This window comes from Pinus tabuliformis, chromosome 4_1 (genome assembly GCF_031772625.1).
Source record: "Pinus tabuliformis cultivar Carrire ecotype Pingquan chromosome 4_1, CPIR1, whole genome shotgun sequence".
NCBI lineage: Eukaryota > Viridiplantae > Streptophyta > Pinopsida > Pinales > Pinaceae > Pinus > Pinus tabuliformis.
The window spans coordinates 906,356,576-906,644,933 of record NC_142303.1 but is presented as its reverse complement, the minus strand read 5'-3'; the positions used below and the strand labels follow the sequence as shown (position 1 = coordinate 906,644,933).

The following is a 288,358-nucleotide window of genomic DNA, read 5'->3' as shown; positions in this document are numbered from 1 at the left end:
GACCAAGGAGACACACAAGTCCTTGATGAGGCCTAAGCACTTGACTTGACTTGAGTCAAAGGAGAATAGATCTTTGTAAGGTCTTGTTACATCAAGGTTCAGCTTTTCCATTAAAGCTTTGGGCATAAGGTTGTGTGAGGCACCTGAGTCAAACATAACATTGTGCAAGACTTTGTCATGTATATGCAAACTGACATAAAAAGGTAAAACAAATCCATATGTTGATTTTCCATTAACTTCTGGACCGAACAGCAGTTCAGGTTGATCATCTAGAATATTGACATCATCTTTATTCTCTGGGATTTGAAGTGATCTTTGAATTTGTTGCCTATACACATCATGTTTAGCTAGTTCAGAGAGAGGGATAGATATATTCAATTTACCTATTTCTGCCTCTAAGTCAAATGGTTTCTCAGATTGGGTTTTAGTATTGTGAGAGGCAGGCTTCCCTTTTTCCATTGGAGTATCAGCAATTTGGTCTTGTTTATCAGCGTTATGGGAAGTGATTGGTTGCGGTTTTTCTGTTTTAGGAGGGATTTTTGGAACGTTGTTCGAGTTCTCTTTTGAGGAAGATGGTGGCAGAGGATGATCATTAGAAGGTTGCATTTCTATTATGTCCTCTACAGTCATTTGATGCGGGTTTGGGACAGGTATATCAACTGGTTCTGTTATGACAGCCTTACCTTTAATCTTGTTGGGCTATTTTCCATCCATTGGTTTGCTAGGTTCAGGAATGTCAATGGTCCTAGTTCTTAGCTTATATTGTTTGTGGACCTCATACACAGTAGTATCATAACCTTGTTTAAAATCAAAAGACTCACCAGACTTAGCCTGAAATTGATTAAAATCATGCTCATCTTGGTCTTGTTGAGTTAGGAAAATTTGTTGCTCAGTCTTCAACTCCACTAAGTTCATGTGAGTGTCCTCTGTGGGCTCGCTAGATATATATGCTTCAGCGTAATTTTCATGAAAAGGGGGCCTTACATCATGGTCTGGGCTAGACCTACCGGCATTTGTATTCTGAGTTTTCCAGAAATTTGGGTTCCTTATGGTATTAGGTTGTTGTCCTTCCCATGATGACTTCCTCTCAACACTCTCTACTTTGTCTCCTAGCCTGTGCATGCCACTGATATTAGCATCCAACTTTTGATCTAAGGCTGAGGGTTCCTCTTTAAAGGTGGTTCTTCTCTCAGTTCTAGCTCTGTTTCTTTTGGCAATTAGATTTGCCTCTACGCTAATAGCAACATTCTACATGTCTGCAAGGGTTTGAGGGGTTCTTTCCCTTAACTGATAAGCCATGTCAGTGTCAAAACCATCAGGGAATTTATACAAAGCAAGGTCAGGTGGAGGTCTTAAGTTCTGTGGTATTGCATTATAAACATTATTAAATCTTGCACAATAATCCAAGACAGACTCTTGAGGGTCTCTTTTAATGGTGTCATATTCAGATAATATGTGCAAGGGGTCTTTCTTTTTCTCCCATCTGTTGATAAATGACTGATATAAGGCTTCTGGGTCTGCTATGGAATTGGGTGTGAGTGCTCTAAACCAAGTCCTGACATCACCTGTCAAACTTTGGACGAAAATCTTCATTCTCACGCTATCATCATCTATCTCGTAGTTCTCAAAATAGTCTTGCATCTTTTTTGTATGCTGAAGGGTTGTGCAAGAACCAGTTCCATTAAAATATGTTATTTTAGTTTGATAATCCTGAGGCATAGCCCCAGGGTTTGCAGGTAATTGCAGGGGTGCATATCTATTAACCATGTTTACAGGGATGAGTGGAACAATAGGAACAACTGGAACAGCTGTAACAACAGTGGTGGTAATGGGAGTATGTGCAGTAAATGGAGGTGTGGAAGGAGTGCTTTGAGCGCTGGATGATGAACAAGGGGAAGTAGGGGTTGAATGGAATAAAACTTTGACAGGGGTTGGAACAAAGCCTGGCTGAACTGTCTGAGGACTAGAATCAGCAAAATCCTCAATTGGCTCTAGTTTCTTGAGGTTCCTTGAGATTAAATTCGGATTTTCAAAAGTAGCTAGGGGATTTGGGTCTGGATTCGACCTTGTATATCGTGGATTCCTTTTGGGAGCCAGATTCTGAACCTGTTTTGGTATTTTCTGTGAATGTTTTTAGAATTAGCATGGAACTAATCAAATTTAGGAATAGCTGTCTATAACTTAAAAATAGCATGAAGATTGACTAAAGCAGTGTTTGTTTACTCTTGTAAATGCAAAGCAAGAATAGTTTCAAAGGCTTCCTGGCTGACATTCAGGCTTCATCTGTAGTTTTAAGGAATAGGCAGCAATTGGAAAATTCATTGTTCTCCGCAGTGGAGCTTTCCAACATGATTTGTGAAATTAACTGAGGGTTTTCCCCAGTGGAGTCGCCATTATGTTATCACTCAGGTTGTCCTTAAAGCTCCTTAAACGATACGACCGAGGTAACCACAAACCAATCTTTGGACTGCAGGTCCTAGCCTACCTGCAATCAGAGAGGGCTCTCTCTTTAGGATTTAGCTTTGTTGATGATGATTTTAGGCTAGTTATTGAGTTCAAGGGGTTTTGTCTGAGTTTTAGTGGGAAGGATGATGCTTTCAAGTAAAGAGGGAGGGATAACATGAAAGTTTTAGAACCATTGGGCGTGGAGTCAAGGAGTAGGACTGCTGGTGCGTTTTCTTGGTCACAAGAGGGAATATGGAGCAAGCTAGCTGCACATGAAACAAAGATTCAAGCTAAAAGGATGGAATGAGGGCTAAGAATGAGAGGCAATTAAGAATCTCTCGTTCGGCTTAGCATAGGGAAGGTGAATGAGCTCTATCTAGGAGCAGTGAAGAATCCCTAGACAACTGTCAAACATGAGTGAATTAGGGGAAATATGAGCCACAGGGAATTCATATTCATTACTAATTCAGATGAAAACATAAAGAAACAACAGAAATTGATCATAGAGTGCAGTTAAACAAGTTCTAAGCTAACCTTTCTTTCTGCTATTTAGATGGTGATACAGGTATGATAAAGACATATATGAAATTGAAACAGATATAAGAAGCACTTATTGAGTCATGTTGCAGCACAAAAATTCCACACTCAATTCTTCAAAACATTAATACACAGCACACAGTCATTCCTCCAAGATTTTCAACAGTCTTTGATTAAGTAAAACATCATATATGTAGAGCGAGTCTCTCTTGGAGCTATACAACCAACCAACCCCTTAAACAATGAATTAGAGTGGTTTTTATAAGTAAAATATCTATAAAAAATCAGATCTCAGATAGATTTGCTGTAATAAGTTAACCTAACACATGTCTAAAATAAATGCGGGAAAATATCCTCGAGCTGCACTGGGTGCAGCTGTACCAAAAAGGAGTTTAATGTGTTGTCTTTATGGCTCTGCGCTGATCACTTAGCCATAACTGTGCTTTGGGTTTTGATCCATTGTTGTTCGGTGGCTTTAAATGCTTTTAACTGTGATGGGAGAGCCTTGATGGGCTTTTACCATTTTATTTGACTTTGTTGGAGGCCATTCAATGTTCACCTACATTGGTAATAAAGATTTTCATTTAAAACCTTTGATTGATACTATTTACCGCTCCCTTGATATGCTTTGGCACTGAATGTGCGCATTTCTCACTTCTGATACTCTTTAAACTGTTGCATCGACCTTTCATGGCTGTTGTTCGGCCCTATGTTGCTTTAAAAACTGTCTTTGCCCCTTTCCTGAATCTCTGCAAAGAAATTTATGTCATTTTGTGACTTTAGGGCCTACTGGAGGCCGAGCCACAAAAGGGCTTTCCATTTTGGCCTATTTCCCTTAGCGATGCGCGATTAGCGCTAGGCGCTAATCACGCATCAAAAACTGCCTCAGATTTTGATTTCGGGCTTCCTATGCTGCAATTTGCGCCCTTCGTGCTTTTTGATGATGACGTCAGCATGACGTCAACGGTGGGTCCCAGTACGGCGGTGACGTGGCAGGGTGACGTCAGGAGTACGGCCAGGTGATGTGGCGGTACAGTGGAGGAGATGATGTGGTAGTATGGTGGCAGCTACGTGGCAAGGACACAGTGGCAGGAGGCCGACGCAGGATGATGATGTCAGCAGTGATGTGGTGCTGACGTAGGAGGGGAAGGCGGTATCCGGTTTCAGGTGCACCGCTTTTGTGCACAGGCGGTTTCGGAGGAGGGGGCTTTGCCACAGCCGAGAGGATGACGCGTGGCAGGAGTACGACGGGAAAACCACCCATCTCCTGGGCGCTAACCCTCGGCATGTCGGGGCACGAAAAGACCCGCCCACTATAGATCTCGGGCGCACCAGATCTGACAGTTGGCGGCACAGATAACGCGGCGGATGGTTAGATACGGGGCCCGTGACACTTTTTATTTAATTTTTTAATCCAGTGAGGGGGGGGAACTTTAGGAAAGTGGGTTTTTGGGTTGTATACAGGCGGGGTTAAATATTTACAAGCATGACCTTAGGATAAGGGCGGGAAATGAGTGTTGTAGGGTTAGGACTTAGGGGAAATGATTGTTAGGGTGACCAGATGTCAGACTAATTCCTGGTTAAGACACGGAAGGGTTAGTAGTAGCCCCAGATGGACTACTATTTCCCGGACTAAAACATATGGCTATATTGCCAAAAAGGGGGGGGGGGGGGGTTATTTAATATTTTTGGGGATTTTATGTATTTTTTTTGTAGTAAATGGGGATGGGGAAGTGGTTAGGGAGTTACATAGTAGAATTAGGAGTTAATATGAGTTTGTGAAATGGAAATGTAAGGGGAAAGCTGCCAAGTTTATGATCTGAAACTTAGACATGAAATAATGGTATATGGAGAAATGATTTTACACAAGAAATGTGACTTCTTTTCATTTGAGAAAGCCAAAATTGACTTGATGCTGTTACAGAAATAAAGTTATAATAGGACTGGTTGGGCAGATCCCAAGGTCCTTTAGGGGATGTTAGTGAGTGATTTGGCGAATGAGAAGAAGGGGGAGTTAGACATGCCTCGCTTGAGCTCCTCCGAAGGGGAATTGCCTTGCCCTGTGATATGAATAGATATAACACTTGAAAAGATGAAATGGATCACACAACATGATTCTGCAACCACAAAACTACTTACCCAGCCTACTTACCTAACTTTTTTTCTTCTTTTTGCATGGGTCCACTTGGACTTCCAGACCCTAATTATCCTTTTTTCTTTTTGCTGTCCTCCTATCTAAATCTACACTTATTTCTTCCAAGGGCCCAGATTAAGCACTTGGGCTCCTTTGTTTCTCTACCTATCTATAAATCTGCCAAGATTAAACTGTTTGGACAGATATTCATTCTCTATATTGTAAAACAAGAAATTGAAACCTAGGGAGGCCAAGATTAAGCTATTTGGCCTTCCCTTAACAGAAACTTCTTCAAAGATGGATAACTCATCAAAATTGGGATACAGTAGTGGCATTTAGACTAGCACACTTTCATGGCCTCTTCTTTGACCTCTTTCTGGAAATATGGAGCATTGCAGCATGCAAAGTATGACATATTTGGCATGTAAAAATGTCAATCATGAAAGATGAACACCTGTTGTAACAGGAGGCTAACATTAGCTCCGCGCTAGCTCGTACTTGTGATTACAACAACCCAATTATTGTTTATAAGCTACATAAATAAAACTATAGATTCCAATCTAGACTAGCTATGCCTATAATACTAGTGTACACGTAGTTTAACATGTTTCTATCTCAGCTTTCCAGAATAACTTCACACATCAACTAATTAACAACCACATACCCCCAGGGAATACAATTTCATTATATTTTAACCTATTAATTCCATACTCTTGCCCGTTGCACTAGAATCGATCGAGTAGTAATTATTCTATGGTCATACTTTCCTATGCAACAACAATAGTCATGAAACCTCTACTTATATAATTTTGTAACCTTAAGTACATCAATGAAAGATCTTAATAGTTATGAGTACAAGTATCACATAGTTATAAATCAGTTCATATTTTAGGAAGTTTATATGCCCAAAATTCCATTTCCCATTTTGTAACCATAACATAGCATAAAATTATACTTTTCAACATTCACTTTCACCATAATACTTTATCCTAATTAAAATACCAACTTTGAACAACTACAGTTACGTCAACAACGTTTCAGATAAAAATTGTATCTATATCTACCTTCACGTATTACAGAAGTAAATCAAACAATAAATAGTCTAACCACAGTTGTCGTGGAGAAACAAAATTGGTAATCTGACACCTTAGCCACCCAACCATAGAATTGATTTTCTGTAGTTCAACCCAAGTTGATATTTTCTGCCAGGGTAACAACAACCTCATCGATCCCCTCCATGGGTAGTTTATACCCTTCCTTCATGATAATTGTTTCCTTTTTGTGTTGTCCCAATTTTGTGGCTTTATTGCCCACTTGCCTAATATTATGCCTTAACAACCTGCCTTTTTTTTCCACGATGATTTAAGTGCAACCAACTTAGAATCTTTCCTCAGCTAAGTCTGTCTAAGGTATTTTTCTCTCCCACCCCTTAATCTTATCTAAAAATTTTCTAGAACCATTATCTTGAAGGATTTATCCAATCTTATTAGCAACTAGATCTTCCGAATTTTCCTCTTTTTTGAAACCAATCTCATTTTCGAGTGTCTCCTCCCATTGCCTAAGTTTCATCCCTTTTATTAATAAATAAAGTACTTATTTACAACAATTTTTGTTTTTCCAAAGTATCTTCATCACTTTTTTCCCCATTCTTATACACATAGATATTTGAAAAAAAGGAAACCACACTACATAGTAGAGGGATATTACCTATATACCCATCCTTAAGTGGATTTTTTTCCACCCATGACATAACTATAATTTACTTGAACATATAATCATTAAAGTTTGTTAATCATGAAGTGATAAAATCAAAATCTGGAAAATCAGAAAGGTTGGCGCAAATATCTTAAGTATTCATAATTCTTGTTTCAAGAATTATTTATTTATTTATTTCTTCTTTATTCCTCTAATAGGGACTTAACCCTATAGGAGGTTATAACCTTCTTGGACACATAATTGAGTTCTCTTTGATTACAATGTCAATAATTGTTCCATCTGAAATCCCAGCCAGAACTTGCATAAATTTTGGTTGGCAGTAACTCTTGGTAAACATATTTATTTATCTAAAGTGTAAAGAATGTACCAACTTTGTCATTGATGCATATGGCATTCCAACTATTTAATTCTCATGGGTGCGCTAGTTTAACATTGTGAGCATGATTAACTTTTTTTAATTTATATATTTTAATTATTTTGGAGGCTAATTGTTATTTTATATTTGTAGTGAATTGTAAACTCTTCTCCTTCTACGTTTAAATAGAAATTGTTTAAAACTTAAAAAAATTACTTGAATAAATTTGGATAAGTAAATTGAACTTGTATCCAATTCTATGACTCAAGTATATATAATTTTCAAACTTATGGGTAAATATAATATACAAAAGGTTATACTCACACCTTTCTAACTATTTACACACTGCATGTGAAGATAATGTTGAATCTTCCTTTCAAAATGGACCAAATACAATAATTCCCTTTTCTTTGTTTTGCATGCATGAGCTAAGTGAGACATAACTAGAGGGGTCATACTCTAATGATTAATAATTTAACTTAATTTAATTCATATATAGATATATATATATATCTATATCTATATATATATATATATATATATATAGATAATAGGAAAAAAATAAAGATAATAAATATTAACAAATAAAATTATAATATTTGAAACTCAGTATTTCAAAACCTGATATTTGGAGTCACTAGATGGGAAATATCACACTATAGCATGCATATTACACCTATTATTTTATATTTGGATGCTATAAATTCTTTCTTGAATACTAGATTATAGTAAAATAATTGCCAAAGAGATATTGATTCCATGTTTATGCATTTGCAGATAATTAAATCTTCTTTTGGAAGGTTTTTATTATTCAACATTTGAAAAATCCCTCTTCTAGTCTTGGCTAGTCAAACACTTCCTTAACTATTAATAAGAACAATTATTATACCTGGCATTCAAAAAAATCAAAGGGCACTTAAGAAACCACCTCATGTATGATCAAAACCTGGTGGGTTACTACCAAAAATACCCAAATATAGAACATTCCTTTAGACACATAACATACCATAGAGATGTCTATGAAACAATGACTCAAGTCCTGCCAATAGGTCCATAGTCCAAATAACACGTAACACCAGATATCAAGCAGGAGTTGGCTTCTATTAACATACAATGTTTGAGTAAGGAAACTTACAACAAGACATGGAAGCCTACTGAAAAAGGATGGGTGAATTGTAATTTTGATGGTGTCTCCAAAGACACCATAGGTAGAACAAGTACGGGGTGATTGTTCAAAAATAAACATTGCTTAATCTAGGGACTCCTAATCAAGTTCATAGAAAACAAAATAAGCATTCAAATTGAGGTTGAATGTTTTTTCCTTGGAGTAAAGGAAGCCCTCAAGTGAAGGTATAAGAATATACTTTTCGAATATGACTGCAAATTAAGTATAGGTTACATCTTAATCAAAATAATTCATAGCCTTCTTCGGAGATGAAGACTAATATAGCTTAGATTCCAAAAGGTTAGTATTTGTTTTAATAAGTGGTAAATAAAGAAAGTTATAGCATTTTCAAATATAGGTGTTGATATCATCTGTAGCAACGATATCATCTCTAAGGAATCGAATCATAGAGGATGGGTTTCCTGATGACAATGCTCATCTTCATTCTTAGAGGAATATTTGTCTCTCTGCTAGTTAGGCTATGTTATAACAAGGTTCTTTCTGCGAATCTATCGTAGAAATTTTGAATAATATGACACATATTCAACAGAGATTATCCTGATCATGTACTATTGCGGAATACATACACAATACATAAGCTCCTCTACGTTGATCATCAATTTACAGAAGCAGAAACATTCACAGGCATACATAGAAGCATCAATCACACATATCAACACAGTATTTTCCCGGGGAAAGCTTCTCGCTAAAAACCCCAACTATCTGTATATTATAGTGATTGAATCATGTAACAATACATAGTACAATACTCCTCACAAGTACTCAGTACTATCTCCACATGCTACACACAATACAACTCAGATCTGATCTCCAAATCTCCCCCGCTGCTTGCCTGCCTCCACAACTCAATACCTGCTCAAGAATGAATGAGAATGGTTTACCAAACTCGTATTTAACCTCCAAAGAATCACTCACACTGGGAAAGACGTGAGAAGAGGCTATAATACTTGGTATTTGCCAATTCATTGGCATACTCAATCCCTTTGATGGTGCAAATCATCATGCACAACTATAGTCACAACTGATAGCAATCTGATCCTCTAACACCTGTCCCTGCTGAACTGAACATGCACTGACATGCAACTGAGTTAACTGATGTATTCTATAGTTGCATTATGAGTTACTAATTAGTTTAACAACTCATCATTAGTCTATCTGTAGTTAGACTAATTACAACTAGTTTAACCAAGTCAAACTGAACACAACTCCATCAACTCTACAATCAACTCCACCAAACTCAACTGATTGAGTTCTAACTAAAGTCATGCATGCAACAACTCAACTGACCCACAAAGAAAGCGTACTTCCTTCTGACAGCTGCATGTGCCACATATGTAGCTCAAACTGAAGTGCTCCAAGAGAATAAGATCAAGTTTATAGTCCAAATATTATTATGAGACAATAATATTTGACTTTTCTATTTTGGACAGCCAGTCTAAAAATAGACTTTGATCACTCCTGCTGTGATCACTCCTACTATGGTCACTCCTGCTGTGATCATCCCTGATGTGGTCACTCCTATTGTGATCATCCCTGTTGTGGTCACTCCTGTTGTGATCATCCCTACTGGGATCCAAAAATAGAACTTGCGCCATAATTTTCCTGCGGGCCCACTTAGTGAAGGCGACTCTTTTCACTAAGCTCCATCATCTTGTTACATTCTCAACAAGCATTTCTTGTTGCACACTTTTCAACATCTATGAGTTTCTTCCCCACGTTAATTTTGATATGATTTCAAATCTGGCAGTGCATACCGAAATATTCCCCACATTTCAAGGAAATTCACCAATTCTTATTTGTCTACAATTAGTTTTTTTTGTCATTGGTTTGTTTTGTTCTATTCATCGGCATGGTGGAACTCTTACGTAACATAATCTTAGATAATCCAAATCTGGAAAGCCCATTCTTATTTAAAAAATTGGCTATTAATATGTTTTTCTATTGCTGATGTATGTATGGGAGGGGTTATGAGGATTGAATATGTTCTATTTAGGAGCCTAGAATTACTAGTTACATGGTCTGTCGTGGCTCCTGGGTAAAATATATTAAAATACCTGACGTAATTGATAGGGGAAACACTAAGACCCATATATGGGTTTCTCATCAATCCAATTCATATAAAAAAATTACATGAAAACCAGGCTGTAATCAGTTTCTTTAAACATTCGAGAAAAGTTCACTCATTATTTTGTTTATGTAGGTGGGTTTTAGGGTCCATAATTTGAACCTATCTCTGATACCATGTGAGGATCCAACCTAGGGTCCTCTAACTAAAATAAATTTATTTAATTTAATCACAATAAGAAGGAAAATAGCATGTTTATAACTTTACATTTACTTGATAAAAATATACAAGGAAAATTTGATCAACACCATATGAAGCATGTAAGAAATTTCTTTTATAGCAATTTACATAAATAAAACAACAAATGGAATAATACCTAATCTAGTGGCTTCATTGGGATGCTTTTGATTCTGTTGGAATGTTCCTCTTGGCTACCTAATTGAATTTACCTCCCAACCAACTAGGAATGATTTTGTAGCCTAGGGAGCCTCCATAAGTTTCCTAGCCCTATGAACCCAAGTCCAACCAATTGTAGTGTGTCCAAGTTAAAATCAATACTCTCCAATATATCCAAGTTTGAGTTCTCTCATTTTTCTCTCCATTCTCTGCCTTCCCCTTCTCCACATTCCTCCCCAAAATAAAAATAAAAAGTCTTCTAATGCCAAAACATAGCCAAAGGATCTCCCTCTTCTCCTCTCATCCTCCTTCCCTTTATGTCTCTTCATCTCATCCACCTCAACCACTTATCGTTAATGCCATGACTACCCCCTCATACTTTTAATTTAATATCCTTGACTTTATTTACCTTATCTTATCCAAAAGTAGACTTGAGAAGACATCTTGGGAATATAAATATGGATTTTTAATTTAAAAATAAATTGGAGAAGACCATATCTTATCCAAAATTAGATTTAAGAAGACACATTGGGAATATATATATATATATATATATATATATATATTAGAGAAGACCATATCTTATCCAAAAGTAAATTTGAGAAGACACCTTGGGAATTGAATAATAACAATAATTAAAATATATTCAAAATAAAATTACAAATTCACAAGTGTAGGTATATGCCAATATTACTTAATAATTATAAGTCAATATTTTCATGTTAACTAAAAACTAATCAAAATTAGAATGATATAATCAAGTAGGGCATTACAACCTAGAAAATCCAACCAAATAATATGAAGACATTAGCCCAAGGGATAGATCTAATCCTAATCTAATTTTCTACCTGTGGTCAAAGGTTAATGTCTACAAAACAATCAAAATATCTTAGGTCATAGCCGCACAGAGCTAGTAACCATTAGTACAGCTTATATCTCTAGCCACAAGGAGCACCCTATCAAGCAAGGGAATGTAGCTGAAAATTCCATGTTCCAACTTTGCGCCTCAAATCAATTTCTCCTTTTCGCACGTGCAAACTCAGACACTACGATTTCGTACCTATACAAACCAATTTCACAAATCAATTTCAGACCTGTACGAACTAACCAAAGAAGAAAGAGAAGAAGATGCTTGATGATGATGATGATTAAATGAGGTTGAATTTTCTTGTATTTATATGCTTCGAAGGGTACCCAATTTTTCTTTAAAGTCAACTTGTACTTTTGTGCACATGCAGGTTTTCACCTTAAAAATACATTTTTTCTTAACCAAAATAAATTATTCCAAGGTCTAGGAGGGGTCTTTCTTGATGAGGAAGGTTGTCCAAAGGGGGAAATTTGTCCTTGAAATTCCAAATTAACACAAGGAAGGTTGTATTTTCCTTCTAAACATATCCTCCACTTGACAATCAAATGGCAGCGCGCAATGGTGGCTTTTCTTACAATTGCCAGTGACGAATCTCCTTTTGGAAACTTAACACCCTCTAGCAAAACTCTATACTTTGCAAGAAATATCCCTCAATCAATTATAATAAGTTCTCCTTGTCCATTCATGGATTTACTCTTCAAGGCATCATATCATAGGCATAATGCTCACACCTCAAATCTATTCTTCAAAATATTGTCTCCACTCTTCTAAAAATATTACTTCTCTAATACCATGTTAAACTATCAATTAAAGACATGAAAGAAGAAACTTTGAAAACTCATGAAACATGACTTTCCATTCTCACTATTAAATAGATTTGAGAGAAACATTTATTAATTAAGAACCAACAACTATACACCACCATTATTAATGTAATTTATATTAACTCCAAAAATCTTTTTAAAGATGTATATTTATCATAACACCATTTTGTGACCACAAAGCTTCACACATTTTATTCAACCCACATCAACATTCATTAGAATAATTATTTGGAATTTAGAGACATGGAAGTTATTTTAAAGTCATCATATATTTAGTTGACATCAATAGTTCATATATGATTTATGTCATAAGTATTTTTTTTATTCCATCAATCACAATAATCCTCCTTTGAGATTGTATAAGTATATCTACAACCATAATTATTGATAGTTAAATACACATTTTCAACCCTGTAGTTACGTGGATTTCCATTGTTTAACGTTTCTTTTAGCCTTTGGTGCATCTAATTTAATATTTCTTTTAACTTTGAACTTCATGCAATTAGTTAAGTAGTTAGTTGTGCACACATTGCAAAATCCATATGAAATTTTTTAACAAAGTGAACGAAATGAGTAATTTGGTCGATGCTATTATTGTTTTCTTCTTATATTTCTATTATTTTGGTAGTTTAGATTTGTTCAATATATATAATAAGTTTTTTTTGAAATGTGTAAATCACTCACTTCTTTCGTATTTAACACTATTTTATAGCGTTCAAATTTTTTAGAATGTATTCAAATACATCAGATAATTATGGTTAATACGATTGAAGATTCAATTGTTTTAGTGTTGGGAATTTCTTCAATGATGATGAGTTAGATTTAAGTTTTATTTATATATAATCACGCATAAAATATTTTATAAGTTATAGTGTAAGTAGAATTAGAAAATAAATATTTTAGAAAATAAATATTTTGTTTTTTAATTTCTAGAATTTAAGAAAGAGATAAACATAATAATTCATAGATAAACTTATCTCAAACTCATATGAATGAAGGAAAATAACTCTCTACCATTAGCAAGAATCACAAATAGTAGTGTGTGCAACTTCTCTTCTCATTCTCATATACATTGGTAGTGATTGCAACCTCTTTTTTGTCATCATCATGTACAATAAAAAATACCACTCGTTTTATATATATATATATATATTCTATGATGTCCATGACTTTATCTGAATTTAAAGAATAATGGACAAGTTTATAAAATGATTAATATAATATAAAAATAATATATATTTACTTTTAAAAATGTCCATAGAATTAGAGAGGAGAAGATATGATAGAAAAGGTTTCCCATCCTTCCCATGGATGGAGAAAAGAGCATCAGGGAAGGTATAGCATCAAGTAAAGTGGGGAAGAAGACAAAATTTGCAATTGTTTAGTTTTGAGAATATATGACAAAATCATCATAATTAGTTCAACTATACAAATATTGAATGGTTAATAATCAAAACACTTACTTTATAATATCTCTCACATTGCCAAGATTAGAAATAAAATCATAAAAAATTATTAAATTATAATTTTATTTTCCGTTTTTATTTGTTATTAATTATAAAAACAAAAAATAATATATGAATTAAACACATATACTTGAAAAAGCATGTAACAAGATTCGTATTCATGGAGATTCACACCATTTTACCATGGAGATTCACCCATAAATAAAATTTATTATAATATTATAACCTAATAATACCATATACCCAAAAACCATAACTCATATACATATGATAAATTTATATAATTTTTATAACTAAAATTTTAATATATAAATATATCATCTTATATTCCTATAAGAAAATATCTAATTCTATTCCTATAAAAATAAAATATTTAATGGTGGTAATATGGACACATGCAAATGGATACAATGAAAGTGAACATAGTGAATGGCAAGCAAACATTTATCGCTGACAAGAGAGCATGATGGACCATATCAAAACATGGCATCACCTATATTTTATTCCTTCAAATATATTCGGGTGCTAAATAAACATTATATATTTATTAAATCCATATTTAATAAATATATTCGGGTGCTAAATAAACATTATCAATACACAGTAGAAAATATACCACATGTTTTCTTTTCAATGTAAAACGACCCTCTCTTTTCCATATAAAACAAACATATAATTTGTCTCGAGGCCCAAGTATTATGATTTTTTTTATTCGAAAATTATTGCTGAGAAGAACGATTAGTGAGTTCTATTCTGGCCGCAATAACTTGTGATATTTAGATTCCTACATTGGCCTGGCTATTTCGTCATTAAATATTTATAGAAATAAATATTTAGGTGATTAAGTTATGATCTACAAAGGTTTTGTTTTAAAAAGTTGGTCATTATTTAGAGTCTAAAAATCGTTTTTTCCCGGAAGGTTAGGTTTTTGTTGATATAATTTTTAATTTTTAATTTAAATTTAAAATTATTTTTATATTATTTTTATTTAGAGAAAATTTATGTTATTTTTTTATTAAATAATGTGGTGTTTAAATATAAATATATATGGAATTTGAGTCATTACTTTGTTAAAAAATTGTAAATTTTTAGGTTTAATCATATTAGAGAATAATTATTTTTTTGTAATTAAACAATAGTGTATTTGAAATTGGTAGAATTAATTTACTTTTATATTTTAATTAAAATAAGGTATTTAAAAACAAATTTAAATTAAATTATAGTTGTTCGAATAATATATTTTTAAATAATATTTAATCTTAAATTATTACTCCTAGTCTTCCTTTTAACTAGTGTTTTATATTAAAGTTTGTTAATTAATAATTAATAAGCGAATGACTAGGATTTAATATCCACCTAATATTGTTAGGGTTAAAATTAATTTAAAACCTTAGGGTTAAAATTAATTTAAAACCTTAACCTTAAGAATTATCTTTTTTTCCAAAAAAAAATCATGTTATATATAGTATGTAGAATGTTTCTACTTGGATATTTAGTCTTTGGATGCTCATTTTCCGCTACATGGCATTCCACTCTCTAGCCTAATAAATTTAAGATAAGTATGACCCTACAGGTTGTTGGACTAAGAACCTCAACAATTGTGATTGTGGTGGCAACCTCCTCTGACCTTTCAATCAATCCTCCCTTTTCTCTACCCATACAAAGGAGTAATTTATCCAATTTAATCTTTGGATTATTGTTATATTGCTTCACATAACATCTACATATTTCTTGAGCAAATCCTAGATTACTCAAATTTAAAATCATAGTTTTGTTGCATCACTCAAAACCTACAAAATTCATGTTCTATATTACTGAGCATTAATAGGAAAAAGAATCACAAAAACCATAAATCCTAAAATCCTTCCAAATAACTAGCTTGAGAATAGATGTATCTGCATGGATTCCATTTATTTAAATTTAATTGATATATTAATTTTCTCATTCCATACTTCTACAATACAATTATGCAGGGCCTAGGTTTTAGTTTAATCAGAGAAGCAATGTTTCACATAAATTTTATCAAATTAATTACAAGTACGTACCTGGTTCTCCCATCTAATGTAACCCTTAGCTAATGTTGCTCTGAGTCTTATTCTTCCATTACTGAACCGACTTATTCCTCCCAACCATATGAGATCAACATCTACAGTTCATAGAAACAAAGAACTTTGAGATCATAGCCTTCTCGCCCGTATGCCCAAAACTCGAAGAAGAATGCTCAGGTTTCATAATTTTTAGTTCAAACTTGAGCCCTGGGCTAATCATTTAGACTAGTTCCATCTAAAGCTCATATAACTCTCCTCCTCTTCTCCTCCTATCCACCCACCACCGAAAAGGAAAACTCTTAGTCTTCACTCCCCTCGCTTACCTATATTGGAGAGGTTTTCTCCCTCCTGTGTAACATCCACACGAACCCTCCATTAAATAATTGTTTAAACTTTGTTGGCTTTGTAGAAAATCTTGTAGATTCACAAGCTCATGCAATGTACTAAAGAAAACGACAAGAATATACTTCTACTTTCAACCAACGGAAACTAATAGATCGATGAAAACAATAAGAACAAGAAGAAGATAAATCCATGTCACATAAGACAAGATGTATCTGGGGAAAGTCATTGTTCAAAACCTCGCTATCTGTATTGCATATATCAAAAATATGAGTGAAGATACAAAGCTTTTTCTCACTAGAACAATTCTGCACAAGTATGCTCAACTCTCCCAGTTCACAAGCAATCTCTTGGCCAAAACTTAGCCAATTTTGCAGCTCTCCAAGCCCTAATATCTTGAATAATTCCTAGGATGAATAGCCTATATTTAAAGGGAATTCATGCTTCTAAAATAGCACAATCCAAAAATAGGATCAATCTCTGATGCATGTATGATATTTACACTCCAGTAAATAATACACCTCATAGTACATTGTCCCTACACTCTAGTCTCAACAAGGTCTTTCTCAGAATCGACATGCATGAGTTTCTGATGAGGGAATCTTCAATTAACTAGAGTGACACTTGTGGATGCACTAGTGCACTAATTGATTGTTAACTCTTTATTAGTTCCACAAACAGTTTGGAACTAATTAACAAAACATAACTCAGTAAACTGAGTGATCTAATTTCCAACTCAATTTAAACACATAATAGACCCCTAAAATTTAGGGAGAACATATACATGACTTTAGAAAAACTTCCAACTCAAAATTCCTAAGCTAATTAAGTTAATTAAACTTAATTAACTATTTACAAGTTTCTATGAGAATAGAATTTGATTTTAAATCTCAATACAAATTAAATTGGAATTTCTTATTGCCATTTCTCAACAATAAATTTAATTGATCTATTAATTTTATCATTCCATACTTCTACAATACAATTATGCAGTGCCTAGGTTTCATTTTAATCAAAGAAGCAATGTTTCACGTAAATTCTATCAAATTAATTACAAGTACGTACCTGGTTCTCTCGTCTGATGTAACCCTTGGCTAATATTGCTTTGAGTCTTATTCTTTCATTACCGAATCGACTTCCCTACCACATGGGATCAAACTCTATGGTTCCTAGAGAAAAAGAACTTTGAGATCAGAGCCTTCTGGCCCCTGTGCCAAAAACTCTAAGAACAATGCTCAAGTTTCACATTATTTAGTTCAAATTTGAGCCTTAGGCTAATCCTTTAGACTAGTTCCATCTCAAGATCATATAACTCTCCTCCTCTTCTTCTCACATCCACCCACCACCAAAAAGGAAAATTCTCACTCTTCACCCCCATTGCTTACCATATTGGAGATGTTTTTTCCCTCCTCTGTAACCTCCACATGACCCCTCCATTAAATAATTGTTTAAACTTTGTCAGTTTCATGTCACCTCACAGCATGAGGAATGACATTACAAGTTTTAGGGGATTTTTTGCCCCTTTGGTTCTAAAATATTTAACCATTAATTTGGCCTCCCTTTGGTTTTAAAATATTTGACAATTTATTATGTTGATCATCCTTTGGGTGTTGGAAATAGTCACAATCATTAATTGATAGCCCTTTCGATGTTTTAAATAGTTATAACCATTATAAATTGATTTGAATGATTGAGTGAGTTCTCAAATGGTTTATTGATTACTGAGTTTCTTTAAATGACTTATTTAATTAATAAGTGGTTTAATTAGGTTTGTTAATTAATAAGTTTATTAATTGAATATTAGTTATTATATTTTTATTATAGAATTGTAAGCTTAATTTTTCATAGTTAGTCATTTAATTTAGTATTAAATCATTTACCTATGTTTAAATATTCTTCATAATTAATTAGTATGTATATTAGTGCAGTGCATATGATGCATGCATATCTATATATCATATGTGTGCCTCGTATGCAAGCTAATAGTCATATTCTATCTGTAATTTGAGATGGGTCATTATATATATATATATATATATATATATATATATATATATATATATATATATATATATATATATATATATCTATATATATATATATATATATACTTATAATAGTTATATTATTTCATATTTTATAATAGTAATAACTGTATTGGAATGTTATATCTAATTTTCTATAATTTTCATATGTTGGGACCATATTAAAAAAAAAAAAAGTTAAGTGACCAAAAGAAGCGAAAATCATCGATTAACTCATCCACAATAGTTTGTCCATTTTATCTGTCTAACATGTCTGAAATTTTGTCAATTTTATTTCTCTCTTTCGAAAGTAACTATCTATATCCTTAATGTGAAATCAAAGTGCCTTGTTTACTCTAGCAAGTGGGTAAGCCCATCTCCACAAAATTGTTGAACTTGTTCAATAAATGTTCCACATTTTGTTCCACTGTATTACATTTATTCTGAGCTTTATGGGTGAGATTTTTCTTAATCGGGACCTTATCATTGTCTTTCATTAATTATATCAGGTTTGTAACAGCTAATTCATTCAATTCATGCCAAGTTTTAGAATTGAGAAACCTTATAATTGTGTTGGCTATTTGAGGCTTATCACCTAGCTCATTCCAAAATTGTTGAATGGGTTACTTTGTATGATAGGGTAATGTAGACTCATCTCTAATTAATAAAAGACAATTCCATAATTTGTAATTTCAAACATAATTTGATCCCACAAAATGTGTCTTTCTCCTATCAAATAAGTCTTTCCTACGAATTTGTTTTGTATTTGGTCTACTTCTTCCTCTAATTTTGCTTTATGATCCTGCTAGGATTTGTTGGCACCATTTTTTTCTCTCTAAAATATGCTCTTTTAAGATATGAATCTTAAAATCTTTCATAATAAGAATTATTTTCAAACTTTCCACATCAACCTCTTTCGAGCTCAAATATCATAGAGTTTTGGCTAACTCTTCAACTAAGTCCATTGAAGATCCTAGTATTGATAAAGTTGTTGGATATAATGGTGCTTCTAGTGTTGATCCACTAACTTGGAAGACATGTTCTTTGATACTTCAATTTGCCTCTCATGGTTCTCCAATTTCTTATTTAAATTAATCATTTGTGTTAATAATTCCTCTTTATATTTTAGGACGGATTTATATCAAGAATGTGCACATCTTTCAAGTTAGGCACTTTAGGCCTCCTCCTAAAAACAAGGATATTAGTATAATCCAATTTTAGGAGTGCTAATGGACTTTTTATCATGTAGATTAACTCCCAATTACATAACTATCCATTGTTCTAATTTCCCCATTGATCTCCTTTGTTTAGGTATATTTTGTAGCTTCTCCTATTTCGATTGAGTGTCCATCTTTGTTAACATGGTCTATACTATGGAGATATTAAAAGATGATTTCATTAGGTGTCTAGAGAAAATTTCCCTTGTTCATCTATGCAAATCCATCTTATCAATCAAATTAATTCGGTCCACATCCATAGAGAATTTTAAAATAATTGATTGTCTTAACAATTGGCGCTTTAGGCTCTAAAATGGCCATACTAAATTGTCCTTTTTCATAATACAAGGTTGAAAATAATCTTGTTTTGGAGGGTAGCTGCTTCCACAACTAAGAAAACATATTTTTCTTTGTCTTTTCATTCTTATTCATTCGAAATATTGAGAAAATATATTTTTTATTTATCTAGCTTAGATCATGATGTAGTCTTTGATGGTGTAGTAATTGGACTATCTAGATCTACAAAACCTGGAATTAGTGTAGATGGAAAATATTCCAATGAGAAAATAGGCTCTCTTGATGGAGTTTCCTTGGCACATTGCAATGATTTTTCTCTACTTGATTCTATATCCTTTTTTATTTGTCCTTTTTATGTCTGTTGATTATTCTCATGAATTTCCAAGATTGTTTGATAAGTATGTTGATGTTTTGATATTTTTCTTATTCTTGAGGAGTTTCTAGAATGGGAGGCTATGAGGAGTGATAAATATCTACTAGTTATTATGACGAGAGTTGTTGTCCAAGCTCTTGTGAATCTTTATTAACCATTGTTTTTCTAGATGTGTGGTAATATCTACAGAGGGTGTTGACCCTTGAATTTATCCTTTATTTGAAATACTTAATTTTATGGGGTCATAAACCTAAGATTCACCTTGTACCAAACTCAAATGCCTGAGCACTTTATCCACCTCTGGTATAGTTTTCTTTACATTGGCAATGAAAATCCCAACTTTATTTTTCAGTTTGAAAATGGCATGTTACTTCTTAGAAACAAAATGTAATTGATTAGATTCTAATATTTGCTTGATGCATTTCAAGGAAAAGACTCTCTTTGTAAGAAACATGAGTAGATGATAAAGGGGAACTTAACATCCATAAAATTAAATTTCAATGGTGTCTTGAAATAAAGGCTAATCACCAACTCTAGTTTCAAGGTTCTATTGCAATTTTTTGTTCATTTCATGAGAAATTCTAGGGGGTGAATACTCATAGAAAATAGAGCATACAATAGACATGAATTTATTGACAACCTCATAGAAACTTTCATTTTTAAGTTGCTTTCTAAGGAGGGAAGTCTAGTGAATAACAAAAGAGGATTTCCTATATCATCTTCAAGGTTTAGATGAAGGAAAAAAATTATCAACGTGGAAAAAGAAGAATAGATAAACTAAATTAGACTAAAATCTAAAACATCTAGTGGTAGAAAACTAGAGTAACTAAAGACGTATTCGACAATAATGAAATCTTATAAGAGTTGTATTATTTGGACAAAGTGCCAACATAAAACCCAAGACTACTTCATCAACCTTTTGATCGTTGCCATATCCTAATATAGAGCAAATCATAACAACGTGAAAATATTGTGGCTGCAATATCACTGAAGCAACGATGAAGGATAAAACCAAGGTAAATGTTGTTACTAGTGAGTTGTGTGGAATAATAATATTACTGAAGACAATATTGTAATGCGAGTCACACTTTGTATTTGTGACGCCATATTGTAAATGTGAATCCCACATTGTATTCATAAGAAAGTTTATTGTGTCACGTTTGACTTGATATGTATGGCTTATGGTCAATTGAGACCACTTTGTGATGTTTGTGGTAAGCAAGAAACCACTTAAGGTGTGTTGGTTGAAGATCATCCACAAAATCTCATAGGTGTAATTCGAAAGTTTGGTTATGGGTAAGCTAAGAAAAACTTCGAATAATGATGATGGAGGGGGAGATGAAGATACACTTACAAAGACATGTTATGGAAGAATTGTTGAATGAGTCATATACATGAATGAAAACTTCTGAGACCAACAATTGCAACTATTAGCTATCCCCTATACATTTTGGTGGACGGTTGTTCCTTTATATAGACATCAAAATTTTTGTAATTTTGTATCATAAAGGTATGAAAATGTGATGTTGGACTAAAAATAGACCTTATTAATGGGAAAGTTCTAAATTGCATAGTGGATCATGTGTTGCACATGGGGATTTCACTCAATGAACTTCTAACATATCACGTGTGTTCATGGCATACTAAACAATACCCCTAGTTTGACTATATATTGGAAAATACCTCTAAAATTCATATTATTTAACCCCCTACCTATACGAACCCAATACGCCTTCCCTATTTAAAAAACCTCTATTTTCACTAAATATTGTAGGTATCCAATTTTTAATTAACATTTTTTATACCCTTTTATATTTTTCATTAACTTTGAGCTCCATTTTTATCCCTATCGATGCAAAAATATTTTACCTATATAGCCCCCAATATATTATCTCATTTTTTCCTCAATATATATCTCCCAATATGAATACACATGGTATGGTATTGTTCCCCAATGAATCCCCGTGGTGTTTCATTGGTAAACATATTGACGAATTATTAAGACAAGTTAAGTGTTGAAGATAATTCATTTCTTTACTAAGAGGGAGTGTGACAGTGAATGAGAGAAATACATTAGTCCAATGTAGTAAAGTTCCGAGAAATACATTAGTCCAATGTAGTAAAGTTCCGACGCATTGTCCAAAGTATTAAAGTTCCTATGCATTGTGTTTGAGAATGTTATTGTCCAATAAATATAGAAGAGATATACAGTATGGAAGAGATATTGTAATATCTTGCTATGTTATGCTATGCTATCTAAACATTTTGAATAAGTCAAATTAAAATAAAATAAATAAATAAGATGAAAAATATATATATAAATATATATAAAAAACAATAATCCATGATTTATCAAAACTTAAATATAAATTTTGTAATCAAAAAATTTACACATTAAAAAATTAAATCCTGTATCACATTGAAAAATTAGATTCCCTCTCTGCCTATAAATCCATAATTAAAATAAATTTAATTTAGATATATTTAATTTAAATATATCTATTTTATTTCATTACTATAACCAGTATTATATAAATCCATAATTAAAATGAATTTAATTTAAATATATCTATTGCATTACTATAACAAGTATTCTATGTTTGATCGATAGAACAAATCTAATAAAAACATGTTTGATAAATAGATGAGATCTAATAAAATATATTTGCGGGCTCTGCAACTCGAAGTGTTCTTGTTTTAGTTTTTTAGGGTTTTGCAATCACCGGACGTTTAGATAAACTTTACATCCGAATTTGGTGTTATGGTCATGAAACTACTGTAGGGCATTGATCGACAGAAGATTGATGACGAAGGAGACTAGTTGTGATGAATGCTTTGGCCATATTGGCAGATCCCTCCAATACACGTGCAGGAAAAGTGTTGAATTCATTGCACCCGGTTGTCTTTTACATACATTACCGACCGGACATACATACATTATCCTAGGGACTTTATATAAAAGATCTCGCGAACAAGTGGATGGAAAACATTTCTCGAAGAGGAAAAAGGGAGATATCGTGTCTGTCGTGGTTATTTGCAGTTATAATAATATGTTTTTTGCAGCTTCAATGGCCATACTGCTAACAATCTTCTTCTTGGCTGTTATTTACAAGATATATTGCTGCCTCAGTCGACCTCAGAATGAAATGAAGATGATAATGTACCGTCAAGGAATATCGGGACCAAATCCTGTGTTCCTGCTCGGAAATCTCCTCGACATGAAGAAAATCACTGCTACAGCTGCCAAGATGAATTCTCCTGTCAACAACAACTTGGAACCTCGCTTCTTCCCATACTTCGGGGAATGGAAGAAAAAATATGGTCCGTCTATTATTCATTCACATTCTCTGTCACAATTATATATTGCATTTAGTTTATACTCCTTGACAGCTACAGAAAAGTGTGCAATGTGTTGCATGAATACAGGGAAAAAGTTCGTGTACTGGCTGGGAACGGAGGCCGTTTTATATATACAAGAGCCAGAGCTGATAAACGAGATAAGCTCGTCAGGTTCCTTGAACTGGGGGAGGCCCGCATTTCTGAAGAGTGACAGATATCCTCTCTTTGGCAATGGACTTATCATGGCAGAGGATCGGGACTGGCTTCACCAGCGTCGTATTGTTGCCCAGGCGATTACAACCGAGAAAATCAAGGTGCAGGGAATATCATCTACTTAACCTAGGAACAATCTAGGATTAAAGCCACAAAAGGTTTCCAACGGCTTAAACTAGATACGGTTTAGGATTTCCTTTTCTATTTGAATCTCAGATGATAGCCATCAAATTTACAGTGATCACAATTATACATTTATGTCAGTGACAAACCTCATTGTAGGAGAATATTAACTCAATAATGTATTTCTTTCACCTAGACTGAAAAAGCAAATTAACCTAACCTGCAGAAACTTCGTTTTATTAGACAGATTTTTTTTATCCAGACTGTAAGAACATTTGACCTGCCATGTTTCAGTAGTAATTTTTGTCATATATTTATTTTTTATATATTTCACACATTTTTCTTTCAAGTTGCAGGAGTTCTTGTCACTGTAATGAGTGTTTTTTAATGGTTATCAGAAGATGATTTTCTGTATTCCACTTCAATATTTCTTTCACCCAATGGGTGAGAAGAACTTTTTCTCTCAACTTGTGAAATGTCTCACTTCAATGGCCCATGGGAAAAACTTGTGAAAGTGTCTCACTTCAATGAGGAAATTTCTTTCATCTTGAGCATCAGATGATTTTTCTAAGGATTTAAGAATTTTTCATTTCCATGGTATAGCTTTTTCCATTTAACGTTATCAAGAATTTAAGAATTTTTCATTTCCATGGTATATCTTTTTCCATTTAACCTTATCAAGAACACCATTTTGTGGATACCATCTTTTTAATTGAATATTAATAAGAGGTTGAAAATAACTTATTTTTAGGAATATTTTCCAATCTGATTTTACCTCACTTTTATCCATTAAATTCCAAAAATATTTTCAAAATCTAATAATATATATTAATTTATATAATAAAATAATCATAATAATCATTTTTTCTTTCTTATTTAGACCAGTGGTTTACGTTAGATATATATTTAACACATTTTTGCTAATTTTGCTAAGGACTAGTTTTTCCCAGCACAATTATTAATGTCGGTAAGAATTGCCAATCAGGAAATGTTGGCCACGGTGGTGGACGCTTGTGGAGCAGTTATTGATGGGTGGGCCGAGAAGATGAGGGAGAGAGGAAATGGGTTTAGCGTAGAAATTGACGTGGATGATGATTTGAATAATGTAACCGCCCAGGTTATCTCCAAACTATTGTTCGGGAGCAGCTACGAAAGAGGGTTTCAGATACTAGATAAACTCAAGCTTCTGCAACAGACTATTTTCAGAGCTAACAGATTTGTTGGGATCCCTGGAATTAGCAGGTATGGTGAAATTCCCATGTCTATCTATTACGTAGCTTCGCTTCTTCATTGATATTAAAACGAAGGAAGAATGTTGTGTGCACATTGTTAGGTTGATACCCAACAAGAAAGCTCAGGAACTAGGAGCTGAGGCCAACTTCTTAATCATGCGACTCATTAAAGAGCGCCTGCAGAATTCCAGCGCCGGTGCGGGCTTTGGAGATGATATGCTGGGGATTCTGTTATCACAAATGAAAATGGAAGGTGATATGCCCTGTCCGAGCAGCAGAGGGTTAAAGAATTGCATAACAATTCAAGATGTGGTGGACGAATGCAAGACGCTTTTGATAGCAGGGCAGGAAACAACCAAACTGTCACTGACGTGGACACTGATGTTATTGGCGCTCAATCCCGCATGGCAGGACAGAGTTAGAGGCGAGGTTATGGAGATCACCAGAGGAGCTCATCATCCAGACAGCAACATGCTCACCAGAATGAAGAACGTAAGTGGTATTATTAGTATGCTACTGATGAAGCTTTTGATGCCTTTTATATATGGGAGCTGATCATCACAACTCATGTGGGATTAATTATGTGTGCAGATGACTATTGTTCTGAAGGAGTCCATGAGGCTGTACCCCCCTGTTTCTTACACAGTCAGACAGGCCAAGCAAGACGTACAGCTGAAGAGCTTTGCAATACCCAAAGGAATGTCTGTGTTCATCAACATATTGGGCATGCATGGAGACCCTGATATATGGGGAGAAGAAGATGTGTATGAATTCAACCCACAACGATTCCTTATGAGGAGCAATAGCAAGAGGAACATCGGTGGATTCATTCCATTTGGGTTCGGGGGAAGAATTTGTCCTGGTGAGAAGCTAGCTCACATGGAGCAAAAGGCGATACTTAGCATGATATTGTCCAAATTTACCTTCTCTATATCGCCCAATTACAAACACTCTCCCACTTCTCTATTAAGCATCATGCCCTCTAATGGAATGCAGTTAATCTTTCACAAAATATAAACACCCGAAACACCTTTAACAAAACAAGTTTACTCGCATGCGCTGTAGTAACTTCCTGTTTTGTTGCAATGCATTCTGCCTTTTCAAAGTTTATGTATTCTGGCATTAAAAGAGCGGTTTGTCTGTGCTTCAAAGTAATCAGTGGTAAACAGTTGGACTGTCGTTGAAGGTACATCGGTGGCGTTTACCACTGGTTTAGATTTGATTTTAGTGTCTAGCTTTATCTGAGAAATATGCACCACGTTACCTTATTTTAGGTTCAAGCGAAATTTGTGTCCAGAATTTCGAGAGTGATCTTTTCTTTCAGTAAGTGGACCACCACTCATAATTGAAGCGCAAAGCGGAAGTAAAGTAAAAAAAAATTGTCCATGTATATGAAAGGCCATTCATAAACCGAAGAATATTCGGGTAAAATAATGATTTTAATATGTATTTTACAAATTACAAGTAGATGAAGCATCAGGAAATTTCCATTAACTAAATTATATTAATATGTATGGAAAAAAATTATATATAAATAAATATATAGACATTTAAAAAATTAATAAGATTTTTAAGTAGGAAGATTCACTTCCATTTTATTATGGAAATTTTTAATTTTTAAATAATATTTGTTATAATATAAGGAGCCAATAGTATGGTTTATTAATACTACATGTCCAAAAATCATAACAAGTATTTTATAATATTTTTTTCTAAGTAATGAATTTAAATAAAAAATGAAAAAAAACATAAATATTTTGGAAATAAATTTCAGTTTTGATTTTTATATACTACAAAGATTGTCTAAAGTATTTTATGGACATTAACTCTCTAATAATAATAATAATAATATCTATTTTTAAGGTCACACCCAAGCGAGACACCAAATTGGTATATGAGACCCCTTGTTTGTGGGACAAGGGACCCACCTCTGCACAACGATTTGACTGCTAAGTCTAGCAAGGCATACATACTCTACCCCTCTGGTTTTGAACTTGTGACCTCTGAGGAAAAAACACATGCTCTTAACCATTAAGCCCACTCAAACTGTCCACTTAATAATAATAATTAATAATTAAATTAAAATTATAAAAACCCAAATCCAAAATAAATATGCTTATTCAAATAATTAATTATAAATTTTATTATTGAAATATTAAATTTTATTATTGAAATATAAAAATAAACTGAACATTTTAACTAGGCTTTTACCATATAAACACTTACGTACACCATAGATATTTTTAAATGAATATTTGATTATAATTCCTTCACATTATGAGATTAGTATAAATTTCTATTATAAAAAATTGTGCCCAAACATCAAAGAGTCATTGTAAAAATCTCTATGATGGCACAAGAGAATTTCTCGTCCTTTTATATATAAAAAAACTATCCAGTCTTTTCATAATCTAAATCCAACATCAAACTTTCTAAAAGGGGATTGAATACACTTTCCATAAATTATAGATGACATTTTACAAAGATAGGAGCCAAATCAAGTTCATGAGAGAAACCAAAAATTACATAGGATATAAAATACAAATGATATATGACAAAGATAGGAAACCACATTTGCATGATAGGGACTCGAACTTCCTAGAGATAAAAAGTAAATTGCAAATAACCAAAGGCATAACTTGTAAATAATATAAAATCAATTGGGAGGATGAGTTTGGAGACCACCGTGGATGTCCGAAAAGGTTTTTAGGATGTCGGTGAGAAGCAGGGAGGAGGTGATTAAGCCACCTTTATTCCAGGTTTGTGTTTCTTGTTTCTTGAGGGGCCCTTACTACAGGTCATTTTTATAGGTTATAAACTTTCTTTTATATAGAGTTTATCCATGGCTTGTGGTGCAACAATATGTTTACGAACATGTTTATTTATTTACTTAGAGTATTTTGTTGAGAAATGGCAATAATAAATTTTAATCTAATTTGTTTTTAAATTAAATGGTAAATTAAATTTGAATTCTATTCTCATAGCAACATAAAATGGTTAAATTAAGTTTATTAAATTTACTTAACCTAAGAAATTCGAGTTGGAAGTCTTTTGAAAGTCATGTATATGTTCTCCCTACTTTGTAGGAGTCCAATATGAGTTAATTATGAGTTGTAAAATAGAAGACTCACTTTCATGAGTCACTTCAGTTAAATTAGTTCTCAAAGTGATTCAGAGAACTAATAGTGAGTTAATAGTTAGTGGTGACTAGGGTCATGGGGTGATTTACCCATTAAATACAGTGTAAAAAATTACAAAACCGTCAAAATTCTAGCTTGAAATTATGAAAAGAGGTCAAGAACTATGAAAAATGTCAAATTTAATGGCCAAGTCTTTTTTGAAATTCCAACCCTAGTAGTGACAGTAATGAACTCCACTAGTGCTACGCTAGTTAACTAAATATTTACTCATCAGAAACACATGCATATCGATTATGAGAAAGACCCAACTGAGGCTAGAGTGTAGGGACAGTGTAGTATTTGTTTTAGATTTTTCTGAGTTGCATTGATAGTGCATGCATTCAAGAACTGGTCCTTGAGGGTTTAGAGGCTTTATCTTCCTTTAACTACAAGCTATCCTTCATAGAAATTGCACATTGGAATAGAGGATTGGAGAGCTTGTGAATTGGCTAAGCTTTGGCCTTGAGCTTGCTTATGAGTTGGAGATTGAATTTTCTGAGTGTTGGGATTGTTCTAGAGACAACAAGCATTGTAATTTCATCTTGAGTTTTTCGGATTAATACATAAAAAATAGTGGGGTTTTGAGTTGTGGCTTTCTCCGGATATTTATTGTGTTATGTGCCTTTGATTCTCTTCCTCTATTGCTTATTGTTTGCTCGATGTTTATGGGCTTCCGATGTAAAGATTCGAAGTAGATTCTTACTTTAGAAAATTGCATTTGCTTATGGATCTACATGATTTTCTACATGGTATCGGAGCAAGATTTTTTTTGAGCCGGGTGTTTGCATAGCAAATCTGAAAAATTCTATGCAAAATTTTAGAAACAAATTGTAGATCTGGATTCCTTGGGAAAGGATACCCAAATTCAAAAAAGCAATCAGCCGAATCAGAGTTCGGATGAGGAAGATATCGTTTATTTAAAATTAGCTCTCTGGAAGAGATTTCGAAGTTTTGAGTTTCTAGGTTACAAGTGAAAGTCGAATTTGCATACATACTTCAAGATCGACAGATGACGTTCCATGGGTTGAGGCTTGAGTATGCCTTGGAAGGCAGCTCGAATTCCATAGCCTAGAGGGATAGGATGGAGGTTGTGCTAGAGGACAATGGCTTGAAGTAATTTGTTGAACAAGCAATTCCTAAGCCAGCAACTACTGATGCAAAAAACTTGGTTGAGTGGAAGAAGTGTGTGGCGAAGGCAAGGAGGATAATCCTCGAGGGAGTTCGAGATCATATTGTATCAAGTCTCCATGGAAAGGAAACCCCCCATGCTATGTGGAAAACATTGACGGACTTGTATCAGAATAACAGTGGTCAAAGGAAGTTGGCACTAAAGGATAAACTTCGTAAAATCAAGATGGAGAAAGGTGAGACAATTCCAAAGTAATTGACCAAGTTCACTCAATGTTGGGATGAACCTGGAAGTGTTGGAATCATGGTTTTCGAGGAGGATATGGTGATCCTTTCTCTTCTTGGACTCCCAAAGATTTGGCATAGTTATAAGGACTCTGTCAATGGTCGGGAGAAGCTACCAGATTGGGAATGACTATGGTCACATTTGATGCAGGACGAGATCAGGAGGAACACCAGGGATGGCTCTTCATCAAAGACTGATGATGAAAAAAATTGTGCCTTAGCGATTAAGGCGAGTGTTGTTGGGAAAAGTATCTATTCAGAACGCCCCTATCCCACTCTAAGGTGTGACAGTGCCTTAGCAACAAACAAGGAAAACTATTTGAGTATTCTTCTTTATGAGATGTAAATGAAGAGGAATGATAAACTAACCTGTGTCTTGCGCTAGTTTGTTGATCCAATCGCTCCTCTCTTCAATAGCTCCCAGCTCTCTGCTCCCTTACCGGCCCAACTTCACCAAATTCTTGCAAGATCACAGAAGAGAGAAACTACACGAAGATATAGATTTACATTCATAAAAAGCTTAGGATCAGATTAAGCTAAACATGCAAATATAACAAAACATCATTGATACACAGCATGTAGGAGAAACTCAAATAATTTTATTGATATGATAAGAAAGTCCAAGAGGAGATACAACCAAGTGAGTCCCGATCCAACATCTACCTCCCAGCAAAGGAATCCCTTCCTCACCTCCAACAAAGCATAAATCACCCAATGCACTAATCTCAATCTCAAACCAACAACAATTCTCTGCAAAGTACAAAATTCCAGCCTCTGGATCTCTGAGATGAGGGATCCATATATAGATGTAAGCAGAGAGGATGAGTCAGCTTATGTTTTGACTTGTGGCCTCTCTCTGTCAGTTCTTGCTTCCACTTGGAGACTGAGAGCCTCTTACGCATCACTGGTCGAATTCAGTGAGGCAAGTGTCATTGGAGAAGATTCTGGAAGCTTCCATTGTCTCTCCACCTCGTTGAATGACTCTGCCACTTGTCATTTCCCGCTCAACGCACCTGGGTAGTGCATTCAAGTGCGTTGCAACGCACCTAGCTAGTGCATTTGGGTGCTTTGCAACGCAAGCAGCTAGTGGAGCTTCTGAATTGATCTTGATTTGACTAGTTTTGAGCAGTTTCTGGTGGAGAACTTCTGGGAGAAGCTGTCATTGGTTGACCTTGTTCCTTTAGGGGTAGGAACAACACTTTTAGGGACTTTGGATCCCTTGGATTATGGACATTTCATGCCTATAGTTGTAAGGCACAAAAATGTCTATAACAGTTGCCCCCTAAAGTATTAGGTCGTTTATCGGGTGAAATGCTTTATTAGGAGGATCCGAAGTTCTTTCAATGCTGGGAGGAGACCTGTAATAAGATACAATACAATTCATTATTTTCATACTGTTTTCATGATCTAGCTGAGGCGGGCATTCCCATGCTCAGCTTTATAAATTCATTTTTATGTACATAGGACAGACAATCGTCTGATGGTAGACTGATGATTCTGATGAAATCATCATCCTTTCGGTAGGATGATTATCTGTTCTGCAATGTTGTACATGTCAATGTCTTTATTTTTCCTGAATATATATCGCAGCTCGGATGGATGAAACTAGATTCGGGGTCTTCTGTTATGCTCTTAACCTGCAAAGTAATACCCAAACATAGAATTTGCGAAGAAAAGATACCGAGAACACAAATATGCGAAGAAAATATACCCAGAGCACAGAATAGCAATGATTTTATTATTCAGAGAGAAATTTTCACAGGCCTCTTCGAGGGGGCAACCTCCAATAGAGCAGAGCTCGATTACAAAACAAGACACGATGCTCCTCGCAGGGAGTCTCTATCCTTTATATATGACTCATACATGCAATACCACGGGCCAATATCGTGGGTTTTATTAATACCATCTATCTAATACTACCGCCCATTTACCATCTATCTAATACTTCCGCCCATTTGCAACTAACTGTGGTCCCGTCATTAATTGCGGGTTAACCACTTACAAATATTAATATGGGCTTTATTGACTCTTGACTATGACGTGATCCCAAGACATAAATAAGGGGGTTAGGGTGGGACCCTAACATGCCCTCCCCCTTAAGACTAGCCTTGTCCTCAAGGCTGAAGCTGCGGAAACTGCTGAAGAATAGTGGCTGGTTCCCAAGTTGCATCTTCTGGAGAGGTGTCTTTCCATTTGACGAGGACATCCTTAATCATGCGGCCGCGCAGGTGCTTGTCTCGTGTGTCTAGAACCTGTTCAGGTTGAAGCCAGATTGACCCTTCTTCGTCCAATTCAGGTAGACTGGTTTGAACTCGGCAATTGTTCCCAATCACTTTCTTGAGGCACGATACATGGAAAACTGGGTGGATTTTTGCTGTAGGTGGCAAAGCCAACTTGTAAGCCACTTCTCCAATGCGCTGAAGTACTTGGTATGGTCCGTAGAATTTTGGGGAGAGCTTTTGACAACCCTTGTCTTTGAGTGATGTTTGCTTATATGGTTGCAGCCTCAAAAAGACCTGATCCCCTTCTTGAAATTGGCGCTCTGAGCGATGTTGGTCAGCCTGTTGCTTCATACGGTTCTGAGCTTGATGAAGATTCTCGCGCAGATGGGCAAGCATGGTTGCGCGGTGTTGTAGGAGTTGATCCACGGCTTGGACTTTGGAGCACCCCGTGAGATAAGAAGTAGGGGAAGGCGGAAGTTGTCCATAGACTGCTTCATAGGGAGTCATTTTGGTGGTGGAATGATAGTTGGTGTTATACCACCACTCCGCCAGAGGTAACCACTGTACCCAAAGGTGTTGCTTTTCTGAAGTGAAACACCGAAGGTAGGTTTCTAGACATTTGTTGACGGCTTCGGTTTGACCATCTGTTTGCGGATGATATGAAGTACTGAGTTTGAGTTGAGTGCCTTGTATTCTGAAGAGCTCCTGCCAAAAATTACTGGTGAAGATTGGGTCACGGTCGGACACAATAGAAGTGGGCATGCCATGCAATTTGAAGATCTGATCCATGAAAGTTTGAGCAACCAAGGTTGGTGTAAATGGGTGGGGTAGGGCGCAGAAATGAGCATACTTCGACAGTCGGTCCACAACCACCATGATGACTGACTTGTTCCCAGACTTTGGAAGACCTGTAATGAAATCCATGGATACCTCTGTCCAAATTGACGCCGGAATGGGCAATGGTTGTAATGTGCCTGGTGTGTTGACGGTTTCCCCTTTGTGGCGTTGACAGACGTCACATTCTGCTACGAAGGTAAGGATGTCCTGTTTCATGCCGGCCCAAAAAAACGATCTTCTGGTGCGAGCATACGTCTTCTGAAAGCCCAAATGTCCTGCAATGGGAGATGAGTGCAATTCTGCCAAAATGCGACTTTTGAGGGTGGATGTTGGCGATATTACGACTCTGTCCTTGTAGCGAAGAATATCATTCTGCCACGAGTAGCCCTTGCTGGAATTAGGATCTACCTGCAATTGAGAAATGAGTTGGGAGAGCCCGGGATGTGAAAACCATTCCCTGCGAGCCTCTTCAATCCAGTAGGGAATGGGGAGGGAAATTGCGAGCAGAGTACTTTCCTCCTCAAATTGGCGCGACAATGCATATTCTACCCTGTTTTCTTTCCCTTTCTTGTAAATGATCTCATAATCATATCCCAGCATTTTGGCTAACCATTTATTTTTTTGTGGGGAAGATACGCGTTGCTCCAAAAAATATTTAAGACTGTGATGATCTGTGCGGATTTGGAAACGTTTCCCCAACAAGTAAGGTCGCCAGGTCTCGACTGCATGTAAGATGGCCATCATTCCCTTCTCGTAGGTAGATTGGCCCAGATTCTTCCCACTTAGTTGTTTGCTGGTGAAGGCCAATGGTCGCCCTTCCTGCATTAAGACCACTCCAATACCTGTTCCCGAAGCATCACATTCAATGACAAATGATTTGGTGAAGTTCGGTAGTGCTAAGACAGGAGTGGAACACATGGCGGTTTTGAGAGCGGTAAATGCCTGTTGTGCTTCCTCGTTCCAGAAGAAGGAATTTTTCTTTAGAAGTTGCGTTAGGGGCTTCGCTATGCGGCCATAGTTGCGGACAAATTTATGATAATAGCCTGTGAGACCCAAAAATCCTCTCAAGCTTTTCAAGGTCTTAGGTTGAGGCCATTCTTGCATTGCCTGGATCTTTTTGGGGTCCACCTTGACACCTTCACGCCCCACAATGTGGCCCAAATACTCAACTTCTTCCATGCCAAACGAACACTTAGACATCTTGACAAATAATTTATGCGTTCGGAGCAGTTGCAAGAGTAGATCTACATGCTGAAGATGTGCCGCCCAAGTGCCACTATAGATGAGGATGTCATCAAAGAAGACAAGGACAAATTTTCTGAGATATGGTTTGAGGAGGTGATTCATAAGGCTCTGAAAAGTAGAGGGGGCATTACAGAGACCAAATGGCATGACGAGGAACTCATAATGGCCTTCATGAGTTCTGAAAGCTGTCTTGGGAATGCGAATTTGGTGATAGCCTGAGCGAAGATCCAACTTAGTGAATAATTGAGCCCCATTGAGTTCGTCCAGCAAATCGTCAACCACTGGGATGGGAAATTTATCTTTGACTGTTAACTTATTGAGGGCCCTGAAGTCGGGACACATCCGCCACTCCCCATCTTTCTTGAGGACCATGACCACTGGGGATGAATAAGGACTAATGTTGGGACGAATGACACCTGCTTCCAACAATTCCTTGATGATTTTTTCTATTTCATTCTTTTGGGTGAACGGATATCTGTATGGCCGCACATTTGGGGGTTGGGCCCCTAGAACCAATGTGATGCTATGATCATGTTCCCCTCGCGAGGGTGGAAGCTCATGAGGCTTGTCAAAGACCGTCCTATGTTTATTTAAAATCTGTTGCATCTCAGGATGAATTGGCGGAGACATGGTGTCTACTACCTGGATGGCATTAAATTGAGCTACCACTCCATGATGGCCCTTTTTTAACAATTTTTCCATTCTATGCGAGCTGATGATAGAGGGGGCTCCCGCCTGTAGTCCACGGAGGGTATGTGTGGAGTTGTTCTGCTTAAAACTCATATATAACTCCTGGAAATCCATTGTGATTGGCCCAAGAGTGCGGAGCCATTCCGCGCCTAGGACAATGTCGCAACCCCCCATGTGTATTGCAAACATGTGGGTTTTCAATTGATAATCCCCCATTTGAATTTTGACATTTTCACAGCGACCTTCACATTTCATTGTGCCCCCATCTGCAATCTGGACTTGGAAGTTAGAAACTGCCCGGACAAAACAATGTGCTGCTTCAGCGATCTTTTGATGGATGAAATTATGGGTACTTCCACTATCAATCAAGACTACTACTGGATGATGTTTAAGAAAACCCCTGATTTTGAGAGTTTGAGGGGAAGAAATTCCTGCCAATGCATTTAGCGAAATAATTGGTTCATCAGATACAATTTCCTTTTGGTTATCATCTTCGATCTCCTCTGGTTCCTCAAGTGGTGGATCTTCCTCGGTGGAGCTATAGTCAGTGGCATCTATTTGAAAAAACTTGTGCTCTTTGCATTTATGACCCAGGGAATATTTTTCATCACAGTAGTAACATAGTCCTTGCTTCCTTCTTTCGGCCATTTCCGCAGGTGACACCTTTTGAATCTTAAGTGTCTGAGTCGTATTGGGAGCCTGTGAGGGACGACCTTTAGCGGGGAAGTTGGGGCGGCTGGATTGGGTTGTTAATGCACGTTCCACCTTACGGGCTACCTGGCAAGCCTCTGTCCATGTGGGAGGGTGGTGGAGTAGAACCTGAGCTTTGATGGCTTCTTTAAGACCGCTGACAAAGCATTCCATGTAGAACTCATCTGTGAGACCCCTAGTGCGGAAGGCTAAGGCTTCAAAAGCAGTAATATATTCCTCCACTGTACCCGTCTGTCGGAGCTTAGTGAGACGCCCCAAGAAGGAGTCTTCCTGTTCAAAGCGACTACGAAGAGTTTTGGCAAATTGGGCCCAATCCCGAAACTGTCCATTGCAACGCTGATGCCATTCCTTCCATTGCCATCGTTCATTGTCCAAGTACATGGTGCCACCATAAGCTTAGTCCCCTCATCTATGATATGATTCAATTGGAAATACTGCTCCATTTGTGCTAGCCATGCGGACGTGTGAGAACCGTCAAATTTATGCATATCCAACTTGGGAGGTCGCTGACTAGGTGGTGGATGGGTGTGCCAGACGTGATGAGAGTGGCTAGACTCACCCTCATGGTCTTCATGGCCATTATACGCCTCCTCATGGGCTGGCTCCTTTCCCTTTGGGAGTGCATCAGCTATCTGGTTACTTATTCCTTTAAGCTCAAGTTCGAAAAGCTTCACCGCCGATTGGAGGGAGTGCACATGCTCTTCAATTTTGTCGATCCTTTCATTGGCCATCGCTTGGGCGCGAGTTTCTACCATACACCAACCTGAGGACAAAAATTGGGATCGCCTAAAAAATTTTTACTAAGAAATTGAATGGTACCACCTTGCTCAGCTCGTCGTCCTGATTCTGATGGGCTAGGTCACCAATAAGCGCCCCGGAAGATCTCAGACTCTTTTTTTTCTTTTTTTTTTTGGAAAACTCCTAACGGAGTTTTACTCCTTCCTGATCAATACTGCAGTCGCCAAATCCTCAGAATGTCAATGCCGCCAAAAGTCTTGCGAAAATTATATCCAGGGACAGGAACCCTTCACAACTACTCCGATCTGGTGGATCTGAGAGATCTGAATGGTGGAACAACTGCTGCTGCTGATCTGATGGAGCTGCGGGACTGATGTCTGCTGCTGCTGTCCTGGCTGATCTAGAATAGGTGATGTGTGATCCCCCAATAGAAAGGGAACTATGGTCTGGAGGAGTGTTAGGTGCTACAGATCGCAATATACATAAGGGTCTGACAGTAGTACTCGGCCCAATGTTTCAGGGCTCTAACTAAGGAGGATCGACCGTACCCTTAGCCGTACAACCCGACTACCCTATTGTACGGGCAAGTAATCTCTCCGAGTGCTGTTCTCGGTGTACTGTAGCCACAAGACGGCCGAAGGTTTATCTATGGCGAGGTTCCAAGGGAGCTAGGGGGCTTCCTATATACCCAGAGGGTATGTGGAAGACAGTCCGTGCGCGGTTCTGTCTAATGCGCTACTACTCGAAGGGGTACCCACAGGGGTTACAAGGGAGTCCAACAGACGTGACCACCTCTTGTATTTCCTGCGTGCATGCCTCCCCAAATCCGCAGGTTTATGCGCTTAACGACAGATCCCGTGGTTTAAAGACGCCGGAACACGTCTCTAGCCAAAAAAAATTTGCTAAAATTTGGAGATCCCACCGAGCCCTGGAAAGTGCTCTGATACCACTTGTTATGCTCTTAACCTGCAAAGTAATACCCAAACATAGAATTTGAGAAGAAAAGATACCGAGAACACAAATATGCGAAGAAAATATACCCAGAGCACAGAATAGCAATGATTTTATTATTCAGAGAGAAATGTTCACAGGCCTCTTCGAGGGGGCAACCTCCAATAGAGCAGAGCTCGATTACAAAACAAGACACGATGCTCCTCGCAGGGAGTCTCTATCCTTTATATATGACTCATACATGCAATACCACGGGCCAATATCGTGGGTTTTATTAATACCATCTATCTAATACTACCGCCCATTTACCATCTATCTAATACTTCCGCCCATTTGCAACTAACTGTGGTCCCGTCATTAATTGCGGGTTAACCACTTACAAATATTAATATGGGCTTTATTGACTCTTGACTATGACGTGATCCCAAGACATAAATAAGGGGGTTAGGGTGGGACCCTAACATCTTCAATCTCGTCCGATCTTCACTCTGAGTACAAGTCGATCCATGTGAGAAATGTTTTGAAGTCGAACATGGAAAGACATCGCTTGATTACCAGTCGATGATGTAAATTGTTAACAAGCGCGAGAGGAATCACCGATAAGGATGATGACCCTCAAGGTACTGCAGTACAATTCACGTGGTGTGAATAAAGGACTTGGCGTCGAACACCATGCAAAATCTTTCGGTCGAAGGTCATTGATGTATACCTGTCGTCGGAAGTGAGAAACTTGCCATTGAGGCATGCAAGCTTCAAAGTACTGAAGGGGGTGTTCCTAGATCAACTTCTTGGATAATGAGCTGATGTCGACAAGAAGCGGTCCGTCAAAGGAGGGCCTTGATGTATCCCACATCAATGACACGGAACGGAGTAAATGATTTTGATGGAGGTGAAAACGATCTGATGATATATGGTTCAGGGTGGCGGTCATGAAAGAATGAAGTATAATGTATGGTAGTGGATGGGACACGGGTGACTTCTCTAGATGACTTCTCTTGAACATGTCGGCGACACTTATGTGATGGATCGGTAGCATTTACCCCAAAGGTGGATGGTATGGCGAGACCATGGTGATGTGACCGGTGAATGAAACAACCCAACCCGACTCAGGCACGGAGTGGAAGTGTCATGTTCAAGAGCGACTTGCTACCAATAAAGGTTCTTTGAGTTTCTTCCCAATTTTCCCCAGTCATTGTTGACCAGTACCTCTTTATTTTTGTCAAGCTTGAGGAGGATAACATATGCTTGTTCTATAATTTGCCCTTCGGGCAAACCCATCGCTATGTTTTAACGAGCCTAGCGATAGTGAAACTCGTTCTCGTCTAAAGACAAGTTTGTCGCTATTAATCTTTTTAACGAGTCTAACAACAAAGATAACTCGGTCCTTTTCATTTTTAGAGAGTCTGAAAAGGTACGTAAAGTTAACTCCGGAATTCCTTTTTCGTCATCTAATCCCTTAAGTCCGAAAAAGTATAAAACAATACAGAAGGGATGAATTTTCGATAGTTTTAACGAGCCGAACAAAACAAGCGCTCGATCTTTTTGTGCAATAATCCCTCAGGTCCAAAAAGATTAAAATCTAGAGGAGGGATAGCTCTTCCTGTTGCTTTAACGAGCTGGAAGGCCAAAACTCGGCAATCTTTTCATTTTTTACGAGTCAGATGAAAAGAGCTTAAAGAAGACTCGTCTTTTGAGGAACGAGTGATAAAACGGGTAGCAGCTGATTCCAGGTAAGGGTTGGAATTTTCCAATCACGGCAGTGTCACAAGGATGGCTAGTGAAATCACTCTTCACAGCTGTTCCTCAAAATGGGTAAACAATCATATGGAGGTGAATGATCGGCCAATGGAAAAGTGGAGGTGACGGTGCAAACACGACCAAGGCTTTAATGGCTGATAATCTTACATTCACGGTGGTTATTTACCGGAGGTTAGTTCATTTTTTAACGAGCTTAAACGCGGGTTGAAACACTTGCTCGATCTTATGTTTATTTTTTAACGAGCATGAACTATGTGCTAAAACTGCTCGATTATCCAGTCATATGATAAGAATGTCTCATGTAAGATGCCATTTTTTATGGAGCTTGCACCTTACAAAGCTATGCCCCGCATCCTTTCTTTATGCAAGTTCAGAAACGACTAATCCTACGAGTTTAAAGGGTTAGCCTACAGGTTTAAAGGGAGGACCTAAAAATTTAAAAAATAAATAGCCACCCCTTGCTTGCACTCCAAAAGGTTTGCATGCCCCCGGGTATAAAATACGATTTCAAGGTTACCCCTCAATTTGCAGACAAAACATTTATTCTATCAGGAAAGGCCTACCTCTTTCAGGTTACCAAAGATTGTCTCATTTGCGCAGCAAACAAAACACTTCTTCGGCGATGTCTACCGAGATAGACAAAGGTGAGTGACAACGAGCGCCAAACACATAACTTTGACAAGAGAATCTTATTCTAGAATAACCCCTCTTCCAAGACGGACGGGGTACAGACTAGTCATATTCTCCCGCGGAAACCTACCCTATACCCGAAGTTTTCCTGCCGAAGCAGACCAGGACGCATGCCCCCTGGGTTCCAGTCATATCCTTCCGAATCACTCGCGCTCATCGGGAGGACGGACCGTGGGTTGAGACATTTCTTGCGTGAAGAGACCATTTAGGGATGGCATATGACTATTTGCGATGCGTGATCCGGGAAATGAAAGCTGGTCTACGAGCTTGACCACTCTTCCTTCGTGCGGAAAACACATTACTCTAAAGAGTGAGGAGATGATGGCTCCCATGCAATAAATATAGTCTCGTCCAAGGAGTAGGTTATAATCCAAGGGTCCTTGAACGACCATCACGTTCATTTGAACGGTCTTCCCTTTCAATGTTATGGGCACATTGGGGACGATCCCTAAAGGTCGACTGGTTCCTTTATCAAAGCCTGTCAGATTTCTCATTTCAGGCAAAAGCGATGGCGAACCAAGCGCTTTCCAAGCAATAGAGGAAAGGATACTCACAGATGCCCCCTCATCAATGATGGTGCCAGCCATGACCATTCTGTATATTTGAACGATAATTCGGAATGGTATGCTTGCTGGCAAACGGGGTCTGCCTAGTTGGTTCGAGTCGAAGGATACAACTAGGTTGCTTGGAGGTGGGACCGAGTAGACGGCCGGGTATGGCTCTGACGAACTTCCTTCCTGCGATAAAGGAATGGGTAGGTTGCCCCGTGTTCGTCGGAGTCTGTGTTGATGAAGAGAATTTGGACGGTGTCATCCTTATTCTCCTCAGTGACTATATCATTCGAAGATAAAACCTCTGAAGGCAAGACCGGGTCAACTCCTGCCTCGACCTTTTGACTTTCGTCGGGTATGGATTCAGCTGGTTCATCTTCAATGACCGGCGCTCCAGCTGACCATTTGAGTGGGCCGGCTGGATTTTCAACTAACGAAGGACTCGGCAAGAGTTTTTTATATCCAGGAGGAAGTCGTAACGGTGAAACCAGACGATCATCCAAAACTCTTTTAGCTTCGTCTAAGAAGGGACAACGGTGGATGGCGTGATTGCCTTCGCACAGTTTACAAGGAGATCTAGCTCTCCCTTTTTGTCCTGGGACTTCACTTTCGCTAGTTGACGGTGTGCTTTCAACATGGCTATCAGAGGTTGACGCCACCAGATTGTGCAAACGGGGAGACCAGTCCCTTAGTATCCGAGGGATGCAGGGACAATCTCTGTGAAAGTGGTCTCCCTTGCAAATGACACATGGCGATTTAGGCCTGGTCAGTGCAGTGTGTGGATTTTCGTTAGACGACACTCGTTTGCCCCCAGTCGCTTTTGGCTCCTTCTTCTTCTTCTCTTTCTTCTTCTTTTCCCTCTTCTCCTTAGGAACTTGACTTTTGGCTTCGCCAGCCCCATCAAGCGAAGAGGAAGGAGGAGAGGAAGAATTAGAGGAAGTGGAAGGTTGGTGGGTAACTCTGGACTGGTCTAACTGCTGATTCGACTGTTCAGGAATAGTGGTGTTCTGAACGACATTGGTTGAGAAGAGCCAGACCGGCAAGCCAATTGTCAGTCCTGGAAGCGACAATGTGGCCATATGAGGCGCACCAACATCTCCCCAAAAGGAGAAGGGACTAGGATTTCCACCAAGGGGAATTCCTTGGTTGGTAGGCTCCATTTTCTCAACTTAAAGATCAACGCAGGAAAAAGGGTATGAATATTTCGTTTAAAATAAATTTTAACGACGCTTGGACACAACTTGCTTTTTCAATTTTAAAGAGTCGAGAAAAAGCAAAAGATGACTCTAGTCTCCTTCAATTTTTAATGAGCCTGAAGTGACAAGTGCTCAGATGGACCTTTTCCGTTAAGGAGTCTGAAAAGGAACGAAAGGGACTGCTCTGGAGATCTAGGTAGAGGGTGTGCCAAACCAATCGCAAAACCGCAGAATACTTTTTAGGGTACGGGCGGTCAATCTTCCCGAATGATGTGTTCAGTGCATTGCGATCAGTAGGGCGGCCGACACGGCTTCCTATGGATAAAGGTTTTATGCCTATAGGGGTCTCCCAATATATACTCGATGGTACGTGGGAGCACAATCCGTACTGTCACTTATCGTCTCTCAGGAGGAATCACCCAACCATCAGTGAGGCCGACAGTCACCAGGTTTTATGACGCCGGAACACGTCTCTAGCCTAGACCTCTATGTTGTGCGTTAAGTTCCAATGCGTTGTTAATTTCATTCAATTTATTTTAGGTTGGTCTTTCTTAGAAGTTTGCCTTTTTGGATCACCACGAGATGTAGATACAATTCCTAAATGCAGTCTAAAGATGATAAGCAAGCTTTTATCTCTTTTCAACAATGAAAATCCTGGCTACAAGGGGAAAAGAAAGACACAATCTTTTCTCAAAGAGCATAGAACACACTGTAAATGCACTTTTCCTAAATCAAGCCATACAAACTGTCAAAATGCAAATGCACTTGTGCATGTATTTGTTTTCACTTTCTTAATATTGATGCCTAAAAAGAAAGTTGTTTTACAAATTTGAATTCGATTTCAAGTGAAAAACACAAACAAGTTTCTTTTTGAAATCAAAAAGACGATTACGACACCTTATGATTTTGAAGTAAACACTTGTTTCGACACTAGAAATTCACAAATTCAAACCAAAAGACAAAAGTAAAAGCGCAATCAACTGTCAACAGCAAACAAATTTACTCCTAAGATCAAAACGACACTTACGACAGGTCTAGATCTAAGGGTGACAGTATGACTAGTTTACTTTTGTAATGGGAAACTGCAAATGATGTAACAAATACACAAAAACAAATACAGCTTCTTTTATACAACTGAGGCGGAATTAAGGCAAAGAAAAGGGGTTTTCAGATAAGTACACACACTGATAACAGGCTGCAAAAATCAAAGATAAAACTGAACAAAATGAAGCAAAGAACCACAGTTGCACAGGGCAAAGGTTGATCAGCGCACCTGTTGCACAGAGAAACTGAATTGCAGCGCAGGCAGCCCTCTTGGGACCTGTGTTGAAATGCAGAATCTCTTCACAGAGCCTGCGCTGAAGCAGAAACGAGAATTTTCTCTGGGTTCTGGGTCATGGTTTGCAGTTTAATCTATGGTTTTTGGCCGGATAAAAGCTATCAGTAAGGTACAACTAGAGGGATGATTTAAAGGAGGACTAAGAGATGTCACAAAGGGAAATTAGAGCATTTTTGGATCAGCTGTTCAGATCATAAACAGGCCCAGTGAATGGACTAGAGTAGCAGATCTCTACTTTGCATTTGTAAATGGCAAATGCAGTTCAATTCGCCACTCCTAAGTTTATGAGAAGAACAACAATAGAAACACAAATAAACTAACTAGATACGAACCCCAGCTGAGTCGCCAATTTGTTGTTGGGAAAAGTATCTATTCAGAACGCCCCTATCCCACTCTAAGGTGTGACAGTGCCTTAGCAACAAACAAGGAAAACTATTTGAGTATTCTTCTTTATGAGATGTAAATGAAGAGGAATGATAAACTAACCTGTGTCTTGCGCTAGTTTGTTGATCCAATCGCTCCTCTCTTCAATAGCTCCCAGCTCTCTGCTCCCTTACCGGCCCAGCTTCACCAAATTCCTGCAAGATCACAGAAGAGAGAAACTACACGAAGATATAGATTTACATTCATAAAAAGATTAGGATCAGATTAAGCTAAACATGCAAATATAACAAAACATCATTGATACACAGCATGTAGGAGAAACTCAAATAATTTTATTGATATGATAAGAAAGTCCAAGAGGAGATACAACCAAGTGAGTCCCGATCCAGCATCTACCTCCCAGCAAAGGAATCCCTTCCTCACCTCCAACAAAGCATAAATCACCCAATGCACTAATCTCAATCTCAAACCAACAGCAATTCTCTGCAAAGTACAAAATTCCAGCCTCTAGATATCTGGGATGAGGGATCCATATATAGATGTAAGCAGAGAGGATGAGTCAGCTTATGTTTTGACTTGTGGCCTCTCTCTGTCAGTTCTTGCTTCCACTTGGAGACTGAGAGCCTCTTACTCATCACTGGTCGAATTCAATGAGGCAAGTGTCATTGGAGAAGATTCTGGAAGCTTCCATTGTCTCTCCACCTCGTTGAATGACTCTGCCACTTGTCATTTCCCGCTCAACGCACCTGGGTAGTGCATTCAAGTGCATTGCAATGCACCTAGCCAGTGCATTTGGGTGCTTTGCAACGCAGGCAGCTAGTGGAGCTTCTGAATTGATCTTGATTTGACTAGTTTTGAGCAGTTTCTGGTGGAGAACTTCTGGGAGAAGCTGTCATTGGTTGACCTTGTTCCTTTAGGGGTAGGAACAACACTTTTAGGGACTTTGGATCCCTTGGATTATGGACATTTCATGCCTATAGCTGTAAGGCACAAAAATGTCTATAACAGCGAGGAAGGGGAAAGGTAAATTTTTCCATTCCAGATCAGATTGTTATCATGGAGGTAAGAAGAAGGACATGGAAAAAGTTAAATGCTTTCATTGTCACAAGATGGGACACTTTGCTGCAAATTGTCCATTGAAGGAATCCAAGGAAAAGTCCTCAAGAGGAGCAGTGGGTGAGGCTTTGGCCTCCCAATTCAAATTGGACTTTTCCCTAATTACATCCATGGTTTCTTCAATGAAGGGAAGTGTCTGGTACTTAGACAGTGGAGCTTCTTTCCACATGACTGGTGACAAAGAGTTATTCAGTGAAATGGAGGAGAAAGATCTCAAGATGCATATCGATATGGGTGATGATGGTAAGTATAGTGTTACTGGTGTGGGCACTATTACTTTTCAGAGGGAGCATGTAACTCCACTCACCTTGAAGAATGTTATTCTTGTACCCAAACTGATGAAGAACTTGGTATCTGTTGCCATGCTTGAGGATAGAGGCTATGATGTGATCTTTTCAAAAGGAAAGGCATTCCTTCAACACATAGCCATGAGTCAAGTAAAGAAGATAGGGATTCGAGTTCAAAATCTCTATAAGGCAGAGGTAGATGATTTTGCTGCTTTGAGTTCAAAAGCGGAAAATGTGTTGAGCCAAGACGTCGGCAAGTTGTGGCATAGGCGATTGGCCCACTTGCGTTATGGGGCTTTGAAGATATTGCAGAAAATCTCTACCGGTATTCCCCAAGGTACGCTTGAGCAAGTTGATACATGCAAGGGTTGTACTTTGTGAAAATACAGCAAGTCTTCCTTTGGAGATAGAGACAGTCGAGCAGAGTCTATTCTGGAGAGAGTCCATTTAGATGTGTGTGGACCATTCTCGACAGCATCCATGGAAAAACACAGTTATTATGTTATATTTGTTGATGACTATTCTCGTAAATGCTGGGTATTTTTTTTATGCAAAAAAAGGATCAAACTTTCACAAATTTTTGTGAGTTCAAAGCATTGGTAAAGAAAGAGTCTGGAAAGAAGGTTAAATCTCTACAGAGTGATAATGGTGGTGAGTATGTCTACAATGAGTTTAAGAACTTATGTGCAGCGAAAGGGATTAAATGAGAGTTGATGGCACCCTATAATCCTCAACAGAATGGGGTTGCCGAGAGGAAGAACAGGAGCATAGTAGGGGCAGCAAGCGTGATGTTGCATGATCAAGGCCTACCATTACACTTGTGGGCTGAGGCATGTAACACAGCAGTTTATGTTTAGAACTGTAGCCCACATTGAATTCTTGAGATGAAGACACCAGAGGAGACTTATTTTGTGAAGAGGCCAGACGTTGGTCACTTTAGGATTTTTGGGTCATCGGTTTATTGCCATGTGACCTAAGATGCATAGAAGAAGCTTGAGCCAATAGTAGAGTTGGTGATATTTTGGGGTACACTGATACACCTCACAACTATCGGGTGTACATGTTGACCAGTCAAATGACAGTGGTTCGCAGGGATATTAGGTTCGATGAGGAAAAGGAAATGCACGTTTCCCCTGAGAGGGAGCTTGATCTACATGCGGATGAGGAGATTTTAGCTCCTAAGGTTGAGGGACCCCAGATTGATGTGGAGCAGCAGCATGCAAAGGTTCAGAGAGGAGACATCCACTCAGGCAGAGGTTTCCAGAGAGGGAATAAAGCATAATAGAGAGGCTGACAGATTGTTGGATGATGCACGGGAGAATGTGGGAGCACCCTCTTCTCAGCGCAGATAGAGTAGGTCACCAAAGAGATACATTGAATACATGGAACTTATGGGTGCATGTGTTGTGACAGAGCAATCTTCCTTTCAGGAAGTAGTGCAGTAGCCAGTTTGAGTTGATGCGATTGTGGAGGAGTATGACTCCATAGTTCGAAACAGTATTTGGGATGTGGTCCTAATACTGGAGGACAAGTCAATTGTGAGCTCTGGTTGGCTTTACAAGGTAAATCAAGCTACAGATGGTAGTGTGGAGAAGCATAAGGCCAGATTTGTGGCATGTGGCTTTTCACAAGTAGACGGGATTGACTATGATGAGACCTTTTCTCCTATTGCAAGGTACTTGTTAATCAGATCTATTTTGGCACTATCATCATAGATGAGTTAGAAGATCCATAAAATGGATGTGAAGACTACCTTCCTCAATGTTATGATTGAGGAAGAGGTGTACATAGAGTATCCTGAAGGTTTTGAAACATTGGATCGTGAGTCGCATGTTTTCCAACTCAAGAGATAGTTGTATGGGTTGAAGCAAGCACCCCGTGCTTGGTACACCAAGATAGATAGCTTCTTCACTGGGTTGGGCTTCACGAAGAGTGAAGCGGATGTGAACCTGTATCACATAGTGGTGGAAGGTAAGTTTGATCATTGTGATTTATGTAGATGATCTCATACTGACAGGTGATGAGAAGTTCATCAAATCTTGCAAGGAGGACCTTGCAAGAGAGTTTGAGATGAAGGACATGGGGCTCATGCATTACTTTCTTGGCATAGTGGTATGGCAGGGAGATGGGGAGTTGTTTGTATCTCAGGAAAAGTATTCCAACGAGATACTCAGGATATTCTGCATGGAGCGCAATAAACTCATAGATACTCCTCTAACTGGTAACTGGAGGAAGGAGGATGCTACTTTAGGGTAAGTAGTGGAAGCTACTATTTACAGACAGCTTGTGGGTTCAGTCATGTACTTGGTGAACACATGACCATATATGTACTATGCAGTTAACCAGCTTAGTCAAGCAATGGTTAGGCCTACCAAGGTGTATTGGAAGGCAGCGAAGCATGCATTGAGATACCTCAGAGACACTACTCAGTTTGGTTTATGGTACAGACGAACAGAGGGAGTGAAGCTTCAAGGCTTCACTGATGCAAATTGGGCAGGGAGTCCATCTGATAGGAAGAGCACTTCAGGAGGGATATTTACTATTGGGTTAGCGACAGTTTCTTGGTACAACAAGAAACAATGATCACTTGCACTCAGTTTGGAAGAGGCAGAGTACATGGTTGCAAGTCAGACATCATGTGAGGCTATCTGGATGAGGAAGATCTTGGTTGGTTTGTTTGGTTAGCAGATGGATATGACAATGATTTATTGTGATAATCAGAGTTATATTAAACTCTCTGAAAATTCATTATTTCATGATTTGTCCAAGCATATTGATATCTGGTGTCGTCATCTTAGAGATTGTGTATTGAGGTGGATCATGTTGTTAGATTACATTCCCATAGAGGAGAAAGATGCTGACATCTTGAAAAATGCATTGCCAAGATGTAAATTTGAGCTTCACAGAGAGAGGATTGGGGTAGTTGATAATCCATTTCTTGTTGAGAGTGAGTGTTGAGAAATGGCAACAAGAAATTCCAGTTTAATTTTTCCTTGAATTAAACTATGAATTAAGTTTGAATTATATTCTCATAGCAAAATAAAATAGTTAAATTAAGTTTATTAAACTTACTTAGCTTAGTAAATTCAAGTTGGAAGTCTTTTGGAAGTCATGTATATGTTCTCCCTACTTTGTAGGAGTCCAGTATGAGTTAATTTTGAGCTGTAAAATAGAAGACTCAGTTTCATGAGTCAATTCAGTTAAATTAGTTCTCAAACTTATTGATAAAACTAATAGTGAATTAACAGTTAGTGGTGACACTAATGAACTCCACCGGTGCTACTCTAGTTAACTAAATATTTACTCATCAGAAACTCGTGCATGTTGATTCTGAGAAAGACCCAGTTGAGACTAGAGTGCGGGGACAATGTGGTATTTGTTTTAGATTTTTCTGAGTTGCACTGATAGTGCATGCATTCATAAACTTATCCTTGATGGATTGCGTTATTTTTAGAGGCTTTATTTCCCTTTAAATACAAGCTATCCTTCATAGGAATTACACATTGGAATATAGACTTGGAGAGCTTGTGAATTGGCTAAGCTTTTGCCTTGAGCTTGCTTATGAGTTGGAGATTGAATTTGTTGAGTGCTAGGATTGTTCTAGAGAGAAAAAGCATTGTAATTTTATCTTGATTTTCCGGATTAATACAAAATACATAGTGTGGTTTTGAGTTGTGGCTTTCCCTGGATATTTATTGTGTTATGTGCCTTTGATTCTCTTCATTTATTGATTATTGTTTTCTCGATGTTTATGGGCTTTTTTTGTAAAGAGTATAAGTATATTCTCGTCTCTTCCTTTAGAAAATTGCATTAGCTTGTGGATCTACAGGATTTTCTATATATTCTCTAGTGTTTCTAGATTTCCTGAGAGCTTGTCCTTCTCGAATTACAATTCAGTTATGGTTGTTACATGTTATTAGAGGGAGGGAGATGTGAGTAGCTCATAAGTCCCCAAAATTCATGCTTATTTTATAAGAAATAGAGATAATAGAAGAAATAAGGAGCAGCTTAGAGTTAAACTCAAATAGCTAGGTGGAGCTCCCAACCAAACCATATATCTCTATTGAACATTGGATATCAAAACCATATGCCATCTATGCTCTTGGAGACATCCCATGGTGGTAGCATGAGAAAGGATGTAGGTAGTTAAATATTATGTTGTGTATTCCTTGAATCATCATGGATAGGGGAGGTGGTAAAGTATTGTGAATGATGCAAAGTCATTTGCAGTGGCTCCAATTGGTATTATGTTGAGTTGTAACTTGTGTGATAATTATGTTGTGATATTAGATGAATGACATATGTGTCCTTAATATAAAAATTCTCTTTTTTCTCCATATCAATAGCATGGTTGGTGTGAGTGTCTGTTGTTTGATTATTGTTCCAATTGACAAGATACCACCCAATCTTGCATGCAAGGAGGGAGACTTGGATTATAATTCAATTGATGATGAGATCAAATCTTTTATATTTTTCACTTGTTCCTTTAACCAAGTTATTGATTATCAGTTGGGATTTTCCAAAAATTGTTAATTAGATTGGTTGAAGTGATCATGCTACAGAGATTCCTTTAAGAAGGTCATAGGCTTATTTTCTTTTGTTAGTCTGCAACCTAAGTTTCCAAGTGAATTTTCCTTCAATTGCTCCTTTGAGGTGAAAGATAGCCCCTCAGCACCTACCTTCCCTAGATTTCATTTTGGGGCTCCATAAAAAAATCAAATATAAGATTCCTGTGTTGTCCACCATTTAGGGAATTCTTACGAATCCAATTGAGGTTGCTAACACGGTCTTGAGGGGATTTTAAATATTTTTTACTTTCTAGGTTTGTCTAAATCAATGTTAGCAGACCACCATAGTTTTTCTAAATCATCTAACTAGGATCTTGGTTGACATGAGGAAATGTGATAAAATAATTCGCACATACCAAACCATTATTTTTAGCTACATATTATGGAAAAAGAATAATTTACTGGAATATAGTTTTGTTTTGACAAAGGCATATTTTTCGTACCAAAAATCTCATGATAGCCATCAAAACAAATTTGAATTTCAACATTGAGTTGAAGGAACCACCATAATGTTTATGCCAATTTTCAAAAAAAGTCTTGAAGTATCATTGGAGAGGTGATGTGAGGATAAATATATTTAAAAAAGAAACTCCGTAACTATTTAGAATATAAATTCTAGAAAAATATGTTTTATTTCTTTTATTTTTTCCTGAGAGGCTAAACAAAGGTTAAATCTAGAGATCCCAAGGATCCTTCATCTAGATAGTCTATATATTATTGATGTCTTCCTCATTGCCAATGTCCGAAACAAAATATTATATTTAGAGGAGCATTTTTGGCCCAAACCTTTTTCCAAATCACATCACTCCATAAAATGTTCTACTCCTCTATCTTCTAAACATATCCTTCTTTGACTATGTAGTCTCTTTTTCTTCAACAAATCCTATCTTATTTATGGATTGTTTCATGTGCACGTCCTAAGAGAAAGGATCTAAGGATAGGGACCAAGGAGGCTAGTTGACTTGCATAGTGTCCTTGGCTCCATCGAGTCCATAAATCATCTAGATTCCAAAGACAAATGTATTTACGATTATTCTCATCCATCCTATCTATCCTTTGATTTAATGGAGAGAAAGAAGGATTCTGTGATAGTGAAGGGTGGCCTCTAATGTTATCAATCCACAATTAGCATGTTTTCCATTACTCAAAATCCTTATTAATTTGGATTTGATAATTATGGGAAGGGATTCGTGCAATGCTCTCCAGATAGGTGATCATTCCTTTTCTTGAGAAGGGTAATAAATACATGTTTTCTTGGGTACTATGAAGTATTTTTCTAAAGTAATTTTTCAACCATTCTAATTTTATAGTGGTTAATATCTACAAGATTTCATCTCCCATCACTAAATTGATTAAATGGGGATCCCTAATTTCCAATCCACTAGAGGAGAAGGGTACCTTGACTATATCGTATTTGACAAAATGAGATTTTTTTGTAGATGATTTACCTTCTTCCCATAGAAATATCCATATTTATTTTATTACTTGTTGCTTAGCAATTAAAAATTCTAGGAGGCAAAAATAGTGATATATGGGAATGAAAAAGAGGATAGATTTTAGGTGAACAAAGCGGCGAGTTGGGTTTATCCATTAGGACTCCTAGGAATTTATTTTTCTTTTAATTTTAGAGATCAATTTTTACCAATGAATGGAAAAGAGGGAATGAAAACTAATGAGGATTATCAATCAAGTGAAAGAGTTCTATTCAACCAAAGAGGGTAAAGTCATAGGATTTTTGGTATAAAAATTAGAGTTTTATTGTTGCCATTCCATCCATAGACTTGGGATTATTGGTTGTTTATCTGACCCGTTAAGAATCTTAAAAAAGTTTCTAGAATAGTTTTGGAGCTAGAGCCCAAGATTATTGAAGCCCCATTAAGAAGCATGGTGTCATCTACAAGTTAAGAGTGATTTTCTCTCTTCATTCCACACACTATCTTGAACCCTAGGATTTTGTTATTTTTTTAGATTGTTCTATGTTGAATCAATTACTTTAGCCCGATTCCAAACTTCAATTATCAATATTAGCAATGGTTCCAATTACAATTAGTATTTCTATTCATTAACAGTAATTGAAGATAGAATAATATAAAAAATGACAAAGAAGACAACCATCACATCAACAAGAGACATAAGATTTGGTCTAACACTGAGGAAAAAACCCACAAGGGGGAAACCCTTCCAAATTCTTCTTCTATTAGATTGTCAAAAAAAGTTCAACAGGAGTATAATGAGCCCAATACAATATGATCAATAATACATCCCAACAAATTCAGAAACATGTATACAATGGCTGCATATATCATAGACAACTTGATTCAACCTTCAGAAAACTTCGAAGGATAGTCATTGCAATCAAACCCCTGGTTGCTCTCATCAAGTTAGCATGAGAGAGACTATAGGTTCATGGTCTCTCTCTTGCCTATAGTATGCTTGCGACCAAAGATGAAATTCCTCAGTGTTATACCAGCGACCAGAACAAAAACCCTAACTTTGAGCGACCTTCAAATTTGAGGCTTCGGACCTCCATACGACCTTTTTCTTTGCCAATGTACCGAACCAAATCAGATAGAAGGGAAGAATATGCTTGATGTTCTGATGTCCAAATGAAATTCAAGGTCACATGTATTTATAGGCCTCTAGGGGTGTCCAACAAGGTCCACTTGATGTTGAGGCCGACCTGTCCAAGTGTGCATGAAGGTGAATTCGACCTAGTCCAATATCCATGAGTGGGAAAATAAATCAAAAACCAACTTTTGTTTGTCTAAACGAGGTGATCTTTATGTCAATTTTCTTCCTCTCGGAAAGAGGAAATTAGTGCCATCATCATATCTATCAAATGAGTAGTCCAAAGTGGAATTTGACCACAGTTGTATATTTTTAACACTCCCTCTCAATTAAGGCTAATTCCACCTATAAAATATGTCCATCGATCAATGTGTCATCCTGTCATCATGTGTACAAATATTCTCAACTCTATCTATTAAAATATTCTTGAATCTAAAGAAGAAGAATCATGGGGAGAAAAAGATACCACCCTCTTTCCATCAGGCTACTACCTAGAAATGTCATCGGGGTACTACTGGAAAATATCATGGGGGATCTACAACTCAACCCATATAGAGCAATAAGTGATGTAGGTAAACTACTACTCAACCCATCCTAATTCTCACTGATCTTCCCAACTAGGAGTGGTATAACACCTACATCATAATCCTAGCTTGGGCAAGTTACCTAACTTACCAAAGGTAATGATCTCACACCCCCAAGCCTCCTCACTCGTTGGTCAGACAGGGGAGGATAATCCCAACAAGCCCAGCTTGTGGGTATGATGCCAACTAGGGTATACTCTGCAAAGACCAAGATAGGGTGAGCTACTACTCCAACCCTATGGGTAACATATAGGGGTGATACCCTATTGTCCAAAGTTCCCTCAACCCCAGGAGCCCTGTATCTCAATTCCTCACCCTAGGAGCTTAAATAGGGGGGAAGAGTATGGCTTAGTGTCCTTAATCAGTGGTGCCCCTTATCAGACAAGTTCACATCCATCAGTCCAAGCTTCTCTTTAAATACCAAGAACTTCCCTTTTGGCAAAGCCTTGGTGAGAATATTTTCAATCTGCTCATCTTTTGATATGTGTGATGGAGTCGAACAACTCCTCTCTCTACCATATCACAAATGAAGTGATATCAGATCTCTATGTGCTTGGACTTGTCATGGAACAAGATATTCTCTTCCAGATGTATCCCACTCTTGGTTTTGAAATATATCACTGTAGTGTCTAGAACCTGCTCAAATAGCTCTCTAAAGAGCTTCTTCAATGAAACTGCATCGCAGCTACCCATGCTAGTAGAAATATACTCTGCCTCGATGGTACTCAATGCTATGAACTTTTGTTTCCTTCTCATCCAAGAGATCATGATAGATCCAAGACTAAAACAACATCCTGACGTACTCTTTATATTGATAACATTTCCCACCGAGTCAACATCGGTGTATCAATGAAGTTGAACATCTTCGCTAGAGTATCTCAGACCAAATGTAATCGTCCCCTGCAAATATCTCAAAATGTGTTTGGAAATGGTCCAATGTGCATGGAGAGGCTCAGTCATGAATTGACTCAATGTGTTCACTTCATAGCATATGTCTAGACAAGTGTTCACAAGGAACATCAAAGCCCCAATCAATTGTCTATACTCAGATGGATTTGCCAAATTGGGTCCTACAGCTTCTCCACATAAATTATTGAAGTTCATTTCCATCGGTGTGTGTAGGGAGTTGCATTCCATCATTCCAAATATTTCCAACAACTTCACAACATATTTTCCTTGTGAAAGGAAAATATCACTAGGCCTTTGTCACATTTCAAGGCCTAGAAAATAGTGCATGAGTCTAAGGTCCTTCATATCAAATTTAGAGGATAACAACCTATTACACTCGATGATTAGAGGCTCACTACCTGTCAAGAATAGATCGGAAACATATAAAACCAAAATCAATGGCATATCTTCGACTACCTTGAAGTAGAGGTTAGGATCGACATTTCTTCTTGTGAATCCTAGCTTCACCAAATAATTGTCTATGTGGCGTACCATGCTCTTGGGGCTTGCTTCAAACCATACAATGCCTTCTTCAATCTACATACGTGTGTCTTACTATCTCCTACTTCAAATCCCTGTGGTTGCTTAACGTATACTTCTTCTTGTAGCATGCCATGGAGGAATGTACTCTTTACCTCCTTCTGATGAAGGGTCTGTCCTTGACTTGCAGCAATGGAAACTATCGAATGAATGGTTGTATATCAAGCCACAGGTTCAAATATATCATCATAATATTCTCCTTCTTTCTGGGATAATCCTTGAACCACGAACCTCGACTTTTATTTTTCAATACTTCCATTAATTCCATGCTTGATCTTGAATATCCACTTCGAGGTTACTGTTAACACTCAGGTTGTTCCCTACCTCCAGAAGGGGAATACAACCGAGGTAACCACTAACCAGTCTTTTAGCTGCAGGTTCTAGCCTACCTGCAACCAGAGAGGGCTCTCTCTTTGTAATTTAGCTTTGTTTTTGAAGCTTTTTAGGCTAGTTCTGATGCACAAAGTTTTGTTTTAAGTTTGTTGGATGGTGATTTCAGGTAGAGCTGGGATGCAAGTCTAAAAATTTCTGTTCCATTGGGCAGATGGAGTTAATGATGAAGAACTGTTGAGAGTGTTTTCTTTGATAAAGGGCAATGCTACAGAGCAAGATAATCAGTCTTGGAACAACTTTTAAATCTGGGAATTGGTGGAATGAAAGGCAATCAAGAATCTTTCATTATGCTGGTAGAGGGAAGGTGCTTGAATATTATCTAGGAGCAATTAAGAATTCCTAAATAGTATTCAAAGTGAAAGAATTAGTGCAAACAGGAGCAGCTAAGAATTCCTATTTGTGACTAATTCTGAAGAAAACATAATTAATAGCAGAGATTGAACACAGGGTGCATTTAAACAAATCCTGGGCTATTCCTTTTCTCTGTTACTAATAATATGAAACATATATGATATTTGCAAACACAGAAGACATAAACACAGGTTAGAGCAACTTATTGATCCATAGAAAGACACAAGAATTCTGTAGCGGTTCCCAGAACAATAGATCCACATTCAGACGGTGCAACAACATTGAATTTGAATGGCCATTTGTAGTAGACAGTCTCAAAATTTACATCGCAGTCCAGAGAGAAAATCACCAACAATAATACATATCAATTGGGAGTATATATAAGAGAGTTTTTTACAAAAATATCCCGTAGGAAAATATCTAGTAATAAATTTATCTATCTACTCTGGCAAATAGCAATAACTGATGTGGAAGTCCGCGCAACATGTGGAAGTAATTAGGCTGTACTGGCCGCCTTAGGTGCTTTGCTTTTGTTGACTTTTAGGCTCCTTTTTCGGCTGATAGCTATAGCTTTGGTTGGCGTCCCTGATGTGTTGTCTTTTGCCACCTGTGTTTGATTTTCTTTTAATGAGTTGCCATTGTATTTAACCTTCTTTTTTGTTATTTTGATACTTCGGCAAGTGGCCCGTGTATGTGGAGTTCCTGACCTGTAGCTGACTCAAAAAGGAACAAAAATCAAATCACCTGGGTAAAATTTCCAACATTGTCTGCCACCAATCCTCTGTAGGCAGCTAATGTCTTTGTATTTTAATCAGTGTTTCATCAGCTTCAGTATATTTATAGAAGTTTGGCTGGACTTCAAAAAGGTGATTTATCTCATGTTCGATGTAGAACAAGTTTTCCAGTTTGTCATAAAGACTCTGTCCAGAGGGAGGCCCTGTTTCTTCTGAGGTGCTTGAGGATGCTGTAATTTGATTGGAAAAATAGTTATTTATCCTGGTAGTATACTGTTCACGGGTTAGCAGTCTCCCACTACTGGTTAATAAGCTGGGTAACCCTATGCTCTGCAATGCTGCAACCTTTAGCTTGAAGTCATTTATTTATGCCTGCATTTCTTGGCACTTTCTCTCTAGAGTCTGTACAAAATCTCTCAGGGTCAGCACCTTTTTCACTGTCAGAACAGTATCTGTCCTGTTACTGATATCCAGCACTGCCAGATGCTCTTTGGTATGAGTGTTCAGGAACTGAATCATTTTATTGGCCTGCTCAGGCATATTTCCCAATGATTCTCTGGCCCTTTGAGTCTCAAATTGAGCTAAGCCTATTAATTCTATTTGTTCATGTATGGTCTGAATTGATTGCCATTGGTCAGTGACTGACTGGCCAATTTTGTCCCACGAAATTTTCTTGATTTCAGTTAGAGTTTTATCTAGATTAAGCTCCTTCTCTAAGGCTTTTATTTTGTTTTCCAAGGCTTTTATTTCTCTTGTTTTTTTCAGCCACTGTCATCTTGGACTTGTCATAGCTTGCCTCCAGCTTGGCCAACTTTTCTTTGGCCTCTTTCACCTCTGTCACCTGAACTTCTAGCTCTTTGACTGCTTTCATCATTTCTTCCATACTCATGCTAGATTCTGGTGTTTTTGTTGCTGCTACTGCTGAAGCATCTGTAGTCAATGTAGTTGTTGTGGATGCTGGAATGACAGGAGGAATTGTTGTTGCTTGTGTGGGAGGAACAGTGGCCACTGTTGGAGCTGTTTCAGGTGGCTGGGAGGTTGACTCTCCCTGCTTGCCTTGCAATGCTTTCTCCAATTCTTACTCCATTTGAATTATCCTTTGGTTCATCTTCATTAGCAGATCCATCATATCTTCACCTTCCTTTTCTTGTACAAGTTCAGTAGTTTGAGGGTGCATGGTTGCAGGTAACCTCAATTGTTTTCTGAGTGCAACAATATCTTCTTCTTTTTTCTTTATGAGGGCCTGGATGCCTTTGGCATCCTTCTTAGGATCATGCCCTAGTTCCACAATGATTTCCTCCAATGTCTTTATTCTGTTATCTTTGGCTGAGGAAGACATTCTCTCCAAATCCAATTGAGTGTTTGTATTTTTCAATGATTCCTTCAGTTGATGGGCCAGCATAGCCTTGTCTGCTAGTGTAGCATAGACCATTTCACATGTTTGCTTGTGTAGCTCAATTTGGTCCATCGGGTGTATGTCCTTGGCGAGGACCTCTAAGTTTGTCTTTATGTAATTGGCAGCTATCTGTGGCTGTGGTATCTTAGGCTTGAAATGACTTAGAATCATTTTCTCCTTAAAGTCATAAGCTGCCATTAATCTCTGCTGTTTGGAGGGTGTTGTCTTGAGGAATTGATCATACAACTGCAGTCTTAACAACTCATTTTGGGCCTTGATTTCCATGAAAGTTCCTTTAATACCAAGCGGTTGCTTGCTTTGCTACCTTGAGGAGGACACCTCCATACCATGTTGCCTCTCTTGCTCTTGCTGGAATGAGCTAGTAGGTGTTTGCTGGCTAGTTTCTCTCTCCCTCCTTGGACTCTGTATGACTTCTTCACTAATTTCCTCCTCGACTTGGGGATCAACTCTCTGTCTTTTGGCTTCTGGTTGTTGTGTTGACCCACTAGCAGGTGTAGTTTCTTCCCTATCCCACTTCTTGCCTCTTTCCTCATTGAGAGGAGTTTGCAATGCTGGAATCTGTGGTGCCTCAGTCTGCTGTGGAGGGGCCTGCCCTTGACTCTGCTCCTTTGAGGTGGTTGGCTATTCTGTCATTGTTTCCTGTTCTGCATCCATTAGCTCCTTGCCCTTTGCTGTTCCTGTGGCTGGTGTAGTCCTTTCTTGGGCAGCTTGTGGAGCTGCAGCAGTTGATGTGCCCTCTCCGACTTGTTGTGGCAGTTTGAATGTTACCTGCTCAAAAGAATCCAAGTCAAGAGTCTTTTCCAAATCTTTGACATTTTGCTCCATTATTTCTTCCTGAGTGAACTCTTCAACTAGTGTGCCTTGCACCCACTCATCTTGGTTAGCAAATTGTTCAATCTGTGGGATTTTGCAATGTTCATAGGCTGACAGCCTATATTTTATTTTCCTGGCATTGATGAAACCATCTGGGTCATAAGGTACCCACCAAAAACTTCTTTTTAACTTGAGTTTCTCCCCCAATATTTGATCAGCATCTTGCCACCCTTCTTTTTTGTTCATGACAAAGGGGCCTAGTTGGTCTTTGAATTTCAAGTGAGCCTTTTTCTTGGCACTATGAAAATGAGTTAAATCTGAATTGATGAGTTGCCTGTAATATTCCAAGGCAAACAGTCTCATTGGCACATATCTTGGCAGCCTGTAGGGACAGAGCTCACAGCCATATATCCTAATGACAGTGTGATTCTGGTAAAAGTACCAGTCACCTATTTTGTAGTTCTTTGAAAGCTGCAATATTTTCTGCATGTCATAGGATAGCCTAGCAGGAGGAGTTCTCATCAGGAGACAAGAGACTGGATAGACAAATAGGTCAATGAACTCACAGTAAGAGTAGGGGGAGTTGTGGACTTCATGAAAGATTGAGGTCCAAAAAATCATAGACCTCTTTTCTCCTTTGGAGTCTAATCTTTTGATGGGGCATTGAAAACAGTATGGTTGATAATACATGAACAGATGATAGATATAGGATGAATATTTGAAGTCTCCGTCCCTATCCAGTTTCAATAGTTGGTCATGTATCTTATTGGCAATAAATTTGGCATAGTTGTATTTGACAATAGGGGGTTGTCCTAGGGTAAATGCAGACAGCAAGACCAATATAGTATGATCAATATGTTCACTTGTTTTGAAACCCAACACATAAGATATCATATCCACTAGTAATTTTCCCACTTCATTGAAATGCACATAGAGAAAAGGAGGTGGCCCTGTAGGCTGGCGGTCTGCTCTCATGAATACTTTAGCAATTCGGGCTATCTCTGAGCTGGAGAGTTTGGGACCTTCATCAAGCAGGAATTTCATAGAAAAAGGGACCAGAAGCTGAGTTTGCTTGAAGTTTAGCATTTGGTTGATTGAGTCAAGAGTTATGTGGAAGAGGATGCTCCCAGATGGAGACTTGACTGCCCTTTGTGTTGGGTCATAGTTTTCACAGCAGAGGCGAATTATTTCAGGGAAGACATTGACAGAAGGGAGGAAGTAGATGGGCAAGTTTGATTCCCAAATGCCATAAATGTCACTGTTGTTCAGATAACTGTTCCTCAGCTGACAGAAAGTCTGCAAGTGGTTTCTGTCACCAACCAAGTCTTGAATTAAGTGATCCCTATCAGCCAAAGGTAATGCTTCTAGTTCCTTGTGGGGTGCATTGAGAGGAGTGATGTTCAGTGCTGCTGGAGTGGCCATTTTTACCTTCTCTGTGTTTGTAGTTTGGAATTCAAGTGTGTTCAACAGTAGAAAGAGGATACTGGCCCTGAAGCTTTTGTCAGGGAATTTGTAGATTGAGCTTTGATATAAAAGTGGCCTTACTAGACAGAATTCAGAGGAAAAAAGACAAAGTATGCAGGGTAAATTGGGAAGCTGGATCAACAGAGAAACTGGTGCTTTCTTGCAACAGATATTGGCAAGTCAACTCACTTGTTTGGACAGTTTTGGAGACTCTACCGGCGGAAATGGGCTCGAAATGTGGTATAATGGCCGATTTACAGAGGAGGGCAAAGTTTGCCGGTTTTCTTAAGAGAAAGGGGTCACCCAGTGAATTAAAATGCAATGGTTCATAGGCAGGAGCACTTTTAAATTTGAATTACAGATCCTCAGGTGACTTTAAAGGAGAATTTCGGAAAAAACAGGGTTTTCGGGCGAAAAGTGGGTAAATACCTGTTTTGATGGCGCAGAGGATAGTTAGCAGGGGTGACTCGAGCTGTGGAGTCGAGCTACGGAGCGCATTTGTAGGTTGATGAACTGTGCAATTGAGGAGGCGGATTGGTCGTAAAATCACATGCACGTTCTCCGCAGGCGCATAAATAGAAAATGAACAAAAACAGTCGTTTTCACCACTTTTTAATGAATTTTGGACATTTTAGCGCTTTTGGCGCTTTTTGGGATGACATCATCATGACGTAATTTTGGCACGTAGCGGGTACAGAGGGTGATGTGGCAGCTGACGTGTATGGTGACATGGTGCATGACACAGTGGCCAGGCAGTGATGTCAGCAGATGATGTGGCAGTACTGCAGAGGAGTGGGGGGCGACGTGGACACGACGTCATGGTGACGTGGGCCAGACGTCATCGGGCAGGTGGCAGGCGGTAAGCAGTTTTCCCCGCATCGCCTTTGGCCCAGGGTGGTTTTACAGGGGGGGGCTCCGATCACGCCAGGAGATTGACGCATGGCAGGGGTATGGCAGTAATACCGCCCATCCCCCGGACGCTAACCCTCGGCAGATCGGGGGCTCCGATATGGCCGCCAGCCGTTGGATCTGCGGCGCGGGATCGGACGGCGGACGGGTAAGGTAGGTGGCAGGTGGATATGGTACGGGACCCGCGCATATTTTTCAAACGTTTTTAATATTAGCGGGGGTAAAAACTTTGGATTTATGGGTTTATGTGGTTATGCGGGTGGGCATGGTTATTCGTTTAACCAAACGTTTAAACGAATCCCTTGTTATACATGCGCGGAGCGGTTAATTTATAGCTTAGGTGGGTGGTGTGAGCGTGGTTATTTATTTAACGAGAGGTTAAATAAACTGCAAAGGTTTTATGAACGCGGAAGGGTTAATATAAAGTCCCAAATGAACTCAATATTTCCCGAACTATATTGTATGGCTATAATTGCCAATGGGTAGGGATATTTATATTTTATGGGTTTTTTATATAGTTTTTGTAAAATAGGGGTTGGGAAATAATTAAAGGAGCTATACAATAAGTTAGGATGTCAATATGAATATATGGAATGAAACTGCATGAATAAATGCTAAGTTCATAGAGTGAAAACTTAGGCATAGGGAAATGAAAGGAGTATGGAATGATCATTTTTACACAAGAAATGTGGCCTCTTTTAATTAAGTAAACTCAAGGTTTAACTTGGTATTTCTCATAAAATAAAGTGAAACAGGACTATTGGGCAGCTCCCAAGGTCCTTGAGGGGATGTTAGTAAATGATTTCTGGGGGAATGAAAGGGGAAATTAGTCATGCTTCCACTGTTCAACAACCAAACCACTGCCTTGGTACTTGTGTCACTGATGAGATGAGTCTTTCTTGACAAGACAAAAAGTGATCATAAATTTGTTTCTGCAACCTCAAACTGCCTACCCAGCCTACACCTAGCATTTTTTCTTCCTTTGGATTGGGTGCACTTGGACTAGCAAACCCTGATGTTCCTCTTTTCTTTTGACTGCCCTCCTACCTAAATCTACCCTTATCTCTTCCAAGGGCCCAGATTAAGCAGTTGGGCTCCTTATTTTCTCTACCTAGCTAATGTCCTGCCAAGCTTGAAGTGTTTGGATAGACCTTCATTCTCTATTCTACAACAACAAATTTAAATATGGAGTGGTCCAGATTGAACTGTTGGGCCATCCATCAAGTGTGATAAGCAACAGTATTTGCACATTGTGAACTTATTTTGCACAAATAAGATAATAGTGGCATTTTGACTGGCCACTTTCCTGGTCTTTCTTTGGGGTTCATTTTCTTTTTCTTTTGTCAACCAATTCATTCTTCTTGCCCTTTGATTTTTCTTTTAGGGCATACCCTCTTTTCATTTTTTAATTTTCTTCATTTATTTACAAAATATGGAACCTTTGCAGCATGAAAGGATGAACATATTTGGCCCTTACACAGTCAATCATGAAAAATGAAACCTATTGGTATAGGAACCTAACAGTGGCTCCACTTGGGGATGGCTTTTCCTGGTGAAAAGTCAAGAACAGCAGGTCAGATGGCCTTATTCCCAGTTGGCTACTGTAATCTGAAACTTCCTTCTCCTAGAGACCAATAATCTTAACTTTTATGGCATGTGTTCTTTTCTCATGATCTGATCTATACAAAATTATTGCTCTGTTATTGCTGGTTTGTCTGAGTATTTGTCATCATCCTCATAATTCCCAAGTTGTCTTCTTGACCTCTTCTGGTAAATTCAAAATGTACACAAAAGGTACTGTGATTCCTTGATTTTTTCCTCAAAATCTGCTGCATCTTGTTCCTTATCTAACTACTGTACTAAATTTACAGAAAGAAAACACTATTATGTACAAACTATAGTGCTTATTTTCTCAATAAACAGGGTCAAAATAATGTTTCAACATTCAACCATTTACTGGCCCTTCATCTGCCTCTATGCCATCCAAGCTTTTTAGAAAATAGGTATTTTTTCCCTGTACAGTCTGAATAACAAATGGTCCTTTCCAAAGAAAATAAAATTTTCCATGTTTTCCTTTGTCCTCTCTTCTAGAATCCCACCTTAAAACCTTATCTCCAATGAAGAAATCCTCTGCTTTGGTTCTTTTATCAAACATCTTTTTCAGTTTCTCTTGTAAAACCTGACTTCTCTGATATACTTCCTCTCTAGTCTGCTGCAAGTGAATAGTTTGATTGATCCTTCTCTGAATATCATTAGGTTCTGCTTGTATTTCTTGCAGCAACTTTATCACTGGTATTCCCAAAGAAGAAGGGAATCTTGCCTCCTTTCCATATACCAACTCATATGGGCTTGTTCCAATGGATCTTTTGGTGGTCAATCTATCTGCCCATAGTGCATTTACAAGTTTTTTATGCCAATTCTTTTTGTTGTCCTCCAAGACTTTCTTGAGGATGTTGATTAAGCTTTTGTTGGAAGACTCAGCAAGACCATTACCTTGAGGGTAATAGGCTATGGAATGGCCCAAGGTAATGTGGTACTTGTGGAAAAAACTTATCATTCTTTTGGATTTGAAGGCTGATGCATTGTCTGTAATGATCTTTTCTGGACAGTCAAATCTAGAAAGGATATTGGATTCTAAGAATTGTATGATGACTGTGTCATTGGCTTGTCTGCAAGGGGCAGCTTCTATCCACTTGGTAAAGTAGTCTGTGGCTGTCAAAATTCACCTATGCTGGCCAGAGGAGGAAGGGTGGATTTCCCCAATGAAGTCTAGACCCCATTGTTGAAATGGCCTTTCAATTGAAATAGGTTTGAGGGGCAAAGGGAGCAGCTTTTTCTTTCCTTCAAAGATCTGGCATTTGTGGCAGGACATTACACATTTTTTTACATCAGCAAACAGGGAGAGCCAATAAAATCCAGCCCTTAGGATTTTATCAGCTGTTGATTTCCAATACAAGTGCCCACCACAGTCCCCTGCATGAAATTCCTTAAGCACTTTGTCAGTTTCATCCAGTGTTAGGCAATTAAGTAAAATACCTTCGTGATTTTTCCAAAACAGAACATTATCTATGATACAAAACTTTGAAGCTTTCATTTTTAAGAATCTCTTTTTAGTCCTGGATAACCCTGGAGGAGCTTGTAGGTTTAACAATACAAAACATATGTCAGCATACCAAGGTGATTGTAAAAAGGCTTGATTGATCTGTGGAGTCGCCATCTCCTGTTCGTTATCCAGTTCATTGATATCAAGGGCTTGGAAATTGGTTTCAGTCATCAATTTGGCTAGCCCTTGTCCTTTTATCAGTTTTGCAGGCTTGATTTCAATGTCATATTCTAAAATGTTAGCTATCCATTTGCCCCTTTTACCCTCAACTCCTTCTTGAGTTAAAATGTCTTTAACCACAGCATTTGGAACATAGGCTATCACATGTGAGTATAAGATATAAACTCTGAAATCCTTGATGGCTTTTACAAGGGCATAGGCTTGTTTTTCCATGATTTGATATTTCAAAGGTGCATCTATTAGTGCTTTGCTGAAAAAAGCAATGGGTTTCTCACACCCTTGGCCATCTTTTTGCAATAGGACAGCAGCAATAGTATGCTCAGATGCAAAGGAAAAAATGATGAAATCTCTATCAAACTTGGGGCTTGTGAGGACTGGTGTTTTTGTCAAAGTTGTTTTGATGTCCTCAAAGGCTTGTTTAGCTTCCATCGTCCATTTGACTTTAGAATCTTTCTTCAGCGTATTATTCAACAGTCTTATTAGCTCGGCTAAATTGGGAATGAACCTCCTTAGGAAATTGATCTTTCCTAAAAAAGCTTGCAGTTCTTTGATGTTTCTTGGGTGAGGCACTTGGAGAATAGCTTGAATTCTATCCGGGTCAATTCTAATGCCATCTTTTGAAATTATGTGACCTAGGAGCTTGCCTTCTTCTAGGCCAAATAGTGATTTTTTTGGGTTCAATGATATGCCATATTTTATACAAATTAGGAATACTTGCCTTAAATGTTCTAAATGTTCTTGGTCTGACTTTGAGAACGCAGTGAGATCATCAAGGTATATAACTAAGAAATCATGGATCTCTTCGGTGAAGGCTATATCCATTGCTCTTTGAAATGTGGCCCCTGCATTTTTGAGTCCAAAAGGAATTTTGACATATTTGAAGGTTCCCCAAGGTGTTGTAAAGGCAGTTTTGTCTTAATCATCCGGGTGCACTAAAATCTGATTGAATCCTGAGAATCCATCTAGCAATGAGATCCTAGAGGCTCCCACTACCCTTTGTAGGATATGATCCATTTTTGGTAAGGGGTAGTGGTATTTTAGAGAGACTTTGTTCAAATTTCTTAAGTCAACACACAGTCTTATCTCTCCCGTCTTCTTCCTAGTAGGCAATAGATTTGAAATCCATTCTGAGAACCTGATAGGTGCAATGATTCCAGCTTCATACATTCGTTTAACTTCCTTTTCAATCAAGGGAAGGAGGATAGGATTCACCCTTCTGAGCCTTTGTTTAAAATGTTTTTGATTCTCTTTCAAAGGTATAGTGTGTTGGACGACCGAAGTATCATAGGACTTGAGGTCCTCATAACTCCAGGCAAAGACAATGTCTTGGATAGTTTTATCATTTTGGGATTTTCTGTGGTTCCAATGTTGCAGTCCTCAATTTCTGCATCCAGTGGTTGCATTTTTGGCTTTCTTGAAATATCATTTGAATCAAATATGTCCTCTAAAGGAGTCAAGCCCATAGGCAGAAAATTATCTTTTAGTTCAATTACTTCAGATTCTGCCTCAGCCAATTCATCAAAGTTTGTTTGCTTTAGCTCCTGTAAATTCTTGTCGTCAAAAGTTGTTGGGTGCAAAATCAGATTTGTTGTTTTAGCTGATATAGTTTGCTCACTTTTGATTATTTTCTTTTGTTCATCAATGGTGCTAGTATCAATGTTTATACTTGAGAATTCTTCCTTCAGAGTCAGGAAGTTATTTATCTGTGTATCATTCTCAAAGACCTGCCAATTCTTGACGTTATCTGGGACAGCAGGCCTGTGTTTGATTTCAGCAATGAAGTGGTGGTTGGGCTCAAATGGTAGCTTGCAAGTGCTAGCAAAAGTCGCCAAGATATGTGCATGTAAATTGTGCTTTCTTGGAATCTTGGTAAGTTGAGATTCTAAGAAGGTGTTAAGTATTTCAATGGCTGCCCCTCTGTAAGCTCTCAACCTAAGATCATTTGTCACAAAGTTTCCCTTCATCTGTTGGATAATCAAATCTGAATCCCCTAAAATTGAAACCTTGGTTGCCCCAAGACCTCTGATCAGTTTGAGTCCTAACAAAAGAGCTTCATACTCGGCCATATTGTTTGTGCATCTGAAATTTAACCTATATGCATGACCTTCAGCATGGTCATTTTGCATGTTGTGTGTCCAAACCCCTGCCCCTACTCCTAATTTGTTCACTGACCCATCAAACTCTAAGTACCATAAGATTTCTTGGTTATGACTAACCTTAAGAGCTTTGGGAGCTTGTTCAGTGGGCAGATTTGGCTCTTGTAACTCATATGATATGTCATTTTCATTTGTTGTATCAATCATATCAAGGATTTTTTGATCTTGGGCATTAGATTGTTCATTCATGCTTAAAGTTTGTGTTGTTTTCGGGAGTTTGACATCAGTTTTGGGACACATCTCAGCATTATATAAAATGAATGAGTCCAAATCGGAGTGCATTGAATAGATGGGAAAGTTTTGGGGTTTCTCTTGATTGCTAACCACATATTTCATTAGTATTTCCTGGTATAATCTCTTTAGCTGGCCAAAGACCGAAATAGTGGCATAGGACATGTCTAGTTGCAAAGATCCTTGGAGTTTTGCACCCCAGGATCTGGATAGAAGCATGCCATATTTAGGTGGGATATCAGCTACCACCACATCCATCAATATTTTTTTAGCTGGATATTGGACCAAAGATACACAAAGGTCTTTGATTAGGCCTAGACACCTGACCTGGCTAGAATCAAATGAGAACAAGTCTTTGTAAGGCCTTGCAATATCTAGGTCTAGTCTTTCCATGACTGACTTAGGCATTAGGTTATGGGAAGCTCCTGAATCAAACATTGCATTGTGCAGCACCTTATCATGAATGTTTAAGCTTACATAGAATGGAGGCACCCCTCCATCTACTGTTTTACCATTGACCTCCGGGCCAAAAATCAGTTCTGGTTGATCATCTAGAACATTGACTGCATATCTATTCTCTGGTATTTGTAGTGACCTATTGATTTGTTGTCTGTAAACTTCAAGTTTAGCCAATTCAGAGAGAGGAATAGCTATTTTCAACTTACCTATTTCTGTTTCTAAGTTAAAAGGTTTTTCCACTTGTATTCTTATGTTGTAACCAACAAAGTTTTCCTTCTTTGCTGTATTTTTAGTGGCCTTCTCTTCATTGTGAATGTTGTTTTGAGGTAAATCTGTTTTGAAATTATTTTCAGGGGGACAGTTTAGATTTTCTTTAGAGGGGGGGGATGTAGATGACTGTTTTTTTGAAGGTTGTAAGTCTGATATGTCTTCCACAGTGACTTCCTTTGAGTCTGAGTCTGTTTTAGTAGAGGGTTCTATCAGGACAGCTTTATTCTTTGTTTTCTTTGGCTGCTTGGTATCCTTCAGCTTGGTAGGTTCAAGCACATCTATGGTTCTGCTTCTTAATTTGTATTGTTTATGAACCGCATAGACCGCTGCATCATACCCTTCTCTGAAATCAAATGACTCTCCGGATTTGGTTTGAAATTGGTTAAAATTGTGAGCCTCTTGGTCATCTTGTGTTAGAAAAAATTGTTGCTCACTATTTAACCCCATTAGGTTGATTTGGGTGTCCTCTATTGGCTCACTAGAGGTTGAGGCTTCTGCATAGTTCTCTTGAAATGGAGGTCTGATGTTCTGGTCAAGGCCAATCCTCCCAACATTTGGATTTTGATTTTTTCTAAAGTTTTGGTTTCTTGCAGTGTTATTTGGTTGACCTTCCCATGATGATTTCCTTTCAATAGTTTCCACCCTATCTCCAAGTCTATCCATACCTTTGATGATTGCATCCAGTTTTTGTTCAAATGCTGAAGGCTCTTCTTTGAAAGTTGTTCTTCTTTCAGCTCTTGCCCGATTTCGCTTAGCAATCAGGTTTGCCTCCACACTAACAGCTATATTCTGCATGTCTGCTAAGCTTGGAGGGGCTCTTTCCCTCAGTTGATATGCCATGTGAGAATCAAATCCATCAGGTAATTTGATCAAAGCTAAATCAGGCGGAGGTCTAAGGTTTTGAGGAATAGAATTATAGACATTGTTGAACCTAGCACAATAGTCTTGGACGGTTTCTTGTGGACCTCTTTTCAAATTGTCATATTCCATTAAAATGTGTAGAGGGTCTTTCTTCTTCTCCCATATGTTTAAGAAGGATTGATAAATAGCTTCTGAATCAGCTATAAAGTTTGCAGCAAGTGCTCTAAACCAAACCCTTACATCACCAGTTAGACTTTGGACAAAGATCTTCATTCTCACATCATCATCATCAATTTCATAATTCTCAAAATAATCTTGCATTTTATTATTGTGTTGCTAGGCTGTATAGGAGCCCGTACCATCAAAATATGTGATTTTGCTCTGATAATCCTGAGGCATAGCCCCTGGATTTCCAAAAAACTGAAGAGGAGCATAGCGGTTTGCCATATTTACAGGGATAAATGGGACAACAGGAAGAAATAAGACAGCTGGAACAGTAGGGACAGGAGTGGAAATATGTGCTGTGGATGGGGGAGTGGAGAAAGTGCTTTGAGAGGTGGATGAAGAACTAGGAGAAGCAACAGTAATGTGAGGACGGACTGACGCTTTAGCAGGAGTTGGGATATAGTTATGCTGAACTGATTCAAGGTTTAAATCAGCAGAGTTTTCTGGTTTTTCTTGTTTTCTAAGGGTCTTAAAAATTAAGTTAGGATTTTCAAAAATAGCTGGAGGATCTGGGTCAGGATTTGACCTGGTGTACCGAGTTTTCTTCTTCAGCGCCAGCTTCTAAATGTGTTTTTGGTATTTTCTGGGAATGTTTTTAAAGGTCACAGTCTTTAACAATATTCTACAGGAAATTCTTTGAAATGTAGAGGCTTTGGGCTTTCTCTTAAATCTGTTGAAACAGTGAGATTGATCAAATCTTTGGGACAGCTATTTAAAGCCTAAAACTATACTCGAGTTGACTGAAGCAGCTTTTACTTACTCCTATAAATGCACAACAAGAACAGTTTCAGAGGCTACCTGGCTAACTTCATGCTCCATCTGTAGCTTTAGAAACTAGACAGCAGTAACAAACAGTCATTCAGATCCCCAGTGGAGTCGCCAATGATGTTAACACTCAGGTTGTTCCCTGCCTCCAGAAGGGAATACGGCCAAGGTAACCACTAACTAGTCTTTTAGCTGCAGGTTCTAGCCTACTTGCAACCAGAGAGGGCTCTCTCTTTGTAATTTAGCTTTGTTTTTGAAGCTTTTTAGGCTAGTTCTGATGCACAAAGTTTTGTTTTAAGTTTGTTGGATGGTGATTTCAGGTAGAGCTGGGATGCAAGTCTAAAACAGTCTGTTCCATTGGGCAGATGGAGTTAATGATGAATAACTGTTGAGAGTGTTTTCTTTGATAAATGGCAATGCTACAGAGCAAGATAATCAGTCTTGGAACAACTTTTAAATCTGGGAATTGGTGGAATGAAAGTCAGGGAATGAAAGGCAATCAAGAGTCTTTCATTATGCTGGCAGAGGGAAGGTCCTTGAATATTATCTAGGAGCAATTAAGAATTCCTAAATAGTATTCAAAGTGAAAGAATTAGTGCAAACAGGAGCAGCTAAGAATTCCTATTTGTGACTAATTCTGAAGAAAACATAATTAATAGCAGAGATTGAACACAGGGTGCATTTAAACAAATCCTGGGCTATTCCTTTTCTCTGTTACTAAGAATATGAAACATATATGATACTTCTGAAACTTTATTTAATAGAGAAGATAATTGTGTAAAGCCTGTAACAAATACTTCTTCCCCTATAAATTTTAGTCAAGAGAGAGGGGTTGTAGCATTAATGGACCAAGGTCTTTGGAAATAATTTTGTCATCTTCATCAGTGATGCAAAATGATCCATGTTATATGTGGGGAAGAGATGGTACACCAGGAAGCTTGCTATTCTCTATGGACATATCCAGTCTAGCACATTTTCCACATTTTCCCCAGTCTCAGTTTTTATGGAAGGGTGCTTTTGGAGTTTCGGGTAGTGTTTGTGGACATTGCAGTTTATTTTGGAATACAGAAACATCCGTCAAACACAACATCTCCAAAGGTTTATGAAATGGCAGAGAGATTCGGTCCATTTTTTCATCTGGAGAAAGTACAACAGTGTAATGCATGGTCACAATGGTTCAATAAAGAACCCCTAGAGATGAAAACATAGGTCTCTATTCGTTCCAACAGATGATGAAAGATGTCAGAAGTCATATGAGAAGATTTTAAAGGAGTACAATGGAAACAATTTCAGCTATGCTATCAATGATAGCTTCGTTTCATTTTCAGAAGAGACTACCGGTACAAATTTTGTGCGCAATGAGTCAACGAAGTATGAATCTTACGAGTACCAGTGCTATTAAAGGTCCAAAATCCTTGAGCTCTAAATCGATGGAATCCCCGCGACATAAAATGCATGATGATAATAAATGAAAGTGATCCCGCAAGGAAGTTTTCCAAAACCACCGTTCACGGGATCTATGGTCATCATTTGTTATGACATCACTGTTATCACTTTCTGGAAACTGCTCAAGTGCCCCGTAAGCTATTTACAATTTTTCTTAGCGATGTGTAGAGGAAAAAACTTGGGTCCCACTTAAGCTTCCTCTTGGAAAAGTCAATTACATGCTCCTGTTATTGAATTCATAGAGTTAAAAAGGGGCTCGCTAATTATACAAAATATAGACATTAAAAGAGCTGGCCATTTTATTTTCTTTGGTCTTCAAATATTATGAGATTTATTATATCATATTTTTGTAAAAGTATTTGGAATAGTTGTATAATTATTTCAAAAACAATTTTATAACCAATTCTAGGACACTTTGAGTAGGGGAGAAAATAAAAGAGCACAAATTAGATATGGTAGGGGTTTGGAGTCCAATCTTCATCACTAGGTATTGTAATCCAAAAATATTTTTTGAAGCCTGAATAATATATTGCAGTTTGACTCCAGTTATGGGAAGTTGCAATCGTTATTTTTCTTCTCATGTCTCGGTATTCATCCATGTCTTTTCCTCTCTTGGACAATGTAAGATGCAAGTGGTGCTTTAGTTTATTTTCTAATGAATTTACTTAATTATACTCATGAAAGTTAATCTTAAAGCCCTTAATGAAGCACTCCTAATCCAGGAACCTCATTCACATTTTCTTAGTCTTACGTTATTCTTTCTGCAGTAGTCTAAATTTAGATTCTTAAGTGCCTAGTTTTGACTTTGTTCTCTATTCTTCTTCAACCCACTCGTTTAGTTCAGCATTCTGCAACTCTTAGAGCCTTTGGCCATTCTTCTTTTCAAGGCTAAGGTTTCATAACTAGAAATTTTGGTTACAGGCCTTCATGACTTGTACTTCTAGCCATTGATTTTGATTATTTTTATCCAATTTCAAAATGTCTTGGGCACTGGTTCCCCCACAACCAGGAACTGTCTCTTGAAGTACAACTCTTTTTGGCATCGTTGTCGGGGAACAGATTAGAATATTTTTCCCTGGGTTTCATTAAGATTTGACGCTGATTCTTGAAGGTGACAAGATTAAACAGTTGGTTGTATATTTTCACCTGTTATCTTCACTTTGGGGTTTTCTTTTCTGGGTTTTCAAGATGGAAATCTTTGCATCCTGTTTTGACAAGTTTAGTTCAGCAAAAGAGAAATTAATTAAATTGCAGACAAACCCTCAAAGGTAATACTTTATATATGTTTTTGGTGCCCCTATTTATGATATTTATCTCTTAGATGAAGGGTTTGATTCCTTGGCATATTCTCCATTTTATGACACCTACATTTCAGAAGAAGAAAATTTTGTTACAAATTTCCAAGAAGATCAACTTGCTATAAAATGGAAAGGAAATGTCTTGCAACATTATTTTCAAGAAGAGCCCAGAGGCGAAGAGATGAACGATGTTTGTGGCTGCCTTGTCCAAGGATATATATGTTAGCAAAATATTCAAGAAAAGGAGGCAATAAAATTTATTTTTCTTCAATTCTAAGACCTAGTAGTTGATTATATGGAAGCCTTCATTGGTCATCAACATATGTATTTTCTGGGGTATGTATCAAAATTTTTGTATGAAGATTTTATGTGGTGCATGTTGGCTTTTATTTTCAGTTTTTAGGAGCATAGTAGCATTAGGTCCAACACCCAAATGTTGGGTTGGTGCCACTGGAAGGTGAATTTCACCTTACGAAATTCAACCATGTATAAAGCTAGGACCTGCACGTAAATAAGATCAAGTGTTGATCATTTTATTTTGAGTTCCAGTTCTTCAATTTAGTTTTTAGTTAATGAATAAAGGTGGTAGCCCTAGTTAGAAACAAGTTTGGAGGGGTTCTAGTTTTCAAGAATGTCACACTTCAGTTTTCAGATTTCGAGGTTTTCATAATTTCAGACTCCATTCCCAGCTAAGGCTATTGATCTACGGTTCTCAACACCTTCCAAACAAAGTGTTGTCCCCAGTTGGAGCCAAATGTTGTAGCTCATTCTAGGACAACTAAAATATTAAAGATATTTAAGGAAGTTCCAACACAAGATTAAAAATTGCAAAATTTGATGGAACCTATGGCAAATCCTAGATTTTGTTCTTCCAACTAGTGGCTTTTCTCATTCATATGGTCTTGAAGCTGCAGTCTAGGCACAAATAGTTCCATTTCCAGAAACATTAGAAGCTTTTGCAGTTAACAGATTGGAGAATACTATAAGTTACTTCTACTCATTGTTTACAGAGCTAATAGATTTCCCAAACATAGAAGACTAGATTAAAATTGATCAAATATTACATGCTATCCTGACTAATGGAGTTGCATGGAGTTGCAAAGAAAACATCAATTTCCCAAGGATCAGTACAATTGCGGGTGACATCAATAGTGTTTGTTCAAATTTCAAAGAGTGTGCTCGAAAGCCAGATTGTGATGCTGACATTGGGTTGGAGGTGGTTACTTGGACTATATTCGACACCTTTATTGATTCTATTTTTGTTCTGTGTTACAACCCCAAAATATCTGAGGTACCTTCTGCTGAAGAGTAGAACTGAGGATGCACACCATATCCTTGAAAAATTTGCACATGTAAATAAAAGGCAACTTCCACCTGGGAAATTTTTTAATGATCTTAGCATGGAACTCAATGAAATAGATACCATTGACGGGTTATAAGAAGCTTGTTTGTTGGAAGCCCATGGGAAGTTAGAAGCTTGCTTGTTGGAAGCCCATGGGAAGTTAGAGGAGAGCCACATGGAAATAGAAAGTTAAACTGGAGTACTCTCACAGTACTCTAGTCTCTTTTCCCCGTCGTTAATCAGGTCAATGCTTCTTCTATGAATAATATTATTCACAAATGCATTTTCCTACTATGGGGTTGTCTTGCTTACATCCAAATTGAGCAGTGGAGGTGGGAATTGCACATCAGACACTATGATTTTAATTTCTTACGATGAGAGTAGTATTTACAAGGATGTTTTTATTTCACGTTTTGCAGAGATTCCTGGGCTTGTGTTGTCAGCAACTATCGTGGACCGTTTTGGATGCAAATTTTCAATGGCTACAATGCTTTTCCTATGTTGCGTTTTTCTTCTTCCGTTAACATTTCCTCAACATGAAGTTGTCACGACTTTTATTCTTTCTGGAGCGCTCCTATGCATCATAGGAACCATTATAGTTATCTATGTTTATGCCCCCAAGGTTTACCCAACATGCATAAGGTCTACAGATTTTGAGAAACATAAAAACAAATTAAAAGATTTGTTACCACCTATTAGTAAGAAGGACAAGGAAATACTAAAAATAATTCAAAATTGATAAAGGGAAATACAAAGGGGTTTGAGATGGTTAACAATACAAAGGATTCAAGTTCTCTGGAAGTGGAAAAATAGGATTGTAGAGAGATAATGCTAAAATTGAAGTCTACAGGTTCGTCAAGTAAGAAGTTGAAATTGGATAAAAATCACTGTATTGACCCCATATCTCTTAATGATGTTTTCAAAAGCTCAAATTCAGTTCATGATGACCACTGAATATTGGCATCAAGCAATGTGGTTTGTATTCTTAGAACTGAGGGGCAGAGTAATGTTTCTAGTGTTGAGAAACTTCAGATGAAAACCTTGCATTGTCAAAGCATTAACCAACCATCCACTGGATGTCTAGCTGATATAGTGGGTCCTTTTCCGTACCAGCTTAATTCAAAAGAGAATAATAACATGCTAACGAAGCATGATATAGATATTGTTTTGTCATGTTCTGTTGAAAAAGAGTTTCAGGGAAAGAAAATGTTGAAATATTAATAATTTCAACTGCACATTTAATTCAGCTGAAAACCACCTGTTTTTTATCGCACCGCCTTCAGGCATCAGTGGTTTTTTTCAGGAGGGCTCCGATCACACTGACCAGTTGACGCGTGTCCACAATACGGTTTCAAAACCACTCATTCCCCGGAAGGTAAAGGTTGGTAAGAAGAGGCCTTTCGATATTCACCACAGCCGTTCGATTAAAATGGGCAAGATCAACGGTTGAAGTACAGCTTGCACCTTATTGCGTGACGTGAAGTGATTTTTGACTGCCAGTAAATTAATTAATGTTGAAGTACCTTCGATCAGAAAATTAATATATATCGCCATGCTGAGAATTTAATGAAATGTATTGTAGTGGTAGAATGTAGGTGAAAACTTTTAATTTTATTATTTTGTTAATTCACGGATGTAAGTTTTTTTTTACACGGCACAAAGTCAAACAAAAGGTTATGTTTTGTTTTTATGTTTTTAGTTGTTCATTGTATATGAAATGTAATATGAACAGAAGTGCAAAGAAGGAGAAAACAGGGCAGCGTGTGAGTGAAAACGAAAGGGAAATTCATAGCAGCGAATGAATGTAATTTTTGTTGTTGAAATGCAATCTCCAGCAACAGGAGTGAATGTAAGAGTTTTTTTTTACAGCAGTAAATGTAAATTTTATTTTTACACACAGTAGTGTAAAAATAAATTTTTGGAGCTGAAACAAAGTAAAAAAAAAATTACTGCATCTGAAGCAGTCTTGGTGAATCCCTCTGAGAGAGAGGAAGAAATATCTAACATGCAGTTTATTAATGAATAGAAAGTTTTTATGTGTGTTGCTGAAACTCTGTTCTCTGGAGAAATTTTTTTTGCTTCCCTGTGTAAAGATCTTGTGAAAATATAGCATTTTCTCTGTTCAGTTTTTGTTTGAAATTACCAGAAATTTCCAACAGTGGTATCAGAGCTTGTCCAGGCTCTTTGAAGGTGTCAAAGAAGCTGAAGGAAGGTTTTTTTGTTGCAGCAGCTTCTCCAGCAGTGTGAAGACTCAGTCAAAAGAATCCAAGGTATTTCTCAAAGTTTTTTTTCTTTTTGTGTTGCTGTTGAAGACACTCAGTGATTTTTAAATACACAGTCAGGTATTTAAAGCATAGTTAAGAGTGCAAGAATGGCTGGAACCAGCACCAGCACTAGCATGGGTATTTTTAATACTCAGCTCCCACAATTTAATGGGAAAAACTATGACTATTGGGAAATAACCATGAGAGCCCTGTTTGCTTCTCAAGATTTATGGGAATTAGTTGAAGATGGATTTGAAGAACCAGCAGATGAAGAAGAGTTTAATAACTTGACACAGGAAGAAAAAGATTTGTTGAAGAGTTATAAGAAGAAGGAACCAAAAGCCCTCGTATTTTTGTATCAAGCAGTGCATGAGAGTGTGTTTCCAAGGATAGCGGCAACCAAGACATCCAAAGAAGCATGCCAAACTCTCAAGACAGCCTATCATGGCATGGAGAAAGTGAAGAGAGCAAAACTACAGTTGCTGAGGAGAGATTTTGAGAATCTTTGCATGAAGGAGTCAGATAGTATTGACTCATTCTTCACACATATAATTGATCTGGTCACACAGATGAGGTCTCATGGAGAGATTCTTGAAGAAAGGAGGATTGTGGAGAAACTGTTGAAGGTCCTACCCTCAAATTTCGATGTGATTGTCACCACCATAGAAGAGACAAAGGATCTCACAAACTTTTCAGTTGATGAACTTCATGCATCACTGATAACACATGAGCAGAGGTTGAATAGAAATGAAAACTCATCTATAGAGCATGCCTTCAAGACTCAGATGTCCTTTGGAAGAGGAAGAGGTCAAGGCAGAGGAAACAAGAGAGGAAGAGGCAGAAGCCAAAACAGAGGTGGAAGAAACAGTCCAGTAAATGCTCAAGGAAGAGGCAGCAATTCAAATCAGAACCAAGGCCAAGGCAGCAGCCAACAAAGTGGACAACATCATGCTCAAGGACAAAGGTATGAAAAATCAAATGTCCAATGTTACTATTGTAAAAAATATGGGCATTATGCAAATGAATGTAGGAAGAAGCAGCATGATATGACTAATAGATCAAGTGCAAATATCACTAGAGAAAATATCAGCCAAGATAATGTGCTTTTAGCTTGTAATATGGCTGAAACAAACAATGATGATATATGGTTTCTAGACTCCGGTTGCAGCAACCATATGACAGGAAACATAGCCCTGTTTTCTGCTCTAGATCAGAGTGTGAAGTCACAAGTCACACTTGGGACTGATAGTAAAATTTATGTTATGGGAAAAGGAGAAGTAAAAATATTTACAAAGAAAGGTGAAAAGAAAACCATATCAGATGTCTATTATGTTCCTGGAATGAAGTGTAACATCTTAAGTATTGGACAGCGTGTTCAAAAGGGTTACAATGTTTTCTTTGTGAATGATGTATGCACCATCATGGATAGAGCACCCAACAAACGATGCATTGCTAAAGTGAAGATGACGAGGAACAGGATGTTCCCTCTCAGGATAAGGGCAAATTTGAAAAATAAAGAAGTAATAGCAGCAGTCACACAAGAGGCTTTCCAAAGCGTACCAAAGGATGAAAATTGGTTGTGGCACTTGAGATTTGGACATATCAACTTTGGAGGTCTTAACTTGTTGAGTAGAAAAAGAATGGTAAGAGGATTACCATTGATAGAGAAACCAGTCAGCCTTTGTGAAGGTTGTATCTTGGAGAAACAACACAGAGAAAGTTTTCCATCAGGGAAAAGCATCAGGGCAAAAGCACCCTTAGAAATTGTCCACTCAGATTTATGTGGACCAATGCAAACTCCATCACTAGCCGGCAGCCAATATTTTCTAACATTCATTGATGATTTTACAAGAAAAACTTGGGTTTATTTCTTGAAGAACAAAAGTGAAGTGTTTGAAAATTTTCTGAATTTCAAGGCATTTGTGGAAAACCAAAGTGGGCTACATATCAAAGTTCTGAAAACTGATAGAGGAGGTGAGTATATCTCTAAGGAATTTCTACGTTTTTGTAGAGAAAATGGAATTCATAAGCAATTTACAGCTAGGTACACCCCGCGGCAAAATGGAGTTGCTGAAATGAATAATAGGACAATCATGGACATGGCGAGGAGTATGTTAAAGGCAAAGCATTTGCCAAATGATTATTGGGCTGAAGTTGTACATTGTGCAGCGTACATTTTGAATAGATGCCCTACAAAAGCAGTGATGAACAAAGTGCCGGAAGAAGCATGGAGTGGGAGAAAGCAAGGAGTCACCCACATGAAAGTTTTTGGATGTGTGGCTTATGCACACATTCCAGATCAGCTAAGGAAGAAGTTGGATAGCAAAGGGGAGAAATGTATTTTCATTGGATACAGTGAGGAATCCAAAGCTTACAGGTTGTATATCCCATCTACCAAGAAGTTTTTTGTGAGCAGAGATGTTCAGTTCATTGAGGAGGAAGCTTGGGATGGAAGCATAGAGAAAACAGTGAATGTTAAAAACTGTTTGTCTCATGATGAAAATGATGAGGAGATAGCTGAAATACATCCCCAAACAGGAGCGCCAACACAAGGACAGCAAGAGACACTCTTGAGGAGAAATGAAAGTGCTTCTCCAAGCACACCACAAGGAGGAAATTCAAGTGCGTCTTCAAGCACTTGTACACCAAATGAAAGAGGTAAGAAATTCAGAAATTTAAGTGACATTTATTATGAAGGTATGAATTCTTTGTTTGCCTTATATTGTCATGTTGATGACCCTATTCATTTCGAAGATGAAATTAAAGATAGAAAATGAATAGAAGCTATGGATGAGGAGATTAATGCCATAGAAAGAAACAAGACATGGGACTTGGTTGAACTACCAAAAGGTAAAGAAGTCATTGGAGTTAAATGGGTTTACAAGACCAAGAGTAATGCTGAAGGCAAAATAGAAAGACACAAGGCAAGATTGGTTGTCAAAGGATATAAGCAGCAGTATGGGAGAGACTATGAGGAAACTTTTGCACCGGTTGCAAGAATGGAAACCGTGAGAGCAGTGTTGTCCATAGCAGCACAAAACAAGTGGAAAGTTTACCAAATGGACGTGAAGTCAGCATTCCTAAATGGAGTATGAATGGAATAGGTTTACATTGAACAACCTCTAGGCTATGAAAAGAAAGGCCAAAAGCACAAAGTGTGCAGATTGAAGAAAGCTCTTTATGGGCTGAAGCAAGCACCAAGAGCATGGTACAGTAGGATAGATTCCTCTCTACTGGAAAAAGGATTTGAGAAGTGTGAGGGAGAACCCACTCTCTACATCAAAGAAAAGGATGGTAAAATGCTAATTGTTGTGTTATATGTTGATGATGTTATTTTCACAGGTAATGATGACTACCTTATTGAAAATTTCAAAACAGTCATGAAGAAGAATTTGAAATGACTGACATGGGTTTGCTGAGATACTTCTTACAAATAGAAGTAGATCAAAATGAAAATGGGATTTTTATCTCACAGGAAAAATATGTTAATGAAGTGTTGGAAAAATTTAATATGCAAGAGTGCAAGGCAGCAATCACCCCCACAGTGATGGGATTAAAACTCAGCAAAGAAGACAACAGCAAGGATTTTGATCCTAGCTTGTATAAGAGCATAGTTGGCAGCCTAATGTATTTGACTGCAACTAGGCCAGATATAATGTTTGTTGTTAGTTTAATTTCCAGATTCATGGAGAGGCCAAAAGAAGCACATTGGCAGGCAGCAAAAAGGATTCTGAGGTATGTTAAAGGTACTAAACGATTTGGCATTTTATATACTACTTCAGAATGTTCAGATTTAATTGGATACACTGATAGTGATTGGGCTGGAAGTGTAGATGATCAGAAAAGCACATCCGGTTATGTTTTTCATATGGGTTCAGGATCCATTTCATGGGCTTCTAAGAAACAGCCTATTGTAGCATTGTCTACAGCAGAGGCTGAATATGTGGCAGCTACAGCAGCAGCATGTCAAGCAGTTTGGATGAGAAGGATGTTAAAGAGCTTATGCCAAGAGCAAGTAAAAGCAACGGTGATTCTTTGTGACAATAGCTCAGCTATTGCATTATCCAAGAATTCGGTGTTTCATAAGAGAACGAAACACATTGACACAAGGTTTCATTACATCAAGGAATTGGTAAGTAATGGAGAAATTGTTTTAAAACATTGTAGGACTCAGGAGCAGGTTGCAGACATTCTGACCAAACCATTGGGACAGAAAAGTTTTGAATTTTTGAGGAAATGTCTGGGTATGACTGATAACCTAGCAGTTGAAATTAAAGGGGAGTGTTGAAATGTTAATAATTTCAACTGCGCATTTAATTCAGCTGAAAACCACTTGTTTTTATCGCACCGCCTTCACGCATCAGTGTTATTTTTCAGGAGGGCTCCAATCACACCGACCAGCTGACGCGTGTCCACAATACGGTTTCAAAACCACTCATTCCCCGGAAGGTAAAGGTCGGTAAGAAGAGGCCTTCCGATATTCACCACAGCCATTCGATTAAAATGGGCAAGATCAATGGTTGAAGTACAGTCTGCACCTTATTGCGTGACGTGAAGTGATTTTTGACCGCCAGTAAATTAATTAATGTTGAAGTACCTTCGATCAGAAAATTAATATATATCGTCATGCTGAGAATTTAATGAAATGTATTGTAGTCGTAGAATGTAGGTGATAACTTTTAATTTTATTATTTTGTTAATTCACGGATGTAAGTTTTATTTATTTTTTTTACATGGCACAAAGTCAAACAAAAGGTTATGTTTTGTTTTTATGTTTTTAGTTGTTAATTGTATATGAAATGTAATATGCACAGAAGTGCAAAGAAGGAGAAAACAGGGCAGTGTGTGAGTGAAAACGAAAGGGAAATTCGCAGCAGCGAATGAATGTAATTTTTGTTGTTGAAATGCAATCTCCAGCAACGGGAGTGAATGTAAGAGTTTTTTTTTACAGCAGTAAATGTAAGTTTTATTTTTACACACAGTAGTGTAAAAATAAATTTTTGGAGCTGAAACAGAGTAAATTTTTTTTTACTGCATCTGAAGCAGTCTTGGTGAATCCCTCTGAGAGAGAGGAAGAAATATGTAACAGTTAGTTTATTAATGAATAGAAATTTTTATGTGTGTTGCTGAAACTCTGTTCTCTGGAGAAATTTTTTTTTGCTTCCCTGTGTAAATATCCTGTGAAAACAAAGCATTTTCTCTGTTCAGTGTTTTGTTTGAAATTACCAGAAATTTCCAACAAAAAAATAATGTAAATGAACGAGCCGACAAGAGTGATAATAACATCATTCAAGAAACTACTTTGCCGATGTGTTTAGAAGGAAAGAAGCTAGATGGAAATGCAGTGGGCTTGCATGATGGAGCTCGGAGACCCTCAAATGAGCATTCTAAAACTCTATTTAATACATAAGATTATTATGTAAAGCCTATAACAACTACTTCTGCCCCTATAAATTTCAGTCAAGGGAGGGGGGTTGTAGCAACAATGACCCATTCCATGACAAGGTCTTTGGAAATAAATTTTTCATCTTCATTAGTGATGTAGAATGATCCATCTTATCTGTGGGGAAGAGCTGGTACACCAGGAAGCTTGTTATTCTCCATGGACATATCCAGTCTAACACATTTTCCACATTTCCCAGGTCTTAGTTTTTATGGAAGCGTGCTTTTAAAGTTTCAGGTAGTGTCTTTGGACATTGCGTTTATTTTGGAATATAGGCACATCCATCAAATACAACATCTCCAAAGGTTTATGAAATGGCATAGAGAGTCAGTCCACGGCTGCATTTGGAGCAAGTAGAGCGATGTAATGCATGGCCACAAGGTGCAATAAAGAACCCCTATATATGACAACATAGGTCTCTATTTCTTTCCAATAGACGATTTAAGATGTCAGAAGTCATATGCAAAGCTTTTAAAGGAGTACAATGGAGACAACGTGAGCTATGCTATCAACGATGGCTTCATTTCATTTTCAAAAGAGATTACCGGTACAAATTTTGTACACAATGAGTCAACGAAGCATGAATCTTACGAGTACCAATGCTATTAAAAGTCCAAAATCCTTGAGCTCTAAATCAATGGAATCCCGATAACATAAAATGCATGATGGTTAAAAATGAAAGTGATCCCGCTAGGCAGTTTTCCAAAAACAACGTTCACGGTATCTACGATCATCGTTTGTTACACAAGCACTGTTATTACTTTCTGGAAGCTGCCCAAGTGCCCCTGTAAGTTTTTTACGGTTTTTCTTAGCGATGTGTGTAAAAGACAAACCTTGGGTCCCAGTTAAACTTACTCTCTCGCAAAGTCAATTAGATGCTCATGTTATTGAATTCATAGAGTTAAAAAGGGGCTCACCAACTATAAAAAATATGCACATTAAAAGATCTAGCCCTTTTATTTTCTTTGGGATTTAAATATTATGAGATTTTTTTTCAGGACATTGTCATTCACAGAAGCACCGCCCTTGCCTGATCCCATCCCCATCTTTCCACTAATGCAGCAAAAAACCCGAAATGGGTATCAGCAAAACACCGATATCTCAACACCACATAGAAATTCGAGCCCAAATGTGGCACCCAACTGCGGATCTGCAGTAACCAGATCGGGAGAAAAGGGCTTCAACCCCAGCATAGACCTATTAGATCAGCGGAATCCTACCTAGATTTATTATATCATATTTTTGTAAAAATATTTTGAATAGTTGTATAACTGTTTGAAAAATAGTTTTATAACCAATTCTAGGACAATTTAAGGGAGAGAATAAAAGAGAAGAAATTGGATGTGGTAGGGGTTCGGAGTCCAGTCTTCATGACTGGGTATGGTAATCCAATTTTTTTTTGAAGCCTAAATAATATATTGCAGTTTGATTCCAGTTATGGGAAGTTGCAGCCATTATTTTTCTTCTCATGTCTCAGTATTCATCCATGTATTTTCCTCTCTTGGACAGTGTAAGATGTAGCTGGTGTTTTAGTTTAGTTTTTAATGAATTTACTTAATTATAATCATGAAAATTAATTTTAAAGCCCTTAATGAAGCGCTCCACATCCAGGAACCTCATTCACATTTTCTTAGTCTTCCGTTATTCTTTCTGCAGTAGTCTAAATTTAGATTCTTAAGTGCCTAGTTTGGACTTTGTTCTCTATTCTTCTTCAACCCACTCGTCTAGTTCAACATTCTTCAACTTTCAGAGCCTCTGGCCATTTTTCTTTGGAAGGCTAAGTTTTTATAACTAACTTTTGGTTACAAGCCTTCATGGTCTATACTTCTAGCCATTGATTTTATATATTTTTATCCAATTTCAAAATGTCTTGGGCACTAGTTCCCCTGCAGCCAAGAGTTGTCTCTTGTGGTACAACACTACGTACATAGGGTTCTATATACATGTTGTATATGCAGTGCTATGTACATATGGTGTTGTGTGCATGTTGTACATGTGGTGCTATGTGTAGGTGGTGTTGTGTACATGTTGTGCACATGGCATATGTAAATGTGGTGTCGTTTACATGTCGTGCATGTGATTATCTGTACATGTGGTATTGTGTACATGTTGTACATGTGGTGCAATGTACATGTGGGGCTGTGTACACGTTGTGCAGGTGGTTTCGTATACATGTGACGTTGTGCACACGTTGTGTAGGTGGTGCTGTGTATACGTGGTACTATGTACACGTTGTAAATGTGGTGCTATTGTACATGTGGTATTGTGTGCATGTCGTACATGTTGTGTTGTGCACATGTGGTATGATGTGCTTGCTATAGATGTTGTGTTGTGCACATGTCATATTGTTTTATGCGTATTGTGTAATTGTCGTATCTTGACATTTGTATTCATTGTGTTGTACACCGGGTGTAGGTGTATGTGTTGTATGTCAGGTGTGTGTGCATGTATTGTATGGTGTTGTATGCCGTGTGTGGTTTTATGTGTATCATGCACACTATGTATATATGTACAAGATTGAAGATAAGGCACTAGGTGTTTGTCAGGTATGACAAGCGATTCGATGTGCGTATGGAAATGACCCATTAAAGGATAAATATCAATATTTTATTTCAATTTTAATTATGCATGTGATCTATGATTTTGGTCTATGATGGTTACATGTGATCTATGATTTTGATTATGATGGTTGCATTTTAAGCTAGCCGAATGTGATATGATTATACATGATGATTTGATCAAACAATTAGTTTGACTTGTTGTGAGAGGAAGTGAATAGGAGTGCAAGTGTACCTTATTGATCGACCATCGATGAGGTATGGTGTGACTTTATTTCAATTTATTTTGAATCTAATGGGAATTATGTGCTTGGTATAAGAAAGCATGAAAATGCCTAGTTGGGTTGTTGAAACTGACTGCAATAATTAGCAGTATCAGTGAAATGAATTGGAACATGCAACAGTATGCTGGTAAAGCACTTCAACAGCAGAGTCATTGTGGGACACTGGTACCCAATAGTTTCCATTGATTGGCATAAACATTCTCTGACCGGTGTGATGGTTGAGGTAGGTATATACCTTGCTTTTTGTATCTGCCAATGTGAAGAACCCTTTCTAAGAAATAGATTGCCCAGGATAGGGGATGTCGGGGAACTTGGAAGGTGTGTGAATGCATGGAATGAGATGAATGGATTTCTCGAGGGATTGTGTAGCAGAGAAGGGAAATTCGGGGATGTATTTTTTTTTGTCATTAGCATTACCAAATGGAATTAGATGCACATTGGGAGTGTGCCCTGGAACAATGAGAATGTAACTGTTCAGTGAGAGGACAAGTGGCAAAAGATTGTAGTGTTGTATATTATATGAACCTTTGACATTGGCAGTGGATATTAGACTTACTAGGAAGGAGGGAAATCCTGGTACTACTTTTGAGGGTGGAGGAGTAAGTCTCTAAATTCCATTGTTGTGAATGCAGACATCATATCCTTTTATTTGTTGATTGAGAAAATGTGCATATGTGTATATGTATATTTTATTGTAAATATTGTACCGAGATGGATTTATAAATATCCATAGATAGTATGGTTATTTGTTGGTTGAAGCAAATGTGCATAAATATATATGGTTGGTATTATAAATATTATAATGAGCTATGTTATAAAGCTCTAGTAAACAGTATGTTTGTCATGTTTGAGCAGTGGTCATTGTAAATACTGCAATGAGCTGTGTTATAAAGCCCAATAGGAAGTATATTTTTCTTTTCAATAGTCTTTATAGTTGTAGGTGGCATGGAACACCGAGGATGGTGTTCCCCCAAGGGGGAGGGTTCTGTAACAACCCTAGTCATAATTCGATGTAAAAGTTAATAAAGGAAAAAATAAGACCAAGGTCATGGGACACGTATTCCAAGCTGAATGTTGGGAAAAACATCCTAGTGTGGGTGTTCATTTGGTTTATTATGGCTAAAGAAATTGGAAAAGGCAATGATAAAGGCTTTCGAAAGGAAAAATGGCTTTTTTAGCAATTTATTTATGAAAATAATGAAAATTAGGAGAAAAGGAACTTTATAGGTCACAAGTTGCATGTGAGGAGGAAAATGAAGGAAAATAATGGAATATTGAATAAAATATAGGCCTCATTAATAAAAAGGCTTTTGAGGATCAGTTGGTAACTTTTTGTTAGTTCAATTTTGGAGTTCTCTCTGTATTCTCTCTCTCTCATGCTCTTGGACACTTAGATTTTTCTTAGAGAACTTCAACATTGGATTAAAAAAAAAAAGCAAAGAAAGCAAGAGGAAGCAAAGATCAAGCAAGGAAGAGCAGGATCAAGCAACTACCACAGAAATATTTGTAGGTGAGTTGCATATATGATTTCCTTGCTAGTTTTTACATATATGGTTATGAATGTGTGTTCTTGGTTCTCATGTTGCCATTGGCATTGGTTTTTCTAGGTGTGAAAGTGTTCTTTAGCCTTGCCTTGCCATTTCCAGATAGTCGTAGTGTGATGGGTTCTCATGTTTTGGTTGAGTTGGATTACTGGATGGATTCAAAACTAAGTGAGGTGGTCTCTAAAATAAATAACACATGGCCTAGTGATCCTTGAAGTGGACTGTGGATAGGGATAAAGACTTGACCTAGTAACTCTTAAACTGGACTGTGAGTTGTGGTAAAGCCAGATTTTGAGTTACCATGGTAGGCCTAGGAATCCTCTACTAGTGAATGGTAGGATATATGATAAAGCCTAGAGGTGGGTGCTCTCCATCAGGCCTAGGAATCCCGGGATGGGATATACGGTAAATCCTAGAGGGTGGAGTCTCAATTGGGCATAAGAATCCAGAGATGGGATATATGGTAAAGCCTATAAAATGGAGTCTTGATTAGAGCCTAATGATCCGGTGTGGATTCTAGTAAATCCTAGAGACTAGGAGACAAGAAAATTCTTCACGGTGTAGGTGGAGAAACTGTAGTGGAATCCATGCTTGTTTTTGCCTAGTGATCCAGTGAGGATTGTGGTAAAGCTTGGTTCTATTGATGAGGGTGAGGTGGTGCAGTGTTAACGGGAAAAGTGTCTACTCAGAACGCCCCTATCCCACTAAGGTGTGACAGTACCTTAGAAACAAACAAGGAAAACTACTTTCGTATTCTTCTTTATGAACTATAAACGAAGAGGAATAGGATGAACCAACCTGTGTCTTGCGCTAGTCCTTTGATCCAATCTCTCTCCTCTTTGACAGCTTCCAGCTACCTGCTCCCTTACTTGCCCAGCTTCACCAAGTTCCTGCAAGATCACAGAAGAGGAAAACTATACAAAGACATGGATTCATATTCATAAATAGCTTAGGATCAGATTTAAGCTAAACATGCAAATATAACAAAACATCATTGATACACAAACATGTAGGAGAAACTCAAATAGTTTTATTGATATAACAAGAAGGTCCGGGAGGAGTTACAACCGATGATTCCTGATCCAGCATCAACCCCCCAGCAAAGGAATCCCCTCTTCACCTCCAACAAAGCATAAATCACCCAATGTATTGATCTCTATCTCAAAACCAACAGCAATTCTCTGCAAAGTACAAAATTCCAGCCCCCTGGATCTCTGGGATGAGGGATCCATATATAGATGTATGCAAAGAGGATGAGTTAGCTTATGATTTGACTAGTGGCCTCTCTCTGTCAGTTCTTGCTTCCACTTGGAGACTGAGAGCCTCTTACTCATCCTTGGTCGAACTCAGTGAGGCAAGTGTCATTGGGGAAGATTCTGGAAGTTTCCATTGTCTGTCCACCTTGCGAAATGACACTGCCATTTGTCATTTCCCGCTCAGCACACCCTGGTAGTGCATTTAGGTGCGTTGCAACGCACCTAGCTAGTGTACTGGGGTGCTATGCAACGCAGCTAGCTAGTGGAGCAGCTGAAATGATCCTGATTTGACTGATTCTGAGCAGTTTCTGGTGGAGAACTTCTGGGAGAAGCTGTAATTGGTTGACCTTGTTCCTCTAGGGGTAGGAACAACACTTTTAGGGACTTAGGATGCCTTGGTTTATGGACATTTCATGCTTAGAGCTGTAAGGCACAAAAATTTCTATAACAGTTGCCCCCTAAAGTATGAGGCCGTTTATTGGGTGAAATGCTTTATTAGGAGGATCCAAAGTTCTTTCAATGCTGGGAGGAGACCTGTAATAAGATACAATACAATACATTATCTTCATACTGTTTTCATGATCTAGCTGAGGCGGGCATTCCCATGCTCAGCTTTATAAATTTATTTTTATGTACACAGGACAGACAATCGTCTAATGGTAGACTGATGATTCTGATGAAGTCAGCATCCTTTTGGTAGGATGATTATCTGTGCTGCAATGCTGTACATGTCAATGTTTTTATTTTTCCTGAATATATATCGCAGCCCGGATGGATGAAACTAGATCTGGGGTCTTCAATCTCGTCCGATCTTCACTCGAAGTACAAGTCGATCCATGTGAGAAATTTTTTGAAGTCGAACATGGAAAGACATCGCTTGATTACCAGTCAATGATGTAAACTATTAACAAGCGCGAGAGGAATCACCGATAATGATGATGACCCTCAAGGTACTGCAGTACAATTCACGTGGTGTGAATAAAGGACTTGGCGTCGAACACCACGCAAAATCTTTCGGTCGAAGGTCATTGATGTATACCTGTCGCCGAAAGTGAGAAACTTGCCATTGAGGCATGCAAGCTTCAAAGTATTGAATGGGGTGTTCCTAGATCAACTTCTTGGATAATGAGCTGATGTCGACAAGAAGCGACCCGTCAAAGGAGGGCCTTGATGAATCCCACATCAATGACACGGAACGGAGCAAATGATTTTGATGGAGGTGAAAACGATCTGATGATATATGGTTTAGGATGGCGGTCATGAAGGAATGAAGTATAATGTATGGTAGTGGATGGGACACGGGTGACTTCTCTGGATGACTTCTCTTGAACATGTTGGCGACACTTATGTGATGGATTGGTAGCATTTACCCCAAATGTGGATGGTATGGCGTGATCATGGTGATGTGACCGGTGAATGAAACAACCCAACCCGACTCAGGCACAGAGTGGAAGTGTCATGTTCAAGAGCGACTTGCTACCAATAAAGATTCTTTGAGTTTCTTCCCAATTTTTCCCCAGTCATTGCTGACCAGTACCTCTTTATTTTTGTCAAGCTTGAGGAGGATAACATATGCTTGTTCTATAATTTGCCCTTCGGGCAAACCCATCGCTATGTTTTAACGAGCCTAGCGATAGTGAAACTCGTTCTCGTCTAAAGACAAGTTTGTCGCTATTAATCTTTTTAACGAGTTTAACGACAAAGATAACTCGGTCCTTTTCATTTTTAGAGAGTCTGAAAAGGTACGTAAAGGTAACTCCGAAATTCCTTTTTCGTCATCTAATCCCTTAAGTCCGAAAAAGTATAAAACAATACAGAAGGGATGAATTTTCGATAGTTTTAACGAGCCGAACAAAACAAGCGCTCGATCTTTTTGTGCAATAATCCCTCAGGTCCAAAAAGATTAAAATCTAGAGGAAGGATAGCACTTTCGGTCGCTTTAACGAGCTGGAAGGCCAAAACTCGGCAATCTTTTCATATTTTACGAGTCAGTTGAAAAGAGCTTAAAGAAGACTCGTCTTTTGAGGAACGAGTGATAAAATGGGTAGCAGCTGATTCCAGGTAAGGTTGGAATTTTCCAATCACGGCAGTGTCACAGGGATGGCTAATGAAATCACTCTTCGCAGCTATTCCTCAAAATGGGTAAACAATCAAATGGAGGTGAATGATCGGCCAATGGAAAAGTGGAGGTGACGGTGCAAACACGACCAAGGCTTTAATGGCTGAAATGCTTCATTCACGGTGGTTATTTACCGGGGAATTGTTCATTTTTTAATGAGCTTAAACGCGGGTGGAAACATTTGCTCATGTCTTATGTTTATTTTTTAACGAGCTTGAACTATGTGCTAAAACTGCTCGATGCAGGTTTATTTTTTAACGAGCTTGAACCCTGCAGTAACACTGCTCGTGATAAGTTTGCATGCCCCCAGCGTAATAACGCAAATCGAGGTGCATGCCCCCCAAGCTTCATTGCATTCAACTTGGTGGTTGCAATGAAGGTTTACCTTTGAGATTTAGAAAGGGGATTGTTTCATTTTTTAATGAGGTTGACACAGTAAAAGAACTATCCTCATGACTCCTTGTTTCATTTTTTAACGAGGTTGACACGAGATAAGAACCGTCCTCAGAGTCCAAATCCATTAGATATAGAAGGTTTCATATTCCACTGTGGCCACTTCCGCCAGATTACTCGGAGGCAGTAGGGCAAAAGTACCCATTTAGGCAGGGTCTTTTAGGAGACCTACTCTGATATTTTGGAGCGAATGATTGCTTCCGTGGATCATTGGACTGCTTCCCGTAACTTGTGAACTGTTGGGGAGAAATGTTTGTTGGTTGACGATTGTAATTCCTCCTTGGAAGGGAAATGCAATCTTCCTGAAGTAGGTCGACACAACTGCGGCCATGGCATATATCCAGGGTCTTCCCAATAGGATGTTGTAATCAAGGTTTTTGTCGATTACTTCAACATCAATTTCTACTATTTTACCCCCCAGTTCAACCTGCAAGTTACTTAAAATCTCGTATGGAGTGTATGATCGTCCATCAAATGCTTTTAACATTGTTGACGATCGCGACAAGGGTGGTGACCCTAAATTTTTCCAGCAACTCATCGACATAATACATGTGGATGCCCCCTCATCAATAATTGTTCGATGAACAGTTTTGTTGAGGGCTTTCACTTGAATAGGGAAAGCTAGTTGAGCTGGTAACTGAGGGTCATATCCTTTATGATCAAAGGCCACAAGATTGGAATCCATTGGGTCAATCCCACCTATTACTGATAATAAAGCTTGCTCTTGGGAGAGGCAATTTTGCGGTACCTCAAGTGTCGACATAGTGGACGGCGATTGGGCCAGGTCCTCTATTATATTATAATTCTGTGCTATTTTTGCACGAGGATTAAATGTCGATTTGTGTACTACTCCCTTTGGCGACTTTATCATTTGTTCAGGAATGATGGGTGGCACAACTTCGGTCAAAGTTGTTGTCGAACTACTAGGTTGTTCATTAGCCTTGTTATTCGACAGCTGTGGATTCTCATAATCTTTATTCCTTGTCAAAGCATCATTTTGCTGCTTTGAGATAGACAACATAAGCACTTGGGATCAGGAAGCATTTTGATTAGCAACCAGTTTGGTTCCTGGGTTTGGAAACGGATCAGTCAATACTGCTGAGGTTTTTGAACTCTTAAAGAGTTTCTTAACTTCAGCTTTATGTGGACAATCTCTCGTCCGATGATCCTCATCGCATATATGACACCCCGCAGGGGGTTTCCTTTGTCCATAAGGGTTTGCAGAAGCTTTATCGTGCTTCTTTTTTCTCCCTTTCTTTTTCTTCTTGCCCCCTGGTTGCTTCAGTTGTTTGCCCTTGTCAGTCGACACGGCATTTACTTCCGAGGCAAGAAGTTCCTCATTTGCATTTTGACTAGAAATCTTACAGGCCTTTTTGGATGTAGCCTTTGTCGATTTCGTGTCTGTTGCGCCAATCACACCATCGTCGGCATGAGAGTCATTGTTTGATTTAGGAGTAGGAGGAACTGAGAATTCCGGTCTAGGGGCATCAGGTATTTTATCATAGAGTGTGCCGGACTGAGTGTAAATCAAGTCCAAATATTGCGCACGAGCGATAACTTGCTCTTCGGTGACGACTCCCCCTTTTGCCACATCTTCCGTGATGGAAGGTAGTAATGACTTGATAAACCATTCAGCTAAGAGCTGATCGGGAACATACGTTTTTACCATTCTACGACGACGTCACCACTCATGTATATGATCAGATATGTGAGTGGCCGTCGTCTGTTTGAAGTTGGTAAGGAGTTCCGTTCCCGTTTCATACCTTATCGGTAATTGAAAATGGGTTAAAAAGGTTGTGGCTAGGGTACTGAAGTTGTCGAATGAAGCTCTAGGCAATTCGATATACCATTTTGCTGCCAGACCAGTTAACGTCCTCTGAAAAAGGCGAAGCCTAATCGAATAGTCATTTAGGGTGTTTGATGAACACCACAGATGAAAAGTCATCACATGATTCGACGGATCTTCACCCGGATTTCCATTAAATTTAGGAATATCTGATGGAAGTTTATGCGGAATCGCTGGCCACCAAGCGGCATAAGCAATTGGATCATTCGTCAGCCGGTTTAGATCTGGTAATTCTAGAGTTGCTACAAAGGGCAACTGTTGATTCAGGTTAGGCGAAGCATACCCAGGATAAGATGGAATCGCCTGAGCAGTGGGTCTTTGCATACCAGCATAATGTATTTGATGCTGGCAACTTTGACAAGGTTGATGGGCATAACCATTATAGTATGGTTGTTGATAACCGCTTTGGAAATGCAGTTGCCCATTACTTACAAAGACTTGTTGACCAAGATGAGGAGTCATAGTACTTGTTTGAGCCTGATTCGCTCCAGATAAGGAGGCACTAACCTAAGGTTGTGATTGAGTTGTCGAGACAAGAGGTTGTTGTATTGCAACCTGAGAAACTTGGGGTTGACATACAACAGGTAGCGCTTGTACTTGCGACGCAATCACCATACCAGGTATAGTGGGAATATTCGACACAGGGTGGACTGGTTGCATTGAATATGCAACCCTTGGTTGCTGAGGCAGTATTGGTACCCAACCGCTGGATGTAATTCCAGTTTGACCTGAACTTTGTTGTAAACTCCCATATGGTTGTTCCCCGGGAGGGAACAATGAAAAGGCATACTGCCCTCCATATGGTGGAAATCCTAGTACTTAAAGGGTATATTGGCCTTTGAAGACACATTGGATCGATTTGTTGAGTTTCAACATAAGAAATACCAGATGATAATCCGGATGAAGAAATAGGAACTGACCATGTCGTCAAAACAGTCCCTCATTGGACTCCGGCTTGTTGTTGATAACTTGCCGGGACGGATGATATACCATCGAACATCGTTGGAGTAGCAGCAGGAGGCTCTGCCGCTGCTGCATCGGATGACACAGTCCTGGATGTTGACGGTTGTTCAGACATATCTAGTCTATCCAAAAGATTTTCTAGCGATTCTACAAGAACTTGCGATGAAAAGAGACTAACTTCGAAGACCAACGAGGGAATGGTGATGATTATTCCATTTAAATTAAATTTTTGACGCTTTGACACAACTTGTTTTTTCAATTTTTAAGAGTCGAGAAAAAACAAAAGATGACTCTAGCCTCCTTCGATTTTTAATGAGCCTGAAGTGACAAGTGCTCAGATGGACCTTTTCCGTTAAGGAGTCTGAAAAGGAACGAAAGGGACTGCTCTGGAGATCTAGGTAGAGGGAGTACCAAACCAATCACAAAACTGCAGAATACTTTTTATGGTACGGCAGTCAATCTTCCCGAATGTTGTGTTCGGTGCATTGCGATCAGTAGAGCGGCCGACACGGCTTCCTATGGATAAAAGGTTTTAAGCCTATAGGGGTCTCCCAATATATACTCGACGGTACGTGGGAGCACAAGTCCGTACTGGCACTTATCGTCTCAAAGTGGAGGAATCACCCAACCATCAGTGAGGACAACAGTTACCAGGCTTTACGACGCCGGAATACGTCTCTAGCCTAGACCTCTAAATGTTGTGCGTTAAGTTCCAAAGCGTTGTTAGATTCATTCAATTTATTTTAAGTTGATCTTTCTTAGAAGTTTGCCTTTTGGGATCACCACGAGATGTAGATGTAATTCCTAAAATGAAATCTAAAGATGATAAGAAAGCTTTTATCTCTTTTCAGCAATGAAAATCCTAGCTACAAGGGGAAAAGAAAGACACAATCTTTTCTCAAAGAGCAAAGAGCACACTGTAGATGCACTTTTCCTAAATCAAGCCAAACAGACTATCAATATGCAAATGCACATATGCATGTATTTGTTTTCACTTTCTTAATATTGATGCCTGAAAAGAAAGTTGATGTACAAATCTGAATTTGCTTTCAAGTGAAAAACACAAACAAGCTTCTTTTCGAAATCAAAAGGTAGAGAAGATTACGACACTTTATGATTTTGAAATAAACACTCGTTTCGACACTAGAAAGTGACAAATTCAAACCAAAGGCAAAAGTAAAAGCATAATCGACTGTCAATAGCAAATAAACTTTCTCCTAAGATCAAAATCGACACTTACGACAGATCTAAATCCAAGGACGACAGTATGACTATTCTACTTTTTCAATGGAAAACTGTAAATGATGTAACAAACACATAAAGAACATCTACAGTCTTTTTGTACAAAGGAGGCAGAATTAAGGCAAAGAAAAGGGGTTTTTAAACAGACACACACTGATCACAGGCTGCAAAATCAGAGACAAAACTGAAAAAATGAAGCAAAGAACCTCAGCTGCACAGGGCTAGGCTGATCAGCGCACCTGTTACACAGAGAAACTGAATTGCAGCGCAGGTAGCCCTCTCGGGAACTGCGTTGAAATGCAGAGTCTCTTCACAGTGCCTGCGCTGGGGCAGAAACGAGACTTCTATCCGGGTTCTGGGTCACGGTTTGCAGTTTAATCTATGGATTTTGGCCGAGTAAAAGCAATCAGTAATGCACAATCAGAGGGTGGATTTAAAAGAGGTCTAAGAGCTATCACAAAGGGTAATCAGATCATTTGTGAATCAGCTATTCAGATCATAAACAAATCCAGTGAATGGATTGAAGTAGCAGGTGTCTACTTTGCATTTGATGATGGCAAATGGAGTTCGATTGCTACTTCTGTGTTTATGAAACAAACAACAAGAGAAACACAAACAAACTAACTAGACACGCTCCCCATCGGAGTCGCCATTTTGTTAACGGGAAAAGTGTCTACTCAGAACGCCCCTATCCCACTAAGGTGTGACAGTACCTTAGAAACAAACAAGGAAAACTACTTTCATATTCTTCTTTATGAACTATAAACGAAGAGGAATAGGATGAACCAACCTGTGTCTTGCGCTAGTCCTTTGATCCAATCTCTCTCCTCTTTGATAGCTTCCAGCTACCTACTCCCTTACTTGCCCAGCTTCACCAAGTTCCTGCAAGATCACAGAAGAGGAAAACTATACAAAGACATGGATTCATATTCATAAATAGCTTAGGATCAGATTTAAGCTAAACATGCAAATATAACAAAATATCATTGATACACAAGCATGTAGGAGAAACTCAAATAGTTTTATTGATATAACAAGAAGGTCCAGGAGGAATTACAACCGATGATTCCTGATCCAGCATCAACCCCCCAGCAAAGGAATCCCCTCTTCACCTCCAACAAAGCATAAATCACCCAATGTACTGATCTCTATCTCAAAACCAACAGCAATTCTCTGCAAAGTACAAAATTCCAGCCCCCTGGATCTCTGGGATGAGGGATCCATATATAGATGTATGCAAAGAGGATGAGTCAGCTTATGATTTGACTAGTGGCCTCTCTCTGTCAGTTCTTGCTTCCACTTGGAGACTGAGAGCCTCTTACTCATCCTTGGTCGAACTCAGTGAGGCAAGTGTCATTGGGGAAGATTCTGGAAGTTTCCATTGACTGTCCACCTCGCGGAATGACACTGCCATTTGTCATTTCCCGCTCAGCGCACCCTGGTAGTGCATTTAGGTGCGTTGCAACGCACCTAGCTAGTGTACTGGGGTGCTATGCAACGCAGCTAGCTAGTGGAGCAGCTGAAATGATCCTGATTTGATTGATTCTGAGTAGTTTCTGGTGGAGAACTTCTGGGAGAAGCTGTAATTGGTTGACCTTGTTCCTCTAGGGGTAGGAACAACACTTTTAGGGACTTAGGATCCCTTGGTTTATGGACATTTCATGCTTAGAGCTGTAAGGCACAAAAATGTCTATAACATGTAGCCTCGAGAAGCCCTGGTTGAGTTTTGGTTATGAGTCTTCCATTCATGCTTGGAATATGGCACATGGGTGATTGGCTAAAAGAAATATTTGGTTCAGCCAATCTATGATTAGGTGGTAAGTGGAAGTCACAAACCTGGATGCATTCATTAATAAGAGTTCCTTCTCCTTGGTATTTCATGTGTAAATTTACTGGTTCATATGTGGTATTTATGGTTACTCTATCCTTGTTATTTCTATTGGTTATATGCTAGTTATGAGCATGTTTTATGACAGTGATAATGTATGTATATCATCATGTTTTGGTTGATAAATGAATGAACAATGAATATATACCTAATAGATGATAATGCAGCTAATGTGATAAGGCATCAATGCTTCCTAACGAATCTCAAATAAGTATGAGACCCCTATGATTAGATATATTGTTATGACCTGTAGATCACATATTCGTGACATGTTTGTCGAAATGCATGTCATGGCTAGTAGGGTTCTAGTCAAGTATTTGTTCAAATATTTTCATTTGTTTCATTGTATCGGTGTTACTTTTCATTCCTAAAGGTTTCATGGAGTTTTGGGCAGTAGCCTGAGTCCTGGCCCTGAAAAGGTGGCACATAATCCGGGGTCGCAGGCTCAGAACTAATCGAAAAAGACCCTAGTCGCTTGCATGCCCATGATGTGAGAGAAACTGGAGGGCCCCAGTCATAGGCATGCCCATGTCATGGGAGTGACTGAGGCTCTAAGGTAGTGAAGTGTCAAGTTGTCTCAGGGGTTGATCACCTGCAAGTGTTGGTTGGCTCATGTAGGTTCTGTAACAGGTGCAGAAGGTTAGATTGGTTGTGTTGTGTTGGTTCCACTTCCCTAACTGTACATGGGGAGTTGAATTAGATTGTAGTTGCCTGTCATCACATGTTTACCCCTGCAGACCAGTTAACTTGGGTAAATGTGGGAGGAGGGTGTTACAATTTTCTACCCAAAGAGTTTCCCAAGTTATATTTTTTGTGTTAGTTTTTGAGTTTTATTTCAATATTGTATATTTTTTGCACATTTATAATTTTCATACATATGCAACAAACATATATTAAAATATTCATTAATCTATGGAGACATTAACCCTTATAGTATATATTTTATATTTTTAAGCATAATTTTGTTTTATCATATTCTTTGTGACATAACTATCGAGTAGAATATTCATAGCAATATGTGGATTAATTCACTATCTTTATTATCATTTGTTATATCTAGTTTACCATTTTTTTTAATTCAGTTAGTAGTTAGTTGTGGACACATTGTCAGATTCCTATGAAAACTTGTGGCCAAGTGAATAACTTTTTCTAAGTTATTATTACTTTCTTCTTATGCTTTTGTTGTTGTAGTAGTTTACATCTCTTCCATATCAATTATGAGTTTTTATTTTGAAATTTGCAAATCTCTCAACTAGTTCTCATCTAACTCTCTCTTAACTCTCTCTTATCGTGTTCAAATTTTCTAACTTGCATTACCAAATATGCAATGGTAGTAGTTGTTAATCATGGGAAATAAAAGATTCAATTTTCTCAAATGATGTTGTAAAGGAAAAGTGTGATGACTATTTGGTGTTTCTAAAAGAAAGAAAAGTAGGTTTCTCAATGTTTCAATTCAATCACATTATAGATATTTGTGTTTTCATCTCTACTTGGCAAGGTAATAAGGTATTGGGTTGAGAATTTATTCAAATCATAATGATGGGTTGGGTTCCAATTTGATTTATATATAAATTTGTAGACTTTATTATAAAATATTTTATAGTGTATAACTTATTTTTATATATATTTTGCATTTCTTGATTTGTGAAATTTAAAAGAAGTAAGCATAATAATTAACACATAAATCTACCTCAAATTAAAAATAATAATAAGAAAATGTTTTGTACCACTTTAGAAAACCATGATTAGATTTTTTTTTTGAAATTGTTCTAAAAGGCCTATTCTAGAGCTTACATGTGTAATTCCTTCCATGGTCAATTATACTTTGAGTTTATACGTGTACCTTTTAAAATAAAACTACAACATTCACTAAATAAAAAATGAGTTTATACGTGTACCTTTTAAAATAAAAATACAACATTCACTAAATAAAAAACATTATAGGCTATAATAAAAAACCTAAAATTAATATACAATTATAATAAAAGATATAAATAAGTTATTTAAATAATTATATTAACCAATTATTTTAATAATAACGTTGATTAATTCATTTTAATATCAAATTTATATAGTAAGATTTTTTTAAATGATATTTTAATGTTGACTATAATAATATATTTAAAAACCTTCCAAGTCTCACTAGCACAACTGATTAAGAATGAACTTCCTTAGCAAGGCTACACAGTTGAGAATGAACTTCCTTAGCAAGGCTACCCCGGATCAAACCTCAGAGGGTGGTTGTGTGTGTTAGGGGGAGAAGACATGCTAAAAAAATCAGCCAACACGCAACTATGACTTTGATAGATTTGATGCCCATAAGTCCCAGTTTCTCAAGTCACAAGTCAAGCATGAAGATCCCAAAGAACAAACAAACAAAATAATATATTCCAAAACCTAAAAATATCAAATATTTAGAAATAAACAAAAAAATGATATGCTTACTAAAAATACAATAAATATATATTTCTACTCCATTCAATTTTTAACATAAAATTAATATATCACATTTCAAAAATATTATTAATAATACAAATATAATGTGAACCATAAATAAACTATTTCAATATCTATTTCAAGTGAAATATTTTAATCTCAATATTTTATATATATATATATGAAAAATACATTCTTATAATTAATATAATTTAACTAATTTATGTTACATTTTGGTTTTTTTAATGAAGTATCAATTAAATGGTGATCATATGGACAAATGCAAATAAATACAATCAAAGTAAACATGTGAAAGGTGGGGAGACTTCAACTTGTCACGTGGATGGATGGAATAGGTGGGGAGACTTCAACTTGTCACGTGGATGGATGGTATATTTTGGAAATATTTAACATTTTGGTTTTTTTAATGAAGTATCAATTAAATGGTGATCATATGGACAAATGCAAATAAATACAATCAAAGTAAACATGTGAAAGGTGGGGAGACTTCAACTTGTCACGTGGATGGATGGAATAGGTGGGGAGACTTCAACTTGTCACGTGGATGGATGGTATATTTTGGAAATATTTAAGAATCTAATTAGATGGAGTAAGTTCAAATAATGGAATTCATTTTGATATAATAAATTTTAAGAAATTTCCGAAATCTATAAATTAAGATACTTAATAAAAAAAGATTTTATAAAATATCTCATTATTTTAATTCCCAAAATTTATAATGTAAATCAAGATATCAAAATTTATAAATTTATAATGTAAATCAAGATACATAATAGACAGAGACGTTATAAAATATCTCAACACTCTACTAAAAAGAACAAATCAAGACAATAATGATGATCAATATAAATGGATGCAAATAAATGTGAACACTAACCATAAGAGTCAGTCAATTTAATGGTCCTGATATAGACAGATGCAAATGGATACAATGAAAGTGAACAGAGTGAACGGGGGAATCTATCGCTGAATAGAAAACGTTATGGACCACATGGAGCAGAATAATTCTATTATTACATTATGGATTTGTATATAAATATGATTTCATTTTTCGTTTAACATGCACCTTCAACCGCAATGGACAACCATAGAATTGATACCATATGTGCACAACTACCGTTCAGCAGAGGGTTATGACGTTAACAACCTTCACATGTATCGTTTGATTGAACGAGTTAACTCCATGAAAGAATATGGATAATATGGACAGATGCAAACGAATACAATCAAAACAAGGGAGGCTGCATCGCAGCTAGTCCCTGCACATAGTTCGCATAGTTTTTTCTCTAGCCCATTTAGCTTCCGAGAATTTCTGTTTTTCTGTGTATCCTAAGATCGTTCAATTATATGTGTGCCGGACTGGCTTTGAACTTGAGGCATACGGTTTCTTCTGTTTTTCTGTGTATCCTAAGATCGTTCAATTATATGTGTGCCGGACTGGCTTTGAACTTGAGGCATACGGTTTCTTCTAGTTGAATCATATTGTAAAGATCTGGGAGCAACTCCTTCAGTAGTATTGGGCTTCCTGAATTGCAACTATTTTGTTGTCAACTGTCTAGTGAAATGGGTTCCAGTTGCATGGTTTTAACATTTTGATTGTTTTGAATTTATGTGCACGGGAAGGCATTTCCATTTTTAAACGTCAACTGTCTAGTGAAATGGGTTCCAGTTGCATGGTTTTAACATTTTGATTGTTTTGAATTTATGTGCACGGGAAGGCATTTCCATTTTTAATTTCCTCAGTTTAGAGTAATATTGCACGAAGGAATTGACTCAGTTCAGAGGATTATTACAGACTTAAAGATTAACTTTAATATATTATGACAGACATAAAAGATTTATTGAAAAGTGACTTACCATGTATCGTAACAACTCCTTCAGTAGTATTGGGCTTCTTGAGTTTCTGATAAATATTGCAACTATTTTGCTGTCAATTGTGTAGATCAATGGCGTCCAATTGCATTGTTTTAACATTTTGTTTTTTGTTTGAAGTTATGTGCACTGGATGGCCTTTCCATTTTTAGTTTCCTTGCTATTGTTATTGCACGAATGAATGCGCCCAGTTTAGAGTAATATTGCAAGACGGAATGGCCTCAGTTTAGAGAATTACTGCACGAAAGAATGGCCTCTGCTGAATGGCCTAAGTTTAGAGTATTATCGCACGAAGGAATGGCACCAGTTTAGACGATTATTGTGCAGACTTAAAGATTAACTTTCCCATATTATAATAGACTTAAAGATTTATTGAAAAGTGACTTACCATCTATTGTAATAGACTTAAATATTTATTGAAAAGTGACTTACCATGTATTGCAACAGACTTCAAGATTAATTAAAAGTCACTAGACATGCAAGGTAAGAGATATAATTCTAAAGATTTGAGGATTAAAAGAAATGCTTTCAAATATGTTTAAGAAATGTAGCTGGCCGACAACCAACCCTAATTTATTTCACCGTGCGATAAAATAGATAACACATTTCATCCCCCTGGGTGATGAATCGAAATCTGATGGACAACAACCCTTTACAATAGACAGAATTCGGAAAGAAAAAATTCAAACCGTCGTGTAGAACCTGTTCTGGATTAACAATTAGACGAGAAAAACCCGAATACGGAGATGGTCATACTTCGACCTTCATATGACTCGTTCGAAATGTCCTAATGGAACAAAAGGACCGTGGCCATCATTCCGAAGACCCTCCCTGCATGTGTTACACCTGTTTTGCATAATCTTGGATAGTTCGACTAATGGAACAAAAAGACCGTGGCCACCATTCTGAAGACCCGCCAGCGTGCATGCATAGATCTCTTCGGGCCTTTCTGAATTCTTTTGTCGGACCTTTCATCTTTGAAGTTGGACCTTGAAAGTCGATGCATCAAATCAGCGAAACCTTCGTGATTTCTTCAACCTTAAGAGCGAGATAGCTAAGTGACAGAGAAGCGAACAGCAGCATAGATGGGGCCAGGAGAGAAACAGACGAAGGTAGATCTGGCAGGCATTCTTTAAATGCATATTAATTAACTATTAACTTTGGATTTCTTGCGGCCTTTTTTATTATTTAAAATATGCACTTGTAACTTTAGTTGATACTTACGATAAAAGGCCTGCTTATGAATTATTGGTGGCCTTTTTTATTATTTAAAATATGCACTTGTAACTTTAGTTGATACTTACGATAAAAGGCCTGCTTATGAATTATTGGTCTTGCATAGTTATTGTAGCGCATACACAATGTATATAAATTGCATTTCATAGGTTCCTAATTGTTATACTTTGATATAAATACTGATGCCAAAATATTGAGAACATCAACGACGAGAATGAAATAGAATTTATTACAATAAAGAAAACACATGATTAGAGAACGGCAAAACATATACATAAACACTAAAAACATACCTTTATAAGAGTATATAAAAGACATAATATACATAATGATAAGAATAAAAATAAACAGTAAAGGAATTAGCTCATAAATGTCGCCCCATTTTGAATAGGTTCGAAAATAAAGAAGACAACAAATAACGTGTGCAGGCATGATGTGCTTTACACATGGATGGAAAACAAGCACACAGACACGTAAAGAAGAGGAGCGGCGACAAAATGACACATATCCCCTCGCTCCTCCACACGTTCAATTGCTCTGCGATAATGGATGGAGCGAGACACAAAAAACTGCTCAACCTGAGGTGATTTACTCTTACCGCCTTTGTATTATTTAAATACAAGAGAGAATCACGTTTGAACTCTGCCTTTTTCTACATTGGCTAAAGTTTCAATTGACAGAGACGTTTCTGAGATAACCAGAGAAACAGGTTTCAACTCTAACACGTTCAATTGCTCTGCAATAATGGATGGAGCGCGACACAAAAAACTGTTGCTCTGCGAAAACAGGTTTGAACTCTGCCTTTTTCTACATTGCCTAAAGTTTCAGTTGACAAATTGTAACATAATGCTAATATGAGAGATGTTTCTGAGATAACCAGAGAAATCCACAATCCAGATTTCATGAAATTGCAATAACCAGGTTGCACTGATTCTTTTCATGACAGTTAGAGACTCAAGAGAAGATCAATCAAAGATTGAGTGTTGATATAATGCGAGTATTTGGCAATAATGGATAATAAATCAGCAGCAACAACAGATGTGAAACTCGAATGAAATCCATATTGTAAACTTGTGGAGGAACTACGAACATCAATTTCAAAACTTCAATCTCTATAGGTATTGAAAATGCATCGTTCTTTAAATTGCAAGCAGTTTCTAAAAGGATTTTCAAAGATTCAATATTCAAGAGTATTGAGGATCGATTAGCCCTCAAATCTCAGAGTACAGAGTATCATGAAGAATTGCATTATGATGTTTTAGAAAAAATTTCATGTGGTTTTGGACAGCTTTATAATTTGTGAACACGGATGAGATTAAACATGCAAACAGATTCACCTTCAAGCCCAGTTTTCCCATACATTTTCTATTGCAACGGTTCCTGTTTGTTTGTTTTTTTTTGTTGAATTGACAGCTGCACATGATATTAATGAATGGTGATTTGTGCAGAGGCCATTCTTGCCAAATTGAATAAGGAGAAGAACAATACAGAGATCAATGCATGCCAAGGAAACAAAAAAGCCAACTCAATGAACAAGTAAAACCTGAGCTCTGTCTTTCATGTGATTTTTTAAATGCGTTGGATTTCATAAATCAAATAAACTTGAAATCTCCTGTAATTCAGAGCTTATGGAAACTTGAAATCTCCTGTAATTCAGAGCTTAAATTGCAAGCAGTTTCTAAAAGGATTTTCAAAAATTCAATATTCAAAAGTATTGAGGATGGATTAGGCCTCAAATCTCAGAGTACAGAGTATCATGAAGAATTGCATTATGACGTTTTAGAAATTTTTTCATGTGGTTTTCGACAGCTTTATATTAATGAATGGTGATTTGTGCAGAGGCCATTCTTGCCAAATTGAATAAGGAGAAGAACAATACAGAGATCAATGCATGCGAAGGAAACAAAAAAGCCAACTGAATGAACAAGTAAAACCTGAGCTCTGTCTTTCATGTGATTTTTTAAATGCGATGGATTTCATAAATCAAATGAACTTGAAATCTCCTGTAATTCAGAGCTTATGGAGGGAATGCTAAAAATACATGGGAAGTTGCTAACCTTGATTAACGAAATTGAAAACAGCAGACAGCAGATAGCGGAAGTCGAAAACAGTAGACAGCAGATAGCGGAAACTCAGCACGATGGGCTCCCAAGCTCCCAAACTCCCCTGCCAGCCCAAAACCAGCCAGCAATCAGCAATAAACAATAATGGGGAACATATCGCTTCACCGCTAGACATAGCCGGAGAGACGAAGGCATCCCCCAGTGGACCGCTGGATCATGCCTCTCAGATGAAGCTGATATATAACGAGTCGGTGCAGAGCGTAACGAGCCGACAGAGGCAGAGCAGGTTCATGACACCTGCCGGCATCCACGGACACCTGCAGCTTAACACCAAAGCTTAGGAAACCTTAGCATACCCCTGCAGATAATACGAATTAATGGAATTAATGTTAACATTAAAACCAGACCGTTGACGGTTAGGGAGAATGCACTGGGCATAAAGGTAATTTAAGCTATGATCGGGCCTCTTCCGCCTCGGGAAGAGGCCAAATAAGATGGCGAAGCGTCAGGTGCAAATGGAACTTAGGTTATGTAGGCACATCGGCGCAAAGGGGATTTGCAAACCTTATGTTAAACAGCTAATAACACCGCAGAACTAATGCTAACTCCACCCTGATCGATTACTATAGTCCCTGCCGAATGCCAGATGGCAGGGACTAATAAACACGTAATGGTGGAGAGATTTCAATTTGTCATTTGGATGGTATATTTAACAATCTTATCAAATGGAAGATTAAATAATTAACTTTTTAGTATATTTACAAATTTATAATCTAAATCAACCTACCTACCTAATAGAAAGAGACTTAATAAAATATCATAATCAAATAAACTAGAATGATGCTTAATATAAACAGATGCAAATAAATACAAATACAATAAATTGGAGCACTAACCATAAGAGATACAAATACAATAAATTTGAGCACTAACCATAAGAGTCAGTCAATTTAATGGTCCTACTATAGACAAATGCAAATGAATACACTGAAAGTGAACAGAGTGAGTCGCAGGGAAACATCACACATTATTACGGAATATTAGGGAAGATTGTCATACACTTTCCCTAGTATATAAATATGATTTCATTTTTCATTCAACATGCACCATAGAAGCTTTGACCTCCAACCTCAATCCACAACCATAGAATTGATGCCATTAACAACAGTGCACCGGAGGGTTATGACGTTAACAACCTTCAAATGTATGGTCTGATTGATAATCTGGTTAGGGAAGATGAACAATGCCAACTAATGCCAAATGGACTACGTCTCGAGTGTTTTTAATCAATAAACAAAAATAATTTGCCTCGGGGCCCAAATGTTATGACAATTTTGACTAGAATTTTATCTACGAGAGGACTGGTTTGAGAGTTGTCCTCGGCTTCTCTTGCTATAATAATTTTTGAAATTTAGATATAATAATTTTTGAATTTTAGATTTCTATTCAAGCTGAGTATTGGCCTTATTATTTCGTTTTATAAAAATCTGATTAATTGGATCTATAGTTCAATGGTTTGTTAAGGAGCATTCGTTGAAACTTTATCCCCAATCAAAATCTCTCCGCCTTGCGAATTTAATTTAGGCCATTAGCACTATGAGGTTCTTTTGTTCAATGACATCCATATGAGATGGAAATAAATATTACGATTATATATGTAAATAAATATTTAAGGAAATTAAGGAAAGTATTTTAAACTTTAGTAAAGTATTAAGCATAAACATTAATAAAAAATAATTGGAAATTTCTGAAGTATATTACAATAAAAGGAAGAATTTTTGTGGAATATTTAGAATTAATAGTTTATATAGGATTAATGTTTTTAGAAATATTTAGGATTAATTGTTTTTAGAAATATTTTTCTAAAAATATTTGGGATTTACTTAACATTATCTTTTTCTTTAATCTCAACAGTTACATTTATCAATAGTGAAAATGTCAAAGTGATGTTTTCAAACTCAAAAACAATATTTTCCCATGATTTGGTAAAGATATCTTCTAGTTTCTATCTACATCCACAAAATTCAAGTGATATGTCATCGTTGTTGACAAGCTTGTGAAAGAAATGATAGTGGGTGTCAATGTGTTTGTTTTTCTCCTAGGAAACACATGGTTTATTCACAATGCGATTGTTGAACTACTATCACAAAACATTTTGCTCCTTATCCACATGTGTTAAATCATTCAAAAGACTTCATAGTCATATTGTATAGCATAACATATTCTTTTCTATGGAAGATATTGAGATAATGGGTTGTTTATTTGAAGCATGTGAGATCAAATTTGTGCCCAAATGAAAACCCTATCGTGAGGTGCTTTTCCTATCCCTAATATTACCAACAAAAACACTATTTGTGTATCATGTGTGTTGTCTTCACATCTTGTGATCCATAATATATAATCAATTGTACCTGCAATACACCTCATAAATTTTTTCCATCTTTCTAGTAACACTCCTTGGGAGATCCCATAAACCTAGAAATGAAAATCGTTGCATACGTAACATCAAGTCCAGTTGTAGTAAGGTCCATCATCTTGCTTGTTCAATTTTGATAAAGTTGCAAAAGATGTCACTACTAGTTACCATTTGTCCATTTTGAATCTCTTTAAGATATATGTAACATACTTCTATTTAGATATGAGAATCCCTTAAGTAGATGGCTTGAATTCAATTCCTAAAAGGTGTTCCATAAGATCAAGACATGTCATCTCAAAATTCTATTTTCATCGCAACTTTGAATTCATCTAGCATCAGAGCTCAATAATATATCATGTCATCAACATAAGTACAAAGAATAATGATTCTACCTAAATCTTGGTATAGATAGTAGGTTCATTACTACTCTCACTAAACCCATTATTGAGTAAATAGGACTCAATGTGAGGCAATCTGATTTTACCAAGCTCTTAGAGGTTGCTTCAATCTACGAAAGGATTTATTCAACTTGTACACTTTATACTCTTGGTCTTTTATTACAAATCTCGGTGATTGATCAACATACTCCTCCTCATCTAGTTTAGTTGATTCGAAATTATGAAGGGAATGAAAGGATATACAGATTTGTAACCAGAATACAAAGATACAATGAAACTTGACTTCTATAAATGGAAAGTGTTGAAATTGTATAAATGTAGAATGACAAAATTAAGAGATGTGATAGATATGCGCCTTTGTTGAATTGTCTTACGATGAGGCTCTAAGGAAAAAACATAAACCTAGGAGATGAAGCAGGAAAATGCTTGTGGGCCCCAATAAGGTAAGTTGAAATGTCAACTTCTCGAGGTCATAAATTTGGCATACGGTCTCTGTTTGGGGTGCTCGAAAATTCATTGAAAAGGTCTCACTAAAAAGTACATTTTTTAATTACACTCACCTATTTTGCCAAAAAAAGTCATTTACAACCTCAAAATGACTCCAGAAAAGGACTAAAAAACTATAAAAAACTACCAAAATAGAAAATTGTTTTGTGAGCGAGTGGAATGGTTGGGTAACCACCAATATCCAGGGGATCATTATCATTCAAGAAGGATAAATTCACATCCGTCTCATAAACTAGCCATTTTTTTACGATGCAATGGGTAACATAGCTCTAATAGTATCCAACCTTTCTATTGGAGAAAATGTTATGCCATAGTCAATCCTTGGTTACTGAGCAAATCCTGTGGCAACTAGCCTTGCTTTATATTTCTCTACCTTTCATTTATAATCTAGTATTTTCATGTATACCCACTTAACACGAATTCTATTTCTATTAGTTGGAGATCAATAAGATCACATGTCTTATTCCTTTCAATATCTTGAATTTCTTCATTCATGGCTTGTAACCAATGTTCTTGTTTCACTGCCTCTCTAAAACAATTAGGATGATAATATAATAAGTAAAAATGAGCCTGTCGATACATGTCATCATACTACTCGTATATTTTCCTCTAACTCTTTTCTCTTTGATTTCTCACTGAATCTTCTGACTCATTGCTAGAAGAAGAACTATTTCTTTAATTTCTCACCGAATTCACTGACTCTATTAGAAGAAGAACTATCTTCTTGTCTTTGCACCTATAACATTGGAAATCTTGCTAGAGGGACTTGTTGTAATAATTTTTTCACCTATTCATCTCTTGCAATAGATAGATTTAGACTAACCATTGCTTCATTTTCTTGATCACTCTAGGATTTCTCATGTGCACATTTTATATATCTTCTCACCAAAAAATTCGTAGTGACTATATTATATACTATGTAGGCTTTGGAATTTTCATCATACCCAATGAAAATGCATTTTTCTCTCTTCTTCTTAAGTTCCCTCAGGTATTTTTGACATGCATAGGAAATATAGACAAAAATCTATAGCAAGAGACATTTAACTTTGTGCCAATCCATGCTTCCTCAGGCACTTCACCTTTCACACTATTTTTTAGATAAATTTATAATATGTAGATTGAACAAGAAACATCCTCAACCCAGAAATCATTGGGAATATTTCTAGCCTTGAGTATACTCCTTTCCATCTTCATAACAATTTGATTCTTTCATTCAACCAAAAAATTCTCTTATGGGATGTATTTTGTGGTTAACTACCTTTTAATTCCCCTTGGCCACCAAAAAATTGTAAACTCTTTTAAGCCATACTCTCCCCCTCCATCTAATCTGAACACTTTGACACATCTACCACTTTTCTTTTATACTACACCCGTAAACTCTCTTAATGATGTGAATGTCTCTGATTATTTTTAAGAAAACTACATGTAACACCGCTAACATGGATCCTGAATTATAATTTATGTGTATATGTGATGCTTATGATGGCGAGTTAGATTTCTATTGACACTTACATGACAATGTATGTATAGAAATATTAGGACAGCGATCCAAGGAGCCAATACATTTTAATGTTGGTGTGTCTAAGTATTTGGATTAGTGAGCCATATTCCATTAAGGCATGTGTGCCTAGATATGTATGATGTATTAGGATGATGGGCTAACATACTTAGAAATTTGAGGCTAGAGTAGTTGGGTAAATGAAGCTAGTAAGCCTCGATGAAATGGAAATTTATCTAATTTGTCAATATGTTTTAAACAAAAGGAAAAAATAGGCCACATAGCTAAGTCTCCACAACAAAAGGAATCATGATATGAAAGTATATTATAATATTATAATATAAAGTAAAGGGGACACCAAATATATAAAAAATTGTTTCCCTTATTCAACTAGACATTCAGATTAGAGGGAAATAAGGCCCTAGATAAGAGTATGTAAGGGTACCTAGAAGACTCATAAGGGTAGAATAACCCATGGAGCTATTGGACTCAAGATCATCCTTGGGAAGACAAGATAGGAGTTGATGGGGAATGTGAACCTACTGGTTTGTCAATATGTTTTAAACTGAAGGAAATAATAGTTCACATAGCTAAGTCTCCACGACAAAAGGCATCATGATATGAAAATATATTATAATATTATAATATAAAGTAAAGGGGAAACAAAATCTATAAAAGTTTTTTTCCATTATTCAACTAGACATTCAAATGATAGGGAGATAAGGCCCTAGATAAGAGTCTATAAGGGTAGCTAGAAGACTCATAAGGATAGAAGAACTCATGGAGATACTGGACTCGAGATCATCCTTGGGAAGACGAGATAGGAGCTGATGGGGAATGTGAACTTAATGATTAGAGGCTATCGGGTTTGGTACATTCGATGTTTGAGGGCCTCAAAGGGTACCTAGAAGGCCTTTAAGGGAATTAGTACTCCCATAAGCCACATGAAAAGTGGTTGGAGGCTTTATGGCTTGGTACCTTCATGTTGTGAGGCCTGGAACGGTACCTAGAAGGCTTATATGGGAAATGGAATTTGCGGAAGCCACATGATTGTGGGTTGGAGATTGTCAGACTTGTTATGTTGGTTGATGATTTTTACTACAAATATTGTACCACTGTTTTGGGTGTGTTAATTCCATGGAGTGAAAGCCCCAAGTTAGGGGTGAAAACTTGGTTAGAGAGCTTAAGCAACATGACCAATGGTTGGGAGGAATCTCTAAGGCCCATACCCACCTAGAGAATTTAACAAATAAGTCTTCCAAACTTGTTATGCACCTTGTTATGAGTTATCATTACATTTTTCGTTGTGTAATCAGATAATTTTTCGTTATTATGTTTTTACTGTGCACAAAATTCATGTGTCTAGTTAATTATGTATGTATTTTTCGTTGTGTCTATATTTTGTGAATGGCCTCATCCAGCAAGAGGGATGGTGATGTTACAAGTGGTATCTGAGCTTGATTGCAAAATCAAGCCTACATAGGCCAGATATAAAGAATAGTGGTAGAATTTTGAGAATGTATGTTAATCATCTGAAAACATAATGAAAGGGAATATGTAACTTATGAGTTAATTACTCTTTTAATTCACAACATTGGACTACATTTTGACGAACCTAGCATCCAACATACATAAATGTTATGTGACCATGGCAATTCCACATTTAGGTGAAAAACTACATGGTAAAGTTTTAAGAAGTGGGTTTGAGGCTAATGTCTTCCTCGCAAGTGTGCTTGTTAACTTATATGCTAAATATAGTATCTCTGAGGATGTAGGGAATGTGTTTGAGGAAATACCTAAAAAATATGAGGTTTGATGGACTACAATGATTTCTAGATATGTCCAAGATATACTTGGAAAAGAAGCCCTAAAAGTGTTTTGATAAATGTAATGGACATGTTTTAAGGAAAACCACTTAACCCTTGCCAACATTCTAACTTTGTGCATGGGCATCACAGGTTTTGAACATGGTATACAAGTTCATGGTCATATTGTTAGAACTAGATATGAGTTTGATGTTGTTATAGGAAGTATTATTATCGAAATGTATTGCCGATGTGGGAATGTAGTATATGCCTAACATCTCTTTGATAATATGATTGATTGGGATGCATTCTCACGAACCTTATTGATTATAAGATATGCCTCTAATGGATTCAGTGGATATTCCCTTCAATTTCTTAGGGACATTTTATTAGTAGGCATGAAACCGAACAATATTACTTTTATTAGTGTTCTATATATATGCCATCATTCAAGCCTAGTTGATGAAGCCTAGATGTACATTGAATCCACGGATATAACATCTCCAACCTAGGTTTAACACTTAAATTTGAGCAAACCATATTAGTTCGCTTTGATGGTTCTCCAACTTATGATGATTGTATTGATGACTCCCCATGTTTTTTGATAATTTGAGTGATGCTTGAAATCTCTATAATGAAGAAAAACTCTCAGATGATTTTCTTTTAGGTTTATTCAATGGTTCCTATCAGAAACAAGTATGTATTCCAAAGATAAAATTGTACACGATGCAAAATGAGTGTTCAGAAAAATAAGTGAGTGAAATGTGGCCACATGAAACTTCAAACACATGGATGAGGTAATGAAAGAGGCTATTAGTGGAAGAAAATGTGACTAGGAAAGTCACAAGGGATTGTAATGTGAGACACGAAGGTGTCCTTTCATATATCACAAGATTTGCAACATATCATATTCAAGGACGGCCTTGGGAATTAGTTGATCAAGCATATACATAACTTTTTTGACTATGTTTACAACCTTGAAGTGCATAGTACAAATTGACCCAATATTTGCAATATTTCCTATTCATATGAAGTGATATATTCAAAGATGATCTCGAGAATTAGTCGATCAAGCATATACATACTTTACCTTTGAGGTTTCTACAAGTCTCATGTTTATGTAGATTTTCTTCCGGATCCATCACATTCAATTTCTTTTTTGATCGACGTTTCGAACCAGCAACAGTGGTTCATCTTCAGGATGTGAAAGAATTATTGAAAGACTGGTCTTATTTTTCAAATATATAGAGATGTATGAGATGCTTAGCCGACAGATATTTAAATTATTTTTAATTGTTCTATTTGTTTTGTAAATTTAATTGTATTTTTGTGATATTTCATTATCTTAATTTTATTTGTATTAATTATATCATATTTTAATTCTATTTATCTTAATTAATTTAATTATATTTATTTTAATTTTAATTAATTTATTAATAAATTAAAATACATATATATGGGTTATACTTATATTTATTTTATTATATTTATTTATTTTAATTAATTATTAATTATTAATTGTTTATTCATTTTAATTGTTATGATATTTATTTGTTAATAATATTTATTTTAATTATTTATTATGGCTAATCTATTTTACTTATTCTATTTTATTTTTATTTTTATTTTTAATTTGTTTAGGATGAGTTGCCCTATTCTAATTGTGTTAATTAACCCTTATTCTGTTTGATGAATTATAGAATAAGGGTTAATTAACACAATTAGAATAGGGCAACTCATCCTAAACAAATTAAAATAGAAATAAAAACAAATAGAATAAGTAAAATAAAATAGCCATAATAAATAATTAAAATAAATATTATTAACAAATAAATATCATAACAATTAAAATTAATAATTAATTAAATTAATAAATTAATAAATTAAATAAAATAAATATAAGTATAACCCATATATATTTTAATTTATTAATAAATTAATTAAAATACATATACATATTTAATATTAATTAATAAATAAATATGTATATGTACATATACGTATTTAATTTTAATTAATAAATAAATATGTATATGTATTTTAATTTTAATTAATAAATTAATTAAAATTAAAATAATTAAAATACTTAATTAATTAAAATAAATATAATTAAATTAATTAAAATAAATAAAATTAAAATATGATATAATTAATACAAATAATGAAATATCACAAAAAGACAATTAAATTTACAAAACAAATAGAACAACTAAAAATAATTTAAATATCTGTCGGCTAAGCATCTCATACATCTCTATATATTTGTCAAAATAAGACCAGTCTTTCAATAATTCTTTCACATCCTGAAGATGAACCACCGTTGCTGGTTCGAAACGTCGATCAAAAAAGAAATTGAATGCGATGGATTCGGAAGAAAATCTACATAAATATACATACTTTGTTTGGACTATGTTTGCGGCCTTGAAGTGCATGGCGCAAATTGACCTAAAACATGCATACATTGTGCTTCTTGAAAATTATGCGTCTTTTCAAAACAACCTATATGATCTCTCCAATTTCATTCTTGCATTCAAAAAAATATACCATTAGGCAAGTGAAGCATATGGATAAGTATGTACAAGATATATGAACTCTATCATAGAATATCAATTTGATAATCTATTTTATTTATCTCAAAAGTAGATAATATGATGAATATAATCACTCCAAAAGAGGAAGGAAAGGGTGTTACAAGTGAAAAGAATTTTGGAGTATGCTTTTTCCCTTACTTTTCTTATATTTGCAAATAAGAGAGAGAATATGTACAAATAAGAGAGAGAATATGTACAAGATACAACTATTAAAAGGGATCTAACGACCCATAAGAATTGTGAATTCCCTTTGTTTCTGACATTTAAATGGATAGGGGGACACAAATGGTTTTACACCATATAATGACAAATATTCAATTTTTCATTCAATTTGATATATATAAGCAGGAGCATGATTTTGATGAGCAAAATATTTTTTCCTTTCTGTCTTGTCAAACAACCCACTTTGAAGAGGCAGTAAAATTGCAACATTGGATTGATGTAATGAATTAAGAAATCAAAACCATATAAAATAATGATACTTGGCATTTAGTTGATCTCCTAAAAGACAAAACCAACATTGGTGTCAAGTGGGTCTACAAGACAAAATTGAATGAAAAAGGAAAAAAGTTTTTTCTGATCAAATCCATCCTCTTACTCATATATATCCTTGATGCTTCTAGTTTTTTTATGATCTTATGAAGATGATGATCCACTGTTGGATTCAGTGCTAGAAGAAGTGGCATTCTCAGACTGGTGTGGATCTTCTTCTACCTAATGATCCAGGTGTATATTGGTGTCCACGCACCTATTCCACCTAGACCTCTAGTCGGTTTCATCTGTTTCCTTGTTTATTGCATCATTTACTATTTTTAGTAGTTTTTCGAGTCCTAAACTTCCGGAGCATTTTTGACTCCCTAAATGGAATTTTTTTGAGGTCCACAATAGGCCAACGGCCTGTCACAAATACTATAGTACTTGGAGAGATATTTCCAACAAGGTATCATACACGCCAAATGAAGATAATATGACCAAGTTATGACCCTCAGAAGTTGGTTGCCAAACTAACCCCAACGAGGCCCACAAACCCTTGGCATTCCATCTTTTGGCATTAGGGTTTTGATTGTTTAGGGTTTCCCGTTGTTGTTCAATAGTAAATAGGCCCTTGAGCCTCATTGTAACACAGTTCAGAGGCATGTAGCCACCACATCTCTTCTAAGAGATAAGCTACCATCGCCTGAGCTAGTTTTATTTCCATTATGTTTGTAAGCATATTTCAATATTTGAAATTAATGAAATGAAGTGTTATTTATCCTCCAACTTTGTATTTATTCTTATATCTGTAATTTGTTGCATTCCTGTTTAAGTTTGGATGAGTCGTATCAGAGCAGTCTACTCTTTCTCTACTTTTCTTTGCATGTCCCCAATAAGGTCAGGATATAAGGAGTTAGGGCTCGAACTGGTCGAACCTTTGCAAGACCAGCCTCACAAATCCCAACGACCTCCCATGGTGGAAGAGAAGAAAGATGAGGGAATAGGAGATCCTTTCAAAATATTGCTCGAAGAAGCCCTCGAGCGATAGATGAACGCGACGATGGACAACGTTTCCTAGATCCTTCATCGACTACCCAAAGGTGACACATCTTCTTCCAACAGCTAGTTTGGAAGCGCCACACCCTTTAAGGTACAAGTAAAATTTGACATCCCCATATTTGAAGGTTAGATAGATGCATACGCCTTAGATAAATGGTTAAATATTCTAGAAGGGTATTTTTCTATTCATGATTTTTCTAGCTGGGAAAAGATTACTTTTGCACTTCTCAAAGTCACCCCCCATGTCAAGGACTAGTGGGAAACCTACTATGAGAAGAAGGACGAAAGTACACCCTCACTATTTTTAGCTGCACCCACTTGGAATTCGTTCCAAGTTGCCATCAAGGAGTAGTATTACCTTGTCGAGAGCTATGAGGATAAATACATAAAGTGGACCACACTGCGGCAAGGAAGGGACCAAGATGTGCATGAGTTTACCAATGTTTTTCATACCCTTTGCATGAAGTTGGGTATCAAGGATTCTTAACAACATTTGGTACTCAAGTACCATGGCTGCCTACACAGGTACATTCAGGACGATATGGAGTTCCTGGACATCTCCTCACTTGGCACGGCATACCGATAATCTGTTAAGATTAAGCATAATTTTAAACAAAAGAGGCAATGGAAAGGTGCCCCCAAACTGCAGAGCAAAGGAAAAATCCAAGGCGGGGCAACCCAGGACAACCCACCGAAGCCGCAAGAAAATAAAAACACTAGGAAGCCAAAAAAGGACATGGGAAAATGGTGTGAGTTCCATAAGAGCTCCAATCACAACACAAGTGAGTGTTGGGCCAAGCAATCACTGGTGGATGAGTTGAAGGCTTCCGAATTAGACACATGTTTTGACTTTGAGTTAGAACCTGACAAGGGGAATTACAAAGGGAAGTAGATCATTGCCACCACCAACATCTAGAAGAATGAGCTTGAAGATCTAGAGGAGGGGGAAAGCCTCTTCCACTCACAGATGTGGGTGAAGGGTTCTCCACTACAGTTCATTGTCGACAATGGGATCCAAAAGAACCTCATTTTAGTAGAGGTCATGAAGTAGATGGGCCTACTGACTACAACACATCCACAATTGTACACCATCAGGTGGCTTCACCAAGGACGAGATCTCCACGTCTACTAGTAGTGTCACCTTCCCTACAACATCAAGCCCTTCATGAATCAGGTATTGTGTGATGTTGTCCCTCTTGAAGTCTGTGATGTATTATTAGGAAAACCATACTTATGGAAGCGACATGTTGTATATGAGTCTAGACCTCGCTCTATGATTATTACTTTAGGAAATAGGTTTTACAGGATACCAGAGGTAGCGTCGCCTACCACCATCTCTTTGATCATTGCAAAGAAATGAAGTAAGATCATTTCACAGACCAGGAAATTTGTTTTCCTTATGATTTGCCCTCAGGGCAAGAAGAATATTGTGGTCACGACTTCCAGATAGGGCTCCTCCGTACAACAACAATAGATGGACAAGGTCGTGGAGGAGTACAGGGATATTTTCTCCTCACCTACGGGGGTGCATCTACACTGTCATGTGAAGCACTCCATCAATCTTACTCTGGGCACACTGCTACCCAATGGACTGATCTATCAATGCTCTATTCTGGAGAACATTGATATCAAGAGGTAGATTTAGGAGTTGTTGTAGAAAGGGAAAATCAGGCCAAGTTCATCACCTTGTGGGAGCCCGATTTATTGGTATAGAAGAAGGATGGTACCTGGAGACTCTGTATTAACTATCGAGCATTGAACAATATCACTATACCGAATAGGATGATATAAAGGTCATTTGTTGTTGATGGGTTGCCTCATATAATTAGTTGGCCCGAGATGGTGCTCTAAATCTTGGAATGCAAGTACCTTATGCTTAATTAGTGTCATTTATGTCTTATGTTCATGTTTTGGACTTTTCATGATGTTTATTGTTTTTGGTACTTAGCTCGCTATCACTATATTATAATAGTTTTTGAGTTTCAGATATTATATATTTAATACACTACTTTGCTTTTTGAAATTATTATGTAAAGTAATCAAGGTTCGCATAGGAAATTTGTTTAACAACTCTCATTAGACGAATTCAAATTTTACATATCCTTCATTTTCCGAACTTTTGACCTAACGACTTATTTAAGGGGCCTAAAACAAATACATATGATTTGTGCTTTGACACTATCTTTTATCCATTATGTATTGACCTGGCTAGAATCAAAAGAGAACAAACAACCGATTTAAACATTATGCCATCTCACTAGAAATAAGAGTCAAAAGAGAACAAAACACCCAATGAAACTTTATGCCATCTCTAGTTACAAACTACATGCAAGTCCATGAGTACATCAATACAAGACTCTGTCTCTAAATCTCCTTATGACTTGATGGTAGTGGCTCCTTGTTTTCGCCACTTTTTTTTTTGTAAAATGCTAGTTGTGTAAACTCTTAAGTTATTTGCTATATAAAGAAGCATTTTTATAAAAAAAATAAAAAAAAATAAAAAATACTAAAAAATTAAAAGTCATCAAATATTTATTATATCATACCTATTTTGTTTATTACTTTTGTAATTGCATTGATATATATTGCATTAATTGGTAGATGTTTTTATATGTTTTAGATATTATAGATTATAATCTGTATGTTTTTCACTGTGCATATCTTATGTATTTTATTCATTTATTGGTGAAATTACCACAATGCATTATGCATGATAAGAATTTCCAATTTTACTTTCTAAAGGAAATTGTGTAAATATGTATATCTTTATTAAGAAATTTAATTTGTTGTTCCACATTTATTGCATATATTTGTGAACATTTATTGTATTGCATGTGTTATCAAATTGAGATAAGGGAGCCTATTGTATTAATTGGTAGGTCTTTTTATATGTTTTGGATATTATAGATTAGAATCTGTATGTTTTTCACTGTGCATGTCTTGTACATGTATTTTATTCATTTACTGGTGAAATTACCACAATGCATTATGCATGATAAGAATTTCTAATTTTACCTTCTAAAGGAAATTGTGTAAATATGTATATCTTTATTAAGAAATTTAATTTGTTATTCCACATTTATTGCATATATTTGTGAATATTTATTGTATTGCATGTGTTATCAGATTGAGATAAGAGACCTTGTTTGAGAGACAAGGAACCCCCTCCATAGAGTGATTTCATAGATCAATCTATGGAGGTGCACATACCCTAACCACCTTAAAATTTAAATATGTGACTTCTAAGAAGGAAACACATATTGTTATCCCTTAGCCCCACTAAGGTGCATGTCTTGAGCTCGGTGGGCTACCTCAAGTGGTTGAGTGCTTTTCAGTAGCAAATACTGCATTGATGCAATCTAAAAAAAATCACAAGGATGCACTGTTGATTTTGAGAATCTATTTCCGGTACAGCTGGATAGATCCTCTTTGTGATTCTTATTAATTGGTGCTCTCTTACCCATTGTGCTTGTGTGTGTTGCCAATGAAGTCAATTTTCAACTGGTATAATATTTTTGAACTGACTTGAAATCATAATCTGTACAAACCAGTGAACAATATATTAGACACCTTTATGAATGGTCAAGCTCCCAGAAGTGCCATAGAATTTTTCACATATGCAAACAAATACAATTTTTTTTAATCTTTCCACTCTGGCAATATCAATAAGAGACAAAACTTGCAACAACATAATAGCTTTTAATGTCAAGCACTCATATAAGTGAAAAATAAAAATACACCATCATGCTCCACCATATTAATTTCAGAGGAATCAAATTTGAAACAATTTGCATTGACTACACCGTGATCCATCTTGAAATAAGGAAATGCCTGCTAGATTCTTACAATTAGATTTGAATTCTGACATCTGACCACTGTTTGCTCTAACTAACTACTGCAACTTCATGCTAGTCATGACAAGATCATATCTGTCACAGTACAATGTTGCAACTGGAATGTGCTAGTCACAATACAGACCATCACCAGGAAAATTTTCAGCGAAGAAATTAATTACTGAATGATCATCTTATGGCTAACTATTCTCAACCAAAGCCTTTAGGCCAAAACAGCTCCATGATAAACATAAGAATGACACCGTTCCATTGTCTAAATGTCAATCCAATATTATTTACGCTGTAACCAGATCCTTCTGCAATGATTGTCTCAAGGCTAACTATTCTCGAAACTTGAGTAAATACTTTCAAGCCTAAACATCCCAATGGCCGACATTAGAATGACGTAGCTCCATTGTCTAAATTCCAGATCCAATATCATTTAGGCTGTAACTAGATCCTTCTGCAATTTTTGCTTTGAAACTGCATGAGATCACTAAATGCTTAATAGTATATTCAAATTATATGTACTACTTTAAAGTTGAAAATACATATACTACCAGGCTCTCCATGTTTACAGTAGAGTCTCAAATTCGACTTCATCATACAACATTATACAGAAATGTACAGTCCAAAATCATTTTTTCGTTGTTCAAGAAAGACTCTAGAATATCAAATTGAAGGTACATTGATATCCTTCATATTAGCACCACTTACTAGCAGTCCCTTTGAATTTAATTCATGGGCTTTTCGCAACTTATGTGTCAATATTTTCAGAAAAGTGGAAAAAAAATGATGCCTGGGATATGTAATTGATTAAAATTGAAACCATGCCAAATAATATTGAACTTTAAACAGCTACAGCTTGCCACTCAAGTGAGAATATAAAGTGTTTTTCCATCATGACTTTGTACAAGAGTGGCTTCCAATGAGCGACAATTGATAAATTAAGAAGGATACCTTAATATCCTTATAGACAAAACTCTATCCAAAGAAAAATCGATGCTTCTCAAAATGAGAATTCAACCATTGGATGGAACCTGTCTGAAGACAAGAGTGGTCAATTTATGAAAGATGATGCTCTACAATCCTGCATTATGAATGCTAAAGATAATTTTATTTCTCACTTCAAAAAGCACATTCACCACTTCTCCGCACTCCAGACAGAGTAAATCCATTGCATATGCAACCTTTGGCAACATGCAGGACATCAAAATGTTGGCCAAATTTTAAATATTTAATCGCCTATTGGACCAGTGAAATTCTATTTCAAGTGTTCGTTGTGTACCATCGCGGTTACTATCAGGGACGAGAGTATACTGGCCACTGATTGTTCCAAGCATTACTACTCTATCTATTTGAATAGTCACTTTCCCCAGAGCAACCTGAAAGCAGATAACATAATCTGATTAGAATCTGATTTTTAAAACATGTCTTAACCCATTTGCTATTTCAATAAGGTTTCTACTATTTCAGGGAAAATAATATTGGCTTACTTTTCCGAAGGCATTCTTGCTCTTGCAAGAAATGTGAAGTTTTTGACCCTTTGGAGGCATATCAAATGCCCAAGCAAATTCTTGCTTCCATTCTGGGGAAATATTTTGAGATACTACCTGCGAGATTCAAGATCTAATTTAATATTATGCAAAACACAACAAATTCACTGGAGTATTTCCTCGTTAATATCATATGCAAGTAAAAACAATAAAGATAATTTGTCAGGGTTTTGTAAAATACACTCCAAAGATTAATATATGCATTTTAAAAAACTACCTAAATTACAACATTAACAACTTCTAATGTGGCATCATAGGTTACAATTTAAGAAAAAACTACGGAGATAGAAATACGTTTGCAACTTACTTTGGTTTCTCGAGGAGGACCGTTCCCAAATGTCAATTTACAGAATGCATTGGTACTTCCCAAAGTCTGCTTCAAGTTATTGCCTCTATTTATAGTGACAACCAAGGTTCCTGGTAAACATTGCAACAAACTTTCAGCCTTCTCATGGAAACGAGGGGGACCATCCCTTATTATCAATTGTAAGATGGGAATGGCCTCTGCTGCAGCCATGGCTTGTGCTTTGCCAACATCAGCAGGATTAGCTGCCCACGAATGCTTTAACAAACATAGTGCATCTAGAGAAGCCTCTTGAGCTGGCTCTGTTCCAGCCTTCAGAGCACCAACTAAATGTGGGATGCAAAGAGTGGCCACTTCTGTTCCACGAAGTCTTGAAAAATTACTGAAGATAACACTAATAGCCTTGACAACATCGTCACTGACAGTTCCCTTTGCCCAAAGTTCCTTTCCCAATGCCCCTGCAATATAAATCTCTCCTTGAGTAAATTGATCAACATTTTATTGGCAAAATCTATTCCATTACAAAATACATAAAATTGTACAATTTAATGTCCTTCGACTAGTTACAACTACCCAAGATGCACAAAAAATAAAATGGCTGCTAAATCTGCTTGTAAAATAATGGGATTATGATCGAACTCATTAGTGTGGGTCAAGGAAGGAAAAATATTATTGCTCAATATTTTCCCCGAAGTTGAATGCATCAATTTCAAAATTCTCCATCTGCAAACAGGAGGAACGTATAGATGGGTCCATTTATGAAAGAAATTTCCAAGTTATATAATGCAGAATAGCTAATTCTTATATTAATCTATAAGAAAATCAAAGAATAAATTGGTCCCAGGCATTAGTTCACATCTACAACCTGGTTCAATGTCAGTAATATTATTCCATAATTAATCCAAAAAAATACAAACTGTTGGCAATATTGCCTCTACCATCTCTACATCATGATATGACTAATGAGACTCTTTGTTAATTTTAGGTATGTTCTGTGCTTAGAGCAGTTTATTTCAATTTTCACAGTTAGCTCAATATCTTTTCCAAATTAGCAATCACATCAGCATAATAGTAAATTGCAGATAGAACATAAACATAAATTGCAGAAGACAAGCCAAGACAAGAGGACACAAGATGTGGCACTAGCTAGGGATAAACCCCAACGTGGGGAAACCCTTGATCAATTCTTCTTATATGTTCTTCAATAGTTCAGAAGAGAGAGAGAGATAGTACATTTACAACAGAAGTCAACACTTTCACTTATCTAAATAAGAACATAGATCATCTCTAAGAAGATGATACATGAGGTAGTTGAACTCAGTTGAAGACATGCTGCTTCAACTGATTCTCCAAGGTGATTCCATCACCATGCTGCACCTATCATTGTGCTGCTCCTCCTCATCATGCTGCACCTCACGGTGTTGCACCATGCTGCACCCATCATCACTATGCTGCATTTGATCATGCTTCACTAATCATGACTGTATCCATCACTGTACTACTGAGCTCTTCATTGCACTAAGCTGCACTGTACTTGCAGCACCCATTGTTGTACCAATGCTGCACCAAGTACCATTGTTGCACCATGTACTTGCTGCACCAAGTACCATTGCTCCTATGTACCATTGCTGCTATGTCAAGCCACCAATTTGGCTCCCACAGACTGCCCAACAATCTGATCCAAACTGACCCAAAGAATGGATCCAACACACATCACAACTGCTGCTCCAAGTCTGCTGTACTGTTGTCCCTGGTTAGGGCATGTGCATGCTGCAACAACCCTTAAATACCTACACAAACAGTCTCCCTTTTGCTGCGGCCAAGGCAAGGAAGGTTCCTCCTTACGTGAGTTGCTGTTCTGGGCTTTTGTAGCCCCTAACACCTCCACGCTGGCCTGTTTTGGAGTGGCTAGGCCTGCAGCCTACCACAGACCTCCGCTGCCTCCTACAGCGCACTCAATACACCTTATGATGCCCTCCAAACTGCTCATAGGGCTTGTGGCTTACCCACAGCAGCCTACACTGCCCTTCACCAAAAGTTTAGCACTCAAGAACACCTCCACGATGGCTGAAACAGTCTTCCCTTATCTCGGCCCTCTAGGGAGTTACCTCGGCCTCCTTTACAGCAAACTCGGTCCTAAAACAAACCTCTTTCTCCCATGCAGAATAGCCTCTACTTGCTGCAGCTAGGGCATGATAGACCTACGACTAGGGCAGCGTGTATAGGCCTTAGATCTCCCTTGCTAAGACTGCGGTTTGACATCCTTTAGACAGCCAGGTTAGGAAGCCTCTTTACTGCCTCTTTTCCAGCATCTAAGGGCTATCTCAAACAACGTATAGCTTAGGGCATGATTGTGATTAGCTAGGGCATCATAAGACTGCATTTAGGCTTCAAGCTAAAGCTCTTTTCTTTCTACGACTAGGGCTTCCTCCTCTTAGACTTCTCTTCCACTAAAACCCAAAACAAGTGGAGAGAAATCAAGAGTGAAGTGTGTGTACAAATGACTCTCAAGTCACCTCCTTGTTTTTCTCTTTTTTATAACCACATGGTGAATGGGTAACTGCCAGTCCTAATCTATGGGAGACCCAGGATCAATCCTCGTAGCTGCCATTATAACACCAAGAGTACATCCAACTACCTGCAAGTCGATATACCAAGATCCTATGGTTTTAGCAAAGCGAGACTCTCGTGCCGCCTAGGCGGGGCGGGGGTGGGGAATCTGCTTCTCGAGCATCTACCACAGCAAGCCGGTGTACTCAATGAGATTTGAACTACGGTCTCCCAGGCTTCACCCAGGTAGACTTACCGTCAAACCACACATCACTGTACCTCAAGTCACCTCCTTTTATACTAAAAATTTGGTTGCTGGCTGACCTTGAAAAATTGTCCCATAACACAAGTAAATTCATACCTCCATGAATACTTATCGGAATCTGATGATCTTTAGATCAATCCTACACCTCTCGATGAGAGAGATCGAAGAAAAATATCAGTTGTCATAAATAAGATGACCCACATGGAGTTTGGCCCTAGTTTCTAATTTTAACACTCCCTCTCAACTAGGGAGAACTCCATCTGCTGATCCATCTGCCAAACTGTACTATCTCTACCATCCCTACACTACTCTGTTATGCTGAACCATGAAGAAGAAGAATTGATCGAGAATGTCTCATACCATTCTCTACTGACCCGAAGTCAATCCCATATGAAGAGAGTGTGTCATACCACTCTTACTGATCCCAGATCAATACCAAAAGAGAGAGTTATATCACTCTTACTGACCCGAAGTCAGTTTCATTGATCCCAGATCAATATCACAAGAGAGTGTCTCAAACCACTCATACTGATCCTAGATTAGTTCCAAGAGAGAGTGAGCTATATCACTCTTACTGATCCTAGATCAGTTCCAAGAGAGAGTGAGCTATATCACTCTTACTGATCCCAGATCAATGCCAAAAGGGAGTGAGCTATATCACTCTTATTGACCCGAAGTCAGTTCCAATTGATCCCAGATAAATGTAGGTCATCCTAGCATAGGGAGTATGGTAGATACATGATGCATCCATCGGTACTACTATGGTCCCTAATCCCATTTCACTGCTCATTGGCCAAATGAGAGGTTCTTCCCATGAGTCCCAGACTGCATGGGTAGGATGCCTCGACAGGAGAACCACTCATCCTGTCCATAAGTCGCCACGGGGTATCACAGGGGGAGGTTGAACCATTCACCCTATACACAATGCACCATTAGGGGAGGGTGCGTCACCCTATGGTAGCTTGTTGCTCCAAGAAGTACCCCAAGCCCCCCGGAGCTCCCAAAGCTCGATGCATGCATCATACAAGACCCTCATAAGAGGATCTCTCAACGACTCCAAGTCATTCTGGAAAGTCACAAATTTGACCTTTCCCCGGGGATTTGACAGAATGTTTGCGACCTGCACATCAATCCCAATGTGATGGAGTCTTCTTGCTCATCGATGTACCATATCCCAAATAAAGTGGTACCTGATGTCTATATGCTAAATCAATCATAGAATACGAGATTCCTCAATAATCGAATCCCCCTCTGGTTGACACAGAAGATCATGGTGGTATCCATCATGTGTACAAACAGCTCACTGAAGAACTTCCTCAACCAGGGAGCTTCACATAAGGTCATACTCGTAGCTATTTATTCGGTCTCAGCAATGCTCAAAGCAACCGTCTTCTGCTTCTTGCTCATCCAGGATATCGTAAAAGAACCCAAAGAGAACCAGCACTCAGAAGTGCTCTTGCAATCCTCCACACTGCCTGCCTAATCAACATCAAAATAATCATGCAGCTTCACATTTCCGGCAGTGTATCTCAATCCATGAGAGATTGTGCCCTGAAGATATCTCAAATTATTCTTGGCACCAATCTAGTGAGGCTCAACCAAATATGAGCCCAACATGCTAACTGCAAAACATATATCCGGACGGAAGTTCACCAAGAACATCAATGCGAATGAGTTTATGAAACTCGGAGGCATTTCCCAAATCAAGTTCGACATCCCTACCACATAACTTTCGAAAGTTAAGATCCATCGAGGTAGTCACGGGCTTGCAGTTCACCATTCCAAATCCAGAATCCAACTCCCTCTTACTTTTGCAAATGAGAGGGTCTGCACCTGTCAGAAGTTGGTCGTCCTCATAAGGTGCCAGTATGAGAGGTCTATCATCCACAACCTTCAAGCAAAGGTTTGGATCGCCTTCACTCCTAGTGAATCTCAGCTTCATCAAACAGCTATCAATCCTCTCATATTAAGCCTTGGGGTGTTTTGCTTCAAGCCATAGAGGGTTTTCTTCCACCTGCATACATGAGATTCCCGATCATGAATCTCAAACCCCTCGGGTTGTTCCAAACCTGTGGACCTGCTACATGAGGGGAATGGTCCCTGTTGTCGCGCGGATTGGCACGACAACGCTCAGAACGGGGGCTGTCACTCTGATCCCCGATCCCTCCGTTTAAGCCCGTTTCCCGCGGCTAAGGGGGGTAGTCCCTGTGAGATGATGAGGCCAACTGTCGACCAGTTGGTTGGGAAACACGAGATACGATATAAAAAGGGGCTCGATGGATTTGGTTGATTTAGCAGACCAGTGCCTTAAGAGATTGTTGTTAAAATGATTACTTGTTAAATGATAATAAAAGATGGACCATGAACAGCAATCATCTATCATCAGCTAAAACACAATGCTCTTAGAATGACAAAAAAAACGATATCCAGCAGCTAAAAACTTTAAAAGATGAAATGCTTTGAACCACCACAAGAATCGTAAACCATTAACTAGATATCATATTCGCATCTCGACTTGAAAGTTTTAGATCTCAGTATGAAAGATAATAACATGAAAGCTCCTGAGACTTGCAAAAATAATTTCCCACAAAATTTTTATTTTTTCAAAAAAAATTTAAATCTTTTTTTCAATTTTTATTTTTCAATGTTATGGAAATTTAAAAATCCTAAAAGGGTTAAAATTCTAAAACTAAATTCTAATCATTAAAAATAAAACTAAAAATATATTTTTTTCATTTTTTATATTTTTTATATTTTTTTTTAGTTTTTTACAAATTTTAAAATCCTAAAAAATTAAAACTAAAAATAAAGTAACTATTAAAATCTAAAAAAAAAAAAATTATGTGAATATACAAAAACATTTCAATTTTTTGATTTTTTTATGAATCTATGAAATCAAAATCTAACAAATAATCTATTCTAAATACAAACCACGTGAATTAAAATTTAAACGCATTAAAAAAGGGAAACAGTCTAAACCCTAAAGCTACGGCTAACACATTATATCTAAAGAGAACAAATGAAAGCAACAAGGAGCTATGCCTGAAAATTCAAAGCTAACGTAAATCAAACAAACAAATACGCAGTGACATATATGACCATAAAACAACATCGATTCACCTCGGCATTACGATACCTCTCAGGCAGAAGTCAAAAAACGATTCGTATCTGTTACCTGAGGCGCGTGATAGAAATTCGTTTGCAGATCTTCGATGGTGAATAAGGAGAAATCGATGCCTGGTCTTTGCAATCTGAGGGTTTGCGTGTTTTTGCAGGTTCGATCACCAGAAGGCAACGATTCGGCAGCAAGCTTAGATCGATTTTTCAAATCGAATTTCTATGCAGATGCATATGCTAACCCGATGGCAGACAACTTAAATGCTTTCCGGAAGATTTTTTGGCATATCGGAAATGTATAAGCGACAGAGTCACAACCTCCCTGGGCCGGCGGTGAATTTCTGAGCGTTTTGCAGGTGTATTTGCGGTGATAGGAAAAGACTGCCAGTTTTAATGCTTATCAGTCGAATGGTAACCCCGTGCCTGGCTAACTCGCGGACCCTTCAAGTGCTTCTGAGAGTTGTGGAGCCAAGAGCTGATTTACGGAGGTCGAAAACCCCTGTACATGGCATCTATCCGCAGAGTCTCCACAAGAATATGAGCATAATTTTGCCCTTTCCCAGCTATTTTAGGAGGCACATGCAGATTCGGGTTACAAGTATTTGAATCCTTCAAAATATTGTTTAAACATTGGTTCTGACCACGATTTTAATTAAGTAGGGACAAGATATGGCTCAGAAGGAGACAGCGTATAAAAAAAATCTCAGAACTCGTCCAAAGCCTGGCAGCTGAATGCTATGGTCTGGGCAGCCTTGATCTCTTTCTGAAAAATTTGCTCTTGATGAAAACCCTGTGGCTGCAAACATTGAAATACAAAACCCTAATGAACAAATTATAACCCTAGAACAAAAAATTTGAAACCCTAAGACAGCTAATAAATTTACAGATTTGTGGCCCCTGAAATGCCAGATTCATCAATAAGCACAGAAAATATTTAAGGAACAGAAAATTTCAGATTGTCACTGTAAAAAAACTTCAGAAAATCTCTTATGCAGATCAGAAAAATAAAACCGAATGATAGACCCAGGATCAAATCCACTGGGCTCAGCAGAAAATGTTTGTGGGAGTTGGCTGGTTCAGCCGAGAACTTCCCCTAACGCCCACCAAATCCTCTTCAGCAAGGGTTTTTAGCATTTCAAGAGAGTAACACCAGCCAGATATGGACCCCAAAGTCTTCTTTATTAACCAGAAACAAATTTACAAGAGAGCTTCTTCAGTCTTTGACTCACAGATCCAATGATCTAAAATGACCCCCTAAGACCCTATATAAAGGAAATGATCCTAACGGCTAGTTCGAGTGATCCATGTAGAAATGATCTCGACCGTTGATGAGGATCAAGACATCTCTTGATCTCATCTGTCGATTTATTCACTTAAAATATTATTATTTTATTAGTTAGGGTTTTTGCTTGATTGATTTTTTTTTTTTTTTTTTTTTTTTTTTTTCATTATTTTATTATTTTTATTCATTTTATAATTTTTTAATTCATTTTAAAATGGATCACTGAACTAAACCTTCGGAAACATCACCTAGGACTTTAGGACTCATGAGGGGATTTAAAACATTTCTCGACCCTCAGGACACATTACATCATGACTTTTACAATTTTACATCTTAAGGGACAAACCCATTTAATACAGACCCTCACAAAACACCCAGCTCTGCGACACAACGATAATCTAGCAGATCAACACACTAGGATTCTCCTAAAGTTCAAATGACAAAATCAATCCCGGCTTTGGGGTCAGGTTTGAAGGAAAACTCTGCCGATCCGTGGATCGGTGAGACAAAAAACCTTCCGGGACGTAGATTATCATCAGAAAGTTAGGTCCACCTAGGCAAATTACATACATGACTTCATGTCTGCTAAGATTATTTACAGTTAATACATGCAGACTGGGTTTACAATCAAAAAGATCAAACTGCTGATGATGGCAGGATGGCACGGACATGCTGCTCAGGAGCTACCCCTCTCTGCCAACAGAAAGGAGGTGTACTGCATGGGCAGTTGACCAGTAGTGGTCAACATCTGGCTCTACTTGGGGACACGTTGCTGCACTGGTAGGAATGTGAGAATCCAGAATCTGCATCCATACAACACACAAATGAAAATAAGTAGCGTCCATTCCAAAGTCATCATAATATACATTAAGTACAAGAAAGATAAAAGCTCTTCATTTATTGACTATCTAATAACATGAAAAGTAAATCTAATCCCAAAAGCAGAAATGAAATGCTGAAAAGACAAGGAGTAGGGACAGAAATACAATACAAAAGATGCCCCACGACATCAGATGTGTTCAATATAGTGCATACTGAGCATTTGCCTGCTTTCAGGCAAATCTGTCGGCTGCTTGTCGGATGTGCCATGTCCCATTTTGCATATGGTAGGACTCCTTCCTATCCGAAAATCAAGCTGCTCGCGGCCGTCTGATGCGTCAAATCTTCTTCTCATTTTCTTCCTCTTGCGCTTTTTCTTTCTGGCAGGATGAATTACTGATGAGCTGGAACTTTCTGTCTCGAAACTATTAGATGAAGTACACATGATATGTCTCTCTTTAGCCCGCATCTGATCTTTATCATTCTTAAGTCCATCCTCGATCAACCATCTTTCAACTGAACTAATAACCTCCTCATAATAAGATGGATCTTGTTGCAACAAATCAGAAGGCTCCTGATCTATTGACGTTATCTGTTTTCTTTCATTTTCCAATTGCTGAAATTTTTGAACCTGTATTCTAATGGCATCCATCTGTCTAGAGTGTTCAACCTTTATAGCACTAATTTGTCTGGCATGATGTTCTTCCATGTCTTTTATTACTTTAACATTTTCTTCCTTTATTTCATCAAGCAATGCTGCATGGAATTTATTTCTTCTTCATGATTCGCTTGCATGTTTCCAATTTCCGTTTCATGTTTAGTTTTCATGGCCTCAATTTCCTTAGCATGCTGATTTTGCGTGTCCTCAATCTCCTTATTACGTTTTTCCAGATGGGTGCGTAAAGTTTTAACATCATTGATAAGATTAGTTTGGTTGCTTTCCAGATTTTTCACCAGCATCTTTAAATCTTGTATTATTTGCTTTTGCTCCTCCTTTTCATTGTCATTTATCCCTGATTTTTCACTATGATGATCTGCAATATTTCCGGTGGATGACACATTCTGACCTTGAAATCTTTCTTCAACAGCTGAATTACTTTCTTTCTATTCAACAATTTTAGAAGTAGAAGGCAAGCTGTTTGGACTATCATATCTATCTTTAAAAGCATTGAGAATGTCTTGTAAAGAAGTGAAAAAATCATTAGGAAAGTTATTAAACCAATTCAAGGCATCACCCTCTAAAGAACGGACAAATAGACGCATCTTGAAATCTTCATTATTATATTGAGGAAATCTACAGTATAAGATCATTACACAAGTAAACATGTTTAAATGCCTTTTAACAGCGACCGAATCATCACCCGAGAACTTAAGTAATTTACCAATGGCCTCTTTCGGAAGATCATGGAGATTATCAGTAAAATGACATGGTTTAAATGAATAATCCATGATGAACAATAAGGCATCAGATGGATGATAGAACTAGCTCTTTGCTCAAGAAAATCAAAAGACGAAAGAAGTGGAGTCGCCACTTGAACAATAAAACTGATTCTAAGATCCAAGAAGTAACCAACAAACAGATATGCGGGAGGCTTCTTGTCTGGGAAAAAATAAAAAAAAAATGGAGTCGCCACCCAAACAAGAAACACACCGAAGAGATGCTGCTGATATGTGATGAAAAGATGCCAAAATATTGAATCTGCCAGCTCAACTGAGAGATGAGAAAGATGAGAAGACGAATGATTGTCGATTGAAACACCGAGAACAAAGCGTCCCCGGCAACGGCGCCAAAAATGTTGTTGCGCGGATTGGCACGACAATGCTCAGACCGGGGGCTGTCACTCTGATCCCCGATCCCTCCGTTTAAGCCCGTTTCCCGCGGCTAAGGGGGGTAGTCCCTGTGAGATGATGAGGCCAACTGTCGACCAGTTGGTTGGGAAACACGAGATACGATATAAAAAGGGGCTCGATGGATTTGGTTGATTTAGCAGACCAATGCCTTAAGAGATTGTTGTTAAAATGATTACTTGTTAAATGATAATAAAAGATGGACCATGAACAGCAATCATCTATCATCAGCTAAAACACAATGCTCTTAGAATGACAAAAAAAACGATATCCAGCAGCTAAAAACTTTAAAAGATGAAATGCTTTGAACCACCACAAGAATCGTAAACCATTAACTAGATATCATATTCGCATCTCGACTTGAAAGTTTTAGATCTCAGTATGAAAGATAATAACATGAAAGCTCCTGAGACTTGCAAAAATAATTTCCCACAAAATTTTTATTTTTTCAAAAAAAATTTAAATCTTTTTTTCAATTTTTATTTTTCAATGTTATGGAAATTTAAAAATCCTAAAAGGGTTAAAATTCTAAAACTAAATTCTAATCATTAAAAATAAAACTAAAAATATATTTTTTTCATTTTTTATATTTTTTATATTTTTTTTTAGTTTTTTACAAATTTTAAAATCCTAAAAAATTAAAACTAAAAATAAAGTAACTATTAAAATCTAAAAAAAATAAAATTATGTGAATATCCAAAAACATTTCAATTTTTTGATTTTTTTATGAATCTTGAAATCAAAATCTAACAAATAATCTATTCTAAATACAAACCACGTGAATTAAAATTTAAACGCATTAAAAAAGGGAAACAGTCTAAACCCTAAAGCTACGGCTAACACATTATATCTAAAGAGAACAAATGAAAGCAACAAGGAGCTATGCCTGAAAATTCAAAGCTAACGTAAATCAAACAAACAAATACGCAGTGACATATATGACCATAAAACAACATCGATTCACCTCGGCATTACGATACCTCTCAGGCAGAAGTCAAAAAACGATTTGTATCTGTTACCTGAGGCGCGTGATAGAAATTCGTTTGCAGATCTTCGATTCGGCAGCAAGCTTAGATCGATTTTTCAAATCGAATTTCTATGCAGATGCATATGCTAACCCGATGGTAGACAACTTAAATGCTTTCCGGAAGATTTTTTGGCATATCGGAAATGTATAAGCGACAGAGTCACAACCTCCCTGGGCCGGCGGTGAATTTCTGAGCGTTTTGCAGGTGTATTTGCGGTGATAGGAAGAGACTGCCAGTTTTAATGCTTATCAGTCGAATGGTAACCCCGTGCCTGGCTAACTCGCGGCCCCTTCAGGTGCTTCTGAGAGTTGTGGAGCCAAGAGCTGATTTACGGAGGCCGAAAACCCCTGTACATGGATCTATCCGCAGAGTCTCCACAAGAATATGAGCATAATTTTGCCCTTTCCCAGCTATTTTAGGAGGCACGTGCAGATTCGGGTTACAAGTATTTGAATCCTTCAAAATATTATTTAAACATTGGTTCTGACCACGATTTTAATTAAGTAGGGACAAGATATGGCTCAGAAGGAGACAGCGTATGAAAAGATCTCAGAACTCGTCCAAAGCCTGGCAGCTGAATGCTATGATCTGGGCAGCCTTGATCTCTTTCTGAAAAATTTGCTCTTGATGAAAACCCTATGGCTGCAAACATAGAAATACAAAACCCTAATGAACAAATTATAACCCTAGAACAGAAAAATTTGAAACCCTAAGACAGCTAATAAATTTACAAATTTGTGGCCCCTGAAATGCCAGATTCATCAATAAGCACAGAAAATATTTAAGGAACAGAAAATTTCAGATTGTCACTGTAAAAAAACTTCAGAAAATCTCTTATGCAAATCAGAAAAATAAAACCGAATGATAGACCCAGGATCAAATCCACTGGGCTCAGCAGAAAATGCTTGTGGGAGTTGGCTGGTTCAGCCGAGAACTTCCCCTAACGCCCACCAAATCCTCTTCAGCAAGGGTTTTTAGCATTTCAAGAGAGTAACACCAGCCAGATATGGACCCCAAAGTCTTCTTTATTAACCAGAAACAAATTTACAAGAGAGCTTCTTCAGTCTTTGACTCACAGATCCAATGATCTGAAATGACCCCCTAAGACCCTATATAAAGGAAATGATCCTAACGGCTAGTTCGAGTGATCCATGTAGAAATGATCTCGACCGTTGATGAGGATCAAGACATCTCTTGATCTCATCCGTCGATTTATTCACTTAAAATATTATTATTTTATTAGTTAGGGTTTTTGCTTGATTGATTTTTTTTTTTTTTTTTTTATTATTTTTCATTATTTTATTATTTTTATTCATTTTATAATTTTTTAATTCATTTTAAAATGGATCACTGAACTAAACCTTCGGAAACATCACCTAGGACCTAGGACTTAGGACTCATGAGGGGATTTAAAACATTTCTCGACCCTCAGGACACATTACATCATGACTTTTACAATTTTACATCTTAAGGGACAAACCCATTTAATACAGACCCTCACAAAACACCCAGCTCTGCGACACAACGATAATCTAGCAGATCAACACACTAGGATTCTCCTAAAGTTCAAATGACAAAATCAATCCCGGCTTTGGGGTCAGGTTTGAAGGAAAACTCTGCCGATCCGTGGATCGGTGAGACAAAAAACCTTCCGGGACGTAGATTATCATCAGAAAGTTAGGTCCACCTAGGCAAATTACATACATGACTTCATGTCTGCTAAGATTATTTACAGTTAATACATGCAGACTGGGTTTACAATCAAAAAGATCAAACTGCTGATGATGGCAGGATGGCACGGACATGCTGCTCAGGAGCTACCCCTCTCTGCCAACAGAAAGGAGGTGTACTGCATGGGCAGTTGACCAGTAGTGGTCAACAGTCCCCTTGTAAGATTTTCCTTCGGTACATCTCGGACATGTACCTTCATGCTCTTCTTGAATTCAAGCATCTCTGTCACCATCTGTCTCATATTGGGTGGGGCCCCATAAAGAGTAGACCTCCGATGCTATAGACGAAATGTGTCGACTGACATGGTCCCCAATGGACTTTCTACAACTTGATACAAATTGCCAACCCTTAACCCATGAATAAAAGCATCTTTGAAAATTCTATTTTCAAACACGTACCTTTCCATCGAAGAATGCCACCCTGAAACCTTTGACTTCCATTGCCGAAATGGACACCAGGTTCTTCTTACGAAGAGATTCTCATTCAATTGAGGGGCAACATTCCCTACACCCTTTCCAGGATAGGTGGCATTGACTCCAAGTATAATCCCACGATTGTTTCCATCTCTACCAAATTAGAGAGAGCACCCTTCTATCCGATGAAGTGCCTTGAAGCACTACAATCAATAAGCCAGATTCCCAAAGAGTCTGAAGGAGAGGGCCAATATAAGATAATGCTTCTTTATCTTATCATAAACAACATTTGATTCTTCATACCTGGGGTTCCTTGCTTTCTTTGAAGAGTCGGCTATTTCCTTGATGACCTGCATTACCTGTCATTCCTCCAATCATTGAAGATGTCCCTGGAATGATTGTTATCATCATCAAGTGATGTGTCCCTACCATTCGGACACTTCTTCGCATAATGGTCAAACTTATTATAAACAAGGCATCTGCCTTTCCTTCCACCCATAGATCCGGACTTCCCATTGAAGTGATCTTTAGGTAGGCCATCAAAAGCTTCCGTTGCGCCATTCTAATAATATTCTCTGCTTCGACTTCACCCTTAGTGAATTTGAAGAGGGATGAGGAATCCATTGATCCTTTTGTCATTTCCCAACTGTCTTTGGTGATTGCTCTTTCACTTTTACTTGGGTTTTGTCTTCACCTCAGCTCCGATACCATGTTAATTTTAGGTATGTTCTCTACTTAGAGCAATTTATTTCAATTTTCATAGTTAGCTCAATACCTTTTCCAAATTAGCAATCACATCAGCGTAATAGTAAATTGCAGATAGAACATAAACATAAATCGCAGAAGACAAGCCAAGACAAGAGGACACAAGATGTGGCGCTAGCTAGGGACAAACCCCAATGTGGGGAAACCCTTGATCAATTCTTCTTATATGTTCTTCAATAGTTCAGCAGAGAGAGAGAGAGATAGTACATTTACAACAGAAGTCAACACTTTGACTTATCTAAATAAGAGCATAGATCATCTCTAAGAAGATGATACATGAGGTAGCTGAACTCAGTTGAAGACATGTTGCTTCAACTGATTCTCCAAGGTGACTCCATCACCATGTTGCACCTATCATTGTGTTGCTCCTCATCATCATGCTGCACCTCACTGTGCTGCACCATGCTGCACCCATCATCACTATGCTGCATCTCATCATGCTTCACTAATCATGACTATACCCATCACTATACTGCTGAGCTCTTCATTGCACTAAGTTGCATTGTACTTGTAGCACCCATTGTTGTACCAATGCTGCACCAAGTACCATTGTTGCACCATGTACTTGCTACACCAAGTACCATTGCTCCTATGTACCATTGCTGCTATGTCAAGCCACCAATTTGGCTCCCACAGGCTGCCCAACAATCTAATCCAAACTGACGCAAAGAATGGATCCAACACACATCATAACTGCTGCTCCAAGTCTGTTGTACTGTTGTCCCTGGTTGGGGCATGTGCATGCTGCAACAACCCTTAAATACTTACACAAACAGTCTCCCTTTTGCTGCGGCCAAGGCAAGGAAGGTTCCTCCTTACGTGAGTCGTTGTTATGGGCTTTTGTAGCCCCTAACACTTCCACGCCGGCTTGTTTTGGAGTGGCTAGGCCTGTGGCCTACCACAGACCTCCGCCGCCTCCTACAGCCCACTCAATACACCTTATGATGCCCTCCAAACTGCTCATAGGGCCTGCGACTTACCCACAGCAGCCTACATTGCCCTTCACCAAAAGTTTAGCACTCAAGAACACCTCCACGCTAGCTGAAACAGTCTGCCCTTATCTCGGCACTCTAGGGAGTTACCTCGGCCTCCCTTACAGCAAACTCGGCCCTAAAACAAACCTCTTTCTCCCACGCAGAATAGCCTCTACTTGTTGCGGCTAGGGCATGATAGACCTACGGCTAGGGCAGCGTGTATAGGCCTTAGATCTCCCTTGCTAAGACTGTGGTTTGACATCCTTTAGACAGCCAAGTTAGGGAGCCTCTTTACTGCCTCTTTTCCAGCATCTAAGGGCTATCTCAAACAACGTATAGATTAGGGCATGACTGTGATTAGCTAGGGCATCATAAGACTGCGTTTAGGCTTCAAGCTAAGGCTCCTTTCTTTCTGCGTCTAGGACTTCCTCCTCTTAGACTTCTCTTCCACTAAAACCCAAAACAAGTGGAGAGAAATCAAGAGTGAAGTGTGTGTACAAATGACTCTCAAGTCACTTCCTTTTATACTAAAACGTTGAGCATACATGGGGGTTATTTTGTTGCTGGACGACCTTGACAAATTGTCCCATAACACAAATAAATTCATATCTCCATGAATACTTATCGGAATCGGATGATCTTTAGATCAATCCTACACCTCTCGATGAGAGAGATCCAAGAAAAATATCCGCTGCCATAAATAAGATGATCCACATGGAGTTTGGCCCTAGTTGCCAATTTTAACGCTCTTACAGTGCTCAACGCTACAATTTGCTAATAAAGAGATAAAGGTTTTCCTCAACCTCTAGCAATGAGCCTTCTCACACTTCTTTCTTTCTATTACTCTTCATACTTTATGATTGTAATACCCCACTTTTGAGCCTTTGAAGGTATTGGATCAGTATATGTATGAATTATAAATGTGTGGTTATTATGACAGATGTCTAGCCATGTGGGCCTAAATAGATGACCCCATAATGTAAATGTTGTAAATATGTTTCCTGCGTATTCCTAGACAGAGCTCAAGGCCAGGCCCAACTATAGAATGATGAGGCATAGAAATATTGTAATTATACCTTCTATTGTCTGTGTGGTAAAGTTACCACTGCACTCTATACTATATAAAAAGGTAATGTCAATACAATATACAACTGTCCAAAATGGTTGCAGGGTGCACAAGGGTACTATAAGTCCACAACACGGGTAGATGAAAGGGAGGCCATGAGAGAGAAATTATACCTTGCCAAGTATCAAATCAAGAACTTCTATCTTTTCCTGTGCCATAAATGAAACTCACTGACACTTTGACTTAGAAAGCCAGATACTGATACGTGAAATGGTTGGTGAAGGAAAGTCTGCCTCACATAAAGGAGCCTAAGAAAGGTATCTTGTAAGGCAAAAGTACAATTATTTTGGGAAGGCATGGAAGTTTCTCATTCCATTGTCCTTCCTTGTCGTGTGGCATTCATTCACCATGACTTCCGACACCACATTCTCATATAGTATAGGATCCCAAGCCTAAAATTACTTATAACCAGCAGCAAGAATCCATGGGTGAGAACATTGGGAGCATAGAGGTTGGGGCAAAATAGGAACCTGTCACCAGTTTGTTTATGTTGTTCATTGGCTCCTGAGCAAAAGAATTACCTTACCGAGTTTTCTCAAAGCATATCAGCAGTTAGACTCTTCCTGCATGCCCTGGAGCACAAAGTGGTACTGATTTCCTGGGGCATTGCATAGCAGAGAAAGGATATGTACAAGTTGTTCCATGTATAACTGTGATGGGAGAATTTCATGGCTGATTGAAGGCTAGATGTGGTGCTTGAAGTTCCTAAGGTGAAAGAATTAGAAAAATCATGAATGTTGCAGGTTGGGTTGAATGTGCTTAAGCTCATAGTTGGTTCTCTGCCTTGGTGGTCTCATGCCCAGCTTGGGGTGCCATCTACAATGGATATCTATGGTTGGGAGGTGAAGCACGCCTATGTAGACATTTTCTTTAACCACTTTTATTAAAAGATAAGAGTTCAATCTCTGCTTTACATTTATGTAGTTTAATTCTTTGAATTCTTTTTTTATTTTAAGAAGGAATCTGTGTTTTGTAATTATAATATCTCTACGTTTCAATCCCTCCCAGGTATCATCATCAGGAGATAAGCTCAATGGAAATAAATCAAGATCCACTTAAAAATATTTATCGTTACCTTTTTAGGATGGGTCCAAATGTTTATGTCAGCTCACAAATATTGCTTCATTGATTTGTGAGTTTTTGAAGTAAAGGCTTCCGGTTTCGCTGAAATTTTCTGGGTGCACCGTAATCCCAATCTTTCCCTGCTCTTCCTCTTCATGTGATGATCTATTTTATCTAAGATCCTTGTACTTTCCAGGCATATATGATTGTTGGTGCTGTGGACGTGTTCTGCCAGGGCTGATTTCTTATGTCTATCATGTCTTAGAGCAGTAATGTGCTCCTTTACCATAACATCAAGCGACCTCCCTATCTCACCACCAATGCAAACCTTAACGCACAAGCATGGGATGCAATAAACACATTTTTGAAAGCCTTTCTTGACTGGGTTGTTCACTGTGTTGAAAATTGACAGCTAAAGGATGAATTTTCTTGAATAAAATTTCATTTCTGACTATTCCAGAGCGACTTTCTAAAAATAGAAAGTCGTGTCTATCTTTTGCAACCATGACTTTCCAAAATTAGTAAGTCACCTTGTTTCAATTGGTAATCATATATATATGATGAAAAATCTCTTAACTTATCCTTAATCAATCTCAATTGTTTAATTTTTAATTTAATCATCAATAAATATATTTAATATTATTATTATCCTTATGATACTATAATATTATTATTAAAATGAAATTCCATGTCACCCTCTCCTACTTGGCACTCAATCATGCCACTTCACATCTCTCTCTCCTTGATGGAAAATCGAACTCTCTCATTCAATGATACGTTACTCTCTCTTCCTCTCTCTCTTTAATGCTCTTACGCACCTCTTACACTCTCTTACACACTTTAATGACTCGTCATAAAAAGATTCCTCTTACACCTCTTTAATGCATATGTTACACTTCTCCTTAATGGCTCGAATTCTAAGGCATGCGTACTCCCTCTTGATGGCATGAGTTACTAAAGCAAGCGTACCTCCTTTATGGCATAAGTTACACTCCTATTTTGTCATATGTAACTCCTCAAGGCATGGGAGTTACTCCCTCATGAATTCGACCTCCTTGCTCTTCTTATATATTTGTGCTCTCATCCTCTCTATTACTCACTTGTGCACTGTGAAATGAGAGTACGAGTTTGAGAAAGGGAGAGTTAGAGAGACTAGAGAAGAATTGCGTGTGTGAGAGAGAGAGAGTCTTGAAGAGTAAGAGCAGATCTTGGTGAGCCAAAGTAATTCAAAGTTTGCATCAGCTACTGCTATCAAAGATCTTCTTCAAATTTGGGTGAACTTCTTCTTTCTCTCATTGTATTATGTATCTCTGTTGAACAATTGATTTCTAATAGAAGAAGAATCTGGTTGGGTTTTCCCCTTGTGGGTTTTGCCCTAGTCATTGGACCTAAATTCTCTATGTCTACTTGTGTTCTTGGCTGTCTTCTATTTTGCATATGGTTTATATGGTGTATGTTCTATCTACAATTGCTTAATTAATATTGCAGAAGAAAGAAGTTTTGGAATAAGTAATTGTTGCAGCATAGAACTTCAAATTTTCAACACACTGAGTCAGAATTTTTCTGAAGGTATTCAGAGTGAAGGCTACACTAATGTTTCTTCTTCTTAAAATTCTTGCTATCTTATCAGTGGTCTGTTTAAAACTTTAATGTGTGGGAGAAAAAATTTATTATGTCTTGATCTTCATGTCTTCTTGGACGGGGTCTTTTTTCTTTCATTACTATTTTGTTGAATAGTTTGTTGTTGTAACCATTCATTTTTTAAGACTTTAGATAAATGGTAAGTCTTTGAATTTCATTATGATGATGAAATTTGTGTACACATTATTTATGGTTCTACTCAAGTATGGGAATATGCATGCATTGTCATCATTCCCATGATCACATGTTTAAATTTCTGCTGTTGCATCTGTAAATCTGCACTTAGCATGCATTAGTACTCTGTGGGCCTCTTTATGAAGCCAAAAATATTTTTAATTAGTTAACTCTCTGGTTCATCCCCTGGTTGGTGGTCAAAATTTTGAAATTTGTGGCTCAGAGGGCATGGATAGGTATGCAAAAACTACTAATATAATGATGACCAATGTTAAGTTTGTAAATAAAGTTAGAGTTGGGCCTAATTATAAACTTAATGTCACTTTAGACTAGTTAATAAAGCACAAGTGACTTAATTGAGATAATTAAGGGATAAAGCATGCCCCCATACTTTTGGGATTTATTCCATTAGGTCCTAAAGTCAGGTACATAAAGTTATCTTCTATAATGAAATAATCATCTTGCATCATGCACAATTTTCTTCAATGTCTTTACTCAACATGGAGTTGAAGAAATTAGAAGTCCAAAGTTCACTCCAAACACAGTAATAAAGACTGCATTGAATCAAAGACTAGAAAAGAGACCAATGAGTCGAGGACTCTAGACCAGTGTTATCATAACCAGATTGGCAACCAAATAAGTAGACCCCAAAATCAAGAATCGGACTAAAATCTGATTAGAACCAATAAAAATCTAGACACAAAAGCCAGTTGATGAAAAAACAGTAAATACATGAAATATTAAAATTTTGATAATATAATAATATATTCATGTACAACCATACAAATCCAAACCATAAGCCACAAATATGAAAATATTTCAGTTATATAGCATTATAGAAGTGACTATAGCAAAATGGCACCACAAAGTGCAATGCAGATATGAACCAAAATACAGCTACATTGAGGCTCTAAATGGACTGTAAAATCCAAAATAATCATACTCTAGTCTAAAATCAAACCACTCAATCATCCAAATTTTCGGTTTTTTGGGATGAAGGAAGGGCACCAGTGCAAAACCAGTCAACCTGGCCAGTTCTGACTAGTTTTAGCTTGAACTGATTGGTTTTAACTAGTTCAGACCCGTTCAGATTAAAACCAGTCATTTCTGGTCTAGCAAGAGGATTCCACCTGAAAATACCCCAAAACAAATTGGACCAACTGATTTAGCCAGTTTCAGTCTGGTTTCGATAACATTTGTTGGAATATCTCACTTCCCTTCATATCTTTGATGTTTGTAACTTCTCTGTTCTCACTCTTCTTTCTTGTTAAGAAAAAAAAAAAAAATTTGAGGGTATCTATCTCTGTTGGAAATATAGTAGCCATGGTTGGTATTTTCATCATGTGAAGAATTTGAAAATTTGAATTTATAATTTGCCTCCAAAATATTTCAAAGTCGGCTTTATATTATTTCAAATCGGCTAGGCCCCAAAATGCACCCATTCGACCTCCTTCAAACATCTATATAAAGGAAACATCTCCTCCTCATTTGTACAAATCAAATTTGTCTTATCTATCTCTGATACAGCAAATTTCAGAAGGAGAAAAGGAGGGCCGAAATTTCAGGACAAGGGTTTGGGATGTCATCTTGTTCTTTGTCATCTCCCTTCTCACAGACATTATTCACAGGGTGCAGCTACACTATTTTGGCACAATTTTGACTTAGGAAGAGGACCCCACACTTCGACTTAGGAACTTTGGGGAAAATTCGACTTTATTTAGCAGCAAGTGGGATGTGGGGGCCACCCACATGGGGGAATTCGAACTTGGCCATTCGATGTGCTTGGAGGGAAATCGAATGGGTGGATGGAGGGGCCCACATGAGGCTAAGGAGGCCCAAGGGAATATAAGGAGGGATCAGCTCTCATTTTGGATCATCTTCTACATTTGCAAACAAACACTCACTTGTACGCTTTGTTGTTTAGCAAGTCTACCGGTTGTTTAGCCACGAATCTCTCACGCAGGAGATTCAACCTCTACTTCGGGGGACCATCCATGCCCGCCCTAGGGAGGTTGTTCTACAGGAGTTTCAGGGAGTCAAGGGCAGCAACACACTTCAATCATCAGCGCAGAGAGGGAAGTGTGTATTTCTGGGCAGCCAGAAAACACGCAGAGGGAGTTGAAGACCAGCAGGGGATTCATTGCTTGTTGGGGGATCCAGGAACTGAGGAAGCAGCATAGTGCAGGCATTTTCGCTGGAGTTTGCAGCTAGCTGAACCAGCATACCAGCAATTCACATTTCTGAGCAGAGGGACAGCGCAGAGGCCACCCAGCAGAAATTCGTGGTGACTTGGGGAGCAACTGATCTTGGCCAAGAGCCATCCGGGTAGTTAGGAGTTGGATAGTAGGGGTAAATCCAGCATTTTGGAGGAGTTTGCAGAGGGATTTGCAGGCAGTTTCCAGCAGGTTGAATTTGGCAACCATAGTTGGGAAGAGGCTCCAAGGGGATCGAAAAACAGAAGTCAAAACCAATCAAATTCCCTTCTGGGTTTTTCTGGGTTTTGTCCAAAGAGTCCGGGGTTAAAATCACACTAATTTCTGGGCGGTTTTAGAGCACTTTCTAGTGAGTTGAAGTTCAGCAATGCAACAATTTTCTAGGACAGCGCAGTGCAAATTGGTGCAGCAGTTGGGAAACCTTCAACTCAGCGATTTTTCCACCTGAGGTTGGTCTTGCTTGTCCATTGGGACAAGCCCATGTGCACCATTCCAATATATACTGTATTTAGCTTGCAGAATTCTAATAATATGGCTCAGCAGTTCCTTATTTGTAGCATTTCCATGGGTGTTTAATATGTATTTCGTTTTTATATTCTGCTACACAGTTTTATTTGCTTTATATCACTTGTACTCCTATTTAGGAACATTACATTCTTGGATATTGGTTTGGCAATTATCTTGATGTTGTTTTTGATGTACTGATGAATCTGGAACTCTCTCTCTCATAAGGAAAGAATTTTATGGCTTTTCCCCTTGTGGGTTTTGCCTTGGCCTTGGGTCTAAATTTTTTGTGTCTCTTGTCTTATTGTCTTATGGTTATCATCGTTGCTCTTTCATGTTTTATGATTGAGATTTTCTTCTGTGTAACTGCTTAATGATACTGAATGTTATTAATGCTAACTAATCATTGGAAGTAGTTACTTGTTTTAGGAAATTATTTTTCAAGCTTGTGTGCCCTAGAAAACTCAACATGATATCAGAGATATGGAAGAGTGAAGAGCAGTTTAAAGGCAAGCAAAGGTTTGGTCAAGATTCTGAAAGTTATTTGACTCCTCTATAGCGAGTTATCTCTGTAGCCTTATTCCACTCTAGAAGGATGAAATCTTTGTGCAATTAATTTGAAAGTCAATGTTTAAGGTCCAAAGGTTATAACTTATCTCTGTGAAAAGCATCCAAGCCTCCTATTGTGCGAGCTACCTATAGCATCTCATCTCTAAGAACCGTTCTCAAGCATCTTTTTCTCTATGCTCTATGGTAATTCTTATGCAAGCTTATCTCTGCTATGTGAGCATCTCTGCAAGCTCTCATAATGAGAAATTCTTGTGGCAAGCATGATATGTGAGTTTCCTAAGCCACCCGCTCTCTGTGGATGTTTTGTCTATGGATCATAACCTAAACATGGAATGGGAAAATCTGAGAGCAATGCGAAATCTGAGGCACCTTTTTGGTATCTTTGTATGTTAATTTTTATAGTATGTTCTATGCTTGCAACAGTGACTTCAATAATTTATTAGCCCAATAATAATTTCACTTCAGATTCCAAATAGCAATCAATTAGCATTCACCATTGACAGTAACTGTAGATAGAACATCAACAATAATCTGCCCAAGAAGACAAGCCAAAACAATGAACACAGAGATTTAGGCTAATTCCAGGGCAAAACCCCACAAGGGGGAAAGCCCAACCAATCCTTCTTATTGATTAATATCAAATGTTCAGCAGTGAGAGAAAATCCAATTTGTATAATGATGACAAACAAGAAGCCCAAAACTAATCAAAATTTGTCTGTCTAAGTCTGCAATTTTGAAGTCTATCAACAGCAGTCAAGTTGCCCTAACCAGTCCAGTCAACAGTGGTCAAAATGTAGTCAAATGGCCTCCAATTAGTTCGGACAAACCAGCAAGGAACTCAGCCTCTTCACCAGGTCAAACTCAGCCCAAAACAAAGATAAAAACTAGTCAAACTGAATCAATGTTCAGCGGTCAAAGTCAACAATCCAGCTTGTGGTCAATGTTGGTCAACAAGCCCAAAAATCCTCAGTTTGTGTGCCAAAGAATGTGGCCTGCCCAGACAACTTTTTCAAGTCAAAATGTAGTCAAACCACCCCATAAACTCCTTGGTCAATGCTGGTCAAAATCTGCTGCAGAAAAGTCAACAGAGAAGATAAAATAGTCCAAAAACCCTTCGCACGTGTGGAGAAGGAGCTTCCTCAGATGTATGAACCAATCAGATGAAGAGACAAAAATGTGTTGTGATGTGCCAAAATGAGGTGACCATATGTTATATTTATTGTGGTTGACATGGGGTGAAAATCAGTGTTGCACGAAACGCCCCCCCCCGGCCCCGGATCAAAACCCCGAAATGTAATCTGTATGGATCTGTGTGTGATCTGCCGACCGAAAAGCATTTCAGAAATTCTGAAATGCGGATCCGGCCAAAAAACATTGTTCCTGCCCTGTTGGAACCATTCGGCCCGATTCGCGTTTTTGAATTTCCAATCCGCATTTTGGTCGGCAGATCGCCCAGCCGAAACGCCACATTTCGGGATCAGATCCGTACAGATCGTGACCGATTTCGTGGGCCACCGGCCGGTTCCGTCATGCGGCCCCACTAATTCGACTTTATTTTATTTTTTTTTGTTTTCCTATTGCTTGGGGGTGGGTCCAAGATGGGTTAGGGTAAGGAATGAAGGGATTAAAAGGCCCTTTCACCTCTCATTTGCTCACTTGTATTTTTTGAGAGCTTGGAGAAGAGAGAAGAAGAGAGGAGAAAGAGAGGAGAGCTTGGAGGAGTGAAGAACAAGGAGCTAGGAGAAGGAGGAGGAGCTTGGAGGAGTAAAGAAGGGCTTCCATCTACAAGAGCTAAAGAGGTAAGTGCAAACCCCAAACTCCCTCTTTTTTTTGTCATTGTTTTTTGTAATTTTTCTCCTCCCTCTTCTACTCTTTCCCATTCTTTCTTCTTGCTCATTTAATTGTAGGTAGTCCACCACCTATATTCATATTCCAAGATGGTGTTCTTTTGGCTTCTATGTGTAATTCCACTTCTGGTTTTAATGATGGCAAGGGGGAGTAGGAATAGAAGGGAAGAAGAACAAGAGGATAGTGGTCCCCATATGAGTGACCCAATGTATGATGAGGAGGAAGGGTTTGAAGAGGAAGGGGATGAACTTGAAGGGAACACTGAAACACTAGAGGGGAAAGTTGCATTGACACCCTTGTGGAACTATGTGACCAAACTTGAAGGGGGAAAAGGTGGTGAAAGCTACAAATTTTTGTGCCCTCATGGTTGTCATGGAGGAAAACCATTTAGTGGTTCATATACCCATGTGAGGAGGCATCTTTGTGGGGTGATGGACAATGATGATAAAAAGGGTGTTGTGGGGATACAAATTTGTTAAAATTGGCAACTAGGGACATACTCCATGTGGGTCATCTTATTCATGGCTAATAATATTTTTATTAGATTCCTCTCGTCAAGAGGTGTAGGATTGATCTAAAGATCATCCGATTTCGATAAGTATTTATGGAGATATGAATTTATTTTGATTATGGAATAATAATCAAGCCGACCAGCAACTCATGTAAGCTCGGAAGCCCAATAGACGTATCTATTCATCATCAACATTTGTATATAAATACAAGAGGCCTTTTCCTCATTTGGACACATATCTCATCACATCTCTCTCTCTCTCTCCTGCGCAGAAAAGAGGCTCTTCTCTTACTGCACAGAAAGGGACTCTTCTCTCACACGTGTGGAAGGACACAGAAATTAGGGCTACAACTGCAGATCGGAAGTTTGACCAGCGTTGACCATCAAACTCTCTCTCAGAACTGCGCTATAGGTGGAACTGACTCTCCTCAGAAGGCCGCATTTTTTGGTGAAGGAATCAAGTCGATCCGACAGTCGGTTTGCAAGATATTGTCTACCCTAGTTTAGGGTTGATCTAGGGTTTTCTGATGCTGATGTAAATCAGATTTATGTACTATTTCTCTCTGTTGAATTATTGAAGATAAAGGAAGATTTGATCAAAGGGTTTCCCCATATTGGGATTTGTCCCTAGCTAGCCGCCACATCTTGTGTCTCTTGTCTTGGCTTGTTTTCTGTCGATCGTTTAATGTTCTATCTGCACTTTACTTACTGTACATGTGATTGCTAATCTGTGGATAATAATAATAAAAAGAAGTAAACTGCTCTAAGCATAGAACATACCATAACTTAACATGGTATCAGAGTTGAGGTGAAGACAAAGCCCGAGCAAGAGCAAGAGCAATCACCGAAGAGAAGATTGGCAAGGCTATCCTAAAAGAACTATGGGGTCCTCAACACTCTTCCCTACCGAAGACAAGCTTCGTGAGAATTCTGACTATCACGGATGGAAGATGTCTCTCGATCTAACCTTAGAAGATCAAGGAGTGTTGGACCATGTGAGAGGCAATATTGTTGAGCCTCCATCAAATGCACCCGCCGCTGCCAGGAACAAATGGAAAACTGGTGGCCTACATCTCCTGAACACCTCCAAGGAAATCTACGATAGACTAGTGAGTTTATTTAAAGTTAATGATGCAAATCAAGTCTTGTTTCTTAGAAATAAGCTGCAGGAAATTAAGAAGGGCAAAGATGAGAGTATGCAGGTATACTTCCTAAGGATCACCGAGATCAAGAACGATCTCCTATCTATTGGGGAGATTATTACTGATAGGGAAATGGCACTCACGACTCTTGGAGGATTACCATCCGAATGGTACGTGTTTAGGACTACTCTTCTCAACAATAACATAATTCCTGGATTAATGGCAAGATGCATTCAAGAAGAAACAAGGATAGAAGAGCAAGAAATGCCCATGCCTAAAGGTCCTCCTACTACCTTTTCTTCTCATGCTAAGAAAAGAAATAATTCCGAGACTAAATCAAAAAGAAAGGTTGGACCTAAGGGTGGAAGAAAAGGACGATGTTACATTTGCGATAAAGTAGGTCACTATGCAAGGGAATGCCCTGATAGAGGAACTCTCACCAGGACGACGATCAAAATCCCTCTCATGGCAATCAAAGGAATGACAAATCTAATAGCAAAGATAAAAGGAGTGCTGGAAATCAAGGAAGACGACAATCTTTCAAGAAGGCAAAAAATTCCAGGTATGAATCTAATACTATTGACAATACGCAGGATGAATATTATCTACCAGCTGCTCTATCTACCTCTGCTCCTCCAGACTCGTCGGGAAATTGGCTTATTGATAGTGGTGCCTCAAGGCACTTCACTAGTTACAAAGAAGTTCTTGATAATCTGATAGAAAAAGAAACCAACCTGGAAATTGTCCTTGGAGACAATATGAAATATCCTGTGAAAGGTGTAGGCAATGTCTCTCTTAAATTGAATCAAGGTAATACAATCCACCTAGAGGATGTATTATATGTACCTGATCTCAAAAAGAACCTGGTGTCCATTTCGACAATGGAAGACAAAGGCTACAAGGTAGCTTTCAGCGATGGCAAGGGATGACCGAATTCCGAGTAGAGAAAGAAGGTGTATGTCCGGGATGTGCCAAAGGAAAGCTCAAAAGGGGACCATTCTCCTCAAGCCAAAGCAAGACCTCCGATATATTACAGTTGGTTCACTCAAACATATCTGGTATGATGCCTGTGAACTCCTTGGGAGGATATTCATATTACCTTACTTTTACAGATGACTATTCCCAAAAGACTTGGATATAAATCTTGAAAAAGAAGGATGAAGTGTTCTCTTGGTTTCGACACTTCAAAGCCTTGATCAAGAATCAAACTGAAAAGAAGATCAAGATCTTAAGGGCTGATAATGGGACTGAATATGAATCTCACGAGTTTCATGATTTTTGTAAAGAGGCTGGTATTAAGAGGGAGACTACTACACCATATACTCCTAAACAGAATGGTGTGGCGGAAAGGAAGAACCGTACGATTGTGGAAGCTGTCCGTGCCATGCTCCATGATCAAAGACTTCCGAATTTTCTATGGGCCGAAGCTGTAAACACTGCCGTATATGTACAAAACCAATGCCCTCATCAAGCATTGGGTTCCAAGACTCCTGAAGAAATGTTCGCCGGTAAGAAACCTGACGTATCTCATTTTAGAATTTTTGGAAGCCCTGTATATTAAATATTTTCATGTGCCAAAAGAAAAAAGGAATAAATTGGGTGCATCTAGAAAGAAAGGAATCTTCATGGGCTATGGTGAAAATACTAAGGGCTATAGAATCTATGTAGCCGATCAAAGGGAAGTCGTGATTAGTCATGATGTCACCTCTGACGAAGATATGGCTCTCAGCAAGGTGAACAATCTTCCTACTTTAAGGAGCTCTCAAGAAGTTGACACCAGGGAACCAAAAGAAAAAGATGATGTAACAATGCCCAATGTGGATGAACCCATGGATCCTATTGATCCACCTGAGCCTTCCTCTTCTAGGAAGAGGCCCTCTTGGCTTAGGGGGCTACTCAATGATGCTGAAGGACACACTGCACCCCGAGGAACCTTCCGTGAAAGTAAGAAACCTAACAGGTATCAGGGATACCTGACCATCATGAGCACGATCATACAAAATGAGCCTTCATCATTCTCAGATGCCGTCAAGCATCAAGTATGGAAGGATGTTATGACCGAAGAATATGAGTCTATTATGAAGAATGATGTCTGGAAAGTAGTTCCCAGACCCTAGGACAAGACAGTTGTCACTGCTAAATGGCTTTACAAGATAAAGCATGCAGCAGATGGAAGTATGGAAAAGCATAAGGCTCATTTTGTCGCTCGTGGCTTCTCCCAAAAGGAAGGTATAGACTATGACGAGATATTTGCGCCTGTTGCTAGATATACCATCATCCGCTCGATCATAGCCCTTGCAGCTACACAAGGATGGAATCTACATCAGATGGATGTAAAGACCGTGTTCCTGCATGGTTCGATCAAAGAAGAGGTCTATGAAGAGCAACCCAAAGGATTTGAGATTCATGATCGAAAATCTCATGTGTGCAGGTTGAAGAAGGCCCTCTATGGGCTGAAGCAAGCACCCCGAGCATGGTATGAGAAGATCGATAGCTACTTGATGAAGCTAGGATTCACTAGGAGTGAAGCTGATCCTAACCTTTACTTTAAGGTTGTAGATGACAAACCTCTCATACTGGTGCTGTATGTTGACGACCTCTTCCTAACAGGTGTAGACCCTCTCATTCACAAATGTAAGAGGGAGTTGTCTTCTGAATTTGAAATGAAGGACCTAGGACTAATGCACTATTTCCTAGGACTTGAAGTTTGGCAGAAGCCAGGGGAAATTTTCCTATCTCAAGGAAAATATGTGGTGAAGATTCTGGAAAGATTTGGTATGGTGGACTGCAAGCCCGTAACTACACCGATCGAGCTTGACTTCAAAAAGTTAAGCGGTAGTGTTGTTGGACCTGTTTTACGAAATGCCACCAAGTATCAGCAACTCGTCGGAGCATTAATGTTCTTAGTGAACTCTCGTCCAGATATATGCTTTGCATTCAACACATTAAGTCAACATATGGTTGAACCTCACCACATACATTGGATTGGTGCCAAGAATCTGTTAAGATATCTTCGTGGCACAATTACTTATGGGTTGAGATACACTACCGGAGATGTGAGACTACTTGGATACACTGATGTTGATTGGGTAGGCAATGTGCTGGACCGTAAGAGCACTTCCGGGTGCTTTTTCTCCTTGGGATCTGCTTCGATATCCTGGATGAGCAGGAAGCAAAAGTCGGTGGCTTTGAGCACCGCCGAAGCAAAGTATATTGTTGCTAGCATGGCCTCCTATGAGGCAGTCTAGTTGCGAAAGCTCTTCAGTGAGCTGTTTGGATTTACATTGGATACCACCGTGATCCTATGTGACAACCAGAGTGGGATTCGTTTGTCAGAGAATCCTGTATTTCATGATCGCTCCAAGCATATCGATATCAGGTACCACTATATTCAAGATATGGTGCAGCGAGGAGCAATAAGGCTCCAACATATCGGTACAGATGAACAGGTCGCCGACATTCTGACAAAGCCCCTAGGGAAGGTCAAATTCCTGACTTTCCGAGAACGACTTGGTGTCGTTCAAAGACCCTTTGATGAGGGTCCTGTATGATGTATTGAGCTCTGGGAGCTCCGGGGGGCGCGGGGTACTTCTTGGAGCAACATATGACCACAGGGTGACTCACCATCCCCTGGTGGTGCACCTTGTGCAGGGTAAAAGGATCAAACTTTCCCTGTGACACCCCATGGCGACTGTGGAACAGGATGATTAGTTCCCCTGTGGGCCTGGATGATGTGTTCTCCATGGCGATTGTGGACAAGATGATTCGCTCTCTTGTGGGACAAGATGATTCGCTCTCCTGTGGACAAGATGATTCGCTCTCTTGTGGGATAGGATGATTCGCTCTCTTGTGGACAAGATTGATTAGTTCTCCTGTCGAGGCATCCTACCCATGCAGTTTGGGACTCATGGGAAGTACCTCTCATCTAATCAATGAGCAGGGAAATGAGGATAGGGACCATAGTAGTACCAATGGACGCATTGTTGTATCTACCATACTCCCTATGCTAGGATGACCTTCATTGATTTGGGATCAATGATACTGATCTGGGACCAGTGGTAGGAGTTGTACCCACTATGACACTGACTTCGAGTCAGTTGAGGACTGGTCTGGGACCAGTGGTACACACTCTGAGACTGACCTTGAGTCAGTGGAGGATGGTATGATACATCCTCAATCATTTCTTCTTCTCCATAATTCGAACAAAGCAGAGCAGAGCAAAGCAGAACAGAGCAAAGCAAAGCAAAACAGAGCAGATCAGAATAGGGTAGAACAGAACAGAGCAGAGCAGGCAGAATAGAGCAGAGCTGAGCAAGGGTCAAGCTGTACAGGGCAGTGCATTTTATGGATGAATAGTAGCGACCGACAGACAAATTGCGGATGGAGTTCTCCCTAGTGGAGAGGGAGTGTTAAAATTGGAAACTAGGGCCAAACTCCATGTGGGTCATCTTATTCATGGTTGATAATATTTGTATTAGATTCCTCTCGCCGAGAGGTGTAGGATTGATCTAAAGATCATCCGATTCCAATAAGTATTTATGGAGATATGAATTTATTTTGATTATGGAATAATTATCAAGCCAACCAGCAACTCATGTAGGCTCAGAATCCCAACAGACGCATCTATTCATCATCAACATTTGTATATAAATACAGGAGGCCTTTTCCTCATTTGGACACACATCTCATCACATCTCTCTCTCTCTTGCGCAGAAAAGAGGCTCTTCTCCTACTGCGCAAAAAGGGACTCTTCTCTCACGTGTGGAAGGAAGGATGTAGAATTTAGGGCTGCAACTACAGATCGGAAGTTTGACCAGCGTTGACCATCAGACTCTCTCTCAGAACTGCGTTGTAGGTGGAACTAACTCTCCTCAGAAGGCCGCATTTTTTGGTGAAGGAATCAAGCCGATCCGACGATCGGTTTGCAAGATATTGTCTGCCCTAGTTTAGGGTTGATCTAGGGTTTGTTGTTGCTGATGTAAATCAGATTTATGTACCATTTCTCTCTACTGAATTATTGAAGATAAAGGAAAATTTGATCAAAGGGTTTCCCCATAATGGGGTTTGTCCCTAGCTGGCCGCCACATCTTGTGTCTCTTGTCTTGGCTTGTTTTCTGTCGATCGTTTAATGTTCTATCTGCACTTTACTTATTGTACATGTGATTGCTAATCTGTGGATAATAATAATAAAAAGAAGTAAACTGCTCTAAGCATAGAACACACCATAACTTAACAAAATTTATGCAAACATTTCAGCTGAACAAAGAAGAAAATACATTCAAATAGAGGAGGTTGCACAACAAAAAAGCAAGAAACAAAAAACTCAGTTTGCATCAAGTGCAACCTCTAGATTTGGTAGCTCATCTCCTCATGATACTTCTACAAGCTTTGGAGGTAAAAGAACAAAAGGGGATTTCTTGAATGTTGCAGGGAGGGATGATGTGCATGGAAAGATAGTCTGATTTCTTTGTGCTTGCGGTGTACCATTCAATGTGCTTCACTCTCCCTATTGGCATGAAATGGTAAAGGCCATCAATGAAGCCCCAAAAGGATACAAGTCCCACAACTATGAGAAAGCTAGAACAGTGTTATTAGAAAGAGAAAAAGCAAAGGTTCAAAGAGCTTCGACACGTTTTACAAATGAGTGGGTGGATAGTGGGGTATCCATTGTATCAGATGGGTGGACAAATATTAGAAACCAACATCTGATAAATGTTCTTGGTGTTTTTGTTAGTGGTGCAGTGTTTATTACATGTCACGACTCCTCCTCCATCAGGGCAAGTTCCCAAAACATTGCAGATCTCCTATTGCAATAAATCAAAGATGTTGGTCCAAATAATGTGTTTCAAGTGATCACAGATAATGCAGTAAATTGTAAGGCAACAGGAAAATTTATTGAGCGTACTCATCCACACATCTTTTGGTATGGGTGCTTGGTGTACACATTGAACCTTTTGATGCATGATATTGTGAAGCATAAAGAATGTGGATGACTTAATGAGCTTTACAAGAAAGGAAAGCACCTCACTAAATTTATCACAGGGCATACAAGGGTAAACTACTTCTATGGCACTTACTCCAAGTTGCAGTTGCTTAAACTTGCGAAAACAAGATTTGCAAGTTATTACCTCACCTTTAGGCAACTAGTGAAGGTGAGACAAGCTTTAACTAATATGGTGACCTCTGAAAAATGGGAGGAAATTAACACTTATAAAGATGGTGCTAATGTAGCCAAGGACATTATTCTTGACATGTTCTTTTGGTCACAGGTTAAATATGTTTTGCAAATCACCAAACCAATTTATTACATGATCAAGTTTGCAGATTCAGATCGGCCAATAATTGGGGAGGTGTATGAGCAAATGGATAGCATGTTGGGGCAGATTAAAGACATTGTTGAGCCTAGAGATATCACCTTGTACAATTATATTCGTGTAGAGGTGGAAAACCGATGGGAAATGATAAATGTTCCACATTTAGTATTCAACACCAACACCTGGGGGGGGAGCAGGAGAAAACCACCCCTAGATCCAGAGGTTCTAGAAAAATATATGATTGCATTGGGTAAATTAGTCCTCGATGAGGAGGAGGCTGCCATGGTATGGAAATAGTTGAGAAACTATACGCTTAGCACTAGTCCATTTGGGAGCATGCATGCAATTAGAGATCGAGAGAGTTTTTCTTCTCTTCAGTGGTGGAACATGCACGAAGGTGCTACTCCACTTCTACAGACTTTGGCATTGTGGGTGCTATCACAGGTGGTAAACACTTCTTTTGCAGAGAGGTGTTGGAGCTCTTATTCTTTCATCCACAATGTTAAAAGGAATAGGTTGAGTTTAGATCGGGCAGAGAGCTTGGTTTATGTTCATTACAACTTGCAATTGTTGTCCCATTATTGTGATGATGCAAAAAATAATAAAGACCTTAAGGTTTGGGACAAGAATCCAGAGGAGCCCAATTTGGAGGATGGAGTGTTGTGATTAGAGCAATTAGAGGATGCTCTTCTCCAAGTATGTCCATTGTGGTATGAATTTTACTTATAAAGCATTTCTCTAATTCTTGTTTTTAGTTTTTTCTGTTAACTAGTGGTTTTTTTTTTATTCTAGGATGATGATGATCGATTCGAGATGCCACCCCCATCTGGTCCCTTGGTTCCCAGGTTCCATGGTTCAACACCAACAGCAGGGGCTTCGTCTTCATCAATTTCAGTCCCACTCCCACAACTTCCACAGGCACCATCTTCTTCATTGCCACCACGTGGAGGCCCACTGCCACATTCTCTTCGTGGTGGGAGGAGAGATTAGTAGATATATTCACAATTTATTAGTTTTGTCATAGATTAATCATTAGACTTGTAGGCTTGTTGTGAATTTGAACCTTTTTGTCTTGGCGGTGACCAAGTGGCCTATTTTGTAAACATTATTATTTGAATTTTGGACATGACTAATGTTGACAGTTGCTCACTTGCTAGATAATATGCTTTATGTTTTATGTTTTATAATATGCTTAAATGTTTTATGTTTTATAATATGCTTAAAAATTTGATGTATGTTTGTAATTGCTAGAATATAGATGGTTGATGCTCGAATAATTAATCATTGATGTACAATGGAATCATGGATGCCATATCTATCTTGATTTATGTAAAAATATGCATGTTTCCATGTCTTCTACAACTAATTTGGTATTTTGGATGTTTGTTTTGAATATAAATGCAAAAAAAATATAAATATATATAGTAGACGCTTCTGAGATGCTTCACTTCCTAGATTTTTGGAAAATGACGCTTCCATGTCCCTGCTTCCAAAAAAAATGTCCTAGTTTCGTCCTCGCTTCGTGCAACATTGGTGAAAAGACATGTCTATTCACCTAATGGGCCGACATGAATGTTGAAAAAATGTGTAACTAGGTTCGGTCTTCATAAGTATGAAATGTATTTTTGATTCTTGTAAATTATAAAATGAAATAAAAAATATTATTATTATTTTGGAGCATGGGTTCATGCTCAAGGTCTTTTATTTTATAGGTCAAGCACCTAATGAGTGCTTCTATGGTTTGTCCTAGGTCAAGAAGTCAAAAGATTCATTGTCATAAGTTGAAGACCCCATCGGGCACATTGTAACTTGTAAAGATAATTATTTGTCTTAAAAAGTGCCCAGATACCCTACAAGACCAAGTCAGCCTAAAGGAAGAGCCACGTCCACCCTTGAAGAAGCCTATAAATAGAAGAGGACTCATTCTACTTGAAGCACATTCACTCACCACTCATTCTAGCAAAGGAAGAGGAAGGAGAAGGCAACGAAGGAAGAAGAGGACGAAGAGGATCTTTTGTTTGGGCTATTTTCTCTCACACGTGCTAAGGAGAACTAGGGTTTTTGTAGCAAGACCTAGGGTTTTTATCTTCAAGTTCGATCTTGGAGAAAAGGAGACAAGTAGGTCAAACGAAGGTCACCAAGGGTAATCCTCATGCTCCTGAAGTGAGGGAAAGTCAAGTGAAGGTCAAAGGAGGGCTCAGAAGTCAGATCAAATCTCACATGTGTGGCAACGCAACTACTGGGGGGGCCGAAATTTCAGATCAGCAGTGGAAGCCGAAATTTCTGTAGCTAGAGTTTGAAGAAGTGCTATTGGAAGAGATTTGACTGGGTTTGGCAGGATCGGGGTTAGAACATCATCCAAAGAGGTTGGTCTTGGTCTTGGAGGGTTCTGAAGTTAGTCTTAAGGTCTTGGAATTCGTCAATTGAAGAATCTACAAGGAAGAGAAGAGATTTGCAGGTTTTCCTCTCATGTGAAGAGGTTTTGGCCTTGGCTTGCAGCCTATATTCTGTGTTCTTGTTCTTCTTGTTTTGGTTGTTGTTTGATGATTCACAAATATAATAATATGTAACAAAGCTAATAAGTAAAAGAACATCACAAGAAGTTAGCAAGTAAAGAGAATTAATCATAACCATTGCCCTATTAAATTCTCAACAATGAAGAGGGGCAAACTTGAGCCGACTTGAAAATGTGGCAATTGTAAGTGAGCAAAAATTCTAATTTTTTAGGTGAAGAAGAATGCCGTCAAGGGTGATCCAATGGAGAGATGAGACATCAAAAGAGGGGCTTCTAGGATGGGAATTAGCCCCTAGTTGCATTCTTTAACACTCCCTCTCAACTAGGAAAGAATTCCACCTGTCAATCATCCATCAACTGCTATGTCATCATGTCCATCATGTACCATCTCTGCATTTTGTCTCGTCTCTGCTAAAGATTGATTTCACAGACCAATAAGAAAGGATTAAAAGAGGTTGGAACTTGGGTCACAAGACCTTGCCACCCTTGTCAAAATCACAGAGGAGAGTCCTCATGTCTAGGGGATAGAACTCTTATCAAGCTTGAAAATTAATGACCAAGTTGTTGAACATCATGCATCCTAGTCATCGGGAATAATATAGTACCTAACGTGTCCGTTGGTAGTAATACTTAACCCTAACCATCTATTCCCAACTCATTGGCCAAATGAGAGGTACTTCCCAAGAGTCCCAGACTGCAAGGGTAGGATGTATGTTGGGGTATCCACAGGGGAAGGTGAACCACTCACCCTGTTCTCATATAGCGTACTCCATAGGGGAAGGTTAACCACTCACCCTATGCTCACATGTTGGGGTATGTACTCCACAGGGGAAGGTGATCCTCACCCTGTGCTCATATATTGCTCCAAGAAGTACCCCAAGCCCCTAGGGGCTGCTAGAGCTCAATGTCCAACTCAAGTGGGACCCTTGTAGGAGGGTCTTTCCACGACTCCAAGTTTCTCTCTAAAGGCTAAGAACTTGGCCTTCCCAAGGGCTTTGTGAGGATGTGAGGAACTTGTTCATCCATCTTGATGTGTTGGAGCCTTATTGCTCCATGTTGTACCATATCCCAGATAAAGTGGTACCTGATATCAATATGCTTGGATCAGTCGTGGAACACGAGATTCTTTGAAAGGTGAATCCCACTTTGGTTATCGCAATAAATAATGGTGGTATCTAGCACATGCTCAAATAGCTCACTGAAGAGCTTCCTCAACCAAATGGCTTCACAACAAGCCATACTAGCTGTAATATATTCAGCCTCAGCAGTGCTTAGAGCAACATATTTTTGTTTCTAGCTCATCCATGAAATTGAAGCAAATCCCAAAGAGAAACAACACCCAAATGTGCTTTTTCTATCCACCACACTTCCAGCCCAATCAGCATCAGTATATCCATGTAGTCTCAAATTTTCGGCAGTGTACCTTAGTCCATGTTTGATAGTACCACGAAGATATCTCAAAAGATTCTTTGCAGCAACCCAATGTATATGATGAGGCTCAACCATAAATTGACTTAATGTATTAACAGCAAAGCATATGTCCGGTCGTGTGTTCACCAAGAACATCAAAGCTCCCACAAGTTGTCTATATTCAGTAGGATTTGCCAAATCCGAACTTGCAACACTTCCACATAGCTTCTTGAAATTTAGTCCCATCGATGTAGTGACAGAGTTGCATTCCACCAAGCCACATCTTTCTAACAGCTTCACAATATATTTTCCTTGAGAAAAGAAAACCTCACCTAGATTCTGCCAGACCTCCAAGCCTAGGAAGAAATGCATCAATCCTAGGTCCTTCATCTTGAATTCGGAAGTCAACACCTTCTTACATTGATAAATGAGAGGGTCTGCACCAGTCAAAAATAGATCATCAACATATAAGACCAAAATAAGTGGCATATCATTTTCAACCTTGAAATATAAGTTTGGACCAGCTTAGCTCCTTGTAAATCCCAGCTTCATGAGATAGCTATCAATCCTCTCATACCAAGCCCTAGGGGCTTGCTTTAACCCATAGAGGGCTTTCTTCAACCTGCATACGTGTGTCCTATTATCACTTAGAGAAAAAATTGGTTGTTGGAAAAACTCTAAGGTAACCTCTAACCAATCTTTTGGATTGAAAGCTAGCCCTTTCAATCCAAAGGAGGGTCCCTTTTATAGCTTAGTCAAAATGACTGGTTATGTATTCAGCACATTGACTAGATCTAATTGGATTTGAGCAACTTGGTATGGAAAAGGCCAAAACAAACCATTGGGCATGGAGTCTGTTTGAAAACAAGTTACTGCTTACAAACTATATGAACAAAATACAAAGGCAAGGTAGCAACAACTTTCTTAAACAATTTATCATTTAGCTGTGATAGAAGCAAGTAGGGATAAATACCAAAAAATAGAGCAATTAATGAATTATGTTTAAGATATCTAAGTGGAAAACATATAATAGTTTGGTATTAATAAAACTGGGTTGATAAATAGAGTTCAGCTTTAATTACTTAATTTCCAAAATGTAGAAGACATATGGGAAAATATTATGAAACAAAAGAGATAATAATTACTAGAAGACAGACTGGAAAACCATCACACAAGAATCTCTGAATTTATGAACAAATAACACCAGTTACAGTAGCTTATATTAATGTCAAACTATATACAAAATATATCAAAGTTCTGTCAAAAAATTCCAACCCTGTTTCATTTTACAGAACCTGTCTTTATAGAAAAGACTACAAACTAAAACAAGTTTCTAGCATATGCTTAATTACAAATTGCTAAAAATAAAAGAGATAAAGCGTATCTCTCAAATACATGCACATAAACATCTTTCCAAGCCTATCTGCATCTAAAGATCATGTTATTGTTGGAGTCATGGCTGGAGATAAGGATCATCAATTCGAATTTGATGAGGTGGCATCCAAGTCAACAACTGTCCATGAGCCTTTTCCTCACGAAATCCTGAAAATTAGGGTCCGGTGATCCCCTCGAAACTCCAAAACCATGATCGTTGTTAAAATACCAAGAGAGGTTTTTTTTAAATGGGTTCGTTAACGACAAAAACCTCTTTCGGTTTTGAAAAATTCATTCTCATTTGTTCGGAATCTGATTTTGAAAACAGTTACTAAAACAGGATTGCAAAATCCTGAAAAATAGGGTTCAAAGATCCCTTCGAATCGTTCAAACCGTGAAACCTGTGTAAAAATTGAGAGATGTTTTTGTTAATGGCTCTATTTTCGACAAAAGATCCCTTCGAATCTTTCAAACCGTGACAACGGTGTAAACACTGAGAGAGGTTTTTGTTACTGGCTCCGTTTTCTACAAAAACCTCTTTCAAATTTGGAAAATTCATTTCCAACTGTTTGAAAACCGTGCCCAAATTTACCGCCTTTTACAGGACAAATATATAAATATATATATATATATATATATATATATATATATATATATATATATAGCTGGCCATTTTTACAAAGAGTGTTAACGATTTAACCTTGTTTATTACAAATTTGTGCTGACACTCCCGTTGTCAGCGCTTTTAAAAAATTTTAGACTAAACAATGTGATAATAGTTGGCATCATGGGGATGTTTTCAATCATAGAAGGCAGCGAGAAGCCCTATAAACCAGAAGCCTGATCCATTGGGCTGATCCCAACTCAACAACTACAACTTGCAACCTGCGCTTATTCTGCAACTGAAAACCAAACTGTAATCCAAACTAAACTATACACTACATTGTAAACTGAAACTGAAAAATGTAGGCTGAAAATAAATGCTTGGCCAACAAGCTTATTGTACACTCATCCTACACTAAACTACTGAAATAACTGCTCAATCAAATAATACAAAAATGCCAATGCAACCAATCCAGTAGCTACTCAAATACTGTGGCTTTTTTACTATGCTTTAGAAAAATCAAAACTGGACAATATAGTGGCAAAGGCAACTCATGATGTAATTTGTCTCCACAAGGAAAAAATGGTTGAAAATTCAAACTGAAAAAACCCTCCATGTAGTCAACTATGGGATCATAAAAATGATGATCTATTTGATGACCCTCAAAGTATTGAATGACTGGATAATCATGGTTGAATTTCTCAGATCTATTCACTATGTCAAACCATGACTTCAACTGTGAATTGTCAAACTCATTCCAAAAAATAAAACACTCTTCAATCTTGACAACCGAGGGCAGCACTACCTCCTCTTGACTTGGCTAAAAAAGGCTTTCAAAAGACCGATTCTGATATTGGGAATTATGGGATTGTATTTGAATCTCTAAGGCTTCGAGATCCTTTTCAAGTTTCTCAGCAAATGCTTCTAAGAAATGAATTTTATCCTCAAAACTACATTTGCATGACTTTAAATAAATAGGTAAGAAACTTGAGAAGGCTTCATCAATTTGATCATCATCAAAATTGTCCCAATATTCCTTAAAACCTTCAATAGAAAAAAGATCTTCAACATACCTAGTCATCTTGATTGATTAGGAAACTAGATATGTACTTTAAACTTTGAATTCTTTGGATAGTGGAGTCGCCATGGATGTTCTGAACTCTGGATTGTTTGACAATGGAGTTGCCAAGTGAATGGTGCACAACCGCTTTGTGTTTGACCTTTGTTCACCATCAGAAGTCAACTCTGATCATTGTCATTCTTCCAGGATGTTTGCTTGAAGCTTTCACCGCCCCAGCTACGGCACCAAAATGTTATCACTTAGAGAAAACCCTGGCTGCGAGAAAAAATCTAAGGTAACCTCTAACCAATCTTTTGGATTGAAAGCTAGCCCTTTCAATCCAAAGGGGGATCCCTTCTATAACTCAATCAAAATGATTGGTTATGTATTCAGCACATTGAATAGATCTAATTGGATTTGAGCAACGTTGGTATAGCAAAAGGGCATAACAAACCATTGGGCATGGAGTCGGTTTGACAACAAGTCACTGCTTACAAGCTATATGAACAGAATACAAAGGCAAGGTAGCAACAACTTTCTTAGACAATTTATCCATTAACTGTGATAGAAGCAACTAGGAATAAATACCAAAAACAAAGAAATTAATGAATTTTTTTTAAGATATCTAAGTGGAAAACATATAGCAATTTTGTATTAGTAAAACTGAGTTGATAAACAGAGTTCAGCTTTAATATCTTAATTTCCAAAATATAGAAGACATATGGGAAAAGACTATGAAACAAAAGAGATAACAATTACTAGACGACAGACCGGAAAACCATCGTTGAAAAGTGTAACTAGGTTTGGTCTTTATAATGACATGTAATTATGATTTTGTAAATGATGTAAAGAAGAAAAATAAGAATTATTATTGTAATGCTTGCTTCATGGGTTTCATGAGCAAGAGCTCCCATTGTGAGCCTTTAGGATTTGTCAAAAGTAGTCAATGGCATACCTTTCTTGGGCATATTACAAATGTATGTCTATAGAATTGTCAAGAAGCCCTCCAAAGACAAGCACAAGTTCTCCTCTTCAAGTCGGCCTCAAGATGAAGTAGAAGACTCGTGTCGGCTCGCCTAATTAGACACACATCCCTTCATAAGGTCATGTCGGCTTATATTCATAGGCAGACTACTATAAATAGGCACCTCGGCCTATTCCACAGAGATAGAAGTTCGGATCTCTTTGAAATTCGGGTGACAAAGTGCAGAGACAAGTTCGGATAGATTGCAGAAGCAAGTTCGTTGGAGGAGCTCGGATAAGGATACAGGATTGCAAAGACAAGTTTGGTGCTATCTCACAGTCAAGGAGTTCGGGTTTACCTCTGAGATTCGGATAACAATTACAGTGACAAATAAAGAGACAAGTTCGGATATCAATTGTAGTGACAACTATTTTGATAAAGGAACTCGGATTACAGTGACAAGTATTTCTTATCTTCGGTGCTACTATAGCAAGAGTTTGCAATATATACAAAATGATGAAGTCTCACCACAGTGACACAGTCTCGGTGATATCATTGTTTGGGTATCATTATAGTTCATGAGGTCTCAGTGCTCCTACGAGTGATAAGATCTCGGTAGTATTACAGTAATGAAGATCCCAGTGCAATGATCAGGTTTTTCGATGATAATACAGTGATGTAGTCTCAGTGTTAAGAAGGTCAAAGTGGAAGAGGAATCAAGAAGAGGAAAAGAGCAAAAGACAGTCAAGAGAACTTGTGTCTTGGTCTTGGAGTGGCAACTAGGTCAAGGGTCTTGGTCTTGGTATTCGTCAATTGGAATCTCTATAAGAAGAATTTGCACGGGTTTTCCTCTCAAAGAGTGAGAGGTTTTGGTCCTGGCTCATAGTATACATTCTGTGTCTCTTGTCTATTATGTTCATGCATTAGTAGTTGTTTGATGAAGTAGGACACTAATAACTTAAGAAAAGAAGATCCTAATGTAAAGTTGTAAAAAGCATTCACGAGCAGTTACTAATGGAAGAGAAATTACCTAATACTTGATGCCCTTGATTTCTCAACATGGTATCAAAGCTAAGGTGACAGTTAAGGAAGGACATCTTGTCAAGGGACACTCAAGGATCGAATCTCGAGAAAGAAACCAAAGCAAGTTGAAGGATATCAAAGTGAAGTCGAGATCTAAATCTAAGTGAGAAACCTTAGATCGAAGAAGAAGTCTATGTTGAAAAATGTGTAACTAGGTTTGGTCTTCATTGTATGAAATGTATTCTTATAAATGTAAAATGAAAAAGAAATTAATTTCATGCTCAAGTTCTTTTATTTTATAGGTTAAGCACCCTTTGAGTGCTTCTAGGTTTTGTCCTAGGTATAAGAGTCATTGTCATATATGGAAGACCCTATAGGCGCATTGTATATTGTAAAGAAAAAATTATTTTGTCTTGAAAGTGTCAAAATACCTCCAAGATTAAGTCGGCCTAATGAGCTATCAAGTCGGCCTACATGAAGAGCCACGTCCACCCTTGAGGAAGCCTATATATAAGAGGAATGCGTCCTCCACTTGGATCATTCATTCACTCATCTCTTATGCGAAGAAGGCAGAAGAAGAAAGTTGAAGAAGGAAGTGTGAAGAAGAGAAGGACGAAGAAGTCGAAGTGTTTGGGTCTCTCTCTATTCTTCTGGAAGTGCGAAGTTAGGGTTTCTGCGCTGGGATAGTCTGAAGTTCGATTTTGAAGGCAAGAGAGAAGGGAAGGCAAGCGAAGGTCTCTTAGGGCATCCTACTAGCCCTAGGACTCAAGTCAAGGCAAGTGAAGTCAAGAGGAAGGTTGTTAGAGGGAGATCAAAGTCTCCTAGAGAAGCAGCAGCAGTTGCTGGGGAGCAAAATTTCGGATCTACTGGGAGGTCAAAAATATTGCAGCAGGAGGTCAAGGAAGACTTGATCTTGGAGGGTATTTGTCTCAATCTAGGTCATGTTATTTGTCAATTGAAAGATCTGAAAGATAAGAAGAGATTTCTGGGTTTTCCCCTCAAGAGGAGAGGTTTTGGCCCTGGGTTGCAGCCTATATACTGTGTCATTGATCTTACTGTTTTGGTAGTTGTTTGATATATTGCACACTGGAATAAGGAAGATCAAATCTAATAAGTAAAAGGGTAACACAAACAATTATCAAGTTAAGAGAATTAACATATACATTTCCCTATTGAATTCTCAACATGGTATCAGAGCTTTGGTTCTCTAAGGGCATCATGAAGATCTCCTCTACAATGAAGAAAGTCATCAAGAAGATTGCAAGCCATCTCAAGAAAGGTATCAAAGAAGTATGGAGTCTCATATTCTCTTCAAAGAAGGTATCACTCAAAGAAAGGGATGAGGGACTCTTCTCAGCTCTCTCTAGGACATTCCAAGACGAAGACATCCAGCTGATTGATAGCGGTGCATCAAGGCACATGAATGGTCACTCCCACCAATTGAAGACCTTGTCAAAAGGAAAATCCGTGTAGTCTGTGGAACTAGGAGACAACAAAAGCTATCCAGTGAAAGGCATTGGATCATCATCCTTAAAGCTCAAAGATGGAAGCAACATCCACCTCAACAACATTCTATTTGTTCCAGGTTTGCACAAAAATCCGCTTTCTATTTCAAGCTTAGAAGATAAACGAGATAGAGTAGCCTTCATTGATGGTAAAGTAGTTGTATGGGCAAAAGGCTCAAGCATAGAACAAGAAAAAGTGATTGGTATCTAAGAAGGAAGGCTCTAAAGATTAATATCCCCCGTAAACCATGCCCTAGTTCACATTGACATTACTCCATGTGAACTTTGGCACCGAAGGTTTGGTCATCTACATTTCAAAATACTTCCAACTCTAAATTCCAATGAAATATATTTATCAATAGAAAGAAAAAAAAATTATTATCATTAATATGACTTATTAAAGCATGGGTTTCATGCTTGGGTCATCATGTTTTAGGTCAAAGTCCCCATTGAGGACTTCTAGGATTTATTCTGAGTCATTAGAGTCATTGTCCATTTAAAGAGACCCTTCTTGGGCTTTTGAATCATGTAAAAAGATTTATTATTGAGTCAAATAAGGTATTTGTCACCTCCACACCAAGTCGGCCTCAAGGAGATCAAGTCAGCCTCAAACAGGGTAATTCGACCTCACCAGAAGGGTATATATACAAGCAGTTCGAATTCATTTGGAGCACTCTCACTTACTCAAGTTCGATATCCAAGAAGAAGAGCAAAAAAAGTGCAAAGTTGCGGAAGAGGAGGAGATTTGCTGGAAGAAGGAAGATCAAAGTTTTTGGGTTTGTCTCTCTCCCTCACTCGTGTGGATTTTCTGGTCTACTATTGTAGGGTCGAAGTGTTGCTACTGGATCAAAGTTGTTGTTGGGCTAACTGTTGGGTCGAAGTTGCTAGGCTAACTGTTGGGTCGAAGTTGTTGTTGGGCTAACTGTTGGGTCGAAGTTGTTGTTGGACTAACTGCTCGGTCGAAGTTCTGTTGCTACTACAAGTTGTTACTGCTAGGTCGAAGTTATTATTGAAAAGGTTATCATCTACAGAAAGAAGAAAAGGTTGACTTGGTGTGGAGGAAGTTTGTCAAGAGTCTTGGACTATCTTTGGAAGTTATTAAGGAAGAGTGTTGACTGGGTTTTCCCCTAAATATAGGTTTTTCCCTGGTTTTCCGCCTATATCTGAAGTCTGTGATCTTTGTGTTATTGTCTTGGTAATTTCTTAATGGACTAAAAGATAAAAGAAGAACATAAAGATAAGAAAGTCACAAGTAATTATCTATATAAAGAAAATATTTCCGCCTTTCTGATTTTCTAACATGTTGTCAGAACTAAGGTGAAGAAGGGAAAAAGGAAGCTCAAATATCTATTGAAAGGAGAACAAGGAGTTCTTAGAAGCTCTGAATAAGGGTCATCAAAAGAATCATATAAGAATTCGAGTCTATCACCTTCAAGGACAATGTCTAACTCAATAAAGGGAGAAAACAAACTAGGAGCATCTAACTACAAGGGCTTGGAAGAAGAGGATAGACCTCATCCTCGAAAAAAATAAAGTTTTGGATCTAGTCAAAGGAAAAGTGAAGAAGCCTACAAATGAGAAAGGCAAAACTCAGGGAAATAGAAATATAGGCCATGACACTAATGGTGGATGGAATAAAGGATAACCTCATTCCTTATATATCCAACATAGGTTCTGCTCAAGGGATGCATGAGGCATTATCCAAATTATTCACTACCAAGAATCTTGGTTAAATAGCAAGTCTTAAAAATGAACTAAGATCTATAAAGATGACAAAGGAAGACACTGTGGCATCTTTCTTTGTGAAAATAGCTAGATTAAGAGATGAACTCCAAGCAATTGAGAGATAGTACCGAAGAAGGATCTTGTAATCATTGCACTTCTACGTTTACCAACATCATGGAGTGCCTTCTCATCAGCTCTCAACAGCTGGAAAGAGACCCCTACATTCAAACAACTATGGAATGCGTGCAATCAGGAAGAAGTCAGAATTTCTCTAGTAAGCAACAAAGAGAATGAAGAAGAAAAAGTTTCAAATGTCTATTTCGCTCATCACAAGAACAAAGGATCATTCAAGAAGTCTAAAGGGCCTAGAAGGAAGATAGACATATCCAAAATCGAATGCTACAACTGTCACAAGATGGGTCACTATAAAAGGGATTGTCCTGAAAATCTAAGAAATAGAAAGAGAAATAGAGGTCATGCAAATGTTGCCGAAGTAGGATCTCCAAAGAAGCACAAGACCGAAGAATTGGAAATAAAGGACTTATACTACTAAGCCCTTCTACTTTAAGTTTTTGAATTATTTTGTATTTTGATTTCTAGCACTTATAGGTTTAACATTCTTTGGAAACATATTGTTGAATTGTTTTGTTAAATTTATAGGTATCCCTCGAGATTGGATTAAGAGGGAGACCTCACCATTTACCAAAGATAAGTATCTTACTCCTTGTATTATCTTTTATATTTGTATTTCCTTTTCTCATCTAGATATATTTATGCTAGATGCTAATAACATTTCTTTATACTTTCCTTGTTTAGGAAAAGCTTGCTTGATATGCTCAAGGGCTATGGAGTAGATCTCACAAGACAAAGCATTGAAATTGATGTCCTATAAGGTTTGTCCAAACTCAAAGGTATGTCTTAGACTATAATTTTTTGTTTCTCTTCGTTATAAAGGTATACTCATTCATTTTAGGAATCCGCTTTACATTACTAACAAGTGTTATGTCTAGGACCTTTGAAACATAGAGATTCTTGTTTGGTAGATTAATCATTAGAATAAATCTACCCTCATTAAAATCATTATGTTTGTGGAACCCTAATAGGTTCTCTGTAAAACCCTAACCTAGGGTATGCCAATGTTAATGTGATAAAACCTAGTCTACTTAGGGATACTAATGAAATCTAGAAAAATATTGTTCTCTTGATGTTTGGGGTTTTGATGATAATGTCATGTTTGGTGCCTTAGTATTGTTATGGAAACCCTAGTCCTTAAGGGTTGGATGGTAATGTGTTCCTAGACCTTGAGGTTTTGGTAAATTAGGTTTTATGAGTAAAGACGCTTATGTATCGAGATCTGGTTTCTAGGAATGAAACCCTAGGTGTATGATTTGTCTGTCTGATCAAAACCCTAGCCTAATCAAGATCATTATATGTCTGACTTTAAATGTATTGAAATTTGTGTGAGTTTGTCCTATATGTGTTATGATATGTTTGTGCATGATTATCCTAGATATGTATTTGTGCTAAGGTCATTGTTGATAAGTTCTAGGGTTTGTAACTAAGCCCTAGTAGAAGTTTGATATTCTAGGATATGGTAATATTGTTTCCGTTATGATAAAAATCTAGGGTTGACAACAAACCCTAGTAATTGTTTGTTGTATCGTTGAAACCTTAGATTGTGTTATGATTATTTTGATTGTTGTCATCTAAGGCTTAGTGTCTCATGTATGGAATCTAGGGTTTGCATTAAATCTAGTAGAAGTCTAACATATGAATTCTAAAGATGTTGGATGCATTGTAGAACTATACTTGTTTGAATTTCTTCTAGGGTTTGCAATATATTAAAGTATGTCATATCTCTAAAAATATTAAGACCCTAGATATAATAAAGATTGTTATCTTGATGAAGTTGCTCGAAGTCCTAGTCTAGGGTTTATGACAAAACCCTAGCAAGAAGTTGAAATATAAAAGTATGTGTCTCTTGTTGATTATGAACCTAACTAAGCTTAGGTAGTTGTTGTCTAAAGTCTAATGCTTCCATTATTATACTTAACTTCATGCTTCTATATGTATGTATTTGGTTGTACTTGTTGTCTAAGTTGGTATTCGTAAGATAAGCATGATGACGGAAGTTATATGAAATGATGATCAAGATGACTCTGATAAGAAGGATGGAAGCCATAAAAGATTCTCCAATGTCATAGAAAGAAGTTGATCTCCCCATAGTTTTAAAAATCGGTCGTCTTGAACTGGAAACCTGTCAAACCGACCGATTCATTGGGTGATCGGGTCAAACCAACCAAAAAACCTGGTTGAAGGGTCCATTTCACCAAAATTTCACAAAAACCAGACCAAACCGGTCGGTTTACAATGGAACCAACCAGAGTATGGTCAAACTGGCAGGTTCCATCATAAACCGGTCGGTTTATTGCTAGGGCGGTTGACCCCACAGAATGCAGTTTTGTGAGTGTTGAAGTTGTTTTGAGGGAAATTTGGCGTTGTTTTCCTCCAAAAATAGTCCCTCCAAGAAAAGCATGCCTACCCTCTCATTTGCTTGACACATCTCAACCCTAACAATGTTGGCAATTAATGGTTCCTCCTTTTACTTAAATTTTTAACATTACCATGAAATGACTCAGGATGTTTGAGAGTGGTTTTGACCACAATGGATTTCATATGGAGAAACTAGAATTTTAGATTTCACTCAAAATTCAACAGACTTAATGGTTTTCAGGATTTCATGGTTTGGAGGTTTGCAATGTTTCCATTTTGATTCTATCATGCGTAAGGGTATGAGATTGGCATTTGATCAAGAGCATGAAGCCCTTTAATAACCTTGATGTTGGTGGCATTGATTGTTGAACTTTGTTGATATTGGTGGTATTGATTGTTGAACTCCTCTACCATGGCCTTAACAGGAATGTACCCTTCACTCAAAGGAAAACAACTATTTAGGCATGTTAATCTTTTTCTACCACATTATAAGGTTGAGGAGATGAACCCTTCACTCAAACCCAAATCATTGGTTAGGCATGTTAAAACTTTTCAATTTCTATCATGTTATAAGGTCGAGCAATCCAAGTCTGAAGACTTTGAGCTAGATGATGTTTATGTATCTCTTGTTGATGATCCCATTTCTAGTAGCGCTGAATCAATGATGAGTTTCATGAGTGACCATGTTGATCAGTGATTTGTAGTTTTGATGTCTATTTTTGCTACTACTACTACTACTACTAAAGTTGTAGAGGAGTTTTAGGAGTCCTCAAACTCTGAGCCATATTATTTATGTAGTTCATGGTTATGATCTCTTGTCCAGTAGTGGTGATGAGTTTGATCATGATGAGGAGTGATCATGTTGTTGATCACTGATATGTAGACTTGTAGTAGGTCAGTGGCCCCATAGCTTAGAGCATTGTTTTCGAACTCTAGAGGCCATTTAGAGCCTCATTGATTATGTATTTTGTTGTTGATATGTATTGCACTCGGTGCCATTTTGATATATTCACCTTTACATGGTATATAGATGAGAAAACCTTGCATATTTTGTTTCTATTGGTTTGGAATCATGGTTTTAAATCTTAAAAGTAGTTTTTTTAATTAAAAACTAATTATTTCATTTATTATTTTAAAGATCGGTTCATTGAGATCTGACCAGTCCCGGTTTTACCGGTTCCGGTTTGAAACCCGATTTATTAGCTGGACCGGTCTGGTCATTGGTTCCGGTTTCTAAAACTATGAATCCCTAAGAGGGAGTCTGGATAAAGAAAAGAGTATACCTCCCAAGTTGAGAGGGAGGGCATATTATAGTCATGAGAAGGCTATATAAAGGAGCAGTTCAACATCATTCGGAACACACTCAATCACAAGTGTTGAGTAATCAATACTAGTAGGATTAGGGTTAGATTTCTCTTTCTTGATAATTACTTGTGAATTATGTTGGCTTCTTTTACTTATTTGTTATATTATCTTTCATCAAGCAATTACCAAATTATGTGTGCATTAAGATCACAAAAACACAAGACACAAGATGTAGGCACTCTGCTAGGGAAAAACCCCTATCTAGGGGAAAGCCCAGTCAAAAATTTCTTCCTTCAATTCCTTGAGACTCTTCTCACTAGACAAAGACCTCCTCCACACCAAGCCAACCTCTCCTTCTTCGATCCAACCTTCGACCTAGCAGCAGCAACACTTCGACCCTAGAACTTCAACTTGGCAGCTTTCAGCGTCACAAGTAGCTTAGACCTCGACTAGGAGACTTCGATCTCCTAAACCAACCCACACAAGAGAGAGAGGCACCAAAATTTTGATTTTCTTCTTCTCCTTCACCTAGAACAAACTCGTGCTCCTTTTGGACCCTTCCTTCAACTTCGCACTTCTTCCAATCTTCCAGCATCCAACTTCCAGCTTCCAAAGATCGAACTATGCTTTTGAGAGTGAGATGCTCAAATGAAATCGAATTGCCTTGAAATATGTATATATAGCCTTCCAATGAGGTCGAATTGCCTTCCTTGAGGCCAAATTAGTGTGGAGGTTACATAATTTATTTTTGACACAAACATAATTCTTTTTACATCGTTCGAAAGCTTAAGAAGGGTCTCATAAAATATACAATGACTCTATTGACTCTTTACTAATCCTAGGAGTGCTCAATGGGGACTTTGACTAATAAAATGATGACCCAAGCATGAAACCCATGCTTTAATAAGCCATTGTAACAATAATAAAAATTATTTTTACTAATACATTTTATGAAGACCGAACCTAGTTACATTTTTCAACACTCCCTCTTAACTAGGGAGGTATTCATTCGGAAGGTCTCAAACTATATGAACTATGAATAGTTTAGGCACCGCAATGCCATGGACTAGATTCCTGACCAGGGAACACTATCCAAGGTCTCTCAACAGTTTAGGCACCGCAATGCTACGGACTAGATTCTTGACCAAAGCAATCTGTCCAAGTGGGACTAAGATAGACTAAAGATTTCAGCCTCTCTAGGTACCATCAGGCTTACTAACCATCAACCCAGGGATCTAGGCGTGTATCTGAGGTCAGAGCTACATGACCAATGCCACGCTCCCTACTTTGGGAACTAGACATCAACATATAGTGTCAACCAGATGTCCTCCCAAGAAATTTGTCTTACACACAAGGCCTTAACAAATCTCTTCCAAACTTTTATCATCATCAACCGAATCAGCAATATCAACTAAACCAAGCATGCTTCTAAGATACTCAAACTTCTTATTAGGAAAAGAATTTGTTAGTATATCAGCTACATGATCATCTGTCGAGACATATTGTAGCTTCACGATCCCATCCTTCACCAAGTTCCTAATATAGTGGAAATTATTGTTGATATGCTTCGTCCTAGCATGAAACACGAGATCTCTAGACATCTTGATACAACTTTGATTATCACAATTAATCACAGTAGGATCTAGAGGCTTCTCGAACAAATATGTCAGAAGCTTCCTCAACCATACAACCTCCTTTCCTACTTCACATGCAACCATGTACTCTGCTTCAAAACTACTCAAAGCAACAGGATCTTGCTTTCTACTCATCCATAATATCATGGCAGATCCCAAACTAAGCATCCTCTGGTAGCGCTTCTCCCATCGGTCTCACTGCCACCCCAATCTGAATTTGTGAAGCCAATCAATTTGACTTCCTTGCTATTGTACTTTAGGCAGTGATGTATCGTACCACAAAGATATCTCAATATATGCTTGGCAGTTATCCAGTGATCATGACGAGGCTCCAACTGAAACTGACTGAGGATGTTCACAGCAAAACATATATTCGGCCTAGTGTTTACCAGATACATCACATAACCTACCAACTGACAATAGGAGGTAGGATCCATGAGACTTGAGTTAGATCTCTTCAACTTCTAGAGATTGGTGATCATAGGAGTAGTCATGGGTTTGGAATCCATCATCCCAAATTTTTGCAACAACTTGATGATGTACTTTCCTTGCCCCAAATATATCTCCCCAGGATTTTGCCATACTTCCAGACCTAGGTAATAGTGCATCATTCCTAGATCCTTCGTCTCAAATTCAGTTGCTAGCATCTTCTTACATTCTTGTATTCCTCTCCACACATGTGATGAATAGATCATTCATATACAACAGAATAATGGTTGGCTCATTATTCACAACCTAGATGTAGAGATTAGGATCAGCGAAACTTTTTACGAACCCAATTCTCAGAAGGCATGCATCCATTCTTGCATACCATGCCCTAGGAGCTTGTTTCAAACCATACAGGGCCTTCTTGAGTCTACAGACATGAGTGTCCCTACTATTTTCTTCAAAGCCTTCGGGTTGCTCAATGTATACTTCCTCATTGATGGTCTCATTTAGAAATGTTGTCTTCACGTCCATTTGATGGATGTTCCATCCCATTGTAGCAGCCAACAAAACCAAAGATCTAATGGTAGTATACCTTGCAGTGGGTGCAAAGGTTTCTTCATAATCTATGCCTTCCTTTTGAGAGAAACTTGTTAATTTTAGGTAACAATGGTATGTTCTATGCTTAAGAGCCATTTACTTCAATTTCTTTATTAGCCCAATATCAATATCCAATTTAGCAATCACATCAACATGATAGTAAAATGAAGATAGAACATAAACATAAACAATAGAAGACAAGCCAAGACAAGAGGACACAAGATGTGGCACTAGCGAGGGACAAACCCCAATGGGGGGAAACCCTTGATCAATTCTTCTTATATTATTTGATAGTTCAGCAGAGAGAGATAGTATAATTTACAAATCTGATCATTTATGACAGCAGCAGGAAAAAGCACTAACCAGAAAAGTCAACACTGGTCAAACGGGACAGAATTCTTCCTCTAATCAGCTCGGTCAAACCCAGTCAACTTTGACCTCCAATAGCAAGCTCAATCAGCCCAAAACAGTCCGAAAAAATCCAGTCAAACACTCATCAACAAAAGTCAAACTGCGGCCAGCCCTAGTGCAGTCAACATTGGTCAAATGAGAGGTCAGATTGCCTCGATTGCAGTGCCTAGATCTACGGCCAGTTAGGACAGAGACACCTCACCCAAACCGCAATCAAAACAAGTCAACGTTGTCAAACAACAATCCTGCAACTCGGTCAACGCTGGTCAACACAGTCAAACAGAATCTGTCCTTCTTCCTTTGCACGTGTGAGAGATAGCTGCCCAAATATGCGTACCCAATCAAATGAGGAGAGAGAGATCTGTGAAGATGAGATGATAATAAAATGACTTGAGGTCTTCTCCTTTTATATGCAACGTTGAGAATGAGTTGGGGGTTTGAATGCTTGTTTTGATTCCTAGCCAACCTTGACAATTTGTCCATAATATAAATAAATTCATATCTTCATTTGTACATGTCGAAATCGGATGATTTTTAGACCAATCCTAAACCTCTCAGAGAGAGGAATCCAAAAAAAATATCAACTGTCATAAATAAGATGACCCATGTGGAGTTTGGCCCTAGTTGCCAATTTTAACACTCCCTCTCAACTAGGCCATCTACTAATCCATCTGCCAATTTGTACTATCTCTGCCATCAATGCATTGCTCTGCTCTGTTGAACTATGAAGAAGAAGTGATCGAGAATGTATCATACCATTCTCTACTGACCCGAAGTCAGTCCCAGGTAAAAGAGAGTGTCTCATACCACTCTTACTAGCTTGAAGTCAATTCCAATCAAAAGAGAGTGTCTCATACCACTCTTACTGACCCGAAGTCAGTTCCAATTGATCCCAAATCAATATCTGTCATTCTAGCATAGGGAGTACGGTAGTACACGATGCATCCATCGGTAGTACTATAGTCCCTATCCTCATTTCCCTACTCATTGGCCAGATGAGAGGTACTTCCCATGAGTCTGAGACTGCATGGGTAGGATGTCTCAGCAGGAAAAGGATGAACCACTCATCTTGCCTACATGTCACCAAGGGTATCACAGGGGAAGGCTGAACCACTCACCTTGTACACAGCAAACCACTAGTGGAAGGTTGAACCACTCACCCTATGGTTTCTCATCGCTCCAAGAAGTACACCAAGCCCCCCGGAGCTCCTAGAGCTAAATGTCCATATCACACAGGACCCTCACAAGAGGGTCTCTCCACGACTCCAAGTCATTCTCGAAAGGCCAAGAACTTGACCTTCCCCAGGGACTTTGTCAAAATATCGGCGACCTGCTCATCAGTCCCAATGTGATGGAGCCTTATTGCTCCTCGTTGTACCATATCCAGGATAAAGTGGTACTTGATATCTATATGCTTGGAGTGATCATGAAACACGACATTGTCTTATAATCGAATCCCACTCTGGTTGTCACAGAGGGCTGGTTGTCACAGAGGATCACGATGGTATCCAGCACATGTCCAAACAGCTCACTGAAGAGCTTCATCAACTACACAGCTTCACAAGAGGCCATACTAGCAGCTATATATTTGGCCTCAGCAGTGCTCAAGGCAACCAATTTCTGCTTCCTGCTCATCCAGGATATCGAAGCAGAACCCAAAGAAAAACAACACCCAGAAGTGCTCTTGCGATCCACCACACTGTCGGCCCAATCAGCATCAAAATAACCATGCAGCCTCACATCTCCGGCAATGTATCTCAGTCCATGAGTGATTGTGCCCTGAAGATATCTTAGAAGATTCTTGGCACCAATCCAATGTATATGATGAGGCTCAACCATATATTGGCTCAACGTATTAACTGCAAAACATATGTCCGGACGGGAGTTCACCAAGAACATTAGTGCTCCTATGAGTTGACGATACTCAGAGGCATTTCCCAATTCAAGTCTGGCAGCACTACCACATAACTTCTTGAAGTTAAGTTCCATCGAGGTAGTCACAGGCTTGCAATCCACCATCCCAAATCTTTCCAATATCTTCACAACATATTTTCCTTGAGATAGGAAAATTTCTCTTGGCTTTTGCCAGACCTCCAACCCTAGGAAGTAGTGCATCAATCCTAGGTCCTTCATTTCAAATTCAGAAGCCAACTCCCTCTTACATTTGTGAATGAGAGGGTTTGCACCTGTCAGAAAGAGGTCGTCCACATAAAGTACCAGTATGAGAGGTTTATCATCTTCAACCTTAAAGTAAAGGTTCGGATCGGCTTCACTTCTAGTGAATCTCAGCTTCATCAGATAGTTATCAATCCTCTCATACCAACCCCGAGGTGCTTGCTTCAAGCCATAGAGAGATTTCTTCAACCTACATACATGAGATTCTCGGTCATGAAACTCAAACTCCTCGAGTTGTTCCACATAGACTTCCTCTTTGATCGAACCATGCAAGAAATCAGTCTTGACATCCATCTGATGTAGGTTCCATCCTTGCGAGGCAACAAGGGCTATGATCGAGCGGATGGTGGTGTATCAGGCAACAGGTGAAAATATCTCATCGTAATCTACACCTTCCTTTTGAGAGAAGCCTCGAGCAACAAAGCGAGCCTTGAACTTTTCTGCACTTCCATCAACTCCATGCTTGATTTTGTAGAGCCACTTAGAGGTGACAACCGATTTGTCTTGGGGTCTAGGAACCACATCCCAGACATCATTCTTCATAATTGACTCGTATTCTTCATTCATAGCATCCTTCCATACTTGTTGCTTCATGGCTTCTTCGAATGATGAAGGCTCATTTTGAATGATAGTGCTCATGACGGTCAAGTATCCTTGATACATGTTCGGCTTCTTGCTTTCACGAAAAGTCCCCCTTGGTGCAATATGTCTCTCGGCATCTTCGAGAGTCTCCCTAAGCCATGACGGTCTCCTCTTGGAGGAGGAGGATCAATAGGATCCATAGGTTCATCAACATTCGGCATCATTTCATCTTCCTTTGCACCCTGTTTTCCAGTGTCAACTTCTTTGTCCTTCCTTGGGATAGGAAGATTGTTGATCTTGCTGAGAGCCATATCTTTGTCAGAGGTTACATCATGACTTATCTCAACATCCCTTTGACCAGCCACATAAATTCTATAACCCTTAGAATTTTCACTATAGCCCACAAAGATTCCTTTCTTCCCCGATGCACCCAATTTGCTTCTTTTCTCTTTCGGCACATGAAAATATACAGGACTTCCAAAAATTCTAACATGAGAGACATCAAGTTTCTTACCAGTGAACATTTCTTCAGGAGTCTTGGAGTCCAATGCTTGATGAGGGCATCGGTTTTGAAAATACATGGCGATTTGACCAGCCACATAAATTCTATAACCCTTAGAATTTTCACTATAGCCCACAAAGATTCCTTTCTTCCCCGATGCACCCAATTTGCTTCTTTCCTCTTTCGGCACATGAAAATATACAGGACTTCCAAAAATTCTAACATGAGAGACATCAAGTTTCTTACCAGTGAACATTTCTTCAGGAGTCTTGGAGTCCAATGCTTGATGAGGGCATCGGTTTTGAACATACATGGCGATATTTGTAGCTTCAGCCCATAGGAACTTCGGAAGGCCTTGATCATGAAGCATGGCACGAACTGCTTCTACAATAGAGCGATTCTTCCTTTCAACCACACCATTCTGCTCAGGAGTGTATGGCGTTGTAGTCTCCCTCTTAATGCCAGCTTCTCTGCAATAATCTTGGAATTCATTGGATTCGTACTCGGTCCCATTATCAATCCTCAATATCTTGATTTTCTTCTTGGATTGGTTTTCGATCAAGGCTTTGAAATGTCGGAACCAAGTGAACACTTCATCCTTCTTCTTCAAGAAGTAGATCCAAGTCTTGTAAGAATAATCATCCGTAAAGGTGAGATAATTTATGTTAAGATTAGGTATGTTCTATGCTAGAGCAATTTATTAAATTTTCACAGTTAGAAATCACATCAGCATTATGATAAACTGCAGATAGAACATAAATATAAAACGCAGAAGACAAGCCAAGACAAGAGGACACAAGATATGGCACGAGCCAGGGACAAACCCCACAATGTGTGGGGAAACCCTTTGAGTGAACATGATTGCATGTATATCCTTTGCGTGAATCAGAACTGCATTTATCCTTTACGTGAATCAGGACTGCGTGTATCCTTTCCGTGAACAAGAGTGCGTATAACCTTTGCGTTTTATCCTTTGCGAAAACAGGACTGCGTATAGGATGGCTCCATTTCAACTGCGGTTGTGCCTCCTTTTATCACTGCAGCTAGGGCTTATTACGATCACCTTTATACATCGTATAAGGATCCTCTGTGACTGCGTCTAGATGTCCAGCATTTCATCTTCGTTAGGGCAACGTAGATATTAGGGCACTCCTTTTAGATCTCTTCTCCATCAAAACCCAAAACAGGATGAAGAGAGATCACGAGAGAGTGAGTTGCCAAATGACTTCAAATCCTCTTCTATTTATACTAACGTGTAGATGATGAATAGACACGACGTTTGGGCTTCTAGAGCCTACATAAGAGCTGGTCGGCTTGATAATAATTACATAAACAAAATAAATTCATATCTCCATAAATACTTATCGGAATCGGATGATCTTTGGATCAATCCTACACCTCTCGACGAGAGGGATCCAATAAAATTATCAGCTGCCATAAATAAGCTGACCCACATGGAGTTTTGCCCTAGTTGCCAATTTAACAATTTAAGTATCCTCCCAAAGAGTTTACAGGCATCATACCAGATATGTCGGAGTGGACCAATTACAATATATATGTGCTCTTGCTATTACTTGAGGGGAATGGTCGCCTTGTAAGTTTTCCTTTGGCACATCTCGAACATACACCTTCATGCTCTACTTTGAACTCGGGCATACTTGTCACCATCTGTCTCACATCGGGTATGGTCTTATAATGAAGATGGGCAAACCTTCGGTGCCATAGTTCAAATTGTAGAGATGTGTCGCAAGACATGGCTCCCAATGGACTTCCTCCAACTTGATACAAAGTGTCAACCCTGAACCCAAGAGTAAAAGCATCTTTAAAATTCCTTTTCCAAACACGTACCTTTCCATCAATGAATGCCACCTTGTATCCTTTGTCTTCCATTGCCGAAATGGACACCAGGTTCTTCTTGAGATCAAGTACATATAGAACTTCTTGTAAATGAATCGTGTTACCTTGATTCAATTGAAGGGTAACATTCCCTACTCCCTTCATGGGATAGGTGGCATCGTCTCCAAGAATAATCTCCAAGTTTGTCTCCTTCTCTATCAAATTAGAGAGAGCTTCCTTGTATCCAGTGAAGTGCCTTGAGGCACCACTATCAATTAGCCAATTCCCCAAAGTGTCTGGTGGAGAGGTAGTGGAGAGGGCCGATATAAGATAGTACTCCTTTTGTTTATTGTTAACAACATTTGATTCTTCATACCTGGAGTTCCTTGCTTTCTTGGAGGGTTGACCATTTCCTTGATGTCCCGCATTCCTTTTTCCTTTGCCATACTACCTACCATTCCGTTGATTGTTGTGGTTGAAGTTGCCCCGAGAATGATTGTGATCATCATCATGTTATGTGTCCCTTCTCTTTGGACACTCCCTTGCATAGTGGCCAAACTTATTGCAAACAAACCACATGCCCTTCCTTCCTCCCTTAGATCTAGGCTTTCCATTGAAATGACCTTTAGACCTTGCATTATTTCTCCTTTTGGCATGAGCGGAGAAAGCAGTGGGGTTGCTTCTATTAGAAGGCATTTCTTGCTCCACCATTCTTGTTTCTTCTTGAATGCATCTCGACATCAATTCTTCAAACCCTGGAATTCGATCATTATTGAGAATAGTGGTTCTAAATATATACCATTCGGGTGGGAGTCCTCCAAGGGTAGTGATAGTAAGTTCCTTGTCAGGAATGACCTCTCCAATCGAAAGTAGATCATTCTTGATCTCAGTGATCCTTAAGAAGTAGGATTGAATATCCTCGTCCTTGCCCTTCTTAATATCCTTCAACTTATTTTTGAGAAATAAAATTTGATTAGCATCACTAACCTTGAACATGTTGACCAACCTGTCGTAGATCTCCTTGGAGGTGTTCAAATCAGAGATGTAGGCCACCAAACGCTTGTCAATGGAATCTTTGATAATCTTCTTCGCTTTGACTTCAGCCCTATTGTACTTGGTCTTCGCAGCAGTTGGTGCATTTGAAGGAGGCTCAGGGATTTTACCCTTCACATAATCTGACACTTCTTGTTCTTCCAAGGTAAATCAAGAGACATCTTCCATCCATGATAGTCAGATTTTTCATAGAGCTTGTCTTCAGCCAGGAAGTGGGATGAGGAACCCATTGAGCCTTTTGTCCTTGTCCAACTGTCTTTGGTGATTGCTCTTTCACTCTTGCTTGGGCTTTGTCTTCACCTCACCTCTGATACCATGTTAATTTTAGGTAACAATGGTATGTTCTATGCTTAAGAGCAATTTACTTCAATTTCTTTATTAGCCCAATATCAATATCCAGTTTAGCAATCACATCAACATGATAGTAAAATGCAGATAGAAAATAAACATAAATAGTAGAAGACAAGCCAAGACAAGAGGACACACGATGTGGCACTAGCCAGAGACAAACCCCAATGTGGGGAAACCCTTGAACAATTCTTCTTATATTCTTCGATAGTTAAGCAGAGAGAGATAGTACAATTTACAAATCTGATCATTTATGACAGCAGCAGAAAAAAGCCCTAACCAGAAAAGTCAACACTGGTCAAACGAGGCTGAATTCTTCCTCTAATCAGCTCGGTCAAACCCAGTCAACTTCGACCTCCAATAGCAAGCCCAATCAGCGCAAAATAGTCCGAAATAGTCCAGTCAAAAACCGGTAAACAAAAGTCAAACTGCGGCCAGCCCTAGGGCAGTCAACGCTAGTCAAATGAGAGGTCAAATTGCCTCAATTTCAGTGCCCAAATCTACGGCCAGCTAGGACAGAGACACCTCACCCAAACCACAGTCAAAACATGTCAACGCAATGAAACAACAATCTTGCAGCTCGATCAACATTGGTCAACGCAGTGAAACAAAATCTGTCCTTCCTTCACAAGTGTGAGAGACAGTTGCCCAGATATGCATACCCAATCAGATGAGGAGAGAGAGATGTGTGAACATGAGATGATAATAAAATGACTTGAGGTCTCCTTTTATATGCAACGTTGAGGATGAGTTGGGGGTTTGAATGCCTGTTTTGCTTGCTGGCTGACCTTGAAAATTTGTCCATAATATAAATAAATTCATATCTTCATTTGTACATGTCGGAATCAGATGATTTTTGGATCATTCCTACACCTCTCGAAGAGAGGAATCCAAAAGAAAATATCATTTGTCATAAATAAGATGACCCATGTGGAGTTTGGCCCTAGTTGCGAATTTTAACAAAACCCCTTGCAACAAATCTGGCCTTGTATTTGTGTATGCTTCCATTAATAGTGTGTTTGTGTTTGATCTTCTAGATCCATTTCGAGGTGATAACCGATTCATCACTAGGTCTAGGAACAATTTCCCAAACCCCATGCTTCATGATGGATTGATATTCTTCTTGCATAGTTTTCTTCCATACTTCTTGATGAGCGGCTTCATCAAATGTAGATGGTTCTGCTTCAATTAGTCTTGTCATATGTGTCGAATATCCAGAATATCTCTTCGGCCTTTTGCTTTCCCTGGAGGTTCCTTTCGCAGCTCCAAGCCCTTCAGCATCTTCAAGAGTGGCTTTTAACCAATTTGGCCTCTTCCTTGTGCTCGGTATGACCACAGCTTGAATAGGCTCACTTGGTCCTTCTTCCTCTTGAATTATAGAAGGGTTGTCAGGGTGTACTTCTTCTTCTTCTTCAAATATGGGTAGATTTTCATCATCGGAATCAATAGGAATATCCTTCCACTTTTAGTAGGCTTGATTGTCATCAAATATGACATCCCTACTTACTTCAATGTGTCTCCCTTCCTTGATGTAGATTCTATATGCCTTTCAGGAGAGACTATAGCCAACGAAGATCCCTTTAATGCATGTAGAATCCAACTTCTTTTGCTTGTCCTTTAGAACATGGATATATGCAGGACTCCAAAGATTTGGAGATGGTCCACACTCAGCTTCTTTCCTGTAAATGCTTCCTCGGGTGTCATATTATCGAGAATTCTATGAGGACTTCTATTTTGAATATATATGGTTGTCATTGTTGCTTCTCCCCATAGAAACTTTGGCAAATCTTGATCAAGTAGCATTGTTCGTACACCTTCTTCAATTGTCCTATTCTTTCTTTCAGCCACTCCATTTTGTTCGAGATAGTAGGGAACAATAAGCTCCCTCTTAATTCCTGCTTCTTTACAATATGCAATTAATTCTTTAGAAGTGTATTCCCCACCATTGTCAGATCTCAAAGTTTTTATCTTTCTTTCGATTAGGGTTTCCACTTCACATCTAAACTCCTTGAATTTCTCAAATACTTCATCCTTTTTCTTGAGAAGATAGAGCCATGTCTTTCTAGAGTGATCATCAATAAATGTTACATAGTAAAGATGACCTCCAAGTGATTTGTCAGACATGGGCCCACACACATCGGAATGTATGAGGTCTAATATTTCTTTAAACCATGTTTCATTATTTGAAAATGGTTTTCTTGTATGTTTTCCCAAAGAGCATCCCTTGCAAACTCCTTCACGATCTTCTTTGATATCGGGGATGCCATGAACTAGATGTTTAAGAGTAGGAATGACTTTGTAGTGAAGATGACCATATCTTCTATGCCATAGCTCAATAGGAGATATTTCCATATGAACTAGGGCTTGTGGAGGTGGTGTAATGACTCTATACAAACTTCCTTCACAAACTCCAATGACCCTAGCTTTATCAATACTAGAATATTTTCCCCAGACCAAGACCTTTCCATCAACAAAAGAAACTCTATCCCCTTTATCTTCTAAGCAAGAAATTGAAAGCAAATTCTTTTTCAAACCTGGAACATATAGTATGTTGTTGAGATGTAGTTTTGCTCCATTCTCTAGCTTCAAAGATGTAGATCCTAGGCCTCTAACAGCATAGCTTTTGTTGTCTCCCAATTCCACTGCATGAGAGGATGGTTCCTTTGATAGATTTTGTAGTTTCTTACTTTCCCCTGTCATATGCCTTGATGCTCCACTGTCAATTATCCATGCATTATCATCATTGAGGGATCCTGTAAGTGCACCTAAGAATCCTTGACTTATGACCTTGTTGAATAAGTAATAGACAATCTTCTTGATCCATCTTCCTGTAGAAGTGAATCCCATTCTTATCATAGAGGGAGAGATAATTTCCTTTAAGCCAACAAGGTGATCTTCAATCTTCTTCGACCTTAGATTTGATACCATGTTGAGAAATCAATGGTAGTAGGATTAGGGTTAGATTTCTCTTTTTTGATAATTACTTGTGAATTATGTTGGCTTCTTTTACTTATTTTTTATATTATCTTTCAGCAAACAATTACCAAATTATGTGTGCATGATGATCACAAAAGCACAAGACAAGAGATGTAGGCACTCTGCCCGGGCAAAACCCTTATCTAGGGGAAAACCCAGTCAAAAATCTCTTCCTTCAATGGTTTTCCTTGAGACTCTTCTAACTAGACAAAGACCTCCTCCACACCAAGCCAGCCTCTCCTTCTTCGATCCAACTTTCAATCTAGCGGCAGCAGCACTTCGACCCTAGAACTTCGACTTGGAAACGTTCTGCATCAGCAGCAATTTCGACCTAGACTAGAAGACTTCGATCACCTAAACCAGCCCACATGGGCGAGAGAGAGGCACCAAAATTTCAATTTTCTTCTTCTCCTTCACCTAGACCAAACGCGCACTTCTTTGGACCCTTCCTTCAACTTTGCACTTCTTCCCAGCTTCCAAAGATCAAACTATGCTTGAGAGAGTGAGATGCTCAAATGAAATCAAATTGCCTTGTGTATATAGCCTTCCAATGAGGTAGAATTGCCTTCCTTGAGGCCAACTTGGTGTGGAGGTTACATAATTTATTTTTGACTCAAAAATAATTCTTTTTACATCGTTTGAAAGCCAAGAAGGGTCTCATAAAATATACAATGACTCTATTGACTCTTTATTAATCCTAGGAGTCCTCAATGGGGACTTTGACTAATAAAATGATGACCCAAGAATGAAACCCACGCTTTAATAAGTCATTGTAACAATAATAAAAATTCTTTTAAAAAATACATTTTATGAAGACCGAACCTAGTTACATTTTTCAACAACATGTTCGATCTACACAAAAGAGTTTGATCTATAGCTGGGAGAGGCAGAAAAAGGAGAGTGAAGGTCTAATAGAAGCTGGGAAGAAGAAATCTCTTGTTTTTGGGCTCTATCTCTCTCACACGTGCAAAATTCTATGGTTTATGGGTTGCAAAAACAAGCCAAAATTGCAGGTATGAGTTGCAGGAGGACAAAGTGCAGAATCTGTAGCTGGAAGAGGGAAAACCCTTGTCTAGACCTCATTGACCTTGGGAGAGTTGTCTTTCTCTAAGTAGGTCTTAGAAGGAGGTCGTATTAGGGTTTCCAAGTAACTACAAGGACAAAGTTGTTGGGTCAAAGCAGGTCGAGTCGTAGTGTTGTCACTGGCAGGTCGAAATTGTAGGGTGTAGCAGTTTGGTGCAAATCAAAGGAAGAACTTGAGAAAGGGCCAACTTGGTACTAGGAGAAGAACTTGGTCTAGGATTGGGTCTTTGTATCTCATTTGAAGCAAATTCTAAGAAGAGAAGAATTTTCACATTTTCCCCTTGCAGGGGTTTTGCCCTGGCTGAGAGGCTATATTTGTGTCCTCTATTGTTATATTTACTGTTCTTGATATTTTTCAATGATAATATCTAACTAAAGAAATCAAAGAAGATAATTAAGATCCGCAAGCAAGTATCAAGGTTAAAGAAAATAAGATTAATAGCTGCCATTATTGATTTTCTAACATCGACAAGTGCCAAGTTGACCTTTTTCAACCTGATTGTAATCTTAGAGATAGCATAGAGAATTGATTTCTCTTATTGCACAAGAATGTGGCTCAATAGCACAAAGATAAATTACATATGATTTGTTCCTTTCACACATAGAAGTACCTTAGGGATCTCGGCCCTATACACAAAAATTAGCCCCGAAGATTTCTTCCCTATGCACAAAAGTTGGCCTCAGGGATTTCAGCCCTCAAATATAGAGAAGACTAATAACATAGAATGCGAAAATTACCTCAATAATTTTGTCCTTTAAACACAAAGAGGGCTATCACAGAGTTCAAATTATAATGTTGATTTTATGCCTCAAACTTTTGTACCAAATCATAGATCCCAAGCAAGTAATCTTCTACTTATTTTCATCCTTATGTTCCTTCTATCCTTCACTTGAACAGAAATACGGCTATACATAGAAAGATAGATGTCATTTGACTAGAAGTATATAGAATAGATGAGTACTTTCTTGAGAGAGAGAGAGTTGCTACACGGGTGTCTTATGCAAACAAGTTGTGATCTTCAAGCTTTCTTCCTTCACGTTAGCTTTGATATCATTTTGAAATTCAAATACAAGATAGAATTTCTGAACATGATAATTACTTGTGACTATTTGTATTTGTTTTATTTAGCATTTTATTACTTCAATTATGTCATCAAGCAATTATACATTTAATTATGGAGATCACATTGCACAAAAAGACAATAGACACTAGAGGTTAGGCCAAAGGCCAAGGCAAAACCCATCAATCCTTTCTTTACAGATTCTTCATCAAAAAGACAAATCCAAGTCACATTTAACTGTCCAGAAGATCCAACTACCAAGTTAGCCCTCCATCAAGACAATAGTTCATATGAAGTCAGCCACAGATATGTCAAGTAGATGCCACGTGTTTGTCCTCTGGAGAGCCCACAAGATTGTCCACAAAACTGTCCATAAGATACCAAATGTTTGTCACCAACAGGACCTTGAATTTCGTCCTTTATTCTAGTCTATTAGTCACAGAGATAATGCCACAGGACCTCCGTATTGATCATATGAACAGTACCTCAAAGATTCGCAGATCACAGAGAATTTGTTCCCCAGAATTGCATTAGCCACATGTTAAACACACACCAAAACAATAGGCAGCAAATAAGATAAACGTGAATGCGTATTATTCACAATGATATACAATTTTATACAAGTCTAGAGACCCTTGGTTTCATATTCCAAGTGGTCTCTTGGACTCCAATGACCTTTCGCATTCCACACCACAACCCTTAGTGGATTAGGTGTCCAACGTTCCCCCCTTAATCCAAAGGGGTATATACGAGTCCAAGAAGAGAGTTGTAATACAAAAGTGAAAGCCAATGGTTGAATGTGCTCTCTCAAATGAAGATACAAGGTGGGAGAACTCAAGGTCTCAACCAGCGGTGGATTAAGGATGACCACCAACACTAGAATGCTTAGCGCAGTTCCTGGAACTTTTCCAAATCTAGCTAGAAGTTGAAGTCTTCTACTAGAGGAAGTGATCCCAATTTTTTTGTGAAAAGGGAGACCTTTGCATCTCGACCTCGAACGCTTTATTTGATTCCCGAAACTCTTCCAAATCTCGCAAGAAGTTGAATTCTTCTACTAGAGGAAGTGTCCCTAATTCTTTGAAGAGGGAGACCATCAACATGGAAAAGGGAGCTCTTCAACCTGTGAAAGAAAGGGAGAACCTCAACCTAAAAAGGAAGGTCTCAACCTGCGCTGATTTAAGGAAGGCCACCAACCAAATGCATGCCTAGGGGCTTCTCCGTCTCTGGCTACAACTCTAAATCTGGGTATGGTTGTCTTTGGTTGTAGGCTCAGGCAACAAGTTCAAGTTGTGGCTCAGGCTCGCTTGATTTCTCTTTGAAGTTTGTAGAGGACCATCAATTCCCCCCCTGTCAAATACAAGGTGAGAAGATGAAGAGAACTCAACTGCAAGGCTTTTCAATACTCTAGAAAAAATTATGTGATATGAGTGAAATATCTTCTTGGTTGTTGAAGCCCAGCAAGAAGTGATCCATCCAAGGTGAATCCTTGTTCTTGCAGGAGGCTTGTTTCTGAGGCATTTGTTTGAATGATGAGTGTGCTGACCACAATGCCTACAAGGATGAAGATCAAACAATGATCTTTCACATGGCCAACTCTGTCACAATGTTGGCATGTAACAATCTTTGAAGATGAATCGTCTTGTAGGAATCTAACACTTTGAAATTTGATGGGCTTTGAGTAGTTTGGAGTGTGAAATGAGACTCCTTGTCATATCCAAGACTGGTTCTATTATTGGTGTTAAAAAGCTCTTCCCAAGGTCTGATGATGGGCTTGGGAAGTGAAAACTGAGCTTCTGCATCTGCATGCAAATTTGCTCTTAAAATCGGCACTTGATGGTAATTATCCTCAACTTTAATAACTTGATCACTTGTTAGTTTCTGATAGGTGTTTGTTTCAACCTCAAATGGAGGATTTTTTGAACAAAAACAAGTTCAGAATGATGTCTTTTATGTTGTAATTCATCTTGCTGTAACTATGATTCAAGTTACAAAAACTCAATCTTTTCTTGTGCATTTTTCAAATAAATTTGAATGCCAGAAAGAGTTTCCTTGCTAATTTTTACCATAGAGTGGAATGAATTAAGGTATTTAACAACTCTAATGCATCATCAAGTCTTGCCATTTTATCTAGTTCAAGTAAATGAAAGGTGCACCACTATGTCAAATGGGTGATGTCCAAGACTTTATATCTCTTGTTCTCCAAATCACAAATGAGCGCATTGATGATACCATAAAGGATTTAAGATATCCTAATAAATCTCGGGGAAACAATAAATGAATCCATAGTTATCAAACGCATGGCACGTTTTCAAAGCCTTGCTTGTTTAAGGCACACCTGGCTCTAATGTGCATCAATCAACTTTCATAGATGATAAACCAGATAAAAGGATTACTTACGCAAAAATTACATCATAAAGCTCTTGCAACACATGTCTTGTTCCATAATACTGCACTTTATAACTCCATATCAGTGGAAAATTTATATGACTAACGAGCCTCTAAAGTCTTCAATGTACCTTAAAGATTTCTCCACCGCGTTGTTATTTTCCTCTCCGTCGCACAATCCCACCAACCACAAGCAGCACTCCAGCATCTTTATTTTTTTCTTTTACACAATGGAATGAAGTTAGTGATACTAGCTCTGCCAAAGTAAGGAGAACCTACAACGGTGGACAAGCAAATTGGTGTAGTACAAAGCACTTTGTTTTGAATGGAGGTTTTGCAGCCACAAAGTGGTACGAGTCAATGCACCCCTGTAAGTGTGCAGGGAAGATCGGAGTGGCCTTTCGTTCGCTCTCAAGGCCTATAGATGGTCACGTAGGTTGCTTCGGGTTCTAGATCCGTATGGTAAAGGATCTGAAATAAAGGATCCTTCAGATTCCACATTCAAGGAGTGTGGAGGCTCTCAAAGCCTTCAAACTTCGACTTCGAAATTGTTATATTATATGTTTAAGTCTATGTTAAATTTAGGTATGTTCTATGCTTAGAGCAATTTACTTCAATTTTTCATATTAGCCCAATGTCAATATTTGGATTAGCAATCACATCAACATGATAGTAAAGTGCATATAGAACATATGTTGAAGTTTCTAAGTCTACCAATTAGAAACCCTCCATGCACTTTACTGATTTATTCCTACCTACTTGTTTCATTACTTAACAAGTTATTTACAGTGTAAATACTGAAAATAAACACTAGTGCATGCTCAACATATTACAAATCATCAACTGAAAGAAACAAAAACAAGCACACAAAATGACACCGTTATTTTTTGGACCAATGTCCCCGGAAAAACCCAATGCGGGAAAACCGGTGCAGCTATCTAAAGGTTCTCTTATTAAGCAATTTCAGAGTACAATCTAGGTGCCAAATCCGTCTTACCCAATAGAGAATGCCCTTGGCAATAGTACCTCTCAATCTGAGACAAATGTCCTGGCTGAAACCCCGGATAAACCCTCCGGCAGCTCCTCAACTCCAATCTACCCCAAAAACCCTAGCGTCTGCCTTTTTGGACTGCGTCAGCCTTACTCTGCCTAGTGCTGGCCCTGCGTCACCCTGAATGGGTATGTGTCAGCCTTCTGGCCCTCTGCGTCAGCAACGCTGGCCTCTCTAAAGCACTGCGCAGCTCCTAGTTGCCTCTGCATGGCCCTGCGTGAGCCCTGGCTGCTACTGCGTCACTCTCTCTAGCTCCTGCGCTGATCTCCCGGCACTATCTCTGCCTCTCTCTCTCTGTACTCACTGCCCCTCAGCTACAACTCTGATCACTGATTCTATCTCTCTTAGAAAACCCCGCTCTAGAGAATAGAATGATTGATCCTCTGGTGTACTCACCAAGTGACCCTCAAGCCTCCTCTTATACTTTTCTTGTTGACATATCAACAGCCGATATTAAGTCCCTAATCGACGGCTAAGATTATATCTGGCTTGATCCATGTCTTTTGGACCATTCTAATACAATTTTATATTAATCCACATTAATATTTTAATTTCACTAAGTTTAGACTTAGGGACTCCATTAAAAATATTAATTATTTTAATATCTCCTAAACTGTTTAGAATCTGCCCAAACCCTTTCTGGGTATTGGAGATCTCATGTGCCCCAACTTCACCACCAAATTTCGTGGCTAGAGCACATCCGATGCTACCACAAATCAACACTCCCTCTTAGCGAGGAATGTGCTCTAGCAATACTCCTCTCTGAATATCACCCTGATCATCTGGCATCGGTTCCTGTGCTGATGCTAGGCCTGCTACCCACCATCCTCTGCATTGTTGTATCCTGTACTGTTGCCCATGGTTCTACCACTACCACTGCTGCATCTGTGTGACAGCTCCCTCTACATCTGTGTTGCTACCCATGGCTCTGCCACTGCCACTGCCACTACTGCATTTGCACTGCATCTCTTCTCATCATGCTGCATCTGTTCTGCTACCCATGGCTCTGCCACTGCCACTACTGCATCTGCACTGCATCTCTTCTCATCATGCTGCATCGTGCTACCCACTGCTGCACTGCAACTCAGTTACTGAGAAGTAAGTAACTAATCTCCCAACTCTGACCTCTCTATTGGGCTAGAGACCCTCCTGATGCTGAAGCTCCCTCTGCTACTAACAAGTGCTCCCTCTCTAACCTCTGTGTTGTTGCAACAACTCCCTACATCTCGCACTGTTGCACCCCTCTCTATGCCATCTTGCACTGGTGCAATACTCTCGTGCCTCTCACACTACTGCAGCTTGCTAGCCTCGCGCTGTCTCGGGACTCCTGCACTATGGCTCTCTCTATTGCTCCATCCGCATCCATCTCTACCCACATCAGCGAGTCTTGCTACTCCACTTCGGGGCTCCCGTAGCAAGGTCTAATCCAAGAGGCTGGGTACCTCGAGGATCCTGCCCCTCATCGCCTGTAGTCCGCCTGACTACAACTCGATGTCTCCCCACTTCCGCTCAAGTGGTGTGTGTGCACTCATGGCATAGTCATCGTCTGTCTCTACTTCCTTCTCTGCCCTTGTTGGCACTGCCTTAGTCTCGAAAGGCTCTCCCTTACTCTTCTTGCTTGGACACTAGGTCGCATAATGACCCAGCTCCCCACAGTGGAAGCACTTGATCTTGGAGAGATCCTTCTTCTTCCGCTTTTCTTGCTTTCCCTCAGATGCTAGGGCAACATCTTCCTCCTCCTCGTTTTTGACTCTGATCCCCTTACTGCTACTTCCCGCCTTTGTCTGCTCTCTCATCTCTTCTTGGCGAAGAGCCGCCCACATCGCATCCCAAGGTGGAAGTGTCCCTCTGCCCAGTATACTCTGGACAAATACCTCCCAGTCTTCTAAGATTACATTCAGGGTTTTCCTCACCATCAATTCCTAATCCAGCGTGGCTCCTATGGAAGTCAACTGATCTCGGATCTCATTTAGTCCTTCGAGGAAGGTGTCAATGGGTTCTCCCTTCTTCATCTGATATGACCTCATCTGATTTTCTAGTAACATCCTTCTCTGCACAGAAGTATACTGGTACAATTTCTTTAGGGCCTCCCACATCTCATTTGTCGTTTCCTTCGCAGCAATGTGTGGTACTACATGGTTCTTGACCCTGTCAAGGATGATGCTCTTGGCCCTCGCCATTGCCTCCTCATACTTGTCGTTCTCAGCTCGGTCGATTGGGATAGCTATCGTCCTTAAGGCGAAGTGCTTGACACGATTTCTGTCAAGTACGAATAAGATTCTGGCCTTCCAGACTGCGAAGTTTGAGGCTCCATCCAGTCTGTCCTGGTCTCTTACTCCGTGTAGTGCCATGCCGCTTTTCTACTTCCCTCCTAGAAGTTCTTGATGTGACTTCCTCTAAGTCTCGATTTCCCTCCTGGAAATCCTTCTGCCGATGTCGAGATGCCCCCTACTCTGATCGTCTATGCAACCGCACCACTGATCCGGATTTCTCGGCTAGAAACCCTCGGTAGCAACTCCCTCCTCCTTGGCCTTGCCCTGTCAAGTACTGTTCTGACTACAATACCCCACCAGCTCCACTCTGCAACTTTCCCACAGCCTCCTAAACCCCAGCAACCTGAAGGTGAGAGCTCCTAGGCTCTACGCAATCCCGGCACCAGCAACTCAGCCTCCTCAGCCAACTGCATCACAGCCCTCTAGCCCTCTGCGTGGCTCTACGTGAGCCTCCCTTTGCCTCCCTTGGCCTCTGTGTTGCCTCTTCCTGGCTCACCCTTGATGACGCAGGCACTGCATCACCCTTCCCTTGTTGCTGCTCTGCTAGGAACAGCTTCTGTCACTCGGAACAGCTATTTTCTGCTATTATTACTCCGCTTGGTTGATGTCCTCAGTTCTCCTGTGATTTGCAACCATGCTCTGATACCATGTTGAAGTTTCTAAGTCTACCAGTTAGAAACCCTCCATGCACTTTACCGATTTATTCCTACCTACTTGTTTCGTTACCTAACAATTTATTTACAATGTAAATACTGAAAATAAACACTAGTGCATGCTCAACATATTATAGATCATCAACTGAAAGAAACAGAAACAAGCACACAAAATGACACCATTATTTTTTGGACCAATGTTCCCGGAAAAACCCAATGCGGGAAAACTGGTGCAACTATCTGAGGGTTTTCTTATTAAGCAATTTCAGAGTACAATCTGAGTGCCAAATCTGGCTTACCCAACAAAGAATGCCCTTGGCAGTAGTACCTCTCAGTTTGAGACAAATGCCCCAGCTGAAACCTCGGATAAACCCTCTCGCAGCTCCTCAGCTCCAATCTGCCCCAGAAACCCTAGCGTCTGCCTTTCTGGACTGCGTCAGCCTTTCTCTGCCATGCACTGGCCCTGCGTCACCCTGAATGGGTCTGCGTCAGCCTCAGGAGGCCCTACGTCAACCTTCTGGCCCTCTACGTCAGCAACGCTAGCCTCTCTAAAGCATTGCGCAGCTCCTGGCTGCCTTTGCATGGCTCTGCGTGAGCCCTAGCTGCTTCTGCGTCACTCCCTCTAGCTCCTGCCCTGATCCCAGCACTATCTCTGCCTCTCTGTCTCTCTGTACTCGCTAGCCCTCAGCGGCAACTCCGATCACTGATTCTATCTCTCTTAGCAAACCCCGCTCTAGAGAATAGAATGACTGATCATCTGGTGTACACTCCAAGTGACCCTCAAGCCTCCTCTTATACTTTTCTCATTGACATATCAATGGCCAAGATTAAGTCCCTAATCGACGGCTAAGATTAGATCTGGCTTGATCCATGTCTTTTGGACCATTCTAACACAGTTTTATATAAATCCACATTAATATTTTAATTTCCGTAAGTTTAGACTTAGGGGCTCCATTAAAAATATTAATTATTTTAATATCTCCTAAACTGTTTGGAATCTGCCCAAACTCTTTCTGGGTATTGGAGATCTCATGTGCCCAACCTCTCCACCAAATTTCGTCACTAGAGCACATCCGATGCTACCACAAATCAACAACGTAAACATAAACAGTAGAAGACAAGCCAAGACAAGAGGACACAAGATGTGGCGCCAGCCAGGGACAAACCCCAATGTGGGGAAATCCTTGATCAATTCTTCTTATATTCTTCAATAGTTCAGTAGAGAGAGAGATAGTACAAATATACAAATCTGAGATTTTATAACAGCAGTAGAAAGTACATCATTATGACAGTCTTCAATCATTAAGAGTGTTGTAGCATATCTTGATGCAACATTCCTACAATTGCTAGTTTCTCCAACAATTCTAGTTAGGGCACAATATGTAACCCTAAATTCTGTGATGAATGGCTGATCTAATAACAACACCTGAAGTTGTCGTAAACTTCCTTCATAATATTCAAACAGTTCTAAGAGAGCAGCCCTAAGAAATCCTTGCTATGGTGCTATGGCCTGTGGCCTAGCACATAGCAACACTGAAGTAAATGTCCTCAAAACATCATCAACGCAACAACACTTCCAAGCATCTAACTATGTACATCTGTTGATCTATGGAGCAGACTTCAACGTATTCCTTCAATGTATAATTGTGGCTTATAAACTTAGCAAACAGTCGTTGAGGCATGCCCATACCAGCTTCCTTTATCACACAGTCACCTACAGCAAACACATTGTCTATCCATGTCTCTTAATGTTGTGTTAAGACACTTTCTTGTTGCGTTCTAGGGCTACCTGTGTTGTGTCTTAGTGTCTTTACTCCGCTGTGAATTAGGGCTCCATTGACAATGGATTATGGCTCCTTTATGACTGCGTATAAGGGCTTCTTTAGGCTGCGTATAGGAGCTTCTTCAAGCAGCGTATTAGGGCCTTCATTGACAGCATATTAAGGCTCCTTTAGATCTCGGTTAGGCCTTCTTTATTTGACTGTCGATTTTGGGCTCTCTAGACAGCGGATTAGGGTCTCCTTTAGCTGCGTTTGAGGGTCTCCTTTAACTACATTTGAAGGTCTCCTTTAACTGTGGATTAAGGGCTCTTCTTGACCTGCGGCTAGGGCACTTTAAGACTGTGTATTAGGGCTCCTTAATAGTTGCGGATTCGGCCTTACCCTTGCACGGATAGGAGCCTTCCTTTGTTGCAGATTAGGTCTGCGTATGAGGCCTCCTTGACTGCGGCCAGATCTCCTTCAACTGCAGCTAGGTGTCTCTCCCTTCAACTGCGTCTAGGGCACCTTGTCTTGCTGCGTCTAGAACCCTTCCTTCACTGCGTCTAGGGCTTCTCCCTCTTGACCTCTCTAGCCACCAAACCCAAACGAGTGGAGAGAGATCATAAGAGAAGTGTGTGTGTCTCAAATGACTTGAAGACTCTTCTATTTATAATGCCACGTTGAGGTTGAGCTGGGGTAATTTGCTTGCTAGCCGACCTTGACAAATTGTCAAATAATACAAATAAATTCATATCTCCATAAATACATGTTGGAATCGGATGATCTTTAGATCAATCCTACACCTCTCAGAGAGAGGAATCCAAGAAAAATATCAGCGGCCATAAATAAGATGACCAACATGGAGTTTGGCCCTAGTTTCCAATTTTAACAGTCTAGCCAAGTAACAATTTAATACAAGCTAGGTAACTCTCAGGAGCTAACTTCTCATCATTTGTGTCCCAAAATAAATAAATTCATAGCAAAAATGTGATTTCAAATGCCATTTATGAAAACTCCCTTGTAGTTTGATGCGTTGATCATCGTGGATTGAACTCGAAGCACTTATTTTTCCATGGAAATTGGTAATAAAGGCATAATCATGACTGCAACAGCTTTTCTCCACACAAGAAGAAAAGTATGAGGAAAAAAACAAAACGTCAATAAGTCACCCAAAGAGAAATTAGTTTTTTTTGTTTTGTCGTCGGAATTTGAGTTTGTTGAACATTGATATCTCCAACTGTGCAAGGTTGGCAACGTTCTTACTAGTGTGCAAGCCTCCTTCCATACATTCTTGCCCTCGCTTCTTGTTGATCAATGTTGTCATAAATAGGTAAGTGTTCTCATTAATCTCAATTTACTCTCATCATTAATAAATCAAAATTATTCAAAAGGATAGCCGACATTCTTCTCAAATTACTCTCCTCATTACTATTTAATCTCTTAAATTAGCTCTTCTTCTATCAAGCATTCAAGAAGTCCTGATGATGGATCCCGGTTGGGATTTGAAACGTTGGCAGAAAATGGTTCTTACTGTGGATTCTCCGGAAACTACATCAAAAGGTAAGTGTTCTTCTGAAAGCCACCTCTATCTTTGCTACGCCCAACAAGCAGAATAATGAGCTCTAACAAAATCTTTATTCCACACTAGAATCTTTACTCCTGCTAAAGTAAGCTCTACCTTAGCCAGTGTAACGCAGCCCTGTCGCCCTCCCTTAAAAGTTATACTTTTAACAGCATCCAACGCTTGTCTCTTCTACTCCCCGGTTGAGGAATGAGAAACTTCACTAGATATGGTGATGTTGAAAATGAAGTCGATGTTGATGGGAAAAATTATCAACTTGAAACGATGCGATGTTAGGAGAATATCAGAAGATGTGTTACATATAGACTGAGAGGAAAGTCGAACCGAACGTTATATAGCACACAAGAGCTTTCGCTACCGTTCCTAACAGAGTGAACGTTAGGTCTGCAGTTGCATAGTTCTGTCGAATGGAATTTTAGGTCAGTCTATACCTAGGAGGAGAGAACAGGAAATGTTTCTGAGAGATGAGGTAGAGAATCGACAAAGCTGAAGAAATACTAGGGTTGTTGGACTGTGCATACAGAGAAATGGGCAAGGATTTCAGGACTGCTCAGAGTGGCAAATCTGACAAACTGAGAGAGGAAGATCAGACAGGTTTCTGAGCAAAACCTGATCTGATACCATGTTAAACACACACCAAAATAATAGGCAGCAAATAAGATAAACATGAATGCATATTATTCACAATGATATACAATTTTATACAAGTCTAATGACCCTTGGTTTCATATTCCAAGTGGTCTCTTGGACTCCAATGGCCTTTCACATTCCACACCATAACACCTAGCGGATTAGGTGTCCAACACCACAAAGCCTCAGACATTCGTAGAGCAAAGATGATTAGCTTCAGAACTTTACTTGTATTCCACAAAGAAATAGCCTCAGAGTAGGCTCGAATTTGTGTCTCCTCAGATGACCACCAAATTGGTTTCCAAATGGTGGAGGGTGTAGGAATTTACAGGGTAAGTTCCTCAGAAAGAACACCAAAAGGACACCGCTCACAACCAGATCTCAAATCAATACACCAGTATTTTTGACGTGGTTAAAACCCTCAAAGAGGGAAACAGTCCACGGCCTGAGCCAACGTGGCCACTTCAGGCAATTTATTAATCAAAGAATGAAAATTTACATAAGCTTTCTCTCATGCACGGATTACCCTACAAATGACCCTCCATGCGCTTTAAATAGAATTCATGGACCAATCGGGTGTCAAGCCACGGATCAAGTGTCGGTAATACCGAGGAGAGAATGAACCGTCGTCGATCACTACATATCGTGACCGTCGGATTATAAGTTACAAAATGTACAACGGTAAAGAAACACACTTTACCTAACTCTATACTAGACCAAGTTGAACTTAACTATTTCCTATGTGTCGGAATATCCTAACATCCCCCCTTAAGAACAACTTGGGATAGGATTGAAGGATTTACAAATATGACACAATAGGAGAAGGAAGGAGGCACTAGAGCCTATCCCCCCTTAGTGACAACTTCCTGAACTCCAAGCATATATCGAAGTTTAGTGAACTTCGCCTCTGTGAGAGCCTTTGTGAAGATGTCTGCAACCTGATCATCTGTTGAACAATATTGCACTTCAAGAACATGGTCATGAATGAGCTTTCTGATGAAGTGCATGTGTAGTTCAATGTGTTTGCTGCGCTGATGCTGGACTGGATCTTTGCATAGCTGAATGGCACTTTGATTATCACACCAAAGTGTGGTTGGATGTTGCTGCTCAAAGCCAAACTCTGATAGGATCTGACGAAGCCACAAAGCTTCCTTACTAGCTTCCACGGCACCACGATACTCTGCTTCTGCTGACGAAAGAGAAATGGCAGCCTGTTTCTTACAAGCCCATGTAATAGGTCCTGAACCAAGAGTGAAGACATAACCGGCAGTAGACTTCCGATCATCAGGGTCACCAGCCCAATCAGAATCAGTGAAACCGACTAATAGAGGAGCTGCTTTGGCACTGTAATGAATCCCAAACTGTACTGTACCTCGAACATAACGAAGTATTCTTTTAGCTGCTTTCCAATGACTTTCACGGGGGTTTTGCATAAAACGAGCAACAAGGCCAACAGCAAAGGAAAGGTCAGGACGAGTATGGGTTAAATACAAGAGTTTTCCTACAAGTTGACGGTATAAGGTAGCATCAACTTCAGGAGAAGTACAAGAGACTGAAAGTTTGACTCCAGACTGAAAGGGAGAAGGGGCTGGATTACAGTCTTCCATGTGAAAATGACGAAGAATATCACAAGCATACTTGGACTGGGAAAGGGAAATACCCTCCTTGGATTGCAAGACTTGAAGACCGAGAAAATAGTGTAAGTGTCCTAAGTCTCTAAGGGAAATACCCTCCTTGGATTGCAAGACTTGAAGACCGAGAAAATACATGCTCTGATACCATGTAGGAATTTACAGGGTAAGTTCCTCAGAAAGAACACCAAAAGGACACCGCTCACAACCAGATCTCAAATCAATACACCAGTATTTTTGACGTGGTTAAAGCCCTCAAAGAGGGAAACAGTCCACGGCCTGAGCCAACGTGGCCACTTCAGGAAATTTATTAATCAAAGAATGAAAATTTACATAAACTTTCTCTCATGCACGGATTACCCTACAAATGACCCTCCATGCGCTTTAAATAGAATTCATGGACCAATCGGGTGTCAAGCCACGGATCAAGTGTCGGTAATACCGAGGAGAGAATGAACCGTCGGATCACTACATATCGTGACCGTCGGATTATAAGTTACAAAATGTACAACGGTAAAGAAACACACTTTACCTAACTCTATACCTAACTCTATACTAGACCAAGTTGAACTTAACTATTTCCTATGTGTCGGAATATCCTAACAGAGGGTAGGTTCCAATATATAGTTGTTCGTTCATGTGAAGAGACACGTCCTTTGGGCAGGCCGACTTGTCTTTCTGGAGAGCCAACTTGGCAATTTGGAGGGACAAATGACACTTACTAAGTTCAAATTCTCTTCTTTTCACAAGGATCACGACTCACGATGAACGTGCCTTTTTACATTTTCTTTTGACCAAAACAAAACATGAAGAACATGCTATAAAATAATAATAATTTTTTTTCTTTTGTTTTTACATAATATAGATATTGACACAATGACAATTATGAAGACTGAACCTAGTTACAATTCCAACATTCCAAGCCTGTAGTAGAGGTCGAAGTTAGCCAAAATATGGGAGGTCGAGTTGATTGTTACTTCAGATCAAAGTGGGCCAAGTGGCACTCCTATAGTTGAGGTCGAAGTGATTCCAGGGAGGTAAGGCCGAGTTATACCAAAGCGATTGTGCCAATTTTGGAGAGCCCGAGTTGGGTCTTGCCTTGGGACCATTCACTCAGCTTATTCATCCCAATCAGTTCCAGAAATCTTGCACAAGTGACAAGGTTGAATTCCTCATAGACACATTGTCCTTTGGAGCTTATTCATTGCTAATTGAAAGAGGGTTGAATTCTGTTGGTTATCACCACTTGAACGCAAAGATATATTCAGCAATCAAGCCATCCTTTGACCAAAATTATCAAATTCGCCTAAAGTATATTCTCATTCCAAGAGGAGGACGAGATTGGCAATCTCATGGGTTTGGCACATTTTTCTCCTTGCAAACAGAGGGCCAATTTCAGTTGTATCCATAGATCGAGTTCCTTGGAGATTGGTCCATACCTGGGCTGCAAGTTTCCTATTGTCTCCATCTTCAAGCAGTGGATCGAAGTCACCAAGTTTGGAGCAGATTCCTGAGGACAAATATTTGCATCGGCTGAAACTTGTTTCTTGGTATGTCAATCATTTCCTGAAGTAGAACGAAGGGCTGTAGCAGACTTCTTTTTGAGGCTGAATTATATTGATCAAGGGACCAAACTGATTTTTGAAGTGTAATCTCCAGGCAGCAGATTAATTGAAATGTTTATTCTTATCAGCTCAAGCAAATTCCTGGTGTTGCTCTCCATTTTGCATTTGTAAACATTGAATATCAACTTCAAGTCCCAATAAAGTTCAGATTTTCCTCAATTCTTGACTGATGTTATTTCTCTTACTATGCTCATGAAATGTTTGACGAAATTTTGAGTTAATTTTGCTGAGGGTGTTTCCCAGAACTAGCATGCTAACTGTTTGTAGAAAGGTATCAAAGAAAAAAGTTTCAAATTGTGGAAAATGTTGATTTTTAGTAGCATCGGATGTGCTCTAGCCATGAAAATTGGTGGTGAGGCTAAGGCACATGAGATCTCCAAGACCCAGAAATCGTTTGGGGAAATTCCACCCAGATGAAAAGATATTAAAATAATTAATATTTTTAATGGTGTTGCTAAGTCTAAACTTAAGAAAATTAAAATATTAATGTGTATTAATATAATATGGTTGAGAAAGTTCTAAATAACGAGGATCAAGCCACATCTAATCTTAACCGTTGATTAGGGACTTAATCTCGGCCATTGAATCGTCAACAGGAAAAGTATAAGAAGAAGCTTGAGGGTCAGTTGGAGATACACCAAGCGACCAAGAGAGATCAATCAGTTTGATTTTCTATGGCAAGGTTTGCCGAGGAAATCGAACCAGTGATCAATTGCAGCGAGGGGCAGTGCGGGAGGAAGCCGAAGAATACATATTAGAGAGGCAGTAGAATACCGGAAGAGGCAGCGCAGAGCCTTGGAGGCTTGACGTAGAGGCAACAAGGTTTGATTCAGAGGCTGAGGAGGCCAGCGCAGAGGACGCAGAGGGGCCAAGAGGCTGATGCAGAAGTCGTGGAGGTTGACGCAGTAGACGCAAAGAGCTTCAGAGGCTGCAGTGCAGAGGTGATCCAGCGGGATAGACTGAAAGTTGATTGGCTGACGCAAAGACAAAGAGGGTGACGCAATTCAAGAGAGTGTGTGGAGCAGCGTTCGTTGTCCAGCACAAGGAATAGACGGAGTCACTGTGGGATCTTTCATCCGATAGATGATCAGCGAAAATATTTGTCTCTGGATAGAGATATTGCTGCCAAGGAAATTCTCTGAAGGGTGAGCCATTTCTAGGACCCTAGTTGTATTCAAAAATCTGCATAATAATAAAACCGTCATAGCTATTGCACCAGTTTTGCCGCATTGGGTTTTTCCGGGGACAATTGTCCAAAAATAACGGTGTCCCTTGTGTGATTGTCTCAGTTATTTCAGTTATTGATCTGTATATGTGTGAAGGCTGCATTTGTGTTTATTTCAATATTTATATTAATAAATAACTTGTTAATGGAATGAACAAGTAGGAGATAATAAACCAGATAATGCAGTAGGGATTTCTAATGTGTCAGACTTAGAAATTTCCACAGAAAACAAGAACAAAATTTTGCTTGAAGTTTTGCTTGGGTACATTACATCAGTCCTCCCTTCAATCACTAATTGTCATATGAATGATGATGGAATGGAGGGGAAGAAGGGGTCTCAAGGCCAAATGCCATGGTCAAAGGGCTAGCAATAATGAGGAACTCCACATTCTGGGCATACAGATGTAAGGAGGGAGCAATTATGGATGCATAAGTTACCCTGGATTTTGCTTTTCCTACCCCCTCTTATTTGTCTTTTGATTTTTCATGATTTTTCTTTATATTACTACTCAAAGCTCTAGGAAATGAGAACATGCTTTGGATGATGTGTAGCAGTGGTTACCCCATTAATGGTGGGGCAGTTCATCGCCCACTAGGGGTTGGCCATGCAAGGGTTCCTTTTCGATGATATGATAGGAAAACATTGGCCGCGGGAACTGGGTGATGGCCATAATGATAAGGGGTACAACTCATGCTTGGCTTTTGCCCATGTGCTAATGTTAATGTTCGGGCCATCTTTTGCATTTTATAATTTTTTTCTTTTATTTCTTTCTTGTAGCTATTATTTTCTTTTTCTTTTTCTTTTAGTTGCATCAATGTCCCGGGGCAATGCTTCCAAGCCCAACCCAGATATGTGGAGAAGGGGAGGGGGAGTCCTATATCCCAGTGGACCCATGGTCAAGTGGACACGGAGAAGGAAGGTGGAATAAGGGCTCGTAATGTGCAGAGGGACGTGATAAGTATGGGGAAAGGGATGGATGGAGCATGTTATCTCAATCATGGATTTCCACGTGGTGCCCCTTCCTAAAGTGATATGCCATTAGAGGCAATCCCACTAGACTAGGATAAAAAATTAACCCCCCATTTAAGGTGAGGGAACAAGACTATGGCCAAGACCCTTCTTTCTTCCAAGTCACCCCATAATTCATGCCAAATGCCCAAAATACAAACAGCATAAGCACCTGAATGCAAAATGAATAAAGTACCTTCCAACCAAAAGCCCACCTTCCAACATGTCATTATGTCACCTGACAAATGGGCGAGGGTACATATGACTAAAGCAGGTGGTGGAGGTATGAATGGCACGTCACATTAGCTACAAGGAGGCTCTCAGGGGATGTTGGCTACCAACTGGATGAGATGGGTACGAGAAAAGTTCCTCCTAGGGGTCACCCACTTTTGGTGGGTAAAAGTACCTAATCGGTCGATTCCAACCCTAAGGGCCTAACCAGCTAGTCAAATCCCACATATGAGGGGGAGTCCAAGACCCACAGAGGCGGCTTTTCAGGTGGTTTTGGAGGAAAGCGGGGGATGTCTCCTTCCCAAAACAGCCCTCCTTGACGATAAAACCAACTCTCGCCCTCCTAAACCCTAAACCTAACTCAATCCTCACAAAGTTGGCAATCAATGGTAATGTTAAATTCATAAAGTAAAAGTTGCCATTTCCTTTAGAGGAAACATAAAGGAGATGTCAAATTTTACTTAAATTTTTAAAATTACAATTAATTATTTCAAGATGTTTGAGAGTGGTTCCAACTTCCAACATTATCGTACTTCACATGGAGAAAGTAGAATTCATATCCCATTCAAATCAGTAGACTTAATAGTTTTTAGGATTTTAGGATTAGTATGATTGCAACATTTTCATTGAATTCTATCATGTATGAGGGTATGGGATTGGCGATTGGCATTCAATCAAAAGCATGAATCCCTTTATGTACCTTAACGTTAGTGGTATTGATTGTTTAACTCCTTTGCCATGGCCTTGACAAAAATGTACCCTTTACTCAAACCAAAATAATTGGTTAGGCGTGTTAATCTTTTTCTACCATATTATAAGGTTGAGGTGTTGAACCCTTCACTCAAACCAAAATCATTGGTTACACATGTTAATATTTTTCAATTTCTACCATATTATAAAGTTGAGGAATCTGAGTTTGAAGAGTTTGAGCCAAATGATGTTTATGTAGCTCTTGTTGATGATCCCATTTCTAGTAGTGGTGAACCAATGATGAGTTTGACGAGTGATCATGTTGATAAGTGATTTAAAGTAGGCCAGTGGCCCAGTAGCTTGTAGCATTGTTTTTGGACTCTATAGGCCATTTAGAGCCTTAACGATTATGTATTTCGCTGTTGATATGTATTGCACTTGCTGCCATTTTGACATATTCACTCTTACATGGTATAGATGAGAAAACTTTGCATATTTGGTCTCTAATGGTTTTGAATCATGGTTCGAAATCTTAAAAATTATTTGTTCATTAAAAATTAATCATTTTATGTATTTTTTTCAAATTCGGTTAGATAGGTGGGCCGGTTCAAAACCTGGTTCCATTTTTTAAAACTATCAGCAATACCAAGATATTTTTCCTATATCAGAAATATATTTTTCCTATATCAGCTTATGTGCTAAAATTATGCATTTTGTTCAAGAACAACAAACCTTAAAAGAATGTCAAGAATTCAGAAGTTAACTTCCTGTATAACTATGTATGTAAATCTAACCACAAATGGAACATATCTTACCAGTCAAAGCATGTATGGTTTCAGCAGAAACATATTCTTTAAGAACGTGACTAGAGAATAGAAGCTTCATCAACAATGCTGCTTGTCCAGATATCTCTGAACTTGGTGAACTGAGAAGCTCTTGCACAACCTGTATACCACCTGCCTCTGCAACAGCACGCCTATTTGTTCTACTATGTGTAACTAAATTCTGCAAGGCACATATTGCCACCATTTGCATGTCTTCCGTGGGCTGATCCTCAAGCAGGCTAACCAATGCACGGCAAGCCGAGGCAGAATCAGTTGTCCGAGCAAGTCCATCATGCTGGAAAAGGTCACCAAGAGCAAGAGCAACTAGTAGTCTGGCAGGTTGGGCTCTGGTTTGTGGGTCAAGAAGATAATGTGACAGAGGAGAAATTGCATGTTTTGCTACTTTCATGTCTCGCACTTTGCTATTATTGAATAAAGCTTCGAGTAATCGAGATGCTACTTCTTCACATTGGTGGCATCTCAAAAGCTCCAACAGTGCTTTTACAGCCCCAGCCTCTGCCATCAGTTCAGCGCTTGATGCATCATCTCTTTCAATTCCAACTAGGGCACTAAGGGATACTGCAACAATTGCCTCGGAGCTTGACTGCAACAGCTTCACAAGAACAGAAAGAGGTACCTTGAAATAGTAGTGAGTACTGATTCGCAGGATATTTGCAAGTACCAAGGCAGCTGATTCCCACAATGTGTGTGGTGGTCTTGGCTCAACTTGTAAAATGACCTTTGAGAGCTCCATAATGCCACCAGCATCTGCAATTGTATTTGGCCAACTTACAGATGCACTTTCAAGTGCCTTGATAGCTTTCTCTCGTAAACTCTGCACACCAACACCTGCAAGATGAACCAGTGGAGCAACGGCTTGCTGTGTCAAAATATCTCGCTGAAAATACTCTTCGGCAAGAAGATGTGAAAGTAATTCAGCCCCCAGCTGTTGTACTGCTTGAGATGGGGATTCAAGAAATGAAATTAATGGCTCAATGGCCTGGTCAGGTGTAAGCTTTAGGTGAGCAATGCATTGGGGTTTCTTCAATATATTTATGATAGTTTGTAACAAATTATGTTGTCCCCATGTACTCAACTCTGGACGAGTCAATGCTAAGAAAAGAGGCTCCACCAGTCGATCAACAGCTGTACCTTTTGCAATACTGTTTGTATTTGTCAAGATCCGAAATAGCTCTGCTATAAGAGCACAAAGAGAATCAGGGATGACAGGTAGAATTTCCAAAGCGTAATCAATGATGCCAGCTTTGACCATGTCAAGCTTGCAAAGGGGGCGATCCTTGGCTAACTTTATGAGAGCACTTACCACAACTTCAAGTAATGGATAACATGTACCAACTACTAACTGAACAAGAGGAACTACAGACCCACAAGCAGCAACAAGTTCTGCCTGTTGTTCATCATCCAACAGCTTGTCAAGGGCACAAGCACTTGCTTCCTGAGCTGCAATAGAATCTGTGTTAAGAAGTTCTACAAGAGGCTTGATACAGTTTGAGGCTGCAGATGTCATTCGCACCTTAGGGTTCCTGAATAAAACAGAGCAAAGCTGTGCTGCACTTTCCTTCAGTTGCAAGGAACAGGAAGTCACTAAAATTTTGTGTAAGCGTTCTACAAGATCACCTTCAGCATCTGCAATGGCAATTTCCTTAGAAGGATTTTCAAATGATAACTTGATAAGTGCATTAATTGCAGCATTTTGTTCTTTCTCAGATCCTGAACCCAGAATTTCCACCAATGGTTTAATAGCTTTCTTTGAAGCATCACTGCATTTAATCTTTTCAATAACAAAAAGTCCTTCAAGAGCCCTGGTTGCATTGTACCTAGCTCCTCTTGAACCCAGCTGAACAACTGCTATTAGCTGATTGACAGCAGCCGTTGCAGCTTCATGGTGACGAAGCTCATAGTTGTCAAAAAGTACCCGCAGTAAATCTGCACCAGCTTCTTCTATTAAATCTTGAGGACCTAATGATAAATATTTGGTTACGGCTTCCAAAGCCCCTGCCTCTGCCATAGCCACTTTATTTGCTTCACTGCCCATGGCAATCTCGGTAAGAATGCTAAGTGCAAGTGCAGGTGCACCTGGACGATCAGGCATAGGCTTTAGTAGTTCAACCAATGCAGGTATTGATTTACGAGCAGCTGCACCCACTCGAATTTCATCAACCTGAAATAGTTGTTCTAGTATTACCTGATCTGGATTAAGCACTAAAGAAAACTCCTCTGATAACATGGCAAGATTCGTCATCTCAGACTGCAGACTGCCAAGAAGTGGAACTAGACCCCCAGCCACTCCTGAATTTGCAACTGCTAGAAGTGTTCCCTTGCTTCCATTGCAAACAAGACTAGCCAATGCTTGTGCAGAGAAATACTTGTTGATATTTTCCTCAGACCTTAGTAGAAGGGCAAGAGATGCTATTGTACGCATTGTAGCAGTAGCCTCAATGACATATTTGTCTTGAAATAAGATGGCCAGTAGCAATGCACTAACCCAGATGCCTCTGCTGTCCTCCAACTCTGCCTGTTTAAATTACAAAAAAATAATGAATCCGTCCAATTCAAATCATCAAATGATTATAATCATATTTTGCATACAAAAAATAGTTCACAAAATAGCCATTGTAAGAGATAAGCTCCATCCAAGAGCTGAGAAAAAAGCTTGAGAGAAAATCAAAATGCCAATATTGCAAGACCGTGTCATAGAAGACTCAGTATTTTACTGAAGCTTGAGAAGATTTCACTGCAAAGGAATAACTGTGGCTAATAAATACCAGCCATTTAATATCAGCACATTAAATGGCTTACATCAGATTAGAACAAAAAAAACATACTGGCCTAAATCCATATAGAAAACACACGAGGTTTTCGACTTCAAGTCAACAATGCAATATGTGAAAGAAAACAGAATGCAAATCTAAGGGAAAGAGGAGAGGTGAACAACGTTATATGCTAGTATTGCAGTATAGGAGGAATAAGCATCTAGAGAGGATATTTAGGCAATAAAATAGTCAAAAAGAATAAAACTTTGGATAACAGCAAAGATTCATACCTGACATGCAGTTGAAGACAAATTTGATAGTTTATGAGTTAAGACTTCAATTGCACCTGCCTCCATAATGGCAATTTTGCATTTACTATCATGAGAAGCAACTATGGATAGCAACCATAATGCAATAATTCCTCCCAAGACAGAAGCAGAATCAAGCTCTGAGAATGGTTGCCCTCCCTCTGCTTTTGCATTCCATTCCATAAGGTGTTCTTTACTACTACATTCATTGCTTTCATCAAATTTGACAAATGCAGAACCACTGATGTCTATACCTTGCTTTACCAAATCAACAAGAGAGTGAATAAGATCAACAAAGAATCCTGATGCATTAAGAGCTTCCAATGTTTTCTGTCTATGTTCCTTGGCAGCACAAATGAGTAGGGCAGTTCCTCCCACTTTGACTTCCAAACTAGAAGAATGTATAATACGATCACCCAATACAGTAATGCATTTTGGTGTTTCTATAACCATATCCCCAAGAATTACAGGCTGATCTTGGCACAGTCTAGACAGAACTTCAATTGCCTTCTCTTGAATTGGTGGAATATCAGTGGCCAAACAAATAATCAATGGCTCCAAGTTGCAAGGTGCTTCAGCAAGGGCTGTCCATAGAGGATGATTCAAAGCGCCACCTCGGTTTTCTTTAGCCAGCAAGGAAAGTGCTTCAAGGGCCTCTTCTGTCACTTTGCCTTCCAAATTGGTTGCACAAACAAGAGATGCCAGATTAAGCACAGTTCCACAATGGTGAATACCCTCAATGAATACATCATCAACTGGACCATGGCGTACCAATCTAGCAAGTGCAGCTACTGCATGCTGCTTTCCCCTGATGGTCCCTTCCCTCAAGACTCTGGACAACGGTGGAATAATATCATCTGCAAGAGCTTCTTCAGCAATTTGTCTATCTAAAAGAAGATTAGCCAAGGCAGTTATTCCCATCTCTGCAGCATATATGTTTGAAGATTTTGCAAGGTTGATTAAAGGCATGATTGCATCTTTAGCAATAAAGGCCATGTGCTTGTTAGTCTCAATTGATAAGAAAAGGGCTGCAAGTGCTCGGGCTGACTGCATGGCAACACACTCAGTTCCACTGCTTAGTAAACTACATAAAGGGCCAGTGATCTCCAGTCTACCTAAAATTTCAGAAAGGTCTCTACGAGCATCAAATACATCTGCAAGAACAGATGCAGCATTCTTTTGAATGTCCTCATTTGAAGAGCCAAGCATTTCCAGAACCATTTGGAAGACTTTGTTTGCAGCAGTTCTCTCATGCAGAATGTCTCCATGAGATGCAAGTGAAAGCAAACAACCACACACCTCAAGTACATGCACTTTGGACTCTAGACGATCTCCCAAAAGTAGAGCCCCCAAATGATATAAAATACTAGGATCTGCATCCCGAATAAGGTGACCAAGGGCCTCTGCAGCAATTTTTTGAGCTTTGATATCTGCAGTTTCTAGTAGGTGTAACAGTGCTGGAACAGCTTCTGCACTCTGGACACAGGCACGAATATCTTCACTATGGCAGCACAAATTTCTCAACACAAGTGCAGCAGCTTCTTTTGCTTTAACAGAACCCGTTTCCAGCAATTGCACAAGAGGAGGTATTCCACCAGCGGCTGTTATAGCCCACTTTCCCTCATCAACTTCCATAGATAAAATAGAAAGCAAAGCAACAGCATATTCTTGTTGCTTCTCAGTAGATAATCCCAGTAAAGATATCAAAAGCTGAACACCCTCTCGTCCCTTAAGTGATTGCCAGATATCTGAACTATTAGTCGACAGGACTCTTAATGAGAATGTGAGCTCTTCTTGAACCTCAGTATTACCTGTAGTTACCAGTCCAACAAGCAATTTCTTTGCTTCCGCATGACACAAAGTTCTGTGGAGGTACGCATTGCCATACAAGCAAGACAAGGCTTCAACTGCACATCTCTGCACGAGCCTAGATATGGATGGTTCAAGTTGCTTAATTAGTAAGCTCTCTAATTCAACTACATTAACTGAATCTACAGAGCCTGGCTCATTAAACACTTTCAATGCATAAGCCAAAGCACCAAGCATATCAGTAACTTGAACATCATTACTACAATTTCTTATCTTTTCTCCAAGACTATGCACTAAACAAGACATACCACCAGAAATATTAGCTAAAGCACCCATAGCATTTTCTTGCAAAGCTTGGACAGGTGCTCCACAGGCAAACTCTTTTGAAGGAGCTACAATTGCACTGATGAAAACAGGAATGCCGCCTGCATCCACCAAAGATCTCTTTGCACTATCTAATTTGGAAGAAAGAGCTTGTAGTGCACCAGCTGCCTCAGCACGGACAGTCATGTCATTTTCAGGACCCACGAGCTTAAGCAGTGATTTCACAGTACCAATCTCATTCACTCTGACACTACTAGTTTCCGAAGCCAAAATTAGGTTGGCTAAGAGATAAGATGCATTGGCTTGAGCAACTGGACTACCAGAAAAGAGTAGTCTCACAAGGATTTCCACTCCACCAGCCTCAAAAGTTGCTTGCAAGAAGCCTTCAGCATTACTAGACAAATTTCTTAATGCGCCAGTCAGAAGGCCGCCAATTAGCTTGTCTTGGCAGTTGGTGCGAAGTTGGTCCCAGAGACAAGACACAACACGCTCAGTAACAAATATCTTGCTCCCAACATGATCTGTCAGACCACCACGTGATACTGCATAGATGGCCTTCGCAGCTGCTTTCTGTGCTTCTACTAATCCCACCCTAAACAATCCAAGCAAATGAGGTATGCAGCCTCCAAGCAGTACTTTGATCCTGAGCTCTTCTTCCTTACATAGGACCTCCAAAATTGAAGCCACATTGACCTTGGCAGTGATTGTTCCAGATTTAAGTAGTGCAACAAGCAAAGGAATTGCTTGTGAATGAGAACAAATCGATGCTCTTGCATCCTTCCCTTCCTTTGCAATACTCAAAATTTGTTCTGTGACCAGCTCCTTCTCATGTGTTGTAGTCAGGTTTGCACGTAGTTTTTCAATAGATTGCGCAACATTCGCCCATAGCTTGTCGGGGTCTTCCATCCCCGCTGCTCCATTCCAGTCCCTATAAAAAATGTGTTCAGATCCATGGTCAAGGTGAATATAGGAAATAACATATACAATTACCAAACATATTAGGTACTACTATCAGATAATATTATAGGCCGTTAAGGATGGTCATTCAAGCATATCATGAGAAATGGATCTATTTCTTAATTCATCAATATAATGACTATTAAATATCAATAATTCGCTTGGAAAAACTCGATATGTGAAACACTGATAAAAATACTTCATAAACACATTTGCTACCACATAATATTCAATGGATCAACACCATCAAGCACGTGAATAATAGATGGCAAAGAATCATTACGAGAAAGGAAACATGAGTGAATATTTCAAATGCACTGAAACAAAAATGGCAGACAATATGGATACGTCAAGAATTAAAATTGTTTTGAACTGAAAACCCAGCCTTAAGGAGTAGTCTTTCGTTTGAGATTATTTCTCAGATTTCCAATTGAATTATTTGAAATGAGGAAACAACAAAACTAAAGGCACTCAAAAGTTAAATGCCAATTTAAATGAAACACATTTATGTTCAAAGAAATGGAACTCACTTGATTGGCATCGAGAACTTCTTGTTTTATTATTTCTTCAGTGGACTTCTGTTTGTTGTCTCCAAATGTGGACTTGGCTACTGATGAAGTGGCTCCCTAGCTAAGACCCAGAATACATATTGATTTCTGCATGATACAACACAATGTCAAATTTTATTAAATATCCCTCTCAACACTTTGTGATTGTGTTTTCAGTGTGCAATTCAGCTTTGATTGACATCATCTGAGACAGGTTGACAGAAAACTTTAATTCTAATAGGAATATCAGATTTAAGACGCATCCCAAATGTCCTAACAAGACTTGTTATACCAAGAACAGATAAAATCAGGAAGGCATGCTTGCAAAAGCTATAATTACTAGTTTGTTAACAAGTAAAATCCACTAGGGACCACTAAGCCAAACCTACTTTGCAAATTCCTAATTTGACACTATAAAAACAAGCAGAATCCTTGCATGATGTGGAACAGTACATTATAAGTGGATAAGCAGAAACTTAAAAGGAAAAGGTGCTAGTTGTTGGAAACTTGACTAAATTAAGATCTGGGGGGTGAATCAGTTTAGTGCATTCATGCACATCTAAGTCACCTGGCATGGGGATACGGGATTCGACGGACATGGGGATTCGAGTGTTGATACGGACACGTTGACCTCCCGGAATAGGACACGTTCAGATACGTTATATATTATTTTCTTAAAATATATATATATATATATATATATATATATATTAAAAATTAGATATTTCTTACACATTCTCATTCATGATACAAATTCATTGATTTCAAACATAGATCTTCATCTAGATGTAAGTTTTACAAAGTAACATTATGCATACAAATAAAATTGTTACACAAATGATAAATCATAAGACATATTCAATTCGTCAATGATCCAATAGGAGAAAGATGACATAGTAAGATAAAGACACTGTAGTTTTCTCATTAAGTCATCAAAATCAAAATGTGTTACATAGGTAGTGCAATACCAATGGAAAATAGAAATAGCAAATACAAAACAACTACAAGTATACAAGCCTCAAGGCAGTAGTTAGCTCATGACTCATGAGTCATCAATCCTCATAGTCATCATCAAAATCAGCATCACTGTACTCATCATCATGGTCACCACTGTTTTCCTCTGCTGCATCCTCCTCCCCTGTATCCAAAGTCATCTCTGCATCTGCTGGTGTGGAGGATGACCCCTCTACAGTATCACCATCATCAAACGGGACAGGGTCTAGCACTGGATCATTGAGATCTAAGTTGGCCAATGCCAACTCAACATTGTTGTCCAAACCCATATCATCAGGAAAGATATCCTACATCTTTGTCTTTCCCTTCAACCACTCATCCCTCTCCCTGTAAATAAGACAAAGGCCAGTGTGCACATACACCATTGTCTCTGCCCTGGACTGCTCAAGCCTGCTCTTCTTGACACTATACAAATTTCCATATGTGCTCCAATTCCTCTCGCAACAAGAGGATGAAGTCACCTGAGAGAGGAGCCTCATGGCTAACTGCTATAGAGGAGGGCTTGTTTCCCCATGATTTGCCTACCAAGAATAGGGCTTGTCAACCCCTTGTCTCTAATCAGATCATATCTTGCAAATCGACCAGTACTAATGGAAAACTCTACAAAGGCATCCTCCACCTCATCAAGGGATGCTCTATCATGAAAAACCCACATGAATGCATCTTTTCTCCCCTGTGAGGTTTCACCATCCATGTGAGGAGGGAATCTGCGGGAAGGTCCACCATTCAGCCACTCATGGTTGTAGTATTTTGGGTTCAATGAGTGAGCCAAACAATGTAAAGGTGTGCAATTCTTGTCCCATCTGCTGACAAGAATATCCTATATGGTGGTGAAGAAGGCCTCTGATGATGTCTCATACTCGGTGCACTCACTCTGTAAAATAATGCTCCTCGCAGACTCAATCATGGAATCCCATCCCTCATAAACCTCTCCTAGGATGGGTTGGTTTGTATCTGCAAATCGAAGCAAAGAAATGATAGGGTCCATGATCTGAATAAGTAGATCTACCCTCTCCCACCAAGCATCATCTAACATTGTGTCCTTCACTCTTTTAGAGGCTACTTGATCTGTCTTTCTCCAAAAAGACCAAAACTCTAAAATAACCATGGCCCCAAGAGCGGTCTTGACCTCCCTCAACCTCTTCAACATGATGAATGAAGAGGCAAACCATGTATCCACAATCTTCAACAATGATAGATTGGTGTACTCCTTGTAGATAGTGAGGGCATTTGTATGATTTTGTACAAAGTTGTGGATATGTCGTGCATCCAAAACAATGCTACCAATCCAAAGCACATCAGAAGCAAATGATTTTAGTGCTAAGTTCAATGAATGGACAATGCAAGGTGTCCAAAACACTTGTGGATATTTAGCTTCCACAATCTTGCATTATGATTGAATGTGGTTGGATATCCTCAACAATGTGCTAGAGAAGCACCATATCATCCCTCAAGAGATCCTAGTTGCACTTCAAAGAATCATCTAATACATACTCAAGGAATTAAGTGCGGTCAACATCATGGACCAAGGTTACTTAGGAGCGGGAGTGGGAGTGGGAGCGGGAGCGACATTTTCAGAAGCTCCTGGTTTGGGAGTGATTTCGGGAGCGTTTCTTATATAATATATATTTTTTTATATTTTGATGCATATATGTTAACAAAAGCATGTAGAATGATGAATTAGATATAAAAAAACATAGATTGAACCATATAACAACAATCATCTAGAAGTTATAATCATCATCAACCATGTCCACAAGTTAATAACATAGTAACATACAACATCTTGAGTCTCATGATTCATCAATCTTAAAGTTTCAAGCTTTCAAAATTCAATATCTAACATTTATCATCATTGATCACCAAAGTTGTACTTGTAAGCTAAGTGTAACCATTACAACAAATAATATCTAACATGAAATGAAATGTTATAAAATGAAATGAAATGAAACAACTTTCACGAAGTATCATATTCATAATTCATTACTAATGAGTTATAATTGCCAACTTCAAATTTCAAACTTAAATTGTCATATATTGTTTACAAAAAATATCATAATAAATATGAAAGAGTCAATAGTTGTAAAAACTACTAGAAACTAGAAAAGACAAGTAAATCTACTATCTATTGCTAAGGCTTGGGCCTCTTGCCGCCACGAGAAATGTCTAATTTTTTAGTCTTCTTGGAAAATCAAGATCTTTGCCATTAATACCACCCTCTACGCATTAATATCCATAGGTATCTTTGTCATTACCTTTGAATCTGTACAGGGATCTTTGTCATTAATATCACCCTCTAAGCATTAACATAAGATAGAAAAAGCATAGCATGTCAAGTCAAGATTTTGTTTGAGTGATGCATATATTTTTAGGAGGGTCATGATAGAGGAGTTCGACAACCAATGTCACTAACATCAAGGTACATAGAGGGATTGGTGCTCTTCATTAAATATGAGTTCCATACCCTAATACATGACAAAATCCAATGGAAACAATGCAATCCCCCCAATCCTGAAATCCTGAAAAAACTTATAAGTCTACTGGATTTTGAATGAAATCTAAAATTCTACTTTCTCCATATGAAATCCAATGAGGTCGGAACCACTCTCAAACATCCTAAGTCATTTCATGGTAATGTTAAAAATTTAAGTAGAAGGATGAAAATGAAGATTAAGGAGAATGTCACTTTTACTAAACATTACCATGAATCGCATATCAATACTAGGGCCATAGGCTTGATCATTAGGTTGCCCCACTCAAAACTTATTTGTTTCTTTGAAAAAAAAATGCATTTGGAATATTACTGCAGTTTTTTTTTGCAAAAAAGACTAAATGCTCTTGAAAAACCAGGGAGCATTTTTTTTGTCGGGAGCGCACTCACAAAATCGCTCTTGCCCAGAGCGTGAATTGGGAGTGAGAGCGTGAGGAGGGAGGTGGGACGCTCCCCCGCAACCCTGTCATGGACCATATTTAAGGGAGATGAACCATAAGAGCATCAAGGTGGACCATATTCAATGTCAAAGCCATCAAAGTACTTCTCAAAAACATCATCTTCGCATGCCCTACTAGATTATGATTATGCACAAGTTACCATACTTAGATATGGGAGGGTTATCACATGACCTTATTAGGTGCTTCCAACCCTAAGGGGAGGAACAATTCCTAGGCTAACCCTTTCAAATGATAGGTGCAAGTGATAGGTGTTATGGCTTGGGGTTTACTTCATGAAAGGTGTCATAGTCTTATACTAGGTTATGTAAACCATTGCCCACAAGCACTTTGTAGTGGGAGCACTTAGCTGCTTGCCCTCCCTTTCTTTTCCAAGCCCCCAAGTTTGCCCTTTTCTTTCTTGATTTGATATGGCTTTCTTAACAAGCTTTATCAATTTATCAGGTAATAATAATAATAATAACCCCCCTTTAATTATGGATACTTTATCGCTTCATTGTGGTCATGATATTTACTAAGAGTTCCTTTTACTTTGATATACGTGATAGGCATGATTACTCTTGCAAACAAGTGGCTATATAAGGGGTAGAGCTCAACGTATAATTGGATTTTGGTTGCTTTATAATCCTTGCCATTCTTTTTCATTTTGATATTTGGCTTATGCTTTTTCTTTTCTTACAACTACATCAACCTCAGGTACTTTCAACCCCTTATTTTCATAGGACAAGGCCAACAAGGAACCAACACGAGCAAATGACAGTAACCAATCAAAAGATGGGATAACAGAGGTTAGCTTTTGTAGCATCGAATGGTGTTCTAGTCTCAAGATTTTGTGGGGAGGCTAAAACACAGGAATTCTCCAAAACCCACAAATCGTTTCTAGAAATTCCATCTAGAGATGGCTCAATTAAAATAATTGGCCATAATTAAAAATTTCAGGAGTCTAACTTAGGAAAAGTGGTTAATTAATAGGAATTAATTGAGAAAGGTGTGAATCATCTAGAAACTCACATAGATCGACTTGGAGATGATCGATCTCAACCATCGATTAAGTTTTATCGTAATCGTTGGAGTCCCAACTGGAGATTATAAGAAGAGGTCGATGGGTAGATGGAGAATACACCAATGAAGATACTCAGTGATCTCGGCAGTTCGATTGTCTAATGCAAGTGATTCAGCAGAAGAAATTGAGCCAGTATATCAAGTAGCAAGTGGCAGAGGGGCAGTAGAACAGTATTCCGGAGGAGATTTGTCATGTCCCCATTTTATTCTTCTTCATAGTACAGCCAGGATGGATTTCCATGACAGGGGATGGCCAGGTCAGTGGAGCAAGGTATGTCATTAAGGGTCCCAAGGAAGTCTTGAGGACTTTCTATGAGGTCCAATGGCATACGCTTGGTATATTCAAACATCCGCACAGTTTGCCTTCGTTCCGACACATTCTGACAACTTTCGGAAAACTGAGTTATTAGTGGGCTTGACTCAATCAATTACGCTAAAGGTGGCATTCCAGGAGGAATATGTGGCAAAACACCTTAGTGTAATAGCTCGTTGGAACCGAGACGAGAAGATCTACATGATGGGATGGTTAGATGAGAGTTTCAGTGATCTGGGGAGATAAGATGGCCAATTTACCATTTTCCCGCATTAAAAAGAATATTTTAATTAAAATAAAAGAGGGGAAAGTGCTCCATGATTAAAATAATAATAAAATGGGAGGTTCTAGAGGGATCCATCAAATCTATAAAAGAGGAGGAGGAGGCCATTGGAGGACATCTTGGAGTTGATATTGTTTCTTGTATGAGAGGTTGAGAACATGGTTCTCTACTCCATTGGTAGCCCCAGGACAGAAACCCTCGAGTGATTTAGAGAGATTGGGCGAGCACCCATCTCCCCTTGGTGGGTTCATTCAAAATCCACAAGTGTAGTGATTGTTTTTCTGTTTCAGTTTGGAGACCGGAGGGTCATTCCCAGCTATTGTATTGGCATCTATCTATATATAATAAAGCTAGATTTTGGTTGTTGCATTTCTCATTGTTCCTCATGTTGTGATTTTTAATGAGATTTTATGCAATTTGTGGGTTTATGGTTTCAGTCAAATTTCTGGTGTTTGGGTTTCCATGGCAATTTCCTGTTAAGTGCTAGATAATTTGATTTGAAGGGTTTGTTCCAAATTTCCTCGTTTGCGACATTACAAGATTCCAGTTTCGGAGAGTCAGAAAGAGGAGGCCTAAATTATTTTCCAGGAGGCTGTGCAGAGGCAGTGCTGAGCCTCAATTGAGCAGTTCTATTCAACTAAAGAGAAACTCGTTTTCAGTTCCAGAGGCCGAGAATATTTTCCAGAGTGTCGAAGAGACAGTTTACCAGTCAGCAATAGGCACGACGACTTGATTTGCAAGAGTTTTGGGCTAAGCATGAAAGGTTCTGCGCTAGGGTGATGCAAGGCCTATGCAGCACTGGGTGGACGACTTGCTTTTCAGAGGGAATCAGTGGCCAGGATTGTTCGGAGAGAGGGTAAAATCCCTCAGTATATTTTTGCTAGTATTTCTCTTAGGTAGAATCGCCAGTTTGGCGACATTTTATTGTATTCAGAAATTTTGCTGCTGCATAATAATAAAAACCCTCACTGCTGCACCGGTTTTCCCACATTGGGTTTTTCCGGGGACAATTGTCCAAAAATAATGGTGTTATAATTTTTTTGTGTGGTAGCATTTTCATTTCCGCAATATTTTATTTGCGAAGATTGTGGTGTGATTAATTTGTTGTTGTCGTAGCAATAAACTGTATAATTAATTTACAGCTAGAAGAATTAATTCCAGTTGCTGCTATAAAAATTTCAAAAGTGAAATTTTCACATGGTATCAGAGCACAATTGATCAAACAGGAAGCTCAGAAGTGGAAGGAAGAAATCGACCAGATTCAGAGGGAGTCTGACAGCTCGATTTTGAGATTTGCGCAGAGGTTGGCCAGACAGTTTGAACTGTTGTGCAGAGGGTTCGATTTTTCTAGTACAGGTGGATGGAAAAATTCACAGAGCCTAGTAGCAATTCTAGCAGACAGTAGTCAAAGTCAAAGTGTTGACTTCTGTTGTAAATGTACTATCTCTCTCTCTCTTTGTTGAACTATTGAAGAACATATAAGAAGAATTGATCAAGGATTTCCCCACATTGGGGTTTGTCCTTGGCTAGCACCACATCTTGTGTCCTCTTGTCCTAGCTCATCTTTTGCGATCTATGTTTATGTTCTATCTGCAATTTACTTTAATGTTGGTGTGATTGCTAATATATAAAAGATTTTGAGTTAACTGTGAAAATTGAAATAAATTGCTCTAAGCATAGAACATACCGAAACTTAACATGGTATCGGAGTTGAGGCGAAGACAAAACCCAAGCAAGAGTGAAAGAGCAATCACCGAAGACAGTTGGGGAAAGGACAAAAGGATCAATGGATTCCTCATCCCTCTTCAAATTCACCAAGGGTGAAGTCGAAGTAGAGAATATTATCAGAATGGCGTAGCGGAAGTTTCTAATGGCCTACCGAAAGATCACTTCAAATGGGAAGTCCAGGTCTAAGGGTGGAAGGAAAGGCAGATGCCTTGTTTGTGATAAGTTTGGCCATTATGTTGAGGAGTGTCCAAATGGTAGGGACACATCACTTGATGTTGATAACAATCATTCCAGGGACATCTTCAATGATCGAAGGAATGCAGGTCATCAAGGAAATGACCGACTCTTGAAAGAAAGCAAGGAACCCCAGTGCTTCAAGGCACTTCATCGGATAGAAGGGTGCTCTCTCTAATTCAGTAGAGATGGAAACAATCGTGGGATTATACTTGGATTCGATGTCACCTATCCTGGAAATGTACATGATCGCAAGAAGAACCTAGTGTCCATTTCAGCAATGGAAGTCAAAGGTTTCAGGGTGGCATTCATCAATGGAAAGGTACCTGTTTGAAAATGGAATTTTTCAAAGATGCTTTTACTCATGGGTTCAAGGTTGGCAATTTGTATCAAATTGCAAGATGGTCCATTGGGGACCATGTCAGTTGACACATCTCATCTATAGCAGCAGAGGTCTACTTATTATGGGGCCCTACCCGATGTGAGTCACATGGTGACAGGGATGACTAAATTCAAGAAGAGCATGAAGGTACATGTCTGAGATGTACCGAAGGAAAATCTTGCAAAGGGACCATTCCCCTCATGTAGCAAGTCCACAGGTTTGGAACAACCCGAGGGGTTTGAGATTCATGATCAGGAATCTCATGTATGCAGGTGGAAGAAAGCCCTCTATGGTTTGAAGCAAAACTCTCGAGCTTAGTATGAGAGGATTGATAGTTGTCTAATGAAGCTGAGATTCACTAGGAGTGAAGCAGATCCAAACCATTGCTTGAAGGTTGTGGATGATAGACCTCTCATACCGGCACCTTCTGAGGACAACCTCTTTCTGACAGGTGCAGACCCTCTCATTTGCAAAAGTAAGAGGGAGTTGGATTCTGGATTTGGAACGGTGAACTGCAAACCCGCAACCACCTCAATGGATCTTAACTTTCAGAAGTTATGTGGTAAGGATACCGGACCTGTTTTGGGAAATGCCTCTGAGTTTTACAAACTCATACTAGCATTGATGTTCTGTTGATTTGGGGTAGCATCGGATGTGCTCTAGCCACGAAATTTGGTGAAGACCCAAAAAGAGTTTGGCCAGATTCTAAACAGATCAGGAGATATTAAAATAATTAATAATTTTAATGGAGCCCCTAAGTCTAAATGTAGGGAAAATAAAATATTAATGTGTATTAAGATGAATCTGTGTTAGAGTGGTCGAAAAGACATGGATCAAGCCAAATCTAATCTTAGTCATTGATTAGGGACTTAATCTCGGTCGTTGAGATGTCAACAGCAAAAGTATAATAGGAGGCTTGAGGGTCACTTGGAGAACACACCAGATGATCAATCATTCTATTCTCTAGAGCGGGGTTTGCTAAGAGAGATAGAATCAGTGATCGGGAGAGCAGCTAAGGGGCATTGAGTATAAAGGAACAAAGAAGGCAGAGATTATGCTGGGAGAGCAACACAGCAGCCAAGGAGGGTGACGCAAAGCCAACAAAGGCTCACGCAAGGCCATGCAGAGGCAGCCAAGTGATGCGCAAAGCACCAGAGGAGCCAGCGTAGCTGAGGTAGAGGCTCCCAAAGCTGATGCAGGGCCTCTTTGGGTTGACGCAGGGCCTCCTAGGGCTGACACAGGGCCAGCGGTGGATAGAGAGGGGCTGACGCAGTCCAGATTGGGCAGATGCTGGGGTTGCAGGAGCAATTTTGTGCTGAGGAGTTGTCGGAAGGGTTTTCCGGGTTTTCAGCCAAGAGATTTCTCTCAAACTGCAAGGATCGCTGCTAAGGAAATTCTTTGTTGGGTATACCAATTACGGCACCCAGATTGTACTCTGATATTGCTTAATAAGAAAACCCTCAGAGAGCTGCACCAATTTTCCCACAATGGGTTTTTCCGGGGACATTGGTCCAAAATTAATGGTGTCATGTAGGTAGGAATAAATCAAAAAAAGTGCATGAAGGGTTTCTAAATTAAGTAAACTTAGAAACTTCAACATGGTATCAAAGCGTGATTGCAGATCACAGGAGGACTATAAGACATCAGTCGAGCAGAGCAATAACAACAGAAAACAGCTATCCCGAGGTGACAGAAGTTGTTTCTAGTAGCGCAGAAGCCAAGAGGTGTGATGCAGAGCCAGCCAAAGCCACCCAGAAGAAGCGAGGAGTTGTGCAAAGCCTCAAAGAGGCCAGCGTTGCTGACGCAGAGGGTCAGAGGGCTAACGCAGGGCATCCCAGGGCTGACGCAGACACATCTGGGGTGACGCAGAGCCAACATGAGGCAGAGAGGGGCTGACACAATTCACAGAGAGGCAATTGTTGGAGTATAGAAGGCTACAAAAATATTGCAGAGTGGAGCTGGTGAGGTACTGTAGTCAGAACAGTACCTGACAGAGCAGGGTCAGAGAAGTTGTTACCGAGGGTTTCTAGCCGAGGAACCTAGATCAGCAGTGTAGTTGCACAAGATGATAAGAGTAGGGGGCATCTCGACAAGTAGCAGAAGAATTTCCAGGAGGGAAATCAGAACTCAGAGGGAGTCCAGAAGAGACCTTCCAGACGGGAAGTAAAGACTCAGAGGAGTCGAACAGAGAACTTCCAAGAGGGAAGTAGAGGAGCATCATGGCACTACACGAGGTAAGAGACCAGGATAGACTGGACGGAGCATCGAACTTCGCAGTCTGGAAGACCAGAATCTTATCAGTGCTTGACAGGAATCGTGTCAAGGACTTCACCTTGAAGGTTATAGCTATCCCAGTCAACCCCAATGATAATGACAAGTACGAGGAGGCGATGGCGAGGGCCAAGTGCATTATCCTTGACGCGGTCAAGGATCATGTGGTACCACATATAGCCGAGAAGGAAACGGGAGTTGAGATGTGGGAGGCTCTCAAAAACCTATACCAGCATATTTCTGTGCAAAGAAGAATGTTGCTCGAAAACCAGATGAGGTCGTATCAGATGAAGAAGGGTCAATCGATTGACTCCTTACTCGGAGGACTAAATGAGATCTGAGATTAGTTGACTGCTATAGGAGCGACACCGGATCAAGAGCTTATGGTGAGAACAGCCCTGAATGTTGTCTCAGAAGAGTGGGAAGTGTTTGTCCAGAGCATCCTGGGCAGAGGGACTCTCCTACCTTGGGACGAGATGTGGGCAGCTCTTCGCCAGGAAGAGATCAGACAGCAGTCAAAGACAGGTAGCAGCAGCAAAGGGATCAAGGTCAAGCAGGAGGAGGAGGATGTGGCCCTAGCATCTGAGGGAAAGCAGGAGAAGCGGAAGAAGAAAGATCTCTCCAAGATCAAGTGCTTCCACTTTGGGGAGATGGGTCACTATGCGACCTAGTGCCCAAGGAAGAAGAGTAAGGGAGAGTCTTCCGAGACTAAGGCAGCGTCAGCACGGGCAGAGAAGGAAGTTTTGACAAACAATGACTGTGCCATGAGTGCACACGCACCACTTGAGCGGAAGTGGGGAGACATCGAGCTGTAGTCAGGCGGACTACAGGCGATGAGGGGCAGGATCCTTGAGGTACCCAGCCTCTTGGATTAGACCTTGCTACGGAAGCCCCGAAGAGGAGTAGACTGGCTGATGTGGGTAGAGACAGATGTGGATGAAGCGGCAAAGAGAGCTACAGTGCAGGAGTCCTGAGACAGCGCAGAGCTACAGGCTGCAGCAGTGCAAGAGGCACAGGAGTGTTGCACCAGTGTAGGAAGGCACACCGAAGTGTGCAACAGTGTGAGATGCAGGGAGTTGTTGCAGCAGCGCAGAGGTCAGAGAGGGAGCACTTGTCAGCGTCAAAGGGAGCTTCAGCATCAGGAGGGTCTCTAGCCCAACAGGGAGGTCAAAGTTGGGAGATCAATTACTTACTTCTCAGTAACTGAGTTGCATGCAGCATTGGGCAGCGCGATGCAACATGATGAGAGGAGGTGCAGTGCAGATGCAGTGCTGGGAGGAAGGACCAGCAGCAGCACGGATGCAGAGGGAGTTGTCGTACAGATGCAGCAGTGGCAGTGGCAGAACCATGGGTAGCAGTACAGGATGCAGCAGTGCAGAGGATGTTGGGCAAGAAGGCCTAGAATCAACACAGGTACCGATGCCAGATGATCAGAGTAATACTCAGTGAGGAATATTGCTAGAGCACAGTCCTTGGTAAGAGGGAGTGTTGATTTGGGGTAGCATCGGATGTGCTCTAGCCACGAAATTTGGTGGAGAAGTTGGGGCACATGTGATCTCCAATACCCAAAAAGGGTTTGGGCAGATTCTAAACAGATCAAGAGATATTAAAATAATTAATCATTTTTAATGGATTCCCTAAGTCTAAACATAGGGAAAATAAAATATTAATGTGTATTAATATGAATCTGTGTTAGAGTGGTCCAAAAGACATGGATCGAGCCAGATCTAATCTTAGCCGTTGATAAGGGACTTAATCTCAGCCATTGAAATGTCAACAGGAAAAGTATAAGAGGAGGCTTGAGGGTCACTTGGAGAACACACCAAATGATCAGTCATTCTATTCTCTAGAGCGGACTTTGCTAGGAGAGATAGAATCAGTGATCGGGAGAGCAGCTGAGTGGCATTGAGTACAGAGGAACAAAGAAGGCAGAGATTATGCCGGGAGAGCAGCGCAGCAGCCAAGGAGGGTGACGCAGAGCCAGCAAAGGCTCACGCAGGGCTATGCAAAGGCAGCCAAGTGTTGCGCAGAGCACCAGAGGGGCCAGCGTAGCTGACGCAGGGCCTCCTGGGGCTGACGCAAGCCAAGAAAGGCTGATGCAGGGCCAGCGTGAGACAGAGAGGGGCTGACGCAGTCCAGATTGGATAGACGCTGGGGTTGCAAGAGCAGTTTTGTGCTGAGGAGCTGCCGGAAGGGTTTTCCGGGGTTTCATCCAGGAGATTTCTCTCAAACTGTGAGGTATAACTGCTAAGGAAATTCTCTGTTGGGTAGGCCAGTTACGGCACCCTGATTGTACTCTGATATTGCTTAATAAGAAAACCCTCAGATCGCTACACCGACTTTCCCGCATTGGGTTTTTCGGGGACATTGATCCAAAAATAATGGTGTCATGTGGTGTGTTTGTTCTTGTTTCTTTTAGTCGCTGACCTATAATATGTTGAGCATGCACTGGTGTTTATTTTCAGTATTTACTCTGTAAATAACTTGTTAAAGAAAAATTAACAAGTAGGTAGGAATAAATCAGAAAAAATGCATTAAGGGTTTCTAAATTAAGTAAACTTAGAAACTTCAACATGTTCTTGGTGAACTCCCGTCCAGATATATGTTTTGCAGTTAGCGTGTTGAGCTCATATTTGGTTGAGCCTCACTGAATTGATGCCAAGAATCTTCCAAGATATCTTTAGGGCACAATCTGTCATGGATTGAGATACACTGTCGGAAATGTGAAGTTGCATGACTACTGGGCAGGCAGTGTGGAGGATCGCAAGAGCACTTCTGGGTGCCCTTTCTCTTTGATTCTGCTCGATATCCTTGATGAGCAGGAAGCAGAAGACGGTTGCTTTGAGCACCGCTACGACCAAATTCATAGCTAAGAGTATGACCTTGTGTGAAGCTCCCTGGTTGTGGAAGCTCTTTAGTGATTTGTTTGTACACATGATGGATACCACCGTGATCTTCTGTGTCAACCAGGGGGGATTCGATTTTTGAGGAATCCTATATTCTATGATTGCTCCAGCATATAGACATCAAATACTACCTTATCTGGGATATGGTACATCGATGAGCGAGAAGGCTCCATCGCATTGAGACTGATGTACAGGTCGCAGACATTTTGTCGAAGCCCCGAGTCAAGTTTGTGACTTTCCCGAACGACTTGGAGTCGGTAAGAGACCCTCTTATGAGGGTCCTACATGATGCATGCATTGAGCTCTGGGAGCTTCAGGGGGTTTGGGGTACTTCTTGGAGCAACAAGCAACCATAGGGCGACTCACCCTCCATTAATGGTGCGTTATGTACAAGGTGAATGGTTCAACCTTCCCCTGTGATACCCCGTGGCGACTTATGGACAAAATGAGTGGTTCTCGTGTCGAGGCATCCTACCCATGCAGTCTGGGACTCATGGGAAGTACCTCTCATCTGGCCAATGAATAGGAAAATGGGGTTAGGGACCATAGTAGTACTATCGATGGACGCATCGTTGTATCTACCATACTCCCTATGCTAGGATGACCTCCATTGATCTGGGATCAATGAAACTGATCTGGGATCAGTATGAGTGGTTTGAGACACTCTCTTTTGATATTGATCTGGGATCAATGAAACTGACTTCGAGTCAGTAAGAGTGACATAACTCACTCTCTTTTGGAACTGATCTGGGATCAGTAAGAGTGGTATGACACACTCACTTCATATGGGATCGACTCCGAGTCAGTAGAGAATGATATCAGACCTTCGCGATCAATTCTTATTCTTCATGGTTCAGCAGAGCAGAGCAGAACAGTGCAGGGCAGTGATGGCAGAGATAGTACAGTTTGGCAGATGGATCAGCAGATGGAGTTCTCCCTAGTTGAGAGGGAGTGTTAAAATTGGCAACTAGGGCCAAACTCCATGTGGGTCATCTTATTTATGGCAGCTGATATTTTTCTTGGACTCCTCTCATCAAGAGGTGTAGGATTGATCTAAAAATCATCCGATTCCGATAAGTATTCATGGAGTTATGAATTTATTTTTGTTATAAGACAATTCGTTAAGGTCGGCCAGCAACCAAATAACCCACACATGTGCTCAATGTTTTAGTATAAAAGGAGATGACTTGAGAGTCATTTCACACACACTTCACTCTTGAATTCTCTCCACTTATTTCGGGTTTTAGTGTGAGAGAAATCTAGGAGGAAGTAGCCCTAAGACGTAGGAGGAAAGGAGGGTTACAATCTGCCCTAGACGCAGTCCTAGCACAGCCCTAGCTTCTACGCATAACCTAGCCGCAGTCAAGAAGAAGATATACGCTGTCCTAACCTAGAGGACGCAGTCATGAAGAGATGCCCTAATCCTCCACGTTGTCTCAAGGGTAACCTAGCCGCAGTCAAGAAGAGGATATACGTTGTCCTAAATATAAGTATGATGCCCTAACCGCAGTCTAGACTAGGAGGTGAAACTGTTGTCTAAGCCATGCACTTATCCACAATCAAAGAAGGGCTAACGCTGCCCTAAACGAAGTCTTACAAGAAGGGTTATAACCGCAACTTTTGGAGGAACCATAGCTGGAGTAAAACATGCCCTAGCCGCAGAGAATAGAAGGTTTAATGCAGCCCTTAGACACAGCTAACAGCAAGGCAGTTTAAGGACCGTTCTAGGGCTCATTGAAGGATATCCGAACTATGGTTAGAAGGCCGAAGTGTTAAGGGCTAAACGTTGTTGTGTTGAGCATAACCAAAAGCCAATTGCTGTTGTGCTAGGCCTCAGGCCATAGCACCACAGCTGGGCTTGCGTTGGGCTGTTAAGAGCTGTCATATACCCTATGGCAGCAACCTAGCAAGGAAGGAGTTCACCTTCAGCAAGCCACAGTCTTTCAAGGTTTGTTTGGGGCAGATTGGAGAACATTAAGGTTACTGCAATATGCACTAACAAACAGGGTTAGAGCAGCATGCCAAAGTGTGAAGACTGTAGGATGATAAAGGCTGCCCAGAATACATGGAATAGTATGATAGCAGTATGGCAAACATGGAATAGCAATGACAGTGGGACAGCAGCAATGGCATAGTGCAATGATGGCACAATGGGACAGCAGCAACAGCAAAGTAACCCATGAAGTTTGAATGCATACTAATATGATAGTGCAGCAAGATGCATGGGCAGCATAATAGCAGCAATGACTTGTGGCAGCAAAAGAACAGTGGGACAGTAGCATGGTGCTGCAAGGGACAGCACAGCAGGACATGGTGCTTGTTGGAGCTTGGTACTTGGGACAGCAAGCCATGACATGGCACAACAATGCCTAACGATGGGACAACAAGGACATGGTGCTTGCATAGGACAACAAGCAATCATGGTGCAGCAGTATGATGTGTGCAACATGGTAATGAGGTCCAGCATAGTGATGATGGGTGCAGCACGATGCAGCACAGTGAGGTGCAGCATGATGACGAGGTGCAGCACTATGATGGGTGATGGAGTCACCTGGGAGAATCAGTTGAAGCAGCATGTCTTCAACTAAGTTCAGCTACCTCATGTATCATCTACTTAGAGATGATCTATGCTCTTATTTAAGATAAGTCAAAGTGTTGACTTCTGTTGTAAATGTACTATCTCTCTCTCTCTCTGCTGAACTATTGAAGAACATATAAGAAGAATTTATCAAGGGTTTCCCCACATTGGGGTTTGTCCTTGGCTAGCGCCACATTTTGTGTCCTCTTGTCTTGGCTTGTCTTCTGCGATCTATGTTTATGTTCTATCAGCAATTTACTTTAACGCTGATGTGATTGCTAATCTGGAAAAGATTTTGAGCTAACTGCGAAAATTGAAATAAATTGCTCTAAGCATAGAACAAACTGAAACTTAACAAGTCTTCACAGGGAAGAAGCCAAAAGTTAGTCGGTTCAGGATCTTCAACAACATTGTTATTGCCATGCGCCAGATGAGAAGCGCACTGAATTGGATCAGACTACAAAGAAGGGATTCCTCGCTGGATATAGTGAAACCTCAAAGGCATACAGGATCTACATTCCTAGCAATATGAAGATTGTAGTGAGACGGAACGTAAAGTTCATGGAGGATCGAGCCTTCAAGAGATCTTGTGACATGCCCGCAAGTGATCAAAATCAGCGAGCTGAAGCTCTATTGCTCCAGCGCAGTGGCAGCCAGTGGGACAGTCACAGGAAAGGGTACAGTGACCAGTACTAGCATTTCCTCAAGTGCAGGGAATTTAGTGAGATCACAGCAGACGGACCAGCAAAGACGGGATGAGGAGCTGGTTGAACCTCCCACCACTAGTGGTCGAACCAGCAGAGTAGTTCCTCAGACATTGAGAGATGCATAGGAGTTCATTGGAGCTCCTAGAACAAACAAGAGAGAGCGTAGACAACTTGACAATGACCAAGCATTGGTGGCTCAAGTTGCAGAACATTCCATCTTTCAGGAGGCCGCACAGCATTAGGTGTGGATAGATGCCATAGTAGAGGAGTACAGCTCTATCATGACGAATAATGTTTGGGAGGTGGTGTCGAGGCCCGAGGACAGGTCACTTGTAGGTTCTCGTTGGATCTACAAGATCAAATACGTTGCAAACGGCAACATGGAAAAATACAAAGCTAGATTCGTGGCAAATGGGTATGCACAGAAAGAAGGGATAGATTATGAGGAGACCTTTTCCCCAGTTGCCAAATACACTTCTATCTGGTTAGTTACATCCCTGGTAGCTCAGATGGGGTAGCATATTCACCAAATGGATGTCATGACAACATTCTTGAATAGGGTGATAGAGAAAGAGGTGTACATAAAACAACCAGAGGGCTTCAAGACTCGTGAGAGGCGCACACATGTGTGTAGACTGAAGAAAGCTCTATACAGACTCAAGCTGGCTCTCAGGGCATGGTATGGTCGGATTGATAGGTACTTGCAATGGATGCGATTCGTCAAGAGTGACGCACAACCTTTACTATTTGATGGTAGAGGATGAGCCACTCATCCTAGTATTGTATGTGGACAATCTCTTCTTGACAGTGTCATCGAGGCTCATAGAGGACTGCAAGAGAAACCTGGCAACGGAGTTTGATATGAAAGGTTTGGGGTTGATGCACTATTTCCTAGGATTGGAAGTGTGGCAAAAGGACGGGGAGATCTTCCTTGGTCAAGGGAGATATGCTACAGATATTCTGAAGAGATTTAGAATGCAGGATTGTAGACCCATGTCTACGCCCATGATCACCAACTGGAAGAAAATAGACGCATCAGATGACAAGGATGTTGACCCCGCCTTGTATAGACAGCTCATAAGTTCTTTCATGTATCTGATCAACACTAGGTCAGATATTTGCTTCACAGTCAATACCGTCAATCATTTTATGGTGGAACGAAATAGGGTACATTGGACAACAGCGAGACACATTTTGAGGTATATTCGCGGCACAATAGAGTATGGGTTGAGATATACCCAAGGGGATGACGTCAGATTATGTGGGTTCACAGATGCAGATTGGGCAAGCAATTCAGTGGACAGGAAAAGTACCTCAAGAAACTGCTTCAATGTTGGATTAGGGATGGTTTCTTAGTGCAGCAGGAAGCAAAACTCAGTAGCATTGAGCTCTGCAGAGTCAGAATATACGGTAGCTAGCACTGCGACGTGCGAAGCTATATGGTTTTGGAAGCTACTAGTAAGCTTGTTCAGGTAGAGGATGGAGGTAACCAGTGTATACTATGATAATTAGAGTTGCATCAAGCTCTCTAAGAATCCAATGTTTCATGATAGGTCGAAACACATAGATATTCGGTGTCATTTCATCAGAGATTGTGTATAGTGTGTAGCAGTCCAGCTACAGTATGTTTCCACAGATAAGCAGGTTGCAGATATGCTCACAAAAGCTCTAGGGAGAGCTAAGTTCATCCATTTCAGAGAACATATGGGTATGGTGGAGAACTCGTTTCAACAGTAGGGGCAAAGTATTTTGGATGCTTCTCAGTTGTTGTAGTTGCAGCAGCAGCAACAACAGTTGAGAGGGAGTTCAAGTGCAGATGCAGAGTTGGCAATAGTATAGCAAGTGTTAGCAACAGCACATATGCAGCATTAAAGTTGCGCAGTGGTTGGTGGGTAGTGGCAAGCAGTCATAGTGCCCAGACATCAACAGCGTGTATAGAGAGTGATGCAGAGACAAGGTGTTGTAGCAGTGCAACACTAAAACACCTTCCTTGCTAAGAGGGAGTGTTAGTTTTTGTAGCACCAAGTATTGTTCTAGTCTCAAGGCTTTGTGGAGAGGCTAAAACACAGGAGTTCTCCAAAACCCAAAAATCGTTTCTGGAAATTCCACCTACAGAGGACTCAGTTAAATTAATTGACTATAATTAAAAAATTCCTAAGTCTAACTTAGGAAACATGGTTAATTAATAGGAATTAATTGAGAAAGGTGTGAATCATCTAGAAACTCACATGGATTGACTTGGAGATAATCTCAACCATCAATTAAGTTTTAATCGTGGTCGTTGGAGTCCCAACTGGAGATTATAAGAAGAGGTTGATGGGTAGATGGAGAATACACCACCGTAGATACTCAGTGATCTCGACAGTTCGATTTTCCAGTGCAGGTGATTCAGCAGGAGAAATCAAACCAGTAGTTCGAATAGCAGGTGGCAAAAGGGCAGTAGAGCAGTATTCTGAAGGCAATTCTAGTTCCAAAGAATCAGAGAGAGGAGGCCATAATTATTCTCCAGGAGGTTGCACAGAGCCTCAATTGAGCAATTTGATTCAGCTGAAGGGACTCGTTTTCAGTTCCAGACGCCAAGAATATTTTCTAGAGTGCTGGAGAGATAGTTTCCCAGTCAGCGATAGGCAAGACTACTTGATTTGCAAGAGTTTCAAGCTAAGCATGAAAGGGTCTGTGCTAGGGCGATGCATGGCCTGCACAAAGCTGGGTGGACGGCTTGCTTTTCAGAGGCAATCAGGTGCCTAGATTGTTTAGAGAGAGGGTAAAATCCCTCAATATATTTTTGCCAGTACTTCTCTTGGGTAGAATCACTAGTTTAGCAACATTTTATTGTATTCAGAAATTTTGTTGCTGCATAACAATAAAAACCCTCACTGCTTTTCCCACATTAGGTTCTTTTGGAGACAATTGTCTAAAAATAACATTGTTATAATTTTTGTGTGTGCTAGCATTGCATTTCTGCAGTATTTTATTTATGAAGATCGCAGTGTGATTAATTTGTTGTTGTTGTAGCAATAAACTACGTAATTAATATACAGTTAGAATAATCAATTCCAGTTGTTGCAATAAAATTTTCAGTGGTGAAATTTTCACAACATACATAGGGAAATAATGATGAGTGTTAATTATGAACAACATGGAGCATTGTCATCATCAAAGCTTCATATTTGCGCCCCTCCTAGACAATGAAAGAAATACCCTAGGGAAGGTCAGACTGGACTAGGGACACATGATAACCACCAAGCTGAAGTAAGGGAACAAATACACAAGCAATAGCAGTCTATAATCCAACTTCAACCTATGAGCCATACTAGAATGCCTTAAGCATTACATAAAAGCACTTGAATGCCAAAAAGATTGATGTACCTCACAATAAATGACCCAACTTCATCAAGATGAGTAGGCTAGACCAATGAATGTACTCTCCAGAAAATGGGTGAGAGACATCTAAGGCTAGCTATCTGTGGATCATACTAGGGCTACTACCTAGCAAGTTATCAAACGAGATAAATTTTCTCCTAGGGTTACCTATGTATATGGATGGGTAACATCACCACTTAGTAAAAGTAGGAGAATACCATCTTGTAATTTCACACAAATAAATAAAAGAGAAAGTCAATTTTTTCCATATTGTTCTATTCTTAGAAATCTAAATGAAATATTCTAGAGATTCTAGAATAGTAGCGGATTAGATTTGTTCTAATCTTAGCCATACGCATCATTGTTGAGATAAAATGGTTGCTAGGATTAAGGAGATTAGTTACTAAGATATGTGAAATTAGTTGTTAGGATTGAAAAGATTAGTTTGTTGAATTTTGTAGCTATGGTCGACCTTCATAATTTATATTGTAGCCCTTATAATGTTTAAAGAATTTGTAAGACATGTTCTTCATTTCGGATTTAAAAGAGAAAATTTTGAAATACGAATTTTGAATTTTTGGCTCCAAAATAGTTAAGTCAACCCTCCCTCAAGTCAAGTCAGCCCCAGTGAAGAGACACACTCATTCGCGAAAGGCAGATCACTATATAAAGGCATTCGACCTCCTCCACAAAGGCACCATTCGACTTCACACAAGAAAGACAATTTTTGGGCATCCAAGTGAAGATCAAGAAGGACAAGCAGGACGAAGATCATCTTTATCTCTCTCTCTAACTCGCATCTCTCTCTAGCTTGCACGTGTTTTCGGGGCAGCATATTTTACGCAAGCCGAATTTCTGGGAAAACTCGAAAATCGAATTTCTGAGATTTTTGAGTTTCTGGGCATATTTTGGAGGCCGAATTTCGTCCTAAGGCAGAGCAAATCAAGTCAAGTTGCAAGACAGATTGGAGGCATGACATGAGGGTTGAGGACCAGGTTTGACCATAAGCATTGTTGGTTTGTTTGACCTCAATGTTGACTAGTTGCATTAGATGTATCTCTTGTTGAACTGAAGAATTTCTCTAGGAAAAAGGTTGTTGGGTTTTCCCCCAAGTGGATTTTCCCATGGTAAATCTTGCGTTCTCTTTTGTGCATGGTGATATCTACTTTCTTTATGCTTTCTGGTTGAATTTATGAAGTGTAATTGCTTAATGATCAACTAAAATTGTTAAAAGCAGATATATATCATTCAAAGTAATTACCAATAATTAGAAATTAGTGCTTGTTTTTATGGCACTTGAAAACTCAACATGGTATCAAAGCTAAGTTGCAGGAAACGTGGGTCCAGGGTCTGTTTCCATACCGAAACGAAATGGAAACGGGGAAACCTGTATGCTACGGCCCAAAAACTCGTTTCCGACCGTACTGGCCCGTTTCTCGAGGAGGAAATGTGGCCAGTACGGTTGAAAACTTGAGGAGGAAATGTGGCCAGTACGGCCGGAAACGAGTTTTCAAGCCATACGACGGAGTTTCCCCATGCAAATTGACATTTTCTTAAAAAAAATATTATTTTGTTTTCTATTTTTTAATTGGGCGAATAAAGTGGTTTCTAGTTGCTTCTAGATGCCTCTCTCAAGTTATAAAAGTGACCTTCGCCTCATTCTCTCATCACACAATTGAGACAGTCATTTCTCTTGGAGACTCGCAATTTTAGCAAAGGAGAAAAGAGGAAAAGAGCAGTGGTTTCAGCTAGGGTGTTTTCAATAGTGAGCAAAGGAGATTTCAGCAACAAGAGAAAGAGATTTTAGCAGCAAATTGGAGTGCAGAGTTTCCGACTACTGCATTCTTGGCTTTTTGGCTCAGCTACAGCCATATTTCTCGTCTTTTTTGGCATTTTGGGGTAGCTTCATCTACAAAAAATTAATTTGGGTAAGAAACATTCATTTTCTTAGTTTTTTCTTACTATTTCTTCAATTTTTCTAGAGTTTATGCTGCCAAAAATATGAAAAACGTTTTTTATTTACAGATTTGTTTTTTTATTTATTTTTGCAGCAATGGCTTCCAACCAAAGTGCAGCTGCAAGTTCAAGCCCTAGGGCCAACCCAAAGGCTGAATATTATCCTCTTTGGAGGCATGTTTAGAAGCTTCAAAAATGTGGAGGTGGTGTCTCATGGGAATGGCGATGTAATCTTTGCAATAATTCGTACAAGGGCTCCTACCCAAGAGTGAAGACACATCTTTTGCATGGAGGAGGACAGGGGGTTGTGGGTTGCACAAAAACAGCAGACCCATTGGCAAGGAGGGCATATCAAAGAGAGCAAGATGAGGCAGCTGTTATTAAGAGAAGGCATGATGAGCTTACTCAAGCTACTCCTCAAGCTCCATCTAACATTGAGCCAAGGATTGTAGTTGAAGCAAGAAAGAGGAGAGTTGGTGCCACTCAACAACATGAACAACCAGCACCCAAAAATACCAGAGGGGCAACCCCTTCAGTTCAGGATAGCAGAATTTCTAAATTGGTGAATGTGCAAGCGAGAGAAGAAACTGATTCCAGAGTAGCTAGGTGCATTTATCCACGTGGTATCCCATTCAATGTTGTTCGCTCTCCTTACTGGCAACATATGACAAGGGCAGTTCCTCAAGGGTACAAGGGGCCCAACTATGAGAAAGTCAGAACTCAGCTTCTCAAAAATGAGAAGGAGCTTGTGCAAGATATTTTATCACCAATTCGTTCTTCCTAAAGTAGCTCTGGGGTTACCATAGTCTCAGATGGATGGACAGATACAAGGCACGGACCATTGATAAATATCATTGCCACTTGCCCCAAAGGAGCAATGTTTATCAAGGCGGAAGACTGCTCAGGAGAGGTAAAAGATTCGCAGTTCGTTGTTGATGTTATTATAAAAGCTATTGAACAAATAGGGCCTAACAAGGTGGTGCAAGTTATCACAGATAATGCACCAATTTGCAAAGCTACAGGTTTAATTATTGAGGAGAGATATGACCACATCTTTTGGACACCATGCATTTTCTATAATCTGAATCTGATCTTTGAGGAGATCAACAACAAAGTTTCATGGATAGAGGAAATCACAAGGGAAGCAAGGGAGATTGTCAAATTCATCACCAACCACCACCAATCTCAGGCCATATTTCGAGAGTACTCCAAATTGGAGTTGTTAAAAGTTGTTGAGACAAGATATGCCTCAAACTTCTTGATGTTGTGTCGCCTTGTTGAGGTCAAGCATGCAACAGTTTCTATGATGGTGAGTCAACTTTGGGTTGAGTGGAGACAAGCAGATTCAGAGCAGGGATATATGGTGCGTAGATTGTGCCTTGATGAGGATTGGTGGAGCAAGGTAGATTTCTTGCTAAAGTTCACAACCCCTGCATTTGAGCTTCTTCAGAGTGCTGACACTGACCAACCTTTCTTAGGAGAGGTATATGATGGCATGGATTCCATGGTTGAGAAAACTATGGAAATCATTTCGCAAGAGTCTCCACAACTTTTGTTTGTTGATGATCATTTTGCTGGTTTAGTCAAGAAAATCATTGTTGATAGGTGGAACAATTTCAACACTCCATTGCACACTTTAGCACATGCCTTGAACCCCAAATTTTATGATGAGGAGCTTATTGCTCAAAGAAATGGGAAGAGGAAGGCACCCCATAAGGATAGAGAGGTGGCTAATGGGGTGAAAAAAGCCCTTATGAGAATGTTTCCTTCTCATCTACACAAGGAGGTAAAGGAAGAATTTGCCAGTTTTGCGACAGGAATTGATCTGAAATGGGGAACTAAAGGCTTCTTGTCAGCTTACAAGAACCTCTCCCACTCGAGAGCTTAAACAATTTCCAAGATCTTGCTTATGATTGATAATTTGCGGAATTAAAAGAACTTGAAATAGGTGTATGCTTTTAGTTTGCCTTTAACTGTTAAGTGCTTTAAGTTGATTTGCTTAACCTGATATAAAAACATATAACAGCAAATAATGCAAATAATAACCAACACACATAATAGCAATATAATTAGGAGTTCACCTAAACCTCTTGGGCTACATCTCCATGAGCTCTTGTCAACTCGACTTGGCTCTTTGGGATTATGGCTTAAATTCTTTTACAAGTTCCACACTCAACTGCATAGGTTTACAACTGAACCAATGGGCTTAAAATACCATCTTTATCCCTGGCTGTTTGGCTCTCTGGCTCTCGGCTCTTTGTAAGGAGAATAATTTCCTCCAACCTCTGGTGGCTTCTCTCTGTTCTCCTCTCACTGGCTCGGATTATTACAATGTGTGAGCTCCTCCTCAGTCTCTACACAACAATGGAATTTATCCCTGAGATGGCTCGAACTCCTCGAGTCCACAAGAATAACGCCTCCAGACCCCCTGGACGGTTACCAAAACCTCTTTGGTTCCCAAAAACGCCTTCCTCTGTGTTGGACCCTTCTGTCTGTCTCTTCACCTTCTCTTCTGCGTTCTAATTCATGTTTTCATGACACGTTCAATTACATCATTTTCTTATGGCGGGTAGCAATGATGTTTGAAATAGAAAACGGCTTGGAAAACGAAAGAATCAGCGAGCGCGAGAAAAACCCTTTCAATGGAGCTAAAATCCCCAAAACAGAGCATTTTACCAAATACACAGGAATACATGGCAAAACATAGAAAACCCGACTATGAACCTTAGCCGGATCTCAAAAGGAAACTACACCCACATCTATAGAATCGTCGGGTCCACGCACATCGCAAATCGCGTGTCGCATGGTCTGTTGTTCCCCTTTGCTTTGTTGCGCTCCGATCTCCGATCTCTCCAATCGGCCTTATCGGCTATCGGCGCATCGGCGGTATTGCCGCTTCACGATCCTTTAACCTTTCCGATCAACGATCTTCGATTCAATCACAACCGTTGATCCCTTTTATCCATTCGATGGCTACGATGGAAGCGCTCGTCGCAAGTCTTTAAGCTATTGGTCCCGATTCTTCTCCCTCTCTTTTGTTTTTATTTGATAACTTTAACCAATTTTAGTTATCGTGTTGACTTTTCTCTAAACTTAGTGCATTCGCTAACTTTATCTGTTTCCCAAGGCTGACTGTCAAGGGTAGTTGTTTGGCTTTACGTAACTGCTGGGCACGCATATGGGCGATCTAACCCCGGCGGTTATGGACATGCAGGTAGTAAGCTTTTGCGGTCGGGTTCATCCTGGACCGTCGATCTATCCCGTAATCCAACGGTTCGCGCTAAACCTGATCATCAAACAGTCCGCTCAATCTCCACCGTTTGATCCACGATCTCCAATCCAACAGCTGACAGCCATTTCGGGTGGCCCACTTGAACAGAGATTACCCGCCCGAAAAAGCGGTTTTCTCTCTCCTACGACGTGCTACGTGTCGGTTGGTGTATGGAATCGGGGGAAGCCCTTCCAATACCATTTAACGCTTGAAGCCCGCCCGAAATACCATTTGCTGCAGAACTCAAATCCTTCACTGTTTTGTTCATAAATCCTTTAGGTCCACTTGCTTGTAGCTTTAGCTGTAAAATGCGTTGATCTCCTTTGATCGGATGACCCTCCGCCTTTGACCTTGTTCTTCATTATCGAAGGCCTGAACTAATCTCCAACTGCCACATCATCCGCTGCGCTGACATCACCATAAACCCGCGACTCTTTCCCGGGTTGCCACATGTCTTGTTGACGTAGCCATTGACTCTTTGGCCCGAAGTTTGACTGGGTTCTATTTTCTCTATCCGAACTCGGATTTATATGTAGTTTGCACCATTAGCACCTTTTCCGCCTTTACCTCTATTTGAAGCCTTTTAAACTTAGAGGCCATGCTAGATCCATTTTGGATCACGCCTCCCCATTGGGAATCTTTTCGACCCCGAAAGACTGACATACTGATCTAAACAGTAGATGAGAGTAATAGCACCCTCTTCTTTCAGCCTCCATACACTTGCCTTGCATAGTGCCTCTGAACCAAAGCCTTTGAACACTTCCTTCCTAGATGTGCTGGTCCTCCGGTTAAGAACTGTCTTCCTCCTTGACTTCATGCAGAACTCCTACTAAGAAGGTTACAGTGGGTAGTTTAAACCTTTCTTCCTGGATCATTGATCCAAGGTGGCTCAAACAAATGTGAAGTTACCTCTTCTTCACAAAAATTTACATTTGTATCTGTTTGACATATTGTCAACAACAACAGAATTACAGACAACAATTGGATGGCCTAAACTATTGCTTCATCAAAAGAAACAGATTTCACATCTCGTGAACACCTCCATGTCTTTACATCTGCATACAAATGATTGACTAGATAACAAGCCAATAAAACATGCCTTTAAAACAATTGACCCTTCAAGTCAAGCATGTAGAAAAAGAACTTTAGGATTCTTTTTCAAAGATGAAACACTTCATCATTATCTCCATCTTGGAGACCAAATCAACTTTTTCCAAGTCAACATTAACATTACATGCATGCTTAAAAACAAAGCAATCAACCCTTCAAGTTAATTACACATACATGTTCAAATACAAGGAAATCATCAACATCCCTGTGTTCATGCACATCATTCTCATGCATGCATTTCATCCTTCAACTTTCACTTAAGTACACTGTACTTTCGAAGCTGAAATGAACATAATGTTGCAGCAATAAAGTGAGTCTCCTACTCAACTTTTCCATTCACCTTCTTGGTAAAACCCTGCAACTTGCATTCCATTAACAAAGAAATGCAAATAGATGCATTATATCAATAGACATGCAATCTTAATTGGATAAGAATTCTAACCATTTCTTACCAATCCATTTCAAAGGTGCTACCTTTGTCTGCACATCAGCATCAACATGTGAATCATCCTGAAACACATCAATCATGGAATCTTTCTTTCCATTCCTGCCATTCTTTCTTTCCACCTTCTTCAAGTTTCGTGGAAGCATTGTTGGATTCAAAGTCCAACACTTTTCATCGATGTGTCCTTGCTTATGGTAGTAAGTGCAATGGATGTGCATATTCTTGACAGCATGATTTGCCTTGTCCAGTGGACCTTTGGCTTCTTGCTTCTTTTCTTTCAAAAGTTTCCTGTATGCGGCCATTCTCTTCCAACATCTAGAAACACTATGGTTATCCAAACCACAAAAGGAACATGCAATTCTTTTCCCATGCTTATATGGAAATTTATCATGCTGTACATAATCAAAAGGAATATGATTAGAACCAAATTTATACCTTTCTCTTTCACCTTTATTACCTTCATGAGGAGGTGAGTCAAATGAAGAAGTGGCTCCCTTTGGATCACCATCAATCTCTTCAATAGTTTCTGAGTTTCCACAACTCTCTGGTTCAAGTGTATGCTTATGAACACCTTTGTCCTGCAAAGTATGTTTCAAACTATTGCATTCCCCAAGAATACAATCTTTACACTTCTGAGGTAGAAGACCTGACATGAAACTCCTTCTAGGAACTGTTTCAATTGCCTTCATGGCAGCTTTGGAACTTTCTCCATAAGATTGTCCATAGCCAAGACCCAAATACTTAGGCCTTTCCTCAACCATTATTGGCTCAACAATACCCTGTGCATGTTTGCCCAATCCTTTTCCTTCATAGCCCATTTTGGACATTAACTTGGAACCTATGCCTCTGGTATGTTTTTCAAAAGAACCAATATAAACATTCTTAGAGGAAATTGAAGACAAACTGGAATTATTTACCTCTTCTTCAAGCTGATACTTGACTAAGGCTTCTTTGGCAACAAAGAGTTGTGTCTCCAACTCATGCATCCTTTCCAGGCTCATATTTGCAATATGAAGTTGTCTTTCCATTTCCTGCAATTTGTCAGAAAGCAACTGATTCTCTTCCTTCATGGAATTCAACTGCTCTCGAAGTATGATGCTCTTCCTTCCATCCTCATACATTTCTCTCACCATATCCATCATGATGAACAAGTCTTGCTTCATGTCTTCATCAAAGAATCTTGCGATGAAGGAAGAATTTGACTCACTTGTAGAAGTAGTCATTATCAAAATGAACAAAAGAACTTCAAACAAGATTAACAAAGAGCTTATTCAAGCAACCTTTTGCAACAAACCTCTTGTGCTTCAAGGATTTCTTTGAGGTCCTTTGGAATAAGAAGAATGCCTTCAGCCCTTCTTCCTTCTTGTCCTCTCCTAGACTTAGCTAACAACAGCTTTCCCTTCACCTTTGCAAACTCAAACAATAGTCAGTTTACAAAGAATCAAACAGTAGAATCCTTTGTAGTGTTTAAACACCTATCAAGTCCAATCAAGCAAATAGATTGCCTTGTCAATCAAGCATCCAGCTCCGATACCACCTACTTTGAAGGTGGGGTTAATCAACCTGAGGCTCTGATACCACCTGATCTAAAATGGGGCACTAAAGGCTTCTTGTCAGCTTACAAGAACCTCTCCCACTCCAGAGCTTAAACAATTTCCAAGATCTTGCTTACGGTTGATAATTTGTGGAATTAAAAGAACTTGAAATAGGTGTATGCTTTTGTTTGCCTTTAACTGTTAAGTGCTTTAAGTTGATTTGCTTAAACTGATATAAAAACATATAACAGCAAATAATGCAAATAATAACCAACACACATAACAGCAATATAATTAGGAGTTCACCCAAACCTCTTGGGCTACGTCTCCGTGAGCTCTTGTCAACTCGACTTGGCTCTTTGGGATTATGGCTTAAATTCTTTTACAAGTTCCACACTCAACTCCATAGGTTTACAACTGAACCAATGGGCTTAGAATACCATCTTTATCCTTGGTTGTTTGGCTCTCTGGCTCTCGGCTCTCAGCTCTTGGCTCTTGGCTCTCGGCTCTTGGCTCTCAACTCTCGGCTCTTTGTAAGGAGAATAACTGCCTCCAACCTCTGGTGGCTTCTCTCTGTTCTCCTCTCACTGGCTCGGATTATTACAATGTGTGAGCTCCTCCTCAGTCTCTACACAACAATGGAATTTATCCCTGAGATGGCTCGAACTCCTCGAGTCCACAAGAATAACGCCTCCAAACCCCCTGGATGGTTACCAAAACCTCTTTGGTTCCCAAAAACGCCTTCCTCTGTGCTGGACCCTTCTGTCCGTCTCTTCGCCTTCTCTTTTGCGTTCTAATTCATGTTTTCATGACACGTTCAATTACATCATTTTCTTATGGCAAGTAGCAATGATGTTTGAAATAGAAAACGGCTTGGAAAACGAAAGGATCGGCGGGTGCGGGCAAAACCCTTTCAATGGAGCTAAAATCCCCAAAACATAGCATTTTACCAAATACACAGGAATACATGGCAAAACATAGAAAACCCGACTATGAACCTTAGCCGGATCTCAAAAGGAAACTACACCCACATCTATAGAATCATCGGGTCCGCGCACATCGCAAATCGCGTGTCGCATGGTCTGTTGTTTCCCTTTGCTCTGTTGCGCTCCGATCTCCGATCGGCCTTATCGGCTATCGGCGGTATTGCCGCTTCACGGTCCTTTAACCCTTCCGATCAGCGATCGCCGATTCAATCACAACCGTTGATCCCTTTTATCCATCCGACGGCTACAATGGAAGTGCTCATCCCAAGTCTTTAAGCTATGGGTCCTGGTTCTTCTCCCTCTCTTTTGTTTTTATTTGATAACTTTAACCAATTTTAGTTATCGTGTTGACTTTTCTCTAAACTTAGCGCATTCGCTAACTTTAGCCATTTCCCCAAACTGACCATCAGGTGTAGCCATTTGGCTTTACGTAACTGTTGGGCGCGCATATGGGTGATCTAACCCCGACGGTTAGGGACATGCAACCAGTAAGCTTTTGCGGTCGAGTTCATCCTGGACCGTCAATCTGTCCCGTAATCCAACGGTTTGCGCTAACCCTGATCATCAAACAGTCTGCTCAATCTCCACCGTTTGATCCACGATCTCCAATCCAACAGCGGACAGCCATTTCGGGTGGCCCACTTGCACGGAGATTACCCGCCCGAAAAAACGGTTTTCCCTCTCCTACGGCGTGCTACGTGTCAGCTGGTGCATGGAATCAGGTGAAGCCCTTCCAATACCACTTAGCGCCTGAAGCCCGCCCAAAATACCGTTTACTGCGGAACTCAAATCCTTCACTGTTTTGTTCATAAATCCTTCGGGTCCGCTTGCTTGTAGCTTTACTTGTAAAATGCGTTGATCTCCTTTGATCAGACAATCCTCCGCCTTTGACCATGTTCTTCATTATCGAAGGCCTGAACCAATCTCTGACTGCCACATCATTCGCTGCGCTGACATCACCATAAACCTGTGACTCTTTCCCGGGTTGCCACATGTCCTGTTGACGTAGCCATTGACTCTTTGGCCCGAAGTTTGACTTGGTTCTATTTTCTTTATCCGAACTCGGATTTATATGTGGTTTGCGCCATTAGCACCTTTTCCGCCTTTTCCTCTATTTGAAGCCTTTTAAACTTAGAGGCCATGCTAGATCCATTTTGGATCAAGAATAGATGATTATGCAGATATATCAGCTTTGGAGGAGAGAAGCACCATGAATCCAGTTAGGTGGTGGATTTGTCAGGAGCAAATGGTGTACATTTGCAAAACCTTGCCATTCGTATTCTTTCACAAGTGGCAAGCTCTTCATCAGCAGAAAGGAATTGGAGCACTTATGGTTTTATTCATTCTGTGAAGCACAATAGGTTGGGCTCACAGAAGGCAAAGGATCTTGTTTATGTGCACTCCAACCTTCGCCTTGCATCTTGTAGGGGTCCATAATACAACAATGGTGCTTCTAAAGAATGGGATGTGGATGCAGAAAGTCCTGATTTGGATCTCTCTCTTGCTGCCCTGAATATTGAGGTCTAGCCTGGAAGTGGAATTGGCCCATCATCTTCTTCAGCACCACCATCCACTGTTGAGCATGGTTCTGCTTCTATTTTTTATGAGGATTAGTCTTTTGTCTCTATAGTTCTTGCAGCCTTATAGTCTTTATTGTACTTGCAGCCTCATATATTAATATATAATAAAGGTTGATTTTGAGATTTGGATATATAATAAAGGTTGCTTTTGGATATTCCGATATTTTTATTTTCATTATGTGATCATTCATGAGCAAATGTGATGTAAATTTGATCATAATGTTTAAATGTAATAAATTATAATATATCATGTATTCTTTATGATTGCACATAACATTTCTTAAATGTCCTAAATTCTAATATATATATATATATATATTCGAGTTTCCCTGTTTCCAAAATTTGGGGAGGTTGTGTTTCGTACCCGTGCCCGTTTCGGAAACTCGTACCCATTTCCCCGTTTCGTGCAACTTAGTATCAAAGCTTTGGTGACAAAAAGGACATAGAGATCACTCTTGAGGAAGACCTATATCTACAATCTATTCGCTTGTCTATGACTATGGGTTCCCACATGAAGGCAAAAAACAAATTAGAAGGAGCTACAAACTTTAGGGCTTGGAAAACAAGGATTGATCTTCTTCTTGCAAAGGAAGATCTCTTGGGTATTGTGAAAGGCAAGGTCACTGAACTGGAAAAAGATGAAGAGAAATTAAAATTTGAGAAAGATGATATTACAGCTAGGAGTATCATTGTAGATTTCATCAAAGATCATTTGATCCCTTATATTGCAAATCTTGACTCTTCAAAGAAAATGTATGATGCCCTAATTGGATTGTACACCATCAACAATATCAGTCAAGCAATGAGTTTGAAGAATGAGCTTTGCGATCTTGGGATGACAAGGAATGATACTATAGCCTCATACTTCATGAGGATTTCTCAATTGAGAGATCAAATTCAAAAGATTTATGAAGTCATACCTAAAAGGAACTAGTAACTACAACACTTAATAGTTTACCTGTATCATGGAACTCATTTGCAACGAGAATATGTGCCAGAAAAGAAGCTCCAAAGTTTGATGAACAATGGACTACGTGCACTCAAGAAGAATCAAGGATCATGTCAAGAGGAAGAATTCAGAGATCTGAAGAGGGTGACTCTCAAGCATATGCAACACATTTCAAGAAAGGTGGAGGAACAAAGAAGTTTAGTTTTCAAAGAAGAGATGAAGGAAGAAGACCTTAAGAAAAATGATTTGCCCCTCAAGGAAAGAGAAACGTATCAAAAGTTCAATGCTATCAATGTCACAAATTTGGTCACTTTAGACACGATTGTCCAAAAAGATCGAATGATAAAAATGGAAAGGGAAAGCAACATGCAACCACAACAAATTTTGAAGAGGTTCCAAAGAAAACTAAGAGCAAAAATCCAGGTAATAAAGAATTCTTCTATTTCTTTACTCTTACTGGTTTTGTTGCAAATAGTGAAGACTTGTGGCTAGTAGATAGTGGTGCCTCAAGGCACATGACAGGAGATCATGACAACCTCACAAGTCTAATGGAAATAAGATTATCACAAAAGGTGGAACTTGGAGACAACAACAATTATGCAATCAAAGACATTGGGAAGACATCCATTGAGCTAGAATCAGGTGATAATGTTCATCTTAGCAACATCCTATATGTACTAGGTTTGAAGAAGAATTTGGTTTCTATTTTATGCATGGAATATAAAGGAGATAGAGTAGCTTTTGTTGATGGCAAAGTTCTTGTTTGGCCCAAAGGCTCTAGTATAGATTCTGCTAGAGTAATTGGAGTTCGTGAAGGAAGGTTGTATAGACTTTTGAAACAACCTACTCAAGCACTTGTACATAATGATATTAATCCATGTGAGCTTTGGCATAGAAGATATGCTCACCTTCATTATAAAGCTTTGTCAGCCTTAAAAAAATGGTTTTAGGTCTTCGAGATTTGCAAGAAGAAAATAAAGGAATATGTAAAGGATGTGCGCTTGGAAAGAATATCAACAAGCATTTTCCAAGTAGTAAAAGTAGATCCAAAGAAATTTTGGACCTAGTCCATTCTGATGTATGTGGTCCAATGTCGGTGAAGTCTCTTGGAGGCTCTTTGTACTATGTTACATTCATTGATGATTTCTCTTGCAAGATGTGGATCTACTTCATGAAAATGAAAATGAAGTCTTTGACAAGTTCCAGGAATTCAAAGTTGAAGTCGAAAACTTGAAGGGAAAGAAGATCAAGATCTTGAGATCTGATAATGGAGGAGAATATACCTCTAAGGAGCTTGTTGCCTTTTGCAAAGAAGTTGGGATTAAGAGGGAGTTGATAGTCCCTTATAATCCACAACAAAATGGAGTTGTTGAAAGAAAGAATAGAACCATTGAAGAATTCATCAAGGCAATGATGCACGACCAAGACCTGCCTATGTTTCTATGGAGTGAAGCATCTATGACTGTTGTCTACATTCAAAATAGAAGTCCTCATCGAATTTTGGAAGACAAGACTCCTGAAGAAGCATCCATAGGAAAAAAAACCCCAGGTTGATCATTTGAGAATATTTGGTTGTCCTGTTTATATTCATGTACCTAAAGATAAGATAAGGAAGTTAGAGCCTTCAAGAAAGAAAGGGATATTTGTTGGCTATAATGAGTCATCAAAGGCATATAGAATATATGTTCCAAGACAAAAACTGGTTGAAGTTAGTAGGGATGTGACCTTTCATGAAAATGTGGCTTATTGGAAATCTAAGAAAGTTTCCATGGACTTTGATGAGGACGAAGAACACAGAGCACTCAAGGAAGAAGAAGGTTAGGGTCCATCAAAATCTTCAGAACATCCCGTTGATCATCATGAAGAACCAGAAGGGCCTAGTGATCTAGTGGACACGGTTGTTGTTCACGAAAACAAGAAGAGGCCAGCTTGGCTAAGATCCACTTTGTAAGAAGCAGAAGGACATGCAGCACCACATGGCTCCTTTAGGGAAAGCAAGAGGCCAAAGAGGTATTTTGGTTATGCAAAGTTGATGACTAATCTTATTGATGTTGAACCTTCCACCTATGAAGAAGCAGCTAGCCAACAAGTTTGGAAGGATGTGATGTTGGAAGAATACCAATTGATTATGAAGAATGATGTATGGGAGATTGTGCCTAGACCTAAAGGAAAATCAGTGGTGTCCTCCAAATGGGTATACAAGATCAAGCATGCAGTGGATGGCAGCATTGACAAATACAAGGCAAGATTTGTGGCTAGAGGTTTCTCCCAGAAAGAGGGAGAAGACTATGATGAGACTTTTGCTCCAGTTACCAGGTACACTACCATTAGATCTATTATTTCTATTGCTTCTTCTATGGGTTGGAACTTACATCAAATGGATGTAAAGATTGCTTTTCTTAATGGTGTGATTGAGGAAGAAGTGTACATAGAGAAACCTCAAGGTTTTTGAGGTCCATAGTACAGAGTCTCATGTTTGCAGGTTGAAGAAAGCCTTCTATGGACTAAAGCAAGTATCGAGAGCTTGGTATACACAAAATGAAAGCTATCTGAGAAGACTTGGTTTCTCCAAAAGCAATGTTGATCCAAAGTTGTACTTCAAGGTTGACAAGAATGAACCTGTGATTCTATTATTGTATGTTGATGACTTATTTCAGACAGGTGTGGAGCATCTAATTGTTTGGGTGTAAAAATTTGATATGAAGGATCTTGGATTGATGCACTATTATTTGAGGCTAGGAACATGGAAAAACATGTTAATTTTCTAGTGTTCTATGCATAACACAATCACTTACACCAATTTTCTTCAATTAGCAATCAATTTTCATCATAATTCAAACTTCCAACAACAATAAGCAATTGTAGATAGAACTGTAAACCAAATGTACAATAGAAGACAGCCAAGAACAATAGAGACATGGTAATTTGGACAAAGACCAAGGAAAAACTCCACAAGGGGGAAAACCCTTTCCAAATTCTCCTTTTATTAGAAAATTCTCCTTCTATTAGATTGTCATCAAATGTTCAGTAGAGAAATACAATGTTCAAGTACATCAACAAAGAGTCAAAGGTCAAAGCCTTGTCTATCCCAAACACCAATCCAATATCCAATCAAAGATGAGCCCAAAAAGTCAACTCTTGCTCAAAAGTAAAATCTACAAATTCTGGTCCAAGTCAACAACAGTAACAGCAGCCCTAACTAGTCAATAGTTAATGGTCAAAGTCAGCTTCAAAAGATTTGGTCAAATTGCAGAAAGACGTGAACTTATTCCTTTTGTCAAAATCAATCAAAATAGTACACAAATCTCCCACAAAATTTGGACAAAGTCAAAGCATTGACTTGCAGAAACCCTAGCCCAGAATCTAAAGTCAACATTGGTCAAATTGCTTAGAAAATATCATTCAAATCAAAAGTCAAGCCAAGTCAAAGGTTGGTCAAACAAATCCAAAACAATAGTCAACATTAGTCAACAGGTTCTCCCTCTCTCTCTTTCGCACACGTGGCCTCAGACCTGCAATTCCAGTGTTATACGAACCAATCAAGAGAAGAATGTGATGTGTAATGATGCCTCCAGTGATGTGACATGTTGTCTATTTATATGTGGTTTTGGAGGACGAATTTCCTTACCCAGGCCAACTTGTACTTTTATGTAGTTGTGGGTTTCACATTAAAAATAATATTTTTTTCTTAAGCAAATTAAATTATTCTAAGGGCTAGTAGGGTATCCAAAGGGTGAGGAATCCTTCCCGAAGGAGGGAATTTCTCCCTAAGCTGCCAAATTTCAACAAAAAGCCTGACGAAATCTTTATTGGTCAAGTCAAGATCCTGCAAAAGTTTAGTATGATGGATTATAAGTCAATGCCGACTCCCATGGTTACAAATCAAAAAGTTGAGAGACTCCAAGTATGATTTGGTAGATCCATCCATGTACTGGAAGTTGATTGGCTCACTAATGTATTAAGTTAATACGAGGCCAGACATTTTCTTTGCAATAAACACGTTGAGCCAACTCCAGGTCGAATTTAGATATGATCATTGTATTGCAGCAAAGCACATATTGAGATGCTTGCATGGTACGGTTGATTATTAGTTGAGATATGTCTCAAACGGTGACATACAGCTGCAAGGATATAACGAAGCAGATTGGACAAGGAGTGTTGAAGAAAAAAAGAGTACCTTCACAAGTTGCTTCAGTTTGGGCAACGCTATCATTTCATGGATGAGCAGGTAGCAAACATTTGTCACACTCAGTACTGCCGAGGCAGAATATATTGCATCTAGCTTGGCGAGTTGTGAAGCAGTGTGGCTCCAAAAGTTACTCGCAAGACTGTTTGATCATGTGCGCAAGCTGATCATGATATATCGTGATAATCAAAGTTGTGTGAAGCTGACATAGAATACAATTTTCCATGACAGGTCGAAGCACATCGAGATCAAGTACTGTTAAGAAATCAATATGCTAGTAGATTAGGGTTGATTCCTCTTACTTGATAATTACTTGTGAATGTTTGTTGGCTTTTATTACTTTTATTATGTCTTCTTCATCAAGAAATTACCAAAATATAAAGTGCATGAAGATCACAAAAGACAAAGAACACAAAGATGTAGGCTCCAAGCCAGGGCAAAACCCCACAAGGGGGAAAACCCAAACAACTTCTCTTCTTATAGAATCAGATCAAAGTGAGATATCCAAGACCCAAAAACCAAGACCAAGGCTTCCACATAGATCCAAGTCATCCCTCCTTCAAAACTCCTCCAACCAAGTCAAAGTCAACAAAAGTCAACATTGGTCAAACCTCAACAAATCTGGTCAAACATAGAAATTTGGAACTACAACCTTGTAGAGTTGCCTCGACACCTTCACACGTGTGAACAAAAACAAGCCAAAAACCATTGACTTCCTTCTTTTTTGACTCCTTTTCTCTCCCTTGACTTCGTTATTCTTCTTCTTGTATTTGGCACAGAAATCAATGTGTGAGTTGTGTGAACAAATGAGGTCTAAGTGTGATCTGAAATGGGGCACTAAAGGCTTCTTGTCAGCTTACAAGAACCTCTCCCACTCCAAAGCTTATATATTCCCCAAGATCTATCTTATGCTTGATAAATGCGGAATTAAATAACTTGAAAGAGGTGTATGTTTGTGTTTGTTTTTAACTGACCAAATGCCTTAAGTTTATTTACTTAAACTGATATGCAGCATATAACAGTGAGATAGTGCAGCAAATAAACATCATGCACATAGCAATAAGATGCAGCAAGTAAACAAACCATAAGAGAACAATATAATATGGAGTTCACCCAAACCTCTTGGGCTACGTCTCGGTGAGCTCTAGTCAACTCAACTAGGCTCTTTGGGATTATGGTAAACTTTCTTTTACAAGCTCCACACTCAACTCCATTGGTTTACAACTGAACCTATGGGTTTAGAATACCATCTTATCCCACTGGCTGTCCATACTCTGCAGACAGATCTAGGCTTCTCTGGACTAGATTCCTTCAATCAGCACTCTAAGCTATCTTGAACTCTAGCTTGCACCAACTCCCTCAGAATTCTCTTACTATCTCTGGAACTCCTTCTGTCTTCAGCACACATCAGACACCAGCAACAACTGAATCATTTGATCTCTTTGTTGTTCTGAAGCTTCATTACCGCTCCATGGCTCTTATAAGTCTTCAGGATTTTTTGAACTCCATCTCAATGGATTCAGCGGTCCCCTACAGTCACCTCGACTATTGCAACCTTGAGAATGATCGTTGGCTCTATTGTCTGCAACTGCCTCCAACCTCTGGCGGCCTCTACTTCTGCTCTCGGCTCTGGCTCTCACGAGCTTCTAGGTTTGCTCGACCTCCAAGTGACTCCCGTCAGTTGAGCTCTCTGATTTCGCTCGACCTCCAAGCAACTCCCAAGCTCTCCGATGGCTCTGCCTCTATCAGCTCTCTAAAGGGACAAAAACTAGCTTCTTCGCTTGCCTCTCTGGCCTTTGAAAAATCCTCCCAACTCTGCAGCTTCCTGTCCGTTTCTCTGTGTGTAATCATCCCTCTGTCTCTTCAACTAACCCTCTGGCTCTCTGGTTCTGTGGCTCTGCTACTGGCCATCTAGCTCTGTGGCTCTGTAGCTCTCTGTGTATAACGCATTCCTGTAACAAAACACTCGCTTACCGCGTGGCACAGGTGATTCAAGAACAGGGACAGTTTACAAAGGAATCGGCGGCCCTTTCTGTGGCCTTCACTCCCGAAATAACCAAATAACGGAAATACACAGGAAAACGCTCGAAAACACATCATGGGCCTTAAGCCCGAACTTCAAAAATATGAAATCGTGTTTATAAGCCCATCAGGTCCGCCTTTGGCCACAATATCGCAATCGCATAGGCGTATGGCAAAAAACCCAATACATGGGAAATACACAGAAATCTCGTAATTCCAGATTTCAAAATTTATGAAATCGCGTCCATAATTCCTATCGGATCCGCACTTTATCACAAGTCGCAATCGCAATGTGCATTAGCCCTTTGTATCGGAGATCACCGATCGGTGATTGGCGCTATCGGCCCAATCACATGTTGTAATGTCAACGGCCCTTTATATAGTTGCGATCTCGATCGTCAATCGCGATATCGGTGCATCACATGTCGCAAGTCGCAATGGCCCGAGGTCTATTCCTCCACCAATGGGCTGCGTCGATCCGATAAATATCGCCGATGCCAATCCGTCGATCAAATCTTGACCGTTGATCTGCACATCCGATCTAACGGTCCACGTGCAATCGCGTTGCCGCTCTCGCAATTCCTTAAGGCCAGGTCCTTTAACATTCCGCTTGGCTTTTCTCTGATGCGATTTCCTTAAGGAACACATATAAAGCTTTAAGCCCATTTTAATAAGGATTTGCCTCCTTTTTCTAAGGATGATGGGCAAACTTCTTTTTGCGATAACTTCCTCATCTGAGGTCCATTTTAGCCCATTCAAATTGCATTAGATTCAGATTGAAAAGATCTATGCAATGGGACTATTTTCAGAAGCATCCTTTGACTTTCATTTTTGAGTAAAAAGTCATCTAGGATCATTTTCTGATCAAAGTGTCTTATATATAAAGTTGTCCAAGAGGTCGAAAAGGTGCCTCTTCTAGGCCGACTTGTCCATGCAGCGCTAACTTGGATTTGTGGATGACAAAATGACTCTTTAGACTCAAAATATTTTTTTCTTTTTCTTACAAATAATCTAAATGGGAATTTAACACATGAAAAAAATTATTTTTGACTCAATAAACCCTAGAAGCATGAAGAACATGCTTTCACTAGAATATAATAATAATAATAATTTATTTTCCTTCTTTATGTTTTTACATGAAATACATATTGATACAAGTACAATGATAACTGTGAAGACCAAACCTAGTTACATTTTTCAACACTTCCTCTTAACTAGGGAGGTACTCATAATGACTCAACGAGATACTAGGATACTCTCAAATGAAATATTCTCATAAGAAGAGTTCGGATTGATAAGCATCAACATCATCATAACTAGCATTGTCAAGCATAGCAAGGCCTTGACTAACAAGCTCTATCTCTCCATTAGATCAAAGCACAATGTTGGGAGGCATAAATTTGGACACCACCACCGCCTCTCTCCAAGCACATACCCATCTAGATGTTCACTAGGTATGTCCTCACAGGACTATTCTTATCTCGGATACCCTATCATCAAAGAATATCGGTCCTCGAGACAGCCCTCATCTTGGATACCCTATCCTCAAAGAGTATCGGTCCTTGGGACTACTATCTTGGATACCATTCCTCAAGGAGTATTTGTCCCAGATGCTTATCCAATCCTCCATTCTCCCTACCAGTGCCTTCACTAGGCTTATGGATGTTAGTCTTGGCCATAGCGCATGACACATGGAGAATATGGTGTCCATCCTCACTCCCTCTCAACCAAGGAGGACATGACCACAATTCCAAGCTTATCTCTCAAATACTCAAGCTTCTGGAAGAGACTTTCGTCAATATGTCATCTCATGTTCATTAGTGGAGATGTATTGTAGCTTTACGACCCCATCCTACACCAAACTTCGGATGTAGTGGTACTTATTATTGATGTGCTTCGTCCTAGCATGGAAAACTAGGTCCTATGTCAATCTTATGCAGCTTTGGTTATCACAGCTTATGATGGTAGGGTCCAAAGGTCCGTCAAACATATCTGCAAGCAACTTCCGGAGCCAAACAGTTTCTCGACCAACTTCATTAGTTGCCATATATTTGGCTTCAGCACTACTCAATGCCACTCATTCTTGTTTCTTGCTCATCCATGAAATCCTAGAGGATCCCAAGCTAAAACATCCACATGTAGTACTCCTTCCATCTGCATCACTGCCTACCTAATCTGAATTTGTGTAGCCCAATAACTTAATCTCGTTACCTCCAACGTACCTCAAACAATGATGTTTATTCCCACAAATATATCTCAAAATATGTTGTTTAGCTTCTGTCTAATGACCGTGGCTTGGCTCCATCTAAAATTGGCTAAGAGTGTTTACTGCAAAACATATATTTGGTCGAGCATTCACAAGGTACATCAAGAAGCCAATCAATTGTCAATAAGATGTAGGATCAACAAGGTATGAATCTGAATTCCTTAGCTTCTTGAAATATGTAATCATGAGAGTTGTCATAGGTTTGTTATCTATCATTCCAAATGTTTTGTGGGAAATTCTCTTTTGCAGACAAAAGTGAACTCCCTAGATCTAGTGGTCTGATCTAGAAACAACAGGGGCAAAAAGATCTATGTTTTCCTTAGAGAAATTAGAATACAAAAGAAAGACCTACCTGGAATTTGTAGTAAGCCCTCCTCTTCTCCTTGCTTGTAAGCTCCAACTCTAGCTCCAAGTGCTATAAATGGAACCTACAAAATGACTAAAACAAGCAAGAGAACTACAATATCCACATAGCATAAACTAATGTCTCTAATCAATGAGTCAAAAGGCATTGAAATACATAAGCATCAACATGACACAAGTATAGGAAAACATAGTTCTTTTTGTATTAATAAATGAAGGAGAGAGTTACAACCATTTATAGATGCTTGACTTTGTAGATGTCTCCCCAATTATCTTGTCCTTCCTTGCCACAAAGCAAACCTTCAACCTCAACCCTAATGCATCAATGGATGATGATTCCTTAAGCTCAAAGTAGCAGCATGAGGGCACTAGTAATCTCCAAAAGCCAACCCAGACTCTATGGGAGGCAATGAATTTATAGGGTAAATAGGGTAGTTTTGGTTTTACCAATCTAGGACTTAGATCCACATATGAAGGAGGATAAGCTCTAGGGATAAGAGATAAGACCTTTAAAGTAGGAATTTGAAATCTCTATCGATGGTAAATGGTTAAAACAATCTTAGAAGCTTCTGGAAGGAGAAGAAGAAGATTCGAAAATATTTTTTATGTTTTCCGAAATTCTAGAACCATCGCAGCTGCAAAGAAGGGAAACCCGCGTTGGTCAGTGCGGGTGCTCAGTTATGCAGCTTACAACCATTGTGGGTGCGCTGAAGTGCAGGGTGTGTTGGGGCCAAAAACATATTTTTGAGCAGATTGACCCAAAAACTCGGAATTTTTGGAGAGGTAATGCTTAGGGCTTTGCAAAGGGATAATGACAAAGTGTTAATGATGTTGATTGATCTGGTTTTCAAGCCATTTGATTGGATGCGACAAAATGACCTATAACACCAAATTTTTGCAAAATCTTGATCACATGTTTTCCTCAACCAAGATAAATCTCACCAGGTTTTTTCCATACTTCTAGTCCCAAGTAGTAGTGCATTAGTCCAAGGTCCTTCATATCAAATTCAACTGTTAGTTGCTTCTTGCATTCCTGAATACAACGCTCCACACTTGTTATTAGTAAATCATCCACATAGAGTAGTATGATCACAAGTTCATTCTTTACCACCTTGATGTAGAGATTAGGATCTACAAAAATTTTGACAAAACCAAGTCCTAGTAGTTATGCATCCATTCTGGTATACCATGCTCCAGGGGCTTGCCTCAAGCCCTATAGAGCTTTCTTCAACCTACAAACATGTGTTTCCTTGCCATTTTCTCAATGTAGACTTCTCCGTCAATCATTCCATTCAGAAAGGTTGTTTTTACGTCCATTTGATGAATGTTCCATCCCATAGTAGTTGCAATAGAAAAGAGTGATCTAAAGGTTGTATATCTGGTTGTTGGAGCAAACGTTTCCTTATAGCCTATTCCTTCCTTTTGAGAGAATCCTCTTGCCAAAAACCTTGCTTTATACCTGTCAATACTTACATCAACTGTATGCTTGATTTTGTACACCCATTTGGAACTTACAATTGATTTGTCTTTAGGTCTAGGGACAATTTCCCAAACATCATTCTTCATTATAAATTGGTATTTTTTTTGCATTGCATTCTTCCATTCTTGATGTTTAGTGGCCTTTTCATAAGCGGTAGGTTCTACTTCAATAAGATTAGTCATGTAAGTTACATAACCTGAATATCTCTTAGGCTTATTTCTCTCTCTAAATGTTCCCCTTGTTGCTGCATCTCCTTCGGCTTCTTGTAGAGTGACCTTAACCAAACTGGCCTTTTTCGAGTTTCTGGAATGATGACTAGTTGCACGGGTTCACTTGGTCCTTCAATTTCTTCATGATTAATTGTAGGTTTTGGAGGATTGTCTTGCCTTGAAACTTCTTCATTTGTAAAGATAGGTTCTTCTTCTTCATCAAAATCAATGGGAATATCCTTGGACTTCTTGTACGCAATGTTTTCATCAAAAATGACATCTTATACATGTCAGGTCCGGCGTCTGATTTTTGTCCTTGAGAATATGAATGTATATAGGACATCCAAAAATTCTGAGATGATCAACATTTGGCTTCTTTCTTATGAATGCTTCTTTCGGGGTCATGTCATCAAGAATTCTATGAGGACTTTGATTTTGTATATAAATTGTTGTTACAGAAGCTTCTCCCCATAAGAACTTGGAAGGTCTTGGTCATGTAGCATGGCTCTTACACATTCTTCAATGGATCAATTCTTCCTTTCAGCCACACCATTCTATTGAGGATTGTAGGGAACTATTAACTCCCTCTTAATCCTTGTTTCTTTACAAAAGGGCACGAGTTCTCTAGAAGTATATTCTCCACCATAATCTAATCTTAGGGTTTTGATCTTCTTTCCTGACAAATTTTCTACTTCTACCTTAACTCTTGGAACTTCTCAAATACTCCATCCTTAGATTTAAAGAGGTATCCAAATCTTTCTGGAGTGATCATCAATGAATGTTACATAGTATTGATGACCACCAAGTGACTTCTTTGCCATGGGTCCACAAACATCAGAGTGTATGAGGTCCAAAATTTCCTTGGATCTTGTGTCACTGCTAGTAAATGGTTTCTTCACATTCTTACCAAGGGCACATCCCTTACAGACTCCTTCATGCTCTTCTTTTAATTCGGGTATACCAGTAACCATTTGATTCAATGATGGCAATATCTTGTAATGGAGATGTCCATACCTTCTATGCCACAATTCACAAGGGTTGATGTCTAAATGTACTAGAGCTTGAGGAGGAGAAGTAAGAAGTCCATACAACCTCCATTCACGAATCCCGATAGTCCTTGCATTTTCAATACTAGAACCCTTTACCAAAACAATAACTTTGCCATCGACAAATGCCACCCTATCACCTTTATCTTGTAAGCAAGAAATAGAAAGTAAGTTCTTTTTCAAACCTAGGACGTAGAGGATATTGTTGAGATGAATATTTCCACCGGATTCAGATTGGTCCAATCCCTGAAGTGTTGACCTGAATTATGGTAAATGGTTGATGCTATTGGATTATCATGTGTCACAATTGTGACCCGATTATGGTGATGATTTGTTATAACCTTTTCTTAGATAAATTTGTTCATAATGAAGAACATTTGTCTAGTCATTATGAATACCTCCCTAGCTAAGAGGGAGTGTTGAATTTTGTAGCTATGGTCGGTCTTCATAATTTATATTTTAGCCCTTGTAATGTATAAAGAATTTGTAAGACATGTTCTTCATGTCATTTTGATTATTTAGCCCTTGAAAGAATTTATGTAAGACATGTTCTTCATGTCAGATTTAAAAGAGAAAATTTTGAAATTTGAATTTTGAACTTTTGGCTCGAAAATAGTTAGGTCGGCCCTCCCCCAAGTCAAGTTGGCCTCAGTGAAGAGACACACTGATTTGCACAAGGCAGATCACTATATAAAGGCATTCAACCTCCTCCACAAAGGCACCATTCGACCTCACACAAGAAAGACAAGTTCTAGGCATCCAAGCGAAGATCAAGAAGGGCAAGGACACAAATAAGGATGAATATCATCACTCTCTCTCTCTCTCTAGCCTGCACGTGTGTTTAGGGGAGTTTTCTAGGTAGCATATTCTGGGCAGGCTGAATTTTGGGCAAACTGGGACGCTGAATTTATGAGTTTCTAGGCATATTCTAGAGGCTGAATTTCCGCCTAGGACAGAGCAAATCAGGTTGAGTTGCAGGACAGATTGGAGGCTTGACTTGAGGGTTGTGTACGAGTTTGACCATAAGCATTATTGGTTTGTTTGACCTCATAGTTGACTAGCTGCATTAAATGTATCTCTTGTTGAACTGAAGAATTTGTCTAAGAAAAAGGTTGTTGGGATTTTCCCCAAGTGGGTTTTCCCAGGGTAAATCTTGTGTTCTCTTTTATGCATGGTGATCTCTACTATTTTATGTTTTATGGTTGAATTTATTTAGTGTAATTGCTTAATGATAGACTAGAATTATTAAAAGAAGATATATATCATTCAAAGTAATTACCAATAGTTCAAAAATTAGTGTTGGTCTATATTGCACTTGAAAACTCAACATAGTTATCTCTCTCAAAACATAAATAGGACAAGTGAAAAGTTCAAACACACGTGAAAATACTTGAGAGAGATGGAGACCATGAGAAGGAGAGCAAATATGAGAGGAGAAGGTGAATATTTGTTCTAGCAAACAACAAGATATCTATACAACAACATCATACATTTGTATAGCAATAGCTACTACTTTCTTTCTTCACAGAATCATACTTCTATTTCGGCAAGTTATACTTCTATGTTCTATAGTATTGTTGTTTACTATACAGTTGCTAAGTTACACCAGAGTATGAATGTACCTTCTAAACATTGATCACTGGAATGATAAGCTAGTTTGAAGAGATCTTGTCTTATAAGAACGTGGGGAGGGATCTTGTCTTTTAAGAAAATGGTTAGGTTTTAGAGCCCCACAATAAAATATTGAAGTGTTATTATTGTATTTTTTTTTAAATTACATTTTCTCCTAGAGGACTTGTGGGTGTGACATATTTGGCACGATAGATACAGATCCTGAGTGAATACTATGGAGTCTAATGTTTCCAAACTAGAAATGCATCCAAGCCAAATCCTAATATCTTGATCTGAATCCAAATCCAATGCGCAAAAATGTTGATCCCAAACTCTAGGATGTTGAATCTAGTATCATAGATGGTAAAGTATAAATAACAATCTAACATGATATGAGTATTGTTATGTTAAATATTGTAGCTCGGACAAGTGTTCTAGTCTTGAGAGGAGTTAATGAGGCTAGAAACACGAAAGATTTAATTATCTCCAAGCCCATGTAATTGTTCCTAAGTTTCAACTAAGGAAAATAACTTAATTATGTCAATTAGTGATTTTTTAAATATTTCTTAACCCTAAACTTAGAAGAAGTGGATAATTAATTGACATTAGTTGGGATAAGATCAATTTGCCTCTAGAAGGTTGTAGAAAGTTTCTAAGACGATCTTAGACATCGTTTGGATCACGTGAACTTCTAATCGTGGCCATTCGTTTGTGAATTAGAGATTATAAAGGGAGATCGATGGGCAGCATTGGAGACAAAACATCAAGTGGGTGAATTTTCAAAGAGACACTAGGAGGGATTTAGCAACAACAATTGAAAAGAAACTTGTCAGAATTTATCCTTGACAAAGGTTTCCAATTTCTGAGTGATAGAAGGAGGCCAAATTATTTCCGCAGAAGGAGGTCGAATTTGCCAATTCAAGTTTGTCAGTTTACCAGTGTGAACTGCCAGATTGAATTCCTAGAGGCAGTGCGAGTTGTCGAGAAGGGCAGATCAAGTTTATAGTGGCAGTGTGAATTGCTAGGAAGGGTAGTGCAAATTTCCAGAGGTTGCTAGATTACCAGTGTGAATTGTTGGAGGATGCCAGTGCAAATTCCAAAGGGTAGTACAAATTGTCAGAAATGACCGAGTTGATTTGCAAAGGGAGACAGTGAAATTTCTCAGTTCGATTTGGTTAGAAATTAAGACAAATTTTGCTAGAGCTTTGCAAGCGCCGAGAAAGCAATTGTAATTTCTCAATAGTGGTTTTTTGTTGAAGATAATAATATAAAGTTTAAACCTTCAAATTTGAAAATTGGTTTCCCCACATTGGGGTTTTTCTAGGGACATTTGTCCAGAAATACTTGTTTTCATTTTGCAATTGGGTTTCTCGCATTTTCTGTTGCAATTTTTATTTTGTGAATGGTATTGTTCATGTTATTATTCATTACTTCCAGGAAAAGAATTAATTTTCCATGAAGAAGTAATAGAAATAATAAACTAGGTTGATAGCACCTTCTAGGTAGCTAGAAATTTCACATGGTATCAAAGCAGCTACAATGTAGGTTATTTTTTATCTAAGCACAAAGGTTTCGAAGGAGAAATCAAAGGTTTTCGCAGAGACATATCTCTTCAGATTTATTGGAGTTTATTGTTCAAGGGTTTTTGAAATGGCTTCAGCTAGATTGATGGATCAAAACAGACTTGATAGTGCATCAAACTTTGGTATCTAGAAATCCAAATTTTATTATTGTTGGAAGAGCATGGTCTGAAGGAATATGCAGCATATGTTGTTGTCATACCGAAAAATCCGACACATTTAGCGACCTACCGCAAGGAGGATGCCAAGGCTAGGCATGTTATCCAAGACAAGGTTAAAGATCACATCATTTCCCATACTGCAGAATTGGATATGTGTAAGATGTGGGATGCCATCCTAAAGTTGTTCCAGAATGCTACTATAAACAGGAAGTTGATGCTTAGAGAGAAGCTAAGAAACACTAGACAGAACAAGGGAGAAGGCATAGTCAGATATCTCCCCAGAATCAGACTTGTCAACGATGAGTTAGCAGCTATCGAAGAGAAAATAGATGATCATTAGCTCGTGAGAACTGCTCTAAATGGGTTCTCAAAGAAGTGGGATGTGTTTTTCGAAGTGATTAACGGACAACAAGACCTACCTAACTACGATCGTTTGTGAAGCAATTTCATTCAGGAAGAGCTTAGGTTGAGCCTTGTTAGTGGCAGCAGCAGCAAAAGCCATAAGCATGAGGATGACGAGAATGTTGCTCTTGCAAGTAAGAGAAAATCTAAGAAAGGCTCAAGCAAAGGGCCTAAATCCAAGGGAGAGAAGAAAAAGAAAGACGGACAAAATCAAGTGTTTTGAATGCGGTCAACATGGACACTATGTCAATCAATGTTTGAACAAAAAGTAGGATAATAAGAAGAAGAAGAAGCAGACAGTAGCTTCAATGGATATTGATGAACTGTCTTCAAGACTAGAAGAGGAGTTCGCTCTCATAGCTTACCTATCTAACTGAACCACCACAGGATTCTGGTATATTGACAGTTGGGCATCATGTCACATGACGGGGGTTAGAGAGTATTTCTCTAGCTACAAAGCAGAGGAGATAGGCTTCTAGATTCAAATGGGAAACAAATCCAAGTGCACTCCAGTTGGGAGAGGCACAGTCACATTTCAGAGGGAGTCAGGCAAGGGTATTCATGTTACATATGTGTTGCAGGTACCAGGTTTGGGAATGCACTTGATTTTAGTTTCTCCTCTTCAGGATAAGGGGTATGATGTATACTTTCAAGGAAAAAAGGTGTATTTGAAGCACCCAGATTGGAAGTCAGTAAAAGCAATTAGGGTGAGAAGCAACAAGTTGTACAGGTTGCAGTTGGACACTACAAAGGCACTATTTAGCAACAGCAGTAACAAAGATAAGGGAGAGTTATGGCATAGGAGGATGGGTCATATCCATCATGCAACACTTAAGTTGCTTAGAGAGACTATGATAGGTGTTCCAGAGGTGAGTGTGGAACATGATGAGGTGTGTAGATGATGCGTACTTAGGAAGTTCACAAAGGCAACATTTCCATAGAGTGACAATAGGACCAAAAGTGTTCTAGATTTAAGACATTCTAATATTTTTGGTCCAATATCCACAAAGCATCTCAAGGGTTATGAGTGTTTTGTGAGCTTTATTGATGACTTCTCCAGGAAGACCCGAATTCACTTCTTGAAGACACAGGACGAAGTCTTCACTCACTTCCAAGAGTTTAAGGCTCTTATGGAGAATTCAACAAGTAAGAAGATTAAGGTTCTTTGGACAGATAATGGGGGCGAGTACATCAAGAAACCCTTCAAGGACTTTTGCGCGAAGGAGGGCATCAAGAGAGTGGACAGCTCCATACAACCCGCAACAAAATGGGGTTGCGAAAAGAAAGAACAGAACAATAGTTAGAGCAACGAGGGCCATGTTATATGATTAGGATATGCCTAAGTATCTTTGGGCAACTGCATGTAGAGCAAAGGTTTACATTCAAAATAAGGTCCCACACAAGGTTTTGGGAAAGATGACACCCAAGGAGGCATTTATAGGAAAGAAGCCAGAAGTCGGTCATTTCAGGATTTTTGGCAGTATTCCTTATTGTCCATACCAGATGAGAAGTGCACCAAGCTAGATTCGACTACAGAGAAGGGATATTTCGTTGGTTACAACATGTTGTTGTCGCCTTGCACACACACCTAAGTTAGTGAGAAAAAACCCTTAACCCCACAAGGGGTGGCTTAGTGGCAAAACTAAGAGATGGGGCTATCACCTATTCCTAACTCTCTATGTTTAATCTCTCTCCTAGTTAAAGCTAAGGGGGGTGGTCCCTAATGAAAAGTTAGATAAAAAGATGTGAGGTTTCTAGGAGATGTTATGGTCAATTGGATTACTTTGAGATTATGAGCAAGTTTATACAAGATAAGCAATACAAGATATGAATGAAAGATATTTTTAATAACCATCAACACATAATTCAAAGATGAACATGTAAAACCAGTGCCTTCAAGATTGCTTCAAAATAAATAACACTTGCTCAAAAATAAAATATTTCAAATGAAACACCAAGTAATCCTTCAAAACAAATGAATGTTAGAAGAGATGATATCAATTTGCAAGATATAAAATTGCTCTTAAAGAAATGCTTTTAAGTCAAAATACAATCATTCATGATTCTAAAAGCATGTAAAGTAGCAATGTAAAATAACTTGCAATATGAGATGAAATAAACTAAAGCTTTACTTGCAAAATGAAAGATATGGTACTTGCCCAAAGGAAATAATTCAATAGATGTTCATCATAACAAGTACATGATATAAATTGCAAGTAAAGTGAGTTAAGATGAGATGCACTCAACTAAGGTTAGATGCAATTATCTTGATTAATTTTAAGCTAAATGTCTATTCTAATTGAGAGATCTTCTTTTTGAACTCTTGCCAAAGGGTAAAAATTGGGGTGACTGTAAGGAAGAGGGGTTGAGGACTCACTAGTAGTCATTAACGATACCCTTCCACCCAGCATTACGAGTCAATGTGTGCCTTCATTCCTACAAGGGGACAAGCCACCTTCATAACTGCAGGGTCACACACCCTTACCTTACTTTGTACCAGTCGGAAGAATTCCCCAAGAAAATATTTTCCCTATGATGTCTATCAACCAAGGTTATGCTTGGAGGTTAATTGAACTAGTAATGCAATCTATACTAAAATCTTTGTATGGAGTGCATGTAAATTCTCCCAAAGAAATATTAGTTTGCAAGTGCTTCACAATAAGGAAAAAGTGTTCAACATATATTGCAACTATAACTTCAATTGAAGAAATATATAGGAATTAGCTTGCAAGTAATACTAGTAAGTTGTTTGAAAAATTGAAACTTGTTTCAAGGATGATACAATGCTTCAATATTGAAAATGTTAATGTAGCATAGCAACGAGGCATGTACTTCAAATGATCATGAAACAAGTTACCAAGCTAAATGGAAAGAAATTAATAAACTAAATTTAAAGCTTGCTAGAAATGTAAAATGCTTGCATGTAAAGAGTAAATTGCTTAAAGTGTTGACTTGTAGCTCAAAGCAACATGAAGTAAATTGGTGCAAGTCTCAAATGAAATTGTGGCAAAATTTAACTTAAAAAATGAAATGTGATAGTGAGATTGTGTTAATTCTCAATTAGAGCATGCAAGTTAAAAGAAAACTAAGAGGATAAAAATACATAGAGTCAATGCACCCACATATTTTTCTCCCTAAATGGAGAGAGAGGATGCCATGGGTAAAACCCATGCTCCCACAAGAAAAATAGATCTTTATTAGCTTGTTACAATGAGTATAAGGCCCCTTAGTGGGCTGCCCAAAAGATGGAAGGGAAAATTACAAGATAGGAATATATAGGAACCAAGATCTCCTTCCAAGAAGTGGCAACCACAATGGCCAATGAACAACTCTTGAAATCTGAAAATTACAAGTACCCAAAGGCCCACGACCAAGCTAATTTGTTGTTGTCCAAGATTGCCCACGATCTCCCTAAAATTGATGTTCAAGTTCTCTTGGGGTCCTCCAACAAATAGTTAGAGTTTCAAACTTTAGCTTCCTCAAGCCTGTCAACCAACAAGAGGATGAGCACAATAACTAAATCTGAATTTTCTCTACAAAACCAACCCTCAAGATTAGTAGAAAATAGAGAGGAATATTAGCAAATAATATCTACAAATATGTTACAAAATTAGACCAAGGAATTGGAGCAAGACTTATTTCCTTGCCTAATCTTCAACATGCTCTTCAATAGCAAAATAGAATCGACACTAGCACAAGAATTTGAGATGATTGATTTTGAATAAAATTTTGATTTTTGAAACACAAGCTAAAGGCCAAGGATCCCTGCAAACACAAAATCGTAAGATGAGGCCTTGGGAGATAACAAATGTGGGTTCTCCAATGAGTGTGCTCAAGAGTAGGATAGTTCCTCCAAGAATTTCCTATCACACTTGAGGCTTGATCCAAGATATGTCTCTACACAACTTCAAATACACATTAGATCCACATGAATTAAAAGAAACACAATGAAAAAGAGATCTTAGATATTTATTGGAAAATCAACTAAAATTTTCTCTATCTAGAGAAAATTCTCAAAACCAAATGCCACTGTGAGATAGTTACACATTAACAAATCTCTAAAAGCAATATGGAAATCATGGACATAATAACATAAGTAGAAAAATGAAGCACAATGATCAAGATATTACCATGCTCAGGAAGAACAACACCTCATAAGTGAACCCTAAAGTCTTTTATTGCGATTGAATATGAGTGTACACAATAGCAAAGATTCCCCAAGCACAATAGCTCGTTTTCAGTGATACATAGTGAGAGCCCATGGCTCTATTATATAGAAGTTTGGGAGTCAATCCCAAGGAAAATGGTGACAATCCCAAGACAAATGGGTGACAATCCCAATGCTTCTACATGCAAATTCGAATTTCCCAAGTGGCCATTCGATTTCCTCTAGAGAGGCCCACGCAATCCTTGAGGAGAACTCGTTGGAGTGAGAGAGGGACATGTGGTTGTGTGAAGTGGAGTGGTACGAGACCACTCTCCACTTCATCTCAAGCAAACTCAATCAAATCTCCACCAAATACTCAACTCAACTTGGAACTCGAGCTATCTTCCACAATTTATGTGATTTGTCTTTGGGAACTCGTGGTCCTTCTCCAAGAAATTCGACTTCCCTATTTTGTCACCTCTGTTCACACATCATATGTGGATTGGTGGGTTTATCATAGTTGGCGTTCCTGCACATGCAGCGATTTTTATGGTAAGAGACTATGACCCAACTACTTCTCCTTGATTCTTGGTCCATAGTGGAGTCCACATCACTCTTTAACTCTTAGATAATTTTCCACCTCATTACCACATCATTTAGCATGTGTGTATATTTATTTTGTCCAATTTATTTAATTGTTAGGCTAATTTATTGTCACATTTTCCATAAAACTTATGAAAAGTGGGTTTTGAGGGTCTAGAACTTATTTTTTACCCCTCAAAGTGTCATAGTAAAAATTTGAGGGTGAGAGGTGTAATTTTGATCACGCATACTCCATACAACTTCTCTAGACATCACTTATTACAATTTATTTTCAGAATTTATTCAAATTTCCGCCCTGTAGGAAATTTAAAATTTTAAAAATTGACCCCTACACCTAATAAAATTCCACAAATTTTTTTGTGTGATCTAGTATGATAACATACAATGTCCCTAAACACTAGGACTCATCCAAGGCCTCACCATCAAGCCGCACTCTAGCTTTGAAGTTATAATTGGAAGAAAAAACTCAATTAATTATTAAATCCTCAAAAGAATAATTAACCAAGTGGAAAAAACCTCCCAGAATAAACTCACTTGATGACGAGGTCCCAAGTTACCTAGGCCTGTTACATGACTCAACTCATCATACTAGTATCACTTTTACATTGTCCCCACAGGGCTTGTGGAATTTGAGTACAATAGAAGAAGATGAGAAGAAGAAATAGAGTTGAAAAACTCTAATGATAGTGAACTTTGATGGTACATGAAGCCTCTGACATATCCTTGGGCATGGAATCTTCAAAAATTTTAAGGTGCCACTTCAGTAGTCAACACAATGAAACATCCAAGGCATACATGATCTATATTCTAGGAATGAGGAAGATCATCGTGAGATGGGATGTTAAGTTCCATGAGGAGAAAGCCTTCAACAGATCTCACGAGTTGTCAGCTATTGATCAAAGTCAACAAGGAGAAGCTCCAAGGTTGAACAGCAGGGGAAACGATAGATTTAATTAGATTAATATGTGGCTATGAGAATAAGGTGAACTTTATAAAGCCACATTATGATGTCTTTACTTGCCCATGGTATTGGTGCCCATGGAACACTTGCCCCTGGTATTGGTACGATTTACATTCATAATAGGGTCTCGTACAAGGTGTTGGCAAAGATGACACCTGAGGATGCATTTATAGGAAAGAAGCCAGAAGTCGCTCATTTCAGGATTTTTGGCAGTATTCAAGATGAGAAGTGCACTAAGCTAGATTCGACTACAAAGAAGGGATATTTCGTTGGTTACAGCGAAACATCCAAGGCATACAGGATCTATATTGAATATTCTAAGAATGGGGAAGATCATCGTGAGACAGGATGTTAAGTTCCATGAAGAGAAAGCCTTCAAGAGATCTCGTGAGTTGCCAACAGTTGATCAAAGTCAGCAAGGAGAAGCTCCAAGCGTTGAACAGCAAGGGAAACGATTGATTTAATTAGATTGATATGTGGCTATGAGAACAAGGTGAATTTTATAAAGTCACATTATTATGTATTTACTTGCCCATGGTATCGGTGCCCATGGAATACTTGCTCCTAGTATTGGTACCCATGGTATTGGTATCCATGTAATACTTACCCATGGTATTGGGATAGCCAAAGATTAGATCATTCTTTAGGCATGTTGATGGATGACTTCTCTTATCTAATTTTGAGCCCTTGTGGCTAAGGAAGGGGTAAAACACTACGGATTTCTCATTGGAGCGTATTGATTGGCAAGATAGATTTGCCAGAATTTTGGGGTTTTAATTTTGTCAAGAGATTCCATTTTCTTTACAAAGCATATTACACGAGGAGATCTCCATATTTATACCCAGGGTTGAGCCATCGCTGAGAAGGAATCTTATTGCAGGGGTTTCAATTAATGACATTTTTTGGGAGCCCAAATTCCAACTACAATAAATAATTATTTTGGCATGGTCACTTGTTGGGAAACCGAGTTATATTGTGAATTAGTAGAGATTGTGTGCAATCTGGAAGGGGCCAAATAATTCAATGAGGAAACGTATATTCCCTGGGTCAAATTTGCAATGGGAGAACAGTGTTTAGTCTTGAGAGACCGATTTATAGAATGAAGAACGAATCATCCAAGGTACGACGTTCATGCCAACAAATTCTTTATTTCAGTGTCTTGATTGGTGGGCCAATTATGTAGATGGAGGGCTATATTGTCCCTTTTTATCGGCATTGGGAATGGAGAGCATTTGAGAAGCCTAGGCTACAAATTAAAATTAATTGTGGGCTACGAGGGAATTACTTAATTAAAAGTGACTAAGAAAAGAGGATAATAAAAGGTCACTTTATTTAATAAGGGAAAATTGACCCATGGTATTCGAACAACCCATTGTATTGACCATAGTATTCCAATAAGTCATCATAATAAAAGGAGAAGCAAGAGCTCATGGGGGGGCATTGTGTGGATGATTTCGCGAATTGGTTTTGTGGCTCTCTGCATTTTGTATGAGCATTTGTAACCCTGAGTATGGATCATATTCGAGGGTGAGACTATACTCCTTGGGGATTTCACTATTCTCTAGTTTCAATGGTGAAACATCCACCCTAGCTAATCTGAAGAGGGAATTGTTTCAGATTATCCATTGGCACTTAACAGAGGAAGGAAGATCCAATTGCAACAATTTCCATGAGTAACAGGGAAATATAATGGCAACGGCTCACATCACCATTAGCCAACCAGGTTTCCAGCAAATCAATTTCTACATTTAGAAGAGGCCATTACCAGCATGTAATTCTAATAAATTAATCAAATAAATGTGTGAATCTATTGTTGCTTATTTCTGCCTATGTTATGATGATTGACCTATTTCGTTAGTACAAATATTTATCAGTGGCAATTTTTCTGTGGAATTATCTGTGGAAATTGTTAATTTTTCTTAGGGTTGTATCATTTTTGCTTAAGATAATTACATTACATCATTTACACTTTGAAACATCATATCATTATAACTTCATTACATCATATGCAAGTAGAAAGAACAATATCATCAATAATGCAGCAGAACAATAAAAGTAACATCAGAAGAAAAGAATGCACATACAGAGACGCCAAGATTTGGTCGAAGACCAGGGCAAAACCCCACAAGGGGGAAAACCCAAAAATTCAATTCTTCTTCTTCTATTAAATATTCATCAATTGTTCAACTAAGATACAACGTACAATGAGATCATTAATCACATCAGGCCTCCAAGGGCCAACTCAAGTCAATTCACAATTTCATTTGTGAACTGAGTTGTTGCTATGTCACTGTAAGAAATGTATCCATGACATAGAGATAAGTGTCATAATCATCATCAACTTAGAAGAAAGATCTTTGTTCAATGTTACTACCATCAGATAAGAGTAAAGTCACTATCACCTATGTCATATATATTGTAGAAGAAAATTGTCAAATATACCATAGGAGATCTGAGCCATGGAAGATCATTGTCATGTTATTCATCTAGGGTTCTGCCATCATCGTCTTATTGGAGGGACTGTCATACTTTAAGGATCATTGTCTAACGTATCAGAGCTCAATGATAGATAGTTAATTGTTACATATGTCATTGAATCACTTCAGGGTTATCAATACAGGTATCAAATCATGTTGCCCAAATACCATAATACACGTTGCTCCATAGGAGTGAGTCTTCACAAATATAATGATGCCGCTGAAAAAGGATGTCAGAGAGTATAGGATTGCTACTGGAATGTGATAACTGAATCTTAGAAAAGAAAGCGATGCCACTAAGTCAAAAGATGTGATGTAATAAATTGTCTCATTGAAACGCAATGCTTAATTGTATGTCATGTCTAACTGTTAGAAGACCAATCATATGCGGGCGATATAAATACCACCATATAGCGAGCCATGTAGAAACAAAATCAGTCTTAGTAAAGTGTGAGTCAGAGAAGAAAGTCAGAGAGCCATCTTCAGAATATATGTATATATAGGAGCAAGAGCCACTAAATAGAGTAGCATGCTACAACAGAGATAGAGCAATTCCGATGATGCACATAGTTGCAAGCAAAACCATAAAAATAATGCCATACGTAGAACCGATGCCACAAGATATGCTATACATACCATATAAAGTGAATCATCATAAACAAGCTATAAAACAGGGACTACGACTACCATAATACATCCACAATAATGTTGCAATAGAAATGTGAGCCTTCCGGAAATATACAAACCATATAATATTGTAGAGAGAGCATAGAGTAATGAAAACAAACCATTGTACAGCGTAGACGGGCCATGGAACCACTTGGAAATGTGCGAGCAAGTCTTAGAAGAATTGTGCGTGACGTGTGCAAGAAATAAAAGCTAGATAATGCCAAATCTGATGTCACGGAAATTATTATGACATTTGAGCTTCCTATTCATCACATTTGATTAGTCGTGGTTCCAATTTATAGTAGATTTGGGATGTGCCTTTTTAATTATGGGAGTCGACATGAATTAGCCTTGGAGGGAAATATTCCAATTCAAACTTTAAACATATTTTCTTTAAATCATTCAAACCCAAATTAATATTTTTTTCCTTTGACAAATATAATATATTCTCCCTTTTTGACCAAAATAAATCCTCTTTTAAGAGCGAGATGGGATTTTCTTAGGGCTTAAGGTTTCTATAGGAATTCATCCCGAAGTTGCCCACATTTTAACACTCCCTCTCAGCTAGGGAGAACTTTCCATCTTATCACATAACTCAGTTCCTTTGATCATCAGTTAAACAATCTCAATCTAATAGAAGAAGAAGAAGAATCATCATAGGGAAGCATTTGGCTTCCATCATATATCCAATAATCAATACAGTCATCTGAAATAGAATCATCATCATCATCAAGTCATATCTCGTCCCAGCTCCTTTCCGCTCATTCGCAACTTTTGAACAATCTCAAATCTGAAGAAGAATGATATGATGTCATAGGGGAGCCTAGCTCAACCCACAACAACATCGGAGAGTTTAACTCAATCTAGAACAACTTCAGGGAGCCCAACTCAACCCAGAATATCTGCCAATGGGGAGTTAATGCTAAAACTTGGGAATCTCTGCCAGCGGGGAACCAAATGCTACAACATGAGAAGCTCATCATTGGGGAGCCAATGCTACCAACCAGAATCCACAGACAATAGGAGGGATGCCACTTACCTTATGAGGTAAGGATCGCACCTATCCCATTGCCTGGTGATAATAGGAGGGATACCACTTACCATAAATGGTAAGGATAACACCTATCCTATTATTTGTTGATCTTCCCAACATGACCCTAAAGAGTCAAGTGGTAGAACAACTGCATCTCTAGCTTGAGCAGGATGCCACTTACCATAAATGATAAGGATCGCACCTAACTCAAGCAGATAGCACCCATTGGTCAGATGGGTAGGAAAGGCAGATGCCAACTAAGGTATACTCTGTCAAATCCAGAGGTCCCTCAACCCTGGGAGTTCAAACAGGGGGGAAGAGTTATGCTCAGTGTTCTTGTTCAACCTAGACCCTTACCCAAGAGGGTCACATCCATCAATCCATGTTGCTTTTTGAAGATCAAAATCATATCAAAGTGCCCATATCTAGTACAGCTCTAATAGCTCACAGAGGAGTTCAACCATATTGCCTTATGCAATACTTTTGAGCAACAGTCCTCTGTTTTTCCTATTTATATAGGACATCAAATGTCAGAGAAAAATATATGACATAAAGAAAAAAAACCATAGTCATCTTTTCTCCCTCTCAAGCACGGAGGCAACAACCACAAGCCTAAGCTTGTCTCATATAGCAGCATCATCTCAATTCATGAGGATGTCTCTGTCCTGGCTATATACGATCAAACTTTGTCTAGCTTAGAGAGCATACAAGGGTCCATCTGACTGATTAGCAATAATAATCCATCAGTGCAATCCAACTTATATACGAGTGGTGGATCCTGATATTGCATGGGGTAAACCTGATACTACATGGGGTAAACCAGTCCTGTAAGCAAAGAATAGCTAGCTCATCAAATTAATAATCAAAGGCATACTTTCAATAATATTAGATGTTCATTATTTCATTCTACAATCATGGGACTTCTAATCATCCACTGTGAATAAATGGTAGGTGTTGGGATCTCATTAGGCGTTTCTCCCTCTGAATGGGAAGCTTCTTCAATCATCATCCATCAAGACATCAACCTGTGTTGCATATTACTGTCATGTATCAACAAAACTATCAGATCACGGAGTTAAACTATATTAGGTTCTCACATATATATATATATATATATATCACTGTCAGAACAAGTCATCACAGCTATTCAATTGTTTAACATTCATCAAGGGTTAATGTCATGTAAGAGTATCTTCATACTCCAAGGGTCATGATTACAACATCATTTCGTAGTGTAAAAAAAATCATCAGAGTCCTAACACCATCAAGTCAGTCACATTGCAAAAATTAACTATGTTGTTAATTCATCATGGCAGCTACAACTTATCAAAGTCTTATCAAAAATCAACCAAAAAGATGGTTAGTAGATACTGAATATCACATTATTACCATTGGAGTTACCATATTTATCACAAGCATTATCAACAGTATCAAATCAGTGTATATCGAAGTCATATTAACTATTACTATAAAGTGCACCATTATGTACCAAGAACTAAGGCTCAAGGGTGATATTCTTGTCATACCTCAGGGCTTAACTTGCCAACATAACAATTATACATACCTCGTAATATTCAGATACCTTTATAGCACATACACTTTGTCATCTTGTAACAAATTAGCATCAAGTTCCTTTCTTGCTCTAGCTTCCACTTTCCTGTACCAACTTTCTTCCTACACCTTTTAGTGTCCAAAGGATTCTTAAGAAGGAATTACTCACATCTTCATCAAGAAGTTAGAAGAATTCCAATACTCAAATATTCATGTAGGAACAACAATAAAATAAATGATAAACTTGCATAGGTCTAGAAGGGTACTTATCTTTAACAAGGGTTGAAGGAAGAGATAAGCTCCCTCTTGATTTTGTTACCAAGATTCTTTAGAAGAAATGCAATCATTTCCAAAATCTGTATTCCAGGTCCTTCCCCTCCTAATCATGAGGTACCACAGGTTATTAACCATATATCACAAATATCATCAAAGGAAGGGATGCTTCAACTACCAACAACCAAATCAAACATATTGTCTCCTGGAGTGAATCAAGGGGTACACTGAATCTACCACAGATACTTGTACAACTTTTCACTAATCATGCTAGGGTTTCAAAACTTCAAGTCTTAATCATATCCAGGCCATACTTCTTCCAAGGGTTTGTTCCAAACCCTGACATCACTAAACTCTAATTCCTCTAGCAAGGTTGACTAGGGTTTCCTTCAAACCCTAGCATTCTTTTAGGTCTCCAACATCTTTACTTCTTCATCATCGGTGTTTTCAAGGGGTGATCTCAATGACTTTTCTTCAACCCAACTTTGATACCATGTAAATTTTCCTTAAGGTTTTATTGTTCTTTGCTTAAGATAATTGCATTACATCATTTACACTTTGAAACATCATATCATTATAACTTCATTACATCATATGCAATTATGTAGAAAGAACAATATCATCAATAATGCAGTGGAACAATAAAAGGAACATCAAAAGAAAAGCATGCACAAATAAACACCACGATTTGGTCGAAGACCAAGGTAAAACCCCGCAAGGGGGAAAACCCAAAAAATCAATTCTTCTTCTTCTATTAGATATTCATCAATTGTTCAGCTAAGATACAAAGTACGATGAGATCATTAATCACATCAGGCCTCAGGCCAACCCAAGTCAGTTCACAATTTCATTTATGAACTGAGTTGTTGCTATATCACTGCAAGAAATGATATCCATGACATAGAGATAAGTGTCATCATCATCAAATTAGAAGTAAGATCTTGTTTCAATGTTACTACCATCAGATAAGAGTAAAGTCACTGCCACCTCTGTCATATATACTGTAGAAGAAAATTGTCAAATATATCATAGGAGATCAGAGCCATGGAAGATCACTGTCATGTTATTCATCTAGGCTTCTACCATCACTGTCTTATTGGAGGGATTGTCATACTTCAAGGATCATTGTTTAACGTATTAGAGCTCAATGATAGATAGGTCACTATTACATAAGTCACTGACTCACTTCAGGGTTATCGATACAGATATCAAATCATGCTACCCAAATAACATAATACATATTGCTCCACAGGAGTGAGTCTTCACAAATATAGAGATGCCACTGAAAAAGGATGTCATAGAGCATAGGATTGCTACTAGAGTGTAATAACCGAATCTTAGAAAAGAATGCAATGCCACTTAGTCAAAAGATACGATGTCATAAATTGTCTCATTGAAATGCAATGCTTAATTGTATGTAAAGTTTAACTGTTGACAAACCACTCATATGCGGGCCATATAAATACCACCATATAGCGAGACATGTAGAAACAAAATCAGTCTTAGTAAATTGCGAGCCAAAGAAGAAAGTCAGAGAGCCATCTTCATAATATTGATATATATAGGAGCGAGAGCCACTAAATAGAGTAGCGTGCTACAACAAAGATAGAGTGATTCCATGATGCACATAGCTGGAAGCGAAACCATAAAAATGATGGCATGCATAGAAGCGATGCCACAGGATATGCTATACGTAACATATAAAGTGAATCATCGTAAACAAACTATAAAACAAGGACTACGACTACCATAATGCATCCACAGTAATGCTACAATAGAAATGCGAGCCTTCTAGAAATATATACCACAAAATGCAAAAGATGGCCAAGACAATAAAATTTAACGTGTGGGCAAATGCCAAACATGAGCTCTACCCCCTACCATTATGGCCATCACCCTAGTTCCTAGGGCCCCTATGAGTGCCCCTTTCATCATCAAGGAACCCATGAATGTCCCAACCCCTAGTGAGCGATGAATTGCCCTACCTTAAAGGGGGTAATCATTGTTATATCTTACATATCATGCTCTCATCCCCATGAGCCTAGAGCAGTAAAATGAAGAAAAAACAATAAAAGGCAAATGAAGAAGGGTGGAAAAACAAAGGTAGGGGTAACTCATGTACCACGATTGCTCCCTCCTTACATTCATACACCCAAGGTGTGGGCCTCCATCATAGCTACCCTTGTACCATGGCATGTGGCTTGGAGCCTTCCCGATGTCCCCACTCAGTTCCATCATCATTTCACATGCCACCTGCCATTTGAAGGGTGTACCTTGGACCTGTCATTCCCTTAAAGGTTGAAACCACCTAGAAGGGTCCTTCATTAACCTCTCTTGCTAAGGGAGGCAACACTAGTGCATGCCTAAAGCCCCAAATTTGGAAGGGAAACCCCCCTATGAAGTGTCCAATTCTGCCCTTGATTTGCAAGCTTATTTACTCAATTGCACTAATGAATCATTGAATTGGAAGGTGCGGAGACACATTGGATCTTATATAGGATTGTAGGTGGGTTTTCATCTTGGACTTGGCCTCCCTATACAGGATCCAAGCCCTTCAAGAGGATCACAATGGTATTTGTAGGGTGAGCATTGAGAGCCATGGGCTTCCATCCATACAGAGCATTGATTGCCACACCATGGGCTCCTCAGCACCATTGTTTTCTTGCTTGTGCCCCAATTATTCAAAGATGATGATGCACTTGGACCATGTTACCCAATCGGCTACACATTGCACCCAACACTTGGCAATTGATCTAGGGCCCAAAGGAGGTTATGTCTTTCCTAGGGAGACATGGGAGGGCATGTGTCATCTTCTAGCCCTCATTGATGGAGCATCAACTTGATCTTGAGCCACTTGGTGAAACATGAGACCCATTTGGAGCACACACAAAAAGCCCAAATAGGGGTTTGGAGATGTTTTGCAGCATATGGAGGGCATCCCCCTCTTTATCATCATTTTTCAGGCTCTCTCTCTCATTCTTAGCACATGAGGCCTTAATGTTGCCCCTCTAGGACTCCACATCAGCCTTGCGTGGGCTTAGGAGAGCTAATTTGATTTACTTTTGAGCTATCATGGTTGGCTTGTAACCATGGGTGGGTTCCTTAGCATTTTAGGCGTGTAAATGGGCTTCATCTTTTGCAAATTGAACTCTTAGCACTTGTATAAATAGGAGAGAGCTACTCTCTCCCTAAGATCATCACTTGGATTTTCGATATCTCTCTTTGAGAATTTCAGACCTGCAATTTGAGGATGAATTTGGACGAGTTGGATGAATTTTGAAGATTGGTTAATTTTGCTATCTCTCTTGGAGCTTCTTTTTGGCATTGTGATGGAAGGATATATTCTTCGTTGTCTTGTAAGTCGTATTTAGTCTATATTTCTGATTTTGGTTAATGTCTAATGCATGGAAATGTTGTCTCATGGTTATTAATGTGCCCTAATTGATGAAATTTTGTTTAAACATTGAAACTATTGGGAAATTTGCATGAGTTACTCATGGATAATGAATGAATGAATGTTCTTAGAGGCATTGTTACATTTTGCATCCTTGAAACTCCATCAACAAGTGTCATCGAAGTACAAATATCTAAAAGTGTTGTGTAGCTGCTTCATTTAGTGTAGCGAAGCTACTTCTAGGTCTCCTTGAAGAGCAAGTTGCCATATCAAGGTTATCTTTGACTCCAATTCTCCCAATTGCTAGGCATTGGTCTTAAATCCTTGGTGATCACTCTTAACTTGATAAATCATCTTTCTTTTCACAACTTTTTCACTTCTTTTCCTCGTCCCTTTAAGGATAAGGAGGCCTCTCTAGGGCTTGGTGCGAAATCTATTAGAGAAAGGCATTTTGAATTTCACTTGGATAGAACTCTTCCTTAGTGTCTCCTCTAGTGATCCTCAAGTTTTGGTGGATTTCCTACAGCGGAATCTCCAGAAATTTGATGCCTTAGCCATCACACCAAGAGGGAACCCTAGAAGCTAATCCTTCAACTTGGGGATTTCACTTAAGGCATTTGCTTTAGTACTCGTTGGAGTAAATCATTAATTGCCTTTTCTCTTGTCTACCTTGACCTTGGATGAACCCATTTCTCACTAAATATCTAAACCCAAGGTCTCGTGTAGCCTCCTCTCACTAAATATTTGAAGCCCAAGTCTCGTGTAGCCTCCCTTTCAAGGGATTTTTCGTGGAAAGCCTTACTAGCTTCTCCCAAAGCTCACACTATTGTTGAACCTTTCCATTGAATGAACCACCTTGCCTCACTCCAAACCAGTCATAGACATATATATCATAAGTGAAGAATATTGGGACTCCTCCCGTCGATGAAAATCCAAGAAGAGAAGGGGACTCAGGTTGTGGTGACAGTGGGCCTCTATCCCAAGTGTTGTTGGCCCTCTAGCTTATGCCTCTTTACAAGGCCTGCTAGTTTGTACAACAACAGTCCCTTGATCTAGTTTTTGCCTTGTAGATTACCCCTCGCAAGACCTACTAGATTTTGAGGCAACAAGGTCGATTTTTGTGGATTGATCGGTGTTGGGGGTTGAGTATAGTTACATTTTGAAAGGGTCGAGTTCATCTTTGTGGCAGCTAAGTAGAGTTGAAGCTCCAAGTATTTATCTTAACATAATTTAACGAAGGGTTTGCACAAAGTTTGGAGGAATGTATCTGTTGTACACGACAGCAATTTCCTTTAAATGCCTACAACCCAAAACTTGCCACTTGCCAAGTTATTAATCAAATAGGGGCCAAGGCTCTAATCATAGTGCAATCATTGAAAGGGTCATGAGTACTACTCCGGGCTACTATTATCTATACCAGCACTGAACTTGCATCAAATTATGAGAGTGCTACAACAGTGACAATTTCCCATCAATTTCCTATAGCCACGCTGCCAAGTTCCAAACTAGTGATGTTGCTATCATATGAATAAGTTTTTACTCCTATATGTTTTTTTACTAGTGATGTTGATATATTAATTGCGTGATGATTGAGATAATGATTATATGCCCTCAACCACAAGATTACTTGTAAGATTCATGCATAGAAATTGTTTGTAAAAATACTCCAACAAGCAGTTAAGGTGTTGTACAAAGCAGATTGGCAAACTTAGGAATATCTTAATGGCTGATTGGTAAAATCCTAGTAAGGGACATTACCAAAAGCCATGACTCATCAGATCCTTTTCAACAATTAGGTGGCACTCTTTTTCTGCGATAGTTAGACATTGGACTCACGACAATTGTTCTTGTTCTGAAGCATACTCCACCCATCTATTGATTTATTTTAGTGTTGGAGTGACTTTAAAAGAAATTCTGCGGTAGTAAGTGTTGAAATTTGGTAGCTCGAAAGGTATTTCCAGCTGGAAAAGCCCTTGGGGCTTTCTGGTTTGATTCATGGGCTTTGCACCCAAGGTGTGGGTGTTTGTTGGGGTTTTGCACGCAAGGAAAAGCATTTAATATTTTTTATATTGGGCTGAGATGAGTCAGCTTAAGAAATTGAAAGTTGGCTCAAGTATATGAATGACAGTTCAAGAGTCGCACCCCTTCACATGGCCTTGCAAAAACTATAAATACACCACTGTGTTGGACAAATTTGGGAGCAGATTCAGGGTTCTGATTCTAAGGAGACTCGAGGTCTACTTCAGAGTGTGGCAAGGCGTGCCTGTAATATTGCTAATGGAAATATACAACGATAAACAAAGCAAACAAAAAGAAAAATACTCAAGCATCAGAACACCATTTTAAAGCCAAAAACTGCACTGTTGAGCCATTTTATTATAATATGAATAGGGTACAATGAGGTGCTAGAAAGAGTGCACCTGGGCTTGCTCAAGGCAAGCTAGCTAAGCCCAAATGAATAATAAGAAGTCCCCCTCAAATATGTTGCTGCTCTATCTCCTAGCTCTGCGCTAAACTGCCCAGAAATAAGTTGTTGGGTGTGAAGATCTGTTGCTAGGACCTCCTCCAGTACTCGAAAAATTCCAGGAAATTAACCCCGGTCTCTCCACCAATAACTCACAAAAATCCATTAAGGAATTGGCCAAATGTTGACCTCGGAATTTCGGCCCAAATTTCCCTAGCTCCTCTAGCTGCTGCCTGGATTGGGACCCCTGTTTGACCCCTCAAATCTGCCTAGAAAATTTTGCCAAATTATTTCTAAGGTCCTTGTCAAAAACCCAAAAAGGGTTTGTCCTAGTTTTGACGCTCCAAAATTGACCCCAAACGCTTGGCCCTCCTCCACAAGCAAAAGATGTAGCCTGTAGCAGACTTTGCATTTGTTGCTCCACCAAAATGCTAGAAAAGCCCCCACAACACTTCCCCAGACTCCACCTCAAGTTTTAGGCCCAAACTCCCTTCACTCCTCAACTCCCAAGTGTGTCTCCTCCAAGCACTACGCAGTCCCTGCGTTGCTGCTAGTGTCTCCTCCACACAAACTCGCACTCCCACTGCTGGAACAATCGAAAAAGGATGGAACTCCCTCCTTGGGCTGGCACTCGAAGTCCACTGAAGCAAGGGTTGAGATCTCCGCTCGGAGACACTCGTGTGCTAAACAACACTTGCAGACTTGGCTTCCACTCAAGCATGCTATGTCAAAGACAAGTTTCTGAATAGATGAATAGATGCCCAAAATGAGCGCCTTTTGCTTTATTTATAATCCATGGCTCCTTCTCTCCTAGTGGTCCCCACTCTCTCTCTCTCTCCCCTAATTCGCACTCTCTTCCCTTTCCTCTCTCTTCCAAGAGTGTGAGTTCCCTCCTTGGGTCGAATTTCTCTTTCTTGTGGTCCCCACTTTCCACTAGGGCCGCAATATTCTCTTTTCCTCCTAAGTCCCGGTGCCGGAATTGCGTCCTCTTCCCAAACTCATCTCTAATGCTGAAAAACAAAATTGGGGATATTACAGTGACACTAAGGAGAAGAAAGAAGTTATGTGGAGGCTGCAGCTTGAAGGGATCTAAGCCACAGCTTAGAGGAAGCCTAGGAATAGGCCGCAGGCAGATTGAAGTGAGACCGCAGGCCTAAACAGACCAGTCGCAACCTGTTTGAAGAGCTGGAAGGGCCACAGGTTATATAGGAGGGGTTGCGAGCCCAAGAGATGGGCAGTCTGCAGGAAGGTCGCAGGCCTGGCTGAGAAGGCCACAGGCCTGGTCAAGCATCCACAGCCCAGAACTAGCTGAACAAGGACATAATAGGCTGGCCGAGGGAAGACAGGAGGCTGAACAGAGGCTGGAACAGCTGGCAGCAAGGGCTAAAAGGTCAGAAAAGGAGTTGCTGAGCTAGGCGAGGAGCTGGTGAGCTGTACAAGGGTTTGTTGTAGGGTTTGAAGAGCTACAGCAGCAAGGTCTTGACATTTGCCTGGTATGTAAATTATTGTTTTTGTTTTAATGGGCAAAGGACTGCCACAATATTTGTTTGGGCGGAAAAGGAATTGGTCTTGGCCCTAGGTAATTTAGTTGAAAGAAAGACATTGTAAATTGGGCATTAAACTCTTGTTTACTATCATTGATCTGATTGCTGTTATATTTCCTCCGTGCAAGTTGTTTTGAAGTTAGGCACTGCTAGTGTGTGTATGCTTCTAGTTAAGACATAGACCAGACCTGAGGTGTGTGGATTTCTAACAGTAAGCCCTGGTAGAGGCGCACATAGAATGTGCCAATTTGGTACAAAGCCCTTTAATTTTATACTCTTTTCAGTTTTTTTCCCAGTGACAGGCATCCTTGAAAGCCTAAAGGAGAAATGCCACTACTACAAGGGTAATGCAAGAAAAAAGAGTTCTCTTTTATGGCATGTGCAAAGGAGGTAATTGAATGATGAATATTGATTACAGTTTCTGATAATCAGGAGGAACAGTTTTAACAAGTCCTAGCATGTATTCCTTCTTTCCATACACAAAAATATTTTTCAGCACTGCATTGAAAATTTTGAACAGGATAATGAAAGACAATGAATAAAAAAATTATACTCTAGAATAACTGCACTTTCTAATAACATGATAATTGAAACCTGAATTACCTGGTTCTTGTTCATGCTTGAATCAGCACCAATAAATTTGGAAAGCATTCGCCAATGCAAATAAATATTATAGGGTTTTCCATTTAAGTGCAAAAGCGAATTAAGCAAATTTTGTCATAACTTCGTCTTTTCAAACAAAAAACAGATAGACATATTATTTTATAACTTCAAATTTGAGCAAAAATGTCAAATTGTATGTCAAGAGGAGTTTAAATGGTGTTTTTGCAAATTTTATTTAAAGATTTGCCTCACAGGTTCAATTTGATTTAAGTCATGGTGATTGAATTTACATAATCTGGTAAATTTAACCACCAGTGCTTGAGATTCACGATCTGTGAATATTTTGGAAAAAAGATCAACAAATGCAGCAACTAGCATCATACCAGCCAAAAATCGCAGGTCATTTTCCATTTTAACAGTCAAATCAATGTATTCAGCATCTTTTCTGAGGAAAGAATCAAGTTTGGTCAGCCCGAAGGCTATCAAGGGCACTAAAATCTGTTAAACTTCCCTCGTGGAGCACCCCACTTCTTCCGCGGAATTTCCAAAAGGAAGGTGGATACTGCCAGCCACGGGAGCAGCAGGTGACCCGGGGGGACTACGACAGATTTGAACCTGTGACCTCTTGGCAACACACCTTCAAACAGTCACTTCCAACAGATGGAGCTAACCCACTGAGCTAATGTATTCAACATCTATATGTGATAGACTGTAATATTGCAGAGCATTGCAAGTACATGATTTTCCTATGTGCACCACTCATCTCTAAAAGCTGTAATATGGGGCGCCAAGGGTGGATTTTCTCAGTCTAACTACCACTATTAGCATGAGTTGAATAACTCATCTGGTAGTGACAAGGGATGGGGACTAAGTCGCTGTGAAAAGATGACTTATAAGTTACGGATTTCAGTGACAGCGAGGTGCACGATAGACTGAAAATTTATCAAATGACTGAAATCTTCTCTTCCATTAAAGATGTAAATGCGCAATTTAGTGGAATTAGCTCAATGAGATAGGTTAAATCAATGAACTCGATAACAATACGGATGGACAATTTACCGCAACTTTCACTCTGAGAGTTCGGCTAAATCCCTGAACTCCAATAAAATGGTTATATAAAATTTTATCAAAGCTTTCTAGATGACTTAGTTAAATCCGTAAACTCCAGTAACGATACGAAATCCAGATTAACCATTTGCTAGAATTTCGTCAACAACTTAGGGTGAAATCCCCGATCTTTGATGCATTAAGAAACTGATATTGACGACTTCAAAATTCAGCTAAATCCCTGAACTGGATTACAAATGTAGGTGCAACTTATTCAATTTTCAATCAACTTAGGATAAGCAGCTTTGGTAAACAACGAGCATAGATTCGAAAATACAATGCACTTCGCCCAAATTTACTGGGATAATCAGAACAACAACCCTACATTGGTTCCACTGCCTATCTTGAACTAAATTAGACAAATGTAACACAAAATTCTTCTAAATTAAGTTTCTTTATGAATCTAGGAACACCATTATCAATGATATCTGAATATAATGGCAGTGATGTATTCTCAGTGATTGTTAACTTACACTGAATTTCGGAAACCGGCGATTAGGAAATGCAGGGAAATGCGACAACAACAATCAATTTAACCCTACCGTTGATTCGGCAATTCAGCTCCGGATCCCCCGAGCTTATATCAGTGAAATGGTTGCGAAGTTTTGAAGAGATCAAGGCCGTTGCGAAGATCGAACCAGAGACCTCTGCAAGCGAGCGAGCATCCTGCACTTCCTCTTCCGCTCTTCCAGTGTGTAAAATATCAGGAATGGATTTTGACTAGATACCTCGTTTGTTGGTTGCATCCAACGGTGCAGAACATGATCCGGAAGGAGAGGGCCACCTCCTCCGTCCGATAGGCCAAAATAGCAGAGAATTAAAGCCAAACAAAAGAACTGACGGATAGCTCAAGTAAAGAGCAGACAACGAAGACACATCAGAGAGTACAGTGTTAAAATATTATTTTAAATAAGGACAAAAGCTGACTCGCTGGAGGAAACAAGAGTCTAAACATCTACCGAATCAGGAAAATCCAATTTCATTGGGAGACAAAAGATGTGTGACAGTTTAACCAAATGATCAGAAGCTCCGTGTATTTAAACTAAAACTTAGTCGTCAATAATTTGGCTCTTTTTCAATCTTAGTAAAAATTTGAGTTAAAATATCTATATATTGACATCCATCCAAATAAATGTTATTGATATTACACATGGATTTAGAATTTTAATGCTCTGAACAATTCAAATTATATCACTGTATTTTTTTTTCACCACTGTCACGATTCAAAAACGTTGTGTTAATTTAGATAGGCGTACGTCAATGGTCAATAAGAAAGGTTGTTTCTTTCTCTACTCTGATTCAACTTTTATTTTATAAGTTTAAATTTTCAAAAATGAAATATAATAAAATAAATTAATATATTAATTTGATTTTTTTAAATCAAAATTTTTGTCTTTTAGTATTTTAGCATGTTATTATTATAAAGGTTGGTTTGATTCCACTTTTATTTTATTTTATAAGTTTAAATTATCAAAAAGAAAATATAATAAAATAAATTAATATATTAATTTGATTTTTTTTAATCAAAATTTATTGTCTTTTACCATGTTATTATTATAAAGGTCGGTAGGTGAGTTGTTTTTAGTTAGACCTCAAGTCATTTGAAAATATGGTTGTATGATAAGCATAAAGTCATAACCAATATTTAATAGACTGATTTTATAAAATGACAAGATTATATTATAATGTTGATGGGTTATTTTAAATTAAATATGTTTTTTTTTTTTTTTTTTTGTTATATGATGTTTAGAATTAATATTTTTATTATTAGTAATAAATGGTAATGATTAAATTATTATTTTAAAGGTGTAAAAATATGTTGTGATAAAAGTTATATATATTTTAAATTTATGTTTATTATATTGTAGAAAATTTCGGTTTGATGTTTGTCCTATGTTTTTTTATTGAGTAGGTGTAATATATTTTGTGTTATAATTTTGTTTAAATAGTAAATGATATATACTATATTACATGAAAAAAAATCTTTCTTGAGGTGTGAAATGAAGAGTGGGTTATGGAAAGAAAAGTTTGGGAGAATATGATGTGTTATACTAAAGAGATCTTTAGTGTGACGTGATATATTACTTAAAAAATATTAGAAAATATTGTTATAGTTATTTGACGTATCACAACGATTTTATATGTGACAAGCTACAAAAGAGAAAACTTTGTTATCTAAAAAAGATTTTTTGATTCTATGAAATGTTAAGGAAAGAATTTTTGAGAATTGTGAAGTATAACAACAAAAAGACCTTTGTTGTGATGGGGTGTTTGGTTGGGGGAGAACTTTGAATGTGAAATAGTTTAAGGAATTGTTTTTTTAAGATGTGATGAAGGAAAAATTGAGTGTGAGGAAAAAGAAAAAAAAAATATCTTTATAATGGTGAATAAAAAATTTCATTACACAAAAAAAATAATGGTTATGCAATTTATTGCATGAAAATAAACTTTCCATTATTGAGTCTATACACTAAGATTCTCCGTCAATTATTGAGTCCATAGACTAAGATGAGTTTTTTAAGATAAATATTAATATGACTAGTTCCTTTTAGGAAGATTGAGAGTGGAGTTTTAGATGGATAATTCTTACAAGATGTCTAGGTGTAATAGGAAGAAACTTGTCAACATTTTTATATATCAGTTTAAAATGTTGAATTTATAAGATTTAAAGGATTTGTAAACATTTACATGACGTTAGATTTAAGACTTTTTGATCTATAATGAAAATAAATGTCTTTAGTGGATTTGGTCTACGTTTCGAACCAACTATTGTGGTTCATCCTCATAACAAGGTGAAAAATCAATCAATCCTCAAGAATAAATAGTATGGATGTATCATATTATATTAAAGAAGAATTTATATAAATGATTCCTACAAACTAATTTACATTATAAGTGGATTTATTATCTCGAAAGAGGAGATGTCTAGGTGTAGTGTGAAAAAACATGTCAACATTTTTATATGTCAGTTTAATATGTTGAATTTATATTAATAAGTTGAATTTATAAGACTTAAGGGATTTGTAAATATGTACATGTCATTAGATTTAAGACTTTTGTGATCCATAATGTAAATAAGTGTCTTTCGGATTAATCACATCTTTAGGATTTGGTTGACATTTCGAACCAACTAATATGGTTCATCCTGAGGACAAGGTGAAAAAATAAATCAATCTTCAAGAATAAATAGTATGGATGTATCATACTATATTCAAAAAGAAACAATATAAATGATTCCTAACACCTACTTTGTAACTAAATTTATGATATTTATGATTCCTAACAACTACTTTGTAACTAAATTTATAATATTTTAATTAACTAACTGTCATTTTTAACTAATCACCCACCGCTAGTTTTCAACGGCTATCTTCGGGCAATGAACCATCCATACTATTTATTCATAAAGCCTGATTGATTTGTTCACCTTGTCTTGAGGATGAATCACATTAGTTGGTTCGAAACGTATGTGATTAATCCTAAAGACATTTATTTACATTTACATGTCAGTTAAAATTAATATAGAACCCAATATGGGGGAGATATTGTAGTGTCCGTAAAAAATTAAAAGTAATAAAAATAATAAAATTCAATTTGGTATATTGTAATTTTGTTTTTATTAATAAATTTACAAATAGCTTTTTGGATAAAAGAAAATCATAATATACTTATGATATTAAAATATATAACATATGTGTAGCATCTATAAGTTAACATCCATTTTACCTTGTAAAATAAAATAATGATTAACCATATTTAGATTTAATTAATAAGTGCATAAAAATTTTAATACTTACAATTTATCAATATTGTTAACTATGGATATTCACTTCCACTTTACCATAGATATTATTTTGTAAATAGACTTTGTTACAATACCATGGGCCAATACCATATATCATCAATACAAGACTCACAAAAACTATCTCTCGTTTCACAATCAAAATATTTTATTTGAATTTAATTTTATAACATTTTTGTTTAAACCTAAAAAACTTGTAATTACTTTTGAGATATATCTACACCCTCTATCACATTAAAATATATAAGATATAAATAGTAGCTATAAATTAAGATTCTTTTTATCATATAAATTAAAATAATATTTTTCTAAATATATTTAAATTTCATTAATAAGCACGTAAAAACTTAATACTTACAATATAACATGATTTTTAACCATGGATATTCACCCTCACTTTACCATGGATATTATTAACAATACCATACCATGGGCCAATACCATGGCTCATCAATACCACATGCCCAAAAGCCATCTCTTATTTCACAATCAAAATAATACTTACAATGTAACAAGATTTTTAACCATGGATATTCACCCACACTTTACCATGGATATTATTAATCATGCCATACCATGGACCAATACCATGGCTCATCAATACCACATCCCCAAAAACCATCCTTTATTTCACAATCAAAATAATACTTACAATATAAAAAGATTTTTAACCATGGATATTCACACCCACTTTACCATGGATATTATTAACCGTACCATGGGTCAATACCATAGTTCATCAATACCACATGCCCAAAAAAATCTCTCATTTCCCAATATGGAAGAGATGTTGTAATGTTTTGTTATGTTATGTTATGTTATGTTATGTTATCTAAACATTTTGACTCGGTCAAATTATATAAAAATGAAAATAAATATAACAAAATAAAATTATTAATTAAAACATTTTGACTCAGTGAAATTATATAAAATAAAAATTAAACAAAAATAAATAAAATTAATAATTAAGCCCGCCTAGAACAATATTAACTATAGAGCGAGAGGGATCAAATCTCTCTAAGTGTGAACCTTCTTCAAGTTTTACACTCAAAAAAGAGGTTTACACCTCGAGATATTTGATCTCTCTTAACCCTTGATAGATTAGAGTTAAAATAGATCTAGGTTGGTTTAGACACAAACAACCATTGAATCTGTGAATTACATAGCAAACCTTATCATAATTTCATAATTAGGATAAAATAATGAAATTATTTCAAATAAACACTTATTATATTTAAAGTGTATTGCTATATTTTAATAAATTATTCAATTAATATATTATTATATTTTAATAAATTATTAAATTGAAGTATTATTATATTTTAATCAATTATTTAACATATTTGTTTATGTCGTGAATCATAACTATTATTATACTTGCTTGATTTTAGACTTTTTTGATCCATGAGTTGTTGGTCTACCTTTCCAACCATCTAATGTGGTTCATTCTCACGACAAAGGTGAAAAAATAAGTCAATCAGAATGTTTAAATAGCAAGGATGCATCTGGTTCCAGAGTTAGCCCTTATGAAATAGTTGTTAGGAATTAGCCATTAAAAACTAGTTGAATAAATTTATTATTATTTTGTTATGTTGTATTTTAAGTATTGGGGGTTTTAGCTTAGATATCATTTTGGGATTCAACTGTGCTAAGTAAGTGCTCTAGTTATCTATGCCTATATAGTATATACTCTTGCCTTTGCTCTTGGAACAGGAAGGGGTGTTACGGACTCTATAAATGGACGGGGTGTCGTGGGCTTAGATGCCTCCTCCGCCTTTGCTTCTCCCGTAGCTTTTGTCTCTGCTACTTATGGGTATGGATCATTCATCTATTTCTCATGATTTTTAAATAGTCCACCCGTGTGAGCATCACCCGATGCCTATTAGGAATTAGTCGTTATGAAATAGCTGTTAGGAATTAGCCATTAAAAATTAGTTGAATAAATTTATTATTATTTTGTTATGTTTTATTTTAAGTATTGGGGGTTTTCGCTTAGATATCATTATCCCAAAATGATATCTAATGTTTTACTTTATTTTATTAATATTTTTAATTAAAATAATAATGAATTCAAATTAAATAGATTAATTTAATAATAATATAAGAAGAATTGAATATTTGTAAATATATAATTAAAAATAAGTTTATATATATATATATATATATATATATATATAACAATTAGATTTGAATATTATTATATTAAAATATTGTATAATATTTTAATAGGGAAGTCAAAAAAGATATATATTGCAATATAAAAGTAAAAATAATCCATTATTTATCATTTATATAGTAATTATAAATAAACAATAAAAACAATTTACAAAGAGAGAGGAGGATCCAATTTCTACTTAACTTCCAACCAGCCCCCACTTTTTATTATTATAAGCATACATGGTATTAAGCATTCAACTTTGTCTTTGATTATATATAGACCAAAAATTTATGTCCCTTTAATTGGTTGAGGTCTTATTATGAGTGTTGTTAGGTAACTTCCATTTTCTTATTAGTTACTAATTTTTTTTGCTTTTCCTATTTTATTTTATTTTATTTTATTTTTTTCAATTTTCATGAATTATATTTTTTTCTTCAATAAAACTTCTTTCTATTGATATATAGTTACTAATTTTTAGGATCTTGTGAGCATTTTTTGGAATTTGTTTTATTTACTCATAGTTTTTATTATTTGTGCCTCCAAGTTATATCAAGAATTCAAGAAAATGATCTTATTTTAGATTCAAGAATTAAAGAAATTGATCTTCTTGAATTCAAGAATTCAAGAAGTTTCTCTTTTTTTTCTTTTGTGTGTATGTGATTAATGTCTCTATGCATATGTTATAGCAAGTCAAAGGATTTGAAACTCCAACAGATTAGCGATAAATCCAATGCAATGCACTAGAGCTCTTCATTTCATTTTAAGGGGATTCAAATTCTACAGCGCAAAGGTTTAGGTATGAGATCCAAACTAATTGTACCAGTGCACAACGAGGGTATTACCAAGATCCAGGATACCACTTTGAAGTTCCATATTCCGAGAGATTGTTTGGCATTTATTAAGTGTTTGTCTTCAATTTCTTATCTATTTCAATTGGTTTGTTAAAGTTGTTTTACCTTGTTTCCTCAAACCAAACACAGAAGATTTCTTTAAGTTTCCAAGCAAAAAATTAATGTGAGAATTTTGTTAAAGTAGTTTAATCTATTTTTTTGAGACATGTTTTCGGCCATAATCACACTTTCGAACCAACAAGTGTGGTTAAAATCCAATCAATTTAATACTAAATCACAAATCATAGACAAATGTCTATTATTTGGAAATTATTTGAAAATAGCAACTAATTGTACCAGTGGAAACCACTTTGAAGTTCCATATTCCGAGAGATTGTTTGGCATTTATTGAGTGTTTGTCTTCAATTTCTCATCTATTTCAATTGGTTTGTTAAAGTTGTTTTACCTTGTTTCCTCAAACCAAACACAGAAGATTAATCTAAGTGTCCAAGCAAAAAATTAATGTGCGAATTTTGTTAAAGTGGTTTTATGTAATGACTCTACCTTAATTAATTATTGGAATTTACATAGCTCATAAAAAAAGATTTATATAACTATATAACTCCTCCACAATATTGTATACCTATATACAAGCAGCTCTAGATTTGTTATAACTCCAATGTACTAGCGTTATTATAGGCATTTAATATCAAAGGTTTGGTTTTATGCTTGGCGATCCACGCGGCTAGCAAATAGACTCTAATCTGTTTCTTATGCTTTTGCCATCACGTGGCTTGCCATATCTGCTGCGAGTGATATTAACTCTACCCGCTCCGTCCTGTACGTGGCCTGGGCAGGCGGTCCAGTCTCACCAATCCACTTGGAAACCTCGCCCTCATCGACGGTGGAGAATATCTCCCACGATCTGACGGTGGCGACCTTCGCGGGACTGACCTCTTCTCCGGGATGCAATGTGATTGATCTCATTTGTTGGGTAGCTCCTTGTGGAGCCTGCTCTGGTTCGGTCCTTGCATTAGCAGCTCCAATGAACTGGACATGCAAAACTTCATTCAAATTACTGATAATGTACAGACTCAGGGTTTGACAGTGTTCAGGACCTTCAGGTAAATTGCATTTTCGCAGAGCTAATCTTACTTATCTTCTTAACATACTTAGCTGGAGCGCTACTCGTTCACTGTTGCTTAATTCATGATTTCATTTATGTGGGTTCCATGCTACTTACAGGATGATCCGGGTATTGCAAAGGCTCTCAGCGGTTTCCAGAAAAGAGTTGCTCCTTCAATAAGGGTCTCGACGTTCCCCGGGTAAGGCATCTTCGGGTTGGAAGCTTCCTAATTTTTTCTATGGCTGTCTCAGCTATTGGGCATCTATTTTAACAGTCACACTAATCATATACCTTATGGCTATGACTCCATGTAGGATGTCTGATGAACCCCTTGAATCTCTCGGCCACATCTGGTGGAAAAGCGCTCCTCGAGTGTTGGCTTTAAGGGTTTCCAGGTATGAAATTTGTTGCGGCCTCGTGCCCTCGGCTGAAGAGTTAAGGTTTAGGGTTTTATGAGACTTTTCCCAATTCATCGAAGGGTCTTCCCTTCTGGGGTTCCCTTCTACATAATGTTTGTTAATAAGGGCGATGTTTCCCTTACGAGCTCAGTGCTTACAGCTGCATAGGCATATATAGACTCCGGCTCATTTATTATTTTTGTAATTATACAGAAATTTCCAGGTTGAAGAACTGTATATAATTTTCTCAGTTATTATGTAGATGACTTTGGTACATAGCTGGGACTATTGTTCCCCCTGCATCGGACCCTCTTCTCTGTTGCGTAATATAATACCTTTATTGGTTATTCTTTTAAGCTAGTGCGAATATTTATTGGGACTGTTCGCATTTCATGGACTTACTTGCGTTGAACTATGTATTTTTTTTAAGTTGAGATGTGGCCTCGGCCAGCATAGAGTTTTGTTCTTTACATTTAATATTGAGTTTCAGTTACAGAGTCCTTTGATAATCTGCATTTGGGTTTTGGTCATAATTCCTACTGTGCACGATTCTGGTTTGAAAATATCAGTGCCCGTTCACTCAGGGTCAATGCATTAATATTTTCCCTCGAACACCAATTTCTTTATCAGTTTTCCTTCTGTTCTTTTTGCAAATTTTATGGCTTTTTATTCATGAGGGTTTTATTCCTAGAATGGTTCAGTTATGACCCAAAAAGGGGTCCACTGTTATGCTCCGGCTCAGGGTTCCTTGGGCTCATCCGTGGCTCATAACCCTGACCACGGGGCAGAGCGACCCATCTTCGCACACCCTGGACTCGTTGTCTGTTTAGAACGTGATTATTCTGCTCCAACATTTGTCTTTAGGTATCTTACAAATGAGGCATCTATGAACAATTCTTCATTGTCTTTATGTTACTTGCAAGCAAAGCAACTGTTATCAGTTCTTTATTTATTCTGTTGCTACATTTGTCCTTAGATTATTTGCAAATGAGACTTCTGTTATCAGATCTATATTTAGTCCTGCGTATGAGAAAGCTTTTCCGTTTCCATTATTTTATTTAGGAATCTAACTACAAAGTCCTAGAGTTCCTTATATTATCATACAGTTCTGATATTTGAAAGTTCATTAGTCCAGGTGGCCTATTTCGTTTTCCTCCCTATGGTCTTAACTTTCATTTCCGTAATGCATGGAACTGGTAATAGAACTATATTCTTTCTTTGCAACAGAATCACTCTACCAACATTCTATAGACTGTCGAAACGAAGTTGTTCAACTAAATCGAATTCAACTTTCCATTCTGAACAGAGTTATCTAAACAGAGACTATTAATTAATTTCTTTATTGAGAATAACTCTCCTTGACAGTTACACTTCTACTTGTACCTTTCAGAATTAGAAATCCTGTATATAAAGAAAGTATCTGAACTTGCTATATTTATTTTGGTTATAACTCTAGGAACTTGTTGCTTGCAGAAAAATAACACTTCTAATTCAGTTCAGATATTAGCACAGTCTTTGGTTGGTACCTCATACCTGTGTTGCTTTCAAATAAGTAACTCCAGAGGAAGAGGTCACCTCTGATTCTGTAGCTAGTCAAACCACCCGACCATGAGATTGTCTTTCGAGACCAAATCTCCCCCCTAGCTTGCTCAAAGACGTACAGTCTTTTGCAGGTTGCTCGCGCTCTGCGCCCTTGCTATCTGATCATCACCAGACATAGCAAGCTTTTCCCCCTTTCTCACTGCCTATCTCTACAGCACAGTTTTTCCTCCCCTCCCTTCCTTTTCCTGGAAGCCATCCACGGTTAGGGGAGGTAGTTAGGGTTCAGCAACTGTTTCCTTTTTTTAACTTCCCTCCTCAGAAGTTACATGATATCCTCGTCACTAGGAAATCATTTCTCATTTTCATTCAATAATATAAAAATATTAATTAATGCAACAGATAATAACCATCATCCTTCAGTTTGTTTTTCACTATGGTAAATAAAATATTTACAACATTCTGGGGATATTACATCTCCCCCTCCTGAAATTGGACATTGTCTCGATGTCTTTCGGCCATGAACAGCCCTGGGTAAGCCTTTTTCATGAGCTCTTCATCTTCCCAAGTGGCCTCATCAGGCCCAAAGTGCTGCCACTGCACTTTAACTTGGGTAATAGCTCATTTCCGCAGCATTACTTCTCTCTGGTCGAGGATGTTCAGCGGCTCGACCAAGATTTCTCCTTCCGGTTCGACCTGCAACATGCAACATCCTAAATCAGTTTAAAAAAAAAAAACATTTAGATTGATCTACCGGAGATAATTCTTACCTGTATATCCTGCCATCTGATTACATGCTTAGGATCATAAACATATTTTTTTAACACGGAAACATGGAAGACATTGTGGACCTGTATGTGACTCGAAAAAGCGAGCTGGTAAGCCATCGGCCCAATTCTTGCTAAGACCTGAAATGGTCCACAAAATCGAGGTGCCAACTTAGCGCACCTACTCCATTGTAATGTGCTCTTTTTTGCTCAAATTCTCACATACACATGATCACCGACTTGATACTCCTTAAACTTCCTTTTCCTGTCAATAAAGTTCTTTTGCCTATCCTGAGCTGCCTTTAAATTGGACCATACCTTCTTAACCATTTCCTCCATTTCCTTAAGCATTTCGAGACCTAACATCAATCTGTCTTTTGGTCCACCCCAGCTTGAGGGCGTGCGACACTTCCACCCATACAATACTTCAAATGGGCTCATTTGCAATGATGTATGATAGCCATTATTGTATGTGAACTCGACCAAGTGCAGATAATCTTCCCACTTAGTTGGTTGCTGCATTACATATGCCCTTAACATGTCTTCCACCACCTGGTTCACCCGTTCTGTTTGTCTGTCAGTCTGAGGGTGATACGCTGTACTGAAATTCAGCTGAGTCCCCAATTCTTCAAACAATGTTTTCCAAAAGACCGATGTAAATTTTACATCACGGTCTGAAATTATTGTTTTTGGTAACCCATGCAGCCTAAATATATTCTGCATAAAAACATGGGCGATCTGCACAGCTCTGTAAGTAGATTGCACAGGTATAAAATGTGTTGATTTACTTAATTTGTCCACCACCACCATGATGGAGTCATTATTTTTCTTTGTCTTGGGCAAACCTGTTATGAAGTCCATAGAAATGGTTTCCCACTTCCATTCCGGAATGGGTAATGGTTGTAATAACCCCGTAGGGTGTTGGTGTTCTGCTTTAATTTGTTGGCACTCTAAACAACATGCCAAGTATTCAACCACATCTTTCTTCATACCCAGCCAATAATATTCTTTTCGGAGCGCAGTGATCATTTTCTGATACCCCGGGTGTCCAACATAATGACTTTTATGAAATTCATCCAAAATCAGGTTTTTAATGTTGTTTTGATTGGGCACATACAACCTTTTCTTATAATACAACATTCCAGCAACATCCATAGCATAACCTTGCTGATTTTCTTTGCTGGTTGAGTGCTGCACTTGCTGTTTTATTTGCTGATATGCGATATCTTGTTCTGCTGCCTTCTTAATCATTTCTTCGAAGGTGCTTTTCCCTTCACTGCAAGAAATCTCATAAAGACATTGTAATTTTCGACTTAAAGCGTCTGCCACCCGGTTCTCTTTCCCTTTCAAATGCTTGATCTCGAAATCAAAGCCACTTAGGAAATCCACCCACCGTGCTTGCCTAGCATTTAAGGTGGGCTGGCTAAAATAGTTGGTCAGACTGTGGTGGTCTGTCAATAATAAAAATTTTCTTCCCATAAGATAATGTCGCCACATTTTTAAAGCGTGAATGACAGCTGCCAACTCCAGATCATAAGCGGAATATTTTTTCTCATGTTCTTTTAATTTCCTTGACTCGTAAGCAATTACCTTCCCTTCTTGCATTAACACGCCTCCTACCCCTTCCTTGCTTGCGTCCGTGCACACCACATAATCTTTACTAGGATCGGCTATGCTTAGAATGGGTGCGGTGGTGAGCAGATGCTTAAGTTGCTCAAAACTCTTTTGGCATTCTGGGGTCCACCTAAAAGTTCTTCCCTTTTTCTGTAAGGAAGTGATAGGATAAGCTACTCTCGAGAATCCTTCTACAAACCATCTGTAATAACCTGCTAATCCCATGAAGGATCTGATGTCTGCCACATCCTTTGGTACCGGCCATTCCATTATGGTCCTTATCTTTTCGGGATCCACCGCGATCCCTTCTTTAGTGATTATATGTCCCAAATATTGTATTTGTTCCTTAAAGAAATCACACTTGCTGAACTTGGCATATAACTGGTGTTCTCGGAGGGTTTGCAATACCAATTTGAGGTGCTCCTTATGCTCTTCCATAGTTCGGGAATATATCAGTATATCATCAATAAAAATCAGCACAAACTTATCCAAATACTGATGAAATATGCTATTCATTAAACACATAAAGGTTGCGGGGGCGTTGGTTAACCCAAAGGGTAGCACCACAAACTCATAATGACCATATCGTGTTCTAAAAGCAGTTTTAGCTATGTCTTCTTCTTTAATCCTGATTTGGTGATACCCTGATCGCAAATCAATCTTGGAGAATACCGTTGCTCCTTTTACTTGATCAAAAAGTTCATCAATACGAGGTAGAGGATACTTATTTTTTATTGTCAATTTATTCAATTGACGATAATCCATACACATGCGGAGGGTCCCGTCCTTTTTCTTAACGAACAATACTGGGGCTCCCCAGGGGGACACACTGGGGCGAATGTAGTTTTTGTCTAACAGCTCCTATAATTGCATTTTTAACTCTATCAATTCTGGTGTGCTCATTCTGTAGGGTGCTCAGGATACTGGGGCTGCCCCTGGCACCAATTCGATAGTAAAGTCTATGTCTCTCTTAGGTGGCAGTCCGGGAATCTCTTCCGGAAACACATCAGCAAATTCTTGTATCACAGGAATGTTTTCCAATGTGGCTGTTTTATTTTTCGAGTTAGCATAGCCCACTTGGATGGCATAAATTTGACATCCTTTCCTAATGCATTTTGCTAACTGAGAGGTGGTTATTGGCCGAATCTGCACTGGCCGCTTAATTCCTTGCATCTCTTGCCTTGCTCCAAGCTCATCTTTGTAATAAATAGTCTTTGTTTTACAGTTAACTATGGACCAGTGTTTTTCTAACCAGTCCATACCAATCAGTACATCATACGAACCAAGGGGAAGCACATTTAAATCTGCCATCACTGGCTGTCCTGCTATCTTTAAAGGGCAGTTATTGACCTTAGCAAGCACTCGTCTCTTTGCCCCTGTAGCCAGCTGTACTAGCCAAGGGTCCTTAAATTTAACAGGTTGCAATCTACAATGCTCCACAACCTTAGGACTAATATAACTTAATGTAGCTCCAGGATCAATTAAAACAGTTACAACAAGGTCTGAGATCTTACCTTCAAATTCCACCATGGTCGGCTGGTACTCCGCCTGACGATCTTCCAGGGCAGCATTAATCCTTGGTAAACTACGTCCTACATCGCCGACTGTAGATGCTTCATGGATCTGGGAAACTTGTTCGGTTCCCTTTCGTTGAGGACAATTTTTAACGTAATGAGGCCCACCGCAGCCCCAACATTGCACCGGAGGCCTTGTTGTCCCTTCACTGTCTATCTTTCCAGGTTGTTCGCTGATTCTAGACTCATTGGTTGGCTTTGACCTGAGCGAATTCTTCTGTAAATTTCTGTTGTTTTTCCCTTTGGCAAAACCCTTGTTACCACCACCTCGATTCCCTTTATTATTTCCAGCCAACTTGTTGCTTCTCTTATCAATCCATCTTTTACCCGGGATTTCTCCCTTCTGTTTACTTTGCTGGTAACAAATCCTGGCTTTACGTATTACCTCATCCATTGTCTTTGGATTGTCAAACTCAATTCTTTCCCTCATGCTCAAAGGTAAACTATTGACGAACCTCTGTACTTTAGCCTTTTCCTCTCGAATATAAGGCACATAACAGAGTAATGAAGTAAAACGAGTGATAAATTCATCCATGGTTTGCTGTCCCAGCCGCAGGTCATGGAATTCTCTTGCTTTTTCATCATAAAAATGTTCGGTCAGGTATCTTTCCTTAAAGTATTTTTGAAATTTTTCCCAAGTTATATTCTGTTCGCTTACTCCTCTTACAATCTTAACTTCTTCCCACCACAGGGTGGCTTTTCCCTGTAATTGGAAAATGGCCAACCGTGCCTTGAGGTTGTGGTCGTACTCATATAGCTGGAAGTATTTATTCATATTAATCAACCACGCCTCGACTGCTTCCTCCAATTCCCCATCAAAGTGTGGCGGTTTGATCTTACAAAACTCCCCTTGCAACTCTATCCGTTGCCTTTTTGATGTCTGTTGCTCGGAAGCATTATCAGATCATTCTTCCCGTTCTTCCTCCTTTCCTTCTAACTCTTCAGGTTCTGTGTGGTGATTTTGCTCCTCAGACACCCTTTGTTGCTCAGCGCTGGGATTCAGCGGTTGCTGATTTTGCTTGTCAGATAGGCTCTTTATAATCCTTTCCTGTTCCATGGTTAACCTCGCGTTATCTTCCCGCAATCGGGCCATTTCATTTTTCAACTCCTGTACTGTCTCTAATATTGCAAGATTCGTATTGCGAGCCTCTTCTCCAAGCTGTACCCATAATTCTGGGTTATTTTCAGGGCCTGTTACAGGTCCCTGACCCGCCACAAACCTACGTGAAACACTGTCTGCTCTTCTCATATTGGCGGTCTTCTGTTTTCCTGTACTTAACATAAGAAAAGTAACAGAAGGAGGGTTAACGCATTAATTGTCTTTTTTTTTTTAATAAATACACAATAGAAATGGGAATAAAATGAATACACTTTATCTGTTTATACATATATATATTTTCTTTTCTTTTCTTTTCTTCCAGAGGCCACAGTTTTTGAAACTTGGCTCTGATACCACTTGTAATGACTCTACCTTAATTAATTACCGGAATTTACATAGCTCATAAAAAAAATGATTTATATAACCATATAACTCCTCCACAATACTGTATACATATATACACGCAACTCTAGATTTGTTATAACTCCAATGTACTAGCGTTAGTATAGGCATTTAATATCAAAGGTTTTATTTTATGCTTAACGATCCACGCGGCTGGAAAATAGACTCTAATATGTTTCTTATGCTTCTACCATCACGTGGCTTGCCATATTTGCTGCGAGTGATATTAACTCTGCCTGCTCCGTCCTGTACGTGGCCCGGGTAGGCGGCTCGGTCTCACCAGTCCACTTGGAAACCCTGCCCTCATCGATGGTGGAGAATATCTCCCGCGATCCGACAGTTGCGACCTTCGCGGGACTGACC

General features: G+C 38.7%; 2 protein-coding genes across 4 annotated transcripts; one reads left to right on the top strand and one right to left on the bottom strand.

The window, feature by feature from the left end:
* The first annotated feature begins 23,017 nt into the window (after positions 1-23,017).
* LOC149179082 (cytokinin hydroxylase-like) lies at positions 23,018-26,569 on the top strand. The gene is made up of 5 exons (XM_089423772.1): positions 23,018-23,614; positions 23,720-23,946; positions 24,954-25,210; positions 25,302-25,692; positions 25,792-26,569. The coding sequence occupies exons 1-5, from the start codon at positions 23,098-23,100 to the stop codon at positions 26,215-26,217; spliced, it is 1,818 nt and encodes a 605-aa protein (XP_089279898.1). The 5' UTR covers positions 23,018-23,097; the 3' UTR covers positions 26,218-26,569.
* Positions 26,570-116,985: 90,416 nt separating this feature from the next.
* LOC149179081 (protein CELLULOSE SYNTHASE INTERACTIVE 1-like) lies at positions 116,986-273,639 on the bottom strand. 3 transcript variants are annotated; one of them, XM_089420512.1, is made up of 7 exons: positions 273,160-273,638; positions 204,895-205,020; positions 201,257-204,335; positions 198,184-200,728; positions 118,065-118,519; positions 117,698-117,814; positions 116,986-117,586 (listed from the first exon to the last, which is right to left on the bottom strand). In XM_089420512.1, the coding sequence occupies exons 2-7, from the start codon at positions 204,903-204,905 to the stop codon at positions 117,431-117,433; spliced, it is 6,363 nt and encodes a 2,120-aa protein (XP_089276638.1). In that variant the 5' UTR covers positions 204,906-205,020; positions 273,160-273,638; the 3' UTR covers positions 116,986-117,430. The 3 variants fall into 3 exon arrangements, with proteins under 3 accessions (XP_089276638.1, XP_089276637.1, XP_089276639.1); XM_089420511.1 differs by having other exon boundaries at positions 273,229-273,638; XM_089420513.1 differs by lacking the exon at positions 204,895-205,020 and having other exon boundaries at positions 273,229-273,639.
* Between the last annotated feature and the right edge of the window lie 14,719 nt (positions 273,640-288,358).

What these genes read in the sequence shown, in the direction of transcription:
- LOC149179082 (XM_089423772.1), top strand. Translation starts at nt 23,098, where the DNA reads ATGACGAAGGAGACTAGTTGTGATGAATGCTTTGGCCATATTGGCAGA. An exon ending in GGAATGGAAGAAAAAATATG is followed by an intron (nt 23,615 to 23,719) that starts GTCCGTCTATTA and finishes GCATGAATACAG; the next exon opens with GGAAAAAGTTCGTGTACTGG. An exon ending in GGGATCCCTGGAATTAGCAG is followed by an intron (nt 25,211 to 25,301) that starts GTATGGTGAAAT and finishes GCACATTGTTAG; the next exon opens with GTTGATACCCAACAAGAAAG.
- LOC149179081 (XM_089420512.1), bottom strand. An exon ending in GTCCTCCTCGAGAAACCAAA is followed by an intron (nt 117,815 to 118,064) that starts GTAAGTTGCAAA and finishes TGAATCTCGCAG; the next exon opens with GTAGTATCTCAAAATATTTC. An exon ending in GCAAGAATGCCTTCGGAAAA is followed by an intron (nt 117,587 to 117,697) that starts GTAAGCCAATAT and finishes ATCTGCTTTCAG; the next exon opens with GTTGCTCTGGGGAAAGTGAC.